Raw genomic sequence first — 288,358 nt, 5'->3', positions numbered from 1 at the left:
GATGGGCCTCCAGACCCTTGTGGCTGACAATTTGTCCTGTGTGTCTGACAATTTATAGAACATACAGGTCATGATAAAACATCCTAGGGAGATTTAGGCCTGGGTGCTGGTGGGTGCAGCCTGTTCTCAATACCTTCCGTGGGCCAGGGGAGAGAGGGCAGATCTAGCCCCCATGTCTGTCCCCAACAATCCCTGCATTAAACTATCTCCAAAGTCCCCCAGCGCTCCCCAAGGACGTCCTGGTTTCCCTCCCCAGCCAGAACAGTACAGTTGACATCTGGCTCCGTGTCGCCTGTGCCATGAGAGGAGTCCCTGCAGGCAGCTCTCCGGGGGCCGAGGTTTCTGGGTCTCTGACTCTTCTGCTCCGTTCTGGGAGGGCAGATCTTCATGCCCAAAATAAGCTGCATGCGGGGTGGGTGGTGGTGCCATTTAGCCAAGTTCACCAAAAGTCAGCATCTCCAGGGTGGCCTCACCCCAGTGACCTTGCCTTCGGGCCATGACAGGTGTGCTGGGCTAGGCTTCCAGGGCGCAGCCCCGGCTCTCCAACCCTGTCCACGCCCAGCATCTGTGACGTGGGTCATGGCAGGCCTGCGAAGAACCACTTCTAACCAAGGGTTTCTCTTACAGTTGTTACAATGTAAAAAGTATTTTTAAAAGTGTACTGAAAGCCTAAGGTCCATTCTATTCTATTATCCCAGGTTAATGGGACTTCATGTCACTAGACAAGAATTGGGAACCTTAAGAGGTCTTTCTGGGGTGCATCCTGGCTGCCTGCCTCCAGACACATGTCAGGCCGTTCCTGCCCAGATTCATACACAGGCCCTGCTACGGTCAGATCTCGGCATTTTGTGCTTCTATTAACATGGTGTAAAATCGCTTTTGTTTTATTATTATGCATAAGGTTGTTCTCTTGGCAAATACAAGTTCAGTGTAGACTCTGTGCCAGGCCTGAGCTGGTCAGTGGGTGCAGGGGAGGTCCCTGCACTCACGCCAGGGTGTCTGCCCTCTGAGAGCCCACAGCAGGGAAATCAGCACCGAAGGGACAGGGTCCATGAGGTGACAGTCAGGTCTCCCCCACGCCAAGGTTCTGAACTTAAATTGTTGGGCCCTCAGCATAGGTCTTGATGTCCTTCCCTTTTTGGCTTCACCCGGTGCTTCGGACTGGTCTTCCTGCTCCCAGGGCCACCTAGTGTCTGGATGGCTCTCTCTGTCCTGCCAGCTGTTTCTGTCACAGAAGACACTTCACAACCATGTCTCTACGTCTTCTCTACGTCCCCGAGAAGCACAACAAAGATGCAGGAGCCTCTCGGCACATGACTAGACACCTACCTCCTGGTCTTTTTTTCAACCAAACCTGAATCCGCCTTTCACGTTGTCAAACTCTTCACGTTTTGCCACCTTTCTCACAAAGAAATTCTGAAAGACTTTGAAAATGGTTAAGTTAAAAAGCAGGGCACCTGGTGGCTCAGTCCGTTAAGCCTCTGACTCTTGATTTCAGCTCAGGTCATCATCTCAGGGTAATGAGATCAAGCCCTGCACTGGGCTCCGTGCTCAGCGAGGAGTCTGTTCAAGATTCTCTCTCTCCCTTTCCCTCTGCCCCTCCTAAAAAAAATAAAAAGCAAAAATAAAAAAGGCATGATACATGGTGTTTGTTGCCCACCTCCCCACTTGCTACCGTGGAGGCTGCTCTCTGAGTCTCGATTTGCACATCTGGAATATGGGGTAAGCGTTGCTCTGTGGTGGGGACTGACTGAGAAAATGCATGATGCATCTAGAATACAGAAAACACTAGTCAAAGTGCCTTCTTTTCCCTAAGAGCCCTGGACTAAGGGAATAAGGAGCCAAGGTTCGAGTAAAAGCTCTGCCCTCCCCAGCAGTGACCAGTGCAAATCCCTGCATCTCTATGGGCCTTGGTCTCACATCCACTCAAGAGTGTAAGGCGCCAGGGGTGCCTGGGTGGCTCAGTCAGTTAAGCATCCCACTCTTGACCTTGGCACAGGTCTTGATCTCAGGGTCGTGAGTTCAAGCCCCGCATTGGGCTTCATGCTGGGCATAGAGCCTACTTAAAAAAAGAGAAAAAAGTGTAAGTTGACTTTTTCTATGAATCTGGGATTGATTTTGTCGACATGTCTTCCTGACTTCCCCATCGGATAACCCTTCAGAAAAGGACCTGAGGTGAGTCTGCCCGACTGGGTCTCCCGATGGCCCCTGTGGTCAAGCCATCTGCTCGTCAGCCTTCCTAGGGTTTGGCAAAGATAAAGGCAATGATGCTAGACCATAGTGTACAGAGTGCGGAAAACTGAGCGGCCTTTCATCTTCCAGGTCCCAGCGCATCTCCCGCTCCCCATCACCTGTCAGGATTTCTGACAGGACCTTGAAATAACCAGTGGGCTCCTGGCGTAGGTGGTGTGCGGCGCCCTGGGGCGAGAGATGCACTTGTCTCCTGCCCTCTCCCCTTGCTGCAGTTCCTCCTGTGTCGTGTGCCTCCCATCCTGGCTCCTGGAGTTCATTCTCCTCTTGCAAAGAGAAAAAGAAGCAAAAGAGTCACGTAGTTGAGTCTGTCTTCTGTCTGAAGTTCAACAATCTCAACATTTTCCCGAATCTTCATCTGCTTGTTCGTAGGTTCCTTATGAATTTCTAATTCTATCTTGGACACCTGGAGGGAGGGAGCATCATCTCAAAACCCAGTGTGAAAATTAGAATACGAGAGGAGATTGATGGTGGATAGGAAGGAGTTTGCATAGAACAGCCCACAGAGAAGACAGGAACAGGAACCATTCGATTCCAATGGTCGTGACTGGTGCCCAAGGTAGACGCCAAGCTGGGAATGACCAGGGGGGAGCGAGCTGCAGACAGGAGCAGCCTCAGTGAGCATGCCCTGCGGACCTATGGCCAATGACTCTGGTGAATTAATGGATCACATAGGTTATGCCCTGGCGGTCCTGACATGTTGGTGAGGAAGCATGGCTCCGTTCTTGGGTGTGGGTGTATTCTTTTGAAATTCCCTTTTAAAAAAAATTTTTTTTAAGTAATCTCTACACCCAATTTGGGGGTTAAACTTACAACCCCGAGATCAAGAGGCCCATGCTCTACCGACTGAGCCAGTCAGGGGCCCCTCTTTTGAAATCCCTGATGTTGGGCCTGCTTATGGAGTTCTAGGACTGGACGCTGTGGACGCCTTAGCTCTGATGGGTTCCATGTTCAGAATCTGAGGTCTTTCTCAAGTGGACTAAGTCCAGAGAAAATACCTTTTTCTGAAGTGGGAAATTGGTTATGACGAAATCCTCAATTCACAATTACTCTAGTAGAACCTCGAAGAGATTAATTTGCTCCCACTTATATGCCAGGAGGCCCCAAAGGTTGAGCTCTTCCCCTGACCACCAGTCACACGTGCCCCCTACCGCTTACCTTACATCCTGTTTCTCGGGATGTTCGATCTCACAGTTTTGGAAGGACTGCACCGAGGGGAAGAGGTTTTGGAATTCAGTTTGCTTTTTAAACATGCCCACTTTTTTCCTGGTTCACCGTCAGTATGCGGACAGCGGCAGACTCCCCCGACTTGCCGCACCGGTCCCCTTGCACGAACATGTTTGTGACTCCTTCTCTCTCCAGAGCTGGGGCAGAACCCCGAGACTTATTCAGAACGACAAGCCAATGGTGGCAATATAACGTCCTATCTCCCGCATCCATAGGATCAGTCCCAATGGAGGCAAAGACCTCACAGTTCATTGCCAAGCCCGCTGGGACTTTCATCTCTGCTGCAAGAAATCTGACATTTCCCAAAATTCAAAAATCAATTGGAATGGAGCCGGCTCTGTCCAGTGGATTATTAATGGCCCTGGAGCTGACTAATCATATTTGCATAACCTTTCAATAAACAGCTTCAACAACAGCTCGGGTGAAAAAGAAAACACGCAGCCCATCCAATCAGGACGTACTTCGAGTATTGATTTCACATCTCCCCCTGCCCCCCACCCCCCACCCAGGTTTAAAACAAATTCAAACCATTACACAGGGGTAGTTGATCATTGCCAAACTCCTGTGTCACCAGGTCCTGACTAGGTTTTGCTGGAACACCACATCACCTCCTCTAGTTGAAATCACTCTGCCGAGATTTTCTGAGGTCAGGGATGTAAATAACTGAATCCTGGGGAAGGGCAGCGATGAAAGGCACATCTGGCTGGGCCCAGGTAGTCCAGGTAGGTCTCCCTGAGCAATCGCGTCTTGGCTCCTTGGGACGGTGTTCCCGTGGACCCGGGGAGGAGTGGTCTGGTCGTCCCAGAGCGCTGGGGACAGGAAGTGTCCTGCCCCGCCAAGAGCCTCTCTCGCTGGAGAGACTTCAAAGTCTTTATGAAACTTCTTTCTGCTTGAAACTCCATCCTGTGCATGGGGAAAGGTAAGAACCATGGGAGAGATTTCAGAGGACCCCCGTTTTATCAGTTACACCCCTGGCTGTGCTGCTTTGCTGACATAAATCGTTCTTGGTCCTTCCCCAGCGTGACAGAAGCAGTCACTGCTTGGTGACACTGTGTGTCAATATAGATTCTCTTGTATCTTTTAATTGTTTCCAAATTTGAACTTTCTTTTTTTTTTTTTAAGATTTTATTTATTTATTTAACAGAGAGAGAGAGAGCCCGCAAGCGTGCATGAGCAAGGGGAGCAGCAGGCAGAGGGAGAAGCAGACTCCTCACTGAGCAGGGAGCCCCATGCGGGGCTCCATCCCAGGACCCCGGGATCGTGACCTGAGCTGAAGGCAGACACATAACCAACTGAGCCACCCAGGTGTCCCTCAAAACTTGGACTTTCAACCCGGCTAATTGTGCAACACCCTTCATCCCCCTCACTTCCATCTGTTTGAATGATGACTAAAACCTGCTTGCTTACTCTTTCCCTCTTTCAGGTGTTTTTACCTCCTGTCTGACTACAGTGCCACCGTCTGCTTGGGACTAGGGATGGTCTATCTCTACGGGCGACACCACACCTTCCAAACAAGGGCTATGGATGCTGCAGACAGATGGATGTACGTTTGCTTATTCATTCGACTAACATTCACTGAATGCCAGGCCTTGTGCTGCCTACATATCCACCACAGGTCCACCCACCCAAATTCAACCACAGGTGAGTCTGGTCTAGTTCTCTAGGGCCCCTGAGCCACAGCTGCCTCTCCTGTCACCATGGCGATAATGACACCTCTGGATTTCCATGGAGATTAAAGTGGACAACATTGCAGGCCAGCATTTGGCAATAATTGCTTAATAATTTTTTGTTCCTTTTTGTTCCTTTAACCCAAACACAAGGGAGGCAGTTTGGAATATAACGTCATGATCTATGAAACCTCAATTTGTTAGTCAAATGAACCCTGCGGAGACATAGTCACTCTCCTATACTTATCACTGTGTAAAAAGCAAGGCCTCTGACCCTGCTCCGTATCTTTAAAAAGTTTACTTTACTTGGGCAAACAGTAGGTATCAAAGAAACAAATAAGAGAAACACAAAAGTTCAGTTATTCCAGGTGGGAGTTCATTAGACTTAACTAAAGTCGTCAAATAGAGTCTCAAGTGTCAAATTTTAGGATAACCCAGTGGGAGCAGTCTTGGATTAGGGACCAGGAGGCCTGGTTCTGACCCCAGCCAGGGTCATCGCTTACCTAACTAAAGCATGTGGCTTTGGACTTAACCTCTCTGTCTTGGACCAAATTTCCCTGTATCTGAACAAGGAGGAGTTAGGCACTGGGCGGTCTGGCAGCCCTTCCTCCCTTCCCCGTCTCCCCCTCCCCCCTTCCATCCTACTGAGACATCCCCCCGAGCACCTCCTCCTGTGTGTCAGTCCCTGCGGTGGACTGGGGGCTGAGATCAGTAAGGAATGCCACGCTCAAGGAAGACGGTGCCCTTGCTTCTATTCTGGTTGTAGCATATGAAGCTCCCAAAATGATAATAGATGTGCTGTGGCCTCGGAGTGGGAATCTCTGTTAGTACGTGTCTCATCACCTTCGGTGCAATTCTAGAAAGCCTGATGAGAAGGAGACTTAGCTCACCAGAAAGGGCTTCGTCGGGGAGATGAAGCATGACAGAAGCAGCCGGGGTTCTCAGAACTCACAAGGCTGCTGCTTCTGCGAGGCGCAGTTAGCACCACGACATACAGTGGGGGAGACCTGATTATCTCGTCATCCACTTTCTGGGACCAAATGAGGTTTTTAAAAATCTGTCTAAAAAAAAAAAAGGTCTCAAGTAACTTCTTAGTCTTATACCGTAAGAAACAACATCACTCAATATCCAGAGTGTAGACGTGGACGGACAACAGTCTTATTCTTTTTATTATGATTGTTGTGGTGAAATATACATAAGATGAAATTGACCATTTTAGTCACTTTCAAGTGTAGAGTTCGGTGGCATTAATCCATTCCCACTGTTGTGCAACCATCACCACCATCCATCTCCAGAACTTGGTCATCATTCCCAACTGAAACTCTGTCCCCATTAAACCAACTCCCCAGCCCCCTGTCCCCAGCCCCTGGCAACCCCCGTCCTGCTCTCCCTCTCTGTGAATATGACTGTTCCAGGCACCTCCGATGAGTGGAGTCACACGGTATCTGCACTACGGGGCAACACCTGATTCTTCCTGCGGCAGGTGGGAAGGAGGGCAGAGTCACTACAGTCAGAGCCCAGGAAGGCATTCCCTGGGCAGGAATCACTGTGTGAAGGTCACCGCACCTACGTTATCCTGACAGAATACTCGCACCAGACAGCCTCCGGGAGTGCCGGCTGTGTTGTCATGACAACTCTGCTGGTGGGCGGGGGGGGGGGGGGGGGGGGCTCACCTCTGTGGTCCTGGAAGGAAGGGATTATGGGTAACTCTAGAGCTGGCAAATGCTCTCCTTGGTTCCTGGGCCACCATTCAAATCTGCAAGCCATTCAAATCTTCGCAGCTCCTTCCCTGGGCCTCTCTCCTCCCAGTACACCCTTTACTACTGCTTTGCCTGGCTAATGCCTGTTGGTCCGGTAAGTCCTGGCTTAGGTGTCTCTTCCTCCTGAAAGCCCTTTTCCTGCGGTGGGGGCCCAGCCTTCGAGCTCCCAGGCTGCCTCAGAGCTAACCTCTGTGGGATTTCTTGCTCTGATTGTCTCTTTGCTGGTCACATCTCCCCCCATAGAATACACGCTCCTTTGGGCAGGGACCACTCCTTCTTTACTGTGGTATCGCCTGAGCCCGGCCATCGTGGACGCCTAGGGCAGGGCCCAGAGCAACCGCGTCTGAGGCAAGCAAGCCACTGATGGAGGAATCTGAAGGGAAGGGAGGGAGACTCGCTAGGGTGGATGTTAAGCAAAAATGTGGCTTCAGTTGAAGTCTGGCCTCAGGCTGATCCCACAGAGAGTTCTGGAACACGAACAGCCGCACAAACTTGTCCTACCATGTGTAAGGGGGCCAGGCTCTTGTAACTGTATGAGTCAGTCCGTGGGTGCAGCTTTCTAGTTATTTCCAGGTGATGCGGTGCCCTTCAGTGGAGGGCAGCTCTCTGGAGAGTGGAGCAGCTGTGGAAGCAGCCAACACACACCTGGGCACTCGTGGGACACCACCAGGTTCTACCACAGAGCTGTGTTTGTTGAGTGAATACTTGTTGACAGCAATGCAGAAAACAAAATTCGTTGCCTTTCCGTGGACGATTGCCATGCTCCAGACACTGCTCCGCCTTCCACTCATGAGACCTCCATTCGTCTCCACAGCGACCCTGTGAGGCGGGTGCTGATTGTACAAATGGAGAGACTGACGTCAACAAGGTGAGGTGACTTGTCCAAGACATACAGCTAGGAGGTGGCAACATCAAGCCTCAAACCTAGATCTACTTGCCTTTATTCCAGGCTGCAGATTGATTTCCTCTTCAGTCCTTGACAGCGCTGAACTCCGTACGGGGGAGAGAGGACCCCTGGCATTCCTGGGCCGCTCCTCTATTTCCTTACTTCAGCCCATGGAAACATCCATGTCAACACGCCCTTGCTGCTTTATCTTGCTTCGGTCCCAGGCCACAGCAGTATTTGTCCAAATTAGAGTCCGTTTACTTTGCAAACCACACTCGAGCTTTCCTAGACACTGAGCAGCTGCTCCCCTGACGTCCCCACCAGAGCTCTTGTTTGCACTGTATGTTGTCAGCAAACAGACCGCCCCGAGCAAGCCACCGAGGAGCACTTCCCAGCCCGGGACGGAGCAGCGGGCACACGGAAGGCTCTCCTGGCCTTTCCTTATCAGACGGCTACCTTGGTGCAGCATTTCAAAAACATATACCAAGAAATAAGGCATTCATACAAAAGTGTCCCGAAACATCTACACAGAGTGCAAAGAACAAAAATATTAAGTGCGAGCAGCCCTCGTTCTCCCAGACCTCTCTCTCTTTCTTGGTGAAAAGAAGTTTAGCGTAGTGGTCACGAAGGCAGTCTCCACAGCAAGGCTGCCCGTGTTTATATCCTGGTACCCACTGAAGGCGACTTAACCTCTCTGCAGCTCAGTTTCCTCACCTGTAAAATGGGGCTAAGAATCTTGCTGGGAAGATTATATAAGCTGATAAGATACACAGTATATACTACACAATAAATTCTCAGGAAATCCTGGCATTTCTCTTTCTGCTAGCTAAAAGAGCACTGCGTCATGAGGGTTTTGGTGGTGTTGGTGGTGTGTTAATTCCAGCATCAAGGATCCTTCCAGAAGGGAGACTCGCAGCCTGAAACACTTGTGAGTACCTCGACTTAACAGACATAGCAGTCTGTTTGAAAGAGCTCTCGACCCACAAGGGCTTAATAACAATGACAACTGGTGGCCATACTCTGGTTCTGTTCTCATTTCTGTTGCATTTTTTCTCTGTTGAGTATCCAGCACGGCCCCTCTCCCATCCCTACCACATCCTAGGGACCTTTCTGGTTTCTCATCCCAAAGGACACCTTGTGGAAATATAATACTTTCTGGCCCAGTAAGGATAATGTTTGTCTCTATGTCCCACTATTCTTACATTTGTGAAGCTCTGTGAGGTTTACAAAGGTTTCCTCATGCATCATTTTGTTTCGTCTTGAAAGTACTGATAGATATTTTGAAAGTACTGATAGACCTAAACAGGGTCTCCTCAGTAGACTTCCAGTGGTCTTACCATTTGAACAGGAAGCAATACCTTCTACAGTTGCGAAGCTCAAATCAGCAGCAAAATACAATAGAATTTGTTGACCCGAGCTCCTTCTCAGACTTGCACTGCCTGCCATGCCCGCAAGCTGCATGGTGCCAGACCAAGCTGCCATCTTTCCCTTGGCTACGAAGGTCTTCTGTGAGCTGCCAACCCGCTGAGAGGAGTACCCTGCAAAATCCTGACTTGGCAATGGGGCAGGCAAAGGAGAGGACTTTGGAAAATCCTGAGAGATTCTTCTTTGGAAAGGAGTGGAAGATGAGGGAAGTGTCAGTAAGCAATAGGCTTGCCACAGTCCATTTCTCAAGGCTAGCCCTAGACATTCTGGTGCCTAGAAGTGTCATTTCCTGGCAAAGGTGAAGAGAGGGGCAGTTTCTACCTGCAGTTTCTGATTCAATCAGCTCTTGACCTAGTGAGCAAACACATGCCCAGCCGCTCCAGCAATTAGGCTGTTCGCCCTGACTCTATCCCAGACCCTGCTCTGTGGAGTCAGCATCTGCTATGAGCCTCCCATTTGATTTGATGACTTCCATGTGGTAGGTGTTTATGGATGCATCCGATCCCTGGAGGTATTATGCCCATAAGGTGCAGAAAAAATAGTCCAGCCGCACTTCCTTCTCTATTTTTCAGAGGCTCAGAAATCAGCAAGCTCTTGACCTGTCGGCTTTCTGCATTCCCGCAACGACCAGAAGGGGGCACTGTGTAGCCACATCCTCCCAGGCGCTTCCCGATACCGGTTTTTCCCGGCCCTCTGCTCCCCGGCCATCCTACCTGCGAGTGCTGCCGGGCTCTTTTGACCCCGGAAATCTGATCTACCTTCTACCTGGGCCAGAACACCTGGAAGAACCTGCTGTGGAACAACACGGCCTTCACAAGGTCCGAGTAGTACGTTTAGCAGTGTCTATTCTGATGAAAATGATAGAGGACTAGCTCTGGTGCTGAACGTACGGATTTGGGTGGAATCATTAAATGATATTGACACCAACTGTTTATACGCCTGTATTTCCTCAATTCATTTGAAAATCGGTTTGTTTTCCCACATAACAAATTTAGAACATAAAGCTTTAATTGCACGTGTGTGTTTAGGGACTGTTAAGAATAAAAGGAAGTGCATTTTATAAAAACAAAATAGCTCACGGGTAGTTTTTAAAATCCAGAATTCCTCAAGAAAAACACTAGAAAACAATATTTAGCAGTTTTGTGTCTAATTTTTATAGTGGCCTAACATGGACTAGGAGAAATTTTGGTATGAGTAACAATAAAATTTGGTTATCAACAACAAAACAAAAAAGCTTCAAGGGCTGTGTGTTCAAGAGGTTACTAATGTGCTCAGTGATGTAAAACAAATGTTAGCAGAAGTGCAATAAAATTAGATATGGGAAAGGGCTTTGCAAACCATAAACTGACACTAGGACCAGGAAAGGGGAGTGGAATTGAAACAACAATTTCTAAGAAAAAAGGTAACCCTGAAAAATCAGCTTTCTACTGATTTCCCCGGGGTATTTAAGCCCGAATCCGCCCACGGGCCTTGGCCACCCCCTGACAGCCCCTACCACGTCTGCCCACCAGGGGGCTCCACTCTTCTGCTTCAGTTCTCTTCCCTAGAGCCCCCCCTTCCCTTCCTTTCACCTTTCCCCACCCTTCTTCCCAGTTACCTTCTCACAAAAGGGTTTCCCTTCCCTGTTCACCAACCAGGCTATGATCTAGCCATTAAGGTTTTGGGGAGCAACAGATGAAACAAAGCCCAGCCCACCAACACCAGGGTATTGAATCAGTTTCTGTGTCTTTCGCCCCATTCAGGGGAGCGTGTAGGATTTTTCTGTTCGTGTATTCCCAATGGCTAGCACAGTGTGGTAAATCAGAGGCGTTCTACAAATATAGGGGACCTCAACTAAGCTGGGACCTCCAAAGAAAGTAATCAAGGCTGCATGGAAGCAATGCACTGAGAATCCATTGCTGATGGATTTGGAAAATTCAAAAATCACACAAGAGGGGACTCAGCCATCAGGTTCGACAGCACTTTTTGGGAGTATTTGCTTTTATTTTATTTTGTTTTTTAATTTTTTAAAGATTTTATTTATTTATTTGAGATGGCGGAGAGAGAGAGCATGGGGTGGGGGTGGGGCTGGGGGGAGGGAGGGACAGAAGGAGAAGCTGACTTTCCACTGAGCATGGAGCCCAACATGGGGCTCCATCCCAGGACCCCAAGATCATGAACAGAGTCAAAAGCAGATGCTTAACTGACTGAGCCACCCAGGTACCCCTTGCTTTTATTTTATAACTCTCTTTTCCTTTATCGTAACACAAAGGAGTGCTTGGCAACGAGTCATGGCTCTCTTAAAAGTATTTAAATCTATTTTATATATTTTTAAATTTTATGTATTTTACATAATATGTATTATGTATTTATTTTATCTATCAATTCATTCAACATTTTTACTTACTCTGTAAGTTTTATATTATTGGCCTCGTTGTCAAGAAGGAACTAAATTTCACAAAAATAATAACCCTGAAAACCATGATGTATAGAAGTGGATATTTATTTAGAATAAGAAAAGAAATCACAAAAATTTTAAAAGCTGACCAATACTATAATCACTTCAAAATCCAGAAAAATACCATGTTTAAATTAACGAACTACCTATCTCTAGAACACTTTTTCCTTCGTTTAAAAAATTACGGTAATGCATAAGACAAAATCTACATTTTAACCATGTTCAAGTGTACAGTTGCGTGACACTAAGTATTTTCACATTGTTGGGCAAGCATCCTCTGTCTCAAGAACTTTTTCATCTTCCCAAACTGAAACTCTGTTGCCATTCAACACTAACTTCCCACTTCCCCTCCCCTTACCCTCTGGCCACTGCCGCTCCACTTTGTGTCTCTGTGAGTTTGCCTACTCTAGGGACCTCATATAAGTGGAATTGTATAAAACCTGGCCTTTTGTGATTGGCTTATTTCAATGAGCATAACATTATCTATGTTGTAGCTTGTGCCGGAATTTCCTTCCTTTTTAAGGCTGAATAATACTCCATTGTATGCTTGTTTATCTATGTATCCATCCATGGACATGTGGGTTGCATCCTTTTGGCTACTGTGAATAACACTGCTATGGACTTAGGTGTACGGATATCTGTTCCCATCCTTACTTTTAATTTTTTTAGGTATACACCCACAAATGTAATTGCTGGATCCTATGTATATTTTATGATTAACTCTTTAAAGAATTGCCATACTGTTTGCCTCAGTGGCTGCACCATTTTACATTCCCACCAACAATGCACAAGGTTTCTAGTTTTTCCACGTCCTCGCCAACACTTATGTTTTGTTTAGTTTGATTTTGAAGTAATCTCTGCACTCAAGGTGGGTCTTGAACTCAGAACTGTGAGATCAAGAGTCACATGCTCCACCAACCTAGCCAACCAGGTGTGTCCCCTTGTTTTTCTGATAATACTCATCCTAATGGATGTGAGGTGGCCCCTACATTTTTGGACTTCATACTTTTTGATCTCCTCTTCATCTGTCGGTGACTTTGTTTCATCATTTTTTATAGAAAGACAAATTAGTCTTTTCTCTAGCGTGGTGGTTGGGATTCATAAACCATGTGACTTCACACAGTCACTGTGCAGAATACTGCTGCAGACTGATGTCCTACAAACACAGAAGTCCTGATAAACACTTGATTTTTGTAAAAAACAAACCAACAAATGAGCATGCAGTTCACAGTCTGCATTATTGAGTATATTCCTGAGTGGAGAGAACTTCTGTTTAGCTTAGTGTCACTGAGAACCAACTTCTCCACTGAAAATCGTGAATGCCTAGTGAATAGAAGAATGTTTCACCTTTGTGTCCTGATGCTAAGCATACACGTGCAGTGGGAAGTGAACATATTCCTTGAAGCCATTCTTACACCAGGAGAATTAGCAATAACTTAACCATACACAGAAGTGACTGCAACCCACGTGGGTACGTTTCAACAGCTCAAATGAAATATATCTCTATTCAACTTCTCTTAAGCAGGATCCCCAAAATGCCTGTTCCTATTCCAATGCCACCCTACACTAGGGGGCAATGTGAGCGGACTGTCTTTCACTTGTTGATCTGTGGGAGTTCTTTATATATTACAGATACAAGTCCTTGATCTCTTGCATGCTTACAAACATTGTCTTGTACTCTAGGCTTCTTTGCCTTTTCACTCTCTTAATTACGTTTTTGATGAACAGAAGTTCTTAATGTTAATATGGTTCGACATATCTATTTCCTTTATGGTTAATGATTTTGGTGTCCTGTTTAAAAATTTTTTTTCCTTAGCTCAAGATCTGGAACATATTTTCCTGTTTCCTTTCAGAAACCTTGTCGTATTTTTTACATTTAGACAATCAATCCATCTGGAACTAAGTTTTGTATAAGTTGTGAGACAGGGGCCAAGATTTTTTTTTGAAATATAGATATCCAGTTGCTCCAGCGTTAATTACTGAGAAGGCCATTCTCTCCACTGCTCTGTGCTGGACTTCTGACATAAATCCAGCGTCTACTTATGTGCGGATTTATTGACGGACTCTGTTCTGTGCCACTGGCTGCTTTTCTGTCTTTGCATCAGTACCACATCATCTTAAACACTGTATGTTTGTAGTAAGTCTTGACACCTGGTAGTGTAGAAACTCCAGTTTTGTTCTTTATGATCATCTTAGCTACTTGGGGGCCTTTATATTTCCACCTGAATTTTGGAAGCATATTGTGGGCAATTTCTAAGACAAAATGAACTGCTGGTATTTTTATTTCAATTATATTGATCTGCAGTTCAGTTTGTGGAGTGAGCCGTTTACCTTTTCTATGACCTAGATCCCTCTTCTAAAAAAATAAGACGAAAATGCAAACTGAACAACCCTGAGCATTACATGAGACGGTGTATTTGCAAACTGGAAAAAAAAAAAAAACGACTATAGAAACTCAGGGCTTTTATTATACAGTGAGAAGGAGCACACATGGCTTTGGGGCAACATATGCCTCCCATGGGTTTTAAAGAGGTTGGAGCAACTCAGGAATCTGGTCATGGGTGGACTCCTCCTTTCTTAACGCTGGCTTCTAACTCAGAGGCTGGAGTTCAGAGAGAGGGCGAGGAGGGGCTGCTGAGATTTTCCTGCCCAGGCACCCTCGGCCCCCTGGCTGGTACCACATTTCCTTAGGATGATTGTCTATGTGTTTGCCTTCTCACATCTTTTACTTGGTAGCCTGGAAACTGAGGAGAGAATCACACTATGATTTATTTCCCAAACACGTCTGCTGTGTGCCAGGTCCAGCTCTGGGTAGATCGACCTTTGCACGGGTTCCCTGTAGAATGTCACACCTGGAGAGCAGGTGACCAGGCACTGCTGATGGCGAATGGACTTTTGCCACACGACTGTCCCTCTTCTGTTCCCTGGAGCAAGTTCTGAGTTGAGCGGAGGCCATTAGTGTGTGTTTGTGTGACGAGGGCGCACACTGGAGACAATCCTCTTTCTCTTTGAGTCAGCTTGTTTAGAAAACTCGAGGGTCTGAGCCTCCTCTCCATACACCATCCCATCCCCCCACAGCCCTAGACCCTTCTTTCAAAGGCTTTCTTTGGACTCCCTTGGACAAATACCTTCTGCCAAAGAGGAATCCCCAGGCTGACACAAAGGGAGGACCCTAAACATTTCCTTTCCGTGGGTCATTGTCTTTCCTTCCTTCTGTATCTTTGGGAAGCTGTGTGCAGCCCTGGAGGACCCCCCACCATGGGCACAGAGGCTGGTGTCCCCCGAGCTGCTAATGTCACCCACTGCAGCCCCAGTCCACTCTCCCAGGTGCCGGTGAGCCCAGGGACCTCTGGGAATTGTCACATCCTTAGGCCCTCAGGCTCCCTCAGTACCTTCTGCCCTTTCCACCTCAGGGAGAGGAAGCCCAGGAAAGGGAATTAGCACTGACCTGCGAGAAAGAGTTAGCCAGTTAATGACTAGAAGCCTGCCAGCTTGGAGCCAGTTTGCAACTGGCTCCAGGGTGGGGGTCCCTGCCCCGGGAGCCCGTGCTAGGGTCTGCGGCGGGCACACTCCCCAGCTGACAGTTGGGGCACACAGCTGAGTGGAGGGTGGCCTGGCTACCGCGGCTGGGCTGTCCACGGACATCCCTCGCAGGGAGCGCGGGGAGATGCGGGCCAGGTGAACCCCAGGACAGGGCCCGAGGCCCCCTCGCTGGGGGGCGGGCTGAAGCCTGACCTCGGGAACACGCAGGTTTCGGGTGCTTTCATCCCCCACGTCCTGTCAGAGCGGCCAGCCCGCCGCTGAGGCGAACCAGACGGCGGTGGTGGGAAGCGCCCGCAGCCGCCCGCCCCGCAGCTGCGGCGAGGCCTCCCTTAGAAGCCCGGGTACCTGGCGGCGGGGGGTGGGGAGGAAGGAAGACCGTGGGGGCAACAGGAGACAAAGGAAGACCACCATAAAACCAGCAGCACGTCTGTAATCACCAGAGCCCTTTGTTTAGAGCTGGTTTAAACAAGTTGTGATCCCTTGGAAGGGGAGGCCATAAACTGAAGGGAAAATAAAAGTGTTTACAGCGAGGCAGAGCGAAGGGCTGTGGGCATTCGTTTGGCCAGGAGCAGGGGGGGTCGTGGCGGGTGCGGCCTGGCCTGCGCGCAGGGAAGGGCCCTCCTCTCAGTGCGGGGCCGCCTCCAACGGCACACACGCAAAGCCAGATGCAGGGGAAGGGGCCCAGCGGGGGAGGGGGCGGCTGCCCCTCCCCCACCCAGGGGTCGGCCCCACATTCCGACCCCGGCGAGAGGAGAGGGCAGGGTCCCCGGTCTCTGTGACCTCCAGAGAGTCATCGCCGGGGGCGGCAGAGCTCAGTCAGCTCTTCCACTCCTCTGCAAATTCCTTTATAATGGACTTGAGGGGGTTCCATGAATCAGAGGGTTGCAGGGCAGTTGTCTCTGGAAGAAATGCCTCTTAGGCCCCACTTATCAGCCTGGAAAGGTGTAAGGTGGGGAGCGTCCCCGTCCCCGAGGGAACTACATTCCTCAGGGCAGCTTTGGGCCGTCTGTGGGTGGTGAGGAGGAAGATAAAGGTTTGTTAAGGTGAAAGGTGGTTATGCCTGAAATGTCCCAAGGACCTCAGCCCTGAGCAGGGCTCTGCACACCTTTCACCATGTTCCATCCCCTGCTCTGTTTGACATCAACATCTCCTAGTCATCCATTCCACAAATGGGCACCTGCTGTGGGCCAGGCAGGAGTTATCCAGGCGTGGGACACAGTCCTGTCCCAAGGGGGGCAAGCGCATACACATACGTACCCCTGTTTTATTCTCCCCAAGAATACACGTATCCAGGCACTGTTACTTTTGGAGAATGGTAGTGCCAACTAAGGCTAACATGATTCTTGGAAGTACGCCATGCAGATGTCATATGGCCTAATCTGTTGCTTATGCTCAGAAGGAAAGGCTGCCAGACTTTTTTGCCAAGAAATTACACGAAGGTCACATTTACACTAATAAGGAAAATGAGTCATCAGAGGCACATGGAAGACGCATCAGGTGGGCCTTTTTCCCTTCAAAAATGTATCAGGACTCTTCAACTGGCAACACTGGTTGAAGCTGGGTCCTCTCAAATGCAAAAAGCCCAGCAGAAAATGTCTTTTCTGACACTTGTGTACTTTTCCCTCCCTTCAAATTAGCAGTGAAGCCTGTTCTGTCAAATGCCTTTATTTTCTGTACTTTGATTTCAAACACATTCTAACACAAGCTCAGTTACTCTGGTGATTTCCCTAGGACTGTTCTCTTATTTGTAAAAATGGCTATTTTATGATCTGTGAGTTGCCTTCCAGCTAACAACAAAACGGAACAAATAACATTCTGAGTAACAAAGGAGTGAGATTAATTGTACTGGTAGGAAATCATGTTATGTCCGCTTTTAGGAAGCATTTCACACTCTCTGGGCATTTGGTAATACATAACTATTCATAGGGTCCTGGTGTAAGAGGTGTGGGTCTCCAAATCTCACTGCTTGATACGAATTACTCTACTCTCCCAAAGATCAGCTGCCTGGGGGACAAGACCTCCAAGACTTGCCCTCCCTGAGCTGTGAGGTCCAAAGGGTGGCAGGAGGTGTCTTTCTTGAGGGCACTGTCTTGCTGGCTTCATTGAGGGGCGGTTCCTGCTGGTTCCTGTGGAGCAGGCGTGCTGGTCTTTCATCCATGATGCTGAGTCATGGGGAGGGAGTTAAGATGGTGGAGGAGTAGGGGGACCTAAGCATGATGCTGAGTCATTGGGGCTCCTTGTGAAAGGTGGACAGGGATCTAGGACCAGGTGGCTCTCAGGTAGAGTCACCAACCAGGGAAGGATGCCACCGTCAAGAGGACCCTCTGGAGGTCAGCTCACCTGACTCAGGAGATCTTAAGAGAAACAAGTCCATAGGGATCTCACCCCCTTAGTGCTGACAAACCGGTTCTTTGTCAGAGGAAAAAACGGTACAGGGGAAAGGCATAGGATTTGAAATCAGATTGTTGGTTTTGAATCCCATCCCCTCAACTCAGTAATTGGACACGTTACTTAACATCTGAAAGCCTCTGTTTTCTCATCTGTAAAATGAAGGTAATAATACCCTCCTCCTCAACCCAAGGGTCTTGTTATGAGGATTACTTGAGACGACATAGGTGAAGCTCCCGACATTATGGCTTCCTACCTTCTCCCTAGTCCCTTCTCTTCCTCCTTCCCAGTGAAGGAAGACTCATATCACTCCCCACAAATTCTGAAAAATGAAAAAACATATGATAATAGAAGTACCAAATGCAACAGATCAGCTCTTCTTGTTTGTTTATGAACACTTCAAATTTCTTCATCAATGAGATAAAATTTCGCTGTCCCATATATTCTGAATGGAATTGGTTTGGGACGTTGGTACCTACCCTGTGCTAAGCACTGACAGAGACAGGGAGATACAGAAATGAATGACACGGTCCCTTACCACAAGACAAATGAATGTGGAAGCAAATAATTTTAAAGGCACAAAGGATTTTGGAGGAATGTGGCAGAGGACCACTTTTCCAGAGGACCGCTTGGGGGTAAAACTGGTGGGGGGACTGGGGTTCCTAGCTAGGCGAATCTTCTGGAGAAAGCGTTGCCTTCTATAGAAAAGAAATCTCTAGAATTTCAAGGTGTGTCAGCTAAATACCAGCAAGAGCAACTTAGGAATACTTAATGGTAGATCGAATAGGAATTATTTTCATTGGGGTCTATTTTTGAAACTGCCCAGATGTGGAGATATGATGCAGAAAATAAATAAGAAGTGACCTCTTTCTCAAAGAAGCTTGCGTTCTAATAAACAAGTGAGAAACTGACTTTAAAACCAAAGCTACTGGCACTGTGCCAGAAGTACATAAATGTATAACAAGAATGTATGGCTTTTCATTTACAAAGCTCCTAGCTTTTGAGCCCCTAAATTATTTCAGGGGCCACCTTTCTTTGCAGGCCAGTGTTCCTTTGCTGACCCTACATATAGACCATCAGGGCTCTACTATTTGGGCTTTGTGAGGCAGCAACGACATTTTTCTGGTGAAGCACTTCGGCCGAGTGTTTCTCAGAGCACTGAGGGTCTCTTCCTACAGAGCTGACTGGGAAGTGGGTCCGGGATGAGTGGGCTGGGAGGACAACTTCAGATATCCTTAAGGAGACTCGAGCCCCAGCGGTGTTCCTTCAGGTTGGTCAACTTTCTACCATGTTTTGCATGGTGATTTCTTTTCTCGAGCCTCCTCTGAGGGTACCTTATGGTGCTTCGACCTAAGACAAGCTCCAGGGGGAAGAGGGAAAGGAAGAGATTCAAAATTTAGTGAGATTCAGCCTACCTACTTACTGCCAACTGGGCGAGATCCCATTTAACTGTCCCGTGGACCTAGCGATGGGTGCCATCCCTCTGACAGTCGGGGAAGCGGGGGCTTGGAGAAAGCTGTCCCCAGGACCCGGTGTGTGAGGGACAGCCCAGCGTCAAGCCTGGATCCTGCCTGCAGACTCTGTGCAGCACCTGGGCTTCCTGAGCAGGGCTCTGCCTACTCCTCAGGGTAGTTGCTCGGTGGGGCACTGCGCCAGGGACCCAGAACCCAGCTGGCACACAAGGGGCAGATTTCAGTGAAAGATCTGTAAAATTAACCTTGGATTCTCTTTTCTATTCCAGCACGTCATGTTAACTTTTATACTAAATCACACATGAATGTATTATAGATTAGAATGCAACATGTATGTGGATGTTGCAAATGAAACATCATCTTCAAAGACATTTTACTTTTGCCTGGGGCCCTGTCAGTCTACATCCTTCCCTGCACCCCAAGTGCCTTTGTGGTGCCAGCTCTGGGACCTCTGAGCCAGAGCCATCAGTCCCCCCCCCCCCCAATGTGCCTTAAGCATCCCAGGACACACACATCTGCAGGGATCAGACAGGAAAGTGACTTAATCAAGAGCTGTATGATGTGATCAGCATTAGCAACCCCAGGGGGCTTCGTAGAGCAAGAGATCTGGGCGTCAGCAAATCACAAGAGCATTTTCCAGGGGAGGCAGATGTGATGGGCAGGGAGGAGGGGCGGGCTTTCCGGGTCCGAATTGGCATTCTCATCATGTGGTGTGTGCAAGGGAGAGTAAGAAGCAGGCTGCAGGGGACAAAGGACTGGTTTGCAGGGGACAGGGTGGGGGAGAGGGATGGCTCAGGGCAAGGTGGAGAAGAGGGGCATGGAGTTTGGATTTGGTGAGGGCAGCGGTGGGGAGCCACGACTGGCCTGTGGGAGTAGCGAAGGGTCAGGGAACATGAACTCAGGAGAAAAGAGCCGGCTTCAAATCTTGGTTGGGCCATTTTCTGGCTGTGTGCTCTTCCAGGACCTCGCCGAGCCTTCGTTTCCTCATGCATTAAATAGTCCTTAAGTGGCAGGTGTGCTGTGAGGACAGTGAGAGCTCCTTGCTCTGTGGGTTGGTAATTCAGGGTAGTTATAGACGCAGGAGGCGGGCAGATAGCAGGAGAGATGGGAGGTAGAAAGGCGGCCTGGAGGCTGTGTAGGGAGTCTACCGACTTTTCCAGTGTGGTCTAAATTATGTGATATGCCCCTTGCTTCATATCAGCGTCCAGATCACGAGGAGCTGGTCTCCGTATCAGCCTGCTCGTGCTGCCGTAACACAGTGTGCCGCACACCAGATGCCTTACACAGCGGGCATTTGCCCTCCACAGTGTTGGAGGCTGGAAGTCCCAGGTCAAGGTGCTGGCATGCTCTGTGTCCGTGAGACCTGCCTCCTTGGCCTGTACATGGTCGCCTCCTCGCTGTGTCCCCTGTGGTCTTCCCTCTGCTCACATCTGTGCCCTCCTCTGCCTATTAAGGAGACGAGCCACATGGGACTCATGACCTCCTTTAACTTAATCACCTCTTTAAAGACATTTCCAAATACAGTCACATTGTGAGATAGTGGGGGTTAGGACTTCAATGTACGAATTCTGGGGGGACACAAGTCATCGCATGTAACCAGACGCTCTCCAGTTGCAGCCTCCAGTGCCTGAAGCTCAAGGAGCTGGGGCAGGAGGGCGGGGAGGGAGGCGCCATCGGGGCTTTCTTTTCTTTCTTTTTTTAAATAATTTTTTATTATGTGATGTTAGTCACCATACAGTACATCCTTAGTTTTTGATGCAGTGTTCCATGATTCTTTGCGTATAACACCCAGTGCTCCATGCAATATGTGCCCTCCTTAATACCCATCACCGGGCTAGCCCATCCCCCACCCTCATCCCCGCTGAAGCCCTCAGTTTGTTTCCCAGAGTCCATAGTCTCTGTCCATCTGGGCTTTCTGCCTTCGTTTGTCCTGGCCAGCCTCCTTCCACCGGGTCTGCCGGGGTGGGGGTGGGGGGGTGGGGGTGGCTGCAGGGCCTCATCCTCATGGGCCTCATGCTGAACACACACGGTTCCACTTCAAGTCTTGAAGCATCTCATGGCGGCTTTTCTGATCATCTGCAACATGCCCAGCCCAGCTGCAGTGACACCAGCGGTTTTATTTTTTTCTTTAAAGATCATTTGAGAGAGAGAAGAGAAGTGGGGAGAGTGGGAGGTGGGGGAAGGGAAGCGCGGCTGGGAGCAGAGGGAGAAAGTGCTGTTTCTAGCAGATAAAAAATGAAACAGAGTTTTTAGCATCTCTTTATTCTTAAGGCAACTTTGACCTACTTTACCTCATCTGTAATCGGCTTTGGTAATCTAAATAATGCATCTCAGTTCAGCTAAGCTAAGATTGTTATCCAGGTAGTTAAGGATCTGTTATCTCCTGATTGGAATATGCTAAACGGCTTTCCCATCCCCCGCCCCCCCACCACCACTCCCCCACCTTGGTACTTGGTCATTCCTTCATTCAATTTACCCGCTTGTATGTGTCTGGGCCAGGCTCCGTGCTGGGCCCCAAGCAACCGCAGAGCCTCCCTTTTGCAACCAAAGGGGAATAGATGGACCATCTTATTGTTCTGTCTAAACTCCTCTCAGGGAACTACTGTCTGCCTTGCCTGAGTTATTGAGAGTCTTGAGTAGGAGGGCAAATCGGGTCTTCACTGAACAAACTAGAATATTCTTAAGCACAGAGAATAGGGTAATGATGCCCCTCTACCCATTCCCCAGCTTCCACACGGCCAAGCTTGTTTTGTCTTCTTTGACAACCCGTCCCTCACCACCACCCAGATTGTTCTGAAGCAAATCCCCGGTAGCTCATGGTTTCTAAATATTTTAGTAAGTATTTCTAAATGATAAAGACTCTCAAAAAATATAGCTACAATAATATTGCACCTAAAAATGAATAATAATCCCCAAGATCATTCAAATATAGAGTCAATGTTCATATTTCTCTGATTGCCTAATAATTCCTTTGCAAACAGTTTGTTTGATTTGGGGTCCACGAGAGGTCAATGCACTGACATATATCTCTGAAGCGTCTTTTAATCTGTAGGTCCCTACAACCTCTCCTACCCCGCAGAAGATAAGTTGTCCCTTCTTTAGAGTTTCCTACAGGCTGAATCTTGTTGATGGAATCCTTAAAATATAGTTTAACCTGCTCTCTATCCCTTATATTTGCAGATCTAGAGGCTTGGTTGGAGGTGGGGCTGTTTGTGTGCAAGACTGCTTTATAGGTGGGGTGTATTTCTATTAGCAAGTATATGATGTCCAGTTTCCTCTCCTTGTGAAATGTTACTAACCGTTGATGACCACTATCCAGATTTATTCATTTATTTGGAGATGCAAAATGGTGCTATTCTTTTTTTTTTTTTTTTTAAGATTTTATTTATTTATTTGACAGAGAGAGAGACAGCCAGCGAGAGAGGGAACACAGGCAGGGGGAGTGGGAGAGGAAGAAGCAGGCTCCCAGCGGAGGAGCCTGATGTGGGGCTGGATCCCAGGACTCTGGGATCACGCCCTGAGCCAAAGGCAGACGCTTAACCGACTGAACTACCCAGGTGCCCCTATTCTTCCATGTTTAAATGCTTGTACGTATTTGTATAAGAGCTGTATTGAGATATAATTTACAAACCACAAAATTCATTCTTTTATAAGGTGTGTGTGTGTGATCTTTTCTTAAACAGCTGCCTATAATTTCTCTGCCTGGCTTTTTGTGCTGACAATATACCCTAGGGACCCCTTGCATGGGCTTATGCACAGAGCTTCCTTGTCCATTCGCATGGCTGCAGCGGCTACAAGTACCATAATTCAGTCGCCCTATCTCCCACTGGCAGACATCTAGGTCATGTTTAGATTGTTGCTATTACAAATAATGCATATGTATTTTCGGATTTTTTTTTAAAGATTTTATTTATTTATTTGACAGAGATAGAGACAGCCAGTGAGAGAGGGAACACAAGCAGGGGGAGTGGGAGAGGAAGAAGCAGGCTCATAGCGGAGGAGCCTGATGTGGGGCCCGATCCCAGAACGCCAGGATCACGCCAGGATCACGCCCTGAGCCGAAGGCAGACGCTTAACCGCTGTGCCACCCAGGCGCCCCGTATTTTCGGATTTTGCCCAGTCTACTCTTAGGATAGATTTGTAGAAGGAAAATTGCTGGATCAAAGGGAAATGCATATCATTTTTTTCCTAGATATTCCCCAGTTCCCTTCCCACCATACGTACAGGAGAAGCTGCTTCCTCCCAGCCCTGCTAGCATTGCGTAGTGTCAAATGGCTGCATTTCCGCTCACCTGCTAGCAAAGAAATTACAGCTCAGCACACCTTAGCTTTGAGTTTCTCTCCATCTGAGTGAGGTTGAGGCCTTTGGGTGACTGACAGCCTCTCTCAGTTCTTGGGAACCATGTTCTCATTTCCCCTCCATTTTTCCATAGGTCGGTTGGCCTTGAGAACCCTCTGTGATAAGGGTGCAAACATGATTCCTTTTGTCTTTTGTCTTTTTGCTTTATAATAGGGCTTTGTGCCATGTAAAAGGTATTTGTTGTTGTTTTCCTTATTTTATACAAGCAAGTTCATCAATCCCTTACTACATCTGGGTATGAAACAGGGTTAGGGAACTTTGTCCCATGTCTGGTGTGTGGATTTGAGATGTCTTCCTAACAGTCTACTGAATTCTCATAGGCAGTTGGATCCCTTTCTGAATTTTCTTTCCTGGTTCTTTGGTCTGCCTGTCTGTCCTTGGGCCCAAGTTAAACAGTTTTATTATAGAAGTTTTATGATATACTCTAATGTATGGTCAGGCTGTCCTGTTTTGTCCCCAGTGTGGCTCCTTTCCAGGGTTTTCCCAGTTATTATTGTTGGTGTACAAGCCGTATTTTTACAGTTTTAATGAGGATTTACACGATTGCAATACATGGATCTTGTTTAGATCCTCACTGAAACGAAAACATTAAAAAAAAGGTTTGTATCAAAACCAAGGAAATGCCCATACTGGGTATTTAATGAAATTAAGGAGTTACTGTTGATTTGCGTCTGTGCGCGCGCGCGTGCGTGCGTGCGTGTGTGTGTGTGTGTTTTGATAGTAGCATTGAGAGGTTGGTTTTTTTTGAGCTCTTATCCTGTGATGAGAGATGAAATTATGATTTTTATTGACTTCCAAGTAATCCTGGTGGTGGTGAGAGGGCAGACGAAATAAAATGGCCATAACTTGATAATTATTGAAACTGAGTGATGGGTACTTGGGGGCTCATTTTGTCATTCTATCTATTTTTATGTATGTTTAAAATTTTCCATAACAAAAATTTTGAAAAAGAGAAAGGGGTTTGAGTTTCTAAATTTTGTGAAATGTGGAGCAATATGAGACTTAAAAAAAAAAAAAAAAACAGATTCAGCGAAAAGTGGGTACTTTGCCTAAAGAAATTTGCAGCCAGAAGTGGGGACAGCAGAAGTCACAGGTAGAGAGAAAATGCTTTGCAGTGGGCAGAGTACTAGCGTGGCTCAGGGCCAGGTGCTTTTGCTGATCCTTTTCTCCAGTAAACATTTACCCGTAACTGAACTATATCCTTCCCTGGGACTTAAAGGTCCCATATAGGCTTGCCAGATTGACACCCCAAGTGAGTTCCTGAAAAGCTGGGTTGAAATACTCTGTTTTGTAACTGTTAGCCTAGCATATTGCCCAGAATTTGCTCTGGACGGTCCCTGAAGTTCTTAAGCGTTTTAAAGGGACAGAATAAGTAAGATGCCAGAAGTGTCACATTTACGGAGCCCCTTTTATTTTTGACCAACAAATGTTTTAGAAACAAACATTACAGATTGCAGACTACAGGCCCCCTCATTTGCCCTTTCCACTCTTCAGCACTTAGTAAGGTCATTTTTGTGCCATGTTTCAAGCCAGCCCTCGATCCTGCAGCCGATGGCATAGTCTGAGGACGGAGAGATTGGGTTTTTGCTCACCAGAAGTTAGTACTTTCTCAGTCCTTATCAAAACTTAAGAAATTGTGTGAGGAAAAAAAATACAGATGGAACTGGATAGTTGGAATTAGTGAGGAGGGAAACAAATATATTCTCCTTGATTCCTTTTTAAATTTAATACTGACAACATATATTACCTGTTAAACATGAATAGATGTAACTACTTAGAGAAACAGCTCTGTATTGACTGACAGGGAAGATACAGATGCCATGACCCACAAACCCCAGCTCTTGAGATAGACTTCAGAGATATGTGCACCCTGGCACAGGTACAAAAGAATGTGTGAGCAAGATTGTTCACAAAATCCCAGAAACAAAGCAAGTGTTCATGAGCAATGAACCAATACCAGCCAAATACCGGAAACAACACAAATGTTCATGAGCAATGAAAAGGATAAATACGTAGTTGAATATTGATGTATCAGATAATCATACGGCAATGAAGATGAACAAACATGGCGACATTCTGCAACACGGATCAATGGTACAAGAGTAATGCTGGTGGAGGAAGCAAGAAAAACAAGATACAGTTATATTATTTATAAATAAGTTGCTAAAGGGTGCACACAGAGAAGTGCTAAACTCCACAATTCACTATGAAGAATGTGATCATTCTAGAAGACAGGACTGTGGTTATCTGGTGGGGAAGGGGAAATAAACGAGAAGGGACACATTAGACACATCTGGGGTTCTGGAAATGTTCTTTTGATCGTCCTGGTTGGTAAATGCATGGGCAGACAATGTTAAATGATTTATCAAGCTGAACATTTATTTATGTGCACTTTTCTGGATAGGCTTTACATCTCTCAATTAAAAAGTTACAATAAAAAGGTTAAGCAAAGGAATTTTAAAAAGGCATGGGAAACAATAATAAACATGATAGCATGACATAATAACATAAACATAACATAAAATAAACATAATAAACATAAACAAAATAACATAAACATAAAAATATAAATAAAAATACATCACTTATAGGGGCGCCTGGGTGGCACAGCGGTTAAGCGTCTGCCTTCGGCTCAGGGCGTGATCCCGGCGTTGTGGGATCGAGCTCCACGTCAGGCTCCTCCGCTATGAGCCTGCTTCTTCCTTTCCCACTCCCCTGCTTGTGTTCCCTCTCTCACTGGCTGTCTCTGTCTCTGTCGAATAAATAAATTAAAAAAAAAATCTTTACAAAAAATACATCACTTATAAAACAGTCGCTGTGGACATAATTGTCTATAAAGTCACTAAACTGCTGAGTCATATAAATCCACTTACGTAGAGCACATCAGAGAAACTAGAGGTACATAAGGGAGGCCAAACATCTAAGTGTGTTAACAACAGTGCTTTTTGCTAAATTGACGGTTCAGAAATATGCATCTGTGTGTGTCCAGGTTAAATAATGAATTGTAAAGAAAAAACATAAAAATGGAAAAAATCAGTAGCTCACAGGGATAGACTAAGATGTTTAGAGAAAAGAAAGCCCTGAAATATATTGCTTTTGGGAGTGACGAGGGCTTGGAATAAAACTATTTTACTTTCAGGCGTGTGCATGCAGGGCAGAGCAGAGGGGACTGTTGTGAGTACAGGGAGGAAATGACCTACTATTATTGCCAGCTCAGCCTAAGGAGGTCCTTACGAATTTGCGGTGCCATCAGCAGCCAGCAGAGCCCTTTCCAGAACCAAATTGTCCCAGCTATCATCCAGCCAACAGCTCAGTTCAGGATGCATTTCTAGATTTCAACATTGATTAATACAGTACAGCTTAGTGATGGATCATTACAAGAGTTGCGTATCCCTTCTCATGGTACCGGTTTGAGAAACAAGAGCAAGTGGCAGAAATATAAGGGATAATTCCACATACTATCAGCGTAAGTACCAGAATCACTCTGAGCAAAGAGAACGAGGATGGGTGCACGTGCCTGGTCCCATACTCGGTGCTTTCCACGTGACCTCATATGATTGGACCGGCAGTGCCTCCCACTAAGTATGTACAAACACTGAAGGATGGACTGTTCACCCCCATTTCACAGACGGGGACACTGGGATCCAGCGTGGTCAAGTAACTTGCACAAAGTAAGCGTCGGGACCTGGGGAAAAGTGTGAATTTCAATTAAAAAAGCACAAATTGTGATCATCAACAAGATGTCAAGAAAATGTAAATGTTTTAATTAATACGTTTATTATGAACGAAGACCAAGCACTTAGGTCTGTAAATAAATTTTCAAACTGTAGTTCATTGCAGTGTTCTTGATTTCCAGACCGGTTGTATAGCTACGATAATCAAGAGTGCGCAGTATTGGTGGAGGGACAAACACTGGGCTCCATGGACCAGAAGAGAGAACTCAGAAATACACCCACATGAATACATTCAACTCATTTTTTATAAAGGACCAAAAGCCATTCAGTGGAGGAAGAGTAGCCTTTTCAAACAAGGGGGCTGGAGCAAATGGTCATCCTCATAGAAAAACTAACCTCAAGTGGAAAATGAACTTAAATGTAAAAAGTAAAACTATGAAACTTTTAGAGAAAAGGTGCGAGAAAAATCTTCAGGATCCAAGGCTAGTCAGTTCTTAGATTTACACCAAGAGCATGTTCAAAAAAAAAAAAAAAAAAAAAAACCAAAAACCTGATAAATTTGACTTCAAAATTTTAAATTTTGCCCGTGGGGCGCCTGGGTAGCACAGTCGTTAAGCGTCTGCCTTTGGCTCAGGGCGTGATCCCAGTGCTCTGGGATCGAGTCCCACATCGGGCTCCTCCACTAGGAGCCTGCTTCTTCCTCTCCCACTCCTCTGCTGTGTTCCCTCTCTCGCTGGCTGTCTCTCTATCACATAAATAAATAAAATCTTAAAAAATAAAATAAAATAAAATAAAATAAAATTTTGCCCGTGAAGGACCCCTGCTATTAAGAGGATGGAAAAGCCAGCTACAAAGTGAGAGGAAATACTTACAATGATGTATCTGATAAAAGATTACTATCTAGGATATATAAAGAGTCCCTAAAACTCAACAGTGAAGAAAGCAAACAATCTCACTAAAATATGGGCAAAAGACAGTGCACTGAAGAAGACCTACAGATGGCAAATAAGTGCATGAAAAGATGCTCAACATCATTGGCTCTTAGGGAAATGCAAATTAAAATCACAGTGAGAGCCCCTCTGCGTTTACCAGAATGGTAAAAATAAAAAGCAGAGCCAATAGCAAATGCTGATGAAGTTGCGGAGAAACTGGATTGGTCATACATTGCTGGTGGGAACTCGGAATAGTACCACCACTCGGCACACAGTCTGGCAGTTCCTTTATAAACGAAACATGTAACTCACATATGACCCAGGCACTCCTGGAAATGCACCCCCATGCTGTAAAGACTTAGGTTCACACAAAAACCTGTATGCAAATGTTTATTTGTAATGGCCTCAAATTGCATCCAGCTTGGATGCCCTTTAATAAGCGAAGAGTCCAACGAGCCATGTTACGTTCACACCACGGAATTCTACTCAGCAATAAGAAGGAACAAGCTACTGGCACACACCACTTGGGTGAATCTACAGAGATTCGTAAGTGACATATCTCTCCACTTCGCCATTTTCCTGGGCTCGCGGGATTTCTATGGTTCTTCATTCCTTGTACATCATGTGTCTCTGATCAAAGGCTAATTTAAGACTCCTGCTTTAGTGGGCCTTAGGAGCAGTTTGAGGGAAATTCCCACTGTGTCGTCACAGTCTTAAAAATGGAGATTCAGAGCAATGAACAATGTTTACAATGAAATGTTCTCGTCTTTCTAGTGCGGCAGTGCTGACACTTTTTGGTCTCAGGACCTCTTTAGAGTCCTCAAAGTTACTGAGGACCCCAAAGACCTTTTGTTTATGTGGGTTCTATCTACCCATATTTACCGCACTAAAACAAAAACCAAGGAATTTAAAAAATATTTTACCAACTCACTTAAAAATAGCAGTAATGTATCCTTTATGTGTTAACATAAATATTTGTATCTGAAAGTGTTCCATTTTCTGAGGCAACATAACATTTAGTGACAAGAGTAGCATGGCCTTCCATTCGTGCAAATCTTCAGCGCCTTGTTTTCTAGTTGGCAGGTCTTGTCAACAGCTGAGTCTCATGTCTGCTTCGATCTGTTCTCGTCTGTTGGGTTGGGTTGAAATCTGTAAGGAAGCCCAACCTCCCACAGCTCTGCAGTTGGAAAAGGGAGAACCAGGAGAACCCCCTGAAAGCGAGGGCTCCCCCAGGAATCCGTGGACCACACTTTGAGAACTGCCCATCTGGTGGCTTGCCTCAGATTTCATTTAAGCGCTTCTTTCCTCGAAGTTGCAGAACATGTGACAAGCTTGACTCTTTGTTCAAGTCTTTGAAGGACCTTGTCCTTTTAGACAAACTAGGGAATAGTAAACGGAAAATCGGGTAATGAAGGAAAAATGGCACCTCCAGAAGGCTTTTTGTGGGGAGAGGGTGTGGTGTCTGTTTTTTCTTAAATAGAATACTCTGGAGACGAGGTCTGAGTGAGCCCGTGAGGCCCCAGCATTTGGCCGAACTGAACAATGCGAGGAAACCAGCCCTAGCCCCCGAGGATGCTCAGGTGACCCAGTCCTGGGAAAACGGGGCGTTGTAAGCAGCTGTGTAAAAGCAGCGTCCATCTTAGCTTGCCTTTTAACGAGATTAGTCTTGCTTTTCCCCTCCTCTTTATTTCACTGTCTGCAGGCCACCTCTTGGCTCTCATGGTAATGTGATTAGCTGGCCCGCACCGAGGCCACTGTCACAAAGATCTCTGCTTACTTGAGTGCACCTCTTTCCTGAAATGCAACATCTTGTGTTTATAGTCACAGGGGTATTGTTAACGCTGGGATTCCAGTAGAATGGGATATTTACGACCTCCTCTTACCTCCCCCACCCCCATAAAAGTTGATTCAGGGAGACATTTAGGGAAGAAATAGACAGAAGACAGATGTGTTTCCTTCCCCAGATGCGGAGGGGTTTCAATTGTTCTGCATATGTAATGACTTTTTATGGCTCTTTGCAAATGCCTCTTTTGACTTTTAAAAAGGTGCCAAAGTCAAATATAGGTAGTTACTGAAAACATTTTAGTAATCTCACCGGACGCTCCAGCTGGCTAGAAACCCTCGATCAGAGGATATATAACAAGCCTACATGCCTTTCCCATTTTAAGAATATAACCATGATTTCTTTGCATCTATATTTAAGTCTGGGAACATATGTACAAAAAGCCATAGTGTCTTATTTGGGCACCAAATATCTTTCATAAACATTTAATGGTTCAATAATTCTTATAAAAGCAGTTTATGTAATTACAATAAAAAGGAGATGAAATGAATGGTTAATGTGGACCCTCACTTTTTTTTTTACAAATATGTTATTACCATGTTTCTGATTTTGTACAGCGTCTTACAATTTACAAACCTTTTTGATGTACAATCAGCTCGTGTGATCTTTACGACAACACTGTTTTGAAGAAACTTCTTTTCTTTTCATGTAAATCATTAAATCCGATCATCCCTGAAGGGGAAGTGTGGTTTTAGTGATTTTGATAATTTAGGTTAAACGGAGCGGAAAATGTCCAGGATTGGGAGAACTTCTGTCCACAGCGCTGCATTTTTATCAGCTTTTTGCTGTGCCCGTCCCACTTGAAAGATCGTCTGCTCGGCGTTTAAGGCACTTGGTTTGATCCCAGCACCCAGGTTCATCACTGTGCACTTCTGACTTGGTTGCAGAGGGATGCGTATCAGAATATTGGATGCTCCACAGACCTGCTCCTACTGTCATTTCTCCTTCAGAGCCTGGAGCTGAGAAACAAACCCATGATTAATTAAAAAGAATGGCAGGCGAGAGCGGAGTCCATGGATGGATTTTCCAAAGCACAGATATCATTCTGCCTACAAGACACGGTTCAGATATCTTCTCATCAGTCAATGTCCTCGATATCCCCCAGTCTAAAAATGCTCTTTTTGGGGTTCTTCTTCCAGTTATGTGTGCTCAGTGGTAGGCTGGTAAATGTGTAACAACTAGCTCTTTGGGGGAAAAAATGAGCCCTGATTTATAGTGTTGGTGATTCCTGTGGTAGAAACACTCCCACTTCGGCTGACTTCAAAACACCACTGAGCTGGACCTGATGGGCTCTTGCCCAGGTACCCTGGCTCCGGCACACCTCTTCATGCCCTTCTGAATTTCTGCTTACATAACGAGTTAGATGCCTACATGTTTGTCCCTCCAGGGAGATTTATAACCACGGTGAAGGCAAAGAGAGTGTCCTACAGGTTTTTACATCATCCATGGTGCCTGGCACAGTGTCCCACAATAAAAACTCCCTATAAATTGTCCCTGAATTGCATCGTTACTGTTTTTATTGTTGCTGGTTCTTATTGTTGGTTAATATTTATTGAATTTAAATGTACTCTTCTAAGAGCTTCATTTGTCTTATCTCATTTGCTGCTGATGAAAACAAGAATGTGTTAGAGACTATGGAAAACAGTATGGCGGTGCCTCAAAAAATTAGAAATAGATGAACACTACTTAACTGTACACTTGGAAATTGTTAAGTGATAAAGTTTGTGTTACATGGGTTTTTTTTTACCACAATTAAAATTTTTTTTAAATAAAATTACTATATGATCTAGCAATTCTACTTCTGGGTATATCCCTGAGAAGAATGAAAAACAGGGACCTGAACAGATATTTGCTCACCCATGTTCACACCAGCACTATTCGTAATAGCTAAAAACTGGAAGTAATTCAACTGTCCATTGACAGATGAACGAACAAACAAAATGTGGGGTATATACAATGGAATATTTATTATTCAGTCTTAAAAAGAGAATTCCGACACCTCATGGATGAGCCTTGAGGACATGATGCTAAGTGAAATAAGCCAGTCGCAAAAGAACAAATCCTGTATGATTCCACCTACATAGGTGTCTGAAGGAGTCAGAAAGTAGAATGGTGGCTGCCAGGGGCTGGTGGGAGGAGCGAATGGGGACTTAGTGTTCACTAGATAAGGGGTTTCAGTTTGCAAGATGAGAAGAGTTCTGGAGCTGGATGGTGGCGATGGTCGCACAACAATGAGAATGTACGTAATGCCACTGAACTGTACAGCTGAAAATGGTTAGGATTTAGGGTGGTAGATTTTATGTTATTCGCATTTTCCCACAATTTTTAAACATAAAAAAATGTTCAAGAATGTATTAGAATACATATGTTTGTTAAAAGAGCTGTTATCAGAAATATACTTGTTCAGGGCGCCTGGGTCGGTTAAGCGTCTGCCTTTGGCTCAGGTCAGGATCCCAGGGTCCTGGGATGGAGCCCGCATTGGGCTCCCCGCTCCACAGGGAGTCTGCTTCTCCCTCTGCCTCTGCCCCTCCCACCACTTGTGCTCTCTCTCTTGCTCACTCTCTCTCTTTCAAATAACTAAATAAATAAAATCTTAAAAAACAGAGAAAACTTTCCGAATCTAAACCTATTTATCTATAAACTGGGAGTCATACATTTTCTTATTGTTTTTTTGTAAGGTTCAAATGTATGAGGTTGTGTTTTAATAGTACAAAGCGTGATATATGCCTGCATGTATAGCGTGTTAGAGCCCAGTGGTATATATTGCAGACACATTGATATGAAGTATTATATTTCTTTGGACCTGAGACCAGTGATCTCATCACGGATATAGACCTATAGGCATCTTACCATACTGATCCAAATATAAAAACACTCATCGTTATCATTAGCATGAAAAATGTTTATTAAATTTCCATTTTTGTTGTGTGTTGGTCTTGTAGCCTGGGTGATTATCTGTCTTTGAAAATATCGAACAGCTATGTGACCAAGAGTCCTAACCCTACTTAGCTATACCTATTGCTAATGTCTTAGGAAATGCTCTCAATTCCAGGTTCCGTAGGTGATAGCTCACTTCACATCCCGAACTTCTGAATTCTGAAAAGTCACAGAAATTTCCAGTTTCCATTAGTTTTCTCCCATGCTTTTATTAATCGAGGTTGTTGTTGGTATAGTGCATAATTTTATCCTCAAAGATGAACTCTGGACAAAATACAGATGGGAATATTTCAGTAAGAATTTTATTCCAACTACTTTAGCCCTTTGTCTATAATTATATGGGCCATATGTTCAGAGGATTGTTTTCTACTTTGGGTTACGTATTATTGAGTCAGTAACTTCTGGATAAATGAATGATGTTTTAGGGTTCATAGCTAATCCTTCCAAGGCGCTGCTAGTAGACTGTTTCACTCAGTTCCACAGCCCAGAAAGGAGTTTCAGCTTTATCCCCTCCTCCTCCTTACTCACCAGCCCCAGAAGGGAACTTGGACTTCTGGTGTTTAAAGACATACTAACTGTGCTCCCATAATAGACACCTGCATAGACTCATAAAAGAGTCCTTGGTTCAAATAGCTAGTTTTCCATTCTTGGCCAGTTGTAGAACCCCACCCCACCCCACATCCCCTGGGCTGGATCTGGGGCTGGGGGAAATCAGAGAAAGAGTTGGAGTGATAGCACATTCCAGATGAAGCATGCTCACAGAGCTTGTCTTACAGGGCTTGCAACCTCTCCAGGAACAGGAGGCAAGTGACTGCTATGGTAGGCTACTCACGAAACAGATGTGGAGATGGAGGTATAGAGAGGGCAGACCCTAGATAGGTAGATACAGTGAGCCCCTGGGAGACGGGGGCACCCTGCAGAACCAGGCACTCCCTGTTCCCTGCTCCCTGCATCCTAAGGGGGACATTGAAACCTCATCAATTAAGCCCAACAAGGAATGCTTCCTCCTTCAAAAACTAAAATGCTTTTGTCGTCAAAAGACCTTTTCATTAAAGCAGTTATGTCAATACGCCATCTGGGCACAAAGAAAAGAGTTCATTTGAATGTACGTAAATGCTATTAGTGTTACAGTTATTCAAACTGTAGGTGACAGTTGTGTTTCAGACAGTGCTGCCTGCATTCCTACTTCTCCAGGTGCCTCTTGGAAACCGGGTCATTGTAGCTCAACATGGCCGGTTCCCTAAGGACAAAGGAAGTTAGGAGGCTGCCTACTTTTGGGAGGCTTCTTATTCAGGAATAGTTGATCTTGCTTTTGTCCTGTGCAACCTATTACTAAATATCGGTTCTGAATAGAAGGTGCTTCTAGAACAGAATTGCTTACTAGTATGAGTATTTAAATGTAATTTTCCTGTTGTTCCTTTCAAAGAGCAGATTTTAGCATTCAAACCTCTAGGATGGCTTCCAAATTAGTAATTGGTTTATTTGAACTTTTTCTCCCAAGAAGTTCACAGGTGAGCGTTCTTCTGTGAAGAGCATAGTTTCGAAGTCTAGGACACTTCCTCATAGGAATGAGGGTAGCAAGGGAGGCTGGGAGCATATCTAGAACAGTCCAGGATGGGAGGGGAGCAAGGACACAGCCTCGGCTGGGGTCTGCAGGATGCCGGTTCATTTCCGCAAAAAAGCGGGAGTGGAAGATGGAGAAATGTTTTTGTCTTGTTATCTTTTTCAATGAATGGACCCTTTTAGAAAGACATGGAGACCTGTCATCATTGTCAATTAGATATGGTGAAAAAATGAAACTCAAAAAATTCCACACTTGACCAATAATAGCATGAATGCAGTTATTCACACAGGGTAAAAAAAATTTAAAAAAAAAGAGCATTTTAGTCATCTGATAAAGCATTGCAAAATGTATGCCTTCCATACATATCCTTGGACAGGTTCCCTGACACTGGAATTTGAGTTTTATGATCTGCCTGTGTTAATTGAAGTTTTTGGTTAAGTTTCTAAGAGAGAGAAAATTAAACACCTTAAAAGCCAACACCTTGTTTCTCAAGACATAACCCGGGGCAGATTTTTATGGCTGCACTAGGCTTTTAGTTCCCGGCTGGCACTCTCTTCCTAATTCTCAAACTGCTCCTAGCACTTCCTCTTTATGGCGGGGGCTGGGTTTCCGGGGCCGCAAGTGCAGACCGGCCCAGCCGGGCTCCCTGCAGAATGGCTGCAGCCAGGGCCAGCCCCAGAGGGGGCACAGGGCCTCCAGGTGGGGGGCTGGTGCTGAAGGGGGTGAGCCCAGGCCTAGCTGCTGGCCAAATTATAAACTGAAGGAAGTGAGAATGGGAAATATAATCGCCATGTCTGAAAAAATAACTAGTCTTTCCCGTGCCAGACACTCAGTGGTAGGTCAGGACTGCCAGTGCAGGCTCACAAGACTCTCCCATACCAGTGATTCAACAGGGCCATTATTGGTAATTAAATTATGTAAAAACAAAAGAATACTAAAAGAGGATCACTTCCTAATTCGCTTTTACTACATTTCGTTTGTTTTTCTTTTTCTTTTTAATGATTTTATTTACTTACTTAAGAGAGAATGAGAGTGAGCATAGAGGGAGAAAGAGGGACAAGCAGACTTTTTGCCTAGCAGAGAGCCTGACATGGGACTTGATCCCAGGACCCCAGGACCATGACCTGAGCCAAATACAGACACAACCAACTGAGCCACCCAGGCGCCCCTGTCCTGCAGGTACTTCGGGTTACTGCGCCATACGGTGGACACATTCTTGGACGGTGTGTAACTGGGCATCATTCCCACCCCCACATTCAGTGACGTCACCGCAGTCAATTGAAATCAGCCACGATGGGAGTGTTTACACCACAGAAGTCAGCAAAATGCTATAAATCAGAGCTTGGTTTATCGTTCTATTGATTGTCTGGACTTAAGAAACTGACAGAGAAAATGTCAGTGATGCAGGTGAAACTTAAAAGTGTATCATATGCTAGCTGCTCAGTTGTGAATGGCCGAGAAATTGAAAACACAATCTCCCAGGATTTGGAAACAGCATCTGATTTAGCGGTCACACACACCCGTGATAAATAACTGAAGTTTTGGCATCGTCTTTGTCGTTTTACTCTTGTCTTACTCTTAAAAATATCAACTACCATTTATGTCAGAACCACATTTTTTCATCAGTTGCAACTGTAGTTTGGCCACGGATATGCGAACTCAACAAATGTTGGCGGAAAGCGTTCTGGGAGGGTCAGTTGGCTGTATGGAATTTGCCATCAAGAATACTGTATATTAAATGGCTAACAGACACATGAAAAAATATTCAAAATCACTAGCCATCAGGGAAATTCAAATCAAAACCACACTGAGATACCACCTTACGCCAGTTAGAATGGCAAAAATAGACAAGGCAAGAAACAACAATCGTTGGAGGGGATGTGGAGAAAGGGGATCCCTCCTACATTGTTGGTGGGAATGCAAGTTGGTACAACCACTCTGGAAAACAGTGTGGAGGTCCCTTAAAAAGTTAAAAATTGAGCTACCCTATGACCCAGCCATTGCACTACTGGGTGTTTACCCCAAAGATACAGACGCAGTGAAGAGAAGGGCCATATGCACCCCAATGTTCATAGCAGCATTGTCCACAATAGCTAAATCGTGGAAGGAGCCGAGATGCCTTTCAACAGATGACTGGATTAAAAAGTTGTGGTCCATATATACAATGGAATATTACTCAGCTATCAGAAAGAACAATTTCCCAACATTTGCTGCAGCATGGACAGCACTGGAGGAGATAATGCTAAGTGAAATAAGTCAAGCAGAGAAAGACAATTATCATATGGTTTCTCTCATCTATGGAACATAAGAACTAGGAAGATCGGTAGGGGAAGAAAGGGATAAAGAAAGGGGGGGTAATCAGAAGGGGGAATGAAACATGAGAGACTATGGACTCTGAGAAACAAACTGAGGGCCTCAGAGGGGAGGGGAGTGGGGGATTGGGATAGACCGGTGATGGGTAGTAAGGAGAGCATGTATTGCATGGTGCACTGGGTGTTATACGCAACTAATGAAGCATCAAACTTTATATCAGAATCCGGGGATGTACTGTATGGTGACTAACACAATATAATAAAAAATCATTAAAAAAAAAAGAATACTGTATATTTTCTTATTTGTACATTGTGTGTCACACATCTTCTAGATCGGTTACATTTCTAATAAAGCTACATATATGAAACACACACACAGATACACACTAGCCCTGAGCACTGGTTTCTAAATATCTACTAGCACCCCAGCGCACACCCCGCTGCCGCGTACTCCAGACTTCTAGGACAGTGAGTGGCTCGAGAAACTTCTTTGATGGCAGCCCACTTTAACAAGCTAAGAACCACGGCCTACCTACTTCAGTTTCCACACGGCATAGAAACAGACCTCCTCAAGTCCATTCGGCAGAATTATGCGCCTTTTTGATTCAGCAATAGGGGCACGGGTGGATTACACTCGAACACAAGCGCATTTACGCGTCTACATGTCATGACTGGGGAAGTAGAGGCAGATGCTGGTATGCGCCACTGCACACAGCAGGGGTAATCAAACAACCCACAACAGACGACACCAACAATAAGGAAGCGAAAGCCACCGTGAGTTCTCATTTAAAAGCAGGAGAAGGGCAGCAATCGTAAAGCACGACCAACTCAGGTCGGGGCTGATAACAGAGTGTTCCTCCCCCAAAGTGCAGGAATCCCAACCACGACGCCTAGGCTACACGGCTTAGCCCTGCTGCGCAGCCAGAGCTCCGGGAAGGTACCGAAGAGGAACTGTCAGTTTATTCCAGTCCTGGGCTAATTCTGGTTCGAGAATAATAAGCTGTACTGACTCCTAATGACTTACTGCTTAGGTCACAAATCATTAGGCATTAGTCATCTAGAAAAATGTAAGTGTCTGGAAGTGCCTGGTCATTGGCACGTGAGAAAGTTCTCTGTTCTGGGCTCAGCCCGTGGGCTGTGTGTCAAGGGAAGCCCGGGGATCCCACGTCCCAGGCAGCTCTGTGGCATCACGGACGTTTCACACATAAATGCGCTGTCTGCCAAGCCTGACTCAGACTCTGGAGTCCTTGTGCTAAATAAGATCCTTGCTGGTCGTTCCTGGCAGCAAGTGACACATCTTCGTGGAAGCATCAGATCCTTGGGTCATCAGAGCCCTGGGGCCGAATCAGTCACAGAGCGTCTGCGGTCGCCCGCACCTCCCCTCTTCTCCAGCTGGATGGGAGGGCTGCGCTCACTCTGGTCACTACAAAGGCCCGGGTCTGTGCCAGGCGCTTAGACAGACAGGCCCCTATCATCCAATTGAGGGCCGAGCGGCAGGTTATCTCTGCAGGGAAATCCTGGGTCTGCTGCATGGTGTGCTTTAAAGAGCTTATCTTTCTGTTTATTTGTTCTCCCGATGGAAACAGCGTTGGCCCAGTGACAGACGGCACCCGGAACTGACCCAGCAGCCGACCTCCTCCGCCACAGTCCAGGGTTGATTTGGGGGTTAAAGGTTATACTTTTTGAGAAAGGTAGTAAAACATTAATGGTGAGTAAAGTTCTTTCTCTTTTGCCCCAGAAGTTGACTGGGTGATCCTGTTTGCTCTATAAAGTGAACTGTATTTGCCAAGGGTAATTGGAACTCTGCAGCACGAACGACCTTGATTTCCTCCTGCTGCTGGGCTGTTGTGCGGAGGTGAGCGCCGCAAGGCGTTATCAGACAGCCGGAAACAGCCCTGTGGTGCCCAAGACCACTCTCAGGCAAGTCCCCCAGGCAGGACAGATGCTGCATGTTTTGTGAGAACCACTGGATTCGAGACCCGAGTACCCAAAATGTTAGCAAAGCACAGACTACCCAGAGCCTACCCCTCACCTGCAACGCGGGGACGGTGTGCACCACGCCCGGTGGCACCCAGTGACATTGAAAGCTGGGGAGGCTGACTCACTTTCATCATTGAAGCCTCTGACTTTATTCCTATCTCTGGCCCCCAGACTCTTGGGGGACCTTGGACCCTGCTTCGGATTCTACATCTGGAACATGATGTATTTCTTTGTTCGTTGTCTTCCCACTGGAATCGAACCTCCGCGAGAGCGGGACCTTGGCCTGTTTTGTTCATTGCTGTCTTCCCAGGGCTTGGAGCAGCACCTGGCATGGAGCGGGTACTCAGTGCGTATTTGTCAAATGACCAGATGGATCCCATCACCTGTTCTGCACTTGTTGCCCATTGCCTTTGAGGCACTTGCCATCCCCCTGGGCAGACGTGGGTGTTAGTGGCAGTCGTGAAACAATGAGACAACAGCATAAGACCAGCAGAGCCAGGAGCTAAGGCATGGGCAAGGCGGGCACGCCTCGGCAGGAAGTCATCGGGCTCAGAGGCCCTCATGGGCCAAGGGCTGAGGTCAGGCAGGCGCCTCTGTGTCTGCTGGGCAAAGATCAAGTTGGTGCGGGGTAGGGGCTGGGTGAACATGCACAAGCAAAAAATACGTTCTGGGTTGCCCTAAGCACATGGAGAAAACTGCTAGTTTTAAAAATCGAACTGAACTCTGTCTTAGTTGACTGCAAGAGCATGGCCAAAGTCATTTCTAGCAGATCATGCCCCATCTGGTTTGGGGCTGTTCCTTGGTGCCTGGAAACAGCTATAGCATGCTGGGACTCTTCCAGTTCTGTTGTTCGTGGTCCTGAGACTTGGCTTTCCTAAACGCAGCCTAGAAGCTCTTCTCTTCCCAGCCATGGGCAGGCTGCTGAGAAGTTGCCCGTCAGCGGAAGCACATAGACAAGGTGAGACAAACTTATCGGTCATCACGTTGGAAAAAAAAAAAAAAAAAAAAGGTCTCTCAGGACACCTGGGTGGCTGTCAGTGAAGGATCCGACCCTTGGTTTCAGCTCAGGGCATGATCTCAAAAGTCGCGTGATGGAGCCCCTGGAGGGGCTCTGAGCTCCGCATGGAGTCTGCTTGGGATTCTCTCTCTCCCTCTGTCTCTGTCCCTTCCACTGCTCACTCTCTCTCAAATCAACAAGTAGAATCTTTAAAAATAAATAAATAAGTAATGTAAAAATTGTCTCTCATAACGAGTATCCAAGACGGGAGCGTCTGCTGAGCTTAGGCAGGAGGCGGTTTGCCTACCCGGGGCCTGAGGTTTGTATGCAGAAAAGCACACATACATCAGCGGTCACAGCGGACGCCTGGGCGGACTCTTCATCACTGTGCAGGCTGTTTATAACAGTCCTGGGGGCGCAGGGCAGACTTGCCCCTGCCAGCGGCCGGGCTCAGGCAGCAGCTGTTCTGCAGTGGGCACCCCGAAAGCCTGTCCCCGACGCCCAGTGTCACGCTCCGCGCGCTCTCAGAAGGCGGCGTGTGTTGCTGCTGTTTGCAAGGTGATAAAAGGCCCCCAAGAAATGACCGAGGCAACAGGGATCCACAAAGCAGACAAACTGCTATTCCACGCCTTGCATCATCTCCGACAGACCAGGTTAATCTTGGCACCGAGAGGTGGCTGCACAGCATTTGGCAGCCGTCGGGCAAATTTCTTATTTTCCTACAGTATAAAAATCAAAACCACATAATTGAGGCAAATAACAAATCTTTCAGGATCCTGATTACCCAATTTGGCTGTTTACTTTAATCAAATCACAAACTAATAACCACGTTTGGATTGGATTATGTGCCTATAAAGATAACCAAGGATCCAACGCGAGCGACTGTCAGTCAAAGCCTTTTCAGACAATAGCGAGCATTACAACATGCCAATTACATTTTTATCAGGTAGTTAAGATAATTACCTGCGGTAAATGTGTTAGCGGGACAAGTATAGATTGCTGTAAACATTTGCTGACCACTTTAAAATGCTGCCCGACCGTATGGGAGGAATCAAGGGTACAATAGTATGCAGATGTATTTACACCAGCTGATGTCATATAAAATCCAATAAAGGTTTTCGCCTGAAGCCTGTGTGTCCCTTTGCCACCACAAGATGGCTCTGTACCATTCCTTCTCAGAAGCAACCTGGGCTCGGGACCAATTCGCGGTTGCGAAGCATCTCGCAAGCCCTTGGGTGGGGTATCATCAAAACTGGACAGGCAGCTTGAACCGGTGACTTCAGCCCCTTTCCTGGGCGAGTGAAGCCCCCTTGTCCCTCCCTCTCTCTCAAGTCTCCGATGCCCGGGGCTTTCTTCCAAATGCTGGATCCATGTGGCATCAGCCTCCCAATGAGGGTGCACTGCCTGACATTCTACCCCACATGCAATGCTGGTGAAACTGCATACAGTTTGTAACATACAACTTATTCCCTTTGGCTATTTGTATTAAGAGGATCTTTTTCTCAGGGCACCTGAGGGGCTCAGATGGTTAAGGGCCTGCCTTCAGCTCAGGTCCTGGAATTGAGTCCTGCATCAGGTTTCCTGCTCAGAGGTGAGACTGCTTCTCCCTCTGCCTGCCGCTCCCCCTGCTTGTGCTCTCTCTCTCTCTCTCTCTGCCTCTCTGCCAGATAAATAAATTAAGAAAAAAATTAAAAAAAAAAAAAAAGAAGCAGCAGCAGCAGCCATTAAGGAGAATCTTCCAACTACAGGACACAAGTTTCCAGAACTCGTGAGCCCACTCTGCCTGGCCCAGCAGTCGAACAGCAAGATGCAGCACTGCATATCCCTGGGAAATCTCAGGACACCGAGGAGAAGGAGAGGATGCTGAAAGTTTCCTATGTCCTTGTGGAAAAAAACAAAATTAATTCATAAGGGAGATATAAATACATAGAGATAGATGACATAGACTATATAAAGGTCAGGAATCAAAATGTCTTCAGACTTTCTAGCACAATACTAGAGATGAGAAGGCAATGAAGCCATGTCTTCAAAATCCTGAGGAAAAAACATTTCAAACTTGGAATTCTATCCTCAGCCAAACAGTGTAGTGGGAGGGTAGACAAAAGGTATTTTTAAAGACTTCCCAAGTACGCTTTCTCAGGAAGCCACAGAGCGCTCCACCAGGATGACAAGCAAACCAAGAAGGAAGAAGCCTTGGCTCCGGGGAACAGAAGGGGAGACAGGAGCCCTGTGGATGACGAAGAGAAGGGACCCAGGCCACGTCCTGGGAGCAGCCAGTGCAGATGGGAGCAGGTTGGAAGTAGTCCCGGAGACATTTCTCCAAGAAGGTAAACCTGACCGAGTACCCAATGTGCCTGAGCACGTTGAGAGGATATTTCCGTAACTAGGGGGAGTTTAAGTGGAATTGGAGGTAAGTACATAAGACACAAAAGACAAGGGATGCCCAAAACGAACAAACAAACAAACCCAGGCAGTTTTTAAATTCTGGATAAAATTAAAAGCCTTGCAATAAGGAAAGAGATATCACAGGTTACCACCTGGGTCCACCGTTAATCGCACTGATACAATCACGTTAGTATAAATCCCGAAGATGGGTCCAAGTAAAGCTCCTGCTCAAGCCCCGCAGTATGGCGCGGCGGCCAAGAGCCAGACTGCCCAGCTTCAAATCCGGAGCCGCCACTTACTAGCCGTGTGGTTGGGCCACTTGCTTAACCACCCTGACTCAGTTTCCTTATCTGTAAAATGAGGATCATAGCAGAACCAGGGTCTGGGGGAGTAGTAAAGGAATCATACGTGTGAAACAGGTGGACCGGTGCCTGGCATGTAGTAAGTTCTATATGAGCGTAATGTAGCGTTTTCTAACCGTTGAGGAGAACGGAAGGAGAAGTGTGTGCGCACGTCTATGTGTCATCCGCATATTCTGTTTGGGAAAATCAATAGAAAGGGAATGACACTGTAAAAATGTGATTCGGGGATGTAAATGAACATACCAAAAAAAAAAAAAAAAAGCTAAGATGAACATAAAATGGTTGCTTCTGGGAAAGAAGAAATTGGAAGGAGCCTGGGGTGAAGATGGGAAAGGCAGAGATAACGTTGTTTTTCGTAATAAGCCTTGTCAAATGATTTGCCTCTCCGTTCCCCAGAAGCAAACCCGGAGACAAGGATTTGCGGGCAGGATTTAGCAAGGAAGCCCTCCTGGGGGAGATGGTGGGGGGGAGGCGGGGGCGGACTCAGGCCGACCCTGCTGCAGGCAAGGTTGCTGGACCCGCCTCTCCCGCCCCTCTGGCTGGCGGCCAGGTGCTCCCACAGGCCCTCAGGTGGAAGAGGCTCCTGCAGCCCCAGGGCACGCCTCTGCTGGAGAGGGTCCTGGGTGCCGACCCCCAGAAAGCTGGCCTCAGAAATGTAAAAGGACCTGGTTGGTGGCCTTTAGATAGCTAAAGGTCCTAAAAATAGAGTTCAAAACTCTCCAGTTTGTTTCTCCAGCCAGACTCTTCCAGACCTCACTGGGATGGGCAATAAACCCAACTTGTTCAACTACGGGGACTCTTAGAGGTCTGAGGCTGGAGGGTGCTGAGATAGCCTTCCAGGGAATTTTTTTCCCCAGGTACCTAAGTACCTCAGTGTGTACGTTTAAGCATGGGGTAGAGTTCTTCCTTGAACCCCTGAAATCACTCCACATAGACCGTCACACCTGCCTTGTCAGTCTCAATGCTATGAGTGAACTGCTGCTCAAGGAATATAGCCTCATTATTTATTGTCATCCCCCTCAAAGCAATTTGTTTCATTTTATTTATTTTTTTAATTCAAATTCAATTACTTAACATATAATGTATTATTTGTTCAACGGTACAGGTCTGTGATTCATCAGTCTTATATAATACCCAGTGCTCGTTAGGTCACATGCCTTCCTTAATGGCCACCACCCAGTTACCCTATTCCTCTACCCACCTCCTCTCCAGCAACCCTCAGTTTGCTTCCTATGATTAAGAATCTCTTATGGTTGGTCTCCCTTTCTGGTTTCATCTTGTTTCATTTTTTTTCCCCTTTTCCCCAATGATCTCTGCCTTGTTTCTTAAATTCCATACATAAGTGACATCATATAATAATTGTCTTTCATTGATTGACTTATTTCGTTTAGCATAATACCCTCTAGTTCCATCCACATCATTGTAAATGGCAAGATTTCATTCTTTTTGATGGCTGAGTAATATTCCATTGTGTATATATACCACATCTTCTTCATCCATTCATCTTTCCATGGATATCTGGGCTCTTTCCACAGTTTTGCTATTGTGGACATTGCTGCTATAAACATTGGGGTGCAGGTGCCCCTTCGGATCACTACATTTGTATATTTCCCCGAAAGCAATTTAGATAGAAACAATAGTGTTTAAGTATATTTTAGTACAATTATAATATTCAAACAGCACTTTTGGGCAAATACAACCAGCAACAGAAGATTACAAAAGATTCTCAATTGCTCAAAATCACTTGGAAAGAAAAAAACTAGTCCTTTGTTTTTTTCCAGAGGACACTGCCCTACCTTTCTTCCAGATTTACATACTTTCATTGATTGCTAAATAGAAGCTTAATAAAAAGTTTATGTGATGACATGATTGAAATTCACAGAAAGTCTTTTTTCAGCAATCCTGCTGTAAACAAGGAGGGCTCTCACACTCATGTTTTTTATATTTTTTACCACTAAAGTGGCACTGGCCCAGGCGCCCTGGTGGTCGGCTGGAAAGCTCTGTGGGACACACCCCAAGCATTACGTGGGGCTGGCACAGCATCTCACACAGAGATCCCAATAAATATCTGAAGGAACCAACCTGAAGCCATTACGCGCAGTCTCCCTCCCATTATCACAGATACCATAAACACATCTCGCTCTGTGGCAATCGTACCATAATAAATGGTAAATCTCTGCGGGAGGTGAATAAGCAAGCCGCCGGTTTGTGGGCAAGATTTATTGTCACGAACGATCACACAGGAGAACACGCTCCCTTCTAAGTTGACAGTGCTTCCCCTCCTGGGCTGCCCACCCTTTGGATGTTGGAGCACACCGCTGAGCTGGAGACAACGTGTTCAAAGTCGTCACTAACTCTAGGATTTAAAATGATGACAACAACAACCACAACAAATCAACAGAAAGATCTAAAATTCCAGACCAAGTCGCTGCCTCCATTTCTTTTCAGCTGCCCTAAGCGTTACTTATGAAAAATCTTTTTCTACTCACCTTCTGGAGCAGGAATTTTTTTTTTTTTTTTTTTGAGAGAGACAGTGTGTGTGTGCTAACAGGGCAAGATGGGGCAGAGGGAGTGGGAGAGAGAGAATCTTAATCAGGCTTCACACCCAGCACAGAGCCCATCATGGGTCTCGATCTCACAACCCTGAGATCATGACCTGAGCTGAGACCCAGAGTCCGATGCTTAACCTACTGAGCCACCCAGGTGGCCCTGGGGCAGGAATTCTTAACGTGGGGTCCAACTCCATGAGATTGTTGGACAGTTTTTTTGCTTAGATGTGTATTTTCTGGGGAGGGGGCCCTGGAGATGACCTCCCAGTTGTAGCGGTAGGCAGGAAGGGTGACAAAAGGGGAGCTTTTGATGTGCATTGGAGTTTTTTGTTTTGCTTTGTTTTTTGGTTTTTGGTTTTTTGTACATTTGGTAGGGGAAGTATCGCCATCAGGGGAAAGAATGACAAAAAGCTGGGAAAACAGAAAAGTCAAATGCAACTGTTTCATCTGCTCTAGCTGCAAAAAGATGAAGGCATTTCTCCTTTTATACAGGGGCAGGGACATAGATGGGAGGGGCAGCAGCTGCTCTTACATCTGCTCAAATTCCTGTTTTTGGAAGATTAACATTTAAGACCAGCTATTTCCCCTTATCCCTAGGTAAGTCAGCATTAATAGAGATCCCTTTGAGATTCTGGGCCAAGTTTGTATCATCACAGACATTGGAATATTGGTTTTCCAGGATGTATCCTGCACATTCTCAAACACAGCCCCAAGTGTTCCAAGGAGTACAAAGACCCCTCCTCTTCCCACCCCAATGGGTGCAACCCTCCACCTGAAGAGAGATGACTCTCATCTCTGAAGCTGGCCCAGAGACCAGTGAGAAGGGATCGAGTGAGGTCAACCCCATGCTTTTATCATTGACTTTTGTCTTGCACTGCTGGTCAGATCAACATGGCGGCCGGGAATCCCTTGAACATGAACTTTGGAATAAGACAAGTGCTATAGTTTGAAAGCTCCAAGAGAGAAAGAGCCTGCCTCCACTTTAAAACCCTACTCCTCAGAGGCTGGAGACCACCAGCTGCCCAGTAATTTGGGCTGGAGAGCCCAGGCTTCCTCATCCTCTCTAGGAGGGCTGCTTTGGAAAAGACACCTTGTCATATCATTGTTCTGGCGATGTCTTGTGTCTGCAGATTTTGGGATTTCATGATTGAGGGCAATTCCATGTAAAGCATCTACATCCATTTGGATGTTGCACTGTGGGGTCCGGAGCAAGTCCACTTGGCCAACTGGAGCAGGTCTGGCAAACTCTTTGGAGGAATTGACCCTAAGCTGCCGCCTGATGGATGAATTGACATTTGCTAGTTTTGAGGGACAGCAGGGAGCAAGAAGGAGAGAGTGATACAAACCAAAGGAAAATATTTGGGGAGGTCTGAAGGGAAGTGAGAGATGGGCAGGTATGAGGAATGAAGCAAGCACAGCTTGGACAGAGCAGAAGTGGAGAGGAATAAGGCTGGAGATAATGCTGGTTTCTCTGAAGCCTTGCAAGGGTATTACTAAGGAGTTGGGACTTTGTCCTAAAGGCTATGGGATGCCACTGTGATCCCTGGCATTTGGGAAAGACCCCTTAGCAGTCATGCGGAGAAAAGATTGGAGAGTGAGCCTGGATGCAGAATGCATCTGGAGATCGGGAGTAATGATGGGCTGGACCTCGATGCTGGCTATGGAGGTGAAGGGAAAAGGATGGATTCTGCCCCTCATGGAAACCAAAAATCCATTCAGAAACGGGGCAAGGACTCCCTAAAGGTGCCTGCTCACCTCTGCCAGGGGTGGTGTCTGGCGTCTCAGTGAAAAAAGCTAGCGGAGGAAATTATCAAACACAGAAATCTTGTACTGGCTGTGGGTGGAAACTGCGCATTCAAGCACCTGCCCCTGTGGGTAATCAGAGGGTAATTAGGCCTTGCTCGCTAGATGGAATCTGGCCACTCCAGACTAAATGGATTTGAAGTGAGAGGGAATGACGAGATCCAGGCCTGTGGCGGTACCCTGGTGGGACAGTTACAGCTGCAGGAAAATGTGATGGTCAGACCGAAGCTAGAGGAGGGCTAATTTGAGAAGCCAGCTTGGAACTGCATGGTGAGTAGACGACCAACAAGGAAAACAGCACCGGGTCTAAGCACTGTGCACCGGATGATTCCAGGGGAAGTCATGGGGGACGTTCAAAGAACAGGTGCCGAGAGAGGGCAAGAAATCTGCTGACACAGCACAGCTGGGAGCAAGGACAAAGATACAGGTGACAGCCTGGGGGATCTCTTTTAACTGGGCAATTAGACAATCAGTGACTCCTCAAGGCTCCTTGAGAGATGGGCAGTATAGTGAGAATGTGGCCGAAGGGTGGAATCTCTCTTGCTCAATCTGAAGGCAAAGTGGAGGGAACTTTGCCTAGCCATTGTCTTCCAACTCACTTTGGATTGACCTTGGCCAATGCAACAGTGCTCAGCCATTCATTCATTTTTTGGTTTGAGCCCATATTTGAGAACCTAGTGTCAGTAACAGTTTACAGGTGTATAGCACTTCGTGGTGTTCATGCAGATGGCTGTAATGATGGTGACAAGCGCTAACAGTCACTGAACAATTCCTCTGAGCCATGCATTTTGCTACATGCTTTACATGTGTTTTCTCGTTTAGTCCTCACAACCTGTGAGATAGGTACTATTGTTCTAAATTGACTGATAAAGAAACTGAGGTACAGAGAGGTTATGAACTTAGCAAGTTCTTACATGATGCTCATAACAACTCTGTGAGGGAGGTAGGGCAGGGTCTCCTCTGTTTTACAGATGAGGCAAAGCAGGTTGGGAAGAGTTGCCCAAAGTCATACTCAAGTAGTGGTGATTGGGCCCAATCCAAAGCTCTTGCTATCACATTCCTATAAGAGAAGAAAGAGCATGTGGCTCTGCTTCTTTAAGTTAAAGGTGTGTTTCAGGGGTGATGTCTTGGTTCCTTGCCTGATCCAAAGGGCAATGGCTCTGGCTAACCACCTTGCTTGCGCTGGACCAATCCAAGAGAAGTAAACATTGGAGATGAGAGTAAAATTGGGGTGAAAGGAACCACATGTTAAAGGTCTTCCAAAGCAGTACACATTTGAGTTACTTTGTCCAGTTATCACTGCAATTGCACTGATTCTTGTGACACTGTGCACCTGACTTGGTTAGGAAGAGACTGGTATAATGGCTGGATGCTGTGTCAGGGTCCCCTCACCTGCCAGAACGCTCCTTGTTCAGATGCCCTCCCCTTAGTGTGAGTTCAGGACCACCAGGTCTACAGTTACTTTGTGTAATGAAAGATTCTGACTCTATGTGTTGCTTATACTGCATAACAAATGACCCCCAGACTTAATGGATTAAACCAACACACATTTATTATCTTACAGTTTCTGTGGGTCAGGAATCTAGGCATAGCATTAGTAGGCTGCCTGCTTCAGGGTCTCTCCCTGGCTGTAATAAAGGAGTCAGCCAGGGGTAGGATCTCATCTGAAGGTTCAGCTGGAGAAGGATCCACTTCTAAGCCCATATGGCTGTTGGCAGGATTTGGTTCCTATTCAGCCCTGGTGGAGTGACGGCCTCAGCTTCTAGCTGGCTGTTGGCCAGAGGACACCCTCAGCTGTTTGGGGTGGGCTTCTCCAATAGGGCAGCTTGTTTCATCAAAGTGCACAAGCCAAGAAGAGGAAGGGAGTCAGCTAGGAAGATGGGGAAGTCCCAATGTTTTGTAACCTAATCATAGCCCATCACCATTGTCTTAGTCTATGAGTTAGAAGCAACTCACAAGGTCCAGTCCACAGGTAATTACACAAGGACACGAATACCAGGAAGTAGTGATTACTGGAGGCTATCACAGAAGCCTGCCAACCACAACTCCAGCTTGAGAGTGAAAGGCATTAAGGCAGCAGCAAATGGGCAGAAAAAGAAAAAAAAGGCTACTATTTTTGGATTACTTATTATGTGCTGAGACTTGTGCTGAGCACCACACAAGAATTAACTGTGTCATGTAATTCTCATGACAACTCTGTGGCATATATATTATTATTCTCATTGTACAGATAATACAAAGTTCAGAGGGATTGAGGAACTATCTCAAGGTCAAATAGTAAATGGGAGAGCCAGGATTCAAAGTTAGACCTGCCAAACTACAAAGCCCATCCATCACTGAGGTTCCTTTTTACCTGTGCTCTCAAATGTCTCCTACTTGCCTCCTTCTCTCTGGCCCCGTGGTCACGCCCTTGAGCCTGGACCTCCCACTCTGTTGACAACAATGTATCTTTCTTAGTGTGCCTTTCTGACTTTAGGACTCACCGTTCTAATCCTATTATCTGCGCTCTTTTTCTTTAGTACCATATTTGTTCATGTTAAAAGGTCTAAGTCTTGCTGGAATAACTGGGGGAGGACTGGGGAGATCTGGAGCATTTGAAGGAGGATAGCTCTGAGCAAAATTCTCTCCACACGGTTGGGGAGTCGCCTAATTTGAACACTGCTTTTCTGATGGGATCACAGCCCACAACGGCAACTGGAAGGATCAGGGCCTTCCTTGGGTGTAACTGAAGATGGGGTGGTGAAATCCACTGTGAAGGGCCATTTAATAAATGCAGGACGTGAGAGAAGGGAAGAGGCCATGGGTTTAGTTTGCTGCGTGGTTGGTGGCTGCACTCATTGGGACCAGAAGACCCTGGAGGAGGAGAGAAGAGGAGAGAAGTTTCGAATACATTGAGCTTGAGCGTCTCTGGGTGTTAGATGATTTTAAGGATCTACTGTTCATTTTGCTGGGTCTGCTAATAGAATGAAGATATAATTATATAATTAGAACCAGCAGTTAGAGCCAATTCTCAAAATGAGATGATGTAGAGACTGCTTTAAAATACTCTAGCAAAAAAAAAAAAAAAAAAATGGGGAAAGTTGGGGACGGAGGCTGTTAGAATGACAACAAATTGATGGTTGTCACAGTGGGGTGATGGGTCCAGGAGTCTCTCTGTACTATTCACTCTATTTTATGTAGGCTTAAAATTTTGAGGATGATGAAGATGATTATGATGGTGATGATAAGAGGAAGAAGAGGCAAAGAGGAAGAAGGGCACAGACTACTCCTCTCAGTAACTTGGCTGGGAAGGGAGGACATGAAGCCATGCAATGGATAGGAGAAGCACCGAGACATAAAGGAGTTTTTTGTTTTTTGTTCTTTCTTGTTTTTTGTTTTAAAGATGAGACACTAGAGCATGTTTATTGGCTGAGGGAAAGCACTAGAGAAGAGAGTACAACTTAGCCATTGACACAAAACTGCTGCGTAAGAAGCCGTCCTATGACATAATGGCTCCCAACCATTTATGGTCAAGATGTATAGATAGGTGGAGGGCCAGCTGATGGTAGACTGATCGACACTGGGCTCAGCGGGGATGACTCAGCTTTGTTCCTCACATCTCTCTTTTCCCTAGCACAGGCTAAAGCAGAAATGTCCTCCTGGGGCCAATGGAAGAAGCCTAAGAGAGCAACACATAAGTTCTCTTGAGGCCTACACTTGGAACAGGCACACTGTCACCTTTAACTTACAAGCCAAAGCAAGTCACACAGTTGAGCTTAGCATCAAGAAGAGAGAAAATATCTCCAGCTCCCTTGATGGGAGGAACAAAGTCCCTTGGCAAAGAGTGGATAAAAAGCTGAGGCTAGTAAATGCAATTTTCTAGCTAGAAGAGGCATATCAGAATTCTATCTATGTTAACCTTTTGGCTTGACTTACAAGATGCATAGTCTTATCCCTTCCAGGCTGAAGCTGTTTGGATTTGGAGAAAAGAGCTTGAACCTCTGGTGGGCCCAAGGTTCTCTTTCAGGAGTCATTAGCCATGGGGAGTTAAGAGGCCAGATTATATAAAGTCAGCGTTGCTTGGGTTGAGCCAAAGCCCTTGGAAAACTGCAGTCACAAGGGCAGAAACTCAGAATCTCATTGAAGAAGCTGATTTACAGAGAAGAGTGGAGAAACAGATAGGGATGACCAGAGACCCGGGGCTCTGAGGGCATGAAGTCTGGCAGAGAAGGGGGAAGGGAAAAACGCATGCACACGCAGGCACACATGCACACATACGCATACACACCCAGGCACACACCTATGCAGGAAACACGTAGTTTTCTGGAGTAGTCTAAGAGATGCCGGAGAGAGCTAAGGAGGATGGCAGACCCAACTAGCGACAGTCAGACTGAGGAGTGGACTGTCTACGGCTGACTATGATCCTATGAGGCCTTTCTGCAGTCGGTGCAGGGAGATCCCCTTGGATGCTTACCCTAAATCTCTTTTCACGTAGATGAGTTTGAGTCTTCCTTGCACAGAAAGATTCCTTGGTGAAGACATTCATGTAAAAATTTAAGGTTTCACGCAATAGTTCATGGCTGTGACCTTTAACTAACAAATATGGTGCAGGAGCCATCTTGCTATTGAGGATTCAAAATATGATCCGGTCTCTGCCCTTATGGAGATTAAATCAAGATTGGGGAAACAGGAAATTATAGCCTGAAGAGTTAACAGGAAATTACAGCCTGAATAGTTAAAGATAACCCAGACATCCAAAAACGTTCTACTCAGTGCTATAGAAGGAAAGGGCTACAGAACTTCCAAGGCAGAAAAGATAGGTGGGGGCTGCAGTAACCAGGTAAGGAAGTAGGACCCGATCTGTCCAGAGTAGGAAGGTGCCTGCTGGGGGGCTGAGCTCAGGGCCCCCATTTCCCACCTAAGGGCTGTTACCTGAGCTGCAGGCATAATAGCCAAGAGGACTGAAAATGCTTTGCAATTACCAGTCTTGTACACGTAAACCTATAAAATCTCGGATGTTTAGGGAGGTGATGCTGGCAGCTGCATGACACGCTGTTTCGGGTGTCTAGGTCTTGAGTGCAGAAAAGCTAAACAGAGCCTGAGAAGCGCAATAGATAGGACAGGCATAAAAGGCAGCCAGGCCAGTGATGGGCAGAGGAAGGAGGAGGGTCAGGGACTCTGATTTCACTGGAGGCCCCAGGTGTCATCATTTTCAAAAGTGACTCTCATGTGTGCCGTTCTAAGATTTTAGGGGTGGGAGACAGAATTCTACCACTGTTGACAGGGCAAGAGAGGGAAGGAGGTATAGCCAGCTGGAGGAGATAAGATTGATTGTTTGGCGTTAAAGTAAAAAAAAAAAAATCCACTTGTCATTTGAAACGTGGGCATTAGAAAAACACACTGGGGAGTAAACTGCAGAAAGAAAGAGGTGGAGCAATGAATCTGTTTCCAGGAAAGAAAGAGACAGAGGGAAAAAGGCATGGCCTGGATCCTATTAGCTGCTTTATATGCGGTATTGCTGGGAAAACCGAAACTTGGTGGTCAATGGGCCTAGCACAGTGTCCTGTAATAAACGGAACTGTTGGTTCGTATAATCTCATTCATCCCAAAAATGACCATTAACAGGTGGGTATTAACAGACCACTTGAAAGGTGAGAAAAGAGAGTCAAAGAACCTTAGCCAAACTCCTACAGTTAATAAATTTGGACTCCAAAGTTAGGTGTAGTGAGAGGCTGTCCCACCACAATACATCATAGCAGAGGGCTGAGCACGAGAATGTGGGTACTGAGCTAAGAAGGTTGGAAGAACTAAAGACACGGAAAAAGTCAAGAAGGCAGGAGAGCCATGGGTCCACTGTATGGGGTCAGGAGGCTAAGGGAGTATCTCGAAGAGATTCACCCAGTACCCATGCCATATCCAGGGTGCAGGGGGTGTGAGGAGGAGAGAGCCAAAACCAACACAAAGGAAAGCATTTAAGACTCTCCGAGCTGTGGGAAGGAGGGATGTGTGTGGACTTGTCCCGTGGAGCCGGGCTAGAGCAGCAATCAAGAAAAGCAGCAGGTGGACCCACGTCCCAGACACCCTCTCGCAGTCCTCATGACACCCTGAGACAGGCATTATTATCATCATCTTCACTGTAAAGATGAGGGGACTGAGCTCGGGAGTGAGTACTACGTGCGTAGATCCCAGATCAGGGCTGGCCAATAGGCCCTGGCTTGTTTTCAAAACTGCACTTCTCTGCAGGGACCTGTTCATCACCCTCTGACAAAGACCTGTTTCATGATTTCAATTGATATAGGATGTGAAAAAAAACACACCTGGCACAACATCAGACAATCCCCCATTCAAGACATCCGTTAAACATGTGATCCACGTAAACCAAGACACCTATATTCATTCAAGTCTCTGAACGGTGCTTCTCAAATTTTAATGTGCATCGCACCACCTGGAGATCCCTCTGATTCAAGTAGGTCTGTGGTTCTGATTTCTAATGGTGCTACCAGTCCGCAAACCATATTTGGAGAAGCAAGGCCTTAGGACAGTATTTCCCAAACTTTCCTGCACACGGGAATCCCTGTGGTCGGTTCCAAAACTTCTGATTCCTACTTCCTACCTCCAGAAATTGGTACGGGGCATACTCTGGGTTTGGGATTAGTTAAAGATCTCCACATGATTCTAACCTGCAGACAAGTTTAGAAAGTACACAAAAAGCATACGACCAAATACATCCATAAAGAAGACAAACTATTAATGTCCTAAGGACGAGATAGTTTATTTTTTAAAAAGATCTTATTTACTTGAGAGACGGAGGGCTAGAGACACAGAGAGTGAGAGGAGCACAGAGGGAGGGGGAGAAACTCCCTTATGAGCAGGGAACCCTACGGGGGACTCAATCTAAGAGTCCTGGGATCATGTCCTGAGCCAAAGGCAGACGTTTAACCAACTGACTCAGGACAAGATCGTTTAAATCATGCACGGCTAGTGCGTTGCAGAAGGTGGTGGCGGATGGGAGACAGGTCACAAGCCAGCTGTGCCCCTACTCTGTACTGCAGCTTGGGTAAAGGTGCCTCTTCCCAAGGAAGAGGAAGCCCTACCACCAAGCACCGCGCGCGGGAGGGGCGCCTACCCGCGAGCGGCTTCCGGGAGCATGCGCGAATGCGGCGCCAGCGCGGCGCGGGGCGGGGCCTGCTGCCCGCGCGCGCGCGCGCCGGCGCTCCAGTCCCGCTCCGCTGGTGTCGTGCTCCCGGAAGTGCGACGGGGTCGCGCGTTGGGTCCTCCGGGAACGGAAGGCGCGGAGCCGAGCGTCGGCCGCGCGCAGCCGTTTGCTGCACGTGCCTAGCCACGTGGCTGAGGCACGGCCCCGGGCGCCCTGGAGCCGCCGGCGTCGGTCGCGGAGGCCGTGTCAACCCTGACCATCGCCGACGCCTTCACCGCGGCCGGCGAGAGCCCCGCCCCGCCGCCCTCCGCGCTCAATAGGAGGTTCATCTGCTCCTTCCCTGACTGCAGCGCCAATTACAACAAGGCCTGGAAGCTAGACGCGCACCTGTGCAAGCACACGGGGGAGGTAACCGGGCGCCGGCCAGGCCGCGGAGGGGCGTGGCGTCCAGGTCCAGGGACTCAGGACGCGGTGGCCCGCTAGGTGGGCTCTGTCCGTGAGGCCCCGGGCAGCACGTGGGTGCACATGCCTTTGCAAGATATGTTCACCTTTGGCACCCTGGATCACAGGGGCGAACCAGCTCGGCTTTCGGTTAGGAAAGAGCTGAGAAGGGATGGACGCGTACTGAGACGGAGGAGGCTTGGGGCTTACTAAACCGCAGCCACCCCTTTGATCTTCAGTCTTGGCCAGTCATCACCTCCCGATAATCTAAATAGGTGCAGAGGAAGGATTCATTTACTCTCACGCTTTCTACATCCCCTACGCTTACCCCCAACAGACACCTGACTATCCCTGGCCTTCTGGAACTGGAATGGAGGGTGACAGAATTCTTTTTTTTTTTTTTAATTTTAATAATTATTTTTTATTATGTTAGTCACCATACAGTACATCCCCGGTTTCCGATGTAAGGCTCGATGATTCATTAGCTGTGTATAACACCCAGTGCACCATGCAATATGTGCCCTCCTTACTACCCATCACCGGCCTATCCCATTCCCCCACCTCTCTCCCCTCTGTAGCCCTCAGTTTGTTTCTCATAGTCCATAGTCTCTCATGTTTCATGGAGGGTGACAGAATTCTAAGTACTGGAGGTTTGGCGAGCAGCATGCATTCATTGCTTCATAATTCAGTACCTTTCTATCCCTGAAGAGAGAGTAGTGAACAGAACAGATAAGGCATCTGCTGTCACCGCCCTTATGCTTTAATTGGAGCAAAGGAATTAGTAAGAATGAGACGCAGTAAAATGAGAGCTCCTGAAGGATGGTCAGGAAAGGTCTCTCTTGACCTGAATGAGAAGGAAAGGATCCATTCATGCAGACACGAGGGAAAAAGAGTCTGGGCAGAAAAGGAACCTGTGATTGGGTGTGATTGAGTTGGGGACCATACAAGAGAAGGTCTGAGAAGCAAGTCTGGTGGGATCATTTGTAGGCCAGGGTAGAAATAGGGTTTGGAGTTTAGGTTTTATTTTGAGGGCAATAAGAAGCCTTTGGAAGATGACCCCTGGGGAAAGGGAAGCTCATGGAGACCGAGGAATCTGCCCAGTTTCCCAGTGTTTGACAGAGCCTGGCTTCACAATGTCTCATCAGAAGGCCCTTAATTTCTTTCCTTTCCTTTCCCTTTCCCTTTTCCTTTTCCTTTGACCTTTCCCCTTCCCTTTCCTTCTTTTAAAGATTTATTTATTTTAGAGAGGGAGAGAGCATGGTGGGGAGGGGAAGAGGAAGAGGGAGAGAGAGAGAGAGAGAGAGAGAATCTCAAGCAGACTCCAGTGTGTAGCTGGATCTCACAATCCTGAGATCACGACCTGAGCTGAAATCAAGGGTCAGATGCTCAACCAACTGAGCCACCCACGTGCCCCTGAAGGCCCTTAATGTCTTAAACCAGGGACCTGCAGCCCCTGCCTTTGCTCCTAGCATCTGTATAACGGGCTATTCCTTCATGTGTCCTCATGGTCCCCATCTTCCTTACCCTCCCCAGCATTGGAAGGTTGACCATTTCCTCCAACTCTTTTCCTCTTCCTCACTGACTGTTTTCACAGCTCCTTTCTGCCCTTGACTTTACCCATGCCACCCAGCTGTCGTGGCAATCTTACCCAGTGACTATCTTCACTCAAGACATCCATTAAGTTTGGCCACCCTGTCCTTTCTCTTGCCCATTCCATCCCTCAAATTGTGGGTTCTGAAACCTGTATGTCCAAGTAGGGAAGCATGTGGTCACTTTTGTGTCCCTCCCTGAGAACCCCTGGGCAGCATGAGCCTCCTCTCCCTTCTGTAGGTCACCCCCAGAGCCATGGCCCAGGGGAAGGATAGATTGTCTGTGTCCTTGGGGCATAAGGAAAGTAGCTCTGCAACCCCATCCCTCAGCTCTGCCCTGTCTTTGAAACAACAACAACACAAACAACAAAAAAAGACTGATAAATACTGTGCAAAGTTCTGTGGATCTTCCGCTAGTAATACAACTCTTCTGTCTTCCTGTCTACTTGCTTTGCTGCTAGTACTAATATTTGAGGCTTTGGTACCTCCTTCCTAGAATCTCCTGAGGTTATGTTTTTCATAATTAAATAAACAAAACTGGTTATTTGGGGGGATGTTTTTGACTTTTCCTGTAGGTTCAGAATGGAGACCCTTCCTCCCTGGGTCCCAAGTGGTGGTTGCAGTTAGGCTGGGAGCTGATTGCTTTGCTCTGGCCCCTGTGAACATCTTCCTGGAGGTGTGCCAGGCATTCTCTTAGCAGACACTGGGCTTGTCTGGGATGAGACGGAATCTGCATGTTCCTCTGCCCTGGGCTACAAATGGATAAAAACACGCTGTAGTGGAGACGCGTGCACACAGGCTGTGCTGATAGCGGACAAGTCATCTTCAGGGGGTTGCCATTGAGGCCTGTTGTCAGGTTAGGAGCCGGTTAGCAGTGCTGTCTCTTACTGTGAAGGCTACCTGCTTCTTTGCTGTGCTGTTCAGAGAACAAAATCTGCTGCACCGCCTCTGTGAGAACATTGTGGCGTTTGTAAAACACCATTATCTAGCTGGGTGCTCAGCACTTACGGAATGGAGACCATCTCTGGAGGCAGTGTCCATGGCCCTGCCTGCTACACATTTTAGGTCTTTAAATAATACCGGAGTGACTAGGGCAGGATTGACATGTTTTTTTTCTTTCCTTCCTGCTAGAGACCGTTTGTTTGTGACCACGAAGGGTGTGGCAAAGCCTTTGTCAGGGACTACCATCTGAGCCGCCACGTCCTGATTCACACCGGGGAAAAGCCATTTGTGTAAGTAGAGAACAGCTTTGAGGTCTTTGAGGTGGTTGTTTTTGGCATATAGACCCGGTAAGAAAATGGACTGTTCACTCCCGAGACCAAGAGTGTGCACCTTCTCTCATTTGCATCCCCTGGTATAAGAGGAGACTGGGTTTGAATGTGTGGAAGAGAGGAGGGGGTTTTGTGGGTCCTTTGTGTGTGATAACTTCAGGAATGAGTTCATCTGAAGTTCTCTTAGGTTTGCAGCCTCTCTTCTCCCTTTAAAGTATATACTAACTGGGAAATTCACCCCCAAAAGAAAACTCCATTCAGACTAGCCGGACAGAGTCCTGGCTCCACAGGCACCGGGCCTTTATGAACCAATAAAGCTTGTTAAAACAGAGTGCTGGATCCCACCCCGGAGTTTCTGATTTGGTAGGTAGGGGGTGAGGCCTGAGAATTTGCATTTCTAGCAGGTTCCCAGGTGATGCTGATGCTGTTGGTCTGACATCCACACTTGGAGAACCACTGAACAAACACTTAGTTTCATTGAAAAAAATAATAATTTATTAGATTTGCAGAGCTCCATAAAGGAGACCATATCGAGAACTCGCTGTGTGGCCGGTTTTGCAGATGTTAGACTTTGATATCATAATTGTGTTCTATGAGACAGTTCCTCGCGCAGTGAGGTTTTCTGCTGATCTGAGTTGACTTCTTTTAGTTTTAAGATGATGGTGAAGGTGAGGTGTCGCATGTCTCACTGAGGTCCCAACAGTCTGAGGAGGGTGAGTTGTCAGTTGTTGACACGGGATCGTCTTCACCGTCACTTTCCATGTGGAGAGCCACCTGTCTGTGTGACCAGCGTGGTAGCCAGCAGGAATGGGACAAACTACTGAGGGGGAAGATGTCCTTATCTCACCCCCCGTTCAAGCTCACAGTGTATCATCAAAATAAATGACTCCAAGCAAAGCTTCATGTATTTCAAAATGTAGTTCAAGTAGCCCAGCAGAGAGTCACTAAGCGTGGTCTGGGCTATCGTCTTTGACCTGGAAGTTTTGCTTTGGGAAATTTATTCTACACTTACGCTCGTGCGTGTATTAAATGCACGTACGGGGTTCCGTGCAACACTGTGAGTAGTCGCAGAGCATTGCAGTCAGGCCACCAGCTCGTCACGAGGGACTGAAGAGTGTATCAGCGCAGTGGAGTACTCTGCGGCCGGAAAACGAAGGCAGGTGTCGTCCGCGAAACCGAGAATCTCTAAGGCATGTCCACTGAAAGACCGAGGTTCAGAAGAGTGTGTACGGAGGGCTGCCTTTTTGTGTATAAAAAGGTGGAGGGAGAGGTGGACAGGAAGAATCTGTATTTGCTTCTGTCTGTATAAAACTCTAAAAGTTACTTCATAAAACCGAAAATGTCACCTGTCCTGGGAGCGGTGGGGAGTCATGCAACCGCGTCTCTTCTTATGCTTTTTGGTTTCTGAGCTAAGTTACCGTATACTATTTAAAAAACGAAATGCTCAAGAAAAACTGGGGCTGGGTACAGATGCACAGGGTGACTGGGAAAGCTGAGGGTTCTTCCCTGTGGAACGAGCCAGCTCTGTGGTAATCCCTGCTGCGCTCTCTCTCTCTCTCATCCAGCCTATCTTTAGCTCCAGGTCCCCAGCTGTCTGTCTGGCTCCTTAAATTCCCTGTGGCCGAATCCCTCCCAGTCCAGTCTGAGCTCTGCTTCCTTTGGTCCTCCTCTCCCTCGTTCTTGTCAGGCAGCATCCCTGTCTACCCGACGACCCCCAGCAGAGGCAGGGCCGCCCCCCGGGGCACCTCACCCTCTCAGACATCCTCTGCAGCGGGCGGCTCATCAGGCTCTGTTACTCGTCCCTCAGACCCTGTCCCTCCAGCTGCCACGGTCTTCCTGCAGCCTCTTACTCCCACTTGAACAGTGTTTTCTCTCCGTCCACACTGCTTCCCTTCTTAAAGCTGGGCACGGGTTTTCAGCGTGGCTTTCATAACAATATCCGGGATCTTAGTAAGTTGTGTCAGTGACCTTGGTGACTGGCCTTTTTATGATCCTGCCTCGTTTGCTTGACTCTCCGACACGAAACTGTGGTCCAGCAGTGCTTCCCTGACCAGCAGCACCCCCTGCATCTCCGCCTGCATCTTCTGGGCCCCTGTGCCTGCTGTCTGCTTCCTGTCAGGATGTTTCTGGGCCCTGTCCTCTTGCCCCACACTTGTGTTGGGTTAGATGCCTGGGTCAGGAGTGAGGTCCAGAGTGACAGAAAACCCAACACACTAGCCGCTTAAACAAGACAGTCTCTGTTTTTGTTGCTTAACTGAAATGCAAAAGTGCAGAGGTGGATAGTTGAGGGCGTTCCACAGTCAGGAGGACCTGGGCTCCTTGTAACTTGTCTCTGCCATCCTCGTCTTGGGGCTTCGACATCCTGGTCCAGGAGGACTTGTGGCGTTCCAGACACCATGGTGGACGAAGGAGCAAAAGAGGTGTGCCCCCTTTTCAGACACTTTGTGCTTGTCGAACAGGACGGGCCAGAGACAGCCATGTGGCCACCCCTAATTGCAGGGGATGCTAGAAAAAGCTCTATTTCTGTTGACTGTGTACCCAGCTAAACTCCGCGTTCTGTTCCTGCGGTCAAAAACAGCACCTGTTGGAATTCGTAGTGGCGTCTGCCACAGCGCCCCTCCCGTGTGCTTCTGGTGGCACAGCTCCCACAGCCCTGCGCGCTGTCACCCCGTGTGTCTCCGCCTGTCCCTGTGGACAGCACGGTGCCTGACAGGACTATCATCTGGTGTTTATACGTGAGTGATCGCTGAGATTAGGGCTCTCAGGGAGGTCCTGCTTCATCCCCCAGGTTTAGGAGAACTCCTCACAAGAAGAGCACACATTAAAAAAACGCAACTGCACAAAGAATTTAGATAATTCAAGGGCAAGATATAGAAACGCTCATTAAAGGGGACTAGAATGGCTTAATGATATGCCAGAGGGCATGATGGTTTGTGGTTTTGCTCTAAATACTTGTTTTTACCTCTGATGGTAAGCTGAAACCAGTGTTTTTGAGGTTTTTTTGGGAAATGCAGCTTATTGTGACATTTCAAGCAAAATTATCCGATTCCAAATTGGGAACAGTTTAACTTAAATATGATTGAAGCCTAAGCAGGGTTTGGGCTTTTGGAGCTAGTGATTTCCACTTTCCCTCTGATGCACTGTGCCTGACTTCATGAAAATGCATCTCATTACATGGTAATCACATCAGAGTTGAGAGGCTGACACTGACTTAAAACTAAAGACTATTTTATACTATACTTTGGAAAGTACTTTTATAAAGTTGGAGGATATATGCATCTTAAAAATTCTCTTCCCTCGGCATGTTAATATTTTGATTTATACACTTTCTTACAGTTGTACAGCTAGTGGTTGTGATCAGAAATTCAACACAAAATCAAACTTGAAGAAACATTTTGAACGCAAACATGAAAATCAGCAAAAACAATATGTAGTAAGTATGAATGATTTTCTATGCTTAAATTCTCTGAATATTTTTATGCTTATTATCTATGTTTCTAAAATGCTCATCAACCAGAGTTTGTCTGCCAAACACCTGAACTTAGCCCAACTACTAGCTATCATAATAACGGCTTATTTTGAAACCAAACATTTCTGCGCTAAGGAAGTTTATTATTAATAGACTGCCCCAAAACGAAACACTTTTGCTGTTTCAAATGTGTTCATCTTTAAAGCTTCCTGGCCTAGAATTTGACGGTGACTCCATGGGAGCAAGTAGCAAGTACAAAGTCTCCACGATATGGAGTCTTGAGGGACTTCTCTTGTGAACGGTTCTTTGATTTTTCCCAGACTAATGAACCTTTATTAAACAGTGCGCTTTTGAAGGTTGTACGAAGGCCTTTAAGAAACACCAGCAGCTGAGAATCCATCAGTGCCAGCACACCAGTGAGCCGCTGTTCAAGTAGGTGCTTCGTGTGCCTGAGATCTCGTACAGTTCAGGTGGGAGTAAGACTGAGACGTGAAGGTTGGATGCAGGTGTTCAGAAACCATCTCTTCATCAACACTTTTCTATACCGTGAATGCCCATTTATAGAGTGGGGCATTTCCGAAGTTTGCTTTTGCTTTTCTTTTCTAACAAAAATAATCAATGTTTCTAAATGATTTGTGAGATTACTACAATTGTGGTTAAGCCTGAAGGAAAACTAAGAAATGACTTTATTCAGTTAGAGCCTGTTTATTTATTTTTTTTAAAGACTTTATTTGTCAGAGAGAGAGCGAGAGCATGCGCACAAGCAGGGAGGGCAGAAGGTAGAGGGAGAAGCAGGCTCCCCACTGAGCAAGGAACCCAATGCAGGGCTCCATCCCAGGACCCCGGGATCATGACCTGAGCTGAAGGCAGACAGTTAACCGACTGAGCCAGCCAGGCAGCCCAAAGAGCCCTTTTAATTGTGTGAACTGTCCTTATGCAGACACGAAGCATTCCTTTCCTACGGAGCAGAAGTCATGGGGCTTAGCATGCATCAGAGCGGCCTTCCTGAGGAACAGGAACGGTGACTGGACACATGGGGGTGGACATGCCGAGGGTGTCAGAGCCCCAGCTGCCTGCCCAGAGGGGCGTCCTGAAGGACACTGGCTGGCCACTCTGCGTGCTGTCGTCCTGCCCGGTGCCTTCCCGGCTCCCCCAGAGCTGCGCCTTGCCTGGGGTCACTGCAGGGCCTGTGTCTGTCCTCGCTGGCAGGCCTGCCACCTCTTGTGCCGCTGGGGCCTTTCCCATGGAAGCGGCCGTGCCCCTGTGTGGCTTACGAGAGCCGACGGGTCTGCTGCTGCTTTCCTCCCACACCGTCTCCAGGCGGCGGCATTAAACCCAGCAAAGATGGTTCAGAATGCCTTGGGGGTTTACCTCAGCCATCGTGTTGCCAGCAAAACAGTCCGTTCTCAGAAGGATAAAGATGAAAACTTTAATTTGATCACAGAGGCAAAAAAAAAACCCAAACAAAACAGTCCTCCCTCTTTTCTCTGTTTGTTTTGTCCCAAGGCTGGTCAAATAACTTGAATTTCACTTGTGATTCGGTCTCAATTTTAAATCTCCTTTTTATGATTGGTTTGGTTGTGGGGAGACTTTGGTAGCAGAAAAGGACAGAGTAATATTCACCCTCAGCAGATGCTCCACAGAAATGGATTGGCTCACACGTGACGTGTTGTTAACCCAGGTGTGCCCATGAAGGATGTGGGAAACACTTCGCCTCACCCAGCAGGCTGAAGCGACACAGCAAGGTCCACGAGGGTATGTCTGGCGCTCCCCGGTGGCCCCCGCTTCCAGGAGAGCCCAATAGTGTGTGTGTGTGTCTGGTTCCTCGACTGGAAGGTGCTTTCCGTTTTATTCCATGGTCACGCGGAGAAACTCGACACTATCTCAGCAGGGGCAGCGTGCGCTGGTTCATGTTTTAGACTCGACCAGGGCACTGCACATCCTTGCCTGTTCTTCCGCTCCTGTCATCGCTGTTCACAGCGAATGTGTCGTTGTCTGCCACAAGTGCCTGGTGGCGCTCTGTGCTTCCGAGAGTGTTAGCGCTCCATCCACGGTTGGCTTTTTCACCCCTGTTTACCTCTTTACGGCCTGGGTCTTTCTTCTCCTCACTGGCACTCACCAGGCTTGGATAATAGTTTGACGTTGTAGAGTAATCAGATTGTGCCTTTTTCAAAAAGACTTGATTAAACTGCTTAAATCTGTTCTGTTTCCATGAGGGATTTTTTTAATTCTGTATTCCAGTTTTCTAAGTATAGAATATATGGTGGTTGTTTTTTTTTCTTTTTTAAACAAGAGACTAGTAGCTGAAGAGCTGGAGGTAGCCTCGTTCCCTTTCGTTTCTGTCTGCTTAGTGGGTGAAACACAGGTTGGCTGTAAAACTGACGGATTCTTCCAGTTCTGGTGCTTCACACGATGTCCATTTTTGTTGGCAGCATTTCCTCTGGGTTCTTATTTTCTCCCTTAATTGCACCCTGAGTCTTTCCTGTATTGTGGAACTTACCAGATAGTAAGACTAGAGGCCAGGGGTAGGCACACAACCGCTGAGACTTAGTGTTGGTCTGCCAAGCACAGAGGACCACAGAGCTCTCTCACTGAGGAAAACAAGAGGCAGACATAAAGCAGGGAGGGGCAAGGGGCTGCGAGCCATGGAGGTGGGGGAAGGACAGCAGCCGGGAGTCCACGTGCGCTAAACACAACTTCCCGGGGACGGCGTGCTTCTGTGAAGTCTGCGAACGTAAAACTCTGTGTGGAGTACCTTGCTATGCGATTATTTGGTTTCCCTGTAAAAGACTTAGTTTTTATTCCCACATCTAAAGACTAACAGAATATTATTGGAAGACTGGAGAAAAATTATATAGGCTTGTAAGTTTCCTTTCTAATTACAATTGGTATTTACACTAAATATTCACAAAAGACAATGTACCAATGTATTTTTTTCTAATCAGGCTATATGTGTCAAAAAGAATGTTCCTTTGTGGCAAAAACATGGACAGAGCTTCTAAAACATGTGAGAGAAACCCATAAAGGTAAGGCAGACATGTATGGCACAGTGTAAATATTTGTCGCCATAGAACTGCTTTTAAAGAGTGAAATAATAAACATGTTCCTTAAAATAATAACCGTTCTGGGTGATGTTTTGTGACGTGCTGGGTACCTCAGCTGTTTGACGAATGAGCAGAGGTATGGTTCCAGGTTTGGGAGGAGCTATGCCAGGAGCTGCTGTGCACAATTACGTTCTTTTTTTTTTTTTTTTTAAGATGTTATTTATTCGAGAGAGAGAGAGAGAGAGAGAGAGGGAGGGAAAGAGTATGTGCATGAGTGGGGGAGGGAGAGGCAGAGGGAGAGGGAGAAGCCGGCTCCCCGATCAGTGGAGAACCTCACACAGGGCTTGATCCCATCATGACCTCAGCTGAAGGCAAACGCTTAATCAGTGACTGAGCCAGCCAGGGGCCCCTAAATTAGTAGTTTGAAAGGCTCTGGCAAGTCAGGAACCTTGGGAGGCACTGGTGTTCTGTGGGACAGTTTAGGAAACAGTGCTTTAGGTGTTGGAGGGCAAGGAAGGAAACTGGTCTTCTTCATCTCCCCTTGCCATGCTGAGAACCCCTGCTCCCTGGTAAGGGAACAGAGTGACTTTACGTAATACAAGAACATGGGAAAATTGAGACAAACTTCCAAGCAATAAAAATTGGAGTTAATTTTCTCACGATAATCATGATATTTTCGGCATCAAATACCTTACTTACAAATTGAAATTGATTCTTTCTGGGTGATAACCTGGCGAAATTGGTTAAGTTTGTGTGTCTACTCCACCAGAGGACCTAAAATGTGAAGTATGCCAGAAAACATTTAAGCGCAAGGATTACCTTAAGCAGCATATGAAAACTCATGCCCCAGAAAGGGACGTATGCCGGTGTCCAAGAGAAGGCTGTGGTAGAACCTACACGACGGTGTTTAATCTCCAGAGCCACATTCTCTCTTTTCACGAGGAAAGGCGCCCATTTATGTGTGAACATCCCGGCTGTGGCAAAACATTTGCCATGAAAGTAAGTACTCGCGCTCACAAATGCAGTCTTTTAGGTCTGTGGCTTCCTTGCTGGGTTTCTGGGAGCCCTGGATTCCAAGATGGTGCCCCAGGGCCTACAGATGGGGAAAGCCCAGTGGTCTGGACCTTCCACTCTGGCTTAACTCAAGTCTGCAAGACAACCAGATTTGCCTATGCCAGTGGTTCTCAAAGCATGGCCCTGGACCAGGAGCATCAGCATCACCTGAGAACTTGCTAGAAATGCATATCCACAGGCTCCCCCCACTGAATCAGAAACTCTGTGGAGATGGGGCCTAGTAATTTGGGTTTTAACAAACCCTCTAGGCGATCATGTCCAGCTTTGAGAAACAGTGGCCTGCGGTACCACTTGCTCTTCTAAGAGATTGCTGACAGTTGGGTGTCCTTTTAGACTGTCATCTTCTAGGGATTGAGAGAAGTGGGCAAACAAGGACATGAGGGACCATAGCACTTGAGAATCTAGTCTGGATCTTGGTGTGATTTGAATAGGTAAGAACGTGACAGTAAACGGAGGGCCTGTGCAGTTCTGCAGACCCTCACTCTGGCAGGTGCTCTCTCAAGTGCGAACTGTGAGCTGTAAGAAAGACCGAAGAGACCAGTGAGGCAGGCTCAGCATGTGTCCAGACCATCAGAAAACAACTGGGGGCTAACGGTAGTCAGCATTATCGAGGACAGCAACACCTTGGTCAGATTTTCCACTGGTGTTTGGGAATGCTGCTGACATAGATTCAGTAAAAGAACCTTCTTCAGCTTGGAATAGCTCATTCAAAGTGAGCTGTGTAAGTTCCTAACCTGGGTCCTTGTGAATGGTAGTGGTTAGGTCTAGGATTTGAGGAAGAATTCTGCTCTGGTGGGGGCATCTTTGTAGGTAGAGGTCACATCCTTCAGTGGTATGTAACACAAAGAAGGTTGACAGTTTATTTAAATAACTCACGGAGTTTTCATATTAATAGACACCAAAATGGCAGTGTTTTTAAGATGTAACTTTTTCTTTTTCCTTCATTGTAGCAGAGTCTCACTAGGCATGCCGTTGTGCATGACCCTGACAAGAAGAAAATGAAGCTCAAAGTAAGTTGAGTTAGGACAGCTGTTAATTTCAAATATCAGTGACCTCAGCCAGATGCAATCTAGAATGTTTCAGCTCCTTATTAGCACGTGAGCCTGCACTGCTGTGGAAGGGGTGGCACGGCCTTCGCTTCCTTCTAAAGGAGCGCTGTCTGCCGGGGGGTGGGGGGGTGGGGACAGCTATTAGAAGATCAGTTCTCACAGTTTGATTTTGAATTCCCATTATCTTGTTTTCTTATTTCCAAAGGTAAAACGGTCTCGTGAAAAACGGAGTTTGGCCTCTCGTCTCAGTGGCTATATTCCACCTAAAAAGAAGCAAGAACGAGGCTTATCTGCACCTAAAAACGGAGAGACACTGAACTGTACTGAGGACAAGGTGCTCTCGACAGTTGCAGTTCTTACCCTCAACTGAACCTCACATGGCTTGGTTTAAATGATACACACCAGCCAGCTCAATTATTTCCTCCCAGAAGCACGTTTTTCTTTATTAAAATCACTGATGCACAACATCTGATTCTTGATTGTTTCGATTTTCCGTGTTCAAAGTGTCTCCTTTCTGGGTTCCTTGAGTTCCTCTGTACGCATTCTCTTCCTTTTTGCTCAAATGACGAAGAACACACATTACAGCTTTTCCACCCCGAACAGCTTGTGGCCGGGATGAGAAGGTAGCTATTCCAGGCATAGTCTGAAGTATTTGATTACAGATCTCCTCCTAGAAAGGGAAAACAGCCAAAGATTAATGTAAAACCAATGTCTTTGATTCTTTCTTAATGCTCTAATACACATAAAAATCAGCATTCCTGAATTGATGTTATTTAAGTGATTATCTAAATCAAATTGTGCCTATCTGGTTAAGCTGATTGAAACCGGTACGATAACGAGGCAGTTTTACAAACGCCATGTAACTAAACTAATGCACTAAAGGTTGATGGTTTTAAATTCCCATCTGTCATGGCATTGAGGGGCTGTTTGGCCCCAGCTACCCTCTCAGAGAAAAGATGTACAAAGCAATGGGTCTGGGCATTGGCAACGGACCTCTTTATCTCCCAAACTGTCAGTCTAGTGCAGTTCCTAACATTGCTAACACGGGGTGATTAGAGAAATACACCCAGTTCTAGAGATTCTGGACTGAAACCCACACCTACGTGATTCTAACCTGGAATGAAGTCGGAAACCACCAGACTGGTGCTGCCTTTTAGCTGCTAAGGTCTCTGACTCCAAAAGCAAAAGAGATACTCTATAAACTCACCAGGGAGTGTGAACTGATACTTTCCAGATAGACAATTTGACTTTATATATAATGCCGCTCAGGGACATTAGATACAGGAGACAGACTAAAAAACGAATCTATGGATATTGCACAATTTGTAAAGCAATAGTATATAGCCCTGAAATTACGAAGTGCAATGTTTTCACGTGACAAAATACTTAAAAAGGTGATGTACATCGAGTATGCTTACATTTTTGAAAAAGGAATTGCAAAGCTACTGCCGTAACTGGGTAGAATTAGCAGTTACTTGTCTTTGCCTTTACCTTCCCCAGATTTTCTACAATTGTATCTTTAGATCAGAAAACGGACACCACGAGCAGTTCCCTCATACCCGCTTTTACTCACCATCTTATGTTCTGGCTCCTCTGTGTTCTTCCCTTTCTTTATGGTGATCTGAACTCTGTATTTTTTCTCAATCCACTGCTGAATCTGTTTAGTCTTTGTGTCCAAATCATGTTGTCCAATATTTGAAGAAAAACTGAGTTCCTTTGTCAGGGCAGGTCCTAGTTTGGAACAGGGAAGACTTGTGCTAGGACTGTTCCTGGTCTCCTCACGAGACCTGAGCTGGATCACACACTTCGTGAGAGATCAGGTTGCCACAGGGGCCCAAACGCTCCTCTCTGACTTAGTTTCACAGGCCAGTAAACACTTTTTTAAACAAGGGAGATGGACAGACTTAAAGGTACCAATTTTTTACCTGCCAAGTAAGAGTATTTAGGTCTCAGACTTTAAAAGCAAAACAGATATTCTGTAATGTATGAAATGCTTCCATTATTATTACCCTCATTTGATGAAAGAACAAAAGAATGGTCCTTGAAAAGGAACGAGTCTAGCTTCATGATAAACTTGACTATCCTTATTTTTCCTTCTGATCAGAGCAGCATCTGGGAAGTACTCTTCTCATCTGACTCCTTTTGTGATGGCCTCCTAGAGACAGTGGGGTCAACCAGACCGCATCAGACAGGAGGGAGCTCCCTACGTCCTGTACTCCAGAAATGGAAATCCCGACTATTTGAAAATTACCTTACAGGGAAGGAAGCACAACAATATTAATGCTTGTTCCTTTTGGATGATGGATAACAGGTGTTCATATTTTTCTGTATGCTTTCTAATTCCCAAAATAAAAGTAATCTTCTTTTTAAAAAAGTCCTTTTATTAACACCTCCTTTTTCCTTCAAGCCCCTGCAGCTGGTCCTAGATCTCTCTCAGAACAAAATAATACCTTTAACACCTTAGCCCTTCACGTATCTCTCACAACAGCAACATGTGTCTTCTCCAAGCTTCTCTGGGCTGTTCAGCGATTTTTCTGTGATACAGATTGAAGTCTTTATCATTCTAGTTGGCCTCCTCTGAATACTTTTAGTTTTCTAGTCAACACCCTTGTTGATTGTGATGTTACAAAACTGAGCCACAGAGAGTGTGTGATTTTCTGAAGAGACACAACCCTCACTGTGGCAGTTCCGGGACCAGTCTCCTGGTCCCTGTCCCAGGGTGTTTTCCAGAAAACAAGCTTTCTTAACGAGCAGCACATATCAGGAATCATGAAAAATCTTCCCTTACCTTCCAGTTCATGGCCCCATGAGGCATCCACGACAAGGGCATTGCAAGGTCACTGGCAATACATGTCAGTGAGCATTGCTCACCAATACAGTAACAGGGCACTGGGGTGTCACTGCTCACCAATACAGTAACAGGGCACTGGGGTGTCACTGCTCACCAATACAGTAACAGGGCACTGGGGTGTCACTGCTCACCAATACAGTAACAGGGCACTGGGGTGTCACTGCTCACCAATACAGTAACAGGGCACTGGGGTGTCACTGCTCACCAATACAGTAACAGGGCACTGGGGTGTCACTGCTCACCAATACAGTAACAGGGCACTGGGGTGTCACTGCTCACCAATCCAGTAACAGGGCACTGGGGTGTCACTGCTCACCAATCCAGTAACAGGGCACTGGGGTGTCACTGCTCACCAATCCAGTAACAGGGCACTGGGGTGTCACTGCTCACCAATCCAGTAACAGGGCACTGGGGTGTCACTGCTCACCAATCCAGTAACAGGGCACTGGGGTGTCACTGCTCACCAATCCAGTAACAGGGCACTGGGGTGTCACTGCTCACCAATCCAGTAACAGGGCACTGGGGTGTCACTGCTCACCAATCCAGTAACAGGGCACTGGGGTGTCACTGCTCACCAATCCAGTAACAGGGCACTGGGGTGTCACTGCTCACCAATCCAGTAACAGGGCACTGGGGTGTCACTGCTCACCAATCCAGTAACAGGGCACTGGGGTGTCACTGCTCACCAATCCAGTAACAGGGCACTGGGGTGTCACTGCTCACCAATCCAGTAACAGGGCACTGGGGTGTCACTGCTCACCAATCCAGTAACAGGGCACTGGGGTGTCACTGCTCACCAATCCAGTAACAGGGCACTGGGGTGTCACTGCTCACCAATACAGTAACAGGGCACTGGGGTGTCACTGCTCACCAATACAGTAACAGGGCACTGGGGTGTCACTGCTCACCAATACAGTAACAGGGCACTGGGGTGTCACTGCTCACCAATACAGTAACAGGGCACTGGGGTGTCACTGCTCACCAATACAGTAACAGGGCACTGGGGTGTCACTGCTCACCAATACAGTAACAGGGCACTGGGGTGTCACTGCTCACCTTGCAGTAACAGGACACTGGGGTGTCACTGCTCACCAATGCAGTAACAGGGCACTGGGGTGTCACTGCTCACCAATACAGTAACAGGGCACTGGGGTGTCACTGCTCACCAATACAGTAACAGGGCACTGGGGTGTCACTGCTCACCAATACAGTAACAGGGCACTGGGGTGTCACTGCTCACCAATACAGTAACAGGGCACTGGGGTGTCACTGCTCACCAATGCAGTAACAGGGCACTGGGGTGTCACTGCTCACCAATACAGTAACAGGGCACTGGGGTGTCACTGCTCACCAATGCAGTAACAGGGCACTGGGGTGTCACTGCTCACCAATGCAGTAACAGGGCACTGGGGTGTCACTGCTCACCAATACAGTAACAGGGCACTGGGGTGTCACTGCTCACCAATGCAGTAACAGGGCACTGGGGTGTCACTGCTCACCAATGCAGTAACAGGGCACTGGGGTGTCACTGCTCACCAATGCAGTAACAGGGCACTGGGGTGTCACTGCTCACCAATGCAGTAACAGGGCACTGGGGTGTCACTGCTCACCAATGCAGTAACAGGGCACTGGGGTGTCACTGCTCACCAATGCAGTAACAGGGCACTGGGGTGTCACTGCTCACCAATGCAGTAACAGGGCACTGGGGTGTCACTGCTCACCAATGCAGTAACAGGGCACTGGGGTGTCACTGCTCACCAATGCAGTAACAGGGCACTGGGGTGTCACTGCTCACCAATGCAGTAACAGGGCACTGGGGTGTCACTGCTCACCAATACAGTAACAGGGCACTGGGGTGTCACTGCTCACCAATACAGTAACAGGGCACTGGGGTGTCACTGCTCACCAATACAGTAACAGGGCACTGGGGTGTCACTGCTCACCAATACAGTAACAGGGCACTGGGGTGTCACTGCTCACCAATACAGTAACAGGGCACTGGGGTGTCACTGCTCACCAATACAGTAACAGGGCACTGGGGTGTCACTGCTCACCAATACAGTAACAGGGCACTGGGGTGTCACTGCTCACCAATACAGTAACAGGGCACTGGGGTGTCACTGCTCACCAATACAGTAACAGGGCACTGGGGTGTCACTGCTCACCAATACAGTAACAGGGCACTGGGGTGTCACTGCTCACCAATACAGTAACAGGGCACTGGGGTGTCACTGCTCACCAATACAGTAACAGGGCACTGGGGTGTCACTGCTCACCAATACAGTAACAGGGCACTGGGGTGTCACTGCTCACCAATACAGTAACAGGGCACTGGGGTGTCACTGCTCACCAATACAGTAACAGGGCACTGGGGTGTCACTGCTCACCAATACAGTAACAGGGCACTGGGGTGTCACTGCTCACCAATACAGTAACAGGGCACTGGGGTGTCACTGCTCACCAATACAGTAACAGGGCACTGGGGTGTCACTGCTCACCAATACAGTAACAGGGCACTGGGGTGTCACTGCTCACCAATACAGTAACAGGGCACTGGGGTGTCACTGCTCACCAATACAGTAACAGGGCACTGGGGTGTCACTGCTCACCAATACAGTAACAGGGCACTGGGGTGTCACTGCTCACCAATACAGTAACAGGGCACTGGGGTGTCACTGCTCACCAATACAGTAACAGGGCACTGGGGTGTCACTGCTCACCAATACAGTAACAGGGCACTGGGGTGTCACTGCTCACCAATACAGTAACAGGGCACTGGGGTGTCACTGCTCACCAATACAGTAACAGGGCACTGGGGTGTCACTGCTCACCAATACAGTAACAGGGCACTGGGGTGTCACTGCTCACCAATACAGTAACAGGGCACTGGGGTGTCACTGCTCACCAATGCAGTAACAGGGCACTGGGGTGTCACTGCTCACCAATGCAGTAACAGGGCACTGGGGTGTCACTGCTCACCAATACAGTAACAGGGCACTGGGGTGTCACTGCTCACCAATACAGTAACAGGGCACTGGGGTGTCACTGCTCACCAATACAGTAACAGGGCACTGGGGTGTCACTGCTCACCAATACAGTAACAGGGCACTGGGGTGTCACTGCTCACCAATACAGTAACAGGGCACTGGGGTGTCACTGCTCACCAATACAGTAACAGGGCACTGGGGTGTCACTGCTCACCAATGCAGTAACAGGGCACTGGGGTGTCACTGCTCACCAATACAGTAACAGGGCACTGGGGTGTCACTGCTCACCAATACAGTAACAGGGCACTGGGGTGTCACTGCTCACCAATGCAGTAACAGGGCACTGGGGTGTCACTGCTCACCAATGCAGTAACAGGGCACTGGGGTGTCACTGCTCACCAATGCAGTAACAGGGCACTGGGGTGTCACTGCTCACCAATGCAGTAACAGGGCACTGGGGTGTCACTGCTCACCAATGCAGTAACAGGGCACTGGGGTGTCACTGCTCACCAATGCAGTAACAGGGCACTGGGGTGTCACTGCTCACCAATGCAGTAACAGGGCACTGGGGTGTCACTGCTCACCAATGCAGTAACAGGGCACTGGGGTGTCACTGCTCACCAATGCAGTAACAGGGCACTGGGGTGTCACTGCTCACCAATGCAGTAACAGGGCACTGGGGTGTCACTGCTCACCAATGCAGTAACAGGGCACTGGGGTGTCACTGCTCACCAATACAGTAACAGGGCACTGGGGTGTCACTGCTCACCAATACAGTAACAGGGCACTGGGGTGTCACTGCTCACCAATACAGTAACAGGGCACTGGGGTGTCACTGCTCACCTTGCAGTAACAGGGCACTGGGGTGTCACTGCTCACCAATGCAGTAACAGGGCACTGGGGTGTCACTGCTCACCAATGCAGTAACAGGGCACTGGGGTGTCACTGCTCACCAATGCAGTAACAGGGCACTGGGGTGTCACTGCTCACCAATGCAGTAACAGGGCACTGGGGTGTCACTGCTCACCAATACAGTAACAGGGCACTGGGGTGTCACTGCTCACCAATGCAGTAACAGGGCACTGGGGTGTCACTGCTCACCAATGCAGTAACAGGGCACTGGGGTGTCACTGCTCACCAATGCAGTAACAGGGCACTGGGGTGTCACTGCTCACCAATGCAGTAACAGGGCACTGGGGTGTCACTGCTCACCAATGCAGTAACAGGGCACTGGGGTGTCACTGCTCACCAATACAGTAACAGGGCACTGGGGTGTCACTGCTCACCAATACAGTAACAGGGCACTGGGGTGTCACTGCTCACCAATACAGTAACAGGGCACTGGGGTGTCACTGCTCACCTTGCAGTAACAGGGCACTGGGGTGTCACTGCTCACCAATGCAGTAACAGGGCACTGGGGTGTCACTGCTCACCAATGCAGTAACAGGGCACTGGGGTGTCACTGCTCACCAATGCAGTAACAGGGCACTGGGGTGTCACTGCTCACCAATGCAGTAACAGGGCACTGGGGTGTCACTGCTCACCAATACAGTAACAGGGCACTGGGGTGTCACTGCTCACCAATACAGTAACAGGGCACTGGGGTGTCACTGCTCACCAATGCAGTAACAGGGCACTGGGGTGTCACTGCTCACCAATGCAGTAACAGGGCACTGGGGTGTCACTGCTCACCAATACAGTAACAGGGCACTGGGGTGTCACTGCTCACCAATGCAGTAACAGGGCACTGGGGTGTCACTGCTCACCAATGCAGTAACAGGGCACTGGGGTGTCACTGCTCACCAATGCAGTAACAGGGCACTGGGGTGTCACTGCTCACCAATGCAGTAACAGGGCACTGGGGTGTCACTGCTCACCAATGCAGTAACAGGGCACTGGGGTGTCACTGCTCACCAATGCAGTAACAGGGCACTGGGGTGTCACTGCTCACCAATGCAGTAACAGGGCACTGGGGTGTCACTGCTCACCAATGCAGTAACAGGGCACTGGGGTGTCACTGCTCACCAATGCAGTAACAGGGCACTGGGGTGTCACTGCTCACCAATGCAGTAACAGGGCACTGGGGTGTCACTGCTCACCAATGCAGTAACAGGGCACTGGGGTGTCACTGCTCACCAATGCAGTAACAGGGCACTGGGGTGTCACTGCTCACCAATGCAGTAACAGGGCACTGGGGTGTCACTGCTCACCAATGCAGTAACAGGGCACTGGGGTGTCACTGCTCACCAATGCAGTAACAGGGCACTGGGGTGTCACTGCTCACCAATGCAGTAACAGGGCACTGGGGTGTCACTGCTCACCAATACAGTAACAGGGCACTGGGGTGTCACTGCTCACCAATACAGTAACAGGGCACTGGGGTGTCACTGCTCACCAATACAGTAACAGGGCACTGGGGTGTCACTGCTCACCAATGCAGTAACAGGGCACTGGGGTGTCACTGCTCACCAATGCAGTAACAGGGCACTGGGGTGTCACTGCTCACCAATGCAGTAACAGGGCACTGGGGTGTCACTGCTCACCAATGCAGTAACAGGGCACTGGGGTGTCACTGCTCACCAATACAGTAACAGGGCACTGGGGTGTCACTGCTCACCAATGCAGTAACAGGGCACTGGGGTGTCACTGCTCACCAATACAGTAACAGGGCACTGGGGTGTCACTGCTCACCAATGCAGTAACAGGGCACTGGGGTGTCACTGCTCACCAATGCAGTAACAGGGCACTGGGGTGTCACTGCTCACCAATGCAGTAACAGGGCACTGGGGTGTCACTGCTCACCAATGCAGTAACAGGACACTGGGGTGTCACTGCTCACCAATGCAGTAACAGGGCACTGGGGTGTCACTGCTCACCAATACAGTAACAGGGCACTGGGGTGTCACTGCTCACCAATACAGTAACAGGGCACTGGGGTGTCACTGCTCACCAATACAGTAACAGGGCACTGGGGTGTCACTGCTCACCAATACAGTAACAGGGCACTGGGGTGTCACTGCTCACCAATACAGTAACAGGGCACTGGGGTGTCACTGCTCACCAATACAGTAACAGGGCACTGGGGTGTCACTGCTCACCAATGCAGTAACAGGGCACTGGGGTGTCACTGCTCACCAATACAGTAACAGGGCACTGGGGTGTCACTGCTCACCAATGCAGTAACAGGGCACTGGGGTGTCACTGCTCACCAATACAGTAACAGGGCACTGGGGTGTCACTGCTCACCAATACAGTAACAGGGCACTGGGGTGTCACTGCTCACCAATGCAGTAACAGGGCACTGGGGTGTCACTGCTCACCAATACAGTAACAGGGCACTGGGGTGTCACTGCTCACCAATACAGTAACAGGACACTGGGGTGTCACTGCTCACCAATGCAGTAACAGGGCACTGGGGTGTCACTGCTCACCAATACAGTAACAGGGCACTGGGGTGTCACTGCTCACCAATGCAGTAACAGGGCACTGGGGTGTCACTGCTCACCAATGCAGTAACAGGGCACTGGGGTGTCACTGCTCACCAATACAGTAACAGGGCACTGGGGTGTCATTGCTTACCAATACAGTAACAGGGCACTGGGGTGTGAAAGCTGCTCTACGAACCAGCTCGGACATTAGGAAGCGCTTCCGAGCAATTAAGCAAGGACCTCCACTTTAGAGATGTGGGGGGATGGGGCGGGGGGAAGGGTGGCCTGGCCCTGGAACAGGGACTCCAATCCACCTCTCCCGAGTCGCAAATTTTCAGTCCCGCCGCCAGTGGCTCTGCCACCCCCGTATCAGAGACAGAGCCAAGATCCAAGGGGAAAAGAGGTCCCATCACTTTGGGGTGTTTACCTCATTTTCCCCTCCTTTTATACAGGCTTAAAGGAAGAGATGCCGACCACAGGGCATGAAGGGAAAAAGACAAGACGACGAATGGAAATAAGGGAGAGCTGAAGAAAGATGTGGGCGGCGGTGGTGAGACTGTGAACTGCCCCATTTTGTCACACCCCCGTGGTCATGGGGCAGCCTGGCCCATGCCGCTCTCAACTGCGGGTGTGCGGTCCCGAGGGCTCAGGGCGCAGACAGCACGACACCTACCAGGTTTGGGGTGGGCCTTTTCCAGCTCCCGCAGTCTCAGCTGCTCCTTGTGAATCTGCGTCCCCGTCAGGAGCTGGTACTGCGGAGGCTCGGCGCCGCTGTCCCGTTTAACGAGCTTCAGGTCCCGCTCGTTCATGAGCCTGATCACGTCTGCTCGGTGCATGTTTCCCAAGTCATTGCCTGCCTCATCCAGCACGTGAATGACTCGCTCGTGAATTTTTCTGCCGATGTTGCTAAAAGCTGGTGCACTCTTTCTCTTCTTCTTTCTTTCGTCCTGGGTGTCCGCAACGGTACCGAAAGCTTTTGCGTGAATCAGGTGGGACAGTCTGGGGACCGAAGCGCCGAGGGGCAGCCGCGCTGCTAGGGTCTCGTGCAGGATGTATTTACCAAGACACCTTCTTAGGCAATTATTTTCAGTCTTTACGGTCTGTAATGTTAGCCTCTTTAGAAGAAGAGCAGCCATCCTAAAAAGAGGGGGAAGGTTTGTTACAATTCAGTCCGTTCATCCCCATGCTCTGATGCCGTGGTACAGGGAGGGCGTGTGTGAGGCTGCAGGCCTGTGTCATCTGTGAACGCTGTGGATCCGGCCTGGGGAGTTTACGCCAATGACGTGGACTGTCAGGTGACTGTGGTCACACTGACTCGTGGAGGTACTGTCCCCAGAGCAAGTTACTGTGAGAACATACTTGCACAGGACTGTCGTTTCCCATCGTTTCTCCCCCCAATCCTACCTCATTTGACTCTACTTCCCAAGCTTGTAGGGCCAACTCCAAAAGCAAGGATCATCCTAAAGGTTTATTTAAGAGAATGCAGTATATAAAATCCTTGGTGATTCATAAATACTAATTCATAAGCTTTTAATACAATCAACTACTAACAATTTATCAATACATCCGCTGGTATACAGAAGACAAGAGCACTATTCTGGGAAAGGGAACTCCCCATGAAGGAAGCTGACCCCCTGGGAGCACTAAGTGAGACTCTCAGAAAGAAAACACCCTGACGTGAATCGGAGGGCTGACCTCATGAACTGTACGATGACTCACTAGGGACGGCACGACGAGCAAACGTGAACTAAGCATTAGGCCCACGTGGTGATCCTGGTTTACTTCATGGGAATAACCGCTGCTCTTATAAATGGCATTTTGATTTTGTCCTTGCTTCTCTCCCCCAGTAAGTGTCTTTCTCCTTCCATTCACCCGCTGGGCAAAGCCTAGAGGTGCAGGCTGGAGGACAGAAGAGAGGACCCACTCGGGTCACCTGGGGTTTGCTGAGCGACACAAGAACTCAGGGAGGTGAGCCTGTCCACGACCAAAGAGGGAGGGATGAGGGGCCTTCAGCAGTGCTTCTCAAAGAATGGTCCCCGGGTCACCTGCAGGAGAGTCACCTGGAGCGTTTGCCACAACTGGAAAAGCCCTCTGGTCCCTAGCTTTGATCCCACCAGGCTGTACAACCACGTATCCTACCCCCATCATCACCCCTCCCTCATGCCTCTAGCGACGAGTGATATGGAAAAAAGCAAAACAGACACAGTAAACTGAATGGGAAGTGATGGGATGCACATACTCTCACTCTGTCCTCACTGAGCTGGGTGACACCCACACTTCCTGCTCTGCCTCCAGACTCTCCCTTGAACCCCAAACTTGTAGGGCTGAATGCCGGCCCACGCTGTCCACTTAGATCTCTAATGTCACCCCCAGTGAACACGTCCCCCACCGAACTCTCAATCTACTCCCTCTCCCCCCGTGCCGGCTCCTCCCTCTGTCCTCCCTAGGTCCTAGAAAGACCACATGCCCTTCCGGCTACTCTGGCCCCAAACAGCAAGGTTATCCTTCACTCTCCTTTTCCTCTTAGCAATTTAGCAGTGCGTCCGGCTGTTCAACCTCTAAAAACATCCAGGATCCAACCGCTCCTCACCTTCACCGTTCCTATCACCCCACTCCAAAACTACCACCCTCTCTTCCCGGTTTACACTCACAGCCTCCTGACTGCCCTCCTGCTTCTCCCCTACCCCCTATAATTTATCACCCACATGGCACACACAGTGATCCCTTCAAAATGCACACGGCAGATGACGTCCCTCCTCTGCTTAGGACCCTCCACCGGCTTTCATCTCGCTCGGGGGAGACGCCAAGCCCGTGAAGGGGCCTACTGCCCCCCCCCCTCCCAGGAGTTCCCTTCCCCCAGCTGCCTGGTTCATCGACCTCAGGCCTCGGCTCAAGTGTTACTGCTCAGCAGGGACTCCCCATCCACTTGGTAGAATACTGTACCCCCATCACTTTCAAATCCACTGCCTGGCATATTCCACAGTTATTTGCACACATGTTCATAATCTTTCCTCACTAGAATGCAAGCTTCATGAGAAAACATAATTGTCCATCTTGTTCACTGCTGTGTCCCTAACACTAGAGCCCAGAGCCCTGGTCAGCATGGACATGGTGAACGCTTGAGCCAAAGGGAACAGCCAGGAGAGAAGGCCACGTCTGCTGGTGTCTGACCCCAGGGTCCCCAGATGCGTCATTCCCTAGCAGTACACACAAATGCTGGTAACCCGTGCTCTTCACATTCGGGCTGGCCTTTCAGATGTCCGCTGCCCTTAGTGAGATCTACGGCCAGGTGTTCCACCCACCGCGAAGGACATGAACGCTCCGTCCTTACCTGCTTGCGGCCTCCAGCTGTAGGTGTGGTCAAGGCTCTAGAATAGACCAGACTGGATTTTAAATAGCTGAGACACTACCGTTTAATGAAAGAAGTCAGATATTTGTTGGAGGAGAAAGCCCCCAAACCAAAAAAGCAGGAGAGCCTGAGGAGACCAGAGAAGACTATCTTCCATTTATCATCAGAAAAATAGCAGCAGCACCAAATTTCACTACTGAGTTAGGATGGCGCTGACAATAATGGATGACAGCGCCTGCGGCCTCGGTGGTGAATCCTCATCACGTTAAAACAGACAATACTATTTCAAAATGTAGCGTTTTTTTTTTTTCAAAATGTAGGATTATTAAAAACAAGTAAGCATATAAATAGACTCGGCACAGGAAAAAGATGAAGAGAAATTTATGAAAACCCTGGTTGTTTGTGGTTGAGGACACAAGTGATCTTTTCCCCCTCTCCTTTCGATCTTTTACATGGAAGAAATATTTTTTATACTAGAAAGTGAAATACATTTATTTACAAAATAGAGATGATTTCAGAAAAATGATGTAGAATTTTTTTTAAAGCTTTAAAAACACTTTCTAGGAAAAGAAAAAGGTAAAGAGTAGAAAGATACTGTAACTATATTTTTCTTTAAGTTCTGCACCGTTATTTAAATGTTAAAAAGTTTTAAATTTTCTTGACTTATACAGCAATTAAGCTCCAATACTAGCTAAATTTTGGCTTTATGTCAGCAAAGCTGAACATATACATATTTCTTCAAAACAAGCTTTTCACAGATAGAATATAAATACAACGTTAAGAAATAAAGCTGTGAGATTACTAAATTTGATTTGCAAATATCAACTTAAATTCTAATAATTAAAAAGCTTTTTTTTAAAAAAAGATTTCGGGGGGCCTGGGTGGCTCAGTTGTTAAGCGTCTGCCTTCGGCTCAGGGCGTGATCCCAGCGATCTGGGATCAAGCCCCGCGTCAGGTCCTTGCTGGGAGCCTGCTTCTTCCTCTCCCACTCCCCCGCCTGTGTTCCCTCTCTCGCTGGCTGTCTCTCTCTGTCAAATAAGTAAATAAAATCTTAAAAAACAAAAAAAAAAGATTTATTGGAGAGACAGTAAGCAAGTGCACACACACACAAGGGAGAGGGAAAAGCGGACTCCCTGCTCAGCAGGGAGCCTAATGCAAGACTCAATCCAGGACCCTGGGATCATGACCTGAGCCAAAGGCACACACTTAACAAACTGAGCCACCGAGGTGCCCCTAAAAAGCTTTTTATTAGGGAAAGTTTCAAACATGTACAGGCAGAATAGTATAATAAAGCCCTAAGCACCCATCACACAGCTTCCTAATTAATAGCATGTAGCCAAACCTGCTTCCTCTCTGCCTCCACTACTCGCCTGCACCCCCAGCCACCCATGAACCACTTCAAGGTCAATCCTATCTCGCCAGCAAATACTTCAGTATGTCATCTCTAAGCGGTGAGGCCTCTTTGGTCTTTTTAATGACCATAATAACATTATCCCAACTAATAATCATTCCTTTATATTATCAAATATCCAGTTTTCTGATTTCCCCCACAGTATTGTAATTTCATTTGTTTACATTTCTTTCACAGGTTGGGAGCATGGACAGACTCCCCACTGGCCAAATGTACAGTAATTTCAATATTAAAGAACAATGGCTGAAGGTTATTTCAACACACAGAATATGTAAAAATCTGTAAAAAAGAAAGATCATTTGCCAGAACTGCACATGACTATTACCCGGACTCCTTACTGTGAAAATTGGTAAAGGAAAAGGACTATGCAGTCATCCTACCTCTTTAGGAAGAACTGTAAACAGCAATCATCCCCAGGTGGTGAAGAAAAGCTCTTCGTTAGAGGAGAATGCCAGCTAATAAATGGAGAAGAAAAGTAATTTAGAAATCACCATTTTGCCACCTTCAGTCAAATCACAGATCCAGGCAAAGGTGGATGCAAAAACCGTTAGGTAAAAAGCTAATGACGAAACAGGGTATTCGTATGGTGCCAAAGGGTGACTCAAAGATTACTTGCAAAGTGAAATGGGAAAAACACACTCTGGCTGTCACCCTCCTTAACCTAAGGTCAGACTCAGCATTCCAGCGATGGGACAACCTGACCCCCTAGCGCACGCCTCCTTCTGCGACACGGCATGAGTGTGGTGCCTTCTGTGAAACAGTCCTGCCAAAAGAGGTTTAACCAGGACCTGGTCCGGCCTCTAGACCTGGTTCCCAGTTTCCAAGGAATACAAGGGCCAGACTCGGGAACAAATCAGATACCACCACAAGGAAACAATGTGACAAATACAGACTGTGGGACAAGCCAACTGGCTTGGTGATGAAAAAAAGTCAATGTTAATGGGGAATGAAAAAAAAGGGGGGCTATTCTTGAATAAAAAGAGGAGACATACTTATAAAATGCAATGTGTTTGAAAAAATCAACTGCAAAGAGATGTTGAGATACAGGGGACAAGCTGAATGGTGACGAGATTCCTGATGGACCGGGTGCCATCCGAGAAGTATTGTGATTGTCTCAGGTGGGAAAATGCCTTTCTTGGGAGGGGACTCTGAAGTATTCAGTGTAGAGGACCATGACATCTGCCACTTGCTCTGACAGGGTTTAGCAGAAAACAACACGTGCAGCATGGCAACATTTGCTGAATCTACGTTATGGTTACCCGGATGTTCAGTTATTGAGCCTTCCAACTGTTCTGTATGTTTAATTTTGTTCATAATTAAGAAGTTAAAAGAGAAGCAGCTGCGCACAGGAAGGAAAATGTTCACTAGTCATGTCAATATGACTGTTCCAATCTGTGTAAGTTACATACGTCACTATAATTTAATCAATTGGCATTCTGGCTTTATACGTCTTCAAAAAATGTTCTCTTCATTAGTTTCAAGGCTGTATCTAAGTGAAGCCTGTGTTTAGGGAGCTTTCTAGATTTCAAAGCCTGAATTGTTTAGTAATGCAAATCATCTTTATTCTCCATCTGGTTTTCATCAGAGCAGTCTCACCATCATAAATATCAAGATGGTTTCAATTCGAAGTAGAACTTCTGCAATGTTTGCCTAACTAGTAGTTAAAAGTGAACATGTTTTGCAGTAGCGGTTCTCAGAAACTGGAGGCCTACCAGCATCACCTGGGGATGCTTTTTCAAAACCTGAGATATTTCCTTGTTCCTCTCTTGTTAAGAACCACTGGGTCAAGAACCCCTCAAAAAAGAAGACATAAGAAAATAAATGATAAAACATTATAACGTTGGTGGTTCAAGTGGTTTAAGCTAGGCTGCCTGGGAGTTTAAGAGCAGAGGTTCAGAATAGGTTAAGAAAGCTTTCAAGGTGGATGCAAAATAGAAAGCCTTGCTCTCTCATGAAATTTCTCCAATTAAATATCTTTGATAGCTCTGTCAAACAAGTAGTAGGCTGAATGAACCAGCAGTCTAAACTGAAATAGGTTCTTATGTTTTTAGGACAATATGGGTGCCTTTAGTCACTTACTTCCACAGCTATCCCTCCTGAGACATCCAGAACTATTTGAAAAGCCAACTATCTTAAAGTCATTTCCTTAAAGTGCACGATTGTACAGTATGAGACTTCCATGTCTGGTTTCACGGTAACTCGGACCTGATCGAGATCATCCTGTGCTGAAGGATCTGCAGCTGGTGGGAGTTTTAAATCCCGCACCTGACTCCACATCGTAGGGAGAAAACATAGAACTTCTCTTTTCCTGTTCCTTATTTACGAGAGATTGGATCACTGAAAAACGCCATATCCTGCAAGCACTGGAGGATAAATGTACAAGCGCCCTCAAAGCCCCTTCACTCTTCTGTCTTAGCAATTCCCACTAATTTCAGTCCTCGCTCCTCTGCTTGGACCTCTTCAACACCATCACTAACTTGCCTGGGACCACGTAAGAAAAATGACAATTGCATTATTCCAAATGCACACAACACAGAGTAATTTCAGTGTTTGCTCCACACATGTCATGAGAAATTGAAAGGATTTTAAATAGTACGCCATAAAATGGGAAATTACAAAATAAATATATGGCTACTTTCATACGCTGTGTATTTCAGGAGAGCTTGGGGCTGTGTTCTTTATACTTTCACATTAAGTCTGCAGTTGTTTAAAATGAACAATATTCTTTGAGGAGTATTTGCCCCGACTTTTATCATGGAAATGTTTAAATATACAGAAAAATTGAAAGACTGTACATTGAACACCCCAATACCCATTCATCTAGATTCTACATGTTGCTATCTTTATTTACCCATCTACTTATTCCTCTTTTTATCCATTTCATTAATGTTTTGATGCATTTCAAAGTAGCTGCAGACATTGGCATCCTCAAATCCTTTATCCTCAAATACTTGAGCACGCCTTCCATTAACTTGGGTGCAATATTTGTTAATGATTCTTTCCATTTTGAGGCAAAATTTACATACAATGAAATGTACAGGGGCACTGGGGTGGCTCAGTCGGTTAAGCGTTTGCCTTTAGTTCAGGTCAGGATGCCAGGGTCCTGGGATGGAGCCTCCTGTCTGGCTCCCTGCTCAGCAGGGAGTCTGCTTCTTCCTCTCCCTCTGCCCCTCCCCCCCGCTCGTGTTCTGTCTCCCGCTTTCTCTCAAATAAATAAAATCTAAAAAAAAGGAAAGAAATGTACAAATCTTAAACATACCTTTTAATTCGTTTTGACAAGTATAAACACCTCTGTAACCAAAACTCCTGTCAATATGTAGAATATTACCACTACCCCAGAAAGTTCCCTCATGCCTCTTTCAAGTTAGTCTCCATCCCCCGAGGCAACAACTGTTCTGATATTTTTCTATCAGTCTGTTCTCAGATTTCATATAATGTCATCAAGCAGTACGTGCTCTGCTGTAAGGCATCTCAGCGTGTTTTTGAGATTCATCTCTGTTGCTGCACGTGTCATTACTTTGTTCCTTTCTATTTCTGAGAATTGTCCCAGTATAGGAACATACTACAAATTTTAAATCCAGTTTTCTGTTGATGAACATTTAGAATGCTCCTGGTTTGGGGCTATTATGAATAAAGTTGCTACGAACATTTTTGTACAAGAAAAAAAATGTGATCAAATGATTACTGCTCCAAAGGACGGCTGCGTTTTGCATTACGTTTTATAGCACCTCTTCAGGAGGTACTGATAATGTATTTTTAATGAAACTTCCTGGAATATGATTTAAGTATGTGGTTATGAGGGAGTCCTGCCCTGTAAGAAATTAAGTCGCTTGCATGCTCACCGCTCTTCTAGCCTATACAGCTGATATTCACAAGCTCATACTTACTGATATTATTTCCAGGGAGGCTGGCTCAAAGTTACATAGATTCTAGTGGACTAAATATTTGTGAAAGTAATTTTGCCAATTCCTGTGACTTTAAGAATCCCCTCTCACACCTTTCAAAGGAGTTTCACAAAGTCCTTGTTTCTGCCTGCAGACCTGCCAAAGGTCCCTCTGCTCTGTTCCAGTGGGTTCCAGCCTTCATACCAGAGGACTGAACCATGGTCACTGAGCCTTCATGGTGCTCCCCCTTGGCTCTGGTTTTGCTCTTCCATAAGGGGTACAAAGTATTCTCCTTACTCAGATTGGCTTTTTAAGAGCTCTAACACCGACTTACAACACTGGAAAAAGCCAACATATATCTTTGGTCAATTACTTAACCATATTTCTTTACCTGTAAGATTTTTAATTTATTTTATATTTTAGTTATTCTATTGAACTAGCTTAATGACCATCCAGGAAATGTTTCTTAAAAAGCTTTTAAATCCAGAGCTACAGACTCAGTATTAAAGTTGGACTTATTCCTGTACATGAATCTTCTACATGGTCATTTGCTCTTCCAGAACTTCCTATCTCAATGCCCAGCATCACAGTCCATTCAGAGCGCCATCTTTTGCGTCTCCGCTCTCCCTCACTCTCCTAGCTAACCCAACACCATGTCTCATAAATTTTACTTCCTAATTCCACTTAAATCCAGCCACTTCTCTCTATACCCACTGCCACCACCCTAGTTTAAGACATCTTCCATTTCGTGTGTATTCCCACCAGTCTCCTAAGTAGGATTTACACACTTGGAACACTGCAATCCGTTGTCTTTGCACTGCTGTCACCACATACCCCCACCCTCCCCACCATAAAACTGCCCCAGATTACAGGCCAACATCTTTCACGAAACCTAGAGGCTCGGCCACCTCTCCAGCCTCGTTCTATACCAAATCTCCTATTTGCCTAAAACACACTGGCAGTCCAGATTCTTGAAATGCTCTTCCCTTAGGTTTAGGAAACGCCAGATTGTTGCTTAGCGCTCCCTTTCTCCGGACATTCTTCTGATTACCTTCCAAACTAGGCCAATCAGCCCCCACTCCCCCTGCTCCTTCAACTGTTTGTTGAGCTCAGCATTAATGCTCAACATTAAATGCTCGCGTAGTACAGTTTCTCTTTCCCTTTCAGCACTTATCACGATCACAATTTTGTGATTATTTTATTGCCGTTCCTCTCCTTCACTAGACAGTAAGTTCTCTGAGGCTGGGAAAGAATATGATTTATTCTTAACTGTCCCGTCCCTGGTACAATAAGCAGTCGTTGACTTTTCAAACGCCCCTCCACTCTCAGTACTTTCTTAAGACTGAAACCTTTCATTATACGAATGTGGAACTGCGAGTTTTCAGTAGGAAAGTTTATTTGCTTCTTTCAAGAGTCTTATGCCATAGAGCCTATTAAACGACAGATAGGGAAAAAAAGAAACCCCTCATACACTGAACAACCTAGCCCCTACTCCTTCCCCCGCCGCTGCCGCGGGGGAACTGCACGGTCACGTGTGTCAGCCGCGGCCGTGGCCACGCCCACACCGGGAAGGCGTCCCCCGGCGCGCCTCGGCCAGAGAGGGAGCGTGGGGACGTACGGCGTGCGTGCACGCGTGCCCGTACGTGCGCCGCCATGGCGGGGCGGGACATCCAGGGGACCCGGAGGGTTGGCGCCGGGTCTAGGTCCAGCGGTTCCCGGATGTAGGGACAGCGTTCTGGGCCCAAAGACGGCTCTAGAGACCGGGCGAATAATCCCCAACCCCGCGACAGGGTCTGCTGCGCCTCTCCGCGCTCTGTCCGGCGGCAGGGGCGGCACTGACCTTCGAGGGACACAGCCGAGCGCGAAACCGCTTCCTCCGCAGGCCCGTGCCTAAGCCCACGTCCTCCCACCGCCGGCCTCCCCTCACCCGCACGGCGCCCTTCGCCTTTAGCTTTACCTATGCCGGGCCGGCAATTGGTAAGGTCTGGCGGAAGAAGCCGGGGAACAGCCCCCGCGGGGAGCCCCCTTCGTCCTCCGTAGTGGGCGGGGCTTCGGACCACATCTTTTAAAGGAAAGGTGACGCAGGGAGGAGCGCCGTCCTGCTGGAAGGCGGAAGTCCTCCGACAGAAAGTGCAGAGGCGGGGGCGCCTGGGTGGCACAGCGGTTAAGCGTCTGCCTTCGGCTCAGGGCGTGATCCAGGCGTTGTGGGATCGAGCCCCACATCAGGCTTCTCTGCTAGGAGCCTGCTTCTTCCTCTCCCACTCCCCCTGCTTGTGTTCCCTCTCTCGCTGGCTGTCTCTATCTCTGTCGAATAAATAAATAAAAAATCTTAAAAAAAAAAAAAAGAAAGTGCAGAGGCGAGGGTTGGTTCCTGCGGGCGCTCTCTTTTAATTTACTGTTGAATAAATTAATTCATAAATGTTCTTATAGTTCCTGTAATTTAAGGAGCACTTCCTCCGGTTTGCAGTTGAGCAAACAGACTCGGAAAGTGAAAGACTGCCCTAGATTCTCGAGCGCGGGGTCACCGGAGACCGATCCGGAGGTGGGTTCAGGCGTGTAAGATTCAAGTCATGTTGTAACTGGGAGAGCTTCGGACAGGCCGTCAGTTTCACCGAGGTGAAAACGGGCCTGTGGTGGCGAAGTGGTTTGTTAAGAGTCAGTAGGGCAGTTGCAAACCTCGGGTGCTTCCGGCTGTCACCTGCCGGAATGGGGGCACACCCCTGCCGCGAGGCTGCTCTTCCCGCCGTCGCACTATTGGTGTCAGTCACCTCACCTCTCACCTCGTCTTCAGTAGGAAATTCCTCAGCGACCCAGTGGGCATCTGCAATCGTGACGTAGTGAAGCCACCTAATTAGAGAGGGAGGAAACTGCATCTACAGGATATAGTGCCGCCGAACACATTGCTCTGTTCTCCTTAAATAACTCCTTCAGTCAGTTTTTACCTGCTTTATTACAGATGAAAACACTAGTTCAGCCTTAAGAGCTCGGGAGCAAAGCCCCGAGTTTCTATTTCCTCATCAAATCCCAGTGTCTGGCACATGACGTGCGGTTTTGCTGAAACAATGAAGTGGTAAACCGAGAAACAACTCGTGGGTGTGGCCCATACTCCAAGGTTAGCGTTTGTGTGTTGGCCATTTACAGTTCAGCAAGAGTTAGGCCACCCAAATTATTCCTTAATACTAAGATACAAGTTTGTTTAGATAGGGGAGAGAGTGACTAGCGGATGCCTTGGGAATGGTGGGTACTCAACAATGACAAATGCGTGTTCCCAGTATTTACCCGTGTGCCTGCCAGGCACCCTTCTAAGCGCTTTATTTGTATCAAGTCATTTAATCCTCAGGACAAGCTTCTTACCCTATTTCACAGATGAGGGAACTGAAGCATAAAGAAGTTCAGTGATTTGCCCAAGGTCACACAACTAGTAGCAGAATCCAGAATGAAATGCAGGCAGCGTGGAGCGAGTGTTGGTGCTCTTAATGCTAAATGTTCCTTCTGCTGCTAAAGTAACTAGTGAAGCAGTGGAGTTAGTCTGTGAGGATATTTAGTGAAATGTGAAAAATTGAGATTTAATACCCAAACTAAGGGCTTGAAAGTTGGTAAGACTGTAATTGGAATGAATTCACTCCGAGTAGTTGTTGGTCGCTGGAGCTACTGCCGGCACCCCTGTGGCCGCCCCTCTCTGAAGGCGTATGTGTCCCGAGTAGGTGACTTGGGAAGTTTGCCAGACTGCCATCATCAGGTGTCCCAAGAAGGAGGTGCTTTACTGTTCCTGGAAGGAGATGAGCAGAGAAACGTGCACATTGAAGACATGCCCTCAGAAGACTTTTTTTTTTTTATCTCTCATCTTGAACTCTGCTTTGACCTCCAGCTGAAACGGGACCTGGCAGCTTTTAAAGAGCCATTGAGAGTCCCGGATTCAGCTCTGTTGTGGATTTTGAAGACCCTTGAATAAAGATAGGAAAGCAGGCAACTGGCTCTTTTGGATCCCAGTCCTGTATTTATGGCCTCAACTTCTTGGTTTGGGGGAAGTATTACTACTATGCCACAAATCCTCTGTAAACTAATTGAATACGTGCACGGGACTCTCAGAAATTTACAGAGCTTTCACAATGGCTGTTGTTTCTACCGACAATTTACAAAAAACAAAACCAAAAAAACCGCCCCAAAATAGAAGTGTGACTCAATAAGACTCAAATCCAGGTGACTCCAAAACTTCTATATTTTCCTCCACAGAGTAAATTCCATGTTATTTTCCATGGTTGGTCCCCAAATCACAGGGTTTCTCACACAATGCATATATTGGTGTTTTTCTCTGTAAAAGGATAAAGGAAATATTCTGTCCCGCCCCCCGTTCCCCCCCTTGCCTGTTAGCTTCCGAAGTCCCCTCTCCTCAAGGCATGGAGGGAACCTTGGGACCAGGAAGGCCCATGAGACGCTGTCTCAGCCTAGTTCCTTGAGATGCAGTATATCTGTTCCACAAAGTAATTATTCTGTGGGTGATTTCTTTAAAAAGTTATTAACACTAGGCTGTATCTTGTGATGCCACAATTATTACAATTACTTAAAGAGGCTAATCTTACACTAATCAAACCCTGTGTTAATTTAGAGGTTACAGAGATGAGTCAAAGCCTGTGCGGCTTCACATATTCCCCATAGTCTTCAACAACTAGTTGTTAATGGATTATAGCTAGTTTATATACCCTATCCAACATTAGCTTGTAAGCTCCTATCAGGACAGTTTTGCTGAAATCCGGGAACTGAAGTCTATTATGTGTGAGAGCCTGCGCGGTACCAACCAAATCTGACAGCCATTGTCTTAAGTGCAGCAACTTGCTCATTACGGTGCCTTCTCAACACACTCTCCTTAGGCTATGTTTACAAGCTTATCAGAAGGGACATGGAAAGCAAGGTGTGCAAGGGGCTATGGCGAAGTGTGAGGTAACTTGTCAAAAACATCCTGAGGTTACCCTCAGCCCAATACCACGTGTCCATGATCGTAACACATGAAAGCTGGAAGCCTTCTTAGGGAATCTCTACTGTTTACCCTCAGGCAGAACTGTGATTAATCTAGTCCAAACATGTAAGCATCCACACACTTAAAAAAAAGAGAAGAAAACTCGAAGCAGAGAGATTTAGCCTTCCCTAAGTAGCCTATTTCGATGTTTTGAAAGACAGGGAATCTCTTCCTTTAACCTAAATTCATCATGTGGCTGCTTGGGCCGATCCCCAGAAGAGCTGGAGGACATCTGGTGACCACATCTGTGTTAAAACCCTTCATGTCCTCTCAAACTATTATTAGATTCAGGATGCATTTGCCATGTGCAAAATTTCCCATAACATTAGACTCCAGACTGATCATTCCTCTTGGCAAACAATGATGTCACCAATTATTTATCAAAATGTGACGGTGGTTGTGAATGAGCAAAATAAATTCATCTAAAATGAATGATATATTGTAATAAATTTTTTGAAAAGCTTTCATGTCTCCAAATAAAAGAGTAGTTATCTATGGAACATCCATTTTTCTTCTGTGAAAAGTCTTGTGCGACTGAACGAAGTAGAAAATAGGTTCAAAAGTCTCCATTGGAAAAACAACAGAACCATGCGTTTCCATTTCAAAGGTATTACATTTGGGGGGTGAGTCAGTTAACTTTGGTCATTTTGAAATGCTTAATGAAAGTAATTTCCATCACCTTTGAAATTAAATATAAAAATACAGAAAATTAAATATAGAAATATAAAGATCTAGTCTAGGAAACCTTAAAGAATGTACAATGTGTACTACTGTGTAAATCAGAGCAAAGCAGAACCAAGTTATCAGCGTTTCACATTTTAAGTAAAACCCAATAACGTTTTTAAACACAACGAGATCTGCTAGTTACGAGGCTCTTCAAGGAAGGCAGTTGACCGCCAATATAATGTTCGCGATAAAATAAATTTGCACTCTCACTGTTGACAAGCTCCTCCAATGAGGAGTTTTACATGTTTACTGTATCGGGAAGACTTTCCACTAGACGGCTCAGTCATTGCTTGACTGCTTCCCGCCCCCTCCCTCTTTGCTCGGTTCTGCTGCAAAGATTTTCAAGGCTGTTTTGTTGGCAGCTTACGATGCAACCGTGACCTTACCAAAGTGGAAGTGAAAGCTCTCGGTTTTTCTTCTTTCTTTCTTCTTCATCTTTTTTTTTTTTTGCAACAGTAAATCTATTAATTTTACAGTCAGTTGAACAGCAATAGATTAATTTGTTTAAAGTCTGTGTTCACAAAGAAAACCAGAACTGTAGTAGCTTGAATGCTTGAAATTGCAGCGTGGTGGCCGAAGGGTAGACACTCTTACAGCTTGCTCGGGAAGGATGCAGGCAGTCCACTGTCACCTGCTTCTCTGCACAGGTGCTGACCCCTCGGTTGATCCGGGGCCTCCTGGAGGGGTAGCAGGAAGGCTGGGCCTTTTGTGTGCTACAGAGAACGCTTTTCCAAGGACTGGGCCCGTTTTCTCCAGCAGCCACAGGAAGCAGAAGAAAGAAGAGGTTAAGGGCCACCACGAGGGTCAGAATGTGTTAAATTTAGTTAACATCAGAGGTTATAGCTTTTAACAAGAGCTTCAAGAAAACTTATTCGAAGATGCAATTTGTTTCTTCTTTGTCAACTGTTATTTTTTTTGCCCTATTGATAGTGACAGCTTAACAAAGTTTTTATATGCTGGAGGTTTTCATCCTTTAGAGAATAAAAGATTGTGTTCCTAAAAAGAGATGCAGGTGGGGGACTTTATAAAGCTTCCATGATTTTCGAATTGGGAGCTTTAAAATAGGCTCCCTGCTTGGCTAAGTCAAAAATAATCTGTGAGGGATGTGGAAAAAAAATCTCCATTAGAAATGGAGGAATGCTTCCGCAGTCAGATGTAGGGGCTCAAATTTCTAGAAGCTTCTTTGTGCGTATTTTACTTTCAACCATCCTAGCATAGTTTTCCCAGTTGTTTTTCAGAGTTACCAAAGAGGCCCCTTCTTAAGTTTCCATACATATGTTCCTTTAAATTTAGAGCCTGGTACTGGGCATAACTAGTTGTGTATTGTTTCTCTGTGCAAGCAAAAAACATGACCGTAGATTTCTGCATATGTCCTTCATGCTCTTATCATTCTAGTATCCATATTTTCTGTTCAAGGACCCAACTCTTGGTCTTTGGAAAGAGAGTCATGTCAACTCTAGCCTTTCAATTGGAAACTCACACCTTTCAATAAGTATGATTTACCTAGAACCGATGTTGAGGGTCTTGCTCGTCATATGAAGGCCTCGGGTATTACTGAGCGGCATTTCTATGATAAATAAGAGGCTTGACTTTTTTTTGAATGAGTTTTATACATTCACGTGGTTGAGGTTTTAGAATGGTGAGCTTGGGTTTCCAGAGCCATGGTTTCTATCTGATGGGCAGAAGGGTGAGTGTAATCTACACATCTAAGTGCTATTCGATAATATGCATTTGACATGTTTGCTTCCGGTACAGGGAGGACTCATTTAATTATTATTTGGGAAATAAGATGTTTTGTCTAAGAGAATCTTCCCAATGCCTATACATACCTCTCAAATGAACACAAAACTTCTTACCATTTTGAATAAAAGTATTGTATATAACGTATCACAAAAGATTTCATTCTGAAACATGGTATAATGACTTTTTTTTAAGAACGAGGGCATCATTATGACTACATGTTATTATATTATATGGTGTAATATAGTCACACCTGTATCAAATGCCACTGTACTGTGTGTACTAAACTGCAATGGTTTTTGAATTTGTAATTTCTACTTGTCATAGGTTTTCTTACTCTTTTCTTACCATTGTACCTCCAACTTCCCCTTCGTGTTTCTATAATTGCTTACCTGTTTTATAGTTCTCCCCACTTTCTAACAGTCTGCTCAAAGTCAAATCCAGTCTCACCTGGCCTAATGCAGGGGTTGCTTAGGGGACTTCGGCTCTCCATCTGTCCTTATCCCAAATCAGCCCTCACACTGCAGCCAGGCTACCCTTGTTTTAGGAAAGCTCCACCCGCACCATTTCCTTGGGACGGTTTTCCCCGTCCCACCTGCTGAATTGGATTGTGAGCTTCCGCTCTAGCATTCACCACCCTCTGCAATGGCTCTATACCCTCCTGGAGTTGACAAGTCAGTCAGCTTGCTTGCTCTGCCCAGGCCCCTTCCTCAGCCCCTGAAAACGGAGCCTTGCAGCACAGAAGTCCTGTCCTCATTCCTTCTTCCCATTCACAGCAGGTTGGACCAGAGGAGAAGCCTGCCCTATAGGAATCCAGTCCGCAGACTGTGACAACTTGCACATTCCAACTGGGACATTTGCTGGATGTCAATGTGGCAGAGATACTACTTGGATATTCATCCTGCTCTTTCCCAGGTTTTAGCTGGGCACATAGTCGCGCAGAGTAAGGTGGTATATGCAGCCTCCCCAACAACTAGGTGTGGCCACGTGACTGAGTTCTGGCCAGTGGAATATATGTGTACCTACTCCCATGTGACTTATGCCCTATAGGTCCTGAGGAGTCCTCGTTTATGCCTATTATCCCAGTATAATTATTAATAGCATCCTCTTTCACTCTGACACGGCATATCACGTGGCCACACTAAATAAGCAGCTGCGGTATGTACAACTTCCAGAAAGTTCTCTTAGAAGGACTGTGTGCTCTCCTCCCCTTCCTGCTTTCTGCCAGCTGAAAGGTGGACATGATGGCCGGAGCTTGGATGGCATCCTGGAGCATGAGGGGCTCATGGAATGGAAACCCTGCTTGGCAGAGCAATGAAATAGAAGGAATCTGGGCCCTTACACGCCAGCACACGGTGCTTCTGGATTTACTGACTGTGCGAGAGAAACAAGCTTTTCTGTTGCAGCTGAACTCTTGACTCCTGACAACACATCACTTGGACAAAAAGTCTTATAAAGTTGTTTATTTCATAAGTCAGGCCAACGCCACATGCCTGCTGGAGTTCTTCATGCAGCTGAGCTGGTCTGCAGAGAGGCAGAATAAAACAGACATGGGGAAAGAACCATGCAGAAAAATAGGAGATCGTGGAGCTCTGTGAAAAATGGGGTAGAAGCTTTCATGTCTAACTTTCTAATTCCAGTCTCCATGGAGTCCACTGGTCTGCATTTCCTACCTGTAGGAATCCTCTTAGGTGGATTTGCTCACAATAACTTTCTATTCAGTGCAACCAGACATCGTTATAGCTTTAATTCTCTCTTCCCCCGCCACTACCGAGCAGCTAAATAACGACTTGCAGTTCCCTAACCATATTTTGTGCTGTTCTGCTTCTGGGCCTGTCTGTGCCCTACCTTCTGCCTGGAACAGAGCCGTCTTCTCCAGCCCTAGACCAAATGCCACCTCTTCCGTGAAGCCTTCCCATAGCCCATCTGGGTGAACTTCTCCCTTCTTCGGACCCCTGTCATTTTATGCATGCTTATTTTGTGGTATTTCTTTTTCTCTGCCTCCCAGTGGAGTTGCTTGAACACGTGGCATTGCCTGCCCTCTACACTGCCAGCTCCCTAGAGGCAGGGCCAGTACCCTTGCCAAGTTGGTTCTAGCGCCAGCCTTAGGCCCGCGTACCTTTGGTGTGCGTTATGTATTTGCTGAAGCCTTGTGCGCTGTAAAAGACACAACTGAGCCTTTTCTAATGGTCTCTGAAATAAAAGAAAGCGGACTTTCTTGGATAAAGTGTATGAGCTTTGGTGCAAGGTTGTGTCTTGTAGAGGTTTCCCTTCCCTTTTTTTCTGGCTTTCAGGTGAGAGCACTTAATAAGAGACCACTAGGTATTTTATTATGCTTTTAGGAGGAATCTTTGTCAATCACTATGGGAAGCTCGGCTGACGTAGGCATCTTTTGTTGAAACAAACTTCCATGCTAAGTAGTATGCTTACTACTATCGTGATTTACAATCACTGAATTAGACGCGCAGAATTGAAAAAAGTTATGAAAAATGTCACAGAGAAGGTCTGTCTCATAAAGGAGTAACACTGAGGTCTTTGGATTTCCTTGTATCAATTACTATTATGGACTCTATAACTGCAACCTACATCCCATATAATCATCATCATCATTTTCAAAAAAAGATTATCAAATGGTCACGCATGTGTAACATTGGGTTGACATTGCCACCTCTAAGGCAGAAAGGTCACAGCACAGTAGAAAATCCAGTCTAACCATTTCTTTAATGTTCTGTACATAATTGATGGGTTTTATGACTGACTTGGTCAAAGGTTTTGGTATTAATGCGCACAGTAAAAAAAAACCTGACACCATAAAATGGATCCATGTGTAATTATAACTGCAATTTTATTATAGTCTAGGAGGATGCATCATAAATGTGAGGCACGCGACAGAATAATGTGGGATAATGAAGAAAAAGGTATGTGTGCCTCACATTTATGATACATCACTTATAGTCCATAATTGATAACCTTTGACGTTTCTAATACCCCTTTCACACTCAACCATCATGTCATGACACACTGGTATACGTAAGTTTATATTAATAATAGCTTAAGTCGCAGAAGTTGGCACTGATTTCACTCATTTAATATTACTTTTTTACCAATTAGCATGGATTTGAAATTATTCTTTTTATGATTGGCCTCTAGCTCCCTGCTTTCTTGAATGGGGGAGACGGCTGCTGAGTTAGAGCTGGTATAACGGCACCTTCATCTTAGCCAAAGTCCGGGGAGGGCTGGCCCCCCTCGCTTCCTGGACACCCAGTGTGGCCATGGACACCCGATGTGGCCAGGGGGCTTGCACACGAGCTTCAGGCAAAACCGATGGCAAGGATCAAAGGATAAAGTGGGCTGAGAAACACATTCACGCTGTTAATGCAACAAAGCCAGAGAAGGAAACACAGGGCGGCAAATAATTAATTCTATGCGTGTACGGACATCTGGAGAGCCACGAGGCCAGATGCTGGTTGCCCATAAGGCTCCGCAGCAGGAGTGCAAACCAGGAGCCAGGGACTTAGGTGCCACTGGTTCGGCCACTGTGTCCCTTCGCTCAAGTTACTTACCGTGTAGAGCTGTTTCATCATCTGTTATGTGGGGATGGCAGAAGTATTTTCCACGTGGACTTGTTAACATTTAAAAAATACAGACGAGACACACATGCAAACACGTTCGGTTCCTGGGGCTTAGGACTGCTCGATGAATGTTAGCTATTAAAGTAATACACAGAAAACAGACCTATGAAAAGTAAGCGTGTCATTCCCAGAAAAGACACGGACAAGCCTTCTGGGAATAGCAGTAGATTAGATTGTATTGGCTGAATTTTCCTTGATCCCAAACCAATCTTTTTCTATCACCTTTTTATTTTTTTATTCATAACGTGATTTAAAACTGGGTTATAAAAGTAATCTTCCTCATTTTCTTTCGTTTGAATCCATTTTTCTTAATACCTTGAGCATGCTGGAGCATGGTTTCATTGTCCTAGGCATCTCTGATTCAGTGAATCTTGCTTACAAGTAGCCTATGGCTTTTTATACATTTTTTAGTTGTCACCATTTCAAGGCAACAGAGTCATTGAACTCAACATGGAAGTGTGATCACAAAAAAGCATTAATAAAAAGTTTTCAATGTTGACAATGGACGAATTTAAAGATTTTAAAAATCAGAGGAGAAATACAAATCAAAGCCACAATGAGATCCCACTTCTCACCCACTTCGATGGCTAGAATTAAAAAAGAAACAATACCAAGTGTTGACAATGATATGGAAAAATTGGTACCCTTATAAATTGTGGGTGGTGCGACTATTTTGGAACTCAGTTTAGGAGTTTCTTTAAAAGTTAAACATAGACTTACTATATTAATCCAAAATTCCATTGGTTAGGTCTCTAACCAAGAGAAATTAAAACACATGTCCACACAAAGACTTGTACGTGAATGTTCATAGCAGCATTATTCACAATAGCCCAAATGTGGAAATAACCCAAATCCTCATCAACTAAAGAATGGTTAAACAGAATGTGGATATCTGTACACGGAATACCACTGCACCATTAAAAGGAAGAGAGTACTGATCCGTGCTACAACACAGATGAACTCAGAAACGTTCCAGTCAATGCAAGAAGCCAGACACAAAAGAACACTTACCGTTTTTCCATTTATATGAAGTATCCCCAAAAAGCAAATATATAGAAACCAAAAGTCGATTAATGGTTGCTTAGGACGGGGGGGCGGGGGGAGAAGGGGCAATAATTATCAGTAGAAAAGGGTTTGGGTTTTTTTAGGGTGATGGAAATGGTCTAAAATTAAATTGTGGTGATGGTCGCACAACTCTGTCCTTTGACTAAAACTCATTGAATTACACACTTATAATAGAGTGATTTTATGGTATGTAAGTATTTTGGTAGGTATCATAATATATATCAATAAAGTTATTTAAAAAAAAAACAAAGAGGGGTGCCTGGGTGTCTCAGTTGGTTAAGGGTCTGACTCTTGATATCAGCTCAGGTCTTGATCTCAGGGTCAGGAGTTCAAGCCCCGCATTGGTCTCCACACTCGGCATGGAGCCTACTTAAAAAAAAAAATACTGTTTTACTAATAAAGTAATAAAAATACTTCTAGGAAAATCTTATACAATAAGATGGTCATTTTACCAAAGTTCTATTCTCAGTATTGCATTTATTTTGTCTCAGTGAATACTTACCGGGATTTTAAATATGAACAGCATTTCTATTTTCTAAAATTATTATTGTGCAAAAGCGCAGTTTGTGTTTGTTTCAGTTTATGTGGTAGTGGGTAGAAATGCACTTTCCCCGGTGTATCAACATCTCATGGGATTGAGGGCCTTCAGATTTCATACTTTGCCTTAGTAATTAAAAAATACAATTATAGCAGAATTTTAATGAAGCTTATGTTTAAAAGCTGTCATAACTTGAAAGTATCATTTTGGTTATTGCCGATAGAATATTGTGTAAAAGGAAAACTGAAACACATCTTCATTTCGCATTAGATTGTATATGAATCACACTTTCAGGGACAGATATGTGATCAACTCAGGCCGTGCGCAAATGGAATTTCTTTTATAAATTAACCTGTATGAACAGCCAAATTTATTATTCCATTATTATTTCATTAGTCCAAACAGTAAAGCTTATTATTCCATTATCCCAATAAGAATAGAGATTTCTTATTTTTACCGAATGCCTAAAATATTCTCATGAGAGGAGGCCAGGTTAGAGCTGACCCTTCATTTTCAAAATGCTTGAGTGTCTAAGGTGTTCCTTAGATATGGAACACCTTGGCCCAGCCAAGTGTACATATCGAGGCCGGGGGTGAACAAGAAGTTGGGTCTGGAACATAGTCCTATAGATTGCAGAATTTCCTTCCACTCTGTCGTTAGATGCTTTCATGAAAATCTTGCCTCACTGGTTTAAGGGTTTCCATCACAAAATAATGGTACTTATTGAATCATTTTTAGGTCCTGAAGAGACTGTCCTGAACAGGAGGAAATGACCCCAATGGTGCGGTGAATTCTGTCCTTAATTGCATGACAAATAACCCCTGGGTTTCCTGAGGGGGGCAGCACACACAACCGCTAGGAAAGCTGTAAGTGAGAAATCCCTGCAGGAGCCCAGTTGACAAGGAAAGGATTTGCTGGTGGAACACTAATGGTGAGAAAAAGGCCCCAGGGCTAAGTGAGTGCAGGAGCGGCTGGATCAACTGGGGAAGTGACTTCCCAGGGCCGGGTACCTGGGTCCGGGCCACACCTGGCCTGGCTCTGACCCGGGCCATGCCCTTGGCAGCAGCAACATTGGACTCTCCGGGTTGCATTCCCCGACTGCCTAATTTTCAGCCTGCGTGCTTTCTTGGAAAGGACACTGTAACAGCCACAAACCCGGATGGCCCAGCCAACTGTACATATCGAGGCCGGGGGTGAAGGGATGGGGTGCGCAGCCAGCAAGACGGCCTGGCATTTCCCATTGTGCTCTCTGGCTGTCCCTCACCTGCTTCCCCCGGGGAGTGCTGGGCTCTTTCTGCCTCCAAGACGAGGCCTGGGTCTGAGATGCTCTGCAAATTCTTCCTTAATATTCCTTTTCCAGAATGCTTCCTCTCTGGTCTTGGGGATGGAGGCATTTTATCTTGTTTTGGAAAAAGAGAATTCTGGGTCAGAAAACTGAGCCTCAACACCCAGGAGTCCTAGCCTCAATTTAGGCTTCCCACAGCTCCCACTTGGCCCCAGCCTAAAGGCTAAATGCCTTCAGTGCATGTGTCAGTGATAATGATAGAGTATGTAATAACATGCACACACGTACACACATATACAGCTTACCGTGTGTGTCAAGCTCTCGACATATATTGACTCATTTAGTTCGCATAAAAAAATCCTATGATTAAGTACTGCTGTTGTTCTTATATACCTTTCATAGATAAGGAAACTGAGTCAAGAGAGGTCAAGTAACTTGTCCAAGTTCACACAGCAATGGATGGCAGAGCTGGGATTAGAAGGTAGAAGGTCCGTCTCCAGAGTTCATACTCTTAGCTACTGTACCAGAAGCGATAGCTAAAATAATAATATTGTGGTATGTTATTTATGTAGTAATAATTTAATAGTAATTTATTCTTGTTGTTAAACTGAATATGGGACTAGGTCTTGCTTAAAGTGCATTATAATCCCAGAACTTCCTTTTCTTTTCAAAAACACTGCTAGGAAGGCCATACTGAAAATCATGAAGTAATTTTTATATTACTATTGACTTTACGCTAAAAATTATTTGTGGTCAGTGGGGAGGACAGAGCTTCATAGCGAGAATCCGGGGACCTGGATATATTTCCTAACTCCGTATTTTACTTGCTGTGGTTCCTAGAGCAATTAATTTTGGTTCTCTGGATCCTTGCTTCTTCCTCTGTAAAATGGGGTAATGGTGTCACAGACTTGGAGGGATCAACTAAGACATATTAAAATATTTTTGAAACGATCAAGCAATATACAAATGTCAGATACTATTCAACTCCTGATCCAGGTTCCCTTGAAATACTTATCCCTGAGTATTTTCTGACTTCTGGGCATAAACTGGAGAGGAGATACTGTGTAAGCCAGGGCTACTCAGAGTAGGTCTGTGGACCTGCAGCAGCATCTGGAAGCTTGGGAGCAATGGGATTCCAGGGGCCCCTTCAAAGATCTACTGATTCAGAAACTGTGGGCCTGGGGACCAACAACCTGGTTTTGACAATCTCCAGGTGATTCTGATGTGTACTAGAGTGTGAGAAGCACCAATGCAGTTTTTCACTCATTCATTCATTCGATCATTCATTCATTCATTCATTCACTACTTCTGGAATAGCTCTAGAAAGGGCCAGTCGCTGTGTTGGGAGGATAAGTAAGACCCAATTACTATCCTTAAAGAGAGAATATTTATTTCAATGAACTCCTTATTCTTCAAGATTCTGTTCAATGCCCCTTCGGGGGCCCAACAGGGGGCCCCAAATAGGGGCTGTTTCCACGAAGCCCTCCTGGGAAAAGACACACGAGTGGATGAGGAAGCACCCGTCACTGGAGTTTGCTGTATACAAATATTATATTTGAGCAGACCACACAGTAACGGGTAAAACTCCTCAGTCCATAGCGCAGGCTCAGTCATTCTCACCAGCCCTTCATTATCCTGTAAAGAGTGAGGGCAAGGGACCCCTGCTGAGGACTGGTGCGAGTCCATACCTGAAATTGATGACCCGACTCTGGTGATTGCTTCCAGAAGCTAGGGCACAGAGTCAGGAAAACGAGGTCAACAACATTCTTTCTAGACTATTGCTTCAACAGAGCTCAGAGTTGACAGTGGGCTCTGTGCGACACCTACTTTGCGGTGACGTCTTATGTCTGTTGCTGTCCCCTGGGGACATGGACAAACTCAAATGACTGGGTACCATCACGGCTTCCTTAGAAGGGGGAACCCTGAGCCATTCTCGTGGATTGGCACATGTCCTAAACAGAGGCCACCTGGCAAAATGAAAAAGAGCCTAGGTTTTGCTCATAGGTGAAGCTGGGCTTAAACCCTGGCCTTGCCATTTGTCAGCTGTCCCGTGGGACAGTGTTGTACTCCCCACCAAATGGGGAAAATAATTTTAATACATAGCTGGAACGTCACATATGTATTAGATACAACAATTTGATTGCTGTTACAGTTTTATGATAAAATACTACCCAGAGTGCTGGAGGATGGGCAGGCTCAGGGTTCCACAAGCCGGTGATGTTGGAATCACTGCGACAGAACCATTCACATTGGGTCCGCCCAAGAAGAAAGCCTTTGGCAGGGCAGCAGCTAAGGCGGCCGGGACTGGGGCTGGGAGGGGGGTGCAGCCATGTGTGGTGGACCCTGATGTGGCCATGCCACAAGGGCCGCGGATCCGCTCCTGATCTTACTGTTGTCTTCCCACCCGTAACTCGTTTCCACTTTCTCTCTGCACTTCCACACCCAGGGAGAAATTCAGGTCAGCATGAGGGGAAGGTGATTTTTTGATTGGTTAATCGTGGGAACTCTTCCCATGGCATTCTTAAGCCACTGCTGACTTCCTAAATGTAGGGCGGACGCCAGAGCCCTCAGAGCCCTCTGCGAAGTCCCACATTCCTTCCAGAAGTTGTCATCTGAGGGCCATGCCGTGGCGTGCTGCTGGGGACCTTCTGCAATTATGTTTGAGCTTTTCCCAGTCCTGTTCTTTTGTTTGGAGGTGGGGAGTGGGAGGACGCTGGTGAAGGGGTGGCGTGGAATGCAGGGGGAACAGTGCAGCGGAGGGTGGGGATGGGGCCCGGTTGATAAGACAGAATGATGTTTCCAGAAGCACTGAGGCTCCTTTGAAATATGGATTCCTCCCTGGAGGTCACAGCCCAGCCTTTGTTGTGCTTTCAGAGGGGCTATTTATACATTTTGGTCTCCGTGTCAGCGTCGCCTCCTATATTGGTGACACTCCAACTTTGCCGAAGCGGTGTTTAAAAAAGAAAGTAGTAATTATTAACTGCACACCCAGATGTGGGGATCAGAAGGCATTCAGAACAAAAGCTTTCATATAAGCTTTCTACTCCCACTGCGTCAGGGGGAAGCTGGAATCCTCTTCATTTCTAGCTAAAGCAAGGTTCTTGGAATAAATTAAATAAGGACTTCAGTGCTCTTGAAATCCGTCCCTGTCTTGGGGTTGGGGCCCACACTCTGACTTGTATGGTGATGCTTTACCCTCATCCCTCACACACAACTGGGGCAGGGGGTGAGCGAGAAAGTGTAGATTGAAATGTGTGAACTTAGAAGCAAGCTTTCCTTCTCACGCTTTTGAATTCTCAGCCTTCCTACCCATGGCTAGCTCAGCAGTTTATCGCCAGAGGCCTGGAGATTTCACACCAAATTCTCAGGACATGCCCCGGTGCTCACTGACTACGCGGCTGAAGGAGAGACCCCAAGTGAGACCAGCAGAAGAACCGTCCAACTGAGCCCCGGTCAACCCTCAGAACCACAGGAAATAATGAAATGCTGGTCATTTTAAGCCACTAACTTATGGGGTTAGACTTATATTAAGGAAGTGGAAATATTACTCTTTTGGAAAGCAGAAAGGTTATCCTTAACCAAAATCTAGAAAGGCATTTTGAAGCAGACAGCCTATTCCTCTAATATTATCATTTAAAAAAATAGTTCAATAAGCAAAAAACCATATGCCTAAAAAAGTCATTGTTGCATGATTTTAAAAAAATTACAAAGGATATAATGGAGCATAAATGACAGCTAAACCCAGTGATGTACTGAATTATGATACATGCGAATATTAATGTGTTTTTTCAGGTGGTACAAGGGAATCCTTCCTGTGCAACTCAGTTGGAACCAGTGATTAAAAAAAAAAGTACATATATTCAGAGACAGTATTTATTTTAAAAATACACAGTTACATTTCTTTTCCAGCTCTTTCTGTGGAGTCTAAGCCTTCTGAGTGTGAGTCTGCTGCCTCGAATTCCATATAATCTTGCACAAGTCACACCCACTCCACACTGTGCTGTCAGGAATTAAAGACATCTGGGGAGCCATAGGAATGCAGAATCATCTGGATCTCCCTACTCCAGGTTTTTATAGTTACCTCCTGACATTGATTTCAACAGTCTTTATTTTTAGTGACTCACTCTTACTGAGATTTTCTGTTTGGTTTTTATTGCCTTTTCTGCAGTCCTATTTCAATGGTTTATGTCATCTTTAATTCGATTGTGTGATTGTCACATGAAGTATGACTGGCAAGGACGGGAATGGGGCCAAACCAGCTGCCTCTTGTCATGGTCTCTGCAAGATGGCGGTGGTAATTCCGGGGCCCTCTGCTCTGTCTGGATTGCCCAGACTCCTCTGGGATTCTCCAGGAAGAGCCAGTCTCCCCGGATGAGGGCTCTGGGTCCAGCAGCGTGGGCAAGCACCGGCAGCTTGTTGGAAATGCAGATCCCCAGGCTCTCCCCCAGATGTGCAGAATCGGAATCTGATTGGAGTGTGAGAAAGTCTGCTCGCCTGGGAGGTCGGTCCAGGTCTGCCCCCTGATCTGGGGAGCAAAGCGCGGCCATGTGGGCGCCGGCTGCAGCAACAGCCTTCCACCATGGTCACCTGACCTTCCAGATCGGCCCGTCTCTGTGGGGCTGGATGACCAGACAGGTGTCTCTGGAGGAACCCCAGCCCCTGGGGGATGGCCACACCACGGGTGGGGGAGGCCCAAGTGTGAACCCTGCGTTGTTCATTGGAAACAATCCATTCCTTCCGAAGTGGCTGCTCTTGGGCTCACGCTGGGAGCCGGGCTTTGTGGGCATAGAACCCAGAGCTGAAACCACCTTTTAGCGAGAGAAGACACTAACATTACCGGGTGGAAGGAGCTTTCGATCTTAGCTGAAGAAGGATGATCTACATAAAATCGCTATTACCAGACATATCTGTTCCTTTAGATTAAGTTCCCTGCGCCCTATTTTTGCAACTCTGAGGTCCGTAGTGCATCGTGATTTATGACTGTAGTCTTCAAACCCACTGGAAAACAAGAAGCCGCTCTCCACCTGCACGTATCGCTAAAATCCCACCCCCAACAACTGCCAACAATAATAATAGCCTTATTCAGTGCTTGCCCATGATCTCAGCCAGAAGTGATGGAAGTGGGTTGAAATCCAAGTCTGTCGGACCCCACAGGCTGAGCTTTTAGCCATTACGCTCTAAGGCCGCTGTGTACGTGTGTCGGCGCTGTGCTGGGTTCTTGTGTTATTTCTCGTTCTTATGATAGCCTGAGACATAGTCTTTTGTCTCCATTTTCCAGGTGAGGGCCTGGGGCTCAGATGACACAAAGCTAAAAGCGATTGGCTCAGAATTCTGAACCCGACCAGGTCCTTCCCACGACCCCACACCCTCTCCTGGCAGAGTCGGCATCCAAGTGGAGACACGAATTCGTCTGGCATGTGGAGGAAGTGAAGTTCTTTTGCAGATGGAGTCAGGATGTCACAGCTGGGAGAAATGGTTCAGAGGAGGGTTTTCCAATGTCAGGGTCTATGGACAACCAGCTGGCTTGGGGTGGGTGGCGCAGGAGCTCTGGATACAGATGAGAAACTGAGTCCCCCAATGGGACTCGACCTACCCGTGGTCCCAGAACCAGTTGGTGAGGGACTCAAGCCCTCTGTCTCCTCAGCCAAATCAATCATTAGCCCCCCACTGGAGCCTGGGAAACTGTCTCTGATTGCTCACTTTTCTGCTAAATCTGGTGATTAAGGCCTGCGTTCTTCATGACCTGGGCCCTTGATACACAAATGCTTTGGTTTCTGGAATGGAAAGGCAGGCACAGACTCCTCAAGTCTGTGGTTTTCTGCTGGTTCGTCCATCCCTGAGACAAAGAGAGCCTTGTGGTCTTGTTTGAATGGGGAGGGGCGCAGTTCAGAAAGGAATTAGCCAGACCTAAGCATGTGTGTTCGTGAGTCAGCACATCATTCCTCTATAAGAACAGGCCTCGTAGATGTATTCCCCCCATTACATAAGTGCCTCGCGGCCAGGAGGCCTGCCTTGGCACCCCCTCAGTGGAAGCGTCTGGGGAGAGGGCGAGCATCAGGACACAGCCCACACCTTGATGGGCTAAAGCAAGGGGGGGGGAGGGAAAAGAGATGTCACCCTGAGGGCGTCTTCCTCCTGGATGGAGACCAGGAAGGCCCGGTGGAGTGTGAGGGAGCCAAATCCCCCACTAGCCCACCATGTGCTGGGTCCTGCCCACAACTAGCCTCATTTGGTCATGTTTACGTTCACAGAGCCAAAGCTTGAAAACCATAGAAAGGACTTGCCCCAGGTGACTCACTGGGGATGGGAGTCCTGCTTTCATCCTCAAAGGTCTATGACTCAAATTCCGCTTGTCTGTGGGCTTCATGCCACAAGCAGCCCCCTGGCGGGTCTGCACAGGAACCCACGACCGTCCTCATCGAGACAAACACCAGCCAGATGTTCTGGAGAACTAAGAATGTTCCCCTGGTGAGTTTTAGGTGGAGATGTTTCCATCTAGGGGCATTAATGAAGTGGCACCTGTAACCTGCTCTACTGAAAAGCTTCGTGTCTGTTCTATTCCCCGTCTCATTGTCCTCCTAAACTGGTCTCCGCTGGGTAGCTGGCAATGTTCTTGTGTGTGTGTGTGTGTGTGTGTGTGTGTGTGTTAAAATACACACAAGCTTAAAGTTACTATTTTCACCAGGTTAAGTGCATCGACACATTCACACTGTCACAGTGTAACTTTTAGCTTGTACGTTCATCTTCCCACACTGATACTCTGTGCCATTAAACAAGGACTCCCCATCCTCTTTCCTCCCCAGCCCAGCAACCACCATTCTCCTGTCTCTATGACTTTACCGCTCTGGGGACCTCATATGAGTATTTCTCCATTTGTGATGGGCTTGATTCCCTTAGCATCGTGTCCTCCAGATTCCCCCATGTGGCATGTGGCAGAGTTGACTCCCTTGGTAAAGCTGAAAAACATTCCATTGCATGGCTATGTATCACATTTGTTTATCCGTTTATTCATAAGTAGATATTTGGGTTGTGTTAGAATTTTTTTTAATGCTAATCTGATTATATTCCTGCAGGTGGGATAAGCGCCCAAGTCTTTAACAAGCTGGAAAGGCTGTGCTCCCTTTCCAGAATTGTCTCGCCACCCTGAGTCCCTGGGACATCACCCCTGGGGCCCACTGCTGAGCTCATATTCCTCCAGGTGCTGGCTGGGTCTCAGCCTGGGAGGCTCTTCACACCCTCCTGGCCTGGGTCATTCACCCCCAAGTGTCTGCCTCCTCACTGCCTCTGGGGTCCCACCCAAATCAGGGGGGCAGCTCTCCTCTCTCAGGGCACCTTCAGGTTTCCTCCTGGTGCTGTGCACACCTGTCGCGGTACATCTGGCTCTGTGTATGAGACTGGTTTCCACTGCTAGACTTTGAGGTAGGGTGTTGCCCCCCTCCGTATTCCTAGCGCCGCGGGGAAAGCCTGACAGGCAGTAGGTGCTCGACAGATGTTAATGTCATAAAGGAATGAGCGTGGGAAGGTGCACGGAGGGAAGTAGCCTGATGCAGACCTGAACCATACCTTGGATGATGACCTTGAGCTTTCCTGACTTTTAGCTTCCACACCCACCCCAGGCTCAAGGTGGAGGGTGTGTTGGGAGAATCAAGGGGACTGAGTGCCAGAACGTGCCCAGCACACAGTAGGTGCTCAGCAGTGGCACTGCTCTTCTTCTTCTTCTTTTTTTTAATTTTTATTTATTTGACAGAGATAGAGACAGCCAGCGAGAGAGGGAACACAAGCAGGGGGAGTGGGAGAGGAAGAAGCAGGCTCATAGCGGAGGAGACTGATGTGGGGCCCGATCTCATAACACTGGGATCACACCCTGAGCCGAAGGCAGACGCTTAACCGCTGTGCCACCCAGGCACCTCCTCTTCTTCTTCTTCTTCTTCTTTTTTTAACCACAAATCCAGTCCAAGAGTTGGGACGCGTTTGCTTCTATAAGCATCCCAAATCATCCTGGCTCCCTTGAAAGGTGGTGTTCCCTGCAAAGAGAGGGTAGTGGGAAGGTTCTGAGGCTCCGGGCACCTTATGAGGTCCAGAGACCCTCTTTTCAAGTCCTGAACCCCCTAGCTGGTCTCCACCAGCAGTTTCATGGCTGGACACTATTCTTAGCCCTTGATGCTGATGTCTGCAGGGGTGGGAGTAGGGAAGTAGAGGATGGGAAGGTGGCTGGAAATCCTCCCTGGAGTTTGGCAACTTGGCATTGAACTACTCCCACCACGAGGAAGGCTCCATGTGACTGTAAAATAACCAGCCATTGGCACCACCCTCGTCTGTCCTCCGCAGGCTGTGCCAGAGCCCAGGGCTTCCCCGGGCTCCGTGGGGAGCAGTGGCCTGGAGGTGTTACCGGGCATCGCTAGAGCAAACCTGAGTACAAACACACAGACGAGCGCGGCATGACGGCTCCGAATGCAAACGCTGGTATGGAGCCTTGCGAGCATTGGCTGGGGGTGGGGGGTAGACTCTGCAGTTGTTTTTCTAGATTCAGACACTTCTCCCCGATTCGCGGCTGACAAAGGAAGGCCCATTATGTGGGGCATCTCCGCTGGGACTTCCTCTTCAGATATAGCTGGGTCAGGTTCCTTCTATGCAAATCATTTTGAGCATTTATCCTGCTTTTCATTAACATAATATCTCCTGGGTCATCACCTTGTCCTCTCTCTGCAACATTTCCCAGGCAAGTAAAGCTCTCAATGGGGGAGGGGAATCCCTGCATCTTTGTGAAGGAGGTAGAATTTTTATTCGCGCCTCCTCTGGCTGCCCGTACATTGCTGTATGCATAGCCACATCTAAGAGACTTTCTCTTTTCAATAAAAACAAAATGGAACAAAATAAAGCTGAGATTAACTACTCCTGGATTAAGAAGCCAGGGAACCCCCAGGGAGCTCCGAATTCTATCTGCAGCTCACTGCACAGCGCCGTGCTCACTCTCCAGTACACGGGCCAGACGCTCGGTAGAACACAAAACTAAATTGTGCAGACGGTTGTGCTTATTGCAAAAGACACTTACTACCGAGGACCTGGCTCCTCCACATGGAGGATTTATTCTGTGTAGGAGAGGCTGGGGGCACAGTTCTCACCACTGCCTTCTCTTCTGGGAGAGCGTGTTTTATTTCTCTGCCAGCTAAGGACAAGGCAGATGGGGGGGGGCACCCCCAGAGCACTAGGCCGCTGCTGCCCACGTCCCCCAAATGCCGTGGTTTCAGTTTGTCACTAGATTTGCATGCACACACGGACCACTCTTTTGGATTCTGTATGGGGTGCCTGTCCCCCTGTCTCCAAACCCATTCTTCCGTTGCACCAACACGATCGCAGCACTTAGCGGGGAGACACGGGAGAGCCTCAATCGGTGCTTGTTACACTGAGTGAATTTCACGGGGTGGGGTGGGAGGCAGGGAGTCTCCGGCTGTGAAGGGCCTTTGTTTCTGAAGTGACAATAGCGAGGGCACAGAACCACATACAAGCTACATGTAATCCCAGCCACGAGTATGCACGCACGCTTGTGCACACGTGCAGTTAAAGAAAAGAGACTGCACGTTATCACCACGGTATTAAAAGAAGTTACTTCTGAAGAGTCGGAATTATAATTGGTTTTTAGTTTCCTCTTTACATTCTTTCAAAAGGTCTATAGGAGACTATATTACTAATTAGGAAAAAAAAACCCATTTTATTTCCTCTATAAAAGTACCCTGGAAACCAGTTAATTCTTAAGTAATCATCAGGAAACATTTTCCCAGGAATCACTGAACAGGCAGCTCAAAGCGAGGCCTCGGAGAGATAGAACGTGACACCAGGATCTGAGGCTGGCAGGGAGACAGTGGTGACCGGGAAGAAATGTCACCGCTTTCCCACGGTTTTCTGGGTCACTCACGCACAGCCCTCTGCCACATCCTGGGGCTGACCCTGAGACCTCTGGGCCCCTGGAATACCTCCATTCTTGGGCTTTAAGGTGACAATTTAACTTTATTAGCAGGCAAGTTCCACCTAGGAAAATGGAAACATCTCCTAATATTGAAAACAGAGGGAAAAAATATACGAGACTGGTTTCACTGGTGAGGGGCCAGCAGGGGCCTAGGAAGCCCCTGAGCGATTAGCACTAGCAGGAAGTTGCCCCCACCTCTCGGTTGCAGGGACAAGGGAAGAGCACGGTGGGTGACTCTCCCGGAGCTCCTTTCTGGTGGGCTCAGGGCCCTGGAGGAGCATGGAGGGCAGGGGGAGGAGAGTCCTGGCATCTTCCTTTCTCTAGTCTCCGACCAGGACCTCTTGAGCAAAACCCCGCTGGAAATAGCCGGACCTGATGCCAATGGGTTTCAGCCCCAGCGACACTGAGGGGAGCAGGAGGGCAGGGACGAAGGCGCCTGAGGGCAGCTCACTCTCAGTCCTCGGGCTGCAAGGACCGTGTTGCCGCCCTGCCCAGCCCCGCTTCCCCACCTATTAGCAGGATGTATGGGAGTCATGCCCGGTAAATATTTCCTGGTCTGCATAACCTACCAAACTGCAAAGATGGAAACACTGAGTTAGTTTAAAAGGACCTCCTAGATGTTTTATAAATGACGGCACTGTGGTTGCAGGGTTCCCGTCACTCCTGGCCCTGGCTTCTAAGGTCCACCCCGTGGAGAGTGGCTACAGGGCCAGAGCGTCAGACGATGAGCTTTAGAACAACAAAGCTGGCTTGAACACTTGTCCGCACCTGGTCAAAATGAGGGCTTTTCTCTCTCTTTCCCAAAGTCCCAAACTACCCATCCCTGCTTGGTAGCGGGTGGAAGAGCTGGGAGGGCAGGCCCCCACTCAGGAGGGGGGCGGGGCAGGAAACCAAGACAGAAGGAACACTTTTCTGAGGGCAAACAGATCCCAGGGACAAGAGGGGAAGCCTGGGGCCTGGTCTTGCTTTGGAGTAACAGTGACCTTACACTTACTATTGACAAGCAGATTATTGTTTCTCCCTCAAGAGGAGTGAAACTCCTGAGTGGCAAAAATTTAGACAGAAGATCCTATCTTAAGTGTCGAGATGGAAAGTAAAGGAAAGAAGGAGGAAAGATGCCCCTTTTCACCCCCACCGCAAAATGTGCAGATAATGGGGTACTTGGGGTGCTTTGGCCTTGAAGTCTTGGGTGAAAAGGAGGCCAGTGTCACGAGCGGGAGTATATTGATTGGAGAACATAAAACCACCCATATCGCTACAACTGAGATATAATCTCTAATTAACCTCTTGTTTACATTTATTTTCAGTTCCTCTTAAGATCCTAGTTTTGATAGTTAAATTTAATAAAAGTGATCATGCATATGTACAGTTAAATATTCTGCTTTTCAAAATTATTTTTGAATATTTTAAATAATAATTTTATTATATAATAATAATAATTTTCAATATTTTTAATCTTTAAGTATTTTAAAACATTATATCAATAAGTTTATAACAGTCCATCTAATGGTTGTTGAGAAATACAGATATAGATTGTAAGACTTAGTCTATACAGAATTAAAAATATGGTCACGCCTCTTCTATATTCTTTTTTAAATTAGTTGCTGGAGCGCCATAGGTCCTTCAAGCAGAAAGATCGTTGCAACCCTCTCAGTATTCCCTGCCTGTCCTCCTCCGACCCATGTTCTGCAAGAACACTCTATCCTTCCTGGCCCCGAGAGAAGGAAGGGCTCCAGAGACCCGGCGAACAAAACTGGGGCCCTAGCTAGCCCACCCTGCAGTTCCCAGAAACCGCCACAAGGTGTCACTGTTGAAGGGTTGTCCTGTACAGCGAGTCGGCAGTAACCATCCCACCTAAGACATCCTGGTGCTGCCCCTTTTAGTTTACGTTCCTACTCCCAGACATTGTTCTCTGAGACTCAGGCACCAGGAAAGACTTGTGGGTCCTGAGGCATTTTCAAGATCAGCAACCTACTGTTCTAAAATCAATTCCTTTACCAATGCTTAGGCTCCTGCTGTGAACTTGGAACAGAAGCCATGACTCTCTTCCATCAGGATAATTTTATATCAGGGTCTTGTTCATTTCCCTGCCACTTGATTTGAGCCCTCTCTTTTGTACCTGACAGGCCTTGCTATTTTCATATTTTGGGGAGCAGTGGTAGAATTGTTGACTCATCCAGAGAACCCTGAGCTTCTTAGGCAAACCGATTGTCTTCCTCCCCAGCCAATAGCTCTGCAGATCAAGGAATATGTCAGCTTTTGGAAAAACAAAATGTTTTGTGTCTTCCTTTCTTTGGGTAAATGGGTGCCTCCTTGCCCTATGTTTATAGGCTACCGTGACATTGACACAGGTTTTTGCAGTTTAAGATCTGCTTCAGGGCGATTTTCTGTATAATGTCTTTCTACATTACAATCTCATCCTCCAAGCACCCCATGACCTAATTGTTGCCCTACTGCCGGACGTTAGGTTGTTGCCACATTTAAAAAACTACTAAAAATAATGCTGACTTGAGGTTTAACGATGCAAAATTGTCATGTGTTTATCTCCACGCGTTCTCAAGATGCTATCAGAATACGTAACAACACAAAAAACGTAAGCAATAGGGGGAAACGTATGGCATGGGTAGATATTAGGAAAACATTAGATAAAATGTTGAAAAATTCTGCTGTGATAATAAAGAGTAAGAGCTCTGTGGATTTACTCCGCACCCAGCACTGTGCAATGCATGTCCATGTATTGTATCATTTCACACACCTAGCAAGCCTGTGAGACCAGCAGGTGAACTATAACCTAGAGGGAACGGAGCAATGGGAAGGTCAGGCCGCACTCAGCCTGCCGGTTCACACAGGGAGAGAAAAGCGGAGCTCTCCCAAGAAACCACTGGACCATTTCCCCAACCAGCCCAAGCTTCGGCTGCTCATGGGCCAGTGGTGAGGTTGGGAAGAGGAGCTGAAGGGCAAAAGTGTCAGGCCCCTACCCCCCACCCAGTGAGGCAGACTTCTGATGAGGGGGGCGCACTAAAGGCAGGGCCAGGAAGCTGTGGCTCCCCACAAAGACAGAGCTCTGCTCAGAAAATCCTCAAGGACTTAGCCTCCCTGAATCTCCTTCCCGGGGAACCATGTAGGGAAGGGGATACAGAGCCCTCCCGGTCCAGGCCAGACTTCAGCAGGGACGGGGCTGGACTCGTGAGCTTGTTTGGAAGCACCTGACTGTGTGTTTCCGCCTGGGCTTTTTGCTTAGGTGGAGGGGGCCACTTCCACGGCCCCGTCCACCCTCCAGCAGAGGCCTGGATTCTCTGCCACCTGTCTCACTTCCCAAATCAGGGGAAACTCCTTTACCCTCCTATGTATTTTTTTAAAATTTTTTAAAAACATTTTATTTATTTATTTGAGAGAAAGAGAGAGAGAGAGAGAGAACGAGTGGTGGGGAGGGGCAGGGAGAGAGAGAAAAAGAAGCAGACTCCCGCTGAGCAGGGAGCCTGAGGCAGGACTCAATCCCAGGTCCCTGAGATCATGACCTGAGCTGAAGGCAGATGCTTAACTGACTGAGCCACCCAGGTGCCCCAAAGGCCTTTTTCTTTATTTCCAATGAGCCATGGGGTGAAAATTTCAGGACTCCATAGACCAGTGAGAGGCTCTTCATGGTTTTGGTTTTACCGCCTGTTTATTTTCAATCCGAAGAGTACTAAACAACAGTCCACCATTACCCACGCTGGCTCAGCTGCCTGCTGGAGAGAGAGCTTCCTCGATCCGCAGATACGGATCCCCTGCCTTGCAGCCTTTCGGGGGTGGACCAAATGATTGCCTCAAAGCGGGAGAGATGTTTTTAACCCCTTTTATAGCTGTCGCAGGGCCTAATGATCATTAGTGATGAGGTCCAGCCATGACTAGTGCGCAGCTGGGGCAGCTGTAGTGGCCACAGTCCTCCTGGTCTTCGCGGCAGCATGATGCAGCCGACTGATGACACCTGAGCAGGAACTTTACTGTGATCACATGTGCAATCTATCTGTTTCAAAAAGGCACACGTAAATCTCAGTATAACGTACGTTAGTTTTTGTTCGTTTCCTCTGTACTGCAAAATAGAAAATGACTGTTTTGATGATGAGTGGAGGGATTTCAGGCTTGCAAATAGGAACTTTCTAGCATGTTAAGAATAAAAACCAGGGCAAAAGCTGCTCTTTGCCACCTGCAGTTGCACAGGATCTGAGTTGTTGAGGGGTGGGGGGTCCCGTGGGGGCAATCAGACACAGGTGCTGAGGCAGCTACTGATATTTGCTTTTCATGGTATATGATCTATGGAAACTGACAAAGACAACAAAAAATTATTGGTTGTTTGTGGAGAATCAGCACCTTGGAGGAAAGAAAGCCTTCCAAGCGACCAAAATAAATGCTTGCCCCCCGTATCCAACAGAGTTAATTCAGGAAGCAAGAGGTAAAACATTTTTAAGTATAATTATATTTTCTGAATAGTCAAGTAGATGTTCCTTCAATAAAGCAAGAGCAGACATTTTGAAAAAGGGCACTTAGATAATAAGACAGACACGTATCTTGGAAATTAAAAAACTGAAATGCAAACAGTGTGTGGCAGAGCCATACAATGGAATACTACTGAGCAACAGAAAGGAAACACTATTGTGAGACTACGGCCTGGGTGAATCTGAAAGCATTATGTTGAGCTAAGGAAGCCAGACCCTGAGTACACACCGTATGGTTTCACGTACACAGAAATTTTAAAAAGGGTGTGAAAACCAACATGAATGGACACCGTCTCAAAAAGAAGAAAAAATCTACCGAATGGGCACACTGACTTGTAATTCAATTGAAAATTGAATCAGTGAATTAGAGGAAAATGATAGAAATCATAAGAAGGGATAAAAAAATGAATCCAGAGAAAGAGGATGAGTGAGTAACTGGATGAAAAAAATGAATTCCTGACTAATAGGAATTCCATGAGGAGAGAATAGAATGAATAGGAGAAAAAAAATCAGTGACAATATATAATACATTTTTTTCCGAGTGGAGAGAAAGGGGTCACCGAGTGCCAAGTAGGCAAACAAACGAACAACAGAAAACCCATTTAGACATTGTCTAATGATTCTCAATTCCAAGGTGAAAGAGAAAAATTTATAAGCTTCAACACAGAAAAACAAAACAAAACAAAACACCCAGAACAGTTAAGAAGAGAACCAAAGAAAAGAGAACTGAACGTCTTGCCTATGACAGCAAATGCTGGAGGATAGTGGAATGATATTCCCAGGGCCCTGGAGAAGAAAGACCTGTGAGCTGGGGTGCCACCGCCCCCTGACTCCTCCCTCGTGTGTGAGGTTAAAACGCGGTGTGACCACAACGCCACCAACATAGAAACCACAGAGCCTCCAGGCTGGACGTGAAAATGCACCCAAATAAATACTTCAGAAAAGAGGAAGAGAAGAAACAGTGATAAACAACAGAAGCTATAGGGGCGCCTGGGTGGCTCAGTCAGTTAAGTGTCTGACTCTTGATTTCAGGTCAGGTCATGATCTGGGGTCGTGAGACGGGGCCCCACCGGAGCCTCCTTCCAGCTCCCCACTCAGCGGGAAGCAGCTCGAGATTCTCTCTCCTCGCTCTCCCTCTGCCCTTCTCCCCCCTCAGCTCCCACACACATGAGCTCTCTCTTTAGAAAAAAAAAACCAAACAATAAAAGTTGTAGCTGAGTCTGAATCATTACTGGTGACAAGCTTAATTAAGTTCCATAGATTCGTAAGTGTTCTTAAAATAGAAGAGGCATAACGTAAAAGTTAGTATTGGCAGAAACACAAACATTTAGATGATTTCCACCACAGCTGAAATACCGGGGAAGGGAGGTAGAAAAGTAAGAGTATGCTAAATATTTCATCTTTTTTGAAATTGGGAGAGCTACACATATTTTTAAATTCTTGACATTGATGAAAATGCATATTCATATATGTTTGTTAGAATAGAAATAGATGTAAAAAAAAAAAAAACCCAAAACCTTCCAACAACTAGCGGAGGGAAGGAAGGCTACATTACACATTTTCCTATATTTAATTAATTATTTACAATGAGTCTGCATTATTTCTGCAGAAATAATTTTGTTTTGTTTTTTCTTTTAAGATTCTTTTAAAGACTTCCAATGGATTGCTCATTGTAAAAGTAACACATGCCCACCAGAAAGATATATGCATTTCTTTTGCCTCAGTGAAGAACTGTAAAGGTATTTTCATTTAAAAAGTTGCGGAAAATTTTTGGGTGTACGCATCAATTTTTGAATGCATCTCTGATTCTTTCATCAGGAGAAATTTCTTGAAGTGTTTATCAGTGAGGTCAAAAGGCAGAAGCAGTTTTAAGGCTCCTGGAAAATACTGCCAAATTGTCTTTCAGAGAGGTTGTACCAAGGTATGTTTTCATCAGCAGGTGTAAAATAACCATTTCATCGTGTCTTCACCAATACTGCGTATTTTAATTTAAACAACGTAGCCATTTGCAGAAAAGTATTTGAGGGCAGCAATTCATCAATGAAGAAGTCAAACATTTTTCCTATATGCTTATTTTTGGCTATGGATTCCATTTATTTAAAACAACAAAACAGGGGCACCTGGGTGGCTCAGTGGGTTATGTGTCTGCCTTCGGGTCCTGGGATGGAGCCCCACATCAGGCTCCGTGCTCAGCGGGGAGCCTGCTTCTCCTTCTCCCTCTGCCCCTCCCCCACTGCTTGTGTGCTCTCTCTCTCTCAAATAAATAAATAAGTAAAATCTTAAAAAAAACATATCTAGAGTGGGGTTTTTTTTGTCTATTTACTAACTTTTCTAATGAAGACTTAGTATTTTTCTTGTTGATTTTTATGAGCTCTTTATATGTTAAAAATAGTAATTCCTGGGGCGCCTGGGTGGCGCAGTTGTTAAGCGTCTGCCTTCGGCTCAGGGCGTGATCCTGGCGTTCTGGGGTCGAGTCCCACATCGGGCTCCTCCGCTAGGAGTCTGCTTCTTCCTCTCCCACTCCCCCTGCTTGTGTTCCCTCTCTCGCTGGCTGTCTCTGTCAAATAAATAAATAAAATCTTTTTAAAAAATAGTAATTTCTTATCCTACTTAATTCAAGTATTTCTCCATTTTTCAATTTGCTTTTCAACTGTGATTTTTGGCATGCATTCGAAACCATTTTTTAAAATATCTTACATTGAGCTGAAATAAGTTTCTCCCCCAGCTTTATTGAGGTACTATTGACATAAAACATGTAAGTTTAAAGTGTGCAATGTGATGGTTTGACACACGTGTATATTGTGAAATGATAACCACGATAAGGTTAGTTAACGTTTCCATCCCCTCACATAATTACCATTTTAAATTTTATGTGGGGATAACATTAAAGATCTACTCTCTTAACTTTCAAGTATATAATACCATATTGTTAATTACAGTCTCCATTAAATAAATTCTTACCCATTTAGAGATGAGGTATGTATATTTTCTCATGTTTGTACTTTACTGTGTGCTCCATGTGGAATTTTAGTCTACCTTGTGAGATAAAAATTTAACTTTACTTGAACTAACAAGTAATAACTTGTAAAACACTGAAACAGAGTCCTGAGCTGAAATCCTGGCCCAGGCATAAATTCCTGTGTGACCTTGAACAAGTTACTTAATCTCTCCAAACACTGGTTTTATCACCTGTAAGATGTAGCTAATAACGCCTACTTGGCTGAATTACAGTGATTAAATGATATAATACACGCAAAATTCCACGCAAGCAGCCCGTTGTCAAGAACTGTGAAGAGTCTGAGATTTTATCCTGCTTTCCGGCTAACAAGTGACCTGCCCCACTTCCAAGGATGCTGATAGAAGACACGAGACTCCTGTATCAGAGACATCGGACTTTGTTACTCAAGGCGCAGCGGCAGCAGGAACATCATATGTGTGCCTCGGTGCCCTGGCCCCAAGTCCCATGGCAGTGAATGGGTGGAATGCAGAGGGTGCATTTGCAGAAAAGGAACCCTGAGCTTAGGGAATCCAAAGCTTCAGTAATGCTCAGTGAGCATGCCTGCTCTTTGCTCTAAGGGACCCTCTGTAGTCTAAGTCTCTTTGCTATATGACCATCCTTAACATGATGGTCTAGAACAAAGAACAGTTAGTGTCTCTCCTGCAAGACATGCAGAAAACCGAGAGGCCCGCGGAAAATTGCCCCCAGCACCTGAGTATCGAAGATGTTCAATAAAGAGAATCAGGTTGTTATCACCTATTAATAGGTATTGTATTTACTGTATATATTTTGAATCTGTCTCTGGGCTCTTTACTCACTTTTACTCTTTTATCAGTACCACATTGATGTAGTTATATTATATGAGAAAATGTCAATTTGAAAAATTACTTTGATATAAATGCTGAACAAATGACTAACTTAAATAAAGTTGCCCATCGCATAGCTGTTTTAGTATCTGTCAGGGAGGAAAAATTAGTTCATATGGAAGCCACCCCCCATTTCCTTCTGTGCTCCAAACACATACCAATGATAGAAAAAAAATCTTTCAAAACACTTTGAAACATCTTCAAAAAGTTTTTGAATAACCATCTCAAAAACAAGATAAACACATCTTTGAATCAGAACCAGGATAGAAACACGTCATTAGGTCTGCTTGGCTCGGGGTCCAGAACCAGGACTGCCCTGTGACAGCACTAGGGGGCAGCATGCGCGCTGGCGTCTGTGTAAATGGCTTCCTATGGGGTACAGCCCCCTGGGCCAGGGGGACAAGAGGGCACCAGAAGAGGCGGGATCTGGAGGCAGGTTTATTAGTAAAACAAACCTATAAAACAGTGTGAAGAGGCTTAGAACACTGAGCAGGACGGGGGCCGGTATTGAACTGCATGGAGGAAACACTTGTCGTTTGTGGCTACTTACTATTTTGACCACCCTCTCCACGTTGTGATAATTCACTATACTGGGTCTTGCCTTTCTGAAGTGGAAGCCAGAAAATCTACATTCCAGGAGTTCCTTGAAACCAGGCTCCAGGTGTAGGGCCTGGTCTCTGCCAATCGGGTGAGTCCCTGTGAGGCCCGGACTCCGTAGTGAGCAAGGTGCTATGGACTGCATTGTGTGTCCCCAAAATTCATAGATTGAAGCCCTAGCCCCCAATATGACTTGTTTGGAGATAGGGCCTTCAGGGAGATAATGAAGGTTAAAATACAGTCCTAAGGATGGGACCCTAAACCAACAGGATGGGTGTCCTTACCAGAAGAGAAAGAGACACCAGGGACCGGTGACAGGACGAGAAGCCACACGAGGACACAGTGAGAGGGCAGTCATGTACCATCCAAGGGGAGACACCAGGAGGAACCAATGAATGCTGACAACACCTCCATCGTGGGCATCCAGCCCCCGGACTGCGAGGAATACATTTCTGTTGTTTCAGCCTCCAGTCCGTGGTGGTTTGGCCACCGAGCTAAGAGGCGAGAAGAGGCGGCATCCTACATGCTGGTAGAGGCAACTATTTCTTTTGGAGGTGGCAGTGGTGAAGGTTCTGGTACCTAGCGCCGAATTCCATGAGGAAACAAGTGGCAGTACTGTTGCTGCTAAGACAGCAGCTGCCATGTCGCTGGGCTTTGCTCTCAGTTGAGTGGCTCCAGAACTCGGAGTTCTAGCCCTGCCAGAGGCCCTTGAGCCACCCAACATGCTTTAATAAATCCCATTTCTCTTTAAACACCACTGTTATTTGCACCTTTGAACCCCAGCCAATAGAGAGATTTTCTGTAGAAGATAGTATCAGAGAAAATCTGCCGACAGTAACTTGAACATGAGAAGTTCGTGTCACACACCAGGTAGGCTCAAGGTGGGGAGTCCCCGATGGGCCCAGTGGCTTTATGAAGGACCCCACCTGCTCTGTTGTCCTTAGTGTGTGGCCTTGATTCTCACAGCCATAAGGGGCCCTCTGTACCAGGGGGCAGCACATTTCCTCTGAAGGGGCCAGAGAGTGGCCAGCGGGCCATAGGTTTCTGTCATAGTGAGCCCACTCCGCCGGTGTCACCCCAAAGCAGCCACAGACATACGCAAACCAAAGGGCATAGCTGTGTTCCAGTAAAACTCGATTTACAGAAACAGGTGTCGGGTGGAATCTGGCTGACAGGCCGCAGTTTGCCTGTCCCCGTTCTACATCTGTGCTCCAGGAGGAGGGAGGAAGTGAAAGAGTCAGCCCTGGGTGATATCCCCCGACGGCCCACCAGCCAGGGCTGTGACACGTGACCGCCTCTAGCCTCAAAGGCAGTTGGAAGACGAAGCGTTTGCCGGAGCGTGCAACCTTCAGAGCAGCGCTTCCCAGATGTCACACGCGGTGTGACACGCAGAAAGTAACCTTTGTGTGGTGTACTTGGTCAATGCCACTTACGGCCAAAGCGCACAGGCCAGGGGCCAGAGCTGTCCCAAGTCCCCCCGGCCACTGCCAGCGCTGGCAGGATCCGTCATTAGCACGTCCTGGTTGGAAGGCTGTGCTCTGGAGTGACCCAGGCCAGGAGGAAGGTGGCAGGACCGAGCAGCGCCCCCGACATGTGCACAGGCTCAGGGGCTGTATCTTCAAGAACCTTGCAAAATGGAAACCCTCAGCCACCGTGGGAAACCTGGTTTGAATCAAATAGCTATTTTAATTTTGATGGTAAATATCTTCAGAAGTAGAACCATCGCAGAATGGTCCGTGCAGTGGCGTGTCGCTCTCCCTCTGGTGCTTACCAGCAGGTGGGACTTGACACACCAAGCTGTAGTATCTTCACCAGAAACAAGGGCTTCTTTGTGCACGCCGTGAGTGACAAGACAGCCCAGGACTGGTCCCAAACCACAAAGCTCCACATTTTGGGATCAGTGTGGATATTTTAAAAATAATTCCAAACCTTCAAAGTCTTCCCTCTGCCCAGGCCTACCTCCTGGTAGGTCCTCTTCACTGTTTGGTACTCACGTCCCCTGCTTTATTTCCACTTTGGGCTTCCTGCCTGCACTGAGACAGCCCATGTGGGAGCAGGTGCTCCCGTGCCATAGCTCGAGGCCTGTTTCCTGACACGCCTGTTTCCCGACCCACCTGTGAGGCATTCTGCGTGCCTCACCTGTTGGCATTTGGCTGCAAATAGTAGAAGTCTTTGTTCAATGGTACTTAAGCCAGAAGGATTTGTATTGTTTATTTAACAGGAAGTCAGGAGGTGAGCAGCATAGGGATTGGTTTGACAACTCAACAACGTCATCAAAGACCAGACTCTTTGCTGTCCTCCTTAGTAGGTCAGGTGTGCTTTGTCTTCCTGGACACAAGCATCGACTTCACATGACAATGTCCAAAGCACAAAGGAAGAGGATGGGGTTCAAAGGTTTTCTCTCCCACCTCCTCTTTCTTAGAGAAGCCCCCCACTATATTTCTCTGTATGTCTCACTGCCAGCTTTGGGCCACACGCCCAACCCTAGAGAACATGATGGCAGAGAGAAGAGGAGATTGGTAAGAGACCAATCACAAGTCAACCCCCATGACTGAGCAGACCCCACTGACCAGACAAAATCGGGTTCTGTGGGCAAGAAAAAAGACAAAAGACCCCTGGGTAGGTAACCAAGAGCATCTGTCATTGTCCCTTCAGCCCTGAGTTTTTCCTTACAGGTAGACCAAGCTTTCTGAGCGCAGCAGAGGTCCCATCGTCTGTGTCTTTGTTGTCTCCTCTTGCAGTCCACTAGAGCGGTCTATCCAAAGGGAGAGCAAATAGATGTTTTTTAAAAATATGTATGTGTTCTTTTGACTACTCAGCCATAAAAGAGACAAATTCTTGATCTACGGAATGACGTGGGTGAATGTCAGATGCTGTTGAGTGAAAGAAGCCAGACACTAAGACTCCCACTGCATGATTCCATTTATATGAAGATCTAGGACAAGCAAAACTATTTTAAGGTGAAAAAAATCAGATCAATAGTTACTTCTGAAGATATGGGGATTACCCGCAAAGGGATAGGAGGGAGCTTTCTGTGAGAAGGGAGATGTTCTATTTTGTGATAAGGTGTGGGTTACAGGTGTGTCCTTGGTCAAAATTGTCTGTTCAAGCTGTGTGCAGTCCAATGTGCACGTTTCACAATGAGTAGGGGAGAGAGGCTGGGCGTACAGAGGTGAAACAGCGGAAGGGTGCTCATTGAGGGGAACAGGCAGTTCATTGTCTTCTTTGTTTTGTTAATTTTATATTTTGAGTATTTCAAAATTAGAACAAAGCATTCTCTCCTAGCACCTTCATCCTTCCTCTCCTTCAGCTGGGTCTTCAGGTTGCATCTCCTCGCTCTGGAGGCTTTTCTCCAGAAAAGGGCCTGGTCAGCTGCCCTTTGCTACATTCTGGCACGAGGGGCGGAAGCCTGGTGTTCTAACTGGGGGCACCTGGGTCGTTGGGCAGAGGCCCAGGGGCAGACCGCCCCACCACTCCATGAACCCTGTGGCATGCATGTGAGGCCTGCAGATGGTTCTAGATTCCCAGAAGAACATCACCAACCTCTGCTGGCTGGGGCTGGGCCGGACCTGGAGCAGGGGGCGATGGAGGCCTCTCCCTTGGGCTACTGAAGGAAAGCTCTCTAGAAGATGGTGGGACCCGTTCCCTACTGAGGGCCTACCATGTGCTATGGCTTGATGTACGTGATCTTATTTTACTTTCATGAATTACATAAATATGCCCACTCTACAGATGGGGAGACAGAGGCTTGGAGCAGGTGCTGCATGGAGATAAGAGAGTGCACAAACTCGCTCGAGATACCTAATACCCAGTGTCTCAGGGTCAAAGCCCTCAGCACTGTCCAGGCGACTGAATCACTCCGGCACTCAAGCTCAGGGACACTTACACTGCAGCTACAGCTGTGGATGCCACAAACCCCATCTCGTGGTCAGCCAGCCTCGTGTGCGGCCAGAAAGTCCGAGCGTGTCATCGGGCCAAGGCGTGGCTCCCGTGCCATCTGCCCAAGGAGGCCCGTGTATTTATTCCCTGTGGCTGTTATAACTCATCAACACGAGCCGAGTGACTTACCACCACCCAAACCTACTCAGTTACAATTCTAGAGGCCAGAATTTGGAAATCAGCTTCCTTAAGATGTTGGCAGGTTTGGTTCCTTCTGGAAGCTCTAGAGGAGAATCTGCTTCCTTACCTTTTCTGGCTTCTGGAGGCTGCCGGCATTCCTTGGCTCTGTCTGCCCATCCTCCAGTCTCTGCTTCTGTCCTAGTGTCCCCACCCCCTCCCATGACTTTGACCTTCTTCCCTCCCTCTTCCAAGATACTTGCTTGTGATCAAATTTCAAATAAACCAGAAAAATATCCCCATCTCAAGATCTCCAAGTTAGTCACATCTTCAAAGTCCCTTTTGCCATGGAAGGTGACCTTTGCACGTCCCTGGTTTCAGGCCATGAACATCTTAGGGAACCATTATTCAGCCGACCCCACCCAGCATCTCCACTAGCGCCTGGTGCGAGAGGGCCTAATGGGCAGGGCCAAGAGGGCAAGCAAACAATTCACTCGAAAATGTACACTTCAAAATATTATTTGTAAAAGTGTAGAAGAGAAAAACCATCCCACTACCCCTCCAACAAATTGACAACTGTTCTTTTTCCTCTTCTCCCTCCCGTCCTTGGCTAAATGCAGACACACCATCGCGTAATTGCTGTCATAGGCTTAATACGAGTTCTGTTCTGCCTTTTTCACTGAATATGTATTTTAAAGTATTTGTAACTGTACCCGAGAACTTATTTTAGCTTATTCTTCCATGCAAAAGAGGCTGTGGTAACAGACTTCAATAAAATAGCTGGGGACCCCTGGGATTAACAGGGGTTCCTGGGCGGGATTTACAGCATGCTTCTTTCCCCCAAAGTCAACAACAAGGCCCCAGTCTGGTCCCCTGATGTTTTCAATTAACCTCAGAAATCTATCTGTCCCCTCACCCCCTTTTTTTAGTCATCTGCAACCCCCTTGCTTTCTGCTGGATGGGAAGGACCCATGCGACCCACATGGCTGGTGGGGAAAAAGAAAAGAGAAAATGAATGTCTGAGAGGACCCATTGGACAGACACCGACTTGCGTATCATTCCAAATTTATTCCCTCACTCACCCCCACCCAGCAGCTGGGCTCTTAGAAGACGACAGTGTTGGCTAGACATTCAGGCCTCTCTTATTCTGGAAGGATTTCTTGCTGAAGTAGCAGCTGCGGATGCCTCCCACAGAGAAGGGAAAGGCAGCCAGCATGAAAGTTTATTCAATTCCCGGGGCCAAAGGTTATACTGATTCTGCCATCTTTTCTTTTTAAATCCTATAAAGGTAAGGCCGGAGCAAATTTTACTGTAATAGGAAAAAAAAAAAAAAACAACCCAACCCTTGGGCCTGTGGTTTCAGTAATTAGCTCAATGTGCTAATGAGAGTCTTCAGGGAGAACAGCATTAATTAATGGGTGAATTTCACTTTAATAAATGTATAGGCAATTTTCTAAATGCAGATGGCAGAGTGCGCTCTGATGGCTCTACCTAGAGCCACTCAATATGGTAAGTGTCTGAGGAAAGTGGTTAATTTGTAAAATGCTTCATGATCCTGATTAGAAGAGACATAATGCTTATGTTTGCTTTCCAATGTATTATTCATCTCTCCCAGGCTGAGAACCCATCTTTCCCCCACCTCCATGGTGTCCTTTTAGTTGCTCCTATTGTCCGGAGTGGGAAGTCACCTTCCTCCCTCCTGGATGCTCCCCTCCTGAGGGCTTTCTCTCCCAAGACCAGCCCACCACATTTTTCTCTTCCCAATCTCTGGGCACTGGAAAGGGCCAGAATGTGGTCCAGGCAAGATCAACATCACTGTCTCAGAGAAGGCGTCTTCCAGGAAGTGACGTGCCAAAGTCGTCATTTCTTTAAGAATAATTAGCTAGTTAGTAGTTGGTTAATGACATTGGAAACCACCAGCCAGCCCTGACAGGGAGCCAAGAGAAGTGAATCCCTCTCTTCTTGTAACTAACCCTCTGGTTGGCTTCATCCTCCTACTTCACGGTCATGTGAACCTGGGCTCCAATTTAAAAAGAGGCTTCCAGACCTTTGGAACTGGCTCTCTTCTCAGGATTTCCTAGGCACGTTCATGGGCACTCTTATGGGAAAGTCACAAGCGTGATAAAATTCAACTGTTCTGGATCAATAAACTTGAAAGCTTGTAAGAACTCAAAATTCATCACAACCATTATCTTGACAGCAAAATCTCACTCTAACAAATTCTCTATTAGCTAGAAGCAAACTAACTGGAAAGTTCAGTTAAATGGAAATGACTTGGCCTGTGATTCTGCATTTTAAGAGTCAAAATGGAAGGGGCGCCTGGGTGGCTCAGTCAGTTAAGCGTCCAGCTCTTGGTTCCGGCTCAAGTCATGGTCTCAGGGGTAATGAGATAGAGCCCCACATCAGGGTCCACACTCAGCAGGGAGTCTACTTGAAGATTCTCTCCCTCTGCCCCTTCCCCAACTTGCACGTGTGTGCTCTTTCTGTCTCTCTCTCTCTTTCTCTCAAATAAATAAATATTTTTTAAAAATAGAATCAAAACAAGAAACTGCCCCAGAATCATTGCTATTGCTTAGGAAAAAGAGATAAATGACAAGGTCACCTGTCTGCACAGCATCAAACTCCTCCCTCACTGGGCATTTCCCACACTCGCTGGAGACCCTGTCACCATCATAGACCCCATCAAGCTGTGTCTATATTTGGGAGGTGACTCTGAGGGACAGCAGGAGCCTCGGAACAGAGCCCACCCTGCCTGCCTTTGGACGGCATCCCCTGAGCTTGAGGTAACTGCCACATTCCAGGAACACTTACGTTCATGAGATGGGATTGCTTCCCCCCTCAACCCATGGTGAGTAGTAAACTAAGCTAATCGGACATTATGTTCTCATAAATAGATTCTGAATTCAGCACAAAAATCCAATACAATCACAGAATCTGTACAGACCCGAAATCACAGGGGTTTTTTAAGAATGGGAATGGAATTTGGGATTATTGAGTGTTTGCAGCCCAGACAAGAAAGGGCAAGTCCTGGAAGGGTAGGGGTCCACACTCAAAGCCAGACAGAGGGAGCAGAGTGAAGCAGAAACCCAGCCCCCAGCCTACAGATGAAGGCACCAGTCTCGAAACAAGGGGATGCTGGCATCTGCCTGCTTGCTCTTTCCTTGCCAACCCCTCAGTCTGCACACTTTGACCCGGCCGTTAATACACTGGCATCATCACTGTAGGCTTGGCTGGATTCTAGTCTTTAGAGTAAATAGGCTGCTAAATTTAGACAAGTGGGGCAGATTTAGCAAAGCCAAGAAACCATCGTTACTACGTCAGGACACACAGCAGCCTTACCAGATGTAATTGCTCTATCTGCAGGAGATGCCCTTCTAACTCATGGACCCTCGGAAGGCAGGAAAACAGTCCCATTTTTCTTTTAAGATTTGTCTTTTTAGAGGGTGAGGGGTAGAGGGAGAGGGAGAGAGAGTCTCCAGCAGACTCCATGCCGAGTACAGAGCCCAATGCGGGGCTTGATCTTACAACCCTGAGATCACGACCTGAGCCGAAATCAAGAGTCAGACACTCAACTGACTGAGCCACCCAGGCACCCCCAACAGTTCCATTTTTAAGCAAGCTGAGAAGAGAAATGCAGAAATGCCTGCCTGACTCCCTTCCCTGATATCGGTTATTGAGACCTGGACAGTTTTTTAAAATGTACTTAGAAAATTCTTTCTAAGGGCTAGAAGAAGGAGTGTGTGAAGGGCCAGAGACCTATCAACCCCTCCCCACTCCAGCTGGACCCTGTTCAGTGGCTCTGGCTGACACCAGGCATGTCCCTTCCTCTCTGCTATGAGAAAGCAAGGAGCACTGACAGTTGGCCTCCATGGCTGGGGCTGTGTCATTTCTTAATGGTCTATTCTGAAAAGCCCACTGGCCCACATGAACCCTGAGAGGGGGACCATTTACTGATCCACTCTGAAGGCAGTGTTTGAAAATGCCAGGGGACGGGCGCCTGGGTGGCTCAGTCCATTGGGTGTCTTGGTTTTGGCTCTGGTCATGATCTCAGGGTCATGGGGTAGAGCCCTGTGTCGGGCTCACACTCAGTGCAGAGTCTGTTTGGGATTCTCTCTTTCTCCCTCTCCCTCTCACCCTCCCCCACACTCACTCTCTCTCTAAATAAATAAATACATAAAATCTTTTAAAAAAAGAAGAGAAAAGAAAAGGAAAGAAAAAGAAAAGAAGAAAAGAAAAAAGACAAGACAAGAAAAAGACAAAAAAAAGAAAAAAAAGAAAACAGAAAGAAGAAGAGGAAGAAGAAGAAGAAGAAGAAGAAGAAGAAGAAGAAAAAGAAAAAGAAAAAGACAAGACCAGGGGAACTGCGGAGAACAAGAGACCAAGATTGCAGCTTCCAACGTCAGACTGCCCGGATTCCCATTCTGTCCCTGCCCCCCATCAGCTGTGTGACTTTGGGCAAGTAAGCCGAGCATGTCTGAACCCCTTTCCTCAATTGTGAAGCTGGGTTTATTGTCTGCCAGGTAGGGCCACCGTGGGCCTCCGATGGAATGATGTGTGGATAGGTGCTCAGCGCCCACGCACAGTGCCTGCTTCATGCAAAATGTTCGCTGTGGGCTGGCCAAGAGTTCTTGGCCAGAAATTCAAATTGTTGAGAGCAATTCCGTGTATTTGATCAACAATAACAAAGATATAAGCAGCATAGAGGGCCTGGGAGTCTATCATAGAAATATGGTAGCAGAGTTCAAAAAGTAAGGCTGATCTCAGGCAGAAGGGTCCGGCAGATCAATGGGCTGCATGCAGCAAGTGGAGTTGTGGGGAGGGGGGGTTGTGACCCTAGGGCTAACCCTAAGGCTCCGTCTTACATTTCCTGCGGTAGTGAGATAGGGATTGTGGGAGGATACAGGGTGCATGCGGGATCCAGGGAGAACTTTTGAGAGTTCTGAAGTTAGAAAGTTTTCCTAAATTTTCCATCTCACCTTTACTGAACAAGCTCCATCAAGGTCACGTTCACTCCTGCTTGTGAGCCCAGCTATTCAGAGCTATTCAGGCAGGACCCGGTGTTTTCTTTTTTTTTTTTTAAATGATTTTTTATTATATTATGTTAGTCACCATACAGTACATCCCCGGTTTCCGATGTAAGGCTCGATGATTCATTAGTTGTGTATAACACCCAGTGCACCATGCAATACGTGCCCTCCTTACTACCCATCACCGGTCTATCCCATTCCCCCACCCCCCTCCCCTCTGAAGTCCTCAGTTTGTTTCTCATAGTCCATAGTCTCTCATGTTTCATTCCCCCTTCTGATTACCCCCCCTTTCTTTATCCCTTTCTTCCCCTACCGATCAACCTAGTTCTTATGTTCCATAGATGAGAGAAATCATATGATAGTTGTCTTTCTCTGCTTGACTTATTTCACTTAGCATTATCTCCTCCAGTGCTGTCCATGTTGTAGCAAATGTTGAGAACTCGTTCTTTCTGATAGCTGAGTAATATTCCATTGTATATATGGACCACAACTTCTTAATCCAGTCATCTGTTGAAGGGCATCTCGGCTCCTTCCACGATTTAGCTATTGTGGACATTGCTGCTATGAACATTGGGGTGCATATGGCCCTTCTCTTCACTACGTCTGTATCTTTGGGGTAAATACCCAGTAGTGCAATGGCTGGATCATAGGGTAGCTCAATTTTTAACTTTTTAAGGGACCTCCACACTGTTTTCCAGAGTGGCTGTACCAACTTGCATTCCCACCAACAATGTAGGAGGGATCCCCTTTCTCCACATCCTCTCCAACAATTGTTGTTTCTTGCCTTGTCTATTTTTGCCATTCTAACTGGCGTAAGGTGGTATCTCAGTGTGGTTTTGATTTGAATTTCCTTGATGGCTAATGATTTTGAACATTTTTTCATGTGTCTGTTAGCCATTTGTATGTCTTCATTGGAAAAGTGTCTGTTCATATCTTCTGCCCATTTTTTGATTTGTTTATTTGTTTCTCGTGTATTGAGTTTGAGAAGTTCTTTGTAGATCTTGGATACCAGTCCTTTATCTGTAGTGTCATTTGCAAATATATTCTCCCATTCCGTGGGCTGCCTCTTAGTTTTTCTGACTGTTTCCTTGGCTGTGCAGAAACTTTTAATCTTGATGAAGTCCCATAAATTCATTTTATCTTTTGTTTCTCTTGCCTTTGGGGATGTGTCATGAAAAAGGTTGCTTTGGCCGATGTCGTAGAGGTTGTTGCCTATGTTCTCCTCTAGAATTTTGATGGATTCCTGTCTCACATCGAGGTCTTTCATCCATTTGGAGTTTATTTTTGTGTATGGTGTGAGATAGTAGGACCCGGTGTTTTCTGCCTAGATTTTCACTGGAAGCAGAAGTGAGGACGCCTGTCCTGTGCATGTCTGCAGGAGAGTTTAAGTTCATAGTTTAGGTTTTAAAACTGCAATTTGAGCCCATTAGAGAGATTGGGCTGTACTGACATACATGGGAAACAGTGCATTAGCCTATTTCCTTCCTGTAAAGACCTGTAAAAGCCAGAGTGATTTTTGCAGAATGAGGTTGTCGCAGCCCGTCATCGGCTCTGACAATACCAGGAGCCCTGAAATCAACCAGCCACGGTGTCGCAGAGGGCTGGGCTGGCCCGGAGCAGGAGCGAGGCTCCACGCCTGGTCTGGGAGGTGAACCAGCTTATCTCCATACTCACAGAAATCGCATGGGGTCACAATCAACCCAACCTTATGGATGGGGAGGCTGAGGCTGTTCAAGGTCAAAGGAGAAGGAAGTCGTGGAGCCAGGATGCTGCTAACTCCCACGAGCGGTGGAGGAGCCTCAGAGAGGGCAAGCCTCCGAGCACAGCACAGAGCCTCTCAAGCAGGACAGACAGACCCTGCTTGCAATCCCGACTCCGTTCCCACTAGCCACACAGTCTTGGGCACGTTTCTTGACTCGTGTGCCTCAGTTTCCTCATGTAAGTCAACTTCCTTCACAGTGCAGTGGGGATGATTAAGACAGACACTGCACAGTGTGCTTAACCCAGCGCCTGGGTCTTGGCCTGTTGGAGGGAAAAAGATCAAGTGTCTCAGAGCCTTCTCCCTGCCCCCGATGACCTTGATGAGAAGCGTCAGGCCGCCCCAGAGAGGCAGCGCCCAAAGTAGAGCTGCCAAGGCCGGGACTCTCTGCCGGCCCCCTTCAGCAACTCCGCACGGCCCCACGAGCCCTCGCCCCCATAGGCACACATCTCTGGCAGAAGCTCCGGCCTGTTCCCTGGACTTTTTGCCTTTTGGGTCACCTGGCTTCCTCACGTCGAGGTAATGAAGTGGCCCATCCTTTGGGGATCCTTTGAGAACAGTTAATATGATGACTGAGAGAGCTCTGAGCTCTTGAGGGTTAAGGTTTGTCGCCGTGATGATTAGTCACCCCTGGGTTGGGGGAGATAATTAATTCACCATATATCCTCCCCAGGAACCATGTCTCTGAAAAGCAGTGTTCGTAATTTTACAAATTGGATGGCCCCATCCTGCTCAGCAGCCAGCCGGGTGACTTTGGAAGTAAGCCCAGGAAGTGAGCCTGGCGTCTCCAGGCCTCCCAAGGACGGAATGGAGACGAGCCACCTCCTTAAGGGTCCTTTGCTCCTGACTCAGCAGATGCCACAGCCACACAGACTCCAGAATCAAAGAGGGACCCTGCAGAAGGTAGCTCTTCCTAAGTTGTCAACGCCCAATGGCATGGTGTTCGTAGGAAGCCCGCTCCCCTCCTCCCCCGGGGTCCATGGCCTGCATGCATTTTCCCCAGGTCACTGCAGCCAGAAAACCCACCTCAACGCTCTTTGAAAGAACGTTTGTTTATGGAATGCTGACTCTGTTCTGGGTTCTGTGGAAGATAAGGAAATCAGGCATTCTGTCTGCCCCTCATGGTACTAATGATGGCTGTGGTCACAGTGGGGGAAGAGCAGACCATTTGAGGTGGGAGATGGGAGCTGGGCATGGGGAGAGAAGGGAGGGGAACTGTGATGACTACAGTGTGGATTTGAGGGGGATGTGAGGGCCATCTTATCTTTCTTTTAGGGTCTCAGTGGCCCCCAAAAGCAGGAGTCATGCCTTTTCTTAAAGGATTCCTGATTTTGCAGTCCCAATGCTGAGTAAGTCTACCAATGACTATGGTTTGCATTAGTGAATGTAACAGGCCAAGGGATGTTCACGGCGAGAGGGAGCCAGGACCACACGCATGCACACGCACTCACAGGTGCACACAGAGCCCTGCTCTGGCGTGGAGGAACAAAGTGTCCTGCAGGAAGGATATGGGGGAGAGAATCGAGATGTCGGGGATGGGCTCTCACCTCTGCTACTAGGTCTCTGCTTCTCAGCTGGCCATTGGAAGCCTTCATGTCTAAGTTCCCTTCTGGCTGATTCTATATTGCACCCACCTTGGCAGACGTCACGTTATGAAGCTGATACAAACCAAGGCTCTTGTGTAAAGGAGTTTCTGAGATGCCTCCAGCACTGCTATGCGCGCTGCATCTGTTCCCCTTCGGGCCCTCTTTTTGTCTCTTCTTAGTTCTATTGTTGCCCGAACTCCTCATGTGCTCTGGGTTCTGCGGAGGTCCAGCATTGGAGCATGTGTCTTGTATCTACTGAGAACCTGCGGGCTTCCTGAGGCCGCACTGAACATCGGCACCCTCATCCCAGCTGCAAGAGGGGAAGCACAGCTGGGACTGGCCAACAGGCCATTTCTGAGTGGTATCCACAGAACCGTCTGCTCACATTCCCCTAACAGGGAGCAACACGGCCCTGGGACGGCTCACGAATCCCCCACCTCTTTATGAACCGAGCGTACACAGCTTCTGGCCGGGCTGCGGCCAGATGCATGTTTACAACGCAATGCGGAACTCACAAGAGCAGGATTACGTGACTATTTCTTCTTAATAAATCACCCACTGCATTGTCAGGGACGATGATTTCCTGCTGATGTCCGATTGAGGGAACACAGGCCTCCGTGGTGCACAGTCTCTGAGTCATTTGGTTCTAAAACATTAACCTGGAGGCAACCAGGGGTACAGCCCCATCGGGGAGGTGGGGGCCTTCCATGGTGTGGCTTTGAACAACTCAGAAGTCATGGACCCGAGCCCTGGGAGAACGCCCCGGTTCAGACCGACAGGGTAGTCCTAACACCTCTGGACGGCACTGCTGTGGGCGGCGCAGATGCAGCCGCGGAAGTCTTGCCCCGCGGGAGGGACGGGCACCCACTCCAGCGCTGTCCACTTCGTGATCGTCCAGGCCCCGAGGGCGTTCTCTGCAGAGCTTTTCCCCTGTGTGGCTTATTATCCTGTTTGGAGCTCCTTTAAATTAAGACAATCCATGCCAGCATGGGACTGTCATTGTTGCCTCTGGTCTGTTGACTCCCAGCTCTCTTTAGGGAGGAAAAGGCTGGAAACTGCATCCTAATGGCCCAATTAGTCCTAATGCTGCATAGTGTTGACTGTTTAGTTAACACCATATTGTGTACAGAACTAATTGTGGTGAAAGCAAATGAATGGTCAGGAAACAAACAGGCTACTAGAAAATAATTACTTGGAGTGTTTCTCTTTAGTACCTGTGCTGCGGATTTCATTATAGTCAACAGCCCCTAAGCTGCTCGAAATAGTGGTATTTGTCATTTTCATAGAAACTTGATAATGACATTAATTTATCTTAATGGCCTGTTCTATTGTTATAAATAGTAAAATTAGCTTAAATTGTCTTGCTTTTGCTGGTTTTGGATGGCTGCGGAGGGCCCCGCAGCAGCCGACGAGTAGATAATTTGGTGTGCTTGACAGATTTCCAATAATTTGTTATGTGGAGCAAGAGTAATGCTAGTACCATTAATGTTCATTTTCCTCTAAATTCATTACTGCCCTTTTCCCTTTTATCTTTTTTAATGTCGGGGCCATTTTTCTATATTTCAAGTGGAGCCACAGAGCCTGTTCATACCCACCCAGCTATTAACATTCTGCACATAGCGAACATCCCGCAGAAAACAACTCTTTATGAAATGATGGGCCTGCTTGCTATTTATGACAGAAAAACAGACAAAATGGGGAGCTTGCTGGTATCAGGGCCTGGGTATAATTAAGTCAAATGTAATTTTAAAGAAATTTAAATGTTTTCATTTTATAGCAAAGGTAAAACATACTCAAGGGAGGCTCGAAGAAGGTGTAAATGCATTCATCACACCCCCACCTCCCTTGTGTGTCACTCGCGTTTCAACCTCACGGGGCATTTCATCAAAGGTTAGCGCGCCACGTTCCCGATCAATTCAATTCTAATTAATCCCTAAGAAAATGTTACGATTAATTTCATCTCTGCAAACAGATATGTTGCTATAACATCTGGAGACAACATAAAGGCTATTTATCATCAGAAAAACTGTTAGGTTTTAGTGTATTTACTCCCAGGTCCCAGTCTGTGTCCGTGTTGCCCCAGGGATCGGGAAAGCCCGCAAAGTCAGCTGCTTCTGCCTCCCAGCCTTTTTCTTTCTTTTTTTTTTTTTTAAAGATTTTATTTATTTATTTGACAGAGATAGAGACAGCCAGTGAGAGAGGGAACACAAGCAGGGGGAGTGGGAGAGGAAGAAGCAGGCTCCCAGCAGAGGAGCCTGATGTGGGGCTCGATCGCTTAACCGCTGTGCCACCCAGGCGCCCCTCCCAGCCTTTTCTAAATACAACTCCCCTTCCGTCATGTGATACGGAGCCTACCAAGTAATGAAGAGGCTTAGAGCCTTTTGTAATTTTAACAATGTACACATTTGGGCCAACCAACATGAAAAAGTGTGCAGTGTTTATCCCAGACGAGGGAGAGAACACCGCAACTCAAAGCCGCTTTCTTTTGATGATCTTGGGCTGAACGATGTTGAACGCTCAGTGCGTAGAGAATCTCGTTCTTCTCCTGAGCGCCATGGCCCCCCCACCCTACCAGCACCAGCCCCCCAGGTGAGAAGGCCCATGTGGGGTGCATTGAGAACATAAGCAATATGGTGAGAAATAGGCTCTTTTGTAAAAGTTGTTATTCAAATTCCAGTTAGCTAACATACGGTGTAATATTCGTTTCGGGTGGACAACACAGTGATGGAACACTTCCTACATCACCCGGTGCTCATCACTGGCAAGTGCCCCCCTTAATCCCCATCCCCTATTTCCTCCACCCCCCACCCACCTCCCCTCTGGTAGCCATCTATTTGTCCTCTATAGTTAAAGCGTCTGTCTCTTGGTTTGCCCCCTCCCTCTTTCCCCCCTTTGCTTATTTGTGTTATTTCTTGAATTCCACAGATCACATAGGCTTTGAGATCAAAAACTGCATCTTTTAAAAAATGAACTTAACCATAAAGAAAAATTGACTTTCTCATGATGTTTTGTTCTCAAGATAAAGGAGATGCTCCTTCCGTAATTGCACAAAGCTTGTCCCAGTGCTGATGGTCCCCCTGGGAGTGCCAAGGAAAGAAGAGGCACTGAATTTTTTTAACGACACCCTGAACACTTCTGTCAACCCAAAAGTCCTCAAATGGTGACTTTCACACTGAAATAGCAAATCAGCGTTTAAAGAACTTTTCCTGTTCATGAAACAAAAGTATTTCTTTTTTTCCCCACCGATACAAACAGATTTAAAAGCAGCCTGTTCAATAAAATCACCCAAATGTACTCCTGAGTGTATGCCCAGGCCCTTCAAGCCTTGGGGAGGGATGAAGGATAATGTACTAATAATGTGATGTATCAGAGGGGCAATTCATAAAATATTTATCCTAAAGCAGAAAATGTGTCTGTCTGCCTTGTTCATTTATAAAATAATAGTTTAGGGGAATTAGGTACCAGCTAAATCCCTTAGTCAATGTGGTTGGTTTCACCCAGAGTCCATTAGACTAGGTTATGTATCTGCTAGGGAAGACGCAGCCTGTCAGTGGTGCATAATGGATCATGAAAGATAAATGGAATTAGGCAATTGAATAATTAGAGTAGTGCCCACTGGAGAGGCTTTAAGTAAAGGGCTGCAAGGATTTCCATTAGAAACCTCCATTTCAATGGTTAGAAATCCATCTGGGAAAATTTGGCTGGTGCTGCAAGTTAGTGCCTGGTGGGGAACTAAGGATAAAGAATCTACCCAGGGGGCATCCTGGTACCCAAAACCCAGTGTTGGCTGATTTAGGAGGGACTTGAGTCCTGCCCCCTCCCCCAACTAAGTGAGTCTCCCAAGCCCTAGATTTGATGGAATTGAACATTTCCCTGGACAGGTGGAAGTCTGATCTGCTCCTCTGTCCTTAAGCCTGAAGCACTCAGCAATCTCTTAGGGAAAGACTGTGCTATGAACGGTGTATCCTCAGATTGTGCAGTATACAACCTACACAACCGCTCCAGCCACCTTTCAAGGGCCACATCTCCAACACAACACAGCACCTGGCAATTAGTGGCTGCTTAGCCATACCCGATTAATGGGGCACCTGGGTGGCGCAGTTGTTGAGCATCTGCCTTCGGCTCGGGGTGTGATCCCAGCGTTCTGGGATCGAGCCCCACATCGGGCTCCTCCACTGTGAGCCTGCTTCTTCCTCTCCCACTCGCCCTGCTTGTGTTCCCTCTCTTGCTGGCTGTCTCTATCTCTGTCAAATAAATAAATAAAACCTTAAAAAAACCCCAAAACAATACCCGATTAATAAACAAACAAATTACTCTGACCTTGACTGAATCCAAAGAGAAACGAGAGAAGACAAATTGCAAGCAAAGGTGGTCCCTGGCTTGACAGACCAGGTTAGAAGAATAGGTACAGCTTTCTAGAGATGCATTATGAGATGAGAATAAGGTCTCTGGGCCATTGTTCAGAAAGGCAGGATGCATTTCTTCACTCGGCAAGTATTTATTGAGCAGCCACATGGGCCAGGCTGTGCCGAGTGATAGGAATGTAAGGACAGGACACCGTCTCTTGTCTTGAGGAGCTTTGTGTGTCCTGCGGGGACATCATGCTGGAAGAGAAGATTGTTCCAGTGTGGGGAGCATGCTGAAGGAGGGCCCAAGGACTCTCAGCACATCTGTATGCAGTAAAACCTGCACATGTGAGTGCCTGTGTTAACTTGATAGGATCTAGCTCTGTCCTGAATGCTATTGCTGGAAAGAGGAAAGGTTTTTGTTAAAGGTGTCCCTATGTACAGAGGGAACAGCAAAGTCACCTGGCCCTGAGCTTGGCGTCTTATTAACCAGGTAACCTTGGGCAAGACTGAACGCCTGCAAGCCCATGTTATCAACAGGAATGGGCTTAATAACAGCCAACTCCCAGGGTTCCGGGCATGACGTGAGAAGCGATACGCCGAGGGTATTGTGGATTGCAAGTGTCTACAGCTCAGTGATGTCATCACCACTTTCCGGAAAGGCAGACGAGTCCTGCAGCCTTCCCTCGAGAAACACATATGATCTCGCCATACGCCACGCCCACTTGAAGTCGGTCACGTTGGCCCTGTCATACAGGGGAGCAGAGCATGACTTCGGAGGGTTCAGGGATTTGTTCTAATTCAGTGGCTGGTGACTAATGACACGGGCAGGACTCAAACTCAGGTCTGCCTGCCCAGCACACAGGCTGTGCTCAGCCAGGCACAATAGAACGTTCTGGCCCCCTGCACACAGGCTGCATCTCCCGTGCAAATCCCTGCCGTGTTGAGATATCCCAGGCACAGACGCTCCTGAGAGGATGCTGTGGGGACAGGTGTGCGGCCAGGCATGGCTTCAGAGAGCAAGCCCCGCCCACTGGCACCTTTCTGGGAGGATGGGACGCCCCCCCTGCTGTCCCAGTATTTGCTTTATGGATACCTTTACCCAGAGTCTCCCATGAATGATTCAGTACCTCTTAGGATCCTGTTCCATAGAAACATGCTCACGTTCCAAGTTCCCTCCATCTTCAGTTCTCTTTGCCCCTCCCCCCTCCTCTGCGGAGCCCTCCTGTCACGACCGTGCTCCTCCTTGTCCCCCACCCCCACCCTCACGGCCCTCTGCTTCTCTGCACCATCCACCATTTGTCACTTCTCCACCTCCCACGGGCTCTTCCCTTGGCTCCCGCATGGTGGCTTAAACACACAATCCTGAGAATGGATTACCTGAAGGACAATCCCTTAGCCCTTCTCTTCTGTTGGTCCCTCAGCTACCGCCATAACTCTTTTATCTCCCAAGACTTGCTTTCCCAAGAGATTCCGGCGTCGTTCTGCTCCCACCCCCTCCCTTTCTGTCCCCTTCAACCAGAAGCATGCCCAGTACTCGGCAGGATCTACTTTTGCTGTGGTCGCTGATGACCTCCTCCTCCAGATCCCCTGCCTTCCACCCATCCACAACATGGCGGTCCCCGCCATTGTCCCCTCTCCCCAAAGCTCTCTTCTCCCCCAGCCTCCCGCCAGCGCCCCTGGGTTCTCCTCTACATGTCTGTCTACATCTACAGTGACTCCTCTTCTTCCTCCTCCAGCCCTTGAAGATGTGGTATCCCCAGGACTTTGTCCTGTGACCTCAGTGCTGTGTGCTGGGCATGGGCAATCTTGTCCAAGTGCCGTGTCTGCTGATGACTTCCAGGTCTGTGAACAGATTCCATTGCCCTCAGGCTCTCCCTTTTAGCACTTTCTTGCTTCCTTCTTTCTTTCCCCTCCCAACATTTTTTCAGTACCTGCCATGTGTCTGGTCCCGTGCTTGGCTCTGGGTACAAAGAAGGACTGAAGGAGGGTCCACTCTAGTTCCAGACCTGAGTGTTCCTTCTAGTCCAGGAAACATTGTGCCGGGGACACAGTGGTGGAGGAGAGGGTGAGGCGTCTACCCTCACAAAGCTTGCAGTCTTCAGGGGGAGGACAGACACAGTTAGCGGCGGGGGTTTCACAAGGGAGAAGTGCTTTGTACCACACTCTTGTCTGGGCGCCCTCTGTGGCGCTGATCGGCTCAAGCCCAACTGCTTACGGGACAGACAGTCCAGGCCCTTCACAATCTAGCCCTGCCTATGTTAGGGCCATCTGTCTGCTGCCATCCGTCACTTGTGTCCTTTGCACTCACCACACTCAACATGTCGCCATTCCCTGAAAACACCAGGCTTAGGTGTGCCCTTTCCTGCCAGGAAATTCTCTACTCGTTTTTTTTCAATCATAGTGAAATACACATAATGTATAGTTGACCATCTGGAAGACCTTTAAGTGTGCAGTTCAAGGGTGGTAAGTACATTCCGTTGTCGTGTAGCCCCTCTCCAGAACTCTGCATCCTTCTAACTGGAACTCTGTGTCTGTGAAACAGCACTTCCCCCCTTCCCTCTTCCCACAGCCCCTGGCGACCACCGTTCTGCCTTCCGTCTCTGCCAACTTGACTACTCCAGGTACCTCACATGGGTGGAAATCATACAGTATTTGTCATTTCACTAAGCATGATGTCCTCAAGGCTTATTCATGTTGAAGCTTGTGTTGGAATTTCCTTCCTTTTAAGGCTCATACTGCCTTGTATGGCTAGACCGCCATTGGGTTGTCCGTTCATCTGTGGACACTTGCGCTGCTTCCTCTTCAATTACTGGGAATAATGGTGCTATGAATGTGGGTGTACACATACCTCTTCAAGACCCTGCTTTCAATTCTTTTGGGTATATTCCCAGCAGTAGAATTACTGGATCGTATTCTGTTTTCAGTTTTTTGAGGAAACTCACCACTGCTTTCCATAAGGCGGTCCGTCCCATGTTCCATCCCCACCAGCAGTGCGCAAGGGTTCCAGGGTGTTCACATCCTCACCAATACTTGCTATTTTCTGGCTTTTTGAGAGTAGCTATCCTAATGGGTATGAGGTTGTATCTCACTGTGGTTCTACTCTACTTTTTTTTTTAAGATGTTATTTATTTATTTGAGAGACAACGCAGGGCAGGGAGAGGGGAAGGGAAAGGAAGAGGTAAAGAATCCCAAGCCCCAAGTCGACTGCATTGGGAGTGGAGCCCTATGCGGGGCTCAATCCCAGGACCCCGAGTTCATGATCTGAGCTGAAACCAAGAGCTGAATGCTTAAGGGACTGAGCCACTCAGGCACCCCTTGGTTCTATTCATCTTTTAAGACCTAGATTAAACCTCTTGTCTCCTGACAGAATTGCCCCAGTTTCCCCAAAGTTAGCATCCTGCACATCCTGTGTGCGCAGTGACACCTGTCCCGACTCAAGCATGCTTTCTGAGGTTCTGCGTTTACTTGCTTATCTGTGTCCCCTGCAGTCTTTGAGTTCCTGGATGGTGTCCTATCCAGTCAGTGAGGTGTCCTTGGCATCCAGTACACGATAGGTACATTACACATGCTTGTTGAATGAGTAAAAGAAATCCGTGACTCATATTTAGCTTAACATTTTTGTTGGTTTACTGGTTTTAATTTTTATAGAGCTATAAAACTTACATAAATGGCACAGTTCTTAAGTGTGCAGCTCAGTGAAATGTAAGTTTATACTTGTGTAACCATAGTCCAGAGCAAGAAAGAACATGTCCAGTACCCTAAAAAGTCCTTTGGGTGTCTTACCAGTCAAATACGCACTCCCCAAAGTAACTCCCTAGATATTTTTTAAAGATTTTATTTGTTTATTTGATGCAGAGAGAGAGAGAGAGAGAAAGAAAGAGAGCAAACACGCAGGCAGGGGAAGCAGCAGAGTGAGAAGCAGGCTTCCCACTGAACAGGGAGCCTGACATAGAGTTTGAGCCCAGGACTCCAGGATCATGACCTGAGCTGAAGACAGACGTTAAACCAACTGAGCCACCCAGACACCCAGATTTTTTTTTTTAAATCCTCAATTGCTTTGCGTGTTCTTGAATGTCATGCAATCACCGGGTACTCACTTTTCAGAGACTTACTTCTTTCCCTCAACCAAGTATCTGGAGATTCATCCATGTTGCTGTGTATGTCAATGATTCCTTCCTCTGTCTTGCTGAGTAGGATCTCATTGTATGAATATATCATGGTTCATTGAACCATTCCCCTGTTGGTGGACATTTGGGTTGTTCCAGTTTTTGGTTATTGTGATTAAAGCTGTTAAAAAATGTTCTTGGCCCCTGCAAATAAACATGCTGTGTCTTGTACACGTCTTATGAGGGATCTACTCACTCATTTTGTGCTGGGTCATTTTCCACACGCATGTGTAGCTTTAGTATTTCATGCAATTTTTCCAAGTGGCTGAGTGGATTTACACTCTCCCTGAACAATGTGGGGGAGTTTCCAATTATTCTCTATCCTCACCGACACTTGGTATTGTCAGTCTTCTGATTTCAGCCATCCTGGTGATAGAACACTGCTTTTTCATGATCTCTTATTGAATTTCAAATTTTTTCTTTGTAGCAAAATTGTGTTTTTATATTGATATTTAAAAATCCATTCGCCACAATATTTTTCTTTTTAGTGTCAATGTATTGACTTCCTTCTGCATTTGAGATAGATATTCAAATATTTTTTAAGGTTTTCTTTTTTCTTTTCTTTTATTTTTTTAAGCAGGGCTTTTAAAGCATGATTATTTGAGCAATTAGGTTAAAGCTCTGGCTTTGTAATGTGAGAGGAGCGGCAGCAGGAGGCTGGGAGTGCTGACCTGAGACTGTGTGTTTGGCCTGGTTCTGCCCCTTCAGCTGCTCTGTGGCTTTTGGCAAGTTTATACAGGCTCTTGGTAACTCAGTTTCTTCATCCATGCAATTGGGATAATAATAGAACATGCCTCTGAAGTGGTTAAATAAGGTCTTGCACTTAGAATAACCCCTGGCACCGAGTTAATACTCCTTACATATTAGATATTACAGTCACCAGTTTCTTCAATGACATTTATTAAAAGTGACTTCCTTTCCCATTTTTTCTTTTTTTTAAATTTAAAAAATTTGTTTTTTTTTAAAGATTTTATTTATTTATTTGACAGAGATAGAGACAGCCAGTGAGAGAGGGAACATAAGCAGGGGGAGTGGGAGAGGAAGAAGCAGGCTCCCAGCAGAGAAGCCTGATGTGGGGCTCGATCCCAGAACACCGGGATCACGCCCTGAGCTGAAGGCAGACGCTTAACGACTGAGCCACCCAGGTGCCCCTAAAAAATTTGTTATTTGAGGAAGAGAGAGAGAGAGAGCACTAGCTGGGGGAGCGGCAGAGGGAGAAGCAGACTCCCCGCTGAGCAGGGAGCCCACGTAGGGCTCTATTCTAGGACCCCGGGATCATGACCTGAGCCAAAGGCAGACACTTAACAGACTGAGCCACCCTTGCACCCCTTTCCCATTTTTTCCTTATTCCAGGTTAATCCTGGGAATAGCTCTCATGAAGTTTAGGCATATACCTGGAATCTATGCTTTCTTTTACTGGCTTCCTGTTCTTTTTTTTTTTTTTTTTTAGATTTTATTTATTTATTCAACAGAGATAGAGACAGCCAGCGAGAGAGGGAACACAGCAGGGGAGTGGGAGAGGGAGAAGCAGGCTCATAGCGGAAGAGCCTGATGTGGGGCTCGATCCCACAATGCTGGGATCATGCCCTGAGCCGAAGGCAGATGCTTAACCGCTGTGCCACCCAGGCGCCCCTACTGGCTTCCTGTTCTTAAGCCAATGTCATACAGCCTTATTGATCGTCATTTGATAATATATTTTATAATTATCTGGGAAGTGAGTTCTCCTGAGCTGCTTCATTTTCCTCCCCCAGTGCAATACTCTGGCCTATTTATTTGTCCAGGTGGATGTTTAATGTCATCGTGACCATTTTAATTCACTTTGAGCTCTATCTGTAACGAACGGCAGGAGTTTTTTGATCTTCATCATTCTGAATCTTGCTAGCCTGAAGCAGAGCCCCAGCCCCAAATTTCAATTCTTCCTTTATTTCTCCCACAAAAATTTTATTATTTTCTTCAACAGATCTTGAAATTACAACAGCAGGTTAATTTCCAAGCATGGTTTTCAAAGCTTCTGTGAATGGAATTTCCTCATTCGCTCTGTTTTCTGTTTAGCCCTTGTGCATTAGAAAGTGTTGGGTTTTGTGGATTTATGTAGCCCATTTATGTAGTTTTGGGGAACCCATTGATTATCCCCAATAATTTTCTGTTTGGGGAGGGCGGTGACACGTTGCAGTGGGAAGAACATGGGCATTGGAGCCAATGAGCCGTGCTGTACATACATCCTCTCTCATGACCCATGTGGGACACATTGGGCAAGCAGCCATCCTCCCGGAGTCACAGAGCGTTCCCCAGTGATGGTAACATGGGGCAGTACTTCTAGGGAAGACCTGGGCTGAAACTCCAGAGCTTCTTTCTTTCTTAAAAATCATATGAGCTGCCGGGTAGATGTTCAGAAGAATTGAAAGCAGAGTCACAAAGAGATATTTGTAGACCCACGTTCATAGCAGCCTTATTCACAATAGCCAAGAGGTGAAAGCAACCCAAGTGTCCACAAATGAATGAACGAGCAAAGTGTGGTCTATCCATACAATGGAACACTTCTCAGCCTTAAAAAAGAGCAAAGTTCTGGCATGTTCTATAACATGGATGAACCTTGAGGTCATCATGCTAAATGAAATAAGCCAATCACCCAAAGACAAATACTGTATGATTCCACTTACGTGAGGTACCTACAGTAGTCCGATTCATAGAGACAAAAAGCAGAATGGCGGTGGCCAGGGGCTAGGGGTGGAGGGGGGCGTGCAGAGGTATCATTTAACGGGGACAGAGTTTCAGTCTGGCAAGATGAGAAGTTCTGGATGGTGGTGATGGTTGCACAACCGTGTGAATATATTTACTGCCGGTGGAAATGTTGCACTTGAAAATGGTGAAGATGATAAATTTTGTGTATATTTTTATCACAATTAAAAAAATATTTTAAAAGCATACAAACTGGAGTTGGCATTCTGGAAATACATCCTTAGCAGATGGGAATTATCAGTGCAAATGAAACATACGCTATGCCCCCAAAACTCTAGTGCTCAAAGTCACTGACAAATGTTGAATCGTGCACATTTTATAGCTCCTGATATGCAGTAAAGGGGATCATAATTACTCCTTTCTTAAGTTAACAAGTTAGAAGGGAAATCAATCCTACAATCTCCATGGGGGGAAGGTCACAGTCGGGGGAGGGGTGACAATACCAGGTGAGAGAAAGGAGGGCACCAAGCTGCAAGCGTGGAATAATAATCTCATTTGTAACATTAATAATAACAAAATTAACAGGGAGTAGTTAGTTTTTGTGCAAAAACATTTTGTGATCATTATTTTATTTAATATTTGTAACAACTCATGAGGTAGGAATTATTCCAATTTTCCCAACACAAAAACTGAATTTTTGGGAGGTTGGGGAAGAGAAGAGAAGCAGTATATCTTACCGTTCTGCAAACAGGCTTCTTCACTCTGAAGAGGAACTGAGGTTGTTATTTCTGGGTGGATTTTTGTGTTTTTCCAATCAAAGGGGAGAGAATGGGTCATTCTGTCCCAGGTTCAGTTGGACAGATCCTACTGAAGAAGGCTGGTGGACCTGACTTGGGTCACATGTCCTTTCCTGAAGCAATCACTACAGTCAACGGAGGGGGAGCGATATGACTGATTGGCCCAGTGAGACATGAGGCCCTTAAATCAAACACACGCCCTTGTCTTGTTCCTGATTTTAAGGGGGATATGTCTGGTCTGTCACTCTAAGAAAGCATGGGTGACAAAAGAAAAAAAAAACAGATAAATTGAACTACATCACAGTTAAAAACTTCTGTGCTTCTTTATCAAAAAAGTAAAAAAACAACCCATAGAATAGAGGAGAGATATCTGCAAATTGTACATCTGATAAGGGACTGATATCCAGAATATATAAAGAACTCTCACAACTCAACAATAAAAAGACACATAACCTAATTTGAAAATGGGTAAAGGGTATGAATGTGCATTTCTCTGAAAAAGATATACAAAAGGCCAACAAACACGTGAAAATGTGCTCAACATCATTAGTCATTAGAGTAATGTGGCTCAAAACCACAATGATAGCACTTCACACCCACTAGAACGGCTATAATAAAAAAGACAGACAATAACAAATGCTGGCAAGGATGTGAGAAACAAACCCTCATCTATTGCTGGTGGGAATGCAAAACGGTGCCACTGTTTTGAAAAACAGTTTGACGGTTGCTCTAAAAGTGAAACATGGAGTTAGCATATGACCTGGGAGTTTCATTCCTAAGTATTCATCCAGAACAACTGAACACATATGTTCACCCAAAAATCTATGCATGAAGACTCATAGCAGCATTTTCTGTAATAGCCAAAGAGGAAATCACCGACATGCCCATCAGCTGATGAATGGACAAAGTATGGGGCTTCCGTGCAATGGAATATTATTCAGCTGTAAAAAGGAATGACGTATTGATACATGCTAAATGTAGGTGACTCTTGAAAATATAATGTTAAGTGCAAGGAGCCAGTCGTATGAGCCTGCATATTGTATGATTCTATTTATAGTGTCCAGGATAGGCAAATCGATGGAGATAAAAAGTAACTGAGTTGTTATCTGGTGAAGGAGAATTAGGGATTGATTGTTAATAGGTACAGGGGTTCGTTTTGGGGAGATGAAAATGTTCTGGAATTAGATAGTGGTGACGGTTGCACAACTTTGTGAACGCACTAGGTTGCACACTTTAAAAGGACAACTTCTATGATTTGTGAATTTTCTCAATTTAAAATATTAAAAAACCAATTGGATTTCCATGCATTAGCAATAAACTTAGAAAATACAAAAGTATATTATTTACAATATCAGGAAAAGCATCAACTATGTAGGAATAAATCTAACGAAAAATTTTTTTCTTTTTAGAGAAAAATTTAACAGGCATTGAAACAATTATTTTATTTATTCATTTCAGCGATTTTTTTGGATTTATTTATTTTATATATAGAGAGAGTACGTGCAAGTGGGGGGAGCGGCAGATGGAGAGGGAGAGGGGAAGCAGACTCCCCTGGGAGCATGGCGCCAGTCTCAGGGCTCCATCTCATGACCCTGCAATCACGACCCTAATCCTAACCCTAACCCCTAATCCTAACCCTAACCCCTAACCCTAACCCTAACCAAAACCAAGAGTTGGACACATAACCGACTGAGTTACCCAGGCACCCCTCATTGTAGAGATTTTTAATGAAAGTTTAGGATTACTTTATTCCTGCATCTTCTCAATTGTTCCTTCCTTATATTTGCTCCTTTCATTTCCTCTTGACATGATTTGACTTTACGTTCAAGGATCTTTGGGGGTCTTTGCTCAGTTTTGGTCTAGTGTTAACAACCTTGCGAGGGTGAATGCCACATGGCCAGCTGTGCCATTAGCCTTCGCCTGCTGCACGTGTCCAGTGTAGATGACGGAGCTCTTGTAAACCTGACTATGTCACCAATTTGCTGACCTTTGTGGTGTCCTGCAACAACCTGAACGTCATCATCCTTTCGGACGGGCACGGACTGAACACTGTACTTCTGTCTCAGCTCTTCAGGCAGAGGAGAGACATAATTTTGCAGCAAATGTGGGAAGGGGCACTGAAATGCCCTTAATGGCTCTTACTCCGGTCAGAAGTCACAAAGGAATTGAACTTCATTTTGGCCGCTGGTGCTTTAGCAGTGGTCGCAAAATGGAAGACTTGAGACGTATTTTAAATGACCAAAATTAATGTAGAAAACATGAAGTTCATGGATAGCAGATATTGATGTTGTAAATGCAATATTGTGAAGATGTCAATTCTCTCTGAATAATCTCAATGCAATTGCAATCCAAATCCCAGCAGGCTTATTCAAGGAATTTAACAATCTGAACTTAAAATTTTATGTAAAGGTAAAGGACCAAGAAGAGACAAAGAATTCTTGAAGAAGAAAAAAGCAGTGGGGCACCTGGGTGGCTCAGTCATTAAGTGTCTGCCTTCGGCTCAGGGCATGATCCCGGAGTCCAGGGATCGAGCCCCACATCAGTCTCCTCCACTGGGAGCCTGCTTCTTCCTCTCCCACTCCCCCTGCTTGTGTTCCCTCTCTCACTGGCTGTCTCTCTCTCTGTCAAATAAATAAATAAAATCTTTAAAAAAAAAAAGAAAAAAGCAGAGGGACTTTCCTATTAAATATAAGGTCTCATTATGCAGCTATTATTATAGGTGAAAAATGAAACTGGATCTCCATCTGACACCATGCACCAAGTTCAGTCCCGATGGAAGAAAGGCTATAATGTGAAAGGCAAAACCTAAATATAGGAGAGGATCTTCATGACACAGGCACAAGGAAGAACTCCTTAAACAAGTTCCCCAAAGTACTAATTATAAATGAAAAATGCAACTACATTAAAATTAAGAACTCCATTCACCAAAAGACAACATATAGGGAATTAAGACGATTTACACGAAACGCATGGTGGTATCCTGCAGGGATTGGCCCCTGAAACGGCGAAAAGGCATTGCTGGAAAAACTGGTGAAATCCAAAGAAAGTCTAGAGTTTAGTTAATAGTGACTTATACCAGTGTTGGTTTCTTTGTCGTGACAAATGCCCTTGGTGATGTAAGATGTGAGCGTGAGGGAAACCCGAGTGAAGGGTAGATGGTAACTCTCTGTACTACCTTTGCGACTTTGTCAATCTATATTATTCCAAAATAGAAAGTTCACTCACAAGCTGAGAATTGGGTTTTAGAATATATGTAATCAATAAAGGATTAATTTTGGAGAACAGTAAAAAATCAGTAAGAAATAGTCATACAATCCAACAATAAAATGGGCCAAAGTCACAAACAAATATCTTTCAGAGGAGAAGTAGGTGGCAAATAAACTTAAGGCAAGATGACAATCCCATCTTAGCAAGCAGACACCTGTCAATGAGTACTGCAATGCCGTCCCATCTCATCAGTCCTCCGGCGAACTCCGCTAGGAGGGAAAATGGTACGGCCACTCAGCAAACAGTCTGGAGGCTCAGCAAGTTTTTCCCTAGGTTCATGCTCCAAGGTCTTTCTGGTGACCAGGTGCCAAGGGGCATCTGGAAGCATGTTTACAGTCGCACTGCTTGGAATAGACAAAAAGTAGTGACAACTGAAATGCGTCCATCAAGGGGGAATGGATAAGTCAATCATGATATCACCCAATGGAATATTATACCGCAGTGAAAATGGATGTCTGTCAGCCACATGCAAAGGTAAGGATGAATCTTAGAAGAAATGTTGAATCAAAAAACGTCTCAGAGGGGTGCCTGAGTGGCTGAGTCGTTAAGAGTCTGCCTTCAGCTCAGGTCATGATCCCAGGGTCCTGGGATCGAGCACCATGTTGGGCTCCCTGCTCAGTGGGGAGCCTGCTTCTCCCTCTCCTGCTTCCCCTGCTTGTGTTCTCTCTCTCGCTGTTTCTCTCTGTCAAATAAATAAATAAAATCTTTAAAAAAAAGTCTCAGAAAAGCCAACATAGAGTATCATATTTTATGAAGTTTGAACCATTCGAAATTAAATTTCATGTTATAAAACTATAAATAAAGAAAGCAAAGAGCTGATACAGAGAAAATTTAGGAGAGTGGTTTCCCCGGGGTGAAGGATGAGGCAGCGGGATGGACTCAGGGAGGGATGCTCTTGTTCTTATAACCTTGGTGAATTGGTGACCTTCTTGGCAACCTTGGTGACATCCTTGTTCTGAGGCCCAGTGGTGGGTTCATGGTGTTCATTTTATTATTATGCCTCAATCTTATGTGTATTGTTTTGTATCTGTTAAATGTTACAAGATCTTTAAAAATTAAGTTAAAGAAGAAAAATAAGGTTAAAGATAGGTTGAAACAAACAAACAAGCCATCGGCAGAGACGGCCCGTTTCCAAAATTTACGAGAACTTTTTTTTAACTCCAGTCTTTTTCGAGGAAAATGGAATCTTTTAAGGTTTTCAAGAGACAAGGAAAGCATCCACATCCTTTCTCAGCTGGAATTTAGGCCAAAAATGGAACAAAGGCTGCGGATCTTAGTTTGTCTAGAGTCAGCTTGGGGGCGGATTGCACATGCAATGCTGCGCCGCCCCAGCAGACCCATCCTTCCAAAGTTCGGTGAGCCCTGCCCCTGGGGCTCGGGGCCATCCCCACGAAGAGCTTCCAGGGAGTAGCAGAGCTTGCTGCATGAAGAACATATTCAAGGGAGCCAAAAATGATCTCTTTGGAACACAAGCAGATCGTGTCATGCCCTTTGCCCGCCTGCCTCCGAGGGCTTTCCCTTGGCTCTGGGATAAAGCTCAACCCGGTTTCGGGCAAGGGCCTCCCTTCTCTGGTCCCAGCCCTCTGCAGCCCCAGGGCGGGGTAGTCACGCTCCCTCAGTTCTCCCTGAGACTCTTACTGAAGTCTCTTTGTCCCTGGAACATGTCCAAGCTCTCCCTTCCCTGGACTTTGTCGCACTCTCTCTGGACTGTCTCCTGCCATTTGCTCTACCCCACTGAGTCCTATTGACCATGCTGTCTCCTCAAAGAAGCATTCTGTGAACACTGGACCCCAATAATCCTGGCTGCACGTGTCTGTGGGTGCCCCGTACCCCTGCCAGCTCCAGGGTGACAGTGTCAGTCTTGTTCCCCATAGAGACCCCAGCAGTGCCTGATCCATGTGTGCTGGATTAATTGCATATATCATAAGCATTCCATCCAGATTACAGAGTTGGAAGAGACCATTGTGGGTGGAGGGTGGAGGTGGAGGACTTCTGGGAAGAAGTGGTGTGGGATGTAGGGACATGTCCATGACTTGCTTCAGCTCCCAGTCACGAAGCTTTGGCCACACTGCACGTTGTCCTCAGTGGTGGGCTGGGTCTCCCTGCGGTGACAGCAGTGCTGGGGGGAAAGGAGCTTTCTCTCCGCACCCAGTTCACTAGCTCCGTCTCTGGGACGCTGGAAGGTGGGAGCTGTCATCTGCCCCGTGTGCTCTATCTTTTCCTGGTTCTTTGTCCCAGGGGGCCTTCCAGGCTGGAAGAAATTTGGCGGCCACCTGGAAAGACTCTTGGCCACCTTGTGTTGCAATTACAGAGCTCTGTCAAACCCAACCCCTTGCTAGAGTTTCCCTTCTCAGCCGGGTCAGGCCTGGCCTGTCCATAATGGCCAGTCCCAGGAACACAACCCATCTGGTTCAGAAATTTGTGTGCTCAGGAAGAAAAGGGGCATATGTGCATGGAAAGCGCACACACTCGTGAGCTCAGCATCTGCAAAAAGAAGAGAGAGTTGTGACAGTGCCTTTGGGTGTGGTCTTTGGGAAATCCAAGTTGTACGTTTATGGTCTGTGCATTTTTATTTATCATATGAAAATGTCATGCTCGATTGTCCATCCCCTTTGTAACTTTACATATAAAAAGGTTAGATCAGGGGATGGTCTGTTTGAAAGTTCTAACTTCATGGGCACGGAGGGCCGATGGGGCTCCCCTGCATGAGCCAGCAGCTGGCACCTTCCTTGCTCACGGCCATGAGACCCTCCCCTCGGGGAGGGGCACCCTCCCCAGTCAAGGGCAAAAGAAAGGAGGCTTGGCATTTTTCTGTCGAACATGGAGCCAGCCCCGGGCCAAGAAACAAAACACGAACAGGGTCCCAGAAGGCCTTCCCTGCATGTCCTCTTCCAGGATCTACTCTTTAAAGTTTTGGAAAACGTCCACTGTAAGGTGAAATGAGTAAGGTGGTTCCTGCACATGGACCACCTGTCCGTTCATGCACCCGGGTACCACCCAGACACACACTGTCTCCGAGCTCCCTCTGGTCCTTGGGACCATCTTATTGCACACCGCTTAGCTGCACCACCATGCGTTAAGAGGCTTTATTTTTTTTTTTAAGATTTTATTTATTTATTTGACAGAGAGAGATACAGCCAGTGAGAGTGCAAACACAGCAGAGGGAGTGGGAGAGGGAGAAGCAGGTTCCTAGCGGAGGAGCCCGATGTGGGACTCGATCCCAGAACGCCAGGATCACGCCCTGAGCCAAAGGCAGACGCCCCGGTAAGAGGCTTTAGAATCAGAGAATGAGGGAGTGCCAGGGTGGCGTGGTTCCTGCGAGAGCACTCGCTCAAGAAACCATCGTGGACATCAGTATTACTCTCAAGCAGTGTTAGCTGGAGTCAGGTCCCACCGGTCCCCAACAGCCCACTCCGCGTTCAGCGACACCACGCTGACGGCCTGCCGTTGGCCCCGGTGGGAGTATTTCCACCGGGGCCAGCGTCAGACGCTCCCCATCAGGGCTTCCCTGCCCCCCCACCCCCAGGGGCAGTGTACCAGCGCCCACTGACAAGTCAGCTCCATGCGTGAGTCAGAAATAAATCACCCCTGGCGGAAAGCCACCGGTGACTCTCTGAACGAGGCTGGGAGGTAACGTCCTGGTTTGCTTTTAAACCCAGGCATGGCTCGGCAAGCTCTGGGCACGGAGGCGTGCTCTTGGCGTGTTCCACGGCGGAGTTCTCCGGGTGTAGGCTGCAGCTACGTAACAGCAGACAGGCTGGCTCAGAAGCAGAGGATCATTTGCAGGCTGTCCCAGGAGACTCTTTGTTCACGCATGCTGGTGCAGGCTGCTGGCTACCCAGAGCCCCAGGCCAGGGAGAGGGGTGTTGTTGTGGGGAGACAGCCCAGCAGACTCCCCAGGACGACCTGGCATCCCCAGAGCGCTTGTGGGTGTCACTTGCTGACCTTTGTCAGGAGGCCAAGCTGGCCACCCTCTATCAGGAGGAAATCCCATTATGCCTTTGGCCATAAAGCTCTTCACAATCATGTTTGGCTCATGGGATTCTTACAAGGGACCTGTCAAGCACCTGCCCTTCCCGGGCAAGGAAACTGAGGCCGAGTGTAGGAAACGGCTGCCATGGGTCACATCTGGCTCCAGATTCCCTTTTCAGCTCCACCCCATGTCCAGCCCAGCTGGTGCTCTCCTCTTGTTCCCTCCTGAGCAGCAGCAATACTCACACCATGGGAGCAAGCCCAGCGCAGGGAAAGGGACAGCGATAGGAATGACCAGAATGGTGGCTGTCCCTCTGAAAGCCCAGCAATGCTCCCAACCCTGCAGGACCCAGCATCAGGGCTCTGGGCTGGAGGAGAAACCTCCCTGCTAAGGAGGGAAGTGCACTTGGCTTCCTTCCCCTCCCTCCCCCCTCCCCTTTCTTCTTCTTCTTTTCCTCCTCCTCTTCCTCCCCTTTCTTCTCCTTCTTCTTCCTCTTCTTCTCCTTCTTCTTCTTCCCCTCCTTCCTCCTCCTCTCCTTCTTCTTCTTCTTCTTCTCCTTCTTCTTCTTCCTCCTCTTCCTCTTCTTCTTCTTCTTCTTCTTCTTCTTCTTCTTCTTCTTCTTCTTCCCCTCCTCCTCCTCCTCCTCCTCCTCCTCCTCCTCCTTCTTCTTCTTCGCTTTAAATCATCTTAACTGGGATCACCTTTCCCCTAGGCCTCACCACCCCATTTCTTACCTGTCAGCCTGTATGGTGGGTATTGTGAGAATGTATGGACAGCATTGGACTTGAAATTGGGAGACAGGATCCTGGTCCTTACTCTGCCCAGCTCTGGGAAGTCACTCACCTCTAAACTGGGGGCTGGTCTTCACATCCTACTAGGATATGTCAGTGATCCACAACTCCCCACTCCTTCCTATGCTGCTTGCCATCCCTCATTGGGGAGCAGAACTCCCGGCCCAAGGCTCCCTTAGTATTAGCCAAATTCCACTAATAAAGACAACTCCAGCCCAGAAAGTGCAGAGGGACCCCACTGTAGGGACTGTCAGTACAACAAAATGCTCTGTAGAATAGAGCTGTTCTCTTGTCCCTAAAACAGTTCCCAGTAATAGTGCTTAGAGCTGACTGCCAGGAGGGCCCTACAACAGCTAACTTGGTTCTGTACATGCTTTTCTCAGTCAGAGCTACCTCCTTCTAGAAAGGAAGGAAGGCAGGAAGAGAAGACTTTACCCTTGTTGATATGATCTCAAGCACTAATGGCGCTCCAACGCTCCAACACTCTTTCCTCAAGTATGCCCCACCAGATACCCCTCTGCAAGCCCCAGTGCTACCCAAAGGAGCCCCCTCAGTCCCACTGGCACCAGCCAGAACCTCAGAGTTGGAAGGGTCCTCAGAGGCCACCTCAGCCAGCTTCTCCCCCAGTGGAGGACCCCTCTCTACCTCCACCTGGTCTCCACAGGAAACTTTCCAGAGATCTGGTTACCTGTTGAGCACCTGGAATTGTGAGGAATTCCTCTCACCCTGAGTCCCAGTCCGCCTCCCTGTGATTCCTGACATCGGCACCAGCTCAGCCGTCTGGAGAGATGCAGAATATGTCTACTGTCTTCCAGACGGCAGCCCTGCAAATTCGTGAAGCCAGCGGTGTGTGCCCTGGGTTATTCTGGGGTAAACATCTATGGTTTCCTCAGATGACAAGGCTTTCAGAGTTCCCTTCTGGACACAGTCCAGATCCCACAAGAACTAGATGCCGTGTGCCTAGAACAAAGGACCACGGGGGCCACTCCCTCCCTTTATGCAGAGTCTGCTTCAACTGGGTTAATATAGCTGAAAACGGCACAAGCAGCAAGTGACATGCTCATGCGTATGGGATTTGTGGCTGTCTAGAATTTCCAACTCTACCCCCATCTTGTCTTTACACGGTTAATTATTTGAACTGAAATGCGGCACTTTACCATTCACAAGCTTATCCTTTCCCTATCAGCTTATCAGGATCTTTTTCTTGTCCTGATACTTGGTCATCTAACCTATGAGCTCCCCCACATAGCTTTGTGCCGTTTTGAGGTAATAAGTCACGTGGGGTTACCCCAAAGACAGAGCTGTGACTTGTGACATTTCAGTCTTTCTCAGTTAACCCTGAAGCATTGAAAAGTAGTTAATGTCACTCTTCAACCACATCTTAGCCTCTCTGAGTGTAATGACATTTATTCCACATCTCAGAAATCTTCTGTTTTTTTAAATCACTTTTGCCATGGAGATTGTGCTTGGAGGACATTTCATCCCCAGTTCAGACAAGGCCCTGGAGGGAGGGGGCGGTTCTTACTAAAGTGTTTGCACCGAGCCTAATGACCACTACGGTCAAGCCTGTGGGATGTCCACAACCACCTCTCATTAATTTTTCCAGAATCTTCTACAGGTTCTAGGTGCAATGTTTCTACACCACTCACTCTCTTCCTAGTGTTTCATGGGTGAATGAAATAAGGAGTGAGCATGAACCGATGCACGTGCAACGTCACAAGGAGACACAACTGCGTCTTCCACAGTGGAATTTCTGTGGAGAAGGCTGAGAGGAGAGGCTGAAAAGAGTCTTCTCTTATGCGTCTTTCTTAACATTACTTAAACCCTTTTCATCTTTATCCCTCTTAGTTTTCTTTTAACCACCAGCGCCCTGACTAACCGAATTTTGAAATTTCTCCCAATGCCTACACCTTAAAAAGATGAGATCTGTGCCTACTCCACCATCCCCCACTCCCAGAAGCAGGCAATTTGGGTTTGGTGGGAATGGAGTCAAAATTAAATGTCCTGAGCCGAAGTGTCCCTCAAGTCCCTTCTCAGCTACAGGATCAGGCATGGAGGTAGGAGCAGGAGTGGGAAGTGCCAGCTGATGGGGGAAGGATGGAGAGATCCCCATCTTGGGACTGTGTCTCCCTCCAGGTGTCGAGGGGCTGCCTGGCTGGAGGAGGCACACTGGACAAGTCACTTTACTAAATTCTACATCTATAAAATGGGAATGATAATACTTTGCGGGGTTTGCTTTGCTCTGGGTCAGTAAACTGGATTTTCTCCCTCCCCCTTCCCAGCTTCGTGTCCGTAGAGGCCGGCTGAACATGTTGCTTCCTTGTCCAACGAGGAGATCTCTGGCAGCGCTCAATACCGTGTGCTCGAGGACTAACCCGAATTCCGTTTTCATCAGAGTAACATGCAGACCGAGGTCCGGTTAGTCACCCGCTAAACAGTTCAGTGTTTATTTCAGAGAAACACCCACTGCGCACGGTGGGCATGAGAAAGGTTTGCATTGTAGGAATTATTTTCCCATTTGAAACCCAGAATCTTGCTCAAATGGCTTTCCAAGCCATATTGTACTGAAGTATCCTGTGTGTTCCATTAACTATTCACAGAGTCAACTGGGGAACCGTTGTTATTAATTTCAATGGAAAGCTAAAATGGAGTTCATTTTCTATAATTGCAGGCCCGCGGTCTAAAGAGCCAGCAAAAGCTTTTAATCTGAGGCATTTTTAGAGGAGTATGATCAGAATTACATTGAACATCTTTTGGAGGTACATAATTATGAAAACCTCAATAACATTGACATTCAAAGAGCCCTATAGCAAAGACGCTAAACTCACATGCAGTGAACACACCGGATTGCCGTCTTAGTCACTCTTCATGGAGTAATGCCCGCGGGGAAGGTCGACGATGTTTGCACACCTTGCTTTTCCAGTTTATTCAAGCTATGCGAGCTCTTCATACCACGCGGGTGGGGAGGTGCCCACTCCCCTTCTACATACGCGTAGGGTGTTTGGAGCTTCGGAGAACCTGCCCGGGGCAGGGGGCTGCAAACACCGGGCCGCAAGGGAGGGTGGGCGCTCCCTCCAGCCACCAGAGGGCGTGAGAAGGCGACGCGGTTCACCAGGGCTCCCCCGGAGCGCATTCGGGATGCACCGAGCACGAGCACCCGGGGTTCTGGTGCCCGGATGCTCCAGGTGGCAGACAAAACTAACCGGTTCGTCCACTTGCTCCCTTCCTCCAGACTACTCTGGAGTCACAAGCGTTTGGTCAGGGCTGTCGTTCCGTGGGTCGCAATTCCATGAGGATGGAGCCCTGCACATCCCCACCCACCACCCAAAGGGACGGACAGTAACAGAGGGAAGGGGAGTGACCCCACCCCGCGCAGCTACCGTGAGCCACCTCGCCCCCCAGGCAACTAAACATCATCACCACCACGACAGGTGGCCCGGAGGCTGTGGGAGATCAGGGGCAGGAGAGATGTCGCTTTCATTCAAGACTGAAGTCCCTTTTACAAACACACCCGCCAGACCGTGCTGCTTGGTAAGGGGAGTGCAGAGAAGACGGGGGCACATCAGCCCCGGTTCAGGTCCGCAGGACACCTTCACGGATCGATGGTTAACGTGCTGTGGAAACAGGGATGAGGGACAGGGGCAGTTGGGAAAGGTCGCGGGAGGCAGTGAGCGCTGGAACTAGCTTTGGCAGGGAGGACGCCCAGGGTGCAGGGCCTCAGGCAACAGCAGCAACAAAGGGAAGAACAGAGAGGAGCCCCAGGCGGAGCAGGTGGGTGAGGTGCAGCCTCAAAGGCAGGTGGCAGCAGTGGGTGGCGGGCCCTATAGATGGTAAGGCAGACTGAGGAATCTGGGTTTTACTCCGTGGGCCGCGAGAGACCGGCAGTGGTTCCAGAGAGCGAGGTGGTCAGATGTCTGATTTAGGATGTCCACCCCGAGGCTTTGTTGTCAGCACAGCTGGCTGGGTGAGAGGGGACAGTGTAACCGCTGTGATGCAGGGGAGTGAGTGAAGAAATGCCCCACCGGTGCTGTTCCCCCCCCCCCCTGCTCCACCCTCGTCAGTCTTCTTGGGCGGTGGGGAAAAAATTAGAATTCTGTTCACGTTTTCCTTAAAACTAAAAAACTTAAACTTTGACAAATAGTTAAAATACTGGCACCGTCATCCACTCTGCATGTCAAAGTCACACATCATGTGGTAGATGAGAAAAACCATTAGAAAGAGGTGATCCTCAAAGAAGGGTGTCAGGGGGAACCCTCACATCTCCATTCATTTTCAATACGTTGTGGACTTACTGCGGTGTGTGTGTGTGTGTCTGGTTAAGGGGACTAAAGGATTTCATTATTTAATGTTAAGTACACTGAACCTGGAAAAAACTGATAGGTGGTTTTGAAAAAATCGCTGCCAAAAAACAGCAGACTACAATAGCACTGGGCGCACAAGTGGACACAAAGGGGCCGGTGAGACCTCTGCCTCTCCCGGGAAGAGCCCTCATCAACCACCCGGCAAGGGAAGCAGGGAGGGCCTCAGCCTACCTGGCAGGCTCAGGCCACCAGCGTTTGTTTTAGAAAAGCCAACAAATCCGTCATTTCAAGAAAAAGATGCTTTAACAATAAATGGAAATACAATTTCATTTTTAATTTTTTTTTAGTTTTCCCCCAGAGGAAACATACGCTATTGAGATAGCGTTTTGAAAATGAGATGTTTGGAAATGTCTGTTACGGTATTTTTGTTGTCAGAAAGGTTAGATTTGTAGTTGCAACCTATAAAAACTCTCATATGTGCACACTTCAGGTTGAAAAAGAATTTTCTAGTTACATGAGAATCTACCTTACTGTGTTTTGAAACTGTTTGTCCAAAATGTAAAATTGCAAGAGCTTTTAATGAGCATGCAAAAATAGACCAATGTCCGAGGAGATGGAAATGCCTGTAGCGGAATTGCAACAGCGAACTGTGTGACCGGCAGCTGGACACAGAAGCGAGGACAGGGATAGACCAGTCTGGGGCACGTGTGGCAGCCAAATACCAACACAAACCAAATTCTAGAACCGGTTCTTCTAGATACTGTATCACCAAGTACAAAATTAGGGTTAAAAAAAAAAAAAAAGAATGACGTATATCCAACCCTCGATTGCTTTCGCTAAAGCTTATTAATAAATACTTTGGCTCAGTCGGTAGAGCATGCGACTCTTGCTCTTGGGATTGTGAGTTCGGGCCCCATTTAAAAAGAATTAAAGAAAAAAATAAATTCTTTAGTGAGGGAAACGATTTTTTATACTTTTAATGAACTAAAACCATGTCAGTGTTTATTTCATCTTTTTCTTCTATTTTCGCATTTTGTCTTATGAGAATCTCTGTATTAGTCGAGTCACATATATATAATTAATAGATTAATGTATATGTATTGGGGGTGAGTGATCCTAATTCTTTACCGAGGGGGTACACAATCTTAAAAGTCTGAAGAAGCCTGCTTTGATGAGCAAGCATGGTTTGTGTCCCTTCTGATCTCCCCCCTCACCCCCCGCCCCGGGGTGGGCCTGCCTGATCCCCCAGGGCATGGCCACCCTGGAGAAGGGCTATGCACTCCTGCCCCCAGCTCTCCTTTGCTCTTCGTGCTCTTGGTGGGAAGAGGCTTGGGTGCCTGCCTGGCGTCAGTGAGGAATGCTCTCAGCTGCGGAGGCTCATGGAAATTCTAGAATGGAGAAGGCTGTCCTGGACGCTGAGATGGGCCGAAAAGAGGCGTTGAAGACAAGTGGGACACACATGGCGATAAGGGATGAGTCTGTGGTGACCTCCCCTCCATGTGGCGCATCATAGAAAGACAAGGGGGCGATGGGAGCAGGTGTGGGAAGGGCAGGGAGGCCATGGCTGCAGATGGGGACCCGGGCCACAAGCCGCTCTCAGCCGGCGCAACCCCTGCAGAGCCTCGGCACTGATCTGTACCTTCTCCTGGGCAGGCACCTTGGAGGCCTGAGAAATAGCAAAGCCCTGGAGACTGGCCTTAAATCACTGAGAACTTTCGCCCAGGCGAGAAGGTATAGTACAATAAAAATAAATAGATAGATAGATAGATAGATAGATAGATAGATAAAAAGAGAACCAAAATTCAGGTGCAGTGCTAATGTGGGCCTTCCCTGGGGGCAGGGGGAGGGGCCAAGGAGCCTGAGAGCTGGAGGGGATGCTGGGGGAGGTGTAAGAGGAGCACTGGGGGTAAAGTGAGTGGCCCCACAGGGCTGGGGCAGGGAGATCCGAATGAAAGAGAAGAGAGAAGGATGGAAATGAAGGAAACAGGGGCTCCCGTGTCCCCTGGGGAGAAAGTACACAGACCCTTGAAATGCAGCCACAGACACCCTGAAAATGCGGCCAAAATGCCACAGAAAAGAGCTGTGGGAAAGAGATCCAAGATACAAAGAAGGTGTGGTTCAAAGCAGTGTCGTTTTCAGGCTGGGGAAGCAAAAAAGAAACCGAGCAAAGAAAGCAAGGACCAAAGCGCAGGAAATGAGGGATGGACACAAAACGGAGGCAGACAGGACAGGCCGGGGGGCAGCAGGTGGGAAACCCTGGCTGAGGATTCTCTCAGGACCCTGGGGTTTTGTTTGCTGGTTTGTTTTCTTCTTGGGGTTTTACTTACACTGAGCTGTGTCAGTGCTTCCCCCGTGTGTCCACAAACCGCCCGGGCAAGGCCTTGACCAAGGCAGGATGATGCTGACCGCGTGGAGCCTGCGCACACGTGGGCTAAGGAGAGGCTCGGCCGGTTCGGGCGGAATAGCCCTGAGCCTTGACGGAGACAGCCCTGCTCCTTGCTCCTTGCTCCTTGCTCCTGCGGGCCGGCGCCCAGTGGCATCTGACCTGCATGAGGGTGACCCAGCCGGTCGTATCTTTGGAGAACAGGCATTTTTGTCAGTGATACATGATGTTTCTAAGAAGCCCTTTTTCACATTGACTTCTTGACAACAGGAAATCCCATCTATGAGATTATGTGCAAATAATCGTGCCTGGAGTATAGTTCTCATTGCCAAGCAGCTGGGACAGACCATCCACTCTTTCCGGGGCAGGAACTGTCCAGGCAGGAGCTGATATGACCCAGGGTCTGGCCTGCTGGGCCGCCGGTTCGGTCTTCCCCTGGCTGCCTGGCCACATCAGATGTCAGATGGTGACAGGGAAAGGTGACAAATAGGGAGGCAGATGTCAGGCAGGAAGACAGAGGCAAAGGCTGGGTCGGAGTGCATATTTCTGACCCCTGGTCAGTGATCACACACAAATCCCAAGGAGGTGAACCCTGGCCTGGGAGGGATGCGGTGCGGCTGTCCTATCTGTGGGCCAGGACGGAGCACAGGGGGCTCACCGTTCCACCAAGGCTCTGCCCTGTGAACTCAGCTCCCTGTGCCTCAGCTTGCCCCGGCTGTGGAACTGGGGTAACTGCAGTATTTACTGTGAAAGCCTGTGGGGAGCGAGCAGACAGATGTGTGTGAATACCGCCTGGCGTAGTCGACTTTCAATAAATGTTAGTCGTTGTCATTTCAACTCCACCGCAGAAACCAGAGGAATTTCTTCAGGTGGAGATGCTGTATTGATGGAGGTCTCCAAATCTCTTACTGAATTTCAATGTCAAGTTCTCAAGCTACCATCTCCGAATCCTGAAGTATACTTGAGAAAGTTGTGATGAATACAAGTAAAACGTTGATGCTGGAAAGTAGTGAGACTAATGCATGGCATGGTCGTGTTAGTCATTGGTCACTTGCGCTCCTTGAACACGTGTAGAGGATGAGAACTAGCAAACCTGCCTAGAAATGACACCAAATCGTAAGCAAAAAGAAGTAAATCACTCTTTTGTTTCCCATATGGACTCTCTTTACTGATCTCAAACTACAGAAGTCTGGGTAATGAAGGCCTTTTTGCTCCCTTCCAAAGTTTTTTGTTGCTTTGTTGCTATCGTGCTATTTCTGTTTTGGAAAAGTGAAAGATTCTCTTATTCCATTCTTTTCCCCCCTTACTCCCGTTTTTCCTTCTTTGTTTGCTGGAGCGCTTGCAAGCCAGTCCCAGACATCATGTTATTTCATCCACAAAGACTCGCACGTTCTGCCCAGCTTGTTGCGAGAGCAGCTGGGGAACTCGTCAGCTGCCCTGCATCCACTCCTTACCCCGTGGCCTCTGGTCTTCGCAGCCCGACTCCACTGCGGAATCTCTTCTCTTCAAAGTCACCAGTGGTGCAATCCAGAGATGTTCCCCAATTCTCATCCTCGGCTTCTCTGCAGGTTTTACACTGCGGAGTGTCACACACCACCACGTGTCAGGTGCTGTTAGGGTGGCTGAATAGCCAGACCCCGAAGGTGCTCACAGCTGGGGAGGGGTACAGCCTGTGCGTGCTGCAGTGGGGGGCGGGCAAGCAGGGAGGAGCAGACGGGCCGGGAGTGGCAGGAGGGGGGAGGTGAGCACTTGGACGAGCAGGCCTGGGAAGCTCCTCTGCAGCTGGCACTTGCGCTGGGCTGGGAAGGATTAACAGGGCCCGATGGGCTGGGACTAGGCTTTCCTGGAGGGCTGGACTGGCACGAGCAGCAGCCTGGCCTTGGGAAAGCTTAGGACCACGTCTGGGGAAAGTGAGTCACTTAGGTGATTAAGGTGCATGACAGAACCTGCTGGTTAGGGTGCCATGTTTGGGAAAACACGCACAATATTGAGGGCAGACAAAAGTTTGAGTTCAGAGGAAACTCCGAAAGGAGACAACTTACTTCTCTAGTGATTCTCGGTAACTCCTAGGGATGCGGAGCCGGTGTCTGTGCCTACGCGTTAACTACAGCCTATTTCGCACAATGTGTCAGCCACTTTTACACGCACAGTCTCTCAAACTTGCCCCTACCAGGCGAGGTATGCTTGTTTTTCTCATTCGCTAGATGAGAACACTGAGGAGCTGGGAGTAAATGAATTGCTCCTGGTCTTTGAGGCTGGTAAGTGGCAAGCACAGACCTCGGCCTGGTTGGCTCGATCCACTGTGCCACCCAGCTGGCCTGCCCCTAAATTCGTATCATGTGCGCCCCAGCATACATCGGTGCTTTTGTCGCAGAATGGCAGGAAAGGAGTGGAGGTCCAGCCAGCGTCCCAGGGCACAGCTGTCCCAGAGGAGCGATCACCACCACGTGACCCGGCGGTCTCTAAACAACTGACAGGTGCACAATCCAGCAGCAGCCGTGAACCTGTATCCTGCCTGTGATGCTTTCCCTGACCGCCTCTCTCACACAACTCCCTTCCCCTGCATGCCCTCGTCCACCTGGCTTTTGTTCCTTCCTAGCATGCATCACCACCTAAAAGTACACGATTTCTTCATTTTATTGTTTATGCTTTCCCTCTTTAGAATGTAAGCTAAGAGACAGCTGGTGACTCTGCCTTGGTAACTGATGGATTCTGGACGCCTAGCACAGTGCCTGGCACGTAAGCAGATGCTAAATCAATCTTTGTTGAGCAAAAGGGGAAAAAATATCAGTATCTCATGTATTGTGCCTGCCTAATATTCATTTAAATATTAAAGATAACAAATGAAGAGATATCCCCCTCTCCCGAGTGTCTACACTCCAGCTGGGGAGAAAGGCAAACTATTAACGAAAGCAATCATTTACAATTACAGATGGAGTCGTGAGGTCCCTGTCATGGAAGCATTCAAGCAGGGGCTAGATGACCATGTTCTAGAAGTGATTCCTATATCAGAAAAACACGGGTAAGGGGCGCCTGGGTGGCACAGCGGTTGGGCGTCTGCCTTCGGCTCAGGGCGTGATCCTGGCGTTATGGGATCGAGCCCTACATCAGGCTCCTCTGCTAGGAGCCTGCTTCTTCCTCTCCCACCACCCCCTGCTTGTGTTCCCTCTCTCGCTGGCTGTCTCTCTCTCTGTCGAATAAATAAATAAATAAATAAATAAATAAATAAATAAAAGAAAAACACGGGTAAGGACTTCCTGACTAAGGTTCTATGATTTGGGGTCAATGGGGGAAGAGACTATCAAGGATATAGGGACTTGCAAGACCCAAGGACATCGGAGCCTTTGGAATGACTTACGGGTGAGAGGAGACAAGAACTCGCTTTCCTTAAACATTCACTAACTCTCCACAGGGTGAGCTTTGCTGCTGTGAGCGCCCACCTCTCTGCGCAGCGCTCGCCTCCGTCAGCACAGGCTGGGACCCCAGGAGCAGGAAGCGAGCCCACGCTGTCTAGAGGGCAGGCAAGACCCGGACGCTTGCACCATGGAGGAAGGAAAGGGGCACAGAAGGGAGGGGGCAAATCTGCAAAACTGCTCTGAGGTGTCGCTTCCCTGGGAGGGCTGGTGGTGGGAGGGTTGCAGTCATGGGTATGATTCAACACCTCCCGTGACCTCAGACATTCTCGCAGAGTTGTGGGTGAGAGACGACTTCCTAGTAAAATCTCGGCACAATAAAGACGTCCTTTATTTTTGACAGCTGCCTCCACCCTCAGAACGCTGACACTGGACAACCGGGGGTTCTGTACACCGGCGTCTGAGCGATACATGTTTCCAACATGACCTCTCTTCAACTCGTGGTCAGTTTTGGGCAATTCAAGGAAGGGTTGTTGTTGGACCCACCCTTAAAACCGAGAACTTTTGAGGAACAAGGCAAGTACTGGTAGAAGCTTGCCCAAGAGCCCAACTTCAAAGCACGATGTGGTGAGTCACTAGGGTTCAAAGGGGAATCTCGGCGCGCTCTGCACGCACTCCCCCTCTCCTGGCTGGAGGCACGCCTTCCGCCGGGTGCGGGAGGGGCTACAGCTTCAACGGCTCGGCTTTTACTCCCCTGGGTGATTGAATTTCAGCACCGCTTACCTTGGGTGCTTTACAGCTGGTAGGCACTGCGCTTCCACGTTCAACTTTACTTCTAAAGAGCTTTTGTGTTGCCATAGAAATTAATTGCTGGCATAGTTCAGTGGAGGAGATTTACACTGTAAAATGGCAGGCGCTTTCTAACACGGACCCTGAGGAGCTGAAAGCTTTCCTTCCGCAGGCAGAGAAGAGAGATTTCAGAGCAGCTCGCTTCATGTCCTCCTCGCCTGGGACTGGGCAGCAGGTCACTGTGCCGTGTAACCTAAACGGATTTATCACCGAATATGGACAAATGGGAGAAGGCGTGAATTATGAAAGATGAAATGAGGTGTTATAAAGAGGTGATTCAGAGCCTGAGTCATGCACACAGTAGGCGCTCAGTGGACTCCTGTTTAAATGACTACACGGGAGAGAGAACTACCAGTCACTGTAATGTGCCTGGGTGCTCGAGTGCTTAAGGCAACTTGGACTCTGTATACTTCAGATGCCCCTTCGATACCCCACTCTCACTTGTTCAGCGCTGATTTAAGATAGTCGTTCTTTATTTACGTAAAGTGCCAAGGTAACTGCAACTCCGTTTAAGCTTTCAAATTCCAAGTTAGTTAGTTAATGGGACTTCGGTGTACTATCACATGGGAGCTTCAGGCATGAGGAGCAGGTTGAAGTACCCTCAGCAGCTGAAATTCAGGTTTGTTCACTTCGAATTTAAACCACCCACTTCGCTAAGGCTTCAAACACTTGAGGAATCATGAAGCAACAGCCTGCTTCCATACACGCAAGAATGGAAACCAAGTCTGGAAGTCACAGCAACACAATCTGCAGACCGCAGGATTTTCGTGAGAAAGCGCCGTTGCTAGTTGGCAGCGTGAGGGCTCCACTGTTTGAAAACCTGGCTCACGGGGCACAGTCTCTTGAGAATCCTCTGGATTCCCTTCTTTCCACCCACAAGGCTTCCCTAAGCAGCACCAGAAGCCCCCTCAAAAATAAACGGAGCCTAGAATTCCCCACACTGATGTGGGCTGTGCACGGTGACTTCTGTCCGAAGACCACAGCGTAGAGGGAGGAGCAAGCAACTTGACTGCGGAGAAGCCTGCCGCGCACTCCACTTGGGCCAGGCGCGCGAGGTCAACACCAACAGCCACAGGTCATGCTGTAACAGGACGAGAATGGCACCCGCAAACCCATCACCCCAGTCTAATCACGAGGGAGACAAGCAGACGAATTCCAAGAGAGGGCATCCGACAACATCCCCGACCAGTGCTCCACAGCGTCAAGATCCTCCCAAGCAAGGGAAGTCTGTGAAAATGGCGTGGCAAGGGGAGCCCGAGGCGCAGCTAGATGTAACGTGGTACCCTGCAGGAGATCCTGGGACACGGAAAGGACACCAAGCCTACGATCTCCCTCTAGAGGACCCGGGCTCTTTGGAAGGTACAGAATCTCCGATATTAACATCCAATTTTAAAATCTGCTACAGACGGTGGTACTCAAGCACCTACCTGGCAAGTTTTTCTTCTTTCTAGTACACATCCATGACCATAAAAGTGTAATTTAATAAAACCTTTTAAAAGAGAAAAAATAAAAAGGGCTGGCCCCAGGAGGTTGGTCAAGATTTCCCAAAAAGAGGTAGGAGCCAGGTCAGCCTGCGTAGGCACAGATGTGGTGGCGGTTCTGCAATGAGGCAAGGAGTGGGGAGGAGAAGCCAGGTGAGGGGTGGGGGTGGGGGCAGATCGTGAAGGGGCTTTTCTGCAACATGAAGCTGCTCTGACCTCTCCCTGCAGAGCCTTTAAACAGGGAAATGACCAGAGCAATGACCAAAGTCAGGGTTGGTTGGTTTATTGATTTATTTTTAAAAGATTTTATATATTTATTTATTTATTTGACAGACAGAGAGAGAGAGCCAGTGAGAGAGGGAACACAAGCAGGGGGAGTGGGAGAGGGAGAAGCAGGCTCCCAGCGGAGGAGCCCGATGTGGGGCTTGATCCCAGGACTCCAGGATCACGCCCTGAGCCGAAGGCAGACGCCCAACTGACTGCACCACCCAGGCGCCCCCAAAGGTAGGGTTTAAAGCTTACTGGTAAGAGTTGGGACTGAGAGAGGGAGAGAGTGGAGGTAGGAAAGCACACGAGAAAACACAGAGTCAGGGGTGCAGAAGTGAGGTTAGGTGCCTTCAGTCCACAGACTGCGGGAGCCACAGTGCCAGTGTGTGAGCAGCCTTCAGAATTGCAAGGTGGCATCAGACAGGACTTACAACTCTGAGGGTACTTAGGTCAGAGCCATATAAAGGCAAATACAGAGGCCTGCGGAGATTCACCCTCAAACAGAGGGTAATTCTCTTGAAAGCGGGGAGCATGGGCCAGAGAAAGCTTAGATGGGCAGTGTTCAAGCTATGTCTCCCAATATGGGGCACCGTGGCCATGTACAGAAGGGCCACTACAGGCGCGTGTGTGTGGAAGCAGGACCTGAGGCTGTGGGCAGCCTGCTGGGCCATGAACAAACAAAAAGATCGCAGACCGAGTCAATGTCTGCACTCAAGAAAAGAGACTGTCACCAGTATGGAAAGGATGACTTTTATTTCCATCCTAAATGATTATCACACCATTATTTAAACACAATTGAAAAATCCTGAAATAATTTAAACTGAAGGCACAGAACAAATCAAAATATTGAACTATTTACGCTTAAGATGAGAAAAATTCAAATATTTCAACAGTAACAATAAATTATGAACAAGTTTCCATCACCAAATATCATTCTGACCAAAAACTATCATGTTTTGTAATAAAACCAAATTAGCTTAAGCTGAGTCTGAGATTTCCATGATAAAAATAATGTCGAAAAAGTGTCTTCTTTCAAAATACTCCTTATATCCCCAGGTTCAATGTAAGTATTTTATATATAACAAAGTAGCCATTAGGATATTTGTTGATGGATGGCCACTCCCGCAAGAAATGACGCATTCTTACAAAATGTTTAAAAAAATAGCAAAGTAGGATATAAAATTCTATTTGGGGATCAGGAAAAAAAACTTGTTCCATGTCAATTAGAATATCAAAGCATTTCAATACCAAATTGCTTCAAAAGCCAATCATCACATAACAGTAATATACTGTATAGGGCATTCCACTGTATCTTGGTTCTACGCGGACCATACAGTGTAGCTAAGGGGTTGAACAAATCAGTAGCAATTACTGTTGCCATTTCTTATTTATTCAAAAGTGATATGTTTAAAAAAAAAATCACTAAAAAACTAAACGGAATAATCAGTGACATGCTACAGACACAATAAGCCCTAGCAATGCAATTGCTAGTTTGAAAATAAAGTGGTCATGCTTCATAATATAGTGTAGTATTTTCGAAATACATTCTCTGATAATCAATACCATTTATTACAGAGGTCACTTGTAAATGAGCTCAGATTCTGAACTAGGTTTCTAAGTGAAACTCTTTTCAAGTATGCGTAATATTAAGAAGGTAAAGAAATTCTGATCTTACTTATGCGTTCTTCCAAGAGATAATCGAGTGGAATGGAGGACTAACAAAACGGGCTGGTTGTAGTTTTCAAAAACATTTAGAAAAATAAAAAATAGCCTAGTGACCAAGAACTGACTGAAAGATATTAACATCTAAAACCTACTATTTTAGATAAAAATCCAGGACTTTTCAGTCTTTTTCTTGAAATAATTACGTCCACAAGAAATAATGGGGAAAAAATAAGGATTTCTAGAACACTGAAGGCTCTTCTCGGAATGAAATAAAAAAGGGATACCTTCTCCTACACTGAGTCGCGATATAGATGCGTGTGGAAGAGCAACACGGTTTCATCTTTAGTTTAACTGCATAAGTCACAAAAAGCATGTCCAGCCAAGACGGCTGATAAGTACAATACAAACTCTAGAAAATGAATTTTAGCAAAAACTGCTTCAAAATTTCCCTGCATAACAAAACATTCCTTTGGAAAGGAATCTTGAATGCTTTTGGACTTCTGCAAGTAAGTGTGGCTATTACCATCTCCAGCACCAAACTATAATTACCTCCCAAATGCATTTGTCAAGGGAAAACATGATCTTTGATTATCTAGTATTCTAATTAATGGTACATAATTTTCTAAAAAGTTCTTTAGTAGAGTGAGACTTCTGTCTTCATCATCTACGAGTACTAAGGGATTAAAGGAGAAATAAAACAAGTCAGAAAAATCACTTTATAAGGAGTATGAAGTTTTGAAATGTTGGCACCAATGGGAAAAAAAATGGGGAAGGGCTCCAGCTAAATTGAACGTGTATCCATTCGTGGCACTGGTTGCACAGGCTTCCCTGGCATGAGCGTTGGGGCACGGAGCTCAATCTCTGAGTCGGTTAGGGAAAACAAAGAAATGCCCCAAGTCCTCTAACCCAGCTGGCTGGATCGCAGTCTGCACACACTTCTTTCATTATTTCAGGTCACATTCTGACAACGGAGAGTCTGAATTTTGAAAATATGAACTTACAAGGGTTAGTGGAAGACTGTTTCCAAGCTAACTTGAGGAAAGCCATTTTCCTAATAACAAAAGGACAATCGCAGTGGTTTGGGGCCCTGCCAACACCAGCTGTGTCTGCAGCCCTTAACCAGAAACACATTACAGCGAAAGGGGTTTCTTTCCAAAGCCTAAAAAGGAAGATGTTTGACTCAAAACAGATTTGAAAACCTACACCAGGCTTCCAGGCCAGCAAATAACCGTCAGAGTGACTTTGTTCCTCTGCTCCTTCAGCATGGGAACCAGCGCGGAGTGGCTCATGCCCACAGTTGACAGGCCGTTGACGGCTACGATCATATCTCCACATCTGGACAAAGACAAACAGAAACAGACTGGTAACTATTTTCATGGGATTAGAAAACATTATCCTAGCGGAGATCTATTTAGCATGAAATTCATAGTTTCACTTAACAATTAGCTGTCAATGGTGAGGGTATATTTTCTACTTTGCAAGACATCTGGGGCAATTTTTAAGCCTATGCTGGCCTTCCCTTGCCAATCACGGCCACCCCTGGGCTGACCTCTCCTCTAACTGCTGGGTGATTTCGAGGGCAAGCAGAGTAATTTCCATGTAAGCTTAAGCAAAACGTAATTAGGAGAATAAATGTGCTGCCTCTTTAAGGAACACTAAATAATGCATCTGGAGGGGGTTGCTTATTATTTCGACTGTACTTCCTCAGGGCTCATAGAGCTCATACATTTGCGGGTTCAATTACGTTGAGAATAAGACCCACATCTCCTCTTTCAGCTGCTGATGCGTGCTGTCCTCTGACAGGGTTAGCACAAATGGATGACAAATCTGAAGGCCTTCCTCTCCTTTATGGTTTTTGCTCTTTAGCTTGTAACAGCGATATGCTATTCTATTGTTAGCCACTTCAGTTCTTTTGGAAGTACGTGGAATGCAAATTAATAAACTAATTACCTGAGACCCAGACTGGCTGAGTAACTTAGCTAGGAGAGTGGTTACTTCATATCCCCCCTACTCTTTCTGCCTAAAATACTGATTTTTTCCACCCATTTCTGTCAGTATAAGATTGACCAGGAGCATACTGACCCTGATCAACGTGTTACAAGACCATTCGGATGGCACTTTGTCTTTGTGGACAGTATACACTCTCCCTTTGTGTGGCGCTCTAATAAGTCAATATTTACTGCTTAAGAATTGGCTCTTCCACCAAAAAACTAAGCACTAAGACCTTACACTAATCCATTTCCTCGCAGTTTGTAGAACCTCTTGATCCAGCACCTCTTTCTCCTCCCAGGCCTGGGCTTTGATAAAGAAAAGAGGCTGCATGAGGTTGGCTGGGGACTTCCTGCCCAGCAGAGGGGCTAACAGCCCAGGCCCTGGAGGGTCAACCACTTCCAGCTGTTTGACCGCGGGCAAGTTTCTTTTTAAAGATTTTTTATTATTATTTATTTATTTGACAGAGATAGAGACAGCCAGCGAGAGAGGGAACACAAGCAGGGGGAGTGGGAGAGGAAGAAGCAGGCTCATAGTGGAGGAGCCTGATGCGGGGCTCGATCCCACAACGCCGGGATCACGCCCTGAGCCGAAGGCAGACGCTTAACCGCTGTGCCACCCAGGCGCCCCAACCGTGGGCAAATTTCTTAATCTTTCTAAGACTTAGTTATCTCGAGTATCCAACAGGAATAGCAGCGACAACGCTTACCTGACAGGGGTATTAAGAAGATTCAATAATACAGTCCCAAGCACTTAGCACTGTGCCTGGCAGCTCTCACACATTCATTCATCAAATATTTATTGAGACCTTGCTATTTACATAAGGCACTGTGATGGCGGCCAGGAATGTAACAATAAATGCCAACAGAGCACGTCCCCCCCTTCATGGAGCTTGCATAAATATAATGTTAGGTAGACATAAGTGCTGTGGAGGAAAAATAGAGCAGTCATCTAATGACAGGACTGGACCTAAGGGGGGTGTGTGGAACGACTGCTCAGAGCTGGCTGTCATATCACAATGTGTCGAATCAGATGACTCAGGTTTGGTCCCTGTCATTAGATTAACAAAACAGAGCTATCAGCGTCAGGACGGTCAAAGCGATGCTTTGGTCTAGATCTAGCTAGCACGTTGTTTCTGTAAAGGGTCAGTTAGTAAACAAATATTTCAGTCTTGGTGAACCACATGGCCTCTGTCACAATGACTCAAGACGGCCACTGAGGCTCACAGGCAGCCACAGAGGATGTGTAAACAGACAGATGCAGCCATGCTCCAGGAAAACTTCATTTACGAGAAAGGACAGGCTGGGTTTGGAGCTGACCCCTGGTCAAGACCTTGTCCCTCCCAATAAACATGAATCACATTATCTGATATCACAAGACTCACTTTAATCTTCCATCATAATAAGCAGGAGTCCCCAAGACGATGGTTTTAATGAAGAAAGGCTGATTGGTGTGGTTCTCTTCATATCCACCAACAATACTAAAGCCCCAACTTCCCAAGTAGCTTCTTCGTAAAACTATATCATGGCAGCTATGAAGGGCACTATAACAAACACAAAGATCAAGAAAAAATTACTAGGAGGTTTTTATACCCTGTTCACCTTTGCTGTAACTCCATACCATGTTATACTTATCACTGCTGCGAAACCAACAAAGGCTACTGTATTTCCTTCTGAACACATTATTCTGACAACCCGTTTTCCAGCACAGACTCAGTCCTAGGTAGACTGGAATTTCTCCAACGTTCTTCCGTCTTCTTTTCTCAAGTGAACACACAAACACACACAGAGCGAAACACACCTGCTTACAAGTTACACCACAGAAATTCGTATAAAACGGTTCTGTGTCCATATTTGCTCTCTGCACTGTGAACAATGTCCTCAGTTCGGATACCTGTCTGTATCTACAGAGTCTTGTATCTACAAAAAGGTGGTACAGAAGTGATCTAGTCCTGCTAATCTCAGCACTCAAATGAAAGAAAGGTCGAAAACTTTCTCTCTTTTTAATCTATGTGAGGAGTTATTGTTCTTTCCTCCTTCACTTAAAATGCACTCATTTTAAGGGAGACTCTGACAAAATAGAGAACTCAGTCTAGAAAACATTAACGAAAATCATTTCTCCCCACCCTCTTTTTTTTTGGTCAGGGACACTGAGATGCTTCTGTTAAAATGCCACTGTCAGCTTGGAGGATGTGATACGTCAGAACTCGATGAATAACAACTTAAAAATAGAAAAAAAACCCACCTAAATGATATAGAAAAAAATCTCTCTTTATAAGAAAGAAGTATCTTCCATTTTTAGATGAAATTGGATCTAAAGTCATCTAAGGCAAGGTTTCCTGTTTTTAATCTATGAAAAAGATATCTTAATAAAGCCAGTTCTGTAAGCGATATACAAAATGCTACAACTTTTAATCTGGTCCAGTTTTCTTAGCTCACCAAGACGAATGGGCTTTTAAAAAGGCTTCTGGCATAGAGCAGGGTCCCAGGCATTAGCCTGGTATTTTAGAGAAGATGTAGGTCATTTTCATTATTCTGAGTCTTCTGCAAAAAACAATCAAAAACAACCCAACACAAAACAAATAACTGTTTCGTACGGTGTGCCGCTGTCTGGTACACTCTTAGTCAAAGAGAAGAACCTCCCTTTTCAGAAAGAGCAGAGCCGCTACCCCGGGTGATGTGAAACCTGCCTGACGGAGTCTCCTGTACCCACAGAGTAGCGGCCCTTCTGACACGTGGTTGTGGCTACAGCTGTGCACACAACAGAAGACCTCCCAGATTCCACAGATCAGTGACCTTTGATTGACGGATACTCTTTCGATAAGAGGAACCCCCAAAATAGATTTTATTATCCCGTGTATTTTCCATCTGAAACATTCATTATTCCTTCCTGGTACACCTGAAAATGCTCTGAACACAAGAGGTAAAGTGCTGAGCGCAAAGCTAGGCTGGAAATCAGCTACCGAGAACTAGAAGGAGCAGCAGCGCAGCAGAGTGCCTGTGTCTGCCCGGCCACCGGCACCGGTGCCCATCCGCTGGGCCACTGCACAGCGGGGAGACCACTTCTCACCCACTAGTGTGGGAGGGGCCTTCCTGACATGCTAGGTTTCAAGTGACAGGTCAGTGTATTGGGCTGAGCATTTAACAAGATAAATGAGTTCCCTCTGATGGCAGACACCTCACCATTAGGTAGCGCGTCTGCAGTTTCATAGCAACCATTTGAATCTATCCCTACAGGTCCCCGAGACATGAATTCTTTATAGTTTTAGGCCTTTTTAGTCTTTTTGAACCAAGAGGACAAGTCAGTAAGTTAGGTGACTGACAAATGAATTCCATTCATCCTTGCTTTCTCTGCTACGCTTTATGTGAAATTATTTTTTTAAATAAATCATACAGCACTATACAAATGCTAGTTATTACAAATTATATCCAAATGAAGCTAGATGGCTCAGAAACTGGCATTCTTTTTTTTTTTTAAGATTTTATTTATTTATTTATTAGAGAGAGAGAGAGATTATGAGCAGAAGGGAGGGGTAGAGGGAGAAGCAGACTCCCTGCTGAGTAGGGAGCCTGATGTGGGACTCGATCCCAGGACCCCAGAATCATGACCTGAGCCGAAGGCAGATGCTTAACCGACTGAGCCACCCAGGTGCCCTCTTACTGTTTATTTTTATTTCAAAAAATCAGTCATTTTCATACTTGGCTCCAAGTCCAAATCTTTCATTATAGTTCAGTTTTAGGATTCCTCTACACATTAGGAATCCAAAGTGTTCTGGAAACAAAGACAGTAATACACATCCTTCCTATCTCAATACCAAATTATACAACCAGCATCAGGGGGTTGCAAACACTGTCGTGACCAGACAATGACCAAGTGCAGACTGTCTTGGCTGGTGACAATTCTGAAGCAGCGAACTTCTCACTGCAGTGGTGAGGAGCACCTACTATTGAACACCAATGGTTTGGCCCGAAGACTCTCTCTTGGCCAATAAAAACTGAGTTTTACATCTAACTGCCTTGTCTGGGAGAGTTTAAAGGATTAAGAAAGGGGTTTTAGAAAAGCTTCGGGAATAGGGAAAGACCCCACACTTTGACCTGGTTTTTCTGGTGAAAATTGCACAAGAAGTCTAAGCATGTATCAGAACGCATGATGGTAAACGGCAGCTTCTCTAAAGCAAGAGCGTGAACATCCAAATCTCACAGCTCGTCCACTTGAGAGCCTTGTTAATAGTAACAGACGGCTTTACTCATTTTTACAAACCGATACAGTAAGTCTTTTTATTAAAAACTAAAGCTCTCATTAAATTTACCTTTTATTTATTTTTTAAAAATGTTTTAATTTTTTGAAAATTAAAAAAAGATTTTTAAAAAACTCAACCCTGAGATCAAGACCTGAGCTGAGATCCAGATTTGGATGCTTAACCAACTGAGCCGCCTAGGCGCCCCTTACATTTACCTTTTAAAATACAATAACCCAAGAAAAAATACCATTCTCTTTTGTAACTTGATATGCTGTTGCCACTTTTACCTGATTAGGACCTTCCCCGCCCCGGATGGGTGAATTTACTGTGTATGAGAAAGGTTGTTACCATGGTTATTCCATGAAACCACTGAAATGCTGTCAGTACCTTGGAAGCCCAAGCCACATGACCCATGACGGGGACCAGCTGGCGTCATACTCATTCTCGCTGAAGGTGTCTGGCTGCTCTTCGGTGGCCTGGGCTGCCTCCTCCACAATCTGGACCTCAAGTGCTTTCAGGACAACAGCGGGGGACGCAGCACTGGCTTTCAGCATAGCAACGGCCTCACTGTGACTTAAATTGGTCAAATCAATGCCATTGATATTCAGCAATATATCACCTGTCCACAAGAAGAAACAAGAAAAATGAGATGAGCTACCAAGTCATTACCTTCCCTGTACATCCTGTTATTGGTAAATTAATCAACAAAGGTTAGTTCCGATAACTCACGTAAGGTAAACGACCATTTTTTACTTCTCTGTCATTCTTAGGATACCAAGGAAAAATCCAATTCATGGAAAACATTCCAAAACAACTCAAAACTTCAAGATAATTTCATCATATATAGGACAAAGTATGGCTTGAGGCACTGTGATTCGACTGGAAGTCCAAATCATTAGACCTAGTTTTGCTATGTGTAAGCCCTGGGCACGTTCATTTCTCTTCTTTGGGCTTCAGTGATTTCTACAGTTCTTTCTTATTCAAAGATTATCTTATCCTTTGCTCTTAGAAATGAATTTTTAATATATCCTGTTTTATAAAGTTACACAGTTTTATAAAGATAGCCTTACATAGTTTGCTCAGCATGAACATATCAGAATACTTAAAAAGAAGAAATCCTTGGGCCTACACAAAGAAATGAAACTTGTGATTTGAGTATCTTCTCTTGCCTGAGGAAGAAAAAAAAGTGTTTATTGCCCCGCCAAGTAATATAATAAAAAAAAAGGGCAACGAGGATTATACAAAAGGTTAGGAGGGAAAAGATTAGTTCTGTAGGTACCTGTAAGAAAGTCTATGGAAAGTCCTTTTCTCCCAATTCATCATTTATTTTTCAGGTTTTTTTCCCCAGATTTTATTTATTTATTTGACAGAGAGACACCAAGAGAGGGAACACAAGACGGGGGAGTGGAAGAGGGAGAAGCAGGCTTCCCACTGAGCAGGGAGCCCGACACAGGGCTTGATCCCAGGACCCCGGGATCATGACCTGAGCCTAAGGCAGATGCTTAATGACTGCCACCCTGGTGCCCCTTATTTTTCAGATTATTAAAGCAAAACATTCTCACTGTAGAAAACTTAGAAAACATAATAAAATAATCAGAAGGAAATAAAATTACCCTAAATTCCAGAATTGGGCAAATAACATTTAAAAAAAAATAGCAGCCTTATTAAGGTATCATTCACATACCACTCACTCCACTCATTCTAAAGTATACAATTTTTGGTTTTTAGTACAAACACATTGTTGTGTAACCGTCACACATTATTTTTGGATCCCTCCCCCCAAGAGCCCTGTACTCATTAGTGGTCACTTTCCTCCTCACCGCCACCCCCCCCACCAGCCCAGAGCAAACTTGAACTACTCGATGTCTCTGCAGATTTGCCTATTCTGGACATTCATATAAATGCAACCAACATGGTCTTTTGTGACTAGTTTCTTTCACTTAGCTAATGTTTTCAAGGTTCATCCATATAGTAGCCTGTGCCAATACTTCATTCCTTTTTTTTTTTTTTTTTTCCTAAATACTTCACCCCTTTTTATGGCCCAACAACATGGACTGCATGGACATCACACACTGTGTTGATCCACCCACCAGGTAGTGGACGTTTGGATGATTTCTACTTTTTGACTATCATGAAAAATATTTCTGTGAACCTTCACGTACAAGTGTTTGTGTGGGATGTACATTTTCATCTCTAGGAATGGAACTGCTGGGTCATGTGGTGACCCAACCACTAAACTGTTTTCCAAAACAGCTGTACCGTTTTATGTTCCCACTGGCAATGTCTGAGAGTTTCAATTTCTCCACATCTTAGCCAATATTTGTTACTGTCTTTTTTATTGTATTTATCGCACTGGGTATGAAGTGGTTTTGATGCGCATTTTTCTAATATCTAATGACACTGAGCATCTTTTCATGTGATTTTTAGCTGTTTGTATATCTTCTTTAGAGGAATGTCTATTCAGATCCTTTGCTCATTTAAAAACTGGGTTATCTGTCTTTTTTATTATTGAATTGTAAGAGTTCTTTATGTATTCTACATAGGAGTCCTTTGTTAGATGTAATGATTTGCGAATATATTCTTCCGTTCTATGGGTAATCTTTTTACTTTCACTATCTTTTTGCTTTCTTGGTGGTGTCCTTGGCAGCACAAAAATTTGTGCTGTGATTTTTGATGAAGTCCAGTTTATCTATTTTCTTTATTGTGTTGCCTGTGTCTTCATGTCACATCTAAGAAAACCACCAATTAATAAATTACCTAATCCAAGGTCATGAGGATTTATGTTTATGTTTTCTTTAAAGTCTTATTAGCTCTTACTTCACTATTAAGTTAATTTTTACATATGATGTGAGGTAGGGATCCAACTTCATTCTTAGAAAAACAACTTTCAAGACTCACTTTCCCATATGAACAAACCACATGTATGGAGAATGCTCTTTTTACTACTACCACCCCTCCCACTACAAACTGTACAGTACTGATGGGGGGTGGGGCAGAGAATGTGAAATTATGAGTGAGTTAATCCCTAACACCATGCCTTTTTATTAAGACTGTCTTTCACTCTACCTCTTCTGTGAGACCCCCCCCCCCACATAGGTACTTTATTATATAGGCAACATCTGTTATTTTAGTCGGTCCTTCAGAGTACCAGTCTGCCATATTGTGAGAAGCGGTAAATCTTTTTAGAGAGTCTTTTCCAACATTAAATAATCCAACGATCTGACTGAATGTTAGAGAACAATGGAAACATCATCAAACTGCAGCAATTTTCCTTTACATTAGGCGTTTTTCTAACCTTATAGAGAGGTTTTACACTTATACATGGAAGGGACATTTTAAAGGATTAAAAAAGTCATGTTTAATAGAAAATTTTGTAGGGGCGCCTGGGTGGCACAACGGTTAAGCGTCTGCCTTCGGCTCAGGGCGTGATCCTGGTGTTGTGGGATCGAGCCCCACATCGGGCTCCTCTGCTGTGATCCTGCTTCTTCCTCTCCCACTCCCCCTGCTTGTGTTCCCTCTCTCGCTGGCTGTCTCTATCTCTGTCAAATAAATAAATAAAATCTTAAAAAAAAAAAAAAGAAAATTTTGTAGATATGTTATTTTTTAAAACATGAGTTGAATGCAGATTGAGACGATATTATAGTGAAACTGTTCACGACCCTATCTTACCTCTCTTGATGCGGCCATCACGTGCAAGGCAGCCATGCGGTGGCACACTGGTCACAAAGATGGGCAGTTCACCACTCTTACTTCCTCTGCCCCCAGCCACTGTCATCCCCAGGGACTCGTGTGGTTCCTTCTTTACAGTAATGTGTTTTTCTTGGCATGTAACACACTGGGTAAGATCCTAACACATGAGAGGAAAATTTATTGGATAATAAATAATATACAGCTGAAGTAAAGACAGCTTAACCTGAAGGAAAAAGTACCATGGCAATGATAAAGTCATTTTTAAAATCATTTACTATAGAAGTAATACACAGTTCTCCATGGTACAAACATGACACCAAACACTGGGGATCACAATGTCAAACCTTGGACTGCCGTATTTTCATATGACTATTTATGGAACGGAAAAAACTCAGGGCTGTTGACATATGGAAGTCAAAATAAAACAGGCACATCATTTGTATAATTATCTTGGGCTCCAAGATATGATCAACTCTATGAACGTAAATAATGCATTTGAGTTTTAAGATTCTGAAGACAAGTCAATTAATTTTATTTCCATCTCTCTCCTCTATTCTTTGAAAGAAATGCTGACAGGATAGTACAAAAGTAAAGTGCGGATTCCATTAACTGCCAGAAAAAAAGCTACAGATCTATCTTCTGTTTCTTACTCATGAGGGTTATCAGAATGCTCGATCATGAAACAGGGGCAAACTGATCTTCAAAACCTTCATGGAAAGCTAGAAGGATATGAAATTACTAAATTTTTGAAGAAGAAAAGTTAATGAAGAGAAGTAAATTCCCAATAAACTACGTTCTCGGAAAAAGCAATTTTTACTGACATTTATTGTTGCTACTTATTATGGAGATATTCCTAGAAGAAAAGGAGAATTTAAAACATCACTTTTCTTTTTAATTAGAACTCAATAAAAAACAAGGTGTACATATGCAATATTAATATTAAAATAGCAACAGCAACTAAACATTTATTGAAGATTTACTATGTGTAAAGAGAATGGCTTTATATGCATTATTTCATTTTAATCTTCACAATCGTCCTGAATGTAAATCCTATTGTTGGCCCCATTTTACAGATGAGGGAACAGCTTTAGAAAGGTCATGTAATTTGCCTCAAATTATACAGCTAGACGTGACTACACTGGGATTTGAACTTGAAAGTTAAAAATTATATATATATATACATATATATATACACACACATATATAGCATGTATGCACATATATACATGTATTCATATATGGTTTGTGTATGTTCATATAGCACGATGTGCTACATGTATACTGATTACATGCACACCTACTACATGCATCCCATTAAGCATAACAATGGAAGCTAATGTCTCAAAAGGTTCCTAAGGCTTATCAACTATAAGAGCATACTGTAGATAACAAGATAACTAATAACACGATTAACAGTATCAACAACAGAACTACATGAATTCTATTTACAGAACTGTACCATTTCCTTTAGTGATACTACTTCAGAGCTGGCAGGTACGTGTCTGTTAATCAAGCCCTGAAACTCCAGGTGCATTTGCTCTTATCTGTCCTGGAACCATACTCCTGACATTTTATTAAGGGAACTACTTATAGTAAACAGCCTGGAGCTCCTAGAATTTGACCTCGTAGAATATCTGTAAACACCTAAAGTTTACGGTATCCTATCACGTGACATCTATGTTAGCACCCTTCAAAACCGGGGAAGACCCACGTTATTACGAAGACAGTCCGGGTAAGCTCAGCTGTGAGTACATTTATTTAACAGTTTTGGCTGACAGGTATTTCGTCAATTAGAGGTAGCTGTCTTATTCCTCTATATGGCTGAAATGTGTGCATTTTAGCCAGACTTCACAGATTACCCTTGGTAGGCTTGACGGAAACTTCCGAGGGCTTGACACCATATGAATGTTGATCCAAGCAGCTACGCAGAGGCTTAATAGACTAATGTGCACTTTAATTTTTAACAATGATTATCCTCTGAACAGGTTGTTTTTGTGAATTTGTGTTTGTCTTCCCTAGGAGACCTTTATTTTTCTAAATCAGAATTTGACATAACAAATGCTGTAGGTTAACAGTAAATTGCTAAATTAATGCTTAGAAGTACATTTCATGTGGTTGTCCCAACCAATCAGGTTTGTAGAGTACCTAGAATAAGAACTCAGCTTTGCTGTTTAAAACACTGCCACATAAAATGAAAGAAAAGAATTAGTAAAAAGAAAAATATATGTGCCCAAAACAAGTAAAATGATATAAACAGTTCTCTATATGAATACTGAAATGATTAGTTTTTAAAACTGTCTTAAGATTATAATGTTGTCTTCGACAGCCATATTTCAAATTATTGTAGAATTTCATTGATATAAAAGAGTCAATTATCAACTTTTGCCTTACATTATAATTCTTTAGGAATATGTGTATATATATATACATGTAAACTTGTAAAGCAAGGACCAGCTACATGAACAACTACTGAAATTCCTTTTCGAAACAATAACTGCTTTTCATAGCCATCATTCTGAAAGCAAAATTACCGGTTTCCTTCACACATTTCGTTTTCTGGTCAAAAATAAAAACAAGTTTGTGGTTAATAATTTCTTGTAAGTATTAGCTAAACCAAAGACCATGACAAGTCTATACTTCAGATCAGAAAACCAGATAAACCCAATGGGCCAAAAATATTTGTGCGATGCTTTCTTGGGGCACCTGTGACATTCCAGAGGTACTCTCTCAAATTGTACTTACATTAAGAAGCCGCGTCAAGCTAAATACGAGCTTCTAAAGTCATTCTCCTTAAGTAAATTAAATTGCTTCACTAAATAAAAACTTATTTATTGGTCTACTTAAAAACTATAGGAAGTTTCCTATGTGCAATTTTCACACAGTTGGTAAACAGCATTGTTTTAAAAATTCTGGCCTACTGTTGAGTTCAAATGAAAGACCAAATGAAGTAAATAATACTGAGAACACAGTAAAATACCACTGTTTTTTTATTTCTACATTTAAAGTGAGACAGCATTAAAATTCTCAGCACAGATAAATGACCTAAGAATATATTATAAAAGCGGTGAAATATTAAAGATGCAGCAAAAAGCTCAACATACGGGAATTAAAAATGATTTCGGGTAGTAGTCCTATAAGCTGTAACATAAAAAGAACTGCTTTCCATGCTTTGCATGTACCTATCAGAATGTATGATTTATGCTTACTATTCATACAGCGTATTCTGCTGTTGTAGGCAACCTGCCCAATTGCTAAGTATGGACTTGTTGATCATTGTCTTCATTATGCTTTTTCAATCACATAACCAACTGTTATATTTGAATGAGCAAACCAAGATAAATCCCGCTTTCAAGCAGGACCAAACAAATAGAAGTTTTTCTAGAAGATCAAACACTTCTCATTGATCACCTGGCAGAGGGACCTTCCTACTAAGAAACCACCCCTCCTGGCCGATGAACCGAGACTGTCCAGTGACTCTCAAGGTAGCCAAACACACACTTCACATCCCAAAACCTGTGTTCACCTTCTCCAACAGAGTAACAGCCCTCATTTAAATCTCACCAGCTTGTAACAATGCCCCTTGAGGGTAGAGGAATGAACACGTGCGAACACAACGCCTCACCTTATGTGAGCTGGGTCTGTTGTGATACAGCGGCTGCACATGATGCTGGCTGCTACTCTGAGCTCCCGCGTCTCGGACAGCGTTACCAGGCTGGGATTTCCCTGGTCTAGCAATGGTTAAGTCCACCCTCTCTCCACTAGCCTAGAGAAAACACACATACATAACCACCAGTCATTAATGATGCTTCTCACTTAAAAAATTATAGGGAGTGTAATTTTCAATGCACTTATCATCACTGTACCAAAGCCTCACCTGAGTGGTAACTGCAGGCACCTGCTGGAGGGGAGGGAGGGAGGGAGTTCATTTCAGGAGCTAATATGTTAAAACTACTGCAGTTAAAACAGCCACACACAGACCTCTTGGGTAGGCCTTCCCTAACCCTGGAAATACCAAGAACATAACCAAGGCAAAGCAGTCAAACTGCCTGAGTTCTTATCTCCCTATGATTTCATGAAGGGCAATTGTCTTTTCATACTTCTTTCCCCTACAAGATTGGCCTTGGCGCTGAGAGGAAGACAGCAAAGGAAAGAAGATAAAAAGGGAGAACTGATTCAAAACTGGATTAGAATCTTTCGTGACTTCTGAAATAAATTCCGGGGTGGCTACTTTGAGAGTGATAATCAATGAAACTATGTACAGCTTTGTTTCTGCTTGCTACAGGTTTGAATCGAAAATAGGATATCAGCTTAAACAGTCCTGAAAAGAATGATAACAAAGGTCCTGTAAAACAAGATTAGTATTTATATACATTGCATACTAATGTGTGTATATATATCACATATGTGCGCACTCACATAAATGTTACATTAAATTATTTTAGAGGTTATGATGATCACCCTGAATTTAGAGGTCCATTAGCTACATAAGATCTATATTTTAAACGCAGATTCACATCTATTATATTTTTTAAAGCTATTTTATCTTTGCTTTTAATGTGCAGGCCAGATCTATCAGATGCTGATTCTTGGTCATGACCACAAGTTCCCAAGTTTACTATTATTCCTATGGGAAAATTTGACAGCCTGCTTTCCAGAAGCTGTGGTGGAAAGTAGAACCCTCCCTCATGATTATAATCAATAATGTTAAGAAATCACTCCATTTTCAGTTCTCAAGTTGGAAAATGAGTGATAACCAATTTTAAGGCCCTATTAGAAACCATTCGCTTATTCAAGCATTTCATTAAACTAGTTTCAGACAATTCTTCAAAATAACTGAAAGAGTAACCCTTCACATGTGGCCAGAGTCTGGGGACTTGATCTAACGGGTAAATGCCAAAGTAGCATGTTCAGAATCCTGATATTTCAGATTCTGACACTTCAGATTATTAGATCACACAATGTGAAGGGCGAGAAGCCCCTTTGTGATTTCATTTCAATGTACAGAATTGTCTGCTTTACTGCGTAACACTCACCACCACCAAATACTCTATAATCAGTAATTCAGCTTTACTGGAAGACCCCTGCTTATGCAAACCCATTAACAGAAACAAATCCCTGATCTTTCTTGATTTCTTAAAGACAAAATTCTGGGCGTGTGATGGAAGTTGACATATAGGCTTTAAATGATGGACCAACACTTGGGTTTAAGCTAGTTTTAAAAAGATGGCGCATCTAACACTTCAGGGTTTCAAACACAACAAAAGAATTCATTTAAAGTCAAGATTTTTAAAACTGCAGGATGCTGAAATGACAATACCTATATTTCATAAAAAAGTGCATGCCCTATTGCTGGGAATATATATTGCTATGATCTTTCCAGAGGGAAGTTTAGCAAAACGTCTTAAACTTGAAAACAAAACACTAAAGCCTGTTGACAGGGGTATGATTAAGTTTTAGTACAACATGCGTACTACATAGCTATATCATAATGAGTCTATTTTCAGGGTAAGAAGGCCACAACATACTGCTGACGTAAAGGAAGGGTTGCAAACTCAGAAGCTGCAAGATGAGCGCACATGTATCTATGTAAATAAGAAAAATGTTTGTAACAATTTTCTCCAAAACATTAATGTCGCTATCTTATGGAGCTTAGATTGTGATTTTAACTTCCTTATTTTCTGCATTTTGTCCTCATTACTCTCCTTTTTAGACATGCAGTACATGTTATTTTCAGAACCCAAAACAGTAAGATTTAACTTTTTTCACAAAGAAACAACTTGAGCAATATATTTGATATTATATATATTACAAGGTATCCGTATCCAATTTTTTTAAACCTCAAGTCTGTGATAGGAGATCAATGCCTGAATCTCCCTCCTGAAATATGGCTACCAGGTGTGTGTGTGTGTTCTTACGGTTATAATTAACCAAAAATTTGTGAAAAGGAGCAAGTTAAATGGGATTGAAACTTGGGTTTTCTTACACAGTAGCTTAAATCTTCATTGTTACTCAATTTTGTCTACTATGCACATTTCTTAGTGACTATCAACCTACTTGAATTCCTGATGCTAGATTATGTTAATGCCTGGTTTCCTTTATGTAAGAGTCTTTTTTCTTGTGCTTACTTAAAACAAAACAAACAACACACATCTTTGTTTCACCCTTATCACTGTAGGAGATACCCATATTATTGAATGTTGTGGCAGGTTATGGAACCAAACGATCTGATCTGGATGATTTTCTACTTTATCTATTTTAATGCTCTAACTGAAAATGTGGGTTTTTTCTCTAATAATAACCATCTTTATTTACTTCACAGGGATACTGTAGGAACACAACTGAACGATGTGTTTGAAATGCTTTGAATTGCTTTTTTAAAAAGGTAGTATAGAGATTAAGAGTTATTCTTAATAAAAAATTATCTTCCCCCACTTGCATGGAGCTGAAGCAGAGAGGGGGAGTTACGAGAGCAGGTAAATCAACTTTGGAACCACAGCTCCTTCAAGCTTCACTTTTCTCACCTGCTGAATGTGGACCACCCCCATTTTTATGTCTGGGACTAGGTGGGGCCCCGGGAGCAAATGAGAAACCCGTGTGAAAACAGAACCTTCACTCTATAAAGAGCAAGGCTAAACGTTCACAGGGATACAGTTTTCCAGAAAGGATTCTATCTGTAATGAAGTTATACTATAATGCCTTTTGAAGGATTTGGGGAGCCATGTTTGATTTCCCCATGAAATATCAAATATCCCCTGGATTCTCATGTTATGAAAACAAACATCGACCTACGGTAATAAAGGCTGAGCCTCTGGAATGAACACCTGGCATGTACCTGAATGATCTGGGCAGCAAGCTCAGGAGTCCCATGCTTCAGGTCATGTCCATTGATGGCGAGTACTCGGTCATTGCTGCTCAGTCTTCCGTCCTGTGCAGCCAGCCCCCCCTCCAACAAGTCAAGAATAAAAACGCCTGGCTCATCGGTCCTTCGTACGAGTTTAATGCCGAGCTGTTCAGCAGAGTCCCGTTTGTGGAGGACCACGTGGAAGATCTCTTCCCGTGGAGAGCTGCCGTCGGAGTGGCTGTGTGTTCGGTTCCCAAAGCGCCTCTCTCGCAGCACGGTGAGCTGCAGCGTGGTGCAGGGCTGGGAGAGGGCGGCTCGGGCATAGTTGTGAGACACGTTGCTGATGTTACAGTTGTTGACCTGGAAGAAAAGAAGTATGACCCAAGTGTGACAATCTTTTATCTTCTCAACTTGTAAGAACGTTTATATACCATTTCCAAAAGAAACTAACTTTGGAAAATGAAACACAGTCGTTATTTATAAAGAAAAGCACCCTAAAGACGTTTTAAAATATACAGTTCCTAAGCTTCACTCACAATGATGAGCATGAAGTCGAGAACAGCAGTCGGGATCGCAGGCATCAGTGATAGTGCTGAATCAGAGTCCTCGGTTCTGCCACGTGCTGGCAGCATGTGTAAGTGTGTCCCCTCAGCAGTGAGACGGGTTTGCTCCCCGCGTCTCGGGACCCGGAGGAGAATGCACGGACACCAGCAGCATATGGCAAGGGCTAATGAAATACTAGTTCTAGTGGAACAGAAACTGAAGCTTTACTGGATTGAAGTGGCTTTTCCAAATGAAAGATACTTACGCTAGAATAAATACACCGAGTTTTATTTTAAGGAAAGAGACACATTCCAGGTACTTAACCTGACCTCAGATTTTTACTTCAAGGAAAAACAGGTAATTACCATTTCACTCTAAGTGTTCAGCACTCAAATGTAATATCTATCTAATACAATAAGCAGAACTCAGTACTCACAGAACATTTATTTACTAAACCTTATAGCCCTGAAACGGGTACAGTGACTGATCCTTGGACATGTAACAGCACTGAGAAAATACACTCAGCTTCAATTATTCACCTAGTCAGAGAAAGAGGTTGGCAAAATTATTAGTATTTATCACAATTAGAATTCCTCTCTTCATCTGTCTGAAACAGCGAGGGAGAAATCAACATTCTCTGGGCATCGGTTATGTGGCAGGCTCTGGGTCAGGTGCTTGTCATCACCCAAATCCTTCCATCTTTTTCACATGACTCTATGCTAAGCAAGGCCTTCCCCCTTCCTATTCATCTATGGTTGAGTTTTGAGCACTGCTAACTTGAATTTTGTTGATTTGGGCCTGTTGACATCGTTTAAAATTCAGGCTTCCAATATCATAGATATCACACACAGATTTGCTATTCTCCCAGGTAGCAACATCTACGCATTTGGTCACCATCCAAATCCTTGACTAAAAAGTTGAATAACATAGGGTCAAGAGTAGAACTTCAAGGCAGCTTTTTAAAAACCAGCCTGACGTCGATTTGTTAGTCAAAACTCATAATTTCTGGTTATTCAGCTAAAACGCCACTTATCTCTAGGTTTTTATTTTTCCATCTTAAACTCCGATCTATCACAAATGACTTTACAACCGTCTGGCTGGAATCCAGCAATAGCCACGTGCAAGCACATAGCCTCCTATCATCTTTGTGATGTGGGTTGTGGAATCTCCTACAATGAGAAGATTTTCCCTTCACGAATGTGTGGTTGCCAGTGAGACTCAGAGAAAGCAGAGGCCAAATAAAATACTGGTTCTAGATTTTGTAAAAATAGCACCAACATAATAAACTCTACCACATCTTTAGCTAAATATATTTTGTACCAATGCAGTCAACGCATGACTGCAATTATTTTCCTCCAAAACCAAAAGTGAATAAATCACTGACGACTCAGATCACACTGAAAATACCTACTTTTAATAATGTTCTAAAATTTATATATATATATTTTTTAAGATTTTATTTATTTGACAGAGATAGAGACAGCCAGCAAGAGAGGGAACACAAGCAGGGGGAGTGGGAGAGGAAGAAGCAGGCTCACAGCAGAAGAGCCTGATGCAGGGCTCGATCCCAGATCGCCGGGATCACGCTCCGAGCCGAAGGCAGACGCCCAACCGCTGTGCCACCCAGGTGCCCCTAAAATTTATATTTTTAATAGTGATATTGATGTAATCTCTTACAGTATTTTATTCTTCAAACTGCTCAAAATGCTGCACAGCAAAAGGCCCTGAGGGACTATGGTTCTCCATTTCAAAGAGGTTATTTAATAGAATAACGTGTGTGTATGTATAACATATATATACTTGTATTAGTGTATAACATATATATACATGTATTAGTGTGGGAAAACCAGAGCCACTCACTGTGACTGCATCCAGTTTGCTAAACTAAAAGCACAGGCTGGCTAGCTCTTTGGTCTGTAAAACACCATCTTAATGACTCTAAGTAATTTCAAATTGGCTCACGGTATTATTTATGCAGCTTATACAAAGTGGAAGATAACCGGGTAGTAAAAAGTACCAAGTAGCCTTCTGCCCAAGTGTTTCCTTTTGAATGACCATAAATACTTCTCCATATTTGGGCAAGTGGTGTGGCTTTACTTCCTGGCTCCAGTACACCAGCTAAAGGCCACTGAGAAGTCAGGCCCGCAACAGGAGAGACCCTTGTGAATTCACTGATCAGGCTGTGTGCTCACAGTTTTCTTCTCAATTTGAAATCACTAAACTGGATTTAAGATTGCCATTATTAGAGTTATTAATATGTATGCCTCCATAAACAATAATAACGCACTGGAATTTCTACAACACAGATTTATAGCTTTGAGTTAATTCTTCAAATTTCAGCCAATAATTTCAGATAATTAGGTTTTTATTTGAGGTATACGGATTCGGTTATGTTATTAAACAACTCTCCAAAGCAGACCAGTAAAAAAGCCTAGAGACGAAATATATTAGCAAACAAAACCCGAAAACTATCTAATCTCAATTTTACTCAAAGAAATGCAAATAAGAACAAAGCATTTGTTTTTACCTTTAAAATTTAGGAAAGAATAAGAAATGTGTAAAAATGTTAATATCCCATGCTGGCACACTGCTGGTAGCAAAGAACAAAACATAAAAATAAACGTATATTCAATTATACCCAGAAAGGCCAGAAGTGGAGGAAAAAAGAACACTATGTAAGCTGCAGAAAAGGGAAATCTGGCTCTTTTGGTCTGGGCCACCAAGGTGTCAGAATGTGAGGGGCGCTATACTTGGGAAACCAGCTACGAGAGTTCCTCCACAGAGACTCAGATTAGGAGCTGCTGTGTGAAGAATACGGGGTAAGTGTCCAGGGAGCTGTGCCAACCTCACGCAACCAGAGTACTAATATCATAAAACGACAGCAAATACAGTAATGCAGTAAATAGCTAGCTATGGTAGGATCAGAAACTGGATTTTATATAAGCTGGATTAGTTATGCTTCCTGTATTCTCCTGTTTCCTCTCAGGATTTAGTAAAGAACAAAACACTGGAAGTTCAGTCTGTGTCAGCCAGGCTAAGTGCAGTGAAGGAGGGGTTTTGGGCCTGAGTGTTGAAGTGGAAATAATATACTGCAAGAGGCAGAATACAGATGGGAGTGGAAACCAAAGCCAGGAGCCCCCAATGGAAAGGTCAATCCTTGCTGCTCTGGGAGCCTAGTTTGTCTGTCTTCCCCGTCTGGACATTTCTTTTGAAGAACGAAAAATCCTAGAGCTTCTAAGTTTTGTTTTAATGAAGGAGACAGCTATTCCCAAACGATACTATATCCAAATCCAGTCTTTTATTGATTCAGCAAGTATGTCCTGGGCACTGACTCCAGGCACAGCACTGTGAGAGACCTGTACCGTAATATGTACCATTAAGGTGGCTGCAATCACCACAGAAAGACAGTGCATTTGAATAATTCTCTGTGATTCTGTGTGAAGCGGTGAAGAGAAAAGCAAGGAATGCTGTCAGCACTTAAAGTGAGGAGAGGTCTGAACGGGTGAAAATAGCAGGGCAGGACTTTCAGGATGAAGGTGGGTAAGCTGTAGCACAATGGGGACAGGCTGAAATGTGGGAATGAGCTGTTTGGAGGGTATGTCTGGCTTTTCCAATAGATTATGAATTTCATGAGTGCAGGGGCTGCTTTTTGCTCTTAATTGTATCCTTAGCTCCTAGCACAATGCCTGTGATGTTTCAGTAATACACAAACGGCTACGCCTGAAAGAAAAAGCAAGGGTTAAGGCTGAGGTTGTGTAAGAGCTCACAGAGGACCCTGACTATGAGATTAATCAGCCTGGACTTGATCCTCTGGTCAAGTCTTCCCAAGGAAACCAGAATCACAGTGTATTAACCTGGCAATGGTCGCGCCAGATTTCAGAGCAGAGAGGGGCACGGTAGGGGTGTTGATTCTACTGGGTTAGACGTGAAGCAGTGAGGGCACAGACCTCAGAGGTGGCAGGGAAAATGGAAGAGGTGAATACCAACAGACCGTGGGGAAGGACTGAACAGTGAAATCGGGGAGGCAAGAGTCCTTGAGCTTGGGTTCCTAGAAGACATCTTTTCTCATTAATGACTATTTCTTCTCTCCTAAATATCTATTCTTTTATCTTCAAATATCCCTTACACTTCTATGGGTCATATTTCCAGGCCAATTTTCACATAAACTCTAGCCCTATACGGTAGAACTCTGGCCATCCCCACGCCCTCAGTGTCAACAAGCCCTCTTACATAACAGCATCCTGTCCTAAGCTAGCTCTTTTGTTGAAGCAGCTATCTCTCCTTAAAGAGAAGAGGGAGAGGGTAGCATCAAGGGTTAGTGCAGAGTCAGGTTGTTTGTGGAGAGCAAACTCAAAAGCCAACAAGAGGTGGCCATGATTTCTGAATTCTATCTTAAGTTCAATGGTATAAGTTTTAAATAACTTGTGCTACATGATCTTCCTTTTCTAGATCATAGTAATCAGTGTAGAGAAGGATAAATTAGACAGTGAAGGTAACTGATGGATGGTACACTGGATGAGGGGAAGAGCCAACAGGAAATGAGAATTTCAACAGTGAAGGTGGCCCCAAAAAATAGCCAACCATGGAGTCCACGCCAGGAAGAATCCAGCTGGGCCAAAGAGCCAAGCACCGAGTCACACGTGGAATAGAATTTAAGAAAGGGAGAAAAAAAAAATAGATTCCATATGTTTGGGGAAATAGGAGAAATTACAGGTAAATTCTGATCTGTTTTGCATATAAAAAACTGTAAAACTTACCTTTTTATAATTCAGGTTCCACAGTACCACAATTTCCTGCTTTAAATTTATGAATAGAGCAAAAAAGATGCAAGTTAACAGAATAATTTAGAATTGATACCTGAAGAATCTGGTCTCCAGCAAGGAGTCTTCCGTCTCTGGCGATTATGCCATCCCGATAGACTTCCTGGATAACAATGTTAATCAGTGGCGTTTCATTGCCGCCCACAATGCTAATTCCTAACTGAATATAAGGATTAGACCGGTGAATTTCAATCGTGGTAATTTTGCCTTCCGGTAAACTAACTGGCTGTTGCGTAGCTGCCAAGTTAAAAACGAGAGAGAGAAAAATAGATGGAAAGAAAAACGTTTTATATTTTGATTATCTTCAGGTAAGTAAGTTATAATCTACCATTAGTGATCACCGTACGTTAACAGATGATTAATAACAAAGCAATACCACTGGATTAGAAAAACAGAATGACAAAAACATCTATAGGTTAAGATTACCAGAACACTTCCTCTTCAAAAAGTGATCAGTAAATAACTACCATGTATCAGATCTCTAGGGAAGACACCGTGATCTGATAAAGAAATGCCATCTTGTCCTAACTGATGAGAGAAAGTTTGACCCATGAAACAACTGTAAACAATTAAAGGCAGTACATAGAAAAAAAAAAAAAAAAAAAGATGATCTCTGTGGTATACAGTCACCGTAGTGGATGACAAAGTAACCACGTTAAAGCTCTAATCTCTCAAGACTCAGTTTCCTCGCTGTTTAAAACCCTAGTACTGGTACAAGCACTGCGTCAGTTAATATAGGTAAAGTGCTTGGCACGGTGCCTGACACAGAATAAGCACTTAAGCGGAGGTGTTATTTTTGTTGTTCTCGACGTTGTGGATTTCTTAGTCAAGAAGCAACAAGCTTCACAACAAACAAGCAGGCTGTTAATGACCAGAGACCTGGTGGACTACGTTAGAAGAGGGGCAGGGGGAAGGATAAGCAGCCTCGGGGTAAGACTCACCTTCTGTTTCTAAACTGCAAACTGTTAGAATTGTACACTTAGAGGGTGCATATGTGGTATGTGAAATCTATCTCAATAAAATTATTTTTTAAAGAGGAAAAAAAGATGCGTGTCTGGAAAGGAATAGGGAGTAGTGGGAAGAAAGGAAATGTCCGATTTGAAAACAGAAATGAACAGCAAAGGAAGGTAGGAAGGTGAGGGGCACATACTGTCAGTGGCTGCGCTCTCCTCGAAGGCGGGATTGTCCAGGCCAGGCTCCTCAGTCCACGTGGGAAGAGACGCTGATGTCAAACTGCGCTCGGCAGGCGCTGTGCCTGTCCCTGGACAGTCCATTTCGGGTGATAAAGTGCCTGGAACATCTATCATAGTGGTTCCATTTTCATTCTCAATCTCTGTCTGAGTTTTACCAGTTTTCCTCCTCTCTAGGGCAAGTCTCCGATGAGAAGCTCCAGGACATCTAGAAAGAGAGCATCAGGTGGTTCCCAGATGATTTGAAAGGAAAGATGATTAACAGCTTGTGCCACAACAACAGACTAGCCATGGCTTCAATGCAAAACTCACTTAGAGGTAATCCACAAGTAGTACGTAATTCTGATTTTAACCTCTGCTCAAACTAAGTTCTTACCTCATTGCATAGCAAATTTAAAACAAGGTGCTGGCACAAACAGTGGCTTCGTGTGTATCTCAAAGAACACTTAAGTAAAAAACTGTATTGGGATATATACCAGGACCAGAAACGTACCAGCACAGTTGACGCTACACTGCAAGCATTGTTCTGATATTCTGATTACATAACCCTTTTTCACAGGTGAAGCGGCTTCACCACAAGAGTGGAAACAGCAGTCCTCTTCTACAACCTACTCTTGCACCCCAACCTGGGCCTTGAGTGACACTGTGCCCTTCTGCTCTCACAGCCAAGGACACACATTCATTTATGAGTGGGTAGCAACACATCTGAAGCTCTGCCACTTGCAAAGGCCCAAGAGGTTGCGTACCGTGGGTGGTGGTCTTGCGTCTAGAGCTGCAGACTTCACTCAATGACAGTATTTTTAAAAATCTAAAATTTCATTAAAAATTAGGTATAGGATTAAATTCAATGAAAACTGAAAGCTGTCCCTTAACTGTAGAAGTAATATATTTCCCCTCACAAACTAAAGATAAGTTGTGGGCTTCAAGTTCTTGAAAAAGATCATTACGGAATTTCTTTGTTCAGCTTTTTCTCATTCCCTACTTTCTCATCACCTTGTTAAGAAAGGGGACGACTGACTTCCCTTCTGCATCGTTGGGCAGCACTCCAAGAAATGTTCCTGCAAGGGCCTGACGAGTGTCTTGGAAAACTGTATCACTGAGAAAAATGATTTTTGTCAAGTAAGCAGATTAAACGAGAAATGTATTTTTTAAATATTCCATTCAATAAAAAAAAAGGTGACAAAAACTGGATGATAAAAAATATTTGAGACTAAAAATATAGGTAAAGATTCAATTCCCCAAACGCATATCACACACTGGATTTCACATGAGTAACAGCTAGTCTTCCATGGGAAAATGGACTAGGAACGGGAAGCGGGAGGAAACACAGCAGAATGTGTCCAAGCTGGGACAGAGCCTAGCTAACAACTACAAAATCCTACAAGCTAAGTAACCATAAAGCTCCTCTTACCTTATGCAAGAATAAATTTTAAAAAGGAAACCTGAAGTTGCTAGAGAGAGGAAAAGAAACAGGTATATTTACATCCCAGTGGGACGGCAAATTGCTAAGAGGGACTAAATAGAGGTATTTAACATGACGTTACGTAGAAATAAGAAAGAACGCGCTCACCGGGCACTTGAGGAAAGTTAGAGAGGGCTGCGCAACACCCACCTTTAAACAGGCCAGCTGCACAGACAGAGACAGAACAACTCGCCAGGAGGACACCATGAGAGAGACTTCAAACTAAACATGGGAGGCAAGACTGTCAACAAAAAAAAAGTGGCATGTAGTGCAAATGCCACAAAAGACGCCAATAAGACAAGGACTAAAAAGCATTACTTTGATTTGGTGGTTAAAAGGTCATGGTAACCTTAGAGAGAACACTTTTGGTGATGAGGGCAGAAGCCCAGACTATAGTACAAGCATTTCTGTTCACACCGTATATGCCTTCTATAAAAACTGCACCCAAAAACTTATTGGGCTTGAGGGAAATGAGGATTAGGAGAGACCATTCAAAACCGGGGCATCTAGGGAATGGCTGCTAATGGGTACGGGCTTTCTCTTTGAAAATGTTCTAAAAATTAGATTGTGACGATGGCTGCACACTTCAGTGACTATACTCAACACCACCAACTTGTACATCTTAAAAACAGGTGAATTTTATGGTAGGTGAACGAGTAAATCAGAGCAGGCTTGGAGAAGAGCTCATGACCACAGACAGCTCAAAGCCATCGTTCCTCCAGTCTGTGAATACTTGGAACTGAAAGAGAAAGGAAGAATCATTTGTTGAGAGTCTCATCTGTGCCCGTCACTGTGAAGAGACCTCTATATACCGTATTTCACTGAATCCTCACAACTCTGTTATCCCTATTTTACAGATGGGAAACTTGACACTTAAATAGGGCAACATCATACAGCTATGAAGTTGCAGAGTCAAAATCCAAATAAACTCAGATCTGATGCCAAAGACATCTGCTCTTTCCACTATGTGATGCTAAATTCATTTTTTTTTTCTTAAAGATTTATTTATTTGAGAGAGAGAGAAGGGGGAAGAGGCAGAGAGAGAGGAGAGAGAAACTTCTGTAGACTTCTGTGCTGAGCATAGAGCCCGATGCGGGGCTTGAATCCAGGACCCTGAGATCATGACCTGAGCCAAAACCAAAAGCTGGAAACTTAACCAACTGTGCCACCCAGGTGCCCCTTTTGCTAAATTCATTCTTACAGTGTTCTTTTTCTAGGCCAAAGTGAATTTGTTCCATAAAGTGCTTCTTCTCAGAAGCATAATCAGAGAATATTAGAATGAGATAGTCCTTAGTGAAAATTAAAAAACAAACAAAAATCACAAACAACAAAACCGATGCATCTTTTTAAATGGAATATTTAACAATAACACCACAAACCACAACTGGCATCGGGGGTGTGACCTGGGATTATTCAAGCAGGTAGGTCAATGTAGCAGGAGGCTAGTACAGAAAATATTAACAATGAATAGAACTAGGATGGCTGGTAATCACTGGAGGGCTGGTGTCTGGTTGTGGGCGGGAATCGAAACCACACTGCTGCCAACAAGACCCTGAAAGCCGCGCATTTCCAGCCTTGAAAGGGGGCCACGCTGTGGCCCACGAGGCATAACGAACCAGTCAATTACTCATAGTTGGAGGACTCTGACAGCAGTGATGACTCTGTTTCTGCAACTGCACCTTGAATAAGAAGCCCAGAACAACACCAGAGGAGTTAAAACTGGAAACACCAAAACCTGAACTGAAGAGTCTCCAGAAAGAAGACATTCCACTGTAAGAGAAAACCCCTAGAAAAGGGTGGCTTTGGATGACAAGCTCTGCCAGAGAGACTTAGAGTCACCCTCGCCTTATCGGTGAAGCAACGCGAACAGTCACCATGGATGTGGAGGGAGCTCAAGTTAAAAGCAAAGGAAAATGGGGCAACAGTGAACAGAACAATGACTAAGTCTCCCCGTATCTCCAACTGCTGTGTAGCCAGTGATTATTCAGATCTGGGTAAGATTCTGGAGGACGAGGACTTCCATGGTGTTCCAAGGAAAAGAAAAGCAGCAGCACACGCCGTGGTAGGACAGGGCAAGATCCACCGCGGCGGCAGTGCGAATGACCCTGAAGCAGACTCTGCAACTGGTGAAGAGTCCGAGGGTGATTCTAATTTTAGTGAGAGTCGAAGACATGATGCAGATTTCCCTAGGAGAAAGAGGAAAGTTAAAAACATTAAGAACTAGTGAAGATAAACTCCCTAGTTGGGAAAAAAAAAAAAAGAAGAAACCTAAATCCAAGTGTAGTACTTGGAAGGCCCGTAGGAAACCATCACAAATACTCAGTCTGTCAGCAGGAAGCAGAAAACCTAGGTGGGTCCCATCAGCGGTGTGCAGAAGCAGCAGCAACAGCGGGAGACCAGTGGCAGGAGTGTCTGCTAAGACTCCAGCTCCGTCCCACCTTGGCTTGTCCAGATTAGCACGAGTTAAACGTTTCCACCCAAATGCAGCTAGGAGCTGAATGTGGTAGTAAAGAAATGTTTCATTAAGAAGATCAGTTTTACAAGTGTTTATACCTGATGTGTGCTTCTATTTACAGAGGGTATCTAGAGAATCCTTTAATGTCATACAAATGATCTCTGCCCACATCTGTGATAATGTACCCTGAAGCTATTCAAGACTTCGATAAGAGATTTGCTTATAGGAATTATCTTGTAGTATCATTTCCTTCTGAAGAACATATTCTATTTTCCTTATGTATGATAAGTCATTGTCATTAAGTGGTTGTCAGTTTGACATGGAAGAAGTCCACATTACATGCTATTCTTGTCTAGTAACATGAGGTTCCTTTCTACCCTTGTCTAATTTATGGCACCTTAACTTGAACTGTTTTAGAGTTCATCTGGCAAAAGGAAACACTCTCATTTTTTTCCAGGAGACACTTCTGAAATCTTACTTAAGCTACATTGCCAATTTTGTTGCAAAGGTGTTTCATATTTTAGCCAAACATTTTTATGGAAAGAATTCAGAATTATTTTACACATTAAAATGGTTGCTATAAACGGCATATGTCTCCTACTTAGAAGTAGAGGTTTACTGTATAACAAATAAAATGTAATGACATTTTATAAAGCTCTCATTGTCAAAACCTTTAACAAAAGCAAAAAGGTTTTGATACACTCTTTTTCTTGATACCATTGTATCCATGTCTGTTTCATGATTAAATGAATGCTTTGGGGGAAAAAAAATAAAAATAGAAAAGAAAGGCATGCAACATTTAATTAGATCAGAGCAGGCATGTGCTGACCCAATGCAGGTGGAAGGGGAGCTCTGAGACAGTGGGCTGCCCCTTAAAAAGGACACTATGACTTGCCATGGACTGAGGGCTATACTGCCTTATGGAGGTATCTCTATATGCAGGTGTGTCTTTTAACTTTCTTAAATAAAACCAAAGGCTCTTATAGTAAGCAGAGCCATCCTATCCTATCTTATCCTTTCCCTCCCTTCCTTTCCCTTTTCCTTTGCCTTTCCTATCCTGCTGAAGGTTATACTTTTATTCCCACTATTCTGTCTCTCTTTAGGAAGAAAACTACTTTGAACTAACTTAAGATACAGTAGCATCAAATTAAAAGAAAGAAAGAAAAAGAAAGATATAGTAACATCATTTCCTAATAAAACAATGATTCACATTACAAAACATGCAGTGTAACAAAACACACTGTATCATTAGTATTGGTGGTGGGGGTGGGGGGTGGTGGGGGTGGCGGCGGCAGCAGAATTAAAATAAAATGATTTACAGTAAGTACCAGCACAATGTCCAGGTACTTAATGAAACTCAAAGAACATGAGCATCTTAAAACCAAGAAAAATGATAAAAATTGTTATGAATTAAAATATTCAAAAATCAATTTGAGTACCACCAGTGAAAATGGTAGATTAAGAATGTCTGTGGAGCTAGAGTGTAATATGCTAAGCGAAATAAGGCAGTCAGAGAAAGATAAATATCATATGATTTCATTCATGTGGAATTTAAGAAACAAAGCAGATGAACATGGGGAAGGGAAAAAAAGAGGAGGCGGCAAACCATTAACAATAGAAAATAAACAGAGGGTTGATGGACAGAGGTGAGCAGGGGGGTGGGTTAAATGGGTGATGGGGATTAAGGAACACTTGTGGTGTTGAGCACTGGGTGTTATATGTTAAGTGATGAATCCCTAAATTGCACTCCTGAAACCATTATTACACTATATGTTAATTAACTAGAATTTAAATTAAAAAATAAAAAATAAATAGGTGATAAGTATTAAAGAGGACACTTGTTGTGATAAGCACAGGGTGTTGTACTGAAGTGCTGAATCACTATATTGTACACCTGAAACTAAAATAACACTGCATGTTAACTGACTAGAATTTCAATAAAAATGCACAAAAAAGAAAAAAAAAAGTCTGAAAAGCCTCTACTCCATAAAGCAATGAGAACTCTGGTAAAAATCATCAGAACCAACTACTTCTGAGCTCTGGAAATTAGTCAAAGTTCTGTAGCAACCTGGAGTGCATTTATTCAAATAAAATGGTGGAATCTCAGTAAGAACAGTATGCTCAGCTTATTAAAAATGTCCAGCGTTCAATAAAAAATTAAGACACATGCAAAGAAACAAGGAAGTATGGCCCATATTTAGAAAAAAAATAGCAGAAACCGTCCCTGTGGAAGCCTAGACATCGGCTTTAGCAGACAATGACTTATATCAGGCATTACAAATATGTTCAAAGAACAGACAAAATCATTTCTAAAGAAGTAAAGGAAAACATAAGAATGATGTCTCACCAAATAAAAATGTCAATAAAGAAATATAAGTTGTAGTACAGAATCAAACAGAAATTCTGGAGTTTAAAAGTATAATAAATAAAATGAATGCACAGATTTGAACAGGCAGAAGAAAGAACCCATGAACTCGAAGATATGTCAATTGAGATCATCCAGTCTGAGGAGCAGAAAGAAAAACAATGGGGGAAAAAAAAAGACAGAACTTCAAGGACCTCTGAGATACTGTCAAGAGTATTAATGTATGCAGAACTGAAGTCCCACAAAAAAGTGAGAGAGAAGAGGACAGAACGAGTATTTGAAGACATAATGACCAAAATCTTGCTGAATTTGATGAATCTTGAAAGCAGCAAAAGTACCTCATTGCACACAGATGTAATCCTCAATAAGACTGACAACTGATTTCTCTTCAGAAACCATGGAAGCTAGGAGACTGTAGGTAACACATTCAAAGTGCTAAAATAAACACTGTCCACCAGGAAGCCTATGTCCGAAAAACCATCCTTCAAAAACAGGAGAAATGAAGACATTCCCAGATGAAGAGTTTGTTGCTATCAGACCTGCCCTACAAAAAAAAAAACAACACTAAAGGAAGTCTTTCAGGCTGCTATGGAAGGAACTTAGACAGTACTTCATATCCACATGAAAAAATGAAGAGCACTGGTAAGGGTAACTATATAAACATAAAAGCATAAAAGTAGTTTTTGGTTCATAACTACTTTTTTGTCCTGATTTAAAAGACAACTGAACAAAGAAATAATTATAATTGTTTTGATGAGCATATAATGCATAAAGATGTAATCTGTATAACAGTAACAGCACAAAAAATGGGGAAGAACAGAGCTATCTATGAGCTGAGTTTTTGTACTCTAGTGAAATTAAGTTTGTATTAATCTGAACTAGACTGTTATAAATTAAGATGTTAATTATAATCCCCACAGCAACCACTAAGAAAACAATTAAAAATATAAGTATGTGAACAGAAATGACAAAGGAATTAAAAGGGAATACTAGAAAATATACATTAACACAAAAGAAGGAAGTAATGGAAAAACAGAGAAACAAAAAAATGACAGAATAGCAAAATGGCAGCTATAAATCCTGCCTGATCAGTAATTACACCAAATATAAATACATTAAGTACTCCAATTAAAGGTTAGTGATTGGCAGAACGGATTAAAAAACATCATGATCCAACTATAAATGCTGTCTACAAGAGACCCAGCATTAGATTCTTTTTTTTTTATAATGATTTTTTATTATATTATGTTAGTCACCATACAGTACATCCCCTGTTTTCGATGTAAGGCTCGATGATTCATTAGTTGTGTATAACACCCAGTGCACCATGCAATATGTGCCCTCCTTACTACCCATCACCGGCCTATCCCATTCCCCCACCTCCCTCCCCTCTGTAGCCCTCAGTTTGTTTCTCATAGTCCATAGTCTCTCATGTTTCATTCCCCCTTCTGATTACCCCCCCTTTCTTTATCCCTTTCTTCCCCTACTGATCATTCTAGTTCTTATGTTCCATAGATGAGAGAAATCATATGATAGTTGTCTTTCTCTGCTTGACTTATTTCACTTAGCATTATCTCCTCCAGTGCCGTCCATGTTGTAGCAAATGTTGAGAACTCGTTCTTTCTGATAGCTGAGTAATATTCCATTGTATATATGGACCACAACTTCTTAATCCAGTCATCTGTTGAAGGGCATCTCGGCTCCTTCCACAATTTAGCTATTGTGGACATTGCCCAGCATTAGATTCTAACTTGCTCTCAGCTTGCAGAGACTAAACATCAACTTTTTTTTTTTTTTAAAGATTATTTATTTGTTTATTTGACAGAGAGACAGCCAGCGAGAGAGGGAACACAAGCAGAGGGAGTGGGAGAGGGAGAAGCAGGCTTCCCAGTGGAGCAGGGAGCCTGATGCGGGGCTCAATCCCAGGACCCTGGGATCACGCCCTGGGCCCAAGGCAGACGCTTAACGACTGAGCCACCCAGGCGCCCTAACATCAACAGTTTTAACTCAGAAACTAGAAAAAGGTCGGGCTGTTTCACCCACGTCTGTTCCAATGGGATATAAAAATTATACTTAATAAATCTGCCTTTTTATTTTTCATAGTCAATAATCACTCTTAGCTGTTTATATTAAGCAAGTCACTCAAATCATTCACCTTTCTCAATGTATCGTTCACTACACAGGCCTAAGATGCTTTGGAAATGACTAAACGAGTAGCTCAAATATTAACAAGCTTACTTGGAAAATGGAACTTGCAACTGGACATGACTGCTTAGCCTTTATCAACCTACAAATGAAAGGACAGTTTGCTGTTCCCAAGTTTTTACATCACCAACATAAACTGCTTGATCCAAAATACTAATGATACTTCAATGACATATTAAATTCTTACAGGCATTTTAGTTAAGTGAATATTCCTAAAAATTTGTGTAATGTTTACCTCACTGCTCCCAAAATAATTAGTAACTGAACTGAGACTTTGTGCAGTTCTTTTAACATCCTATAACTGATGTTCATAAAAGAGTCACAGAAGAAAACTATCCCCTAAAAAGAATAGTCCAACTGAGAGAAATAAGGCAAGCCTAAGATATTCCTCAACATCAAAGTAGGCCCCACCCAGAATACCACATTCAAACCGAAAGTCTGGGGTCGATTTGCACAAGGTCTCTGCTGTCGTGCTCAGATCCTACACCTGCTGGTGACTGAGGACACATGGAAACCTAAGGCCACGTGCACTTTCACAAGTCTCTGTACCTACCCTGTACTTTTTCTTAGCTCTTACTAGACAATACAGCTTAGATTTGAACAATTTTTCTATAAATCCTCATGTTTCTGACATTGTAATAACATCTTGTTCTTTCTCATATATCTCTATTTCTAATGAGTACCCTCGTTTTATAACACTGATATTTAGGAACAGAAGGACCACATATACTCATGTCTCTAGGAAACTTACTACCACACATTAGTACGGAACATGATTTGACCTGTGGTAGGTAATAAGTCAGCATGGTATATTAGAATGGCAAATAAGAATATTAGAAGTTTAGGCCTAACTATACCATAAACTAGCTCTAAATCTTTGTGATTCAGTTTCTTGATCTATAAAGTGAGGGGATGAGATGAGATAATCTCCATCGAGTCTATGATACCCCATATATAGTACTGTGAATTTTTTCACAGCAATTCCAGCTTTCTAGTGCACAAGTGGCTGAACTCTGAAATCTAGAAATCAATACCTTTATTTTTGTCATATTACATGATTCTTCACATGTAAGTCATAAGAGATGTATTTTAACCCTTCCTAAGGGTATAAATAATTCTAAAACTCAAGTCTTTCACCAAAGTCAAATTATAAAACTCACTAATCAGGTCAATAAATCACTTAACCTTTTAAAAAGCTTTATTAGAACAAAAATCCCCATTGAATGCTTTAAAGTTTCTAACCCCTAGTTATTCGGTCTAGACCTTGAACACAGATTCTTTATAAGATCCTAGCAAATAAAATCATGCACCCTCATTTCCATGTTGCAAGAAAATTACCGTTTGTACTGTCTGCATAATATCCCATGGAGTTGATGTACTAGGGTAGTTTTAACCCTTCCCTACACTGTTAATTAGATCAACTCCGATTTATTGAACTATGCACAATGCTGCAGTGACCATATCTTTATATATAATCCTTCCTTCTTTTGAATTATTTCCTTAGGATAATAAGCTACAGAAAAGGATTTTCACAAACTGCCAAACCACTTTGGAAAAAAGTCTATCACTATACCCTGCTGCCCATATGAATGTAACAGCTTCATATTTATACCAGCAAAAATATTAATAGGTACTTCTTCAGTGTAGTTTTTGTATCTATGTTTTTGATAAATTATCATGTAAAATATAGTTTCACACAACGTATTTATTGTCTCTCTTGTATTTGATTTGTCCATGTACTTACTAATGCCTTGGTACTCTACAAAGTTTTTGTTTGCTTGACCCACCTTTTTATAAAACCTAGACTTGACTTCTCTTTCATTTGTATTGTTTGCTTACCTGTTTTTAAGATGTGCCTCCAGATCACAGCGCTGCATGACATCTTGGCACACTGAAGAAAATGGACATAACACTAATAATTTGTCCAGAAGCTTATGAACTAGAATACTAGACTTCTTACACAACTTAAAGTGGAGTCTTTTCCGATCCAATGGACAAAAATCCTTCTCCTGTAAGAAGTTTCTGAGGCACTTGCAGCAGAACGTGTGTCCACAGGGGGTATCTAGCGGCTGCAGAAGAGGCTGAAGGCAAATATGGCAGACCAGGTCATCATCTACTTCATTCTGGTAATTGTACAAGTGGTTCTCTCTTGTCCAGTGCTGCTGGCCACACTCAAAACACAGCGGATTGAAGGATGATGAAGAGGTCTGCTCCACAGACACCATCTCATCACTCGTTGTTCCCATTTCCAATCAACCAAAGCAGTTTCTGTATCTTCGTACGTTAGACTTCCACTGCAGGTATGGTTTTCTTTAACGGACAGTGATGTATTGGACTAAAATCAGGATTTTTCTAGATAAACAAAACAAATCAAAAATGCAATTAATATCAATCAAGAGGCGCTAAAATTTATCAATATAGTATTACTAGTTAACTTCTTCTTTAGGTAAAAAATAAAATTTAGATCAGGTGATAAATTAGTCATAAAAACCTAAGAAATTAACTAATTTGCTAGCTGGCTAAACTACTTGGCTACGTGGCCAAGTTCCTGGTGAAAAAAGAACTTGTGATTAAAAGCAAAGATGTCGCATATGGTGTGACATAAGAAAGAATCTATCCGTTTTACTGACTGAAATCCTCCAATACTTCACTGCTCAATGGTAGTTTTTAAAGCCAATTAATCTACATAGCATGCTAATAATGCAAATTGAGGTATATTATGCAATACATTTGCATCTGTCATCCCAGTCATGGTGCTTTGCTTCTGATTTTATGCATTTACACTGCTATACCGAAGACTGTGTCTTTGAAATGTTGTCCCAAGGATAATTCAGTGTCTATTTAAAAAACGACCTTCACCCTGCACCATGTCTGGAAAAAATGTATTTCAAAATATGCATGATTAAAATATTCTCTATATAGCACAGATTACAGAAAGATAAACTACACAGCATAGATAAATAACATCTGTGCAAACTCCATAAAGTGCAATACTATTTTATGGCATTAAAGGAAAAAGCCCAGTGTAATTCAATTAAATTGATAAGAGGTGTTATAAATTACAATTCCACCTCATATTATTCCAGACTTTGATCTGTTCTTGCTTATTCAAAACAGCAATTTGTGTGTGCGTGTGTCTGTCTCCTCTTCCAACCATAAGACTTTCAAAACAGCCTCTCCAGTTTAGTGCAAGGCTAGCAAGGAATGCTCCCCTCAGTTCCCCAGTAGCACCAGGGGTTAAAAATCAACTCCAGAGGCAGCAGCTGTCTATATTTGCTCTTCTGTAAATATTTACAGTCTCTAGTATGTGCTAAACATTGAACAAGGAGACAGGAGAGGTAGGGAGAGTACAGTTAAGAAAACCAATATTAAAATTCAATGTACTCCAAGAAAGCCGTGCGCAGGAGGCTATTATGGGAATACAGAGAAAGATGAGGACTGGCATCTAACTCAAGTTTGGCTTTATAGTTGGAAATACTTTCAAAAGGGGAAAAGCATGCGCTGCTGAGTTGTGACAGGGTGTGTCGGCCAGACGGAACCAGACGAGGCCCCTCTGCAGAGTCTCAGGGGCTTCAGAGCCCCTGGCACACGCAGGGCGTACGCAGCGGGTGAAAATATCCGAGGCACAGTGTACTCGGGGTGCAGGAATCATCAGACCTGGGTCTCCCTGCCACAAGAACAGAGAGGGTAGGACACCATGTCAACGCTCCCAACACTTGTTTCAATAAGAAGATTCTGCTCCAATCACGCATATGTACTTATTATTTTATTTATTTGGAGTATTTATTAGAAGAACAATATTAACATCTCAACAAAGTTAACAAGAAGTGCCATGAATTATGAGCAGGTGGGACAGGATTCAGATGGGATGGCTGACCTTCGATAACCTGTTTTTAAAACTACTTATAAACAAAATAACAACAGTCGCAGCCTGTGATCTAAACTCCTATCAGTACCAACATTAAGAGAGCAAATGCTTCTTGTATTTTGTAACTCACAAGGCTTGTTCTTTACCCTCTGGGCATCATAACTTTTTAAACGTCAGTGCGAGGTATGTGAGATTGAGAGAAACAGCATTTATCCCAGACAGACTAGGTATTTTAATACAGAATGTCTAAGAACTCTTCTCATTCCCTACTCAATTAGCAAGAAAATTCACATATCCTTTCCTCTTCTTTCTTTGTGATAGTGTTTATTCTAAATTTTCTTTTCAAGAAAATATACTGCAATTCTAGCCTCCCACATAATGACTAAGAAAGCATTTCTCTTAAGACTATTATGTTTAAGCTGTTTTTTAAATCTCTAAATAACTTTTAGTTCTTTATTTTCATTTTATCACAAAATCTTTTCATGAGGAAAAATAACATGTTCCCATTTAAAATACCAAATAACAACCACATTATCTTCCACCCCCGAAATACCTCTGTTACCATGAAACAAACATTAAGTGAAAAATTACCACGGTAGACCACTAGCATGTGCATGTAAGTGCTGAGTACAGAACTGCGCGGCTGCACAGCCTAAGTACTTAAGAGCACATACTCTGGAGCCAGTCTGTAAGGGTTCAAATCTTCAGTCTGTTGCTTACTAGCTTTGTGACCTTACTAAATGTCTGTTTCCTTCTCATATGTTAAATGGGGGTAATCACAGTGCCTATTTGAAATGACTGATATAAAGAAAAAATGAACGTATAATAAATGAGTGTATAAAATAATAAATGAGTGTATAAAATAGTGCCTGGCACATAATAAGTGCTATATAAGTATTAGCTATTATTGCCATTATTAAAGATAAAGAAACAAAAGTTCAGACAGATGTTATGATTTGTACAAAGCCAAACAACTTATAATTACTTGGCAAGAGATAAGGAAGATAAATCTAGTTCTTTCTTGCTTCAAAATAACCCAGTAGTAAATTAAGTAATTACAAGAAAGAGGAGAGGTATTTCACGAAAGCCTTAGTTGTATGAATTCTGTAAGGACCAAAGGCAGCCTGGTCCTGTCTTTCTAAACCCTAATCCCATCCCTCTACTCCCAACCCAGGCAGATAATTTCATTCCTTCTTAGTGTGCAAGTCTGATTGCAACACCTAATACTACTTCTCATACTGAACTGCGAGCTCCTTAAGAGCTAAACCTCCCACAGAAGAGCAGCTCAGTAAATGCTGAGTGACCACACAGGTGACAATTTACTTGGGCACTCTTACTATATTTAGGTGGCCAGAAGTATATCTATGTTTATAGGAGGATATGTCCATGTTTATATATAATTTTGATTTCAGATATTCTATGACCACAATCTGAAATATTAAAATACAAGTTAAATAAGTAAATCTTAAATATTTTTTGTAATATTAAGATAAAATGTAGTATAAATGTGTATCCTCACAAACTACATTGTCTGTTAGCTAATATTCCAGGTATAGTAAAGAGATGGAAGTTATTAAATTGGCTGAGAATATTACAACACATTTTATTATTATTATTTTTTTAAGATTCTGTTTATTCACTTGAGAGAGAGAGAAAGACAGAACAAGCAAGCAAGCAAGAGCAGGGAGAGAGGCAGAGGGAGAGGGATAAATAGACTCCCTGTTGAGGGAGATCACTTCAAGGCTGGATCCCAGGATCCAGAGATCATGACCTGAGCCGAAGGCAGATGCTTAACCATGTGAGCCACCCAGGTGTCCCTTACAACACATTTTAAATAATATCTTGAAAAATAGCCAGCACAATAGAAAGGGAGTAAGAAGACACTGTTTCCTACCTAATTCTAGTCACAAATAACAGGCTTGCTCTTCCTGGCTTATGAGACAAAAATACCCTGGTGCATCATAGAGACTCTTGGGAAATGCTATGGTTTTTCATAGTTAATTTGCAAACTCCAAAACTACATATTATTCAGATCATTTCTCTTGTGGTTTTATATATATATATATAATTTTATATATATATTTTTTTTTTATTTTTATTTTTATTTTTTTTAAGATTTCTTTATTTAGGGGGAGCCTGGGTGGCTCAGTTGGTTAATGGGCTGCCTTCAGCCCAGGTCATGATCCCAGGGTCCTGGGATCAAGTCCCGCATCCGGCCCCTTGCTCAGCAGGAGTCTGCTTCTCCTTCTCCCTCTGCTTGCCATTACCCCTGCTTGTGCTCTCTCTCTCTCTCTCCCGCTCTCTGTCAAATAAATAAATAAAATCTTTAAAAAACAAAAAAGATTTATTTATTTGAGAAAGCGAGCGTGTGAAAGAGCAAGGGAAGAGGCAGAGGGATAGGGAGAGAGAGAATCTTAAGCAGACTCCCTGCTGAGTGCGGAACCCAACTAGGGGCTCAATCTCACCACCCTGAGATCATGACCTAAGCCAAAATCAAGTCGGTCACTTAACCAACTGTGCCACCCAGGCGTCCCTCTTCAGGTTATTTTTAATTCATATTGAAAGAGTCCTCACAGTCCCTAACCCTAGAGATCCGGCCCAGAAAAAAGGCCATGGGCTAAAAGATTCCCACCAAAGTGTGGTTAGATGGGAAACCCCTAGGGTTCCTTTGACTCATCAACATCAAGAGTCTCAGGCTACTCTCTCCTCAAGTGTCCTCCTGGCAATTCCTATTCAAACTCTGCTTGCTCTATAGAACCCATCAGCCCCCCTCCTACTCTTGGGTACATCTCCCTTCCCTTATGCTCTTGCTGCTCTTTACACATATCTTCATTTCAGCAATTACTACATTTGCCTTCTTGCTTATCTGTCTTCTTAGCTCTTTGAGGGTAAAGATAGCATCTTCTTTATCTTTTGTATTTCCCATTCTTGGCACATATTATGCACTAAAAAAAATTTTGTTCTCAGGCTCATACTTGAGCCTGAAATGTTTAAGAGTCCTAAAATGTATTAATATCACTATATAAACATATAGGAGAAAACCTTGCAATTTATGGCACTGCAAAGCAGTTGATATATTAGACCCTGCTCTAGGATTACAAAGAATAAGACATAACTTCCTTTAGTCTTCAAAAGTCTGAGAATTTTATTTTTTTAATTGACATCAATACAAGAAAACTCTCTTACTGTATACGTTACACATCAGCTTTGATAGTACCTTTGTATAAAGCAACGGATGTCAAACTTTTACACCTAAGGATCCCTTCATCCACTCTGGACAAGTCTGGCAGTTCCTTAAAAAACTAGAATTTGGGGCCCCGGTGGCTCAGTCGTTAGGCGACTGCCTTCGGCTCAGGTCATGATCCCAGTGTCCTGAGACTGAGCCCTGCGTTGGGCTCCCTGCTGAGCAGGGAGCCTGCTTCTCCCTCTCCAACTCCCCCCTGCTTGTGTTCCCTCTCTCGCTGTCTCTTTCTGACAAATAAATAAAATCTTAAAAAAAAAAAAGATAAAAAACTCACTAGAATGCAACTACCATACAATTCAGCTATTGCACTCCTGGATATTTATTCCAGAGAAATGAAAGTCACATATAAACCTACACCTCTATTTGCAACGGCCCCAAACTAGAAACAACCCAGACGACCTTCGACGGGTGAGTGGGTAAACAAACCATGGTACATCTGTACTGTAGAATAGTACTCAGCAATAAAAAAGAATGAATGATTATTGCTGTACACAACAACCTGGATGAACCTCCAGAGAATTATGCTGAGTGAAAAAAAGCCAATCCTAAAAGGATGCATACTACACTATTCCATTTAGGGAACATTCTTGAAATGACAATGGAATTAATTAAAATGTTTAAATATTCATTTGTTAATAAAACAATAAACCTATTGCATGTCAAGATTTTTATGAAAGTAACATCTCTTTTGCCAAAATAAAAAATACAGTGAGAAGAGAAGCCATCGTTTTACATCTTTGCAAACCCGGAGTCTCCAATCTGTTTGTTTTCAGTCTGTTGCGAGATCACATGTACCCTCTGGAAACTCCATCGGGCATTCATGAGACAATGACAGTGAGAGAGGCACAGAATGTCTTAGCATGAGTGGGAAAACAGTTTTGACCTTGTAGACCCAATAGAACAAGAGAACAAGGGACCCTGGGTCACACTTTGAGAACAACTGGTAGAGAGCACTGAGGGGTTCTGATATCCTTTTATCACAAGAAGTACCAGTCAATAACTAACACTACTTTTAAAAAAGACAAAAACTGAAAAAGGTAAAATGTTGAGATGAGCCTGAACTGGAGGAGTCTGTCTTTCCTGGAATAAAATTCTTTCCCCCAGAGTCTTTTCCTACAGGAAGAAGTATGTCTGGTATTTAGCTGTATAGAAATACTTGGCATGCTGGATGACAGTCTTAAATAAATTCTATACTTAAAAAAAAAAAGATTTTATTTCTTGACAGAGAGAGAGAGCGCACAAGCAGGGGGAGCAGGAAAGGGATGTGGGGCTAGATCCCAGGACCCTGGGATCACGACTAGTTGCTTCACCAATTGGGCCACCCCGGCACCCCAAATAAATTCTATTCTTAATTAAAACTTATTTCCTACTGCATGTCACTAAGAAAACTACCAAAGAGCAGTTTCCAACAATTCCACATACATAATTCTCTCATTTTTCTACGTAAAACTGTAATTAAGCACACTTAACTATTTGTCTATCCCTTCTTAGGGTGTGAAAAAACATTTTAAAATTCTTAAAATGCTACTTGTAGTAACATGTACCTTATTTAATAATCTAGAAAATTAGTAAGCTAAGCAAAAACGCTAGGAGCTATGAAACTTAGGCACTAAGCTCTACGCCAGCTGGGTAACTAGGTCACTATGCAATTAATTCTTTCATTCACCAAATGTTTATCCAATGTCTACCATGTGCTGTATATCATATATATTCTGATGCCTTGGCTTCCTGTGTATAAACTATCAGCTTTGCCTAAAAACTAATTGATCTCTCTCTCTCTCTCTCTCTCACATACACACACACACACGGACTTAAATGTAGCTCTAAAATTCTTACAATTCTGTCTTTCTATATATAATAAAATGTTCAGTGATATGTCATATTAACCTGTCAGTCCCAACATTTGTTATTGTTTTTGTTAACTTCAAGATCTTAAATATTCTATAAAATGGAGGTTAAATTGTGGTGAGCAGAGAAATAACCAGTCTGAAATGTCCTTCTACCTTTAGTCTTCTAATTTTGAACCACTAAGTTACGATGATAAACTTTTTTAAATGAGAAAGGATAAAGGCCCAAACCAAACTGTATTACCTTATGTCTTATAGGTTCAGCTAGTGATACAAAGCTGTATTTTTAAAAGTCATACTATATTATGTTACCTTAACTTAAAAATAGAATTGATATAAAACTATTTCGAAAAAGAAGCATACCATATGGAATGCTAAACATGTCTAGACAGCTAAGTATCCAGACAAACCTCTGCCAATAATTAAAGACCTCTGGGGAAAGAACTTTATTCCAGGAAAGACGGGCTCTAGCAGCACGTGGGCTCTTCCCAACAGCATCCTCACCAGCCAGCTGAGTTGGGGCAATTTCTAACGTCTTAGTGTCACAAATTCCTAAGTGTTGCATATGCCTAAGAGATGCAGGGTGGGTGGTGAGAGGGAACCACAGTTTTCGCTGGTCTGGTTTTATTGCAGATGTTTATCTGCTGGCTATCATTTAAATGCTCCTCTCTATTACATTCAAAGGCAAGGCTTCTCATCTTAATAAACAAATCATTTGTTTTCTTTTAAAGGATGAAAACGTTAACTTCTTGCATAGTACTTATAGAAAACATTTGTTTCCAACTGATTGATAAGTTCTTAATTTTAAGGTCTTTTCAAAAATCTCTAGTTTCAATGACTGTGGATCACAATTCCTCCACTAACTTTCAATTGTCCAAGGGAGTGAAAAGCATCGAAACAGCCCTGGAGTTAGAGTTCGTAGAGTTTGAGACCTGGGTTCAAAATCTGGCCCTGCCCCTCACTCACTAGCAATGGGACATAGGTGATGTGCACAGCACTTAAACGTCTATAAATCTTAACTTCCTTGTGTGTAAAATAGCAATGATTTCTTGCTTACACACAGGATTACTGTGAAGCTAAAAACATTACACAGCTGGAAAGAGAAAGTACAACAGGGAAGACAGTACTGGGAGAAGGGCACCTTTTTAAGTGGGGTGATCAGGAAAAAGCTCACTGTCAAGGGACACTTCAGTTAAAACCAAAAGGAAGTAGCCTAGAAAGCCACACAGGTACCTGGTGTAAAAATGTTTGTTACAGACAAGTACAATAGTAAGTGTAAAGGCCAGGAGGAAAGAATGAGCCTGGCGTGTTCACTGAACAGTGAAGAGGCCAGTGTGGAAGAAATGAACAAAGCAGGCAGAAGAAAACAGGTCAGAGCAGTAACTGGGGCTAACTAAATCTTGCAGGGCTTATAGAACTTTGGCTTTTACTCTGAGCAAGTACTTTAACAGAACCACCGTGGCTGCTATGCTGAGAACACAGTGAAGGGGCCGAAGGTAGAAGCAATGAGGAGCCTACTGAAATAGTCTAAGTAAAAGAGGACAGTTGAAGAACTAGGTGGACATGGCTGAGATCATGAGAAGAGACTCAATTCTGGGTGTACTGTGAAGACAGACCAATATGATCTGATGAATAAAATGTGTGCATGGCCGATGGAGGGGGGGGGTCATGGATGATCCCAAGGTTTTTGGTCTAAATTGGAAAAACAGAATTAACATAACTGAGATGCAAAAGTGTGTGAGAGCGTAGGTTAAATGGCTCTGCTCAAGTTTGGACATCTTAAGGTTGACATGGCTATCAGATCTCTAAGTAGACACCCTGAGCAGGCAGCTACATATACAAGCCCAGTTCAAGGGAGAGGACTGAGCTGGTCATATAAATTTAGGAAGTATCAGTGTGTGGAAAGGAAAAGTGTATAGATAGGAAAAGATCACCAAAAGGAGAGTGGATGAGTGTAAGCCTAAGAGAGTTCAGGGGACTGGCCTTGAGAAAGTCCAACATTATAAAGTCTATCAGGTAAGAAGGGACCAAGCTGAGGCGGAGTGGACACTGTGGTAAAAAGAAAATTAGGAGTACGGTATGCAGAAACCAAATAAAGTGCTTCAAGGAGGAGGGAAGAACTGACCGTGTTTAATCCTGCAGGCAAGTAAAGTAAGATTAGGACTGAGAAATAAGCCTTGGATTTAGCAACATGGAATTCACCAGTGACCTTGATACAGAGTTTTGGTGGAATGAGAGCAAAAGCTTCCTGGAAAGAGCTCAAGAAAGAATTGGAAGAGAGGAATTAGAGCACAGACAATTCTTTGGAGAAATTATGCCATATGGAAAAGGGGGAAACCTTGAATTCTGGGAAAAATTGAGACTATCAGAGGTCATAGCACACCCCCCTTTATTATTTTTTTTTATTTTTTTAAAGATTTTATTTATTTATTCGACAGAGATAGAGACAGCCAGCGAGAGAGGGAACACAAGCAGGGGGAGTGGGAGAGGAAGAAGCAGGCTCACAGCGGAGGAGCCTGATGTGGGGCTCGATCCCATAACGCCGGGATCACGCCCTGAGCCGAAGGCAGACGCTTAACTGCTGTGCCCCCCAGGCGCCCCAGCACACCCCCCTTTAATAAAACAATACTTTTCACCTCCATATGTTCAAGTTTATTATTGTATTTATATACATCCTTAATTCCTTTCTTCTTTCAATAGATCTCCCCATTCCCTGTCTGAAGGCGAATTCCCCAACCCCCCACCGCCCTACTGGGGGTCAGTGTCCCATACCTTTTGGCAACCTCTGTTGTATTTCTTATCTTTCTCCAACCTCTCTTTCCCCTCCACATAAAGTTCATGTCTTGACAGCTTTAAAATGAAAACAAAGACTTGTCTACAATTATTTCCCTTCTCCTCACCTTCGTTTCACCTCCAATATTTCTGAATTGTAAGACTGTCAGTGCAAAGGGCTTCCATCGCCATCAGCCCGAGACTGGTTTTGTTGTGGTCAGAAGTGTCTGACTGCCAGATCTCATGGTCACTTCTCAGTTCCAGCTTCTGCTTTACTTCCCTGCCATTCACTAACTGCCCTCCAAAATGGTGAACAAAATTCTGACTCCTACCGGCAATGTGTAAGCATGCTAACTTCTCCCAAACTGTTCTAATCCTGGTTAATTTTATTCTTTTTAATATTTATAAATCTGACCATTGAAAATACAAGGGTAATATCTAATTTTTCCTTCAGTCTGCATCTTTTTGACTCTAGCTTTATATGATTATATTTATTTCTCTTGTAAGCGCCTCTATATTCTTGGCCCATTTTTTTTCTATTGAATTATAGTGTTTTCTTGACATGAACTTAATATATTAAGTATAAAAGCTCTTCATCAGATTATAATTTTCCCCCAGGCATCCCATGTGCCTGTGTGTCCACTGACATAAAGAAATCGTCCATTTTCATGTAACGGAATACATTCTTTTGTCCCTTTAAAAATTCTCCCAGTACTTCATTCCTCCATAACAAGATGATAAAGATGTGCCTCCATTTTCTTTATTTGTATAGTTTTTAATAAAATGATTATCACATTGTTCTGGTCAGTACGTAATGAGAACACATCTACCTTTATTTTTCTCCCAATAGTTATTAGATAATTGTCCCAGTTCCCACATATCTGACTCACACTTGCATCCAAAAACCATGTCATTATTTCCTTCTAAATGATCCTATTATAGCACTTCCTAATGGCACTTCTAGACTCCCAGCACCCTATAACTAGAACCAGAGAATCCTGTTTCTTTCTCACTCTCTGCCTCATTTTCCACACCCAGTCACCAAGTTCCCACCGACTCCCCCTCCAGAACATGCTACTTGTGCGTCCTCTAGCTTCCATCCATCCCACCACTACTCCCAAATTAGGCTGCAGTTATTTGTGGCACCTGTTCTTTTAGCCATCACTCAAAAGGGTTTCAGGCATGTTCCTCTTCTCCTAGCTACCCTTTACAACACTAGCATCCCCAAGACAGTGCTCTTATTTTCTTCACATTCTTCTGCAACCCCCAACTGCTTCTACAAAAGGAAAGCCAATTCCTCAACCTGGCACTTAAACCTTCCAGACCTGGCTCCTCTAGTTTCATTTCCTGACACAATTCTACACATTCCAACCTTTGGCTATGCCAAACTACTCACAACTTCCTGACCTCAGCATGCTAGTCCCTCTGCTTGGAATGTCCTCTCCTACCTTGTTGACCTGCAGATCCCTTGTCCATTTAATGGCCCGCTCAAGTGAACCCTCTGCTAAAAGCTGTTTCTCATCCACCCAAACACAATCACTCATTCTGTCCCTTGAGCCACCATTTTATTATTTCATTATGCCCTTCATTGCTGTAGTGAGCAATCACTTGCTTAGATGTGTCTTCCCTACTGGGCATCCCTTAAAAGCCAGGTAGCATGTCTTACATTATTCATAGGCCCAGCATCTTGTAGTGTGCCTGACACAGCACGTGGTTAATAACAATCTCAAGTCTGAAAGAGAAAATGAATGAACAAATGAGTCCTCTGCTTTCACCTGCCTCACCAAATTTGGATTCTAGCTCTAGAATTTTTATTCCCACTGCCTCTGTTCTAGATCAGGTTCCTGTTACTTCTTGATTACCTCCTGTCTCTCACTTCACCTCCCCACCACAAAAGGTGATCTCATGACAAACAACTACGATTCTATCATTTCCCCCCAGAGGGGGAAAAAATCTGTTAATAGAAGAAAGGCCAGGTATCTTAACAGGATATATCTGACTCTTATTCCCACCTCTAAGGCTCCAAACCCTGTGTTCTAGCCCGACGCTGCTTCAAACCACTCCCTGAACATATACCTCATACTACCCTGTTTCCAGGCACTGCTGGTTTGTCACTCTCCTCTGATAATATCTTCTTGGGGCTCTCCTTCCTTTTCCTCCCTTGAAGCTGTCCCTCTGTATCCCCAACATCACACTCCCATTACTCTTTCCACCAATTTCCTAGGCTTCTTCCCTGTTACATACTTCTTTATCTTCTTAAATAGAAATTATTAACCATAAGTTTTTATCTAAGGATTAATTATTATACATATCCATGATTCTTCCACATAAAGCATTACAACTGAGTCAATTTGTTAGCTTTTCTGCCACCTCCCTTAATGTTTGTCACCTGCTTTTCACACACACACGCACACACACACACACAGCTGTTGCTGCTGATCTGCTCGAGCCTGGGCATTCACATACCCAAACCTATTAGGAACTTGGAGCCAGATGCTAGGCTTGGTGAGGTTTGGAAAAAAATATATATATATCACAAGATGTGTAGCTTTCGTGAAGCAAATTGGACACAAATGGTTATAGTGCTTGCCAGTCCTTCTCATGTCCGGTATTTCACCATTCAAGGTGGCTTCCTGAAGAATGAACTCTTAAATGACAATACTCGATGGAGTAAAAGGTACTAAGAATGTAACGACTCAACTGGATTTGTTTACTCAAGATTGGTTGGTTCCCCCTCTCCCTCTGCCCCTCCCACTTGTGTTCTAATAAATAAGATCTTTAAAGAAAAAAAAGAAGAAGAAGAATGGTTGGTTCCAGTGAACTAAATCACTTTATCCAAATGTGTAAGTGGGTCATTCATAAACCAAAATGTCGTTTTAAGGTATCACATGAAATGTAACTGCCGAACACATCAGGTGTAAGGGAGCAGATTTTCACTTGTTTGGTGAGCCTCTCACTCTGGATTTTATATAAATGTACATATATCTTATCTGGAATACATATATATGTATATCCCTTTGATGTGGTTTACCACAATGGCATCACAATGCATCTCCTCAGCTTACCTTTATAACATTTTACACTTTACAAATTTACAGGTTTTACTTATAAATTTTACCCCTGAGGGGCGAACGTGTGGCACAGTCGGTTAAGTGTTGGAATCTTAGTTTCCCGTCAGGTTGTGATCTCAGGGTCCTGAGACTGAGCCCCGTGTGGGGCTCCATGCCCAGGAGGGAAAGTCTCAAGCAGACTCTCCCTTCCTTCTCCCTCTCCCTCTGCTTTTTCTCCCCCCTCGCACACACTCACACTCTCTCTCTCGCATAAATAAATCTTTAAAAAAAATTTACCTACGAACTTTACCATTTTCAGATACAAGCTAGGGAAAGGAATTAAGGGGAAATGAAAAAAAATCAAATCATATTGTAGAATAGGGTTATTTCTGGGACATTTTTTATAAAATATCTATTCTTAAATATGGGATATAGGTTCTTGTTCAATTTCTCAAAGACTGATAGTTCTTGAACGTGTTCTTAAATATTGCGATTTTTTGTCCTGTTAGGGGCCTCTAACTTAGGATAAATATTATGAGACGCTTTTGAAAAGTGGCAATAATTACCATTAGGTATTTCAGTGGTTTTCTTATTAATATTAAGAGACATTTAGATAGAGATAATTTAAGAAATAAGAGATTTCATAATTCTTATTGGTTCCTATATCTTAGTCCTAAGTGACACCTCCATAAAAATCTAATGGTCTTGTTGGAAAAAAACTTTAAAATTTAGAATCACACACACACACACACACACACACACACACACACGCTATTATTTGACATAGTCATTTTCTACTCCAACATTTTATATTGTTGCTTTTCTTTAAATTTATTTATTAAGAGAGTGGAGTTAGAATTTTTTACTTTAAAATATCTAGAATTTTTTACTTTAAAATATCTGTTGCTTAGTAATCCAATATGAGAACTTACCTGTTTCTAGAAGCCATCTGATCGAATCTATTAATCTGATTAATCTATGAACTATTCCATGTACACATACATAAACCTTAACACTTTCAGAAAAGAAAACCATAAATTAGGATAGATGTTCAGCATAAGCTAATACAAAATAAATTAAGCAGAACGATTTTTCCACAATTATGAGACTTTATATCATTTCTCTTGATGTACGAAATATATTGAGTTCATCATAACACCTTAGAAATGCTTCTTCATTTTTAAGAATGCCTATAGTGTTTTGACAAGTAGGAAACCTAGTTTAGGGAGTATGAAAAATATCCTTAATTCCTACGTTTTTTACTTAAATATAGAAATGTAAAAATTATATTTCCCTTTAAATTTAAATGAATTCACATAAACAATTAAGCAATTATAAGGTAGTTACAAATTACCTTATATTTACAACATCTCTCGTTATTAAGTACCTCTTAACATATAGTATAAAGAGCTCAGTACCATATGCTCATTAATCTGAATGATGACTGTGTCCTTCTAGCTGTATCTGTGCAGTGGTTGGAGAAGTACAATCATACACATGAAAAGCATTATGTTGTAATGTATGTATTATGTATGTGGGGAAGTGAAATGTACGATGTGTAAAATATTTCATCATATAACAACTTACATTCAGGCTTAGTAAAATTACATTAAGGATATGTATACTATTTTTAAAGTAGATGAAATGCTATTAACTACTCAAATGTAAACAGCAAATATTAGCTATAGTGTGCTTAATAACTGAAAAGGGCAGTTAGATGAGTCAGTCTTTACAATATAAATTACAAATGCTCCAGACTTCTAATACCAAATTTCAAAGTTAAAGGAGGAATAAAAAAGATATTACTGAGTATATTAACTTCTGATAGAAAAGGAGTTAATATAAGTTAATTATTGATCTCGAAAATATTTTCCCCCATGGGACGCCTGGGTGGCTCAGTTGTTAGGTGTCTGCCTTCGGCTCAGGTCGTGATCCTGGGGTCCTGGGATTGAGCCCCTCATCGGACTGAGCCTGCTTCTGCTTCTCCCTCTACCTGCTGCTCCCCCTATTGTGCCCTCTCCCTCTAATAAATAAAATCTTTAAAAAAAAAAGTTTTTTCACTCAAACACTATCTTCTAACTACCATTTGCCCAGGCAATTGCCTTTCTTTTTTTGGTGGGGGTCGGGGGGGGAGACTAAGTATGTTTATCATTTAAAAATACTCACTTAAAAATTTTTAAGCCATGTATTATACTAATTTGCATCAGTACATTATAAATCATTGGCCAAATGGTCAAATAAAAAAATAGCTACATTAGACTTAATGTATTTGTTATTTAACTTAAAACATACAGAACATTAAAAGCAGTAATACCTGGGATGGGGATCACAGGTGATCACTTTCTTCTTATGCTTACCTATATTTTCAAAGTTTTCTAAAATGGCTATGTACAACTTGCATAATAAAAATCAAGTTCATCTGTTTATTTAAGAAATAATACATACTCTCCAAATTAATGAAATAGTGCATGAAATTGATAAATGAAGGGAAAGAAAGAAAATAAAAGAGAACCTACACAGGGATGGGGCATGTGAGGACAGGTCCCTACCCTCTCAGCAAGTTCGCAGGTTTCCTACAATTCAATTGTGAGAGCATAACATGGATGGAATATAAAGATCTTCTTTGGCATTATTATTCCTTTCCATATGCTAAATATAAATGTCTAGATCAAGCTTTCTTAAAAGTGGAGGACTTCAGTAACATACCCCAAGGAAGTGTTAAAAGGGGACTAGTTAGACCAAGAGGATTCCAGGGGAAGGGGATCAAAAAAACCAGCAACTTGCGTTACAGGAAGCTCCCTATCTCCGTAAATGCACTCACTCAGAGACTACCACCCCAACGAAGCCAGGCATGTGAATCTGAACAGGACCTGTCCTTCCATGCCTCCCAGGATAAATAACTGTGGAGGCCCAGAATTCAGCCAAACACCTGTGGAAATTAAAAAAGGGAAAGTTCACTAAACAGAGTGGGGAGGTTAAAAGTAGGAGCCATACCACTCAACGGTCAATTACAGGAAGAACCGTCAATTACAGACTACAACAGAAGAATCCTTAACAGGAAAGACTCATCAATTACAGGCCCCAACAGGAAAAGATGGACATTGCATCTCCCACGAGGAATCATCTAGTCCTGCAACTCAACCAATGAGAAACCATCACCCTGAACTCTTGCTTTTCTCCAAGGGACTTTTGTTCAAAACAACCCCTCCCAACTTCCTCCTTCTTCTCCATAAAATAACATTCCTCTCCTTTGTCGGGCTTGCCTATTGTTTTGTCAAACCTTGCATGTCCTAAATTAAAATTCTGTGCTATTCCCAAATAAACCCATTTTTTGCTGTTAAAGTAATTTTTATTTTTAAGGCTAACACACCTAAGAGTACGAAAAGAGTTCATTCAGTTATATCTAATCTTTTTGCATGAAAAGGGCTTATTAGCCTGTGGAATTCTATCTGTGAAGAAGTCCGGAGGACCAAAGGGTCCTATTCTGACTCTCTCCATACCAATGAAGAGCTTAATAATCAAACAGTCTTTGATCAACTCAAAACAAGTAAGCCCAGTTATTCTCTGCCCCTATAATCCTATTATAGTTACCAACTAACTTTTCAGCCTCTTTACATCTCATGTATAACTACAATCCCCTACTATTGCTATTCTTGGGCCATTCTAGTTCATTTAGTGCCCATCCCAATCTGCTCACCACCAGACATCCAATGACCCATAATTTGCTCCCTCTCCCCAAATCCTCTTCAAATACAGGTTTCCCCACTATCTGAGAGCAGAGCATTCCGATGAAATCTTTTGTAAGTTGAAATGGCATAAAGCAAAGAAACAATCACCATTAATTTATATGGAAAAATCTCTGAGCATTTCCAGACCCCAAAATTAACCTCTCTTAAGCTTTTCTGATACCTTAGGACACATCTTGCCAAAAGATGCACAAAATAAATTGAGACAAAGCACAGATGCTCACAGACACTGTCCAAAGCTGTGGAGGCTTGATGGCAAAACGCTGAGTGCAGCTCTCCAGGAAGGGCTGTGGGGCCGCGCTGGCCACTCTGGCCAATCCGGATGTGCACTGCCTCTGCTCACTGCAAAACACCGAATGCTATTTTTGCTTTTGGGTTTTGTTTGTTTGTTTCTAAAAGCAAAAATCCTCTCTGGATTTCTTTCAATTAGTGAAAACAGGTACTATTATAGGTTCTTTGAAAAAGCGAAGTGGCAGAACACAAACTTTTGGAAAGCAGGGACATCTGTAATTTTGCCTGTATAACTACTCTTAATAATAAAATACACACATATATAAAATTACTGAGAGCTTCAGTTAAGCATGAGAGCCAGTTTTTCAAATGTAGAGGTGTTAAAATGGCTGGTGGCTCCCTATTTTACTGAGTTAAATAATTCTACCAACATACAGAAAACAAGGAAATTTATGGCTTTTGAGAAATTTATTCATCTTTTCAAAATATTATCTCAGGATATTGTTTCTGAATGGATTTAGAATTGCATGGCCATAGATACGATACTGTAGCCTTTAATGTAATTTTTAATTACTTTAATTACATTAGTCTTTAATGTATTAAATTGCACCCCGTAAGTATTTACTGAGTGCCCAGTATGTGCCAGGCTGGGAACTAGGCGAATAAAATTGAGGATCTAATCCACAATTCTATTAATTGAACACATTTATGTCTCCATTTTCGACCTGTATATTTCACTACAGTTTTTAAGAGGACAAATTTGATCAAAATTGGAAATAACAAAAGAAAAATTCATTTTAATTTGTGGCTCTTGGCAGATAAAATGTTTTAATGTACATTCTCTTCATTTTAATTTATTTCAATGGAATGTGAAAAGCAGATAGAGGCACACATTAAATGCCCATAAAAGGAAATCTTTTGGCTTAGAGAACAATCTTAAAGCAGGTCAGAAATCCATTACACAAAAATAAATATTTTCAATTAAATATGACATATAATTATTTGTACTTATAAATTATGAGGATGTTTCTTAATCTACATGAATACTGAAGTACCTAGTTCACAGAGTTTACAGATTCATTATTCAGCTAGATGAACTTTATTTCTAAAAACAAATTCTAATAGAAAAGATGGTAAAAAGGAAAGGACCCACTGGAGGGGCGTTAAACTTAGAGGTGGGGTCAGCCCTTAGATCAATGCTATGCCATAAATTTTATTTTCTTAATCTTTTCTTCCATCTATGTTCTTCCTTTTCCCTATTTCAATACTACATTCTCTACCTTTACCTGTCTTTTCTTTTTTAAACAAAATCTAAGGAAATAAATTGCAATAAATTCGTTTGTATATGACATGAAAATTAATATACTACCTTACTCTAAGGACATTTCTATATAACAGAAGACAAAATGAAATGTTAAAGGAACAAATCTTTAATTAATTTAGGATACTTCCAGGGAAGGATAGCTGAGGGGAGCTGACTTAACAAGGAGATTTTCCTTTACCCCCAGTATCATAATACATGGATAGATGCCTGCTAGCATGAGAGTCTCTTACAAGAGGGATTCAGACCCTCCTCCCCTAAATACACATTTTTCCCTCCAAACTGATCAGGCTTCCTGCCAGCCTTCCTGTTTTTTCCATTATCAACAGTAAAACTCTCTATCCTGAGACAGATTATTGCTAGAGGGAAATGATGTGAATAGGTCTGCATGTTGCGGGAGAGGACCTATGGCAGCAAGTCTGGTACAGGTGAGGAGGTATGGCAATAACGTAGGAAGGCAAAACAGGAAGTTTCTGCAATGGTCAAGATGAATGGTAATGAGAACTTGAACTAATGTAATGAGTAAGGACAGTCAAACGAGGGGTGGATGTGAGCAACACTGTAAAATGTTCAAATAATTAAAAGAAAGAAACAAGAGGGCAAGGGGTCAGCATATCAAAACCAGCACAGATATATCAAAGAAAAAGGAGCTGTAAGTGTACTTTCTCATATTTCCCACCAAAATACAACCACATTCCCTATAATTCAAGATTAGTTTCTCAATCATAAATATAAGAATTTCCTGATATTTCCTAAAGCCCAAATTTAATGACCCATTTACTATTGTACTCTGTGATTTATCTTGTTGACAAACAAAATGTCTTGCAAGATTTACAAAAAATACCCATCGTCTGGAGGAGTTTAGTCTCAGGCTCTACCCTTCCGCTTTGAAGAAGAAAGTCACTGAGCTAGATAATCAGCAAAATTTCCAGCTCAAACATGCCAGTGCAGCACTGGGCAGGGGATGGAGGGAGTCTGGAGGAAGGAAGTCTCACCCCCGTTTAAAAGTAAAACACAAAACAGCTATGGTCAACACCTATGGCCCATCCTGTCTGAAATATCGATGCCCAGCAAGCTAAGGAAAAACATAGAGTAGCCAGAAAATGATTGAGATGCAGGCAACTAAAATGAGAACAAGTGAAAAGAACAAGACCACAGGGAGAGGACAAAATATAGGATTTTTGTTGTTAGACAAGGGCTGGCCATAGGACTGATGCCTCGAGGAGACAAAGAGTGTAAATTAAACAGGGATTAACTCGTGAGAGCAATTTTAACATATGAAAGGAATGACTGAGGAGAGAATTGTAACAGCTGATATTTACTGAGTGCTTACTATGTGTCAGGCATGGTATTAACTGAGATGTGGAATTAACAGATTGCATCCTCATGAGTTTGATATCATCATTAGCAGCAGCAACCTCATTTTTCAGATGAGGAAGCTGAAAGTAAGAAACATTAAGTAACTTGCCCAAGATGCCAAAGCTAGTAACTAACTGAACATGATTCAAATTAGGCAGCCTCATTCCAGAGCTATAATTTTGTAAGTCATACACTTAAATACGTAGAGGTTTGCACAAGCCAAAATATGCACAAACTCATATGTTCATATTAATAAATGGATGATAGACCCGTAGGGAAATTACTTACCTTCTGTTAACATTGTAGAGGCTAACTTTCAGAAGAAAACAGATATTTCTATTTGTATATAAAGGCCAAAATACTAGAGAAACCTCGTATTTTTAGACTCAAGGGAATTTCCAGCAATTTTGCTTTTTCATTTTTATTTTTACTATGATAAAATGGGGCCTTCAAAATCAACATTCCTTTTTACATTCACAAAATCCAAATAACTTTTTGCTTCTGCATTCAGATACCAAAATCAATTTGAATGAACACAAAACTATATAGCATCTCAATTTTTGAGCTGTCCATCAATCTGTAAAAGCTTCTTGGAAAACATTCACTTATATTTGCCATGGGGCATAAAATTTTTACAAAGTTCTGAATGTAGCCTTCATATATAAAGGGTATATAAAGAAATGTTTTAATCATGCTTATAGCTTTCTTCCTGGGCCTTTAAGGTATAAAAGGAAATTTTACGTTTCTTCATTGCAACAATGCTGTCACCCAAGGCCATCTACTACTACCTCATAAATTAATGTCTCAAGATCTGGAATCCCACCTGTTTTTTCTTGTCAGTGGCTCTGAGTTATAGAAGTAATTTTGGATATAAATGTCTCTATCTCTACTATCATCCTCAATGCAATCTGAACTTACTTTTTTTCCCAAAGATTTTATTTATTTGAGAGAGAGAGGGAGAGAGAGCGCACACACACACAAGTGGGCGGAAGGGCAGAGGGAGAAACAGACTCCCTGCTGACTCAGGGCCTGAGTCAAAGGCAGACGTTTAACTGACTAAGCCACCTAGGCACCCCGACAGTCTTAACTTAGGATTCCTAATAAGAGAGGTTCACTTATGTTACAGATAATATAGTTATGTTCCAACTATGTAAAGGTTTATTAGTAATACTTATTAACAAAGCATTCATTAGGAAAGAAAATCAATGAAAGACAGTAGAATGAAAACAAACAACAAAGTTATCTAGCAGAAACAAAACAGCATTCATGCTTTACCATGTCCTAGAGCTCTGCAACAAACTATTTTAATGGAAAGGAAGAACTTCAAAAGAGTACTGGAAAAAAGTGAATATTTAACAACCCCCCCTCAAATTAAATTTTTATACTTTGGTTCTCAAACTCAAGAAACCTCTATCTAAAAATTTAAATTTCTGTGTCTTGGTTAACAATGGCAGCAGTAAATATCACCTACAGAATATTACAGTAACCCCAACAATCTTCGTTGCTATTTCCATGGAAACAGTTCAAATTAAGAAAACCGAACAGTAAAACATAATGTATTTAGAAAAACAAAACACTTTATTTTGTTTTTCCCTATCGGTTAACTAACATGGCATACAACAGGTACATAAACTAAGCACTAGAAAGTTCATGATTCATTCAACAAACATTTGCTAGTCATGCTGCGTGCCAGGCACTGTGGTAGGGGAGAGGGTTACTGTGGAGAGCTAAACAGACAGTCCTTGCCCTCATAGATCTTAACCTAGTACAAAGGTCTTAACTAACCAGTGACACAAATATATATAAAACAATAAAAGTACATGATATATCTTTAGAAGAGCCTAACAAGGAAGTTCAAAATAAAGCTTCCCTGAGAATGTGATGTTCTAGCTGATACTTGAGGAAGGTCAACTGAAAAGTCCTCAGAGAGCATGAGGAAAAGCTGGGAAGTCTGCCGGGGTGAGAGTAATTCACAAGGCACTAGGGACAATGCTAAGGATTTGGATGTTTGTTCTACAAACAAAAAGAAGATATTGAAGGCTTCTAAGAAGGACAATGACGAGATGAGATCTGTAATTTCAAAAACTTATTCTGGATATATTGTGAAACAAGAACTAAGGGGAAGTTTGAAAGAATGGAGGGAGTCCAGTTAAAAAATCATGAGAGTAATCGAAGAGAAAAAAGCGAACTTGCATTAGGAGGCTAGCAGTATAGAGGGAGAAGGATTATCAGGCAGATGAGGACTGAAGAGACTCCCACATTATATTATACCTACAAGATAAGGAGCCACACAAGGAAAACTAACTGGGGTGAGGTGGCATCCTTCACAGCATGGTAAAACAAAATACATACCTGGTTGTCTCAAAGACACCATAACAGACCGCAAATCAAACCCAAGATCATTCCTGCCACAATCTGGTCCTCCACTGGAGAATGGGCTCACTAGTGCTCATAAGGCACATAAGCCAGAAAGTCAGAAGTAACCTTTTATACTGCCCGCCTTTTATACTGCCCTCTCCCTTACCACCCACACCCAACCCAGTATAAAGTCCTACCAATTTTACTCTGCATAATTCTGCTCTGACTGCACTCTCCAACTTTTATTTCTTACCACAGTCCTCATCGATTTCACCTCTCTATTCCACAGACTCTTATTAAAGTGTCATGCCCTGTTTTGACCTTTGCAAATGTTCCATCTGCCTGTGATATGTAATACTCTTTCCCACTATCCTCTCCTAGATAACTCCTTATTTTTTAAAACGTGATGTCTTAAAAAAAAAAAAAAAGTTCCATATGGCACCCAAGACTAGGACAGATCCCCTATTACCTGGTCTAACACCCTTGTGTTTCCCTCTTAGTACTTATCACAGTAATTATTTATCTGTATGATTACTTAATATGTCTCCCCCACCAGAACGAAGCTCTGTGAGGGCTGGGCCCATGTTCTTAGCATGATCAATATTTTTTTAAATCAACCATTAATTCAAAATTACTGATAAATTGCCCAGGAAATATAAAGGAGACAAAGAATTTAGGCTAGGTTCTTGTATCTATTTGAGAATGTAAAGTGTTTTTAACAGGAATAAGAGTCTTTTCCCTCAAAGAACTTCCAATCTAACCAGCAGACAACCATTATTCAAGCAAAATACACATACGTAGTAGAGACATATAAGCCTACCTGCAGGATCATTCACTATGTAGAGAAGCCCTAAGCAACACTTACTTACAGATACAAATTGAATGAGCATCTCTGAAGGATTCTTCCAGTTGCAAGTAATAGAAAATCTGACTGAAACTGGCTGAAGTAAAAAACAAGTCAGGTGACTGGACTTAGGACTCTCTCCCACTCTGCCTCCCTGGACACACAGGCTGTATGTACCTGAAGTTGGGAAACTTTTTACCACTCCTTCCCTCTTCCCCATCAATTAAAGAAAAAAACAAAAAGGCATTATATAAGCAACATGCAGTGAACTCCCAGAGAAACTACATAATTTGTAATTATCTAAAGACACTGCCACTCAGTCCCACTTTTTTCTTTTCTTTTTTTTGCGGGGGGTGGGGGGAAGCAGAGGGAGAAAGAGAATCCTGAGGAGGCTCCATGCCCAGCGTGGAGCCAGACACGGGTCTCAATCCCACAACCTTGAGATCATGACCAACCCGAAACCAAGAGTCGGAATCTTAACCAACTGAACCACAAAGGTGCTCCCCACCTTTTGTTTAAAAAAGGGGGGGAGGCGCCTGGGTGGCTCAGTCGTTAAGCATCTGCCTTCGGCTCAGGGCGTGATCCCAGAGTCCTGGGATCGAGCCCCACATCGGGCTCCCTGTTCCGCTGGGAGCCTGCTTCGTCCTCTCCCACTCCCCCTGCTTGTGTTCCCTCTCTCGCTGGCTGTCTCTCTCACTCTGTCAAATAAATAAAATCTTTTTTAAAAAAAAGGAAACTGTGACAACAATCCCAAAGAAAGACAACTGTACTAATGAGCTAGAATTACTTCTCTGTATCCTGCCTTCCCAAATAAGGCTATGATTCAGTATAATTAAAAACATAGATAAATATCACCAAAGCAAAGGGAAACAAAATAAAGTTTATATAACAAATCAAGCATGAAAAAACAGACCATAAAAAGTTCCATTATCAATTAACATTTCCCAACAATTTATTATGAAAATTTTCTAAGTTGAATATTTTTTACAGTGAATGCCTATATCTTACAAGTCTACCGTTAACATTTTATATATTTGCTTTATCCCGTATCTACCCATCCTTCCCTCCATCTTAGCCTTGCAGGTACTTCAGAGTGTAATGCAGAAGGCAGCACACATCTCTCTAAATATTACAGCATGCATATCAGTAACTGAAGCTTGATATTTGTTTATATTTTTCTTTTGAGGTAAAATTAATATTTGTGCATTGTTTAAAGTGTATATTCATTGAGTTTCTGACAAATGCATACATCTATGTAACACAAACCTCTATTAAGATACAGACATAATCATCACCCCAGAAAGTTCCCTTGTGTTCCTTCCTAACCACTGCCCTGATTTTTTTTACCATAATAGATTAGTTTCACTTATTCTAGAATATCATATAAATGGGAACATAGAGTATCGACGCTATTGTGTAAGGCTTCTTTTACTCAGCACTCAAGTTGTGGTATATATTAGCGGTCTGTTTCTTTTCATCCCTCAGCAGTATCCCAGTTCATCATGTTGCTTATTGGAGGACAACTGGGCTGTTTCCAGCTTTTGGTGATTATGAATAAAAAGCTTCTATAAATATTCTCGTACAAATCTTTCTATGAGCATATGTTTGGGTAAATACCTGAGAGTGGAAGGCTTGGGCCACAAGATAGGTATATGCTTGGTTTTATTTAAACACACAGTGGGGTGCCTGGGTGGGTGGCTCGCTCGGCCGGCTGAGTGTCGACTCTTGGTTTCAGCTCAGGTCATGATCTCCCGGTAATGGTAATGGGATGGACCCTGGTGTCGGGCTCTGTGCTCAGCACGGAGTTTGCTTCAGATTTGCTCTCCCTCTCCCTCTCTCTCAAATAAATAAATAAATAAATAAATAAATAAATAAATAAATATTTTTAAAAAATAAAATACACACACACACACAAACTGCCAGATCTTTCCCAAAGTGATCGTACTATTTTAGGCTCCCATCAAGAATATACAAGTGGTCCCTCCATATCCTTGCCAATATTTGATATTGTCAGCCTTTTTAGTGTTAGCCATTGTGTTGTATGTGATTAACACTTTACTTTAGAGCTGCAATTATTTACGAGATTATTATAGCACAAAAATAACTGAGAGGTACCTAAAATACAGGACAATATTAAGAAAAACAATAATATTATAAATTTCATGCAGAACTTTTATATAAATCTTTTCCCATTTTCTAGAGTTACATGATTGAAAGCACACTTTCTTTTATAAATTTTACTTTAATTTTAATGTATTTTTTATTTTAATTCTACTACAGTTAACATACAGTGTTACATTAGCTTTAGGTGTACAATATAATGATTCAACAATTCTATACATTACTCAGTGCTCATTGTGATAGTGTACTCTTTTTTTTTTTCCTTAAAGATTTTATTTATTTATTTGACAGAGAGACAGCCAGCGAGAGAGGGAACACAAGCAGGGGGAGTGGAAGAGGAAGAAGCAGGCTCCCAGTGGAACAGGGAGCCCGACGCGGGGCTCGATCTCAGAACGCCGGGACCATGACCTGAGCCGAATGCAGACGCTTAACGAATGAGCCACCCAGGCGCCCCGATAGTGTACTCTTAATTCCCTTCACGTATTTCACCCATTCCTCTATCCACCTCTCCTTTAGTAACCATGAGTTTGTTCTCTAAGAGTCTGTTTTTCAGTTAGTCTCTTTTTTTCTGTTTTGTTTCTTAAATTCCACATGTGTGAAATCATATATTTGTCTTTCTCTGACTGACATATTTCACTTAGCATTATATCCTTTAGATTCATACACGTTGTTGCAAATTATAAGATTTTTGTTCTTTCTCATGGCTAATATTCCATCATGTACACACACACACACACACACACACACACACACTCACACTACATCTTCTTTATCCATTCATCTATCGATGGACACTTGGGCTGCTTCCATAATTTGACCATTGTAAATAATGCTGCAATAAACATAGGAGTCTATGTATCTTTTCAAATTAGTGTTTTTGAATTCTTTGGGTAAATACTCACTAGGAAATATACTTCCATTTAGTTGTCTTAGGAAACGATTATGCTGTCATATATTAGAACTTTTACTTAGGAAACTGGTGTCTAAATACTAACTTTTCTTTCTGTTCATCTCTTACTACTTAGTAACTTCAACAATTCATGGCTCACCTAACAATCCATAATTCAGGATTAATAATATGAATTGAAACACGTTTGTTGAACAGAATATTGCCAAAGTCTCCCTTTAACACATAACTCCTGTCTTCTATTAGCAAAAGAATGTCTTCACCTTTCCCAACATAATTCCATTTTGGAATTGTAGTTAATATCTTTCAATTAAGTTCTAGGGGGACAAGAATACCGTCTTACGCCACCCTTTAAAATAAAAACAAAACACACCTTAGTACAACTGTATATTCTGAATTAGCTTGTAAAAGCAGCATGACTATCCTAGAAGCAAGAGCAAATCATTACTTGGATATATCAACGCCATTTCCCATAGGGCATGCCTACATAAGTGGTGCCACTACAGAACGCAGCACGTGATGATCCCAGTCGGTAAACTGCCATCCATCTGCTGATGACAAAGAAATACTAACAAGAGCAGCTTGTGGAATCCACTAGCAGTGTTTGAACAAGTAACCAGCTTCAGAAACGGCCAGGTTTCTCTTTTTATGCACTACATATATACAAAGCAGCAGCCAGGGCCGACCCAGCTATTTTTTATTTTCCTTCTACACAAATGCCAGCAATGGGGCACAAAGTTTTAAGAAATGCTTCCTGACTAGCTTAATGTCACTACACCAAATAGGGGTAAATAAGCTTTTGTTCAGTGAAAGAAAATGACTACAACTCAAGTATCCTTCCACCAGAAACTAGATGTCCAACTGCAATTTTATTACACACATATCTTATTAGTACCACTCTGCAAAGCAGATTTGTTTCTCTTATGTTTTCTGAAATGTTTTCCTTACTAAAAAAATACATATTTATATAAAAAGAAAAAAACCTCACAGCACACAGTGAACACATTTTTGGCATGCTCTGCTATGGTACAGGCAAGGAGAGCAAGCATGGCCAGGGGAGCCACACACGGGGCAAAGTCAACTGCACACACAGTACAAACGCTCTTCAGCTAATGACTACTCTGCAAGGCCACCCAAAACTGAATGTGTTCTGCAAAACGAATTGTTTTCTCAACTTTGGTCTTTCTGCTCTTTATTATTTCAACAGTTGTAATCTGTATGACTACAAAAAGTATGCGTATAATAGTGCTGAAAATGAAGGATAATATCTCCCTAACTTTAAATGAAACCTTTACTATATATGCTGAGGCACTTTCAAGGAAACAGTGGGTAAAGAATAAGAAACAAGTGGGTAAGGAGGAATCAGGGGATGTCCTTGGAGACTATGAAAGATTATCATCAATCTCACCATAAGCTTCACTGCAGATTAGGAAAACTGTCCAACAATTATAAATGGGGACAAGAACAGACAGGTATATACCTGGTAGAGGGGATTACACATCATATTCTTCTTACTCTTGTCTGTTTTCCAGATTTTCTATCAATATCTATTATCTAGTGTTCTACAATTTAGGTATTTTAATAATATAAAAGCAAAAACTCTATTATTCCACAAATAAAAAAAAAAAGAAAAAGAAAACCTAACACTCCAAGGGTCACCATGAAGAACATTTAAGCTATGAAAATGTTACTTTTTTTTATAGTGACCCATTTTCTTATGCTTGCACCTAAACTGTCACTTTTTAAATCAAATTTTAATGCAGAGGTGGGGGGGTACAATTCCTTGTCCAAAAACACCATACAAAATAAATACACAAACTATGCAGGTAAATATCTCACTAAGAAACTATCTTTACAAGAAAGATTTGATTAAAGAACATAAAATCAGAGTCCTTCCTGATAGCTCATTACAAAAGTCAAGGTAAATATACTTTTTAGGTGCCAATCTTTGCAAAGAAGCAATTACTATCTCCCAAAAAACCAAAAGTCCAGGACCAGATGGTATCACTGATAAATTCTACAGAACATTTGAAGAAAAATTAATACCAATCTCCTCAACTCTTCCAAAGAACAGAAGAGAATGGAACACTTCCAAACTCATTTTATGAGGCCAGTATTACCCTGATACCAAAACCAGACAAGGACACCTCAAGAACAGAAAATTAGAGGACAATATCCCCAATAAACATAGATGCAAAAATCCTCAGCAAAACACTAGCAAACCAAATTAAACAACGTGTTAAGAAAATTATACATCATAATCAAATGGGATTTATTCCAGGTATGTGAGGGTGGTTCAACTCCACATATCAATCAACTTGACAGACCATACAAACAAAATGAAGGGTAAAAATCACCTGATCATCTCAACAGACACAGAAAACGCATGTGACAAAATTCAATATCCATTTATGATAAAAACTCTCTCAACAAAGGGGATATAGAGAGAAGGTACCTCAATATAATAAAGGCCATACATGACAAGTCCACAGCTAACATTACACTCAACAATGAAAAGCTGAAAGTTTTTTCCTCTCAAATCAGAAACAAAACAAAGATGCCTATTATTGCCACTTTTATCCAACATAGTATTGAAGTCCTGGCGAGAGCAATTAGGTGAGAAAAAAAAAAAGGCACCCAAGTTGGAAGTGACACTAAATGCAGATGACATGATATTTTACAGATAAAACCTTAAAGACTCCACCAGAAAACTGTTAGAACAAGCAAAATCAATAAAGTGACAGGATATAAAATCAATATACAAAAATCTGTTTTGTTTCTATATACTAATAACAAACTATCAAGGAGACATTAAAAAAAAATCCCATTTATAGTTGTATCAGAAAAAATAAAATACCTAGGAATAATTTCAACCAAGGAGATGAAAGCCCAGATACAACTAAAATTGTAAGAAATTGATGAAACAAACACACAAATGAAAAAATATTCAATGCTTGTAGATTAGAAGAATATTGTTAAAATGACCATACCACCCAAACCAACATACATATTCAATGTAATCCCTATTGAAATTCCAATGCCATTTTTTCACAGAAATAGAACAAACTATCCTAAAATTTGTAACCACAAAAAATCCTGAACAGCCACGGCAATCTTGAGAAAGAAGGAAAAAGCTGGAGGCGTCGCACTTTCTGATTTTAAACTACATTACAAGACTACAGTAATCAAAACAGTACAGTACTGCCATGAAAACAGACAGGTAGATGAATGGAACAAAATAGGGGGCCCAGAAATAAATCCACGCATGTATGGTCAATTACTTTATGACAAAGGAGCCAAATATATATAATGGGGAAAGAACAGTCTTTTCAATAAATGCTGTTAGGAAAACTAGACAGCCAAATGCAAAAGAATGCAAATGAACAGTGCACTGTCTTACAGCATACACAAAAATTAACTCAAAATGAATTAAAGACTAGAACATAACAACTGAAATTTTACAACTCTTAGAAGAAAACGTATGTGGTAAGCTCCCTGACATTTGTCTTGGTGATGATTTTTTGGATCTGACACCAAAAGTAATAGCAACAAAACCAAAAATAAACAAGTGGGACTATATCAAACTAAAAAGCTTCTGCACAGCAAAGGAAACCACCAACAGAATGAAAACATAACCTACAGAATGGGAGAAAATATTTGTAAATCATGTATCTGATAAGCAGTTAATATCTAAAATTAAATAAAGAACTCCTAACAACCCAATAGCAAAAAAACTGATCAAATCTAAAAATGGGCAGAAGATCTGGATAGAAATTTTTCCAAAGATGACATACAGATGGCCACAGACACACGAAAAGATGCTCAACATCACTAATCATCAGGGAAATGCAAATAAAAAACACAATGAGACGTTACTTTACACCTGTTGGAATGGCTAGTATCCAAAAGATAAGAAATAACAAGTATTGGCAAGAATGTGGAGAAAAGGGAACCCTTGAGCGCTGTTGGTGGCAATGTAAATTCGTGCAGCCACTGTGGAAAACAATATGGAGGTTCCTCAAAAAATTAAAATAGAAATACCATATGACCCAGCAATTCTACCTCTGGGTATTTATCTGAAGAAAACAAAAACACTAACTCGAAAATATATATGCACCCCATGTTTACTGCAGTATTATTTATGATAGCCAAGGTATGGATCTAAGTATCCATTTAAGGATGAATGGATAAAGAAAATGTGTGTTCATGCACATGGGCGTGCGCACGCGCACACACAGGAATACTATTCAGCCATAAAAAAAAGAATGAAATCTTGCCATCTGCAACAATATGGATGGACCCTGAGGGTATTATGCTAAGTGAAATAAGTCAGACAAAGATAAATCCTGTATGATCTCACTTATAAGTCAGCAATCAGCTTTTCTCTTTCAGGTTTTAGAATTAAAACCACGATTTCTGTAAAATCTTTCAACTGCATTATAACAAAACAATCTTACTGAGTTTCTGTTGAAAAATCATCTCATTATGAGTCCTAGAATAGGACTATGACCTTTTACACTTGAAACCTACCCCTTCTTTGGTCAACTACATGATTTAACAAAAATGATCTATGAAATGCTCTTCACCAAGAAGGAAAAAACAATTATGGTTCTATCAGAACTTTATCTTTACAGAGAAACAACTTAGTAAATAGTAATGGCTTTTAAATCAAATAGGTATGATTTCCAATCATAGGTAACCACTTAACCTTGTCCAAATCGTATATATTATCTCTGAAACTTTCTGAACTCCAGTTCCTTAAACGCAAAGTGGTGACCTCCTGGGATTACTGCCACAATTAATAGCTGAATGAAAACTTAAAGCTTCTAGCAGAGTGACAGCCAGCGTAGTCACTCAAATGGTAGTTATTATAATGACTAGTATTGGCAGTCCTACTATTCTGCCCATTATGTTTCACAGCCAAAGGGAAGGCAGTTTAACATGAAAAAATTGAAGCCTCTAGGGTGATACACTTAAATTACTGAAAACAATTTACTTTTTTGCCCCTTCAGATCAATATCATACCTAATTGAACTCAAGAAAAAGACCACCTGTCCCCTTCCCCTTTTTAGAATAAAATGGATGCATTCAACACTTCTCAAAATGAAAGCTATTCTAAGAGTGTCCACTACAAACATTAATAGGGTAAAGGTACAACCTGCAGAACTGAGGAACACTGTAAAGTACACAAGACATTTCTGATTAGCAAACAGATTTGTTCAACAATTCAGCATAATTTGTACTACCATATTCCCTAATAACCAAGCTTTTTAGAGCAAAATTTAAAATGAACTAAACAGATATTCTTCCATGGTTGTACTATATTTGCTAGATCAAAGGAACCTGGTAAAAAAGTTATCATCAAGATGACTAAATTTTTATTATGTTTAGCTATCCCTTTAAAAAAGCATAAACAACAGGGTCATGATTTATAGTTTTTAAAAAAGGTCAGATAATCCTTTTTTCTATAATTGTAACCAGCTGAGAAAACCCCTGCAGGGTAATACGTGTTCTTCAAGAGATAAACACTTTTTTAAGATAATACAAGTCAGGTGAGAGCAGCAAACAAATTAAAAACTGAATTTCAAAAAGAAGAGCATATTAAAACCAATTTTGAGCTAATTTAAATCAAGGTACAGAACAGTATGTATGTATGTATTTATTATTATTTTTAATCTGAGGGGCTTGAACTCAAGACCCTGAGATTGAGAACTGGGCTGAAATCGAGTCAGAACTTAACAGACTAGGGGCGCCTGGGTGGCATAGCGCTTAAGCGTCTGCCTTCGGCTCAGGGCGTGATCCCAGCATTATGGGATCAAGCCCCACATCAGGCTCCTCCGCTGTGAGCCTGCTTCTTCCTCTCCCACTCCCCCTGCTTGTGCTCCCTCTCTCGCTGGCTGTCTCTATCTCTGTCAAATAAATAAATAAAATCTTTAAAAAAAAAAAAAAAAAAAAAAGACCTTAACAGACTAAGTCATCCAGGCACCCCAAGAACAGTATGTGTTTAAAAACATCTGTCCATATAGATACACACGTGACTTTATATGCACAAAATATGTCTAGAGGGATATACCAAAAACTAACAGTAGTCAACTCTGAAGGAACTGAGTGGCTGAGACACAAGAATGGGAGTGAGGCTTGTTTTCCATAAAATATCTTATTTGTGCACATTGACTTTTTAAAAGTTCATTTATTTATTTTTAAATGATCTCTACACCCAGTGTAGAGCTCAAACTCATGACCTGAGATCAAGAGTCGCATGCTCTTCCAACTGAGCCCACCAGGCGCCCCTGTGCAGATGCACTTTTATGTGTATGGAAGTATACCATGGCAGGAGCATGTACTAAAGGAAATAAAGTAGAAGTGGAACAGAGCCAAGCTTGGCTATGATTATGCACGACTAAAATTAAAAAGCAAAGTAAGCCAACAAGACATCGTCATCAAAAATAACAATATTATGGAGCACTAAAAATGAAGTGTTGTGCCCAAGATGCTTTTTCTTCATTGTCTCTCTCTGTGTTTCAAAAATAAGTAAAACACAAGCCTAAATATTAAGTATTGTATTTCTCTGCAAAGTGAGTACATACCATAAAAATGGGAGAAATGCAGTTACCACATAATAAAAACAGTAAGACTTTTGTTGCAAGACACATACACAGTTTATATACCTGTTCTATTCAAACTCATTGAAACGTCCAGTGTTGTAACACACTTCCAAGAACCCAGTTAACATACAACTGTAATAACCCCCACAAAGATAGGCACATTTGTGTTTTCTTGTATTCACTCCCACTACTGCTGCTTAAGGGAAATCTGCTGTTGCATTCTTTGTTTCTAAAAATGCACCACAACATCAACTATGAGTCATGAGTCACACTCCAAATTCTTATGTACCAAAGAAAGCAGGGCACAAAAGTCTTACACATCAATTGTAAAGATGTCTAATCAGCTAAGTTACAAATCAAGAGTTCTTTATAAGGTGACACAGATCATAATTTTTTGAAGAGATATGAGAAACTTGACAATAAAACCACAAATTCCATAAGGATTGATAAAGTCACTTGCCCTTGTTCCTTCCTAATAACTGGTAGGGTTTGTTTTTGTTAACTCAGAACATACGAATAGGAAGTACCGCTGAGATACTGACAGGTACAAACTCAACAAACTCTCAGCTTCACGGAAAGACAAATTATCTGAGAAATGAATGCCTTGCGTCTCCTTTGAATTCCTTCCTACTTTTGCTGTTAGCAACTTCACTAAGAAACCTCCAGGAAAGGATAAGGCAAAGGGCAGGAACCAGAGATGCCACCATTTGTTCTTCTTTGGCACTATTAGTTAAAAGGTTTCCTGGTGAAGAAAACAAACGAATGGCTGAAAGGAAATGTAAGGACCAGCTGCAGGTTTTAGTCACCAGTATAACAGACTATTAAAATCCAACCGTATCATCTTAGTTTCTTCCTGGCATGTCCTTATCCTTTTCATTGATCTGCCTACCTGTTTATTGTTTCTCTCTCCTCCCTGCCCCCACAGCGTGTAAACTCCTTAAGAACAGGGATCCCACTCGTCTTGCTCACTGCTATATTGTTGCCACCTAGAGCAGTGCCTGGCATATAGCAGGCATTCAATAAATAGCCAGCGTTGGGGAGGGGGGATACATAATCATTACTTTACTATCTCAGGCCCTGCACAATCACAAATACGCCGAAATTACTTTTTCACTGGAGACTATTCTTTACCTATAAGGTATAATTACACTAACCACTGCCTTGTAAGATTCTCTCTATGCCTAAGTTTTACTATTTAAATATCATATTTGTATCAAAATATAGTATTTGTAATAAAACTATTACCTGACTAGTCTCAATTTCTGAGAGCAAGAACTTTTATAATTTACTTTCCTACCCCAAGTATCTAGAATGGTACACAAGTACAGAGCAGATATTCAAATATTTCAATAAATGATTTTAAAAGAATTGTAACTGGTAGCATTATTTGCCATTTTCTATTTTCTTTGCATAGTTTAGGATTTCCTAAATTTTCTACACCTAGCATTCCTATAATTAAAAAAAAAATACAGTGTTAGAAGAAAAAAGGAAACCACTGTACCCTTACGCTCCCGTGTTCTTGATAACGTACACAACAAGGTAAATCAAATACACTTACTGTTCGCCTCCTAGGAGTTACCAGAAAAATATTCTTTAAAAAAGAAATATTAAAAAAATGAATTAGAAATATTATTTTTAAGAACAATTAAGCTTTATCTTCCAGAAATACATCCTTTCATAAACCCTAGTATACTTCATGAGCAATTTCTTTGTTTTTTATTAACAGAACTATTTTCTTCTCAAAAGGTTCATGTAACCAAAGGAGTAATTTTTTATGGAGACATAAGGAACGCTGTACTATGAATAAACATTTTAAGAAATTACTTAATAATCCACTTTGCCTTCTCCAGCACCAAGTTTGATTTATTGCCTCTGGTGAACCCAAACTATCCATAAAGAAAATTCAGTCACACTGTCACATTTAGAAAGACCAAACTACTGAACAACTTCATAACACGTAAACCCTTTACAATAAAAAAAATTAACACAATATACATTAGTTGAAAGTTAATTTTGATGTTTAATAGATTTCATCATCCTTCTGTATCCTGCAAAATGGATTCACTGAAATTTTTAGTCCTTTCTGTAAACAGCTACCATACTATTTTAAAAAATCCAGACTCACAGAATAAATCTTGAAAGCTTTCTTAATGTTATTATATGCCTTTCAAAGGCAGAAAAATCATTCAAATGTGTTGACAAATGTACTCAATATACCAGGAAAAAGAAAAGGTCAGAAACCTAGAAAAATTATTTTTAATTTTTAACAAACTCTGAAATTAGTCTATTGAAGTCTCAATTAATGTATCTCATCTATAATGAAAACACAAAGCCTAAAATTAGAGAAATTAATGAGGTTAATAAATATTTCATATGAGCTCTAATTGCTATGGATACTTTTGAAATCTTATTAAATGGTCCTGACAGAATGGCCTTAAAAGCTATGCTCAGCAACTGACCGCATGCATTACATATTTGTAATAAGGAGGCACAAAATGCAATCACCAGCACTCTGATACTTGGCTTCTTCCCAATCATTTTATGTTTTAGCTTCAGCTAGCCCTAGACTACTGATTGTTTCCATAGTGGTGTCTCACAACTATAAGAAACAAAAAGGACAGAGAAACTCACACTAGAATATACTACTAAGTACCATTTGAGAACTGTGTCCTAGCCTAATTACTGTCATCAGTCCCACCAAACTGAAATTATTCCATATATTTCAGACCTTTTCCTCTTGTTTCCATAAGCAAAGTCTCAGAAATAAGTTAAAAATATTTTGTTTGGACCCTTTTCTTATACCATATTCAAACACTAACTTAGGGGGATTAAAGAACTGAAACTATAAAACTCCTAGAAGAAAACAGGGGGTAAGCTTCATGACATTGGATTTGGTAAGGATTTGGGGGGGGAGGGGAAGGATTTCTTGAATACAACACCCAAATCATAAGCAACAAAAATAAACAATAGGACACACATCACATATATCACATCAAAGGACACAATTAACGAAGTGAAAAAGCAACTTAAGGAAGAGGGGACATACCTGCAAATAATATACCTGATAAATGGTCAATAACCAGAATACATAAAGAACTTCTACTAAACAACAACAAAAATCAAATAGTCCAATTAAAAAAGGGGCCAAGACTTGAACAGACATTTCTCCAAAGATGATCTACAAATGGCCAACAAACATAAAAACACAATGCTCAACATCACTAATCATCAGGGAAATGCAAAGCAAAAGCACAATGAGTTATCACTTCATACCCATTTGGATGGCTTCAATCAAAAGCTACAATCAAAAAAATAGAATAACAAGTGTTGGTGGGGATGTGGAGAAATTGGAACCCTTGTATACCACTGGTGGGGTTGTAAAATGGTACAGCCTCTATGGAAAACACTATAAGGGTTCTAAAGAAATTAAAAATAGAATGGCCATATGATCCAGCAATCCCACTTTTGGTATTTAAAAAACTAGAATCCAAAAGAATTGAAAGCAGGGTGTCAAAAAGATATTTGCACATCCATGTTCACAGCAGCACTATTTGTCACAGCAAGAGGCAGAGGCAACCCAAATGCCCATCAAAAGATGAACGAATAAGTAAAATGTGGTATATACATGCAATGGAATATTATTAAGCCTCAAAAAGGAAGAAATCCTGTCATATACTATAACATGGATGAACCTTCAGGTCATTATGCTAGTGAAATAAACCAGTTACAAAAAGACAAATACTGTATGATTCTACTTATGTGAGGTATCCGAAGTAATCAAATCCATAGAACCAGGCCCTGGGTGGGGAGGAAATGGGGAGCTGTTTAGTGGGAATAGTCTTAGTTTTGCAAGATGAAAAAGTTCAGGACATCTGTTGTACAACAATATGAATACACTTAACACTACTGAACTGTACACTTAAAAAATGGTTAAGATGGGGCGCCTGGGTGGCACAGCGGTTAAGCGTCTGCCTTCGGCTCAGGGCGTGATCCTGGCGTTGTGGGATCAAGCCCCACATCAGGCTCCTCCGCTAGGAGCCTGCTTCTTCCTCTCCCACTCCCCCTGCTTGTGTTCCCTCTCTTGCTGGCTGTCTCTATCTCTGTCAAATAAAATCTTTAAAAAAAAAATGGTTAAGATGATAAATTTTATGTTATATATTTTTTACCATATTTACCATACCAATTTATGTTATATATTTTTTTACCATAATAAAAAAAAAATTTACACTGAAGCAGTGTAAAATACTTTTGTTATTATTTGGTAAGATTCCTTTTATTTTAACCACTGAATATTTAGTGTTTGCACTGAGATATGCGATAAGTGTAAAATATAACCAGATTCCAAATACTTAATAAGAAAAAAATGTCAAATATCTTACTTTTATGTTGACTACATGTTAATACATTTTTAATATATTGCTTTAAATAAAATATAATGTTAAACTAAAAAAACTACTGTGTTATTCTGTAAGAAGAATAACTAGAGGGGAATGTAGGGTCAGTGGAGCTTTGTTTTAAAGGTTTAAGACTAGAGCATATTTAGGCTGGTACAGAAAAGCCAGCAGGGGGAAAGAGATTAAACCCAGATGGGCGTTAACTGACATGGGCCTCTCCTGAGAGAGACTTTGAAGGATGGGATCAAGAGCACTGTGTGTAAAAGCTAGCCTTCCACAGATCTGACGCTTATGTGCATAAGTGGGGAAGGGCAGGGACAGAAATCTGAGAAATCAAACCAGACCATCATTAAGTGGCCAGACTACTTGCAGGCTGTAGAAGTGGGGCTTGGACCAAAGGGTTTGTCAGTGATGAGGGTCTGGAACAACCCATGAGTGATGAAGAACAAGTTCCCTATTTAGGGCCAATAATGCCTATGAGATCTGGCCCTGCCTTCCTCCCTGGCCTCAGCCCAGGCCTCTCTCTCCCAGCTCCCTCCATCTTCTCACCCTCCTTCTAAGGGCCATCCATCTGACTGCGGTTTTGTTGTTTTGTTTTGTTTTTTATAAAGAGTTTATTTGACAGAGAGACAGCACATAAGCAGGGGGGAGCGGCAGCCAGAGGGAGAGGGAGAAACAGGCCCCCTACGGAGCAGAGAGCCTGATGCTGGGCTCCATCCCAGGACCCTGGGATCATGACCCGAGCTGAAGGCAGACACTTAACGGACTGAGCCACCCAGACGCCCCCCTGACTGCCTCTTTTGAGGAGAGCTTACCTGTCTAACACCTACTCAGCCAGGTATCTGTTCAAAGACAACTTCCTCAGGGAAGGTTTCAGGGACACGGAGCTCCCCAGAGACTAGTTCCCCTCACCAGTGCTACCTAACAGAAACAGGGTATGTGCCACACAGGAAATTTTAAATGTTCTTGTAACCACATGAAAGGAAGGAAGGAAAGAAGGAAGGAAAACAAGTGAATGAGTTATTTTTAATATTCTATTTAACCCAATATACCCAGAATTTATCATCTCTTAACATGTAAGCAAATATAAAAATTATTGAGATATTTTACCTTATGTTGATACTAAATCTTCAGAATCTCGTGTGTACTTCCACTTACAGCACATCTCAATTCAGACTAGCCTCATTTCGGGGCACCTGGGTGGCTCAGTCAATTAAGCATCTGACTCCTGGTTTCAGTCCAGGTCATGGTCTCAGGGTCATGGGATCGAGCCCTGAGTGGGGCTCCGTGCTTAGCACAGAGATTCTTTCCCTCTCCCCCTCCTTCTGCCCCTCCCTTCACTCAAGGAACACACTCTCTCTAAAATAAATCAATAAAATCTTAAAAAAAAAAAAAAAAAGACTAGCTTCATTTCAATAGCCACACGTGTGACTACAGTATTGGACAACATAGCCCTATACTATTTCTGCAGAGCACTTTGTTTGCTATTACTTGATGAATGTCTATCTCCCCTGGAATGTAAGCTCTATGAGGATACCCCAGTACTCTTAGCTCAGTGTCAGAGCACTCAGTATGTGCCAAACAAACATAACTGACTGGGGGAGACGGCAGGGAGGGTTATCTGAGAGATAGTTACCTGCATCACGGGCCTGGCCTTTCACTGGTGTTACCAAAGCAACTCAGGGAGAGAAGGCAGAGTTAATTACAACAAGGACATTATCTGGCAGACACAGCACAAAAATAAGTTCAAGAGAGGCAGAGGTGCCAGTGAAAGCATATTCCAGGTGCTTAACAATGGCTTCCAAACTGGATAGGGAAGAAGACCTCAGGCCAACAGATGTTCATACAACAGGGAAGGGGAGGTGGGGCGGAATTAAGAGATCCGCAAGCTGTCTCTGTCAAGAGGAAGGGGCACTGTAATACAAAGTGTGGGGGTGAGAAAGCGGGAAGGACAGGATAGGAAGCTGCGGTCAGAGAACTGGATATACAAATTTAGGATTTCTGATGTGGAAAATTTAGAGGAATGTTAAAATACAGGGGAAGTCAAGATCACTGGAGGTGAGCAAAGGTACTAGAAGTGAAAAAGGCATTAGTCACCCTGCTTGGAATGACTAACTCCTTTCCTTGACTGAATGTCTTTTAAGATTTTAAGCTGTACAAAGGCAGGGACAATCTTTCGTGGTCCACACAGCCCAGTGTTGATCACATCAAATACGCTTACACGAATACAATTCAAAGTCAAAGTTCGAACATTAAAAGCATGTAAAAGAAAAGTGGCAATGGTCACAATAATGAAGTAAGATATAAGTGAGGGACTCCAATTTATTTGTTCAAAATTTATGTAGTTTGATTGAACAGTATCAAGAATGCTGAATGATGCATGAATTTTTTAGATTGGTAGCCAAACTCTTAATTTGGGGGGAGGGGGAATGGGAGGGTGGAGGAAAGGGTATAAATATTTCCCAGACTTACTTTACTTTTATCTATAAAACAAAGTAACAGCCAACAGAACCTTTAGAAGCTTTATTATAGCCAGGTATACCTTATTTTTGCGAGAGATACAGGTCCTCATAACTTGGTTATAAACATTTTTTACAATGGCAATTATACACTTTAGGGCAATTTGGTATTTAAAAGAACTCTAAGATTACTCTTTCAATAAAGAGAAAAAATTAAAACCTCATTGGTTTTACATATAGAAGTGGTATGCTTTTTAAGTGGACACATGATTGCTTAGAGCATATTTACACACATATAAAAGCACATATATACTTGTGTGTAAATTGTATATAGTTTCACTTGCTTATTGCCTATTTCCTGCATTTTTTCTACTTCTCATTTCTCTTACGCAGTTCAATTTTGAGAAAAAATAATTTTTCCCCCAAATAATTTCTCCACTGAGGGATTCTGATTGTCAAAAGTAATAGCACTAACCCTTGAGGCTGGAAAGATAAAGGTGTAAGCTATGCTTAAACCCGTTCTGCCCAAAAGACTTCTATTCTTTCAGCTTTTCTAATCAAGCAAGACTTCCAGAGTTTTGCTAATAACCAAGAGAGGACAAAGTTATGACACAGCTATTGTCTGTTCAACTCTGAACCAAGCAATAACCCTAAGTAAGTCTGTTCCTCCCTACCACCCCCCTCACAACTATCAAAGGAAAATGTGAAAAAGGAGGGAATCATGTAAATAATTACAGCAGCAGGTACTACAATCATCGAATTGGAAGAACCATAAATTCTATTATAGTTGCTGTATCTTCCTGTGGGTACAAGAAGCACTTTAAGATTCCTCGCTGGCTCATTTCTCTCTTTTGTTTTCCCTCTGACCAATGATTGTTCCAAAGATTCAGAGAAATCTGTGAGCCAAGACAGATCAAAGCCAACGGATCCATTTCATTCATTCATGCATACATTACTATTTATGATTCTAAGCACTTGGGGATTGTTCAGTGAGCAAAACTGATATGATCCCTGCTCACCTGAAACATACATTCTGAAGAACAGATCCTACGATACCTGCCTCTTTTAAAGCATACCAGCCAGACAGCAATTTATTATCATGATGTATATCATGAGCACTTGCTTTTTAAAAAATTTCCCTCAAATTTTCATTAGACTAATACACAAAATAGCCATTTCTTTTAACTCTAACCAACCAAAAACTTCCATAATCACAGATTTTTCTACCATTTTGTACTTTCTGAGGAAGAGACAGAGGAAAGGAAAACGAAAAGGGATTTTCTTTGTAAATCTCCCAGGCCCCATAACAGGGTCATTTTAGGCCTGGCCAAGTCTTCTACAACCATAGTTCGACATGTAAGATTTTCATTTCTAAATATATATATTATTATATATATATATATATATATATATATATACACACACACACACACACACCCATATATACATATATATGTATATATGTATGTATGTATATCTTGCATGTCAAATCATATATATTACATATATATACACACACACACACACACACACACATTTATCTTTTTTTCAACCAACACTGCTTCCTGAGTGGAACCTTCAAAACAAGACCTTTGATTCTTCCAGAAACCTTTTCGGATTTTGATATAGGAAGGTGGGCCTGGAATGAATTTTAGCCCCATAAGCACGGAAAACTTAAATGACACTGAATAAAAAATAATTTAATTTTGGGGACAATCAGAAAGGAAAGAAAGAGGAGTGGGGAAGGGCACAGAGCCAACCAGATTACGAGCCCAGAGTTCCCCTGTGATGGTGGCCAAAATGCATTTTAAGGATAGAGATGCCTAATACTCAACATTAACACTTCTGACACTACTATATTGTAAACCTCTCCTTTGCCTCCCCTTTCATCAAATCTTTCAAAAAGCTAACCACAGGGGCGCCTGGGTGGCTCAGTGGTTTAAGCGTCTGCCTTCAGCTTGGGTCATGATCCCAGGGTCCTGGGATGGAGACCCATGTCGGGCTCTCTACTCAGCAGGGAGCGTGCCTCTCCCCCTTCCCCTGCTTGCGCTCTCTCTCTCTCTCAAATAAATAAACAAAAATCTTAAAAAAAAAAAAAAAAAAAAGCTAACCGCACCCACAAAGGCTTTATGCGAACTCTTTATTTTCTCTTTTCCATTCTTTCCTAGCTCCTGCCCAGCACATTTATCCATCTTCATCACAGACATCTCAACCATTCATTAGCACCTCACTGGATTGGTCCAAAACTATCTTCTCTTCCCCATTTCAACCTTCAGTTGCTTTTACTCACTCCTTTTCATATCTTCCAACATTCTACTAGCTCACTAATGTCATCATCACTAAAGGAACAACTAATATTCACTGAGTACTTGTAACATGCTAGGTACTCTGCCAAGGGCATTTTATGCGTAATTTCATTTGATCCTCAAACCCTACTAGACAGGTACTATGATCATTTCCTAAATATTAAGAAACCAAAGCTCAGGACGGTAATTCTACAGGTAAGCAATGGAAGTCAACTTGTGTCCTGACTTCACAGCCAGTTTAACCAGTACACTCCAATGCCTCAAGTCAAAAAACCTAGGAATCATCCTTTCATTAATCATTAGATATGATATTATTATATGTCACTTACCTAGGCTAATCAAATATACCTCCTCAATGCCACATCAGCTCTACCTCTGCTGCTCTCACCCAGAATAACTACTAGCATCTAGCACGTCCTTGCTATCCACCAAGCAGTATTCTTTTTTTTTTTTTTTTTAAGATTTATTTATCTGAGAGTGAGAAAGCGCGCACATGAGTGAGCTGGGAGATGGGCAAAGGGAGAGAAAATCCTGAAGCAGACTCCCCGCTGAGCACAAGGCCTGCCTCAGGGTTCCATCCCAGGAGCCTGAGCAAAGCTAAGTCAGATGCTTAACCAACTGAGCCACCCAGGTGCCGCATGACATTCTATTTAAAATTAGCAGCTTTGGGGGCGCCTGGGTGGCACAGTCCATTGAGCATCCGGCTCTTGGTTTTGGCTCAGTCATGATCTCAGGATCATGAGATCCAGCCCTGTGCAAGCCTCCCCTGCTCTGCTCCAAATGGGCTTGGATTCTCTCTGTCCCCCTCTCTCTCTCTCCCCCCCCCATCTGCTCCCCACTCACCCTCTCTAAAATAAATTAATGTTTTTAAAAAATAAAAATAAAATTAGCAGCTTTGTATCACTAAGTAGATAAAGTCCAATTTTCTTAATTGGGCACACAAAATCCTCCATGTTTCTGTTCAAGTCAGTTCAACAAGTATTTGAGTGCCTACTGTAATCAAGGCAAAGTGCTAAGTGCTCTGAAATGAATAATACACCAACCCCTGACAACTACTCCAACCCCAAACAATGCGCCCCTCAGCCAGAGGAACTACATGTGGATCTCATAATGCGACACCCTACATGTTAGTCCCTTTGCCTAGAATGTACTGTGCAAAATTTCACAGCAATTTGAAAAGTTAAGTGCCTAGATGAGGTCCTCCCTAGCAAACCCCCGGCAGAAATGCTCCCTTTTCTAAGTCCCCACAGCACTTTATTCAAATTACTTTCAGGTAGCTAATGGAACAGGAATGGATCAGTTTCCAAACATGACTATGATCACCTTTGGGGAAAGAACTGACCCTCGCCATCAATGTCTGGCATGCAGCAGGCAGCAGGCACTCTATTACATGCTGAATAAATAAATAATGAAAAATTTCTAACTTGATGAGAAGAGAGAAACAAGATACAGAATTAGGAATGTTAACACACAAGTGGGCCGAATTAAAAGTAGTGTTATTGTACTTTGGTTCTGATTTGGCCTACATTTTACCCCTCTGGGAAAACTCACACGTGGGACTTGGACAAGCTCAAAAGGCAAAACTTTGTTTTTCATGGCTCAACAAGGCTTTGACAGGCCAAAAAGGATACTAGCTCAAACAAAGTCCATTTTCTAAAGGGTTATGGAAACGGGAATCAAATCTGCCAGAGAAAATAAAATTGATCTACTGAGATCCAACTTCATCAGCTCTGCGTCACACTACATGCAAGAGGGAAAAAAAAAAATCAAAATCTGTCCTGGGAGGAAAGCCAATTGACAAATAAATACTACTGCTGCAAGAACGTGAAATTCTTAAAGTGAAGGCAGTTCCTATAAACCAGAGCTCGCAACTGTTTCTTCCTGCCACTGCTTTACACTCAACTTCGTTTCTGGTATTTAAAGAAAAACACCTATACAGTTAAGCCCATGCCTCAGTGTACTGTAGCTCCTGGTAGATAAGGACGTCTTGATTCCTAACTTTAATTGCAAACGGAAACATCAGAAGAAACACTACCTATGTCAAAAGTCCTTGTCTGAAACATACGGCATAAAGCTTTGAAGGCGAGTGAGGTCTTTCCTGAATGGTGCTTTGTGTGCAACTGCTTCCAAATCGAGATTCGTATTTTGAAATTACCCACCCCCTCGACGTGAGATCTCCCACCTCTCCAGCCTCAAGGGAAAGGTGAGAATTCTTAGGCAACAGGCTGGGACGGTGGGTATCTCCCTATTCCTTTCCTGGAGAACAAGATCCGATGTCAGGCAGCTAGTGCCACTCTCATTTACAACACACACGCAGGAAATAAGAAACTCATCCCCACCTCTCCCCTCCTGGAAAAAGCAAACGACGCAAAAGAGCAGCAACACTGTGGCCGGAACCACCAAATGGTAACAGCCGGGGGCCTCCCGCCTCTCCCAGGCGCCTGGCAGGCGGCGGGCGCCCGGCTCAGGACAGCGCGTCCCTCCCTCCCCGGACCAGAGCCGCCAGCCCCACGGCGGGTCCGGGTCTACGTACCCCAAAGCCCGGGCGAGCGAGGAGCAGAGCGGCGGAGGTCGGCCGCCTCCCCCGGCGAGGCGCTGCCCCACACCCCGCCGACGCCCGCACCTGAGGCGGCTGCCCGGGACCCGCGACAGGGCGCGGGGCCAGGCGGGCAGGGCAAAGTTACTCACTGGGAAAGCGCGGCCGCCCGGGGCGCGCACCGGCTCCCGGCTCCGCAGCCCAACGCCAGGTCCGCTCTCCGCGGCCCGCTGAGGGAGCGGGGAGCCAGCCGGCCTCCGCTCCGCCGGGAACCGCCGCCGCTACCACCACCGCGGATTTCCTGGCAAGAAGCAAACTCTGGCCAAGACTTCACTTCTCAACCGCCCCTGCTGCTTTCCCGGGGGCGAGCGCTGGGGCCGAGCCGCCCAACCCGACACGCACCTGGGCCAACCGGCTGCAGCACAGGGCGGGAAAGAGGCGGGCCAGAGAGCGGCTCCACCTATCCGGAGAGCTCAGGGGGAGGGCCAGGCCGGGGCCGTCACTCCTGGGTTAGAGTGAGCCCACTCCGCCCCTCGCCGCCTGCCCTCCCCCACCCGATCTCTGTCGTCCCTGCCGCCCGCCTGATTCCCCCCTGCAGAAGACACGCTCAAGAAGTGCATCTGCCCTCGCCGCGGACCGCCGACCGCCGCAAGGAGAGTGGAACAGCTGGGGAGGCAGTGAACATCTAGGGGAATCGGGTTGGGGGTAAGAGAACAGGTGGCGCAAGAAAGCAGAAATATAGGTGTGTTGGGGCGAAAGGACTCTGGGGCAAGGTGCGAGGGACAGAGACTGACCCGGCTGAGAAGGGCGAGGGGAGCAGGAGATTGAGGAAGGGAGAAGGTTTTTCGCGAAGAACGCCTGAGAGGACGGAGAGAGGAGAGGTACGAAGGAAAAAGGAGGGCGGGGAGCGAGTCCGGGTGGTGAAAGGTTGCCGAGGCGGGGGCAGGGGCACCTGGGAACAAAGGTGAGAGGGAGGTTCCGCAGGTGAGGAGGTTTAAGCCAAAAGGGGAAAAGGAAGTCCAGAGCAAGGCGGGGGGGGGGGGGGGGGGGGGCGTGTTCGTATTACAGGTGTAGAAGAGATTCTAGGAAAGGACGGGGGGCAGAGGGGAGAAGAGCAGTTTCCTTCCAAACTCTCGCTTCTCCCCACAAAGATAAAAAACGAAGGCTTATTTTGACCCATTTGAGGTGTGTCGCTGCAAGGTCCCAGGTGACACAAATACAATCTTAAATTCATCCTTTTCTGTTGTGAAATTCATCAAGGTGTGGTTTAAACCTGTCATCCCCTGAACACCACCACCCACCCCCGCCAGGCTTGGGGTCCCGCCAGGGAGTAACACCGTGCCCCACAGTCAAGCAGCAAATCTGAAACAGGCCTCGTTCCGCCCTAAGAAGGAAGGTGACTTGGGGGCGGCAGGTAAGGCCCCGCCCCCTTCGCCATCACCTGGCGGAAGGTGCCAAGGGCCCACGGACGGGTCTTGGCCTTTAGGTGGGACAGGAGACTGACCCCACCTGTCCCCGCTAGGTCAGCGGGCGGACTGGCTGAGGGAGCTCCAGGTGAGCAAGTCCAGCCTGGCTACCGCCCTCCTCGCGCCGGGAGCCGGGCCTGTGGGCGGGGCCTCCGAGCGGAACGTACACGCCCCGCCCAGCGGCTGGGCCTCGCCGCGCCGCTGCGGCTCCTCCTCCCTCCTTCCGTCCTCTGCTCCTTCCGTCCGTCGTTCCTTCCTTCCTGCTTCGCCTGCACGTTTCGCGATATGGGTTAGCGCCTCCGATCCGCCGGCACCACCTGAGGATCCCGGAAGCCGTCCCCGCGATGGAAGAGGACCAGGAGCTGGAGAGGTAACGGCCGAGGAGGCGGGTGGGCGGTGGGGGCGGGCGGGAGGAGCAGGCCGCGCCCTGCGCTGGGAGCGGGTGGCCGAGGGGCCGGTGGCTGATCGGGCCTCCGCGGCGCGGCCCGGCACCTAGGGCCTGGCCGGGAGGACAGGGGAGGAGAGAGAAGTGGGCGCCTTAGCGGGGAGAGGGGCCCCGACTGGGAAGGGAGGGGAGGACAAATGGATGTGTTTGAGTACAGGCGCTCTGTACAACTAGGTGTCCTGGAGGGAGCACAAGTTATGAGGCCGGAGTTAAGTCCCTAAACTGCCCACCCGAGTTAGAACAGCAAAAGTAAATAAAACTAACGTAAGACCACGCACCAGGCCTCCGTTCGCCGAGTGCTGGTATTGGTGCGTTCTGTCAGGCCTAAGCCCCTGTAACTGTGGCCCAACTTACTCTTCTGTGTAGACTGCTAATAAAGCCACTGCTCTGTGCGCTCAGTTCTTTCTCCCTCCTGCTTGATTGACACTTCTCAGAATTTCCATTCTAGTTTATCTCCTGCGAATAGAAACCATAGTGGGGCCTGCACGATGATAATCTGCAGTCCTGATTTTTAAGAAGATCTGTGTTTTTGTATGCCTTTACATACGCTTTCATTCTCCAGCAGAGCCCACCCTATTCTAATACTCTCCTTTTCTTGTCATCCTACCAAAAGAATATTTAAGCAAGCTTTTAAGTTTGTGCCCTTGTGGCCATGTGGACGGTCAAATGGAGTAGGGAGAAACAGGAGGCAATAATTAAATATTTATTAATAGAATATGTGGAGGCAGGAAAATAAGGGGCTAATACAAATAATTCTATGTAATTGGAGTGCATTAGAGTAATATGTTGCAACTGTGATATAGTAAATGAAAAAAAAGCTAGTTACAAAACCATATTCAGTATGATCTCATTTTTATAAAAAATATGTGTGTAGAAAAATATCTGGATTGAAGACTTCAATGGCTGAAGGCGAGAGGAAGACAGCCCTGGAAATGGTCCAGGCAGCTGGAACAGATAGACACTGTGTGACATTTGTATTGCACGAGGAGGACCATACCCTAGGAAATTCTCTTCGTTACATGATCATGAAGAACCCGGAAGTGGAATTTTGTGGTTACACTACAACCCATCCTTCAGAAAGCAAAATTAATTTACGCATTCAGACTCGCGGTGCTCTTCCAGCTGTTGAGCCATTTCAGAGAGGCTTGAATGAGCTCATGAATGTCTGCCAACATGTGCTTGACAAGTTTGAGGCCAGCATAAAGGAATATAAGGATCAAAAAGCAAGCAGAAATGAATCCACATTCTAGTCCCTTATGCACTATACGAGGAGGACTATCCTCTAGGATATTCTCTTCGTGATCTTGCAAAACCCAGAAGTAGAAGTTTGTGATTACAACACGATCTGTCCTTCAGAAAGGCGTGCTTCTAGCTATGACCCATTACAGCTGTTGGAATCCCCGCAAGAACCTTTGTACTCATCTAATAAATTCCCTCTTTTATTTAAACTAATTTGAGTGGTTTCTGTTGCTTCACCTGAAAGATTGACTATTTCAGGGGGTTTTTTGTTTGTTTTTTTTTTTCTTTTAATTGAGCCAACAGTGAAAGTAAGAAAGCTAGGAGAAAATTAGAGGCCTAGACAAGGGCTTTGATCATGGGAATTCAAAAGACTATGCATTCGTGGCTGTGATTAGGGGAGAGGGAGAGGTACAATAGAGCGTGACCCCAGATAGACTGTGGTTGGTTTAAAAAAGAAAGAGAAAGAAAGAAAGGTGGTAGTGGGAGGAGGATTTAGCTTCTTGCCAGATACTTTTTAGTAAATCATGAGAGAATTGCATCTTTTGCTATGACTGGTAGGTTGGGCAAGGGTGGGGAATAAGTTGAAAGAATTGTGAGAAACCTGGTTTCACAAGAGAGTTAGGTAGGATCTAGCTCCATCTTTGTGGTTGCGTATTATAGGATAGATGCTAGTTTACTGCTTTAATTTCGGGACACTAATAAAATATTTTGCCAGAAAGGACCTAAGTAGGTCAAGAGAGTTTCTATTATAAAAGGAGAACACTGGCATGACCAGGTAACATCTTCAGTCCTTAACGTGGGTATCTAAGTATAGCCCAGGGTTACAATAAGGATGGGGAGAAGGAAATTCCCATGTTGGGAAAACGATTTTTTTTTTTTGAAAACTTAAAATATTAGTGAACCACTTCTGAGCTGTCCTGTTAGTCTCATCAACCTTGTCTCATATCTGTCCTACCCTAATTTGACTCTCATTCACCCTAAATGTCTTGTCAACCTTTGAACCCGAGCATCTCACCCCCAGCACTCTGTGCTTTGGGTTCTTTGTCTTTGCTGTTCTATATTCCTGGCACACCTTACTCAGGTCTGCCCTAGGGTAGGTAAAAACTTGCAGGTCAGACCCCAGCCTAGTTTGGGCATTTGTATGTGCTTTCATTTCACTCCTGTGTTTCCTGGTCTTGGATTTACTATGCTATTGTTGGTGCTTATATTGTCTACCGACTATACTGACTTGCAGCACAATACCTCATAGGTAATAGACAATTAGAAAATACTAGCTAAATCCATGTTGGTAGTTATGGCATGTAACCTTTTATTCACTCCAATCAGACCTCTTTCTACTAGTCTGCCATAGAACCTACATTTCTTGCACTCAACTTCTTTGGATAAATAATATTTCTGTATTTATTAAGCACCTGGTATATACCAGGCCTTGGGATGGAACAGTATTGGATGAGACATAGGTCTTGTTCTCATAGAGCATGCATTATAATAGGAGTGAATTTTTTTTTTGAAAGTTGTAATTCTATGAAAACAAATATAGGGTCAAGATAGAAAACATGAGCAGGAAATCAGCTTTTGGTATGGAAGTCAGGGAAGCTCTTCCAAAGATTACAGGAAGAGAAGGAGCTAACTGCAAAAAGGAGAATGTGTTTTGGTGGAATAGCTGTGCTAAGGTCTTGAAGCAGAAAACATGGTCTGAGGAATTATAGATCTTGAAAGATTTGCTTATGTAGCATGGTAAACAAAGAGAAGGGCCTAGGCTATGGATTTGGTGGGAAGAAGAGTTGGGGTCGTAAGGGGTTCGGATATTAAATACAATGGGAATGACATCTGAATACTTTGAGTACAGTGTAGGGATGAATTACCGAGAGGAACTGTAAGAGTGTCATTGGCCTGGAAGGGCAGCAAGCTAGTGATGGTCAAAAGGAAGTTGATTTGAAATATGTTTTAGAACTGAATTGGTACAGAATTGGTAGTCCTCAGGAATTGGATGTGGAAGGTGAGGAAACATGACTCCCACTTAGGTTTGGGGCCAAAGTACTGAAATGGGAAGCCTGAGGGGGAAAATAGGTTGGAAAATGGAAAAGGTAACTGGAATCAAAAGTTCCATTTTGAATGTGGTAGACAGTGGATACGTGAGTCAGAGGCCATGAAAAACATCTAAGCTACAGAGAAATTTCGTGAGTTCTTGCCATCAGGATGATGTAAATCCATAAAAACAAGTGTGATAAAAGAAGTAGGCCCAAGACCAAGCCCTGGGCAAGCTCAGCATTAAAGGTTGGGTACAAAAGTAGAAAGTAGAGTTGCGGAAGCCAGTGCTTTCAGAGAGGGAAAAATGATGTTGAATAAGACACATGAGGACAGAAAAGTTGTGATTGGCATTAACAAGGAGGATTTTAGACACTGGGCATATTAGTTTAGTGCCTGAGAAGGCTAAACTTTAGCACTCGTTGTATAGAAAAAGGGCTTAGTTTGGGTTTTCCAATCAAGAAAATACAGAGCTAAATGTTAGTGGGAGCAGGGATGAGGAAAGGGCAAAGTCATAGTGCCAGGATAGGGAGTGTTCTAGAGTAATTTGAAAGAGAGTCTGGAAAGCCAGTGTCATTGCAAGGAAATTAGCACTTGAAGATGTAAGGAAGACCTTAAAGGGTTAGGTGGGAAAGGATCAAAAATTTTTTGGCCTCATCTAAAATTTTGCCTCTCAGTATTCCTGTAGGGATGGTCAATAGGATTATTTAAATGAGGTTTAATACCTCTGAACCAAGACCTTCAGGAGATGAAAGTGAAGTGTAATTAGTGGACATAGAGGTGTAGGATGGTGATAGTAGACAGAAGTAATTAATAGCAGTACCCGTGGGAGATGCACCCATTGGTGACTACCGCCACAGCTCATGGCTTCATTGCTTGTAAGAGGATTTATCATCACTGATAATGTGGCTTGCTGGCTTGAATCTGTTTAGGGTGGCCATAAAATCACAGGTTCATACAACTTCAGAAAGCAGATGGGGGGAAGGAAAAAACTGAAAAAACTTGCTTGCAGGGCAAGCAAGATAACCAAGAGTCAGGTATGAATGGGAGGAATCTGTATAAAGTCTGTGGAACCTGAGGGAAGACTGAATTGGACTATAAAAGGGTGAGGGACATAAATATGAGTCAAATGTATTTATGTAAACTGAAAAAATAATCAGTACCTCCGATTTGCTCTCTAATAGCTTTTCACTCTAAATAAACTAATATTAATGATGTAAAATCGGAAATCTTGTTCAGCTGTAAAACACTGTGCCTTTTAAAGAGCCGATCATTAAATAAAATGATTATATACCAAAGGCTTTTAATATATACTAATTTGAGTACTTGTGCAGCACTTTCTATTTTCAAAGCATTTTACAAACTAATTATTTATAAATTGCATATAGCTGTAACATGTAAGTGCTCTAATTAGTTGGTATAACACACAGGTGCCTACAAAATCTGTAGTGATTTAAAAGAAAAAAAGTGTCTACACAAAAAGTGGACCATTTAGTACCATTCTGACCAAAGAGTGTCTTGCATTTCAAGAAATAAGTATATCAGGGGCGCCTGGGTGACGCAGTTGTTGGGCGTCTGCCTTCGGCTCAGGGCCTGATCCCGGGGTCCTGGGATCGAGCCCCACATCAGGCTCCATGCTGGGAACCTGCTTTTTCCTCTCCCACTCCCCCTGCTTGTGTTCCCTCTCTCGCTGGCTGTCTCTCTGTCAAATAAATAAATAAATAATCTTTAAAAAAAATAATAAGTATATCGAGTTCTATGGCACACCATTCCTCACCCTTCTTTTTGTTGCCTTGAAATATTAAGATTGTAGATAGTCCCCAGATCACTAGACAAAAGTCATCTTTTTGGTTAGCAAAATTTAAAGCGAGAGACCATCTTTGTAATATCCCTCAGACTGGGCTTCTAGGAAGTACACCCAGATCCACCAGTCTGCTTTGAAATACTTATAAAGACTCCAAATCCAGTCCTTTTGTCCTCAGATTCTTGGGTTTCTGTTTTTGTTTTTATTCTTCTCTTTTTGAAACTTTATATAAATTCTTGGTACTGTGTGGTCTGCGATTTTTTAATGACTTATTTCCGTACCTAGATTATTGGATCTCTGTACAGCAAATGCGAACCTAGTAGGGGCACAGCCCTAAGAAATGGAAGAGATAACAACGTGGGTCTGTCAGAAAAAGCCTTACGCAGTTTTGGAGAGGGCAGACAACAGTTATACACGTGAAAAAGAAAACGAATCATATTTATGATAAAGTGCCCTAATATACAGTGTTGAGTAAGTGTCATGTGCTAAACACAGACCAGGATGGGTGAGAGATGCTTGTGAAACAAGGATTGTTCCATGAGCACCTACTCTGCCAGCCACTGTCCTAGGCACTGTAGAGAGCAAATAAGATGGGCACAGTCTGCCTTCTGGTAACTTGTTGAGTACTGAAGTTGACAGACTTGTAAAATAAATACAGTATTCCAGGATAAATCGTTTTCTCTTTCCCAGTGTAAAGGAGCCAGTAAAGATTCCTGAGCTAGGGAATGCCCCAAAGTTTTTAAGGATATGTGATAACTATACCCAGAATTCTCTAAAAACAGATTATTCAGCAATGAAAAAGCAACATTATGAACCTTTTTAAAGGAATAAACTTTAAGCACTGTGTGTGTGTGTGTGTGTGTGTAGTTTTTAATCTGTGACTAAAATTATATCATTTATCTTCAATCTTTATATGCATTTATAACGTAAAGAATAATTATAGTAAAGAATACCAAGTTACTGGGACAGTGGGATATTTTAAGAGTTTTAGATTGGCTAACATAGGTATGTGTATTAGGGGAGTTGATTCTAATGGCCCTTTTTTTCTTTTTCCTTTTGTTTTTTGTTTTTTCAAGAAAAGTATATTTTAGGAGCAGAAATCGATGTGCTTGGGATCCTGAATATCTTAGCGTATGAGTTAAGAGGTTGCAGTGTTGGAATCACACCGCCTGGGTCTTGGTATTGGCTGTAGAGTTTTTAGCTATGTGACCTTGGACAAGCTGTTCGACCTCTTTTGTGCCTGGGCTTCCTCATCTGTAAAATTGAGATAACAATAATACTTGTCATATAGAAATATTATAACTATTAATTTGGATAATATTTTCAAAGTTCATAGGACAGTATCTGGCCCATAGAGTATGCTCTTAATCAATGTTAGTTGTTACTGTTATTGTAATACCATGAATTGTGTCGAACAAGCTGGTTTCATTCATATTTCTTCCAAATGAAAACTTGAAAGCAAAAAACCTGTTATTTTGGGGGGCACCTGGGTGGCTCAGTCGTTAAGTGTCTGCCTTCGGCTCAGGGTGTGATCCTGGAGTTCTGGGATTGAGCCCCATGTCGCGCTCTTCCACTGGGAGCCTGCTGCTTCCTCTCCCACTCCCCGTGCTTGTGTTCCGTCTCTCGCTGGCTGTCTCTCTCTCTAAAAAAAACAAAAAACAAAAAAAACCTCTGTTATTTTTGTTTCCTCTAGCCCATTACAGCACTGTAATATAAATTTGTGGACCCCTGCATGGAAGGTTATCAGTCTGCTACCACCATTGCTTTCAAGAAAGATATTTTAAAATAGCATTTCTACTTATAGAATATAGGTAAAAATCAAAGAGAAATTGATGTGTTTCTCCTCTTTTCACAAAGAAGTTAAGATGGAACATTCATAATCTTTCTTAAGCTTCAAGACAAAGGTTAAGCAGTAAGGAAAGCAAGTTCTATAGCAGATGGCCACCTGTTTTGGTTGCTAGGTATCTGAATTTTGATAGGAAGCCAGGCTAAGCATAAAATTGCATGAAATAGAATATATTGATATTATATCTAATAATACTAATCCTCAGATTCCATATTTGTTATGCAAGACTTTTAATATATATCAAAAAGAAGAGCTGCCCGTGTGTTTTTCTAAGTTTACCATATGCTGACTTGGGTCAAACCTCAACAAAATCGTAGATAATGCCTCAACCAATTCTATGAAAAGGATTCCACAAGAAAATCAGACTCCTAGAGCATGTAGCAGATGGAGACTGAACCATTGGCTTAAGCAACAGTCTGGGGTTTGGAGTTTTTTTCTTTTTTTTTTTTTCCTCTCTTTTTCAAGGGTGAAAGAGACTTACTTTCTAGGGGCCTCTTTCTGAAGATAGTACTATTCTCAAGTGAAAGATAGGACCCTGAAGTCAGAGGCCTGATTTAATTCTTGGCTCTACTACTTTCTAACTTGCAAATACAGGAGAGTGTCTTAACATTTCTGACCCTCAGCTTCCTTACCTATAAAATACCAACTTTATAGGGTTATTGTGAAGAATGAGTGAAATAAAGCACTTAGCACAATTCCTAGTATAAATCCTCAAATATCAGCTATTACTATTGTTATATTGGTTATTGTTTAAGCCAATTAGTGGTGATTAGAATAGTGGCCTTCATAGTATTGCTTCTGTCTCATTATCCATGGGAGACCTCAAAGCTGGCTTGTACCAACTGGTCCCTGTCTTTCCACATCATCCCCTGTGACTGCCCCACTGGCCGCCTCAGTTCTTTATATCGGCCTAGCTGGTTCCCCTTTCAGAGCCTTGGCCCTTGCCCTTGACTTCCCTAGACTCTCTTCCCCTAAATCTTCACATGGCCTGTTCCTTTTCAAGGTCATTTACTCAGAGAAACATCCTTGACCACTGTATCACTTATCCATTGCTGTATAACAAATTGTCCTAAAACTTAGTGCTGAAAACAAACAGCATTTCTTACAGTTTCTGTGGGTCAGGAATCTGGTTAGAACTTAGCTGGAATCATCTGACTCACAGGCTGCAATCAGCATGTTATCTGGGCTGCAGTCATCTCGAGGTTGGAACGGGGGGAGGATTTGCTCCCAAGCTCGCTCACCTGGGACTGCCTCCTGCCATGGTGTCTGGCTTCCCCCAGAGCAAGTGATCCAGGAAGTAGAGAACTCAAGATGGAAGCCACAGGCTTTTTATACCTTAATCTCAGAAGTGACATCTGTCATTTATGTCTGCCCTATGCTGTTTGTTAGAAGTGAATCAATTCAGTCCAGCCCATACTGAAGGTGGGATTATACCAGGGTGTGAATACCAGGAGGTGGAGATCCTTAGGACCACCCTCGAGGTTGCGTAACCACAGCCGCCTTCTCTGGAACAGTCTGCAGCTGCATGCAAACCGTCATTTTCTATCCATGGACTTGTTCATGCTTTATACTACTCCTCGCTAACTGACATCGCGTTGTGTATTTATCGGCAAACAAGGACAAAGCTGTTGCCCTCAGGGAGCCTATATTCAAGTGGAGGTTTTGTTTGAATGCTCACTGCTGTATCTGTAGACCCTGGCCCATAGTGGATGCTCAAAAAATATTTCTCAAATAAATAGAAGATCGACTCTGTGTTTTTTTCATTGACTATTCTAAGAGCTTAATTTTAATTTGGAAGGTTAAAATAACTATCCTGTAAGCTTTGGGGTTGTCAGGGAGGATACAGACACACCGAGGAATTCATTTAGGCCAAAGATGTTCATGAACAGGACCAGCAAAGATAGAGTGCCAAAGGGGTAGCCTGCACAGTGGGAGCCAAGTGGATCTTACGGATCAATCCCCCAGGTGGTAGGTGGGTCCATAAAGGTCACCAACGCTAAAAAGAGCTGGTCATGGTATTTATACACATCTAAGAAGGTAAGGCTTTGGATTTGGAAGGCCCAATTGGCAAGTGAGGGCGTCTGACATTAGTGAGAATTGACCCCAAGGCAGCCGCTGTTGGTTCTGCGGGCACACGGTCTATCTTACGTGCCTACTGCATGGTCAGATTTAGGGAGTTCACAGATCAGTAGTATTTCCAAAACTAAAATCTAATAGGGTGAACTGTGTAGGGTTGCTTAGGTTTTATTTTGCCATTGAAAATGGACTTTCCCTTAGTTAGATAGAAGATTGTCAGAAATCTCAGTCTCTTATGGCCTGATAGCACGTGAAGCCTTCCAATGTGTGTTTTCCGGTACCAGCAAGCAATGAACTGTTCAGTGTCGACACTTTCTACCTGAAGACAGTGTCAGGTTTCACTGGTTTGGTACTTAGTCCCACAAAACGTGCACCCTTGCCTCACCCCACTTGAAATTCCAATCATGAGTCCACATTATTGCCTGTGCTTCTGACCTGCTGGCTGTAAATTGGAGGCCCCTACAACTCCCTACTCAATTTGCTAGAGCAGCTCGCAGAACTCAGAGGAACATTTACTTAGGTTTATCAGTTCATTATAAAGGATACAGAGGAACAGCTAGATGAAGAGGTACGTAGTATAAGGTATGTGGGTCGGGTGTGGAGTTTCCATATCCTTTCTCTCCCTGGATCTCCACATGTTCACCAGTCCGGAAGCTCTCCGAAACCTGACCTTTGGGTACTCAAGGAGACATCATTAGGCATAATTGATTAAATCCTGGGCCTTTGGTGACAGCTTAATCTCCAGCTCCTCTCCCTGCCCCAGAGGTCTGGGGGTAGGACAACCAGTCCCCATTGTTAGGTGACCTAGGAGCTTTCTAAAAGTCACCTCCATAACAAAAGACCCCTTTATTGCTCTCTTCCTTTAGGAAATTCCGAGGGTTTTAGGAGCTCTATGCCAGGAAAGGATAAAGACCAAATATTTATTTCTTATAAATCACAATATCACAAGGCCAAAACGAAGAATAAATGGACCATTCTATAATTTGACGTCTGGTGTGCCATTTTTATCACATTAGCTCCACAATAAGATGAGCAAATTCTTGCCGTTTTTCTCTTGGATCCTCGTGAACAGCTCTTAATGTCTTACCACCATGCTTGCTAAGTTATATATGGGCTCTCCGACTCAATTTTAACTGGAACTCAGATTTCAAGTTAAGGATCACATGTTGAGATTCCGTAACTAAAATTATTTCAGATCCTGGTTTGCTTGCTTACTTTCCTGCATACTTATGCATAAATCCTGGGGCTTGGAATACTTAACAGGATCTTTATTCCAAAGCGATTAATATAAAATATAAAATGTAAGCATCAATTATCATTTCATTCCCTGAAAATGAAGAGTAAAGAGTATAATCGTCCTGTTCTTTGTGTGTCAGAGTAAATGCGGTGGATTTATGTTCTGCATTAGATCTTATAATCCAAGCCTTCTGGACTTGGGTCTACAAATGTATTCCTGTTTGTTTCTTTATTTACATGGCAAAGATTGTACTTTGTTCTCAAATGGATGGAGAAAATTGGAGTGTCTGATTAGATGCCATTCTGCTGAAAATGTCTGTCTTTTGAAGTGTCAGCCTACAGGTGTGTCGCTGCCTGCTGCCCAGACTTGCAGCAAGCACGCCAAGGGTTCCCTTCTATTTTCTTGTTCTAATAAATTGGTCCCCATCTGAGAGCAATGTGCTTCAGAACAAGCCAGGACAGGAGGAAGCCAACTGGGCTTATCCCTAGCCGAAAGCAGATGGCCAAGCAGACACGTAACTGTGACAGTAAAATACGATGACTGATTTGCCTAGCCACGTGGGAAAACCAGTTTACTCCTCCTTCAAGGTACAGAGTGTTTTCCCTGTTTACAGGAAAGGAAACTGAGGCCCAGAGAAGTAACCAGACTAGGGTATACGGCTGTTATGTGGGTATGACCCAAGACAGCCTGATTCCTTAGGTTCAGCTTTTCATGTCCGTGCTGATGCCTGTGTTACCTCGCTCAGGTACATATGAAGATGACAAAGCTTGGTCGGAGCAGATGCTCCAAAGAGTTCAGTTTGAGAGAAAAACTGTGGACCAGTAATTCTTGTTTATTTCCAAGTTGAGGCTGAAACATGATGGAAATGAGGCTGCTCTTTGTATGTCTTAACCATGAAAAGAGTCAGTGAGTTAGAGAGTATCTGGTTAGGAAACCAAATATGAATTTACTAATACTAGGTTCATGAAAATACCATTTTCCATATTGTTAAACTTCATCGGCGTTATCTTTACGTAATGTTTAATCCATGTTGTGCCAAAACAGCACTTCATCACCCTGAAAATGTAGAGCACATCTTCACAGATGGAGTAAATTAAGGGTATGTGTTAGTTGAAAGGACTCTGGATGTGGAGTTAGACTCTGAATGTGGGGGAGAATCAGGTGTACCTCTTACCAGTTGACCTTGGACGAGTCAGCCCTAGTTGTCTAACAAAAAGGGAACAATAACTTCAAGGGTTCTGCTGAGGGTCGATGAGAATGTATTATGCTGTTTAATCATTATGCACATGATAGATACTATTATATAATATCTGTGTGTTTTAGTTAACACACAATTATCAATAGTATATAACCATTTTTTTAATTTCTTAAAATAATACCTTACATTTTTGGAGTGCTTTATATGTACAATCGTATTCGATCCCCATAAGAACTCTGAAGGAACAGTGGACGTATCTTTATTTTACAGATAAGGTAACCAAGATCACAAGATCACCGAGCTAGTAAGTGGCAGGACTGGGACACATCCTTTACTCTGTTGTAGCTACTTTGTCAAGGAGACTCAAACATGTCCTTGATTCAGATCTAGAAAGTAAGAACTGCATAATCCCTTCTGAAAAGCATCAAGAAATGGAGTAGGGAAGGTATAAAGATAGAGCAATTACCTGGAAATTCCATTCAGTCTGGGTCTTTCAGGTAAGAAACCCTGCTCTGAAGCTTGAACTATCCAGAATGTGTGTTTTTGTGTTGCACACATTCACTGGGAAGTTACCCACCTGCCCATATTGCCTGGAGCAGATCTAGTTCAAGAACGAAAGCAATGAACTGTTTGAAAAGCTAAAGCAGGACCACTGGCTTTCTTTTTATACGTAGGATAAGGGGCTTTTACATAATTTGTTTCTGATCACATATTTCGTAGGTCCTGTCTGTTTGAGGTAGTTCTCTCCCAACTGGTTCTCTGCCGTCTCCCCGTTAGCCCTTTAAAACTTCACTCAGTTTCACCAGAGGACTTGGTTAGCTCTATCAAGCAGGCTGATTATTTTGATATCAAATACATTGTACATAGGAAATTCCTCTGGCTATATATAGGAGGATAGAATTTCCTTTATGTTATTTGGACCAATATAATCCTTCCACTTTTCATCAAAACGGAATAATACAAGGGATAAAAATGAACATTCTGGAAGCTTTTCTTTACAGAATAAAAATGAAAAAAGGAGATATTGAGATTAAAAAATGGTCTGTTTTGCCACGTTCAGATCTTTAAGTGAACTACATTGTCCCTCCTAAGAAACACCAATACAGAGAAAGCCCTTTTACCTCTCATCTTTTTCATTCCTCACAATGCATCTGTGACTAGGCCTTAATCTCAGTTTGCAGAGGGAAACACCCTGCGAAGGTGCTAACTTGCCCAAGAACACCCAGCTGGCTGCTGGAGCTGGCTCCCACTGTACGACACGGTTTTCCAACATAAAACATGGGTTTGCATATTAAGAGGTTTTGATCTATCATGCTTTGAAGTTAATAATTTAGGTAATTTTATGTAGGTTTTCGTTTTTATATGATTAAGCAATCATAGTAAATTACTTTAAGAAACATTTGCCAGGCCAAGTGAATTCCAGTTGTACCACTCCTGAATCCAGCCAGGACCAGGTTTCCCATAAGCCCTTGCTGAGCGGGGTTTGCTTCCTGCATGTGTTTCAGAACAGATTGTGGACACACCATAGCACTGGGGTGGTGTTAGTCCCGCTCTTGGCAGTGCTGGTCTCTAAAGGCAATGATCCTGGGTGAAAATATCGTAAGTATAGTCTATCCACTTATAGTTCCAATCAGGATGATGGAGAAATGCCCTCTTAGGTTGGGAAGCGGGGGGGGGGGGGGGGGGGTCCAATAACTTTGAGTTAAATTTTCCAAAAAAGAAAAAGATAACTATTTAGTTTTTCATTTCAGTTTCTTTCCTTCCATATTATAGTAAAAAAAAAAAAAAAAAAAAAAAGCCCTGTAAATATTTGGATTTGAGACCTCTCTGGAAACACTGTTTAGAAATTAATATAGAAATTTAGCATACGGTCCAATTTCTATCAAGCAAATGCTAAGGCAGAATTGTGAATTTGGGGTTTTGATATCTCGAGTGAGATGTGGAATTAGGTTCTGAGCCTTTGTATTGAAAACACAGTGCCCTTTTCTGTAAGCATAAGAGTACATCAGATGTTGGGAGCGGGCCAAATTATGCTGTTTGGATAATCAGCATGATATATCCCTCTCAGAATTTTCCCCTGCAGTCTCAATCGGATACCTATTCCATTTTTAACACACAGTTGTAAACTCTTCGTTAGCATTGCTTCGGCCGGCAAAGCTGCAGCTGCCGCTCCTTCCCTAAGGATGGATTACATGTCAGTAATACGCACAGCGGCCCTAGTCGGTTCAAAGTGTAGCACTGAGAAAGGGACAGCGCAAGCTGTGTTTAAGGTTTTTGACATTTATTTGTAAAATGCATGGTGAAACACTCGTTCCAGAGCACGCTTTCCTGTTTCCCTTCTTGGCTAGATCATCACATGCCAGTAATTCGTAGGTCTGAATAATGAGGTGCCACTTCAGCGTTGGCTAGTTCTTGAGTGTCTTGTAGCTTGCGGGTGCCCAGGTCACCAGTTGTATCACCCTGGATGGATTCGTTCTTTTGGCCGTTGATCTATTGTTTGTATGGCACGGTATGAACCTAAAGCTTGGGTTAGCCGGCAGTGTGGAATTTTCCCTGCTTTGGGCATTTCCCCTGCAGCACTTGGCCCTCCTGTGCTGGTTTGGCTCCTACCCTTTGGGTTTCTCCGCCGCCTTTCTGTGCCCCCTCCCGGGCTGTTTATCCCAGCATCTGTAGGAACGTGTCTGCGTTGCAGTGGGGCTCCGCAACTTCGGCCCCCCACAAGGGCAGCCTCTCTGGGGGCTTGAGAAGGAAATGTAAAACCTCACTTGCGCACTTGTGCGGTTTGGGCTCACTGGTTTGGTGAGCCATCTAAGTTGAGTACCTTGAACTTCGTAAAAGGTTTTCCTCAGAGGGGCACTACTCCCAAAGTTCGGTTCATATGTGTGCCTACCTGCTCACTTCCATTAACCGCTACATTAGAGAAATAATGGAATTTTTTCCCCAGTGCACTTGTATGTACATTAGAGAAGCATTTTTTAAATTGGAAAATGGCAGGGCGCCTGGGTGGCTCAGTCGTTAAGCATCGGCCTTCGGCTCAGGTCATGATCCCAGGGTCCTCGGATCCAGGCCCACATGGGGCTCCCTGCTCAGCGGGAAGCCTGCTTCTCCCTCTCCCACTCCCCCTGCTAGTGTTCCTTCTCTCACTGTGTCTCTCTCTGTCAAATAAATAAATAAAATCTTTAAAAATTAATAAAAATACATTGGAAAATGGGATTGAAAATTGCCCAGTTCTACTTAAATTCGTTGTTATATGAATTAGCACCTGAAAGACAACTTGAAACTTGAAACACCGAGAGTTTATAAAGAGTCTAGAACATACTGATTGGTTTCAATAAATTATTTTTGTATAGTAGATTCTTGTACTTAATTACCGATGTAGAAAATATTGTCTGTGTGTATATGTACTTTTTTCCCCCCCAGAAACTCTGTCTGCTAGTTTTCTAAGGGAAACTACTATATCTATCAAAGTACTCTTTGATACCTAGTGTGAAAGATAAGGGAACATGGGCGGTCAAGAGGAGGCCCAGGGCTGGCCGTCCACAGGCCAGTGTGAGGAAAGCACACTGCTCTGGATGGGTTCCTCTCTCTTCCTTGGGCTCTTCATCATATCTTGCCTCTTTCGGCTGGACTCCGCCTTGCACCGAGAGGCCCAGGGGTGGTCACTGAGCCTGTGTTGGTGCCTATGAAGTGCAGGCTTTCTCTTTCTCTCAACTCATCGTGCATTGCTGGATTTCTAACAATTCGCTGTATCAATAGGTTTTCTTCCTGTTCAGTTCCTAAAAATTGCTTAATTCAATTGATGACAGATAAATTTTTTATCTTGAAAGGCTACTTAAAGAGAATAGTTTCTAAGGTGTGTTTTAAAATGAAAGCACTTTTTAAAGATCATGAAATGATTAGGAAATCATACACATTCTGGAACTTTCTGTCTTCATTTTTTCCATTCCTTGGCTCTTGGTTTTAAGTATGGTTCATGATCATATGTTGAATCAAACACTGAGGTCTACAAGGAGGGGGCAGCTGATTTTCTAGCGGATTACTGCAGCCCTGCGTAACTGAAAGAGATAGCTTCAGCGGGCTGACCGGACTTTCTGCTGAGGAAGCATTGTCTAGGACAGTCTGCAGAGAACTGCAGATCACTTGCGTGAAATGGAGCTCCTTTAGGATTAAGACAGTGATTTACCGACCACGCTTGTGGTGAGGTGGTTTCTCTGGTATGCAGTGTATTATCAAAGGACGGCATGCCAAACTTCAACCTTCCCTGAAGAAAGCTGGGCAGGCACACTTTGGAGGCTTTATACTGTAATTTTTTCTTTTGTACAACTGTTGTGGCTTTTTTCTTTTTGCATTTTGAATGACTATTTGGTGAGAGGTTGAATTTTATTTTCTATTTTGGCTTTTTTAGCTTTCCTCCAGGTTTTCCTCTCCTTTACCAGTTTCAGGCAGCTGTCATGTTAGTTTTCCTTTGCTCTCATATTGGCTCCCTTCCACAGCCATCTTTCTAGACGTTAAACACTTTTTCTCGCAGTTTTCTTTTCATCATTTTTGTTCTTCAAAGCATCTGTTCTCTTAAGGAGACAACAAAATGCTTTCATTGATTAAAAGAGCTCAATAATAATTTTGACCTTAGATTCTTTGTCTGGGTGTATTTCTCCCTACTAATATTTCAACATGCATGTATTTTTTAACTTAACATTTGCCCTACCAGATAGATACGCTGCTGTTCCTGGAGTGGTAGGATTCATGGGCTTTTCTAGTTAGAGTTTACTGTTTTCTCAGTTCATCCTCCACTATCCCCATCCAACCTCTACAAAGTTTTTTTAGTAAGAGATGCTTTTCTTCGTAACATATAAAATTTACCATGGCACATGTAATTAGGTCTTATGATATAAACTGAAGAGGAATCCCTGTATTTTCTGCATGTGGCTCCTTAATCAGGATTTAAGAATAAATATCCGTAAAAGATACTTAACTACTTTGAAAATGAGGTCATTTTGTTTTGAGGCCGTTTCTATGGTGAAGCGTCTTAAGACCTGAGCAGTAAGGCTTCCCTCTAAGAGCTAAACTAATAAGAGTTAGCCCACATATTAACTATTAACTGAAGCGGTCATCTCTCTGTAATAATAACCCATCTTTGGAAGTCACCTATCACGGAAGCTGTGGAGATTTGAGAAAGTCAATGTCGAGGTAGAGGGTCTGTGGGAAGTGTTACCCTCACTACAACAGTTCTTGTCATGAATACAAATCAATGCAGTACCATATTACTATCTTTCCTTAAATGCCTCTCCCTCACTAGGCTGAGTTTCTTGAGGGTTAGAAGCGTGCCTTCTAATAGAGCAGTGTAAGAGTTAACCCAGATCATGGGCCGCAGACTTCACATCCCAGGCCCATCGCTTACTGGCTCTCGTGGCTCTTCTCCTTACTCTCTCCTTACCTCTTTCTCAGTACACTAGCCGTTACATAGAGGAGTTGTGAGGATTAGGTGTACGATACGTGGTATGTAGGTCCTGTTGCCATTATTACATTTCATCATAACCCTAGAGGTGCATATTAAGTGCTTATTTTATCAATATTCAAAGGAGGAAGGCTGCCCCATATATCCCAAACACACACAGGTCCCTCTGTCACTAGGTATCTGGCACTCAGTGCAGATTGTAACCCAGGAAACACCCCCTTCATGTTCTGACCTGCATCCTTGAATGGAGATGGGTGGGTTGTACCACTGTTGACTTTGAGGCAGCTACTCCTTTAGCACACAGGGAGGATTTGAGCTGCAGAAGGGGTTAGAAGAGAAAAGACACATTAGCTTGTTGAATTGTCTCAGCTTTCATTTCCCTGCTTGTCTTAGGGTTTCACTTCATGGCTCTACAGGTTCTTGTGACTTAGGCCAGTACTAGGAATGGTCCTACATGGAGGCTGAATGACATTTGCAGTGTTAAACCATATTCCTTGTATATATGTAAATATGTAGGTTTATATAGAGCATACAAGAGGTTTGATACTGATTCATTAATTATTATTTTATAGGAAAATTTTAAAACATTGGAAACTTGGGTTTTCAATTTTTTACGTTTAAGGTAATTAACCTTTTGGCAAATATATTAAAATTTTATCCACACTAAATGCAGTTACATGTTGTTTTTTAATACTTTAATACTTTAGATTATTTAGAACATGATAGGACATAATTTATGTCCCGAGGACATATTTATGGGGACATCTGGGTGGCTCAGTTGCTTGAGCATCTGCCTTCAGCTCAGATCATGATCTCGGGGTCCTAGGATCGAGCTCCATAGCATGCTCCCCAGTCAGGGGGAGTCTGCTTCTCCCTCTCCCTCTGCCCCTCCTCCCAGCTCGTGCTCTCTCTCTCTTTCTCTCTTGCTTTCTTTCTCTCTCTCAAATAAATAAAATCTTTAAAAATACATAATTTATGTAAAAATCTTGATTTTAACAGTATAATGATTTTGCTGAAATCAAGGCAAGAAAATAAATTTTATGGAATAAATTCATAATATATGAATGTGTATCTTTATCTCTCTGTATTCATCCAAATATTACCAACTCATAAACAGAATTATCAGTGTGTGCAGTAAGTTAGTACTACCATCTCTGGTATTTTGCTGACTTCCAGTCATTTAAAAAAAAAAACATAGCTTATGTTTTTTATTTTTATTGTAATGAAGGTATATTTAAAATGGTAGTAGAAATGAATATATTTATTTAATAGCTTTTAGCTTATTTTATAACTTATAAATATTTCCAAATATGGTCTGTGGGACTTTATTTGCCCCTCGGTGGGCCTAAGAGAAAGGAGTGGTAGTAACATCTACTGGTGTGGAGGAAACAGGAGATCAGGAGAGGCCTGCAGAGAAGGAAACAATGTAATCTGGATGTCTGGTGACAAGGATGTGGCTGGTGGGCAGAGCGGTTGGGACAGAGAGTGTGGCCTGAGGAAAGCTCCCCGTGTAATGGCAGATACAGTGCCGCTGTTGGGCTGGGTGTCCCAGCCACACTTGGGCTTCTGGACTCACAAAGCTAAGGCCCAAGAATGTGGTAGTCCCACCGGGCATGTCATGTCTGGCAAGGCCTTGGGGAGACAGGCCAATAAGCTCCCACCTCAGTCTCCAGTAGCTTGCTCAGACTCCCAACGCTGAGTACTTGTATTTCAAAGTGCAATTAGCGTCTCCACTAAGAGATGGAGGTTAGAGAATGTGAACAGAGACGAACGAAGTGGGCTTTACCTGTTTGCATCATGACGAAAAAGAATGATATTAGAAGCCACACAAAGGTCACTTATCTCTGGTAGCACACAAAGGGAAAAGTGTTTTCCAGATATGCAAGCTTGCTGAGATTTTCAAGCAGCCTCCATCCTGACAGGAAAAATTCCCACTGTGCCTCATTCTGAGCAGAGTCGCCATCTTAGGTGCACGTCTGGGCTTTGCCACTGTGGCCTAATACTCCATGCTGCCCGGCTTGCGCTTCTGGTGTGCTCCTGTTCTCGCCGGGCCGCCGCGGGAGAGGCCCAAGCTGCCCGTGGCCATCGGCTCCTTTCAGCGCATTTCTTTGCCCTGCGACACATGATCTCACTGTTGTGTCTTCATCCTCCTCGTGTCCTTCAGCATCGTCTCTTCCATCTCCCCCAGCATCTCCTCCTCTGGCTGCAGAGAGCATTTTTACTTCTAAATCCTTGCGCTGTTGTCCCACTCACATCCAGAACCCATTCATTCCCGAAATCTCAACTGAGGACCAACCCTGTGCCAGGCACGGGGAAACTAGAGTGAAAAAGACCAGTCTCCTGACCTCTAGGAGTTTGGTCAAGTAAAAAACACCTATCCTATGTCTTGTGCTTCTAATCAGAACACTTCCATCCAGATGAAATACTTTATCCTCATAACCACCTTGTAGGGCTATGATCGTCAAAGTAAAAAGCAATCCATATGTTTGGTTTTTCCAGCACTGCTTGAAATACCACTTCCTTCTTATTTTCTGATCAATGTTGGCATGAAATCATCAAGTTTCATTAATCCTGCATTCAAATTCATGCTCCTCCATTGACCTCTGGTGTTTTATCAGCATAAGTTGTTTAAAATGAAGCAACTTTCCCCATAACTCTCCCTGTTATGTTATAAATAAAAATATATTGAGGCTCCCTCTCCACATTCCCCTAAGTAATCTGGTATTTATTTCTAATGTACACGTACAGCTCTTTATTTGATATACAGTCCCTACTATAAGCCTCTACAGGGAAGGGCCTTGCTCACCATATAAATCATATTACAGATGAATATGAATAAAGTGAATGCTAGAATGATAGAGGTTGGCCAAATTTAACATAACCTGTAGAATTAACTTCCTGTGCTTCCATCTTTTATCCATAAATAATTCTTTTCATTTCCCAAATGATCTCAATGTTCCTGTTCAGTTTTACCTTCGAAAACCTTTTCCGCAATTTCAGTTTTCTTACCTTTCTTTACAGCTGATAGGTGAACCCAGACAATTTGATGGTTTCTGAAATTAAATAAGGACGGCCTGAATTTCTTCATCTATATCTATAATCAAATCACTGAATAATACAGAACCCACGCTTTGTCCTATGGTTTCTGCCAATCCACGCGGTCACTCCACTGCTAATTACTGCTGACTGATATGAGCCCGTAGGCAGGTGTCCAGCAGTGATCCGAATCGTCTGTCCCTGTTTTGTTTTGTTTTTTAATCAGTGCTCTGTGGTCCGACATCAAATCCTTACTAAAGATCAAGTAAATTGTTCCATTTTTTTTCCTTCAAAACTTATCACTCCATGGGAAGACATTGAGATTGCTGTAGTAACGTTGCTTGTAAATTTTGCCCCGTGCCCTGCTCTGTGTGGACGACTCGGGCATGAGCTGGTGGCCTTCCGCGCTGGTGATGCGCTGGGCCCGGCCAGCAACAGCCAATGTCGCTGCACCGGTTTCTGCCCCTTTTCCGAGTCTGTGTGCTTGTCACCAGCTTATGCTCGTTTGAACACAAGACCCTCAGCTAGTCTTATACAACTTATTTGAACTGCTTTTCCCATCCATCATGTGACAGCTACTGTACACTTGGTTGATCAAAGGTAACTTTTTTTTAGTGATCTTTTTTTTTTTTTGGAACTATAATTATACATACAGAAAAGTGCACAAATCCTCAGTGTACAGCGTGATAAGCAGTCAAAGTGAATGCACCTAGGTCACCAGCACCTCGGTCACAAATCAGGACATTAGCAGCACCGTGGAAGCCGCTTCGGACTCTCTCTGTCCTTTTTTTTCCCCCTCTGTGTCTTCTTTGAACAACTACTTCATGTTTGGCTTTTCTGATGTTATTCCTTTAGAGATCTCATTTTCTCCTGTTCCTCATTATTTAATTTGCCAACTCTCAATCTCTGTTGTTTGATTTCAGTTGCCTTGGTTTTCTCGCTCCCCTTTCTATATACCGATACAGTTAGTTAACGCTCGGTTGATTTATGTGAGTAAGAAGAAACATAGACCCAGATAACTCAAAATGAATTTGCTCCACTTTGGATTTTAAGATGATTTTGCACCAGATTTGCATTGCCACTTGGCTTCTATTTCAGCTGCTATTATCATCCGTTTACATTCCTTAAGCATGTACCAGCTGGCTAATGGAACGAACAGGCAGGCCTGCAGAAGCCCAGCCAGGATGGAAAACTGGGTGGAGACCGTCCACACGTGGATGGTTGAAAACCTCTGCAGTTGGTCCCCGTGCCCAGAGAACGGTCCGCTTGCCGAGCTGGCTTGCTTGGACCTCTTGTTTGCATCCAACTGTATATTCTAATGTGATGAACTTGTTTTACAAAGACACCTTTAGGATGTGGAAGAATCTCAGTATAAAAATTACCCAGAACTAAATTTGTGTCTGAATAATTGTTCACTTGCTCAAGCTCTCTGTGTACTTAGTGCTTCCATATTGCTGTTTGCTTTTGCTGTATTTTAATGCAGCTTACGCTTCCGTTTCATCCTCTTGTTAAATAACTCTCTTGTTTCCTGAGGTTGATGTTTCATAATCTTTGATGATTTCGGCCTCTGGGGTAACGTGCTGTAGAAGCTGGCTCTGCTCCTTCCTTCCCGAAGAATCATTAGCAAGACTTCCAGGAAAAACAACAGCGCCCACAGTCCAAACCCCGAACCCCGAAGAACTACCTGACTTTCTATTCTCCTCCCCTGAATTTTGAAGATGGTGTTGTTATTTTGAGGCAGAATATGCGACTGCTAGGAGTCGTTCTTTTGGCAGTAAAGCCCTGCAGTCAGAGCACGGGCAGGAGAATTTGGGGTGGGAGGTGGTAACAAATGCTCAACATTCTTAGGGAGAATGGAGCGCAGTCCTTCCTTCCTCGGCCTCTCTGGTCCTCCCAGGGAGTGCAGACGAGTGAGTGCAGGCACGGCGGCCTCCCTCCTCTCATTGATTGTATTTTTTGTCTTTAATGATAAAGGGGAAAGGATGCCTCAGGACTTGCCGTGCAAACGTTTGTGGAGAAGATACGTGGCAGAACAGGAAGATCAGAGGATATGTAGCCTTAAACATGTGCCGGGGGTGTGTTGTGTGTTGGATTCTTCTCTCTCCTCTACCTTCCTTCCCCTCCCGTGCCCCCTCTCCCCTTCCCCTGCTCTGTGTCCCCCTCCTGTGCCCCCTCATCCTCTCTCCCCTTCCCCTGTTCCCTCTTCCCTTCGCCTGCCCCCTTATCCCCTCTCCCCCTTTCCTACATCCTGTTCCCCTCCCCTACCCCCTCTTTTCCTCCCCTGTCCCTTCTCCCCTACTCCTCCTTCAGGATCACAGCAGTGCAGCCTTGGGCAAGTTAGGCAGGGTACCGCTTTCCTTATCTGTAAACTAGTTGCCATAACCATGTTGTCCTGTTCCGGCAGAGCAGAACTTGGCCAAAGATAAAGCTCCATGCCAGCTAAACCAATTACAAATACCAAGTGTGGTTACAGCCCAGCCTGGGCAGTGGGGGCCCATCTCCCATGCTTGCTGGAGACTGAGCATGCCCCCCCCCACCCCGGTCTTCTGTCACAAGTGAATTACTTCTACCCCCGCAGCCTTTCTCATACCCATACCTTCTTTTCTCTTTGGTTGTGATTGTAAGTCAGATCTCTGAAATCACGGCAGATGAAGTTAAGGACAGTGCTGGAGATAGTTTTACATGAAGTCAAAACTATATAGAAATCAACTTCTGGGGCACCTGCGTCAGTTGGGCATCTGCCTTGGGCTGGGGTCATGGTCCCAGGGTCCTGAGAGTCTGTGGGGAGCCTGCTTCGCTCTCTCGCTCCCCCTGCTTGTGCTCGCTTTCTCTGTCAAATAAAAAAAAAAAAAATCAACGTCAAACTCTTGAAGGTGCCTAGAATATGGGCTCGGGATCTCTGCAAGGTCCTGGACTGAGTATTGTTTTCTGCAGATGTGCCGCATTTCAGCTGTACTAGGACACAAACGGGCTTTTCGGGCTGGTCCAAGAGAGCTAGATAAACATTGTAACATGGATTTTATGGGAAAACGCATTCTAGCTTATATGTGACTGATAGACAGTTTGTTCGTAATTGGAGAACTGCCCAAACAAGCTTTTTCCCTTAAGATTTTTTAACTTTCTGTTGTCAGGAAGAGAGATGTAAGTACGTGTGGATCTAAGTGTGATGGATTCCTGTTTTCGTTTAGAAACGGCCACCCTTCCTGATGGGGAGGGGGAGGAGGTGTATTTGGAATATTTTTACCCTTTGATTTTTTAACTTACGTCTGTGAGGGTGAAAAAGGATCTTCGGAGCTAGATAGGATACATTTTTCATGAAATACGGGATGAGACAAAGCCTTCAGATCACATCAATAGGATGTATTACTATTATTGTAAAGAGATGGGAGAAAGGACATGTAGGGGCCAAGGGCAGGCTGCCCCAAGATGGGCCACTTGGCATAAAGATGATTTTGAGTTCATCAAGACCCAGCAGATGCAGGAAAAGCTCTCTACCTTCCCTTCAACTGCCTAAATTTACTTTGAAAGGAAAGCCTGAACCAGGAAGAGAGCTATTAACAGAGACTCCCCTTTACCTAAGAAACTGATCTGCATAATAGAGCAACCTTATTTTTCTCTCCTCTCACCTTCCTGCTAATGGTCTTCCTCCCCTTTGTATCCTCAGGCCCCACGTCTCTCCTTAGCCTCATATAAGCTTCACGTTGCCTCACTGTCTTTGAAATTTCATGTCTGTGTGGAATCCCCTTATGTACAGTATTGAATCTGATTTTTTCCTGTTAATCGGTCTTCTGTCAGTTTGGCTCTAAGTCCAGCTAGAGGGACCGTGGGGCAGGGGAGGGTCTGCCTCCCCGACAGAGGATATGTGCTAAGCAGATGAGCTTACCTATTCCCGATGCCAGGAGTCTGGGCTGTGAAACACAATCCGACTGAACAAGGCCAGGCAGGGGGTCAGAGGGCACCTAAGTTTGTCAGTGTTTGGTTCTTTGCTGACCTGGGCCAGTGGGCTCTCCAGGATGGAGCAGAAAGTGTCAGCTGCTAAGTAAGCTGAAAAGACATTTTTTAAAGATCTCACTGTTAATGGGAGCTTATTTAAAAATATGTAAATTATACAAAAATAGCCAGATAGGTTTGTTGAAGATCAAGAAGGTGGTGAAATAGTTTGACAGCATACTAATAGCAATATGGAGGTAAATACCAGGAGAAACAGATTTTTTTTAAAGGTTGAAATTGGATGTGGGTAGAGAAGGATAATGCAGAGGACTGCTGTATTTTATTATAAGTTTTTTTAAAATAATATTTGCTTTTTTAAGCTATGTGCTTTTATAAAATAAGAATCACTGTAAAATATTCATAGAATGTTCACATCATTTGAGGATTATGTAAATTGTATCCATAGTAATATAATAGCGTAATTAAATTTTTTTATATAGAATCAATGTATAATTACCAGTTTCAAAATTTTGTGATTAGATACATAGTTCTGTCTTTGAACTGTATTTGTTTCCAACTTTATACCTTTCTTTTCTTAACTTTCGTACTTCTGTAACATAAGTAATGGTAAAGTCAGGAATGATCATCTTCCTATTTACTATCCATAGCACCTTGCACAGTATCTTAGACATAGTAAAATCTCAGAATATGGTTAATAAGTACATTTTCTGGAGTTTTTTCCCCAATATCTTTCTAAAAATTGTACAAATAACATAGATTCACTCTAGAAAAGATAGGAAACGCAGAAAAGCAAACAAAAAAAATTTTTTAATAACCCAGAAACTCATCTTACCATCATGATAACACCCCTCCAAATGGTTTCCTATGTAATATATACGTGCAAATAAATTTGAAATAAAAATTATCCAGGGGCGCCTGGGTGGCTCAGTCGCTTGAGCGGTTGAGCGTCTGCCTTTGGCTCAGGTCATGGTCTCAGTGTCCTGGGGTGAAGCCCTGCATCAGGTTCCCTGCTCCCTGCCCAGCAGGGAGTCTGCTTCTCCCTCTCCCTCTGTGTGTCCACGCCCCCCCTCCCCCGCCAATTATCCAATACACACTGTGCCCATGTTCTTAAGATAAAGTAGAATTTTTAGGTCAACAGGTATATATTATTTTGAAGGCTGTTTATCATGTTGCCAAATTGTCCTCCAGAAATGTTATATATCAGCTCCAGTCCCCATTAATAGAGCAAAGAGTGTTCATTTCTCTCTCACTCAGTAAGGGGCAAAAGCATACTTATCCTTGTTGGGTTCATTATTATTTCTTAGAATAATAATGCATTTAGCATTTAAATATGGATATAGCTTGTCATTTTGTCTTCAGTTTTCAGTGTTTTTCCCCTTCATATAAAAAGTTTCTTTTTAATGTTATTCATATGTTCAAAACTATCAACCATGTTTTTTAAATTTTGGAAATTTCTCCCCACTTTTGAAATTTTATGCTTCGAAAACTGTTCATTCTGCAAGGTCATATATGTGGAAAGAACTGATTTTTCAGAATTTAGGATAGTGACTACCTCTCAAATCTCTTTTTCTCCCCATCAGGAAAGCAATTGAAGAGCTGCTTAAAGAGGCACAACGTGGGAAAACGAGAGCAGAAACAATGGGACCTATGGGTTGGTAAGTTCTCGAGTAATCTTCCTTTAAACAATATTAAAGAGAAAGTCTTGTATGGAGATGTGGATATGTAAATCTTTAGCAGATGGTGGGAATATAAGACTGTGGCTGTGGAAGAAATCAACCCAAAGGGGAGCAGGAGAGTGGGAGCTCTGCTGACGGCCTGGATTAGGGGGCTCTAAGACCTGGGGGGCTCTGAGACCACGAAGAAGAGGGCAGGAGGTGTGGACAGGAGAGTAGGTCTTAAGGCGCTGTCATCGCTTTGTTCACAAACCCCCAGGAAACATTCAATATGACTGCCCATTGGCACCGTGTAAGAGTGATATAGCAGTGTCCGTTGTTTGAGGATCTCCGTTTTCATTATAGTCCTTGGTAAATTGAAATTTCTTTTTAAAATTCTACTTGTAAGTATTTTGATTATGTGTCAGTTCAGCTGCGTAGAACTAAAGTTTGCCTTTGCAGTTTCTATATACAAAACAGCTCTAAGACTTAAAGTTTAAGAACAAAGGAAGAATTTAACCTTAAGAATTTAATCTTAAGCATTTTTAAGCTTTACTTTAACAATAACACATGCATTCAATAAATATGCTGATTTTAGATCTTTTATCTAAAATGTAGACCCCACTACAGTGGAGGATTGTGGGTGATTAAAAAGAGTGAGATGTAAAAATGAAATAGGAGTAGAAACTAGACTTCAGAATGTACCTTATTCTGTAGCTTTGACTCTTAGAACCATGCACATGGTTTACATAATATAAAACAAAGTTAAATAAATAGAGGAAAAAGGCAATCCTTAAAAATCAAGCAAAATAAAGCAAATAGACCTAAAGAGCCATTTAGTGGATGGCTTAGCCACACATAGAGGAACGCCTTCATGTGATCTGAAATTTGACTCTATATCCAAAAGAACTACCAGGGGCTCCTGGGTGGCACAGCGGTTAAGCGTCTGCCTTCGGCTCAGGGCGTGATCCCGGCGTTATGGGATCGAGCCCCACATCAGGCTCCTCCATTATGAGCCTGCTTCTTCCTCTCCCACTCCCCCTGCTTGTGTTCCCTCTCTCGCTGGCTGTCTCTATCTCTGTCAAATAAATAAATAAAATCTTTAAAAAAAAAACAAAAAACAAAAGAACTACCAAAAAATCGTAAATTGTTTTCAATCATCATATTGTCAACAATACTGATGTTTTTCTGGAACTATTATATAACAGGATAAAGCAAAGTAAATATTTATTTGTTATAAATACCCAGATCTCCAGTGTCAAAGAGATACAGATATAAACTCAAAGTAAAAACCTATAATCCTAAATTTGAATTGGAAATAACAGTACAAAGCCATGCTAGATTTTCTCTTTAAAAAAAAAAAGAAAAGAAAGAAAGAAAAAGAAAAGCTTTTTCCAGCTTTGTTCATGGAAAAGTGCTAGAAATGATGACCACCCACTCAGTAGCAGTGAGTGCCCCTGGCATCCAGATTGTGAAATATAAATACCGTTTCTCACTGAAAGAGGACCAAGAACCTTAGAAAAATAACTGACTGCAGATCCGAGGCAGTGCCTGGAGTTCACCAAACAGCAGGTTAGAGGTCATAGTCCCCAGGACTGCCCTCACTTCTTACACTAACTGCAAATTCAGGAAGTTCCCAAAAGTACTCTCAGCTTCCTTAAGTCACTGACAAATTCATACAATTCACAGAACACTATGATACTAACAGTTACAGTTTATTACGGGGAAAGGATACAGACTAAAATCAACCACAGTAAGAGGCATAAAGGGCATTGTCTGAGAGGGTTTCAACATGAAGCTTCTGTTGTCCTCTCCTGGTGGAGTCAGGACATGTTACCCACCCAGCTTATCAGGGAAGCTCACCCAGGCCTTGGCATTCAAAGTTTTTATTGGGATTCCATTATTTAGGCATGACTGTTTGATCGTTCACATGGTTGATCTCAGTCTCCAGGTTGACCAAGACCATATGACCCAAAGCTCCCACTCTAAATCACATGGCTGGGAGGTTTTTTTTGGGGGGGGGGGGGGGCGTGGTCAACTCTTACTCTTCTATCCTAAACAAAGACATTTCTGTCAGATGTGACATTACCTCCCAGAACTGAGATTACCTCCCAGAAGCCAGACCTCTCTGTGGTAAGACCAAACTTTTAATACACAGGCAGGAAATGTTAGAGGAGCCAGAAAGTGATGTAAGAAAGATTTAGGAAACAACCTGAAAGGCCTCCCATCAGCTGGGATAATTTGATCACCAAGAAGAATGAAGCTATACTGATTGAGATACCTAAAACATGTTGAAATCCATAAAGTCATAATGATAATCACAGCAAGAAGCTTAATGGTCCCTTTTGGAGAATGCTGTGGAACCAAGTCATTATTCATAAAATTGGTAAATAGATAAGAATAAAACATCGATCCTGTTCCCTGTACAAATTATACCTCAGGGTTACCCAATAATTATTGAAAGAAAACTTCCCTGTAAAACTGTGTCTATTAAATGTACAAGGACTACAGAAGAAGATCATTCATTTGAAACCTTAGCAACTCAATAAGAAAACAAACAATCTGATTTAGAAACGGACAAAAGATTTGAACAAACACTTCACTGAAAATGATACTGGATTGGCCCATCCGCATATGAAGAGATGCTCAAAACATTAGTTATCAGGAACAGGCAAATTAAAACCATAGTTAGTTACCACTATACGTGCACTAAAATATCTAAAATTAAAAAAGACTGACAGTACCAAATAAGGATAAGGATGTAGAACGATTAGAACGCTCACATATTGTTGGCAGAAATGAACATTGTACAGCCATTTTGAAAATTACCTGGCTGTTTATGCATTCACCATAGAGAGTTCTTCTAACCAATTACCAGAGAATTGAAAACTGAAGCCCACACAAAAATATGCACAGTAACATGCATAGCACTTTTATTCATTATAGCTCAAAACTGGAAACAGCCCAAATGTCCACTAACTGAGGAATGGATAAACAAATTGAGGTTCTAGCCATACATTCAGTGCTACTCCATAGGGACAGAAGCAGACACACTGCGCGGATGAATCTCAGGGACACCCTGCTAAGGGAAGGAAGCCAGACACAGAACCCTGCACGGTGTCAGATTCCACTTATGTGGGCATTCTAGAAAACCCAGAACTGTAGAGACAGAAAGCAGATCACTCGTTGCCAGGAAATGGGGACAGAAGGAAGGGATTTACTGCAGAACTCTGCGGGTGACAGAAACAGTCTACATCTTGATTGATGTGATTATATGACTTTGTACAGTTATCAAAACTCTTCACACTGTTGCTTAAAAAGGATAAATTTTATTCTGTGTGAATTATACCTCGCAAACCCGATGTTAAAATAAAAAGAGTGTCCTCATTTGCAATCCCCGAGGACACACTGGGCCTCGGCAAAGGTCCCTGGCCGCTAACCTGACCAGATGAGTAGCTGCTGGGGACCGATCTGGGCCAGGTCAGACTGACCACACCTGAACTCACTGACCCATCTTTGTGCCACGGAAACATGCAGTAGGAAGAGCATGGCACCATTTAGGAGACATCCTTGTCAAAAGATTGAACCCAAATCTGATCAGATCTCCAGTGAGAACTACAGTTCGCAGGGAGTACCGAGGGCGGAGGAACACGTTACCTGACCGCAAGTCACAAAGTCCAGTATGTGGGGAACTCTGCAGGACAAACAACCCAGTTTCTTTAACAAATTCTAGAGAAAAGAAGGAGGGGTAGCCTATGAATTAATCGATTTGAGACACATCAAATAAAATATATACTTTATTTGGATCCTTATCCAAACTAACTATAAAAAGACATTTATGAAACAATGGGGTTATTTGATGATATTAATTCATGTGGATTTTTTGAATTAATGTGGATTTTTTAAGTGTGATAAGGGTTTTGCTGTTAACTTCATTTTTTCAAGATGTTTTCTTTCAGAAATTCATTCTGATATATTTATGGATGAAGTGACATAAAATGAAATAATCCAGTGCGAGTCAATCTGTATGTAACATAGGCAATCATCTTAGATCCAAGAAAATACCCACCTCCTGGAAGGATAGTTACACAAATTTGGTGAGATAAGATGTATGCAAACATTCGGCATGATTCCCATCATGCAGCAGTCCATCAGTGTTAGTCAGATCTGCTCTTACCTTCGTTCCAGCCCTCCTCTGTCCTTTACAGGGATACGTGCGCCTCTGCTCAAGTGAATCACGTCAGTACAAACTGGGTCAGGGGCAGGCTGCTTTGGCATTCAGTGTAAGGCAGGGCTGTGATCAGGCTGACCACAGCCACTGGCCCAACCCAGTACCGCGTGTGAAAGAATCAGTGTAGAGCTCAATCATGAATTCATGGCTTGACAAGTGAATAAGAAAATGTCAGTCAGGGTTCTTGCTGTGTTAGGAGTGTTCAGGGAGATCAGTTGCTTCTAGGCAGCTCCCCGGATGGAAGTCATTTATCCTGACAATCTTTCTGCCACTTACTGGCTTAGTAGAACTTTCTGATAGCGAAAGAACTAGTGTATCAGTGTCAGCTGTTTCCCCTGCAGAGAGTTACCACATGCACGGGTCATCTTGACGTTTGTGGGAGTACTGATGTGCTCATTGGGCATTATATCAGCAAGGTCGGCTGTTGCACAAAGTTGTCAAGGACCCCGGTTTCTCCCGGTTTTCCACATCTCCCAGCCATAGGGTGTGATTCTTTTCCACGTGGTCCAGTGTGGTGGCAGCCATTCAATCCCCATTTCAATTAGCAGAAGGGAAGAAAAGGAGAAGGATGGCGTGCGCCCCCCTCCCTCTAAGGGCACTGCCCAGAAGTTGCGCACACCATTTCTACATACACGCCATTGGTCAGAATTTCGTTTCATGTCTTCACCCAGCTCAGCTATAAGGTCAGGAAGTCAGTCTTTTTTTCCCCAGGAAGTCATGTGCCAGACAAAAATCTGGGGTTCTTTTACTGTAGAAGAAAGAAAGAACGGATATTTGGGGACAACTGGCAGCCTCTTCCCATGAAGGAGCTCCGGAGAAGCATGTTGAAAAGGTAGTAAAAGATGGCAGACCAAGTAAAGCATTCCAGACTTAGAAGAGGTGGATCCTGGGAGAACAGGATGTGAAACTTCCAAGTTCCCATTAGTCTACAGGATAAGAACTCCTGCTGACATGGCTATTTTTCTCAATTGTCTTGTAATGGCGGTCCTCCGATTTTTTGGTTTTAGTGTCCTTTACACTCTTAAAAACTATTGGCGACCACAGAGAACCTTTTTTATGTGGATTATCATCAGTATTTACTGTATTTGAAATTAAAATTGAGCAATTTTAAAGGATTTATTTATTAATACATTTAAAAATAATAAGCCTATTACATGTTAAAGGAAATAATATACCTTTTATAAAAATAACTGTATTTGTGGGAAAAAATACTGCGTTAAAGCGATATGGTTTAATATTTTTGCAAACCTCCTTCATGCCTGGCTTATAAAAGACACCTGGAATTGCATGTATGCTTCTGCAGTCCGTTGTTTTGATTGAAGTATACGAAGAAAATCCAACCTCACACCAATATATATTTGGAAAAGGAAGAAGTAGTTCAATAGTCTTTCCAGAAAATTATGGTATTCTTTAATCCTTCTTTAAAACTTTACAAATAACCTCAACGAGTGGTAGTTTCTTAACGTTCTTTTCAATAATGTAGACTTTTCATGTTCTGTTATAATACAATCCCTTCATTTACCTTGCACTTTGACTGGATTTCTCCTCATACATGATTTGGTAACGTCATACATTGGTCACCTCAAAAATGTTGGTTCACTGAGTCATCCTCCTCACCGCTGCTCTCATCAGCAAAGTCTTTTCAATGTTGGGAACTTGTCAAGTACACAGTTTTCCAAACGTCTAATTTTCTTCCACTTGAAAACTCCAGTTTCATCATTGCCAGTGAAAACTGTGAGTTATTTTCCTCGAAGCGACAGGCTCTCTCACATCTGAATAACCAGCTAGTTCACTTGCAGTTCAAACATTCACCAAGTACTCTTCCTTGAGGCAGCTTCTGGTTCAGGACACCCTGCCAGATACGGGCTATGCCAACAGATCTGGCGAAGGACGGCCGTGACTTGCTTCTGCTCCCTGATGCTGAGACAAAGAACATCTTCCCCGTCGTGCTCATCTTGGGAGAATAACTGGTTTTCCATATGTTTGTGTGTGTGTGTGTGTGTGTGTGTGTGTGAGTGTGTGTAAATAAAAACTTTCAACTACTAATCCAGTGGTTCCCAAACTTACCTGCACATTTGAAATCATCTGGGAAGCTTCCCAAAATACTCATATCTGTGTCCCACCATCAAAGATTATTCATTTGGGTATGGCCTGAGCTTTGGGATTTTCAAAAGATACCCGGGTGATTCTAAAGCGCACACAAATTTGGAAACCACCGTAGCAATCCCTTTATATTACAAAGAATGAGACTGACCTGCTCTGCAGAATTCAGAGCATTCCCCCCTCTCCCAGGGGCAGACAGTTCCATAGCACTTGGGGAGCCGGTCGCCCAGCCATGGGAGTCCCAAGTTCCGTCCCTGTCAACACACCTTCTTGGACAGATCTTAACGGAGTAGACAATCCGTTGCTTCCTAGTGGGCCATGGTCTGTTTTTCTAAGCACCTAGAAGACCTTTATATTTGTTTTAAAGCTTAAAATAGAACTAGAGTGCCATTTTCTTTCCTCTTGGATATTCCATGAAAAGATCTTAGTGAGGTAGTTGAGCCATTGCCAGAAAGAGATTGCTGAACTCAAGAAAATACCACGGAATGCCATTTTTTATTTTATAAAGAAAGAGACCATTTGGTGCTCTGTACTGCCGTGGATGTATTTCAGCAAAAGAATCTCTTCAGAAGCTGTTCTTGACAGAGGCCTCAAGAAAGCTGAAATATGGGCCCAGATGACTTCCTTTTAGTCAACATAAAGGAATTTATAAGCACAAATTTCAGAAATTCGCCCAGCTTCATTGTCCACAAAGCTGTTTTTATTCTAGTCACATTCACATCAGCTGATCTGTAGCCCAATGTAATCTTTGAGTCCAGTGCTTGCAGAACCTCAGCCTTATACTTGAAAAGGCTTATATTCTGGTACAAAAAGTTACAAAGATGGAGTTTGACAGAAAATGATTCTTCAGTTTTTTTAACCCAGTCTTAAGGAAAATGGCATTTTGGGTGCTTTTCTATTGGTGTGGTGGTCACTCTGGTGATAAGGGGAAAAATCATCTACATCGTTCTTCCATTGTATGTCATCAGCTTGTTGGGTATTTCTCGAGTCTTCGTGCAGGCATTTTTTCTTTTTTTTAATTCATTTGACTGAGCACCAGTAGGTTTATTAAGAGGCCAGGCTCGGGCAGCAGTGAAGAAGACTCCCTGTCCTGGCCTTCAAGTTGTTAATCCGTTGGTGGATATGGACAAGTGAGCGGGTGAGCACAGCGCAGCGTACTGGAGCCAGCAGGTGAGGAAGGAAGGGCTCCCATTTCAGAGTGACTCATGGACGAGGCTCTTGGTAGTATGTCAGGGCCCCAGAGATCCAAAGCCTGTACTCTATACCTAAAGAACATGGGGCCCAAAAGGGTTTCCTAAGGCCCCAGCTAGCTAATTGCTGATGAACGGATCATCCTTTGCTTTCTCGTCCCCAACTTAATGCTCCTGTCCTACACCACCTCTCTTCGGTGTGGCACTGTCCAACAGCACGCAGGCACGTCAGTGCTGCCTGCCCCCAGCTTCCCACATGCCTTTCAGGTCCAGTTATGAAAGTGAATCAGAGAGCCCTGCGTGTGTTACCACCGGATCATATCTCTATGGAAATAGCATGTGCAGCTAAGGGAGCAGGAGGCCGAGGACAACAGCCTTGTCGTCTATTCCAGGACACCACCATTCACAGATCTGCCTCCTCTGATCCTCTTGGTGGTCTGCTAAAGAGCGCAAATAAGGGGCAGATAGCCTGGGATTCCTCTTCGCTGCAGGACCCAGCCTAATGCCTTACATACGCAAGACTCTCAGATTTTTATAAAAATCAGTTAATAGTCTAAGTATATATGTACAAACATGTCAACTCTTGCCCATTACTTTTGGGTATAGCGTTGGGGCCCGAGTACACTGAAAACCTACCTTGGGCGTCAGGACTGTTGTCCACAGAGTAACGAAGGATTAACAGTCCGGTAATGGCGGTTGTCACACTAGAGAAGAATTTCTCGGGTGGCCACATGCTGCGGCATTTGATTGTCAGGTTATAAACTGTAAGCACCATGGGTGGTTGTGGTGGTTGTGGCAGCATTAAGCAACAAAATGAGTTGTCATCATCCACAGCAGCAAGATTAAAAACATTACCTTACCCTTGTTTCTTGGAGAGTTCAGGGTGTAGTCGTGCTTCTTTCTTTTCTTTTTTTTTTTTTTTTTTTAAAGATTTTATTTATTTATGTGACAAGGAGACAGCCAGTGAGAGAGGGAACACAGCAGGCGAGTGAGAGAGGAAGAAGCAGGCTCCCAGCAGAGGAGCCCGATGTGGGACTCGATCCCGGAACGCCGGGATCATGCCCTGAGCCGAAGGCAGCCGCTTTAACGACTGCGCTACCCAGGCGCCCAGTCGTGCTTCTTTCTACGGGCATTATTTTGTACTCACATCCATGACGGTGCAAAGGAATGCACAGAATGGAAGAGAAAGTGCTGCTTGCCGGTGTGGGAGTGAGTGTGGCTGTGGAATAAAGGAGTGAATTGGAAACTTGCTCCCACGATCCCAAGGCCTCTGTTTCCCTCACCGTAAATATAAGAACCATAATTTCCCAGTGCCTGTTGTACTTCACAAATCTCAAGATCAAGTGCGTTTAGGGAGTTCTCTGCCTTTGCCCTAGCCTTGTCCGTGTCGGCAACTCTCCACTTGGCACTGCGTACAGATGTGCTTCTTGGTGCCTGTGCGGGACGGAGAGCCTGTCGGCTCTTCACCTGTGGTTTCTTTGCCTCACTGCTCTAGTGATTGGCCACCTGGTTACACCATGGCGGGCCTTTGTCTCTTTCTGCTCCTTCTTCGCTATCTGGGATGGTGCTGGGAGGGTGGACCTTGGCATCAGACCCCCTGATTCCAATCCTACTAGCTTGGGATCTCAGATAAGTTTCTTTTCTTCTTCTCTTGTCCACCCATAAAGTGTTGGATGGTTAGAGAAATGGAACGAGGTGACATCAGTAATGTAATGGCATGGGGCAATTGCTTCCCGGAAGTCAGTGTCAACTGTGTTACGATTCCCATTGGCTAGTGATTGCATGCCACTATCTGATGGGTCATACTCATGGAACTGTTTTAGAATCCAAAAGTGCCAGGTCTGGGGCACCTGGGTGGGTCTGTCAGTTAAGTGTGCAACTCTTCGGCTCAGGTCCTGAGATTGAGCCCCACGTCAGGCTCCAAGCTCAGCCCAGAGTCTGCTTGAGATTCTCTGTCTCCCTCTGCCCCTCCCCCACCTCTCTCTCTAAAATAAATAACGTCTTCTTTTAAAAAGTGGCATGTCTGAATCTGTAGCGTGCTAGATATTACTACTTCTATCCTTCAGCAGTAAAGAAAAAAAAACTATTAAAATCAGAAAGAAAAAAAATTACGTATCTCTTCCCCTTTCTGTTCTCTAAGTTTGTTTTACAGTCTACTGTTTTTCCTAAATCAAATATGATAACTGCAAAGAGGAAGCGCCTTATTTTGTACACATTATATCGTGTGCCCAAACAAAAAGAGAGAGATGAAACGTTTACAATCCCAGCCTCAGTCAGTCCGCGAGTCTCTCTAATGACAGAGTCTCCAGAAACCCACCTCTCCTGGGGCATGCAGAGGCCTTCACAGCTTCTGGGCTGACAGCTTTGGAAGTGAAGTAAAGCGCTTCACTTTTAAAGTTTGCCAGAGTGAGGATGCCAGACCCGAAGTCTGACAGTGCTGTCGTGGGTACGCTCCTGATGCAGTCGTAACCGGCTCATCGTATTTAGGGTTTTATATCCGTGTATCCTTAAATCAGCTCTTCCCACATGAGCCAGTGTACCTTCTAAAACCAAAAATAAAAACAGCTGGCCAGGGTGAGAAAGCTGACATTGTGTGGGTCAGAGCTGCAGACAGAGAAGCAGCCGCTCCGTCCAGTGGCCTCGTTGGTCCCCAACCCTGGCAGCATGTCTTGGGACATAGCTAGTGGCGTTATAGGGTGTAGATACCTCGAGCAGCCACGGCCTGTTCTCTCACCCCAGGGCTCAGGTGTTACCTCAGTGCAGATACGAAAAGCTCTGGGATGGTGGGTACCTAATGCTGGCTTGTCATGTCATCTCAAGCATGGGGGGGAATGGCACCAAGAAAGAGCTGAGAAACAAGACAGAAATCAATGAAATGAATTTTTTTTTTTAGATTTTATTTACTTATTTATTTATTTGGCCGGGAGAGGTAAAGGAAGAGGGAGACAGAATCCCAAGCAGACTCCTCGCCAAGCACAGAGCCCAGTGTGGGGCTCGATCTTACAATCCTGAGACCATGATCCCAGCCAAAATCAAGAGTCAGGTGTTCAACCAACTGAGCCACCCAGGTGCCCCAGAAATGAATTTTCTCATGGGACGAATGAGAGGAGAGTAATTTTCTAAAGGGTTAACATGCAGAACACGAGCAGAGAATTTTAAAACTGGGACAGGCTTCAGAAATCCCCTACATACCTCACCCTTCAGTGTTATGTCTGAAGAGCATTCAGAGAGCTTACACAGTATTAGGAAATGCAAATTACAAGCTCAGAGGTGAGACCCTGGGGAAGCTTGAGCTGTCCTGGAAAGTGAAACTTCCAGGTATAGAAGTCTAACCATTTGAAGTACCAAAAAAATTTTTTTAAGATTATTTATGTATTTGAGAGAGAGAGAGTGCACGAGCAGGAGAAGGAGCAGAGGGAGAGAATATCCAGCTCCTGCTGAGTGGGAGCCCGCCGCTGGGCTCCATCCCACCAGCCATGAGACGAGGACCTGAGCCGAAACCAAGAATCAGAAGCTTAACTGACTGAGCCACCCAGGTCCCCCAAAGTACCAAAACGTTTTAATCTTAACCATTTGTATGAAAATTTCTATAAAATCTCATTAACTTTTTCTTGGTGGCTCAGGTTTTGTTTGTTTTTATTTTTTTTCCATTGGGAAACATCAGCTAGCCTGCTCTGTTCTTGATTAGCTTCTTATCCCAGGTGATTTGAGACTTTAGGATGTTATCTTGAGTTGTTATCAAGGAGAAATCCCTGCTATATTAACTGATGTGCTGTATATATTCTTTTTCATGAAGAGAGAGTGAATGATAATAATAATATAGGTCCACAATCCCTTGTTTAAAGCCCTCGAATCCTGCTAAGTCTCTCAGTTGAGAGATTTTCACATTTTAGGAAGGTATGTGAGCACATCCAGTGTGCGCTCCGAACGCCCCCCCGGGTACTCGTTCAACACATTACCAGTTCTGCCCCCACACAGTTGAATGCTTACACTAAATGGGATGAAGACCAGACATAAATAGCCCTGTGTCATGTTAGGCCAGGTTTTGCTGCCAAACAAGTTTCAGCATCATATAAAGAACTTGATTTTCAAAGGTTTTAGCATTTTGGAATCTTGGATAAAAATTATAGACCCATCGGTAACATTTATTGAAGATTTACCATGTGCCAAGTACTGTGCCAAGTACTTTATGCAGTATCTCAATAAATCCTCCCAATAGGTCGATACCTCTACTACTTCTGTTTACAAATGGGGAAAGCTGATGCACAGGGGAGTTCAATAACTTGCCCGTGGTCACACAGCTAATTAGTAGAGCTAGGATATAAACCAGAGCTAACGTGTACCAAGTGCTTGTTATACATTAGTAGTATTCTAAGCACTCACTCATTTGATCTGCAACCATTAAGATAGTCACTGTTATTATCCCACATTTAACAGATAAGAGGCAATGGGGAGACTATATAACGTGCCCAAAGTTCAGTCCGATACGTAGTGTGATTTCAGAGCCTGTGAGCCCAGCCGGTACCATGTTGTATGAGTTTGTAGCAATGAAACGACCAGCTGTGAGGTTCAGCAAAATGAGTTACCACACTGAAGGCTAGAGCAGTTCTCTCCCAGCGGATTTCCTTAAATGTCAGCAGCACTGTGAGACTCCTTATACTGTGACATTTTCACTGCAGATTTTATAATTTCCTTTTATAGAATCATTTACTACGTATACCTCCACATCTCCTTGCACCCACCCCTCTATCTCATTGCCCTGCCTTACTTATTATGAGTCTAAATAAGCACTTACTGTCATTTCTAAAGCATGTCCGAGAAGTCACTCTCAGCACCCCCTCCCCCACCACGTAAACCACATTCTCTCCAAGCTGCCCTTGACTCTACACCTGGAATAGACTCTTCGGCACAACCAACATTAAAAATCCCATCTCTAAGGTTAAAAAAAAGAGATATAAAGGCCACTTTTCTTGTGGCTTGATTCTAGAAAGTCCTCTCATTCTCTGAACAGCTCTTTTGGTGGCTGTGTTGAGTCAGTGGGTCACACTGGCTACTGGAAGCTAGTGAGCGTCCCCGCCAGCTTGGCCCCCGCTCTCTCAGCAGGAGCTCTGTGTGTCTCCAGCAGAGGAGCTTTGTTCATCTCGGACGAGCATATGGTGGTAAAGATGATCTTACGTGGAAGATCGCAAAGTAGAGTGGAATTCACCAGGCGTTACCAAAGGTTTTATTTTGATTGTTGTTCCCATCTGGCAATACTCGCCTTTCCTCATTTGTCTAATCCAGAGAAGAACTGACCAGTTTTACCAGCACTGAGCTGGCCCACTCCAAGGAGAAGACCCCAGAATGCCTCTGGAACTGGCTGTACGTAGCCTCGCAGAGCCAAGAGACCCATGTGGCCCATTTACTCGTACAAACGAGTCTGCTCCTGTGCCAAGCACAGGGCCACGGTTGGCAAAGCGGGCCCACTAGCTTGTTACATTCCGTGCCGAGGGGCGCTGTTGTCCTGCCGACCAGCCGTAGCGCGCCCTTTGGTGACATCAGTGTGTCGTACTCTTCTGACTCTTGACTGAGTTTGCAGGCGTTCAGGTTTCCTCTCCAAAACAGTGCCTGAGGTCCATGAGAGCTTCTGACACCACTGACGGCAGAGCAGGGCGGCCTGTCATCAATGCCTCCCTGATGGCGCGCGGCGTCCTACCGCCGATGTGCCTCCCGGACGCACAGGTGGCTCTGCCTTAGGACCACTGACCAGCATCACGCTTATCCGTGTGCTGTTTCTGGAAGCTCATTGAAGCCTCATGCGGCTCCAGGGAGCTACGTGGTGTTGTGCCCCAGGACATCAGATCTGTGTCACTGCCTTTCTTCTTCGCCCTCGTCTCATCCACTGTGGCTTCTAAAGTCCAGCGCTAAGAGAAAAACAGAACCAAAACTCCAGTGCCGCTCCCGCCTCTAAGTGTTCCCACTGCTCGTGCTGTACTCCGCTGCCCTTTCTCTCTACGTTTCTTTTCCTCCTTGTTCTAGTTCTTTCCCTCGTCACTTTTCTTGGCCTGAGCATGAAGCACGCACTGCACATCGAGTGCCTACGGCACCTTCGATTCTTCACAGGTATTTTCTCTGTCCGTGTAGGCGCGGGAACTGCTTATTTGCTACAGGAGACATTTTCTTTTCTTTTTCTCCACCTTTGACTTCCAGTTTTAATGCCATTTTTGGTTGCTTGAGCTGGTCCGACCTCCTTGCAGGTGGCCCGAGGCTGATGTCTGCTCATATTTCACTGATAGGGTGCTAGACACTAAAATCACTCCGGTGAGGCGCGGGTGGATTGAGTTTGAAGTATTGCGTGGGATTCTCTTTTTTATCACAGTTTGACACAAAGATGGAGATTATACAATCCTACATTCATTTTTGCTTAAAGCCAGCCACTCTGAGGATCGGCATCCTCCTAAAATAGCCCATCACGTGACAGACAGCTGAAGGCCGAGGGAGATACGCAGGTTCTCAGCTGTGTGGGGTTTTCTTCCCCAAAATGAAGCTTTCATGCACTTGAAAAGGAAACAAATACTGTAGTATATACCTAAGCATGTAAAATAATAATTTAATTAGTTACATCCTGTCTCTTGGGCGAACTGAGTCAGCAGCTGCTTAAATATACACTGCACAGAATCTGCCCCAGAGGCTGGGCCTACGTGCAGCGCTCCCCAACAGAACGCAAACTAGAGGGCTGATACCGAAAGTGTAAGAGATTCTTTTAAAGGTAAAGTGTGATTATTGCATTTGTATAGATTCTTTGGATAATTTTTATTTCTGGAGTAGAGCATTTGGCCCCAGCATTCAGGATGCAGCAAGAGATACTTTTTTTTGCTCCTCCGAGAGGGACTTCACTTTCACTCTTTGGTAATTAAAAACAAGCCACAATCAGTTTAGCTCAACATGCAGATGATAGTCAAATCGGGCATTTATTATTCAAGGAGAAAATCGAAGGGATTCCACATTGAGGCCAGTACCTGCGCCTACATAGCAGTGGGAAAGTGAGTCCCAACAAGGAAGAAAGGGGCGAGGTATTCATGAGGACTTCCAGGTCGGTAGTCCCCGGAATTCCAAGTGTCTTGCCTTTTCCCCCTTGTACTCCGAGTTTACACTAGGTGGCATGCAAGGAAAGCTGAACACGTGCAGAAACTTGATTCTGCGGACAGGACAGAGTTCTTCCGCACGAACCCGTGACCCGTGGGAGCGAGCTATTTGGTTTGAGATGGTTCTTTCTCTTTTTTCCCTCCCCAGGATGAAGTGTCCTCTCGCTGGTACAAATAAAAGATTTCTAATTAACACAATTAAGAACACGCTGCCCTCCCATAAAGAGCAAGACCCCGAGCAAAAAGAGGGCAGCAAGGAACCCGCGAAAAGCCAGAGCCAGAAAGAGGAGAGCCGGAAGCAGCAGAGAGGCCACCCCTACAAGCACGGCCTCCAGGCCCGGGGCGCGGGCGGCCGCTCCCCGCACAGAAAGCGCAGCAGCCAGGAGAAGTACGAGAAGCGCCCCAGCAAGCGATGAGGCCGCAGGCCCCCAGCGCTGCTCCCTCGGGGACGGGCCTTGAGCTGGAGAGCAGGCCCCTAGGAGTGACTCTGATCGTCCGGCCTCGGCCTCGGCTGTCGTGACAAGGAAATGAGTCCAAAGGGACTTGCCCTGAAGGTGTCGAGGCAAGCTTCAAGCTCCTAGAGCCGGGCGCCCTCCTCTACACGCGTCCTGTTTTCCTTCTCTCTTGTTTGGAAGTTGGTTGCAAAATAAATCTAAAACTTCAAGTTTTCAGAGATTGTTACACTAGTTGCGATTTTTTTTTTTGGATGTGTTACAATTGTGGTCATTTCTGAAATTTTCTCAAAAAATAAAACCCTTGTAAATCCTATACGTTATCTTTTTGGATGATGAATTTAAAATTCAGAAGTCATCCAGCCAGTAACCACAGTCAGGGAAAGAGGTAGCCCTTCAAGGGCTAGAAATTTACCATGAAACTCTTTGCTTTGTTTTCCTGAAAGTGAGCGATGTAGGAAATTCTCAAAATGGGTTTGAATCCAGTGTTCCATATCAGTAACCGGAGGTTAAAAAACTGGCCCTGTTGTTTCCTTGTGCATTCTCAGACTCACTCCTAAGAGCAACTTTTCTATATTTAATTTTTTGGGGAATATGTAAGTTTTAAGTGGTGCTTTAAAAAGAACCCTCAAAAGTTAAAATTAACGTAATTACTTTAGTGCTCTGTCTTATTAGGTACAGACCTATAATATCACTCAGTATAGTTGTTTCAGAAATCGTAATTTTACATAAACGTGGGTTTTCAATGCCCTTGGCTGTTTTTTCAATATCGATGTTTCTCTGTTTTAACGTACAATTACCAACCTCTCAAACCTGTATTCTTCCTTTCATACTCAGGAAAATGTCACCAAGTTCCCTCTTCCCCAGTCCACAAAAGGAAGAAGAATCTGTCTCTCTGTCCCCCCTCCCAGTTTTCTAAAGCCTCGAAGCTTATGCCTGGCTGCTCCCAGATAATCACTCACCACCGCCTGCTCCCTGCTTCCTGGCAGCCAAGAAAAGCCTTTTCTCAATGTTAGAAAGGAGCACATCCGAAAAGTTAGCTTCGGGGTGTTTATAGAGAAACTAGAATGGACCAAGCACTGGCTTTGCCCATCAAGCCGCTGGCCACCCCCTCAGTCTGCTCTGAGCTAAAAGCTCAGAAGTGACAAACCCCATGTGTTCTCGCTTGACCCACCGGCCTCCCACCCAAAGACCCCAGGGCCTCATCCTATGACTTTATAACAGCATAGCAACACACTTCTCTTTCAAACATACAAAAGGAATAGTCTGGTTCATAGGACTTTATCCAAATCCATATATGCATTAGCTTAAGCTGTTTGTGCTAAATGTGGAATGTTTTTATTTAAATACTAGAAATAGCATAGAGTCATGAGTTTTTGCAAATTCTTGTTATAATTAAAATAAAGTTGGATTGTATCAATTGTCTATGTTCTCCGTGTTTAGAGCAAACTGCCAAGTTCATTATTCTTTAAAAGAAAATGATTATAATGAGCACATTCTAATATTTAAAGGTAGCCTCTGTAGCCTACTCGTACTGACCCTTTCTTATTTGTGTTAAAGGACAAGTGTCCTAAGAATCACTTTCCCTTTAAAAGGAATTATTCCACTTCTGAACACTTTATTAGAATCTTTAGAACTTTGATCAAGAGCAGCCATGGTTTCCTGTATATAAATGTCAAGAGCAAATTATCCGTTCTTATTCCCCATCTGGACAATGAATGTTGGCGAGGTTATTGGTCCTGAGATCTCACACGTACCAGCCGCTTCCTCCATGTGCGCTTAGCGGGCAGGCCCCGCCGAGAGCTGCCTGGCTCAGTACTGTCTGCCCTCTGCGTGGCCTTGGAGCTCACACAGCCCCGCAGAGGAGGTCGAGAAGTTGAATGCAGCCTGTCTCTGCTGTTGGCTGTGGGACCCTACCTGCTGGCTTCTCTGGACTGCGTCTTCCCCACCTGTGAACCAAGCTGTTTGGACTCAGTCCCTAATTTAGCCATAAGTAGAGAGGGAAGTACTGAGGGCTTAGCCCTCAGTTTTAGAAACTTGCTTTTCACGCTCCCATTAGAAAGCTACGAGACTTGAGCACAAGTGCAACTTCGCAGAATTCGTTTTCTGTTTTACCTCATTTCAGAAAGCATGGTCTCTGAAAAGTGTAAACCAAAAGAAGTCTCCACTGTGGCCAGTGACCTGTTAGGTTAGTGTTAGTCTTTCCGAATGGCACACACGTCAAGGGGGAGGGAGCCAGAGCGGGTGGTTTTACGAAGAGCAGGCTGAGTACTGAAGGACACTTCCTCAGGTCTGATTCTGGAAGGTGGCTCTGGAGTTTGGAATTTGCCTGTGCTTTTTTTTTTCCCCCCGGGGGGTGGGGTGAGATGGTACAGATCTGCCTCAAATCTACAGGTAGAACTTCTCATTCCTTCACGGATTATCTATTTGACTTAGCATGGCACTTATATTTTTATATTTACATCATTTTTGTCACTCCTAGAGGTCATGCCATTGTCTTTGGATCACAAGGAATACCTGGCCATAATCAGTGCTTATTTAATAAGCATGACATGAGGTGAGTTCCTGCTGAAGTGAAGCCTCACACTCCCTTAAGGAGAGTTAAATTTGTGAGTATTCTCACCAGGAGGGATCGGTCAGCTGTACTGAAACTGTGTGGACAATAACGCTTATTGTGTATCACCTGTGGGCCAAACATGTTAGGCCTTTTTTCCCCAGCTTTATGGAGATATGGTTAACATACAACATCGTGTCAGTTTAAGATGTCAAATGTGGTGATTCGATGTAAGGATATATTGTGAAATGATTATAATAAGGTTAACCAACCCATTACCTCAGTTACCATTTTTTGTGAGTAGTGAGAACATGTAAGATAGGCCTTTACCTGTGTCCATACAGTTATCTCAACCCTATGAAGAAGGTACTATTATGCTCATTTTATAAATAAGGAAACAGGACAGTTGGCCCAAGTTTGCAGAGCTAGAAAGTGGCAGGGATGCTGTCTGATGTCACCACTGTCTGAATCTGCGAACCTATATTCTTTCCAGAACTTTGTGCCAATAGATCCGAACTCAGCTCCCTCAAAACACAGGGCCAGGTCCTGATGTATAATGCGCCAAGGATTCCCAATTTAAGAGCATAAAGAACTTATGTAACTTATGCATTTTGTTGGTTACAACGTACTTCTGGCGACCAGACTGCACAAGCCCCATCCAAGGAACACGGCCCAGGCCAGTATTTCCCCAGGGACCGCCTTAGACAGCCATTGAAATCCAAGAGGAAAACTCTTACAATTCTCTGGTTAGATGGTTAAGTGGCAGCTGACGGAATATCTGAGGGAAATTAAACCCCACATGAAGGGAAGATTTTAGGCTTTTTCATATTTAGCCTCTCCTTTTTTCCATCCGCAAGAACAGCAAGATTTTGGAGTTAAGAAATTTTAGTGTCGGGGCACCTGGGTGGTGCAGTCGTTAAGCATCTGCCTTTGGCTCAGGGCATGAGCCCAGCGTTCTGGGATAGAGCCCCACATCAGGCTCCTACACTGGGAGCCTGCTTCTTCCTCTCCCACTCCCCCTGCTTGTGTTCCCTCTCTCGCTGGCTGTCTCTGTCAAATAAATAAATAAAATCTTTAGAAAAAAAAAAGAAAAGAAAGAAAGAAGGAAAGAGAAAGAAAGAAAGAAAGAAAGAAAGAAAGAAAGAAAGAAGAAAGAAAAAGCAAGAAGAAAGAAAGCAAGAAGAAAGAAAGAAAGAAAGAAAGAAAGAAAGAAAAAGAAAGAAAGAAAGAAAAAGAAGAAAGAAAGAAAGAAAGAAAGAAAGAAAGAAGAAAGAAAGAAAAAGAAAGAAAGAAAAGAAAGAAATCTTAGTGTCAAGGCCTCTTTGGTACCTTAAATAATGACATCCTATGACCCACGGGGAGAGTGCTGCCCCCATCTCGACCACCTTGGAAAGGCATGTCAACAGGTCTTGGAATAAGCCCTGCCCTCATCTGAGGCTCGATAATGAGAAGGCTCCTTTGCCCACATTCTCAGGTTTGAAAAGACTGCTAAGAAGCATGCACTCACACCCATGCAGACACATAAAGAAAGAAGCAAATTAGTTCATCTACATTAAACTGTTGACACAACATAGTAAGAATTCAGAGGAATTTTATAAACAAATAATTTTGATCTGGATTACCACTGCTATAAATCTCAGTGGAAGGCCCTGGGCATTATCATGAAAAGGCCAATACTAAACAGATTTGGGAGCATCGTTAATAGTTGAGCTCTTCTCCCCTCTATCTAGCCCTATAACTTTCATTTTTTTTTAAGATTTATTTATTTATTTATTTGACAGAGAGACAGCCAGTGAGAGAGGAAACACAAGCAGGGGGAGTGGGAGAGGAAGAAGCAGCCTCCCAGCTGAGGAGCCTGATGTGGGGCTCGATCCCAGAACACCAGGATCACGCCCTGAGCTGAAGGCAGACGCTTAATGACTGCGCCACCCAGGCGCCCCATAGCCCTATAACTTTCGCTTTTGTCTTTCATGACTTATGAAAATGCCCTATGTACAACATGAACCCCACATACAAAAACCTTATGAAATACCTGAGGGACATTTTTCTCCCCCAGGTAGGTGTATAGGGCACCCTCCATGGTTGTCCAGCATCCTTCCTAAATGCTTTTTTCTCATTTC

At 44.2% G+C, this 288,358-nt stretch overlaps 5 protein-coding genes, 2 long non-coding RNA genes and 1 pseudogene across 12 annotated transcripts in view; 4 read left to right on the top strand and 4 right to left on the bottom strand.

The window, feature by feature from the left end:
• The window catches only part of LOC130543209 (uncharacterized), a 4,187-nt gene extending 383 nt beyond the window's left edge, over positions 1 to 3,804 (bottom strand). Inside the window, exons 1-2 of the long non-coding RNA XR_008958375.1 lie at positions 3,409 to 3,804; positions 1 to 2,656 (exon numbers count right to left, since the gene is read on the bottom strand). The exon at positions 1 to 2,656 is cut by the window's left edge and continues 383 nt beyond it. This is a non-coding gene — a long non-coding RNA (uncharacterized LOC130543209). The remainder of the gene's footprint in view (positions 2,657 to 3,408) is intronic.
• A 210-nt stretch (positions 3,805 to 4,014) lies between these two features.
• Positions 4,015 to 10,142, top strand: LOC113251028 (uncharacterized). Of its 2 annotated transcripts, XR_008958373.1 has the most exons (6): positions 4,015 to 4,199; positions 4,622 to 4,782; positions 4,901 to 5,118; positions 7,719 to 7,772; positions 8,617 to 8,718; positions 9,788 to 10,142. It is a non-coding gene; the product is annotated as an uncharacterized LOC113251028 (long non-coding RNA). The 2 variants fall into 2 exon arrangements; XR_007188958.2 differs by having other exon boundaries at positions 4,901 to 7,772.
• A 43,744-nt stretch (positions 10,143 to 53,886) lies between these two features.
• GTF3A (general transcription factor IIIA) lies at positions 53,887 to 66,291 on the top strand. The gene is made up of 10 exons (XM_048215575.2): positions 53,887 to 53,980; positions 54,084 to 54,295; positions 57,049 to 57,149; positions 60,525 to 60,621; positions 61,001 to 61,089; positions 62,339 to 62,412; positions 63,603 to 63,683; positions 64,471 to 64,700; positions 65,726 to 65,785; positions 66,030 to 66,291. The coding sequence occupies exons 1-10, from the start codon at positions 53,887 to 53,889 to the stop codon at positions 66,192 to 66,194; spliced, it is 1,203 nt and encodes a 400-aa protein (XP_048071532.1). The 3' UTR covers positions 66,195 to 66,291.
• On the bottom strand, positions 66,242 to 85,861 carry MTIF3 (mitochondrial translational initiation factor 3). Of its 2 annotated transcripts, XM_026493043.4 has the most exons (6): positions 85,692 to 85,708; positions 80,231 to 80,305; positions 78,422 to 78,458; positions 75,764 to 76,227; positions 67,398 to 67,555; positions 66,242 to 66,494 (listed from the first exon to the last, which is right to left on the bottom strand). In XM_026493043.4, the coding sequence occupies exons 4-6, from the start codon at positions 76,224 to 76,226 to the stop codon at positions 66,276 to 66,278; spliced, it is 840 nt and encodes a 279-aa protein (XP_026348828.1). In that variant the 5' UTR covers position 76,227; positions 78,422 to 78,458; positions 80,231 to 80,305; positions 85,692 to 85,708; the 3' UTR covers positions 66,242 to 66,275. The 2 variants fall into 2 exon arrangements, with proteins under 2 accessions (XP_026348828.1, XP_026348826.1); XM_026493041.4 differs by lacking the exon at positions 78,422 to 78,458 and having other exon boundaries at positions 85,692 to 85,861.
• A 56,938-nt stretch (positions 85,862 to 142,799) lies between these two features.
• On the bottom strand, positions 142,800 to 143,229 carry LOC113251029 (60S ribosomal protein L26-like; annotated as a pseudogene).
• A 19,223-nt stretch (positions 143,230 to 162,452) lies between these two features.
• Positions 162,453 to 241,570, bottom strand: LNX2 (ligand of numb-protein X 2). Of its 4 annotated transcripts, none has more exons than XM_026493048.4 (10): positions 241,304 to 241,570; positions 197,023 to 197,535; positions 186,657 to 186,904; positions 185,544 to 185,743; positions 180,135 to 180,503; positions 176,925 to 177,065; positions 173,282 to 173,459; positions 170,000 to 170,231; positions 166,757 to 166,915; positions 162,453 to 164,718 (listed from the first exon to the last, which is right to left on the bottom strand). In XM_026493048.4, exons 2-10 carry the CDS (start codon positions 197,427 to 197,429, stop codon positions 164,583 to 164,585), a joined length of 2,070 nt encoding a protein of 689 aa, XP_026348833.2. In that variant the 5' UTR covers positions 197,430 to 197,535; positions 241,304 to 241,570; the 3' UTR covers positions 162,453 to 164,582. The 4 variants fall into 4 exon arrangements, with proteins under 4 accessions (XP_026348833.2, XP_044237652.2, XP_044237653.2 ...); XM_044381717.3 differs by lacking the exon at positions 241,304 to 241,570 and adding an exon at positions 241,149 to 241,252; XM_044381718.3 differs by lacking the exon at positions 176,925 to 177,065.
• Positions 241,571 to 242,884: 1,314 nt separating this feature from the next.
• On the top strand, positions 242,885 to 256,287 carry LOC113251207 (DNA-directed RNA polymerases I and III subunit RPAC2). Its single transcript, XM_026493049.4, has 2 exons — positions 242,885 to 242,987; positions 243,937 to 256,287. The coding sequence occupies exons 1-2, from the start codon at positions 242,962 to 242,964 to the stop codon at positions 244,310 to 244,312; spliced, it is 402 nt and encodes a 133-aa protein (XP_026348834.1). The 5' UTR covers positions 242,885 to 242,961; the 3' UTR covers positions 244,313 to 256,287.
• LOC113251208 (protein POLR1D-like) lies at positions 242,885 to 285,104 on the top strand. The gene is made up of 3 exons (XM_026493050.4): positions 242,885 to 242,987; positions 268,513 to 268,587; positions 283,381 to 285,104. Exons 1-3 carry the CDS (start codon positions 242,962 to 242,964, stop codon positions 283,646 to 283,648), a joined length of 369 nt encoding a protein of 122 aa, XP_026348835.1. The 5' UTR covers positions 242,885 to 242,961; the 3' UTR covers positions 283,649 to 285,104.
• Positions 285,105 to 288,358: the final 3,254 nt, after the last annotated feature.

This window comes from Ursus arctos, unplaced genomic scaffold, assembly GCF_023065955.2.
Source record: "Ursus arctos isolate Adak ecotype North America unplaced genomic scaffold, UrsArc2.0 scaffold_10, whole genome shotgun sequence".
Classification (NCBI taxonomy): Eukaryota; Metazoa; Chordata; class Mammalia; order Carnivora; family Ursidae; genus Ursus; species Ursus arctos.
This window is presented reverse-complemented; position numbering and strand designations above follow the sequence as displayed.

What these genes read in the sequence shown, in the direction of transcription:
- GTF3A (XM_048215575.2), top strand. Translation starts at nt 53,887, where the DNA reads ATGCGGCGCCAGCGCGGCGCGGGGCGGGGCCTGCTGCCCGCGCGCGCG. An exon ending in ACCAGTGAGCCGCTGTTCAA is followed by an intron (nt 61,090 to 62,338) that starts GTAGGTGCTTCG and finishes TTGTTAACCCAG; the next exon opens with GTGTGCCCATGAAGGATGTG. An exon ending in ACACAGCAAGGTCCACGAGG is followed by an intron (nt 62,413 to 63,602) that starts GTATGTCTGGCG and finishes TTTTCTAATCAG; the next exon opens with GCTATATGTGTCAAAAAGAA.
- LOC113251208 (XM_026493050.4), top strand. Translation starts at nt 242,962, where the DNA reads ATGGAAGAGGACCAGGAGCTGGAGAG. An exon ending in GAGGACCAGGAGCTGGAGAG is followed by an intron (nt 242,988 to 268,512) that starts GTAACGGCCGAG and finishes TCTCCCCATCAG; the next exon opens with GAAAGCAATTGAAGAGCTGC. An exon ending in ACAATGGGACCTATGGGTTG is followed by an intron (nt 268,588 to 283,380) that starts GTAAGTTCTCGA and finishes TTCCCTCCCCAG; the next exon opens with GATGAAGTGTCCTCTCGCTG.
- LNX2 (XM_026493048.4), bottom strand. Translation starts at nt 197,429, where the DNA reads ATGGGAACAACGAGTGATGAGATGGTGTCTGTGGAGCAGACCTCTTCA. An exon ending in CTGGAGACCAGATTCTTCAG is followed by an intron (nt 180,504 to 185,543) that starts GTATCAATTCTA and finishes CTTTTCTTCCAG; the next exon opens with GTCAACAACTGTAACATCAG. An exon ending in ACAGACCCAGCTCACATAAG is followed by an intron (nt 173,460 to 176,924) that starts GTGAGGCGTTGT and finishes CTCATGTGTTAG; the next exon opens with GATCTTACCCAGTGTGTTAC.
- LOC113251207 (XM_026493049.4), top strand. Translation starts at nt 242,962, where the DNA reads ATGGAAGAGGACCAGGAGCTGGAGAG. An exon ending in GAGGACCAGGAGCTGGAGAG is followed by an intron (nt 242,988 to 243,936) that starts GTAACGGCCGAG and finishes ATATGTGTGTAG; the next exon opens with AAAAATATCTGGATTGAAGA.
- MTIF3 (XM_026493041.4), bottom strand. Translation starts at nt 76,226, where the DNA reads ATGGCTGCTCTTCTTCTAAAGAGGCTAACATTACAGACCGTAAAGACT. An exon ending in AAAGGCCCACCCCAAACCTG is followed by an intron (nt 67,556 to 75,763) that starts GTAGGTGTCGTG and finishes GTTCCAAACTAG; the next exon opens with GACCTGCCCTGACAAAGGAA. An exon ending in AGGAGCCAGAACATAAGATG is followed by an intron (nt 66,495 to 67,397) that starts GTGAGTAAAAGC and finishes TTCCCTTTCTAG; the next exon opens with GAGGAGATCTGTAATCAAAT.